The sequence below is a fragment of the Dicentrarchus labrax genome, unplaced genomic scaffold (assembly GCF_905237075.1).
Source record: "Dicentrarchus labrax unplaced genomic scaffold, dlabrax2021, whole genome shotgun sequence".
NCBI classification, from domain to species: Eukaryota; Metazoa; Chordata; class Actinopteri; family Moronidae; genus Dicentrarchus; species Dicentrarchus labrax.
The window spans coordinates 125,772-351,480 of NW_026136713.1; the positions used below are offsets into that span (position 1 = coordinate 125,772).

Genomic DNA, 225,709 nt, shown 5'->3' on the forward strand with positions numbered 1-225,709 from the left:
GATACCACAAGCAGAATGCTCATGCTTTACCATCTGTTATATCATCTGCCAGCATTTTTTCAGTATCTCAGTCATATTATTACTTCCCTTCTGGTGACAGTGGCAGAACAAAGGACCCTGGACAAACTGCTGTCCATACTGAACAACGCCAACCATCCTCTGCACAACACCTTCACCAGGCAGAGGAATGTGTTCAGTGACAGACTGTTGTCCCAATCCAGCTCCACCAACAGACTCAAAAACTCTTTCGTCCCTCTGGCCATCAGACTGTACAACAGCTCTCAGTAAAGGCAGGGAGGACGATAGACAATAGACAATGGACAATTTCTACCTCCATTTGCACTCCACTCCATTGCACTGTTTACTGTTTGCCCTGTTTACTGTAGCTACTGTGTTATAAATTTATTTTATTTTATTTTTTATTTTAGTTTAATGTATGTTTAATTGTATGTTTAATGTATGTAATGTATGTTTTGTATGGTACTGGACACTTGAATTTTCCTCAGGATAAATAAAGTATCTATCTATCTATCTATCTATCTATCTATCTATCTATCTATCTATCTATCTATCTATCTATCTATCTATCTATCTATCTATCTATCTTTGTAAAACTGCACACAGCACACTTGGCCAATCTATCAAGTGGTAAATGGTATTGAATGAAAGGTTAAGCATTATCCTATAGTTATTCTATGGTTTCCTTAATGTCATCAAATCCAATAAAAAGACCAAAACCAACAAAAAGTTTGTGTTGGTTCAGTAAAACAAGGTTTAAACTTAAAATAGGGCTCCTTGATTATGGCAAAAACCATAGTCACAATTATTTTAGTCAAACTTGCTGAGATCCTGATTATTTAACATCATTACTCACTGACGTTAAATAGAATTCAACTAAAACACGAATAGAAAGATAAATGTAATATGCACAGTGGCATCATGGCCTTTTATTTGGTTTTATCTGCAGGATACCTCTGAGTTTTCCTTTGTATTGATCATGCTTGGCAACCATCAACACACAGTCATCACTGAGAGTCAATACCTGCACTGCTGTCATAGGCTTAGGCTCTTGTGTAACTTATCTGCACAATGTTTGTGCATCCCTGCCTGCTCTCCCAAAGTTCACTGTACAAGTGTGTCTGTATGTACAGGCTCTGTATACCATGCAAACCTTCAGCATTGGTCGAGAGACATACTAGATAAGTAGGAGGAGAGGTGGTAGCTAACTCAATAGTACAATTTGCGACAGTTGGATTAATGACACATACTAGATCATTGAGACAGGAAAAGATTGGAAACAGCATGTCAGAAACATTCTGACCACCTGGGCACCCTGGTGGTCAGAATGTTGTGCAGCCCCAACAAACTGCTCTGCACTGTGTGTTCTGACACCTTTCTATCAGAACCAGCATTAACTGTTTCAGCAGTTTGAGCTACAGTAGCTCGTCTGTTGGATCGGACCACACGGGCCAGCCTTCACTCCCCACGTGTATCAATGAGCCTTGGCCCCCCATGGCCCTGTCTCCAGTTCTTTTCCTTCCTTTGACCACTTTTGATAGGTTCTGACCTCTGCAGACCGGGAACACTCCACAAGAGCTGCAGGTTTGAAGATGCTCTGACCCAGTCATCTAGCTATCAGAATCTGGCCCTTGTCAAAGTCGCTCAAATCCTTACGCTGCCCGATCACGCAGAGAGGCATCACTAAAAACGCATCACCTGCAAAACCCTTGTTTTTTATATGGTGCACTGCGCCAGATGTGTGCTCTTCTTTCACATTTTTGTAGCTGTTTTTAGTGTGTATTTTAATGCGTATAAAAGTTAAGATAATAATGAATTACTACTTGTCAGTGCAAGGCGTGAAGTCGCATCACTCATCAATGTCACAGTTGGCCCAGGCAGCCAATCAAAGCAAGAGGTGGAATTTTCTACTTTACAACTTCCTTCCTGTTGTGATGTTGTTTACTATACTCATATATGTAATACTGATCGACGTCAGCTTGAAAGGTGACTGTGACCTGGTGGTAGCACCCTAAATGCTAACACAGGCTTGCTACCATGCTCACAATTACAATGTTAGTATGCTGATGTTTAGCAGGTTTAATATTTACCATGTTTTCCACTTTAATGTGTTAGCATTCTAATATAGGCTAATTAAGAAAAGATAAACTGTTACTGATCCCCAGCAGGAGAATCTGGTTGCTGCAGTAGCACAATGACAGGTAAGTGTAGAAAATAAAATAAATAAATACAGTATACAGTATACTGCTTTTTGATGCTACTACTGTATCAATCACAGCAGAGTCAACAAGTCTTTGAAAAACACATATATGAATTTTCCATGTTTTCATGTGACCACATGTCAGAAAGATGCTACCACATGCTGCAAGTGGAAATCATGGCACCACGTTTTCACAAAAAAAATTACATGTATATCTGGTCACATGTTTTTCTGTAATGCACAGCAAACACTAGACTAATATATGATGTAACTCAGTTTTGTCTGTAATATAGATATATAGTAGAATATAAGTAGAATATAAAGCAAGTCAATGTAACAATAACATGGTGGTGTATAAGATAATATAATTAGTAGTAAAGACAAAGTTAAGTATAGCTGAGGCTGACAGGAATGTCATTAGTTTTACAGCTGATGGTGGTGCTAGATGAAAAGCTACAAGAATTACAAAAAGTAAGTGGTACTAAGAGATCACCAAAGTCGTTGGGGTTAATCCTCTGGGACCATGAATATCTGATCCCTCCATATGTCTCAGTACAAGATGTGCATTAGCTGAATATGTTTGATATTTTATTGTGATCTATGATCCCACATTTCTCCGTTTATAGAGGTCAGAGGGTAGCTCAGCCCTCCTTACCACACTTCAACTACTTCACCAATTACCACATCCACACACACACACACACACACACACACACACACACACACATACTGAATGTATCTATATAGACACACATGACCGATCCTGTCCAGCTCCGGTCTATCTAGGTCAGACTCTACTACTTAGCCATGGGTGCCACACATCAACTTAACTGCTACTTACCAAAAGCGCACACACACAATCACACATGGATAGACGAACACAAGCACAGACAGAATCATGGTCTAACAGATACATGGACACCCACACAAATATTGCATGTGTCTTTACACACACACACTTACATACATGCTTTCTCTCACTTATTCAAATACATTCACAAAACACTCCTTTAAGATCATTTGCAATGGGTTTTTGGTCATATTGATGGTTTACCCACCATTTATTTCCAGACTACATCACTGTTGTCAGGGCTTGAGAGAGATGAGAGGGATTTCTGGAGTGCAGAACAGAGAAAAAACCCTGACATTTCTCCACACTCTGCAAGCCTTCAAGCCTGCAGCCTCGCTGCCACTCCACTGCTGAGACAACATCAGCAAAGGGCAACAGCAGTGTAAGTGCGCTGTTCCAGGACCTCATATTTTAGTTGAGCTCTCTTATCCTTTAAATCACGTCAAAGCCCATTGTTATTACTGTTATGTTACTGAGTGCCATCTTTTAGCCCATTGGCTTATATTCTTAACTAAAGCGACAGATAGTGGGCCCTACAGTAAAATGAGCGTGAACTCCACGATTGCCAACATGACAAAAAATCAATAATAGGAAGAGCAGCTTCTGGGCTTTTCAATATCTCTTTGCCCACGAAACAATCATGGAAGACGGAGCGCTAGGGGAAAAAAACGGAATAAGATGTGGTGAGATAGAAGATATTTATTACAAAGAGTTAAAGTCAGATCTTTTGTTTCTTTTGAAGCCTTTGAACTCACTGTTGTATTCAAGTGTCGGTCCAACTGCTGCAGTGAAAACAGCCTGTACACAGGTCAACAAGAGTTTCACATCAGAGAGAGAAAGCTACAGTATCAGTGTTGGAGTGCTCACACCTACACATACAAACACAGTTTAAAGTAGTATTATGGTATGCAAGACTTTCCATACAAAAATGAACCACAGACATTCAATGATGCATTTATGAGGGACACAGCTTTCACAGCAAAACTATAACCAGAATGCCATAAAATATCCCTTTCATATTATGATGCCAGATTTATAATGTTCTTTATAGTGGAGCTGTTGGGATCATTTTTGATTTTGTTTTAGTCTATAACAATAAACTTTACTGATATAGTTCTTTTCAAAACAAAGTTACAAAGTGCTTTACCAGACAAACAATGATAAAAACATTTTAAAAGTTATACAACATTAAAGCTGCAGTAAAAAATAATATGTTTGCTGAAACTTTCACTCTATCCATGAGACAGATAATCTGTGAAACAATGAGGTTCTTCTGGCTCCTCCTAGTGCTCCTAATGACATTTACAAGAATCCACCGGGCCTTAATGAAAACAACCAGTCAGAGTCGAGAAAGATAGAAAGACACTTTGGAGTCAGTTGATTGTTGAGTCTCATTCCCAGGGTCCCAAAGCATCTGTATTTGACGATCGAGACTCAAAAACACAAGGTGGATTTGTAGGTTCAAAACTACGTTCTTTGTGCAAATTTTTATAAATATCCTGGAACTGTGGGAAATCCACTGATAAAAAATCTGCTTGAGGACTCACATTTGGACACCCCATTGTCTATACCATGGTTACGCCCTTAAAAACAAAGTATTGGAATATTACACGTACTTGTGCACTTTTCACTCTTTTTGTCTGTGTGGACGAGCCTCCAGACGTACAGACTACAGACCTGCACAGTTCAACTCCAGGACATACAGTTGAGGCCATCCTTGATCAAAAGTATACTCCCTCACTCTTTCTCTCTCCTCCTCTTTGAGATGCTTTCGTTTTGATGTGTGATGATGTAACCCAAATGTACTGGAGCATGAGCTGGCCCAGAGCACACACAAACACACACACACACACACACACACACACACACACACACACACACACACACACACACACAAGCATGCAGAAGTTATCTGAGATTTTCAAGCAGTGATGTTCTCAGGTCGACACATTTGGTTGAGCATAAACAAACAGACAAATCACACACACACACACACACACACACCCCTACACACACACACACACCTATACACACACAAACACTATGTTGTCAGTGCAACAACACAAAAGTGGATGTGGAGAGTCACATCTCAAACTTGTCGCAAAATGTCAAAGGTTTTTATGAGGTGTCACTGTTCATATTTTTGTGTCCTGAATAGTGAAGGAGGAAGTGTGACAGATTCCCCAAATGTCCTTCCAAGGCACTGTTCACATTTTGAAACTTAACTGTCAACTAAGCTTTCAACACATCAACAGCAATCTAAGAGACATGGGGATTTGGAGGCACTGTTGGGCTCTTTCTCCTCACTTCTCAGGGGATATAAGCTATAATGAATCCATGGCAAAACTGTGCAAAACGTTCAATTCTTCAAGAGGATAAATCCATTTTGGACATTTGGGAGTAACACATCCTCATAACATGACCTTAAGTATGTTACGCTGGTGTGACAAAAGTAAGGTTTGGTTAGGTTTAGGCACCAAAACTACTTTAGATTTGGTTTTGTTTGGGATCTTGTTTGGGTTGTTGTACAGAAGAGGATTAGGGCCAAATGTGAAAATTATATTTTAGTATAAGAAAAATAAAAGTTAGAATTCTGTCTTTTTTTTACTTTAAACTGAGAACTGAGAGATGTTGGGACAAAACATGTCCTACATAGAAAAGTCTAATTTATATCAAAAATGAAGAAATTCATCATGATTGACATACTTACAAAGTTAAATCTAAAGGAATTGTATATACCTATGTGATTTTTAGAATATACTTTTTTATCTTTTTGGGGAAATTTTGTTTAAATGTATGGTCTGTGGTTAGAAGGTCCATGTTATTGCACTTGTCCTCAGCAAGAGGTCACAATATTAACCATCCCAAAAAACTTTAAAAAAGCTCTACAATTGTGAAAACATATATATCAAATAAAAAATAAGGGGTATAAATATAAAAAACAATGCATGAAGTGAACGTCAAACAATATTTTCCATAAAAATCTGCCTATCAAAGTTGTGTCAACTCCGTCAGATTTTTTCATAAGCCTCATTAAATCAGGAAATTGCATGGTCAGCTATATCCCTGAGGACCCCTTTACATCTCCCTGCCTGTGGTGAATGCAACACTACCACACATGCTCTGGTACGTTTTACATTTTAGACAAACAATGTCAATATTCCTATGGTCACAGCTGGACCATGTCAATACCATCTTTCTGTTAAGATATTTTTTTAAACCATAGTGGATTGAATTTAAGCATTTTAGTGAGGTTATTGGGACAGCTAGCAACTGAGGAAAAACTAGCTAGCTGCAGTGTACAATACATGTTTTGGCGGGAAAATACATGCCCTTACATCAACACCGTCAAACATCAAATCCATCAGGTTCTGTCTGACGGAGTTGATCTGTAAGCTGACGGAGTTGACGAATCCACCAATAACCTCTTAATGTGCTAATATAATATTATTTGTGAATACAGTAAAGGGTTAAAATGTTATTTCAGGGTTTTATTTTCACATAAATGTACATACATAGCATGCATTACATTATTTAACCATACACATCTGACTTGTAGAGAATGGACAGGCAGTGGTCTGCTTATTATTGTGTAACGTGTAACTTTCCCAGTACTTTAATATATATATATTTATATATGTAGAGACAGAGAGATAGAGAGAGAGATGAGAAGACAGTGTGTAGATTTTCACAACATCTGGTTATGAAAATACATACCGCACCTTGAGGATTTTACATCCATCCATCCATCCATCCATCCATCCATCAATCAATCATGTCAAGTAAATAAAAATCTGATTCTATAGTCTTATTCAAGTACATTTTTCATTATTTCAATTTGTATTTTAGGAAAGCATGGCTAGACAGAAATTGTCAGTTGAGGAGCAAAGGAGAAGAAGCAGAGAGTACCAACGAAAGAGAACAGACAAATTAAACAGTGACCAAGAGAGCAAATATGCTATGCAAGAGAAGGAAAGACAAATGTGGAAGAAGAGAGTTAAAGACAAAAAAAATAATACAAATAGACAAGATGGGAGACATGGCAAAGAGGAATTGGAGAAGGTATTGGAGAGAGGCACAGAAAAGGTCCAGACAGAAAAGATCCAATGAAGATGCAGTGCTGGAGGCATACACCCCTCCAGATAGTCCACAAGATCAGAATATTCAAGAATACAATGCCAGACACAGAAGACAGTCTCTCAGACAGGAAAGGGAGAGAAGTAAAATGAGAAAAAGGCATTCAAGAGAAATAAAAACTTTGAAAGAGAAGCTTAAGAAGGTAACAAAGCAACGAAACAAACTGAGAAAAAAAATATGTCGAAGAAGAAAGGCTACAAATAAAACACCACTTGACTCCCCAGGCACAGAAACAAAGAAGATGCTATCAGGAAGCAAAATTAGGAATCCCAAAATCAAGAGAGCCCTTCTATTCCACAACATCCTCAGAAGAGAGCTGAAGAAAAACAAACAAACTCCTGGGCCACAGCGTCAGGAACCAGCACTAAGTGTGTCATCAGGCAAGATTCTCAAAAAGTATCGTCTCCTTCACCAAATCCACCAGTTTGGGATAACCTACAAGTTAATGAGAGGAAAGAAACAGACAAAGAAAAAGGCAACATTCCTAAAGGGTATAACAGAGACTGTTAAGGATTTCTTCCTGAACTCTGCACACGTGACCACTGATAAGACTGACACCATCACTAGGAATAAGATGAAGCAGCAGAGAATGATCCTGGCCGACTCCATGATCAACCTCCACACTGATTTCCTCATTAGGAAGCCCACTGTGAAGCTGAGCTATTCTTCTTTCTGTACTCTGAAGCCATTCTATATTACAGCACCAAAAGCATCTGATCGGAAGACATGTCTGTGTCAAAAGCATGAAAATGCATACTTAATGCTCGAGGTCCTTAGAGCGTCTGGTGTTGTGAAGTCAAACAAACTGGATGACAGTTTTCAATTAGTTTGTTGCTCTCCAGCAAGTGAGGCCTGCCTTCTTCGCACCTACTCACGATGTATAAACAAAGGTACAGTTACAACCCAAGAGCAAGACAAAATCCATGTTCAGTGGAAGCAGTGGGAGAGAGTTCAAGAAGACACAGTCAATGGAATCCACATCAACACTAAACTCGTCCAACACAGTGGCAGTCTTTCAGAGCTCATCAAACTCTATGAGCAAATACTCAGAAATGAAACCACAACACATGTGTGTTTAGTGCAAAACCAGTCAAAAGCATACAGAAACACAATTGAGACTTGTGAAGAAAGTACAGCAATTGTTCACGTTGACTTTTCAGAATCCTGGAGATGCAAGTATCAATCTGAAGTACAGGCCTGCCATTTTGGACAAAATCTGCCACAGATAACGCTACATACCGGAATGTATTACATTAAGGGTGGAAAGGCAGGGTTTTGCACACTTTCAGAGTCAAAGAGACAGGATGCTGCAGCAATCTGGACACACATGGATCCAGTCCTAAAAGATATCAAAACGAGATATCCACAGGTTACCACCGTGCACTTTTGGTCTGATGGTCCAAGTAAACAATATAAGAACAAGAAGAATTTTTTCCTTCTGTCTTGTATCCCCCCTACACTGGGGTTTGAAAGAGCAACATGGAACTTCTTCCCCACTTCCCATGGTAAGGGCGCACCAGACGGCATCGGCGGAACAGTGAAAAGAACAGCTGACAACCTGGTCCTGAGAGGAAATGATGTGGCAGATGGACACACATTCTTTGAAAAGGTCTCAAACAGTCTGAAGACCAGGTCATCCCACATGAGAACAAGATCCACCACAGACAACTATCCTGCTTTTGCAGCAAGATGTTGGTTTGTCAGTGCTTCTGCCCAGCTACCTTCAATTTCCATGGCTACCCAGAGGAACAGCAGAGTGATACAAGGAGGGCAGGGAAGAAAAGACCTTTGGCCATGTTGTGGGAGAAGATGGAAAAAGAGATGGGAGGGGACATGGAAGAGGATATGGAAATGGAAGATGTGATGGAGGAGGAGTTGGATGAGGAGCCTCTGAAAGGTCCTGAGGGTATTGTGACAGTAACGACTGTTAGCAGCCTTAATAATGGAGACTGGCTAGCACTAGTATATGATGACCACTGGTGGCTAGCCAAGACCATTGCTGTGGATACTGAGCATCAAGATGTGAAAGTGGAGTTTCTGCATCTCCATGGTCCAACAGCAAAGTATCAGCCTAAGCTTCTCACGAAGGATGTCTGTTTCTGCCCAGTTGAAGACATCATAGTGAAACTAATGGGAAATGCATCACCAGTCCAATTAAGAACACGAGAGATCTACAGCATAGCCCCTGATGTGATGGACTTCATAAAGCCTGTTGCTCAAGGCATAAGCGCAGGTTAGACAAAAATGAAATCTTAAGTTAGCTAATTGAACCTGATTTTAAGCTACAGACACACACACACACACACACACACACACACACACACACGCCACTTTAAAAAAGAAAATCATGATGAAGACCAAGTAAATGACTACTGACAAAGGAGGAAAGGAAGAGGAGAAGAGGTGGATGAGAAAGAGGAGAGCAGGAAGTGGTGTAGGGGAGGTAGATAAAAACAGAGGGGGAGGAGGGCCCCTGGTTTCCCTTATTGTTTTTTTGATTTGTATATAATAGTTGGAAACTGTGTAATTTATAATAGTTGGAAACGGTGTATGTGCAATATGTTTATTATAGTTTGCTTTACAGTAAGTTCAATACTCTAATAACAAGGAGTAGTTTTAGTAGTAGTGTTTAAAAAGCACATTTGTTCAATAATCAGCAATGCACACACATTTTTTGTCAACACCGTCAGATCTTCGTCAACAGCGTCAGATGTATGTTTTTGGTTTTTTGGGGGGAAAAAAATTCTTCCTTCAGTTTATGTTGTTTTTGTAATAAAGGACCGTCTGATCTACATCCTCTTATGTCTTATTTATTTAAGGAATTTGTTTTTACAATATTGAAGTTAAAAACAAAGTTTGAAAATGCAAATATTTAGAAATCTGGGTTTTTTAGAATAGTGTGAAATCACAACTTAAGTTTATATATTGTATTTTATTACATATCAGAGTAAGTAAACACTATTACAACATACTTCAGAACCTTTGATTCTTGTTGGATTGGAAGAATTAAAATTGTATACTTTTTAGTGTGTCAGACAGAGTTGACACAAATCCAGTTCTGAAGGGAAACATGTTTATTTGTTAAAATAATAATAATAATTTTTATTTAGAACCTGTTCCTTTACATGTTTAAATAGCTAAGACCTTTCTCTGCAGAAACATATAATTGTAATTAATATAGTGTGCATTTAAAAAAATTGTTTTTTAAAATTGGTTTTGTCCCGACTCTCAAGACTCACTGAGCCCTAATCATCTTCCGTATGGTTGCACTTGGGAGGTCCCGGTGTCATTCCATTGATTGTTTTGTTATAAACGTGAGAAACTGAACCTGATACTGGGTACTTGTAGGAATTCCACTGTGGGCGGATCTGATCAGCTCTATGCCAACGAACAGTCAGTCACAACTTGCTGCAGTCATATGCAACACGCACTGATAAAAAAACAAACAGCCACTGCTCGTCAGACCAGCACTTTATAAGACAGAATGAAAACAATGAATACACGTATACTAGTGTGTGTGAGTTGGTGCATGAAGTATTAACACATGGTAGCTACAAATTACTGTCTAACCAGGACACTGGCAAGAAAAACTGTGGGGGAATTATTTCACCAGATGAATTATGTTTTCCTGTAAACAAAGTTCACATTTCACAAAAACAAGCTGCCAGGCAGATCAGTATAATATGTATAGCAATCTACATTTTTATAGAAACTAAAGCTAAAATTCAAAATAATTTACACCTGTTTTTGCCTGTTCGTAGATTGCAGCCTGCATGTCCCAGTGGAAGTTCAGGCTAACCAGTATCAGGTTCAGTTTCTCACATTTTTAACAAACCAAATTCCATGAACATTGGTTCAGAAGTGTTACAGTGGATTTTGTAGAGAAATCTCTCAGAACATAGATATTGATTTCTTGGCACAAATGTATGTTATATTCAGTTTGACTTGGGAGTGAATCTTAATATTCCCTCCTCACACTCCTTTTTTACTTTATCTTATAAATCACATACAGACAAGGGTGAATTTTTGTTGCAGTTTGACTGAGACATCCCTTGGACACACACACACACACACACACACACACACACACACACACACACACACACACACACACAAACAGACAGACAGATGAGCTGATGCAACTTCTGAATGCTGCAAAAGCATGTTCCAGCTCAGCTCCCATGACACATTGTTTTCAGAGCTTAGTCAAGCCTAGTTAATGCCAAACATTGTGTGTTTGTGTATGTGTGTGTGTGTTTCACAGTCTCTTTGATGCATTACCCTGAAATCCCCAGAAACTTTTGTTGGACCAAGATTCCAGTCACACACACGCACACACTTTCACCCTCTCATTGTCCTCTGTTGGTGCAAAATGAATTACTTTGATCTCCTAGGTGCTCTTTTGTAACTCCATCATCTTTGTCCTGGGTTACACACAACCACTCTCTCTCTCGCTTTCTCTCTGACACACACAGACTTGCACAGTAACAGGACAGTGAAAGGGTCAGACATGTAGGGAAGCAGGGGGAAGGGAATGTCAACAGGGAGTACACCATTTTATAAAACACAGAAATAAAAACAGACACGTGGTCACTGAGAGTCAACATCCTCCCCCTGCACTACAGACACAGGACTCGTTATGAGGCTGGGTATGCCACGCGGGGGTTGGGGGGCTGTGGCTCAGGAGGAAGAGCAGTTTGTCCATTACTTCCAGGGTTAGCGGTACGATCGCTGGCTCCTCCTGTCAATGTGAGTGTTCTTGAGCAAGACACTGTATGCCAAGTGGCTCCCGATGGGCACGGCACCTCGGCTGCCATCGGTGTGTGGATGGGTGAATGAGAGGCAGTGCTGTAAAGCGCTTTATCCGTTAAGGTAGAAAAGTGCTCTATAAATGTAACCATTTACATATAGTTATGTGTAGTATTAACCCTTTAGGCGCCGGCTTTTATTTTTAAAAATACTGGATTTTGACATCTAAATTTCAGAGGGCTCTGGCTTGAAAGTGCTTTGAGATAGAGACAAAGTGTAAATGAGACAAATATTGAGAATGACCTAAAGTTTATCTAGGGAGTAAATTTTCCCGTCTAATTTGCATATTATGACGTCATATGGCGGCGGCCATATTGGATTATGTAATTTTCATGAAATACCTGATATTTTGAAAGAGAGTTGAACTTATTTCATCAGATTCACCCCCCTCCATCTATTTGTTATGTTGTCCCAAACCAAATGAACAAGGAAAAAGTAAATTGTAAGCCAACAGTCATAAACTAGAACTATTACTACACCACAAAACTCATGTAAACAGTAGGCGTTTTTTATGATTTTTTTTTTTTTTTGTGCCTACAGAGGCCTAATGTGTGCCTATCTATCCAGATGACACTGTTTATAGTTTGTCAGAGTGTGGAACCTCTCATTACATGGCACAGCACACAGGCCTACCCCACACTGATTGCACCTGTACTGTGTCTGATGACGACCTTTAGGACGGGTACGATCGGAGCAAACTATGCAGTCTGGACGATCGCCAGTGTCACGGTGCCAGTGGCGTTCGGTAAGCCTCTGTGGCATTTCTCCCCCTCTGCTGAACGCCTTCCCCATACTTTATTTTCTCTCTTGGAGAAGCCCTCAGGCAAAGCAGTGATGATGTCCTGCACAAAGGCCCTCAGTGGCTTGTGTGGACCGGCAGTCATGCTGCTGTAAATGATATGGGCATTGACCATACTTATGCTCAGAATGGCGTTCACTATACGATTGTACCATTTCTTTGACCGATGTGGAAAGAGGTAGGTTTTCATCCTCTGATCAGCAGTGTCTACTCCCCCCATGAATGAATTTTACCTATCCACACACACAGGTCTGTTTACATCCCTAAACCCACTGTCTGTATGTTTGGACCTGATCCGTTTCCGGACACACGAGTTCCCATGAAGAGTGGACAACAAATGGAAAGGCTTTACGTCATGCCACGCACACGCCAACATTTTGCCACGCCTCATGAACACTGGGTCATCTCCTCTGGCCAAGGGCAACTCGGTCTTTCTCAGGGCCTTTGGCATACCTCGCCTTTGGCTACTGACTGTCCCACACAAACCAGTTTCAACATTTGCCAACTCAGTTGCTACAGCTGGTGACGTGTAGTAGCTATCCATGTACAACTCATGCCCTTTCCCTATGTGCTGGGCCATCAGCTGCCGAACTAGAACATGGGTGGCACCTAAATCAGTGACCTCATCACCATGCTGTCCAGTGTACAAAGACCACTGCAGAACGTATCCTGACTTGGCTTCACTCAAAACAAATGCCTTATAACCATATTTGTCCGGTTTGTTCGGATTATACATTTTCAAGGTGCACTTTCCCTTGAAAGCTATGGTCATTTCATCCAGTGACAGTTGTTTGCGTGGGCCATAGACAGCTGAGAAGCGTGGAATGATCAGGTCAATTATTGGGCGCACCTTGAACAGTCTATCATAACCTGGCTGGCCCCTCTCAACATACTCCTCATTATTGGCAAAGTGGAAGAAAGACAGGTTCATTTCAAATCTGTTCCTAGACATCACTTTCCCAAATCCTGGTGTAAAAGTTGGCCAAAATTCTGCCCAATAATCCTCGATCTCTGATTTATGTACCAGGCCCATGCTCAAATGGAGTGACAGGAAGGCTTTCATTTCAGGGACAGTGACATCATACCATTCATGAAACCGTGAACTTGGCATTAGTTCATGAGAGCCTAAATACTGATGAGCATACCGATTTGTCTCCATTGTAATGTGACAGAAATCATCAGTCAGAAAGAGGGACAAAAAATCTATAGGCCTTGAATCAGTGCTAAGCTCTCTGTCACCACGATATCCAACTTGCTCATCAAAGGACTTTATCCATTCCTGATATACTTCCTCATCTCTCAAGTTAGCCCAGCCACCATTACCATCATCATCGTCATCATTTCCAGCCCTGTTCTGCCTTCCCCTGTTGCCTCTACCACGTCCACCTCTCCTATGGACACTGCGACTTCGTGTTCCCCTGCCCCCCCTTCCATTTTGCAAAGGGTTGACAGACTCATCATCACTACCCCCCTGCTGCCTCTACGACACCCACCAGCCCTTCTACGTACACTTCGCCCACGTCTCCCCCTGCTATCCCCACTAATGTTGGGAGAAGAGTTGGACTTGTGTGTGTTTTGTGCTTGGTGAACACTGCTGCGTCGCACAGACGCACAGACGCACAGGGACGCACCGTGACCGGCGCTGTAAAAAGAGTGAACGCTAACACCGCTGGTCCCAGCGCTATTCTCACCAACCCCGCTACTTCTACTAGCACACTCGCTAATCGACCGATCATCATCTCCCAAAGGTGGATTTTCCCCTTCAGAATCAGGATCAGGATCAGCGAATAGGAGACCCATCACTTCCCGAAGCGTCAACTTTTTGCTTGCCATTTTCTCTCAATAACTCCTAAATCCAGCAATACCACTTCAGCATAAATAGCTTCGTGGCACACTATCTCCGATTTCTCACCCAACAACTCCTCAGTAGCTATTTTCTGTCCTAAAAGTCTCCTAATTTGCATAATTATTTTGTGTGAGAGTGAAGAAACTTTTACATTTACACCCCGCTCTGTATGCCAGGGCAAGAACGGTGGCGCATGCGTGATTCATTTGCAGCCTGGACGCGGAGTGGTGTGTGTCTCCTCTCTGCTCTGTCTGCAGGCTGGGACTGCTGCGCGGGGCTACTGTGAGACTGACCGCCTGTGAGTGCTTTTGGACGGGGGAGGGACTCACGGCAGCACCCGCTGCTCGTTGAGCACACTGCAGAGTGATACGTGCTTTCACATCAGAGCCTCCAAACACCACAAAAGTCTCCAATAAGACCAGTAAAAGTCGCTAGATTTGACGCTAGTCGCTTTTGACAAAAAAGTCAAGTTTGGATGGGATTTCCTCGAACATTTTGCATTGAAGCATGACGTTTTTCTGAGCTAAGGTCTAAGTACGGGATGTCTGCCAACTAGTGGAGGGGAGTATGAATGAGATATAACACTCTATTAGGAGAAAACAGCTGTTTGATTCAGTACCGCGTCCAGTCGCAATTTTGCGACTTTGGCGCTTAAAGGGTTAACTATGTGCTGTGTGATACTAAAGGCACATTTAGTTTTATGTTTGATTTTCAACTTTGCTGTCCATGTCCATAATGCAGAGATTAATTCACACCTTTGTTTCATCCAGACTTGATTCTGTAATGTTGTGTTGTCTGGTCTGCCTGTTGCCAGCACTAAAAGTCTTCAACTGGTTTAGAATAATGCAGCTAGAAAATTTGACCATATTACACCACTTTTAGCTTTAGTTATAGACTGTATAATTAAAATGGACATATTCTGTGTGACATCCCCCATAGGTTCCTGAAGAGCCATTGTGAAGCTCAGTGTGGTCGACCATGGTTGTCGCCATCTTGGCAGTCCCCACCGCTTCCTGGATAATCCAAACATGGGCAAAGAGGTGGAGTGTGGTTACCAAAAACAGCCATCTGTGATGCCACCCAACTGTAAAGTTGGACATTTTAATATGGGGCCTTATGGAGATTGACTTACTGCTAAAGAAAGTCTCAAGTGGCCAGTAGAGGAACTGCAGTTTTTGTTACTTTTGTGCTTGGCTTCACTTCTTCGGTCCCTGTCCATGTCAGATCAGATGTTAAGGTGATTTCACATCTGTCCAATCTCATTACAGGGCAGCTGTGACTTAGAGTCCACATGTTGAAGTGTGCTTGGGCAAGATAGTGAACCTCAAATTTGCTCCCACAAATTGGCTGTGCCATCGGTGTGTGTGTGTGTGTGTGTGTGTGTGTGTGTGTGTGACAATGGCCATTAGTTACTCTTTCTGATGAGCAGTTGGTCTCTCTCATCAGTGTATGAATGGGGAAATGTTGTACTCTAGTTTAAAGCTACATAAATGCAGTCATTTTACCATTACCTTAGATCCCCTGTGCTCTCCCCTGTGCTCTCCACAGTTAAAAAGAAGTCAGCTGGCTGCAGGGCCCCTGTGTGGGAAGGTTGACATCAGACAGACTGAGTCTGTGTTTCATCTTCTTTCCAACTGCTTTTTGCTATAACTTTCAATTAGTGCTCATCCTTTAATATCTCTACCTATCACCACTATCCTTCCAGCGGGTCAGTCTCAGTATCAATCAATCTATTAACTTTGGTACTCATGGTCAGTGTTTGTCAAGCCAAAGAGAACTCAACAAACAAACTTTCTGATAACCACTACATTTCTCTAACCTTCTGTTGATTTAGTTTCCCACAAGCTGCCAAGCTCTCTCCCCCTCTTCCCTCTCCTTTTCTCCCCCTTCTCCTCTCTTTTCACTCAGGCTCCTCTGTGCTGGACCATCAGCCGTTCTGGAACCTCTCTCTCTCTCCTGGCAGTCGGTGCCTTATCCAGACGTTTGGATTCGGATCACCGTCATCCAGGAGATTCAGCCTCTCGTCTCCACTCCTCTCCTCTCCTCCCTCTCACCCTAATTTGCATGCTATCTTGTCTCTCTCTCCCTCTGTGTGTTTGTCTCTCCTATCTGTAATTGCTGTGCTTTTACCTCTTACCTATCTGCCCACATGCCCTCCTGGATCCATATTCTTCACTTTGTAATTTGGAATCAAAATCTTTATATACTGTGATTACTATTACTAAGGGTAGAGTGTGTCAGTGTTGTACAGATTGTAAAGCCCCTTAAGGCAAATATTTGCATTAAAAGTCCATTTTTATTTATATTACATAATACACAAAAACACCTTCTCATTCTAAGGTAGCAAAAACACAGTTCTTATATATATGTCATTATGTGCCTTTCGATCTATATATTGTGTAACAATAAAATAATACTTACTCTAGAATGTTAAGGTCTGATACTATGTTCAGTATGAACTGTGTACATACAAATAAAGTGTCTTAGCTAGGTGTTGTTCCACCCCCAGCCTCCAGAACAACTTGTGGCAAAAGTAAAACACATTCTTGACTTTAAAAGTAAAATACAGATACCTGAAAAAATACTTAGGGATAAATAAAGTGGAACTACATTTCCTCAAGTACAATTTTGAGCAATAGTACTGTACTTAAAAATGGCTATTTTATTCTACTTCATATTTATGCTTCTTTGCATTTCAGAGATAAATATGGCACTCCACTATATTTATAAGTGGTTACTTCTAACTGTGCAAATGACAAAATGTATCCCAATTTATACTTCCATGTGGGAGAAAAGGGTGGTTATGAATTTATTTGATCAGTCAGCAACAATTCAAACATCCAAGCCCCATAATTTCCCCCCAAAATCCAAACTGAGCTTCTGTCAGTGAACATGCTTGAAGACTCTGTCCATGATAAAACATGTTTCTTGTGTGGGCTATGTAAGAGGTTTGGAGCAATATTTGTAGATCTGTCTTTACATCCCTTCCATGGCATTACTTCAAGGTGTCTTTTAAGCAGAGGGGAGCCTTGTTCCATGTTCCACACAGATTCCTTTGAGCCAAAAGTAAAAGTGCTAGAGGTAGAAATATTTCAGAACAAAAAACACCAAACAAGATTTCACACATTTTCAAGAGCTCCATAGAAACAGTGATCGATATTTGCTCACATGTATCTGTAACCAGCCAAAAAAGTAGCAGAGGCAGAAAGATGCTGAAAGATGTGTTGTATTTTGAGTAGGCAAATAAAAATTAATGTAATCTCATGACTCATATACCAGACACACCACAATATATATTTGGTTGCCAGTTTATTAGAACATTTGTGCTGTAGTACCAGAGACATGTCACAAGTAAATGGAAGTGTGAAACCCAAGCAAAACATGCATAGGATTCAGATTAGTCAATGTGGCAACAACTCACTCAATATGGAAGTGCTGTAAAGGCATGAATGGGGATTGAACCCATGATCTTTGGTTTACAAGACCAACGCCTTACCACTTGGCCACCATGCCCACCTTTTGGGTTTTTGATGAGTTTGATCTTTCAGGAGAAGTCCAGATTTCATTTTCTGGTCAAACCATTATCTTACAACAAGATGTAAAACACAATAATGACATACTGTCACCTCATAAAGTTGATATTTTCAACATACAGAGACACAGAGAAACATTAGCATTCACTTGGGGCTGTGCCACCTGACAAATTAAATTCCAATATTCACCCTCCTTTAGCTCAGTCTCTTTAGCTGCTAAATCCTCCACTATGTTCAACAGCTAGTCTCTAAGGTTTTTTTGCTGCCGCTGCAGGAAGCACTGCTAATGAGAGCAGTGAGTAGTGAGAGTGAACCCCAACAGTTTTGGGCCTTAAAACCAAAACAATAAGCTAAAAGATGTTCAAATGCTCCGTAGAGCTGAGGGGGAATGTGGAGTTAGTGCTAATTGTCTGTGAGCATCCCCTTTTAACATGAAACATAGATATTTCATCCATTGTTTCTGTAAAAATATTGATCAGAGCAGCTTTAACATTAGAACAGACCTTTATTGTTCATCACTAAAACAAACTATTCCAATTTTTAAACAAGCCACCACAAATAGCAGTCCAAAACAAAAAGTATACCATGTAGGGACTGAGTTAAGTAAGTTAAATAGTCTGCTTGGAACAATAATGTGTGTCTGATATGTTTGTCCACAAATAAAAGTGTAATTTCCAAGAATTAACTTCCTCCGCTGCCTTAGGTCTTTCCGGGCAAGTAGCCAAATTCTTCTTTTGTTTTTTACTCCTGTGATTATGAGTGTTCTACAGTATTGTGATACAACATGGTACAGATGTTTGTCCACTACTTTAAAGTCAAAACTGCTACCCCAATAAAAAATCAGCTCAAAGATTGTAGGCAAACCCCTTGAGAAACACTATGAATCAGTTTACCATGGCGAACAACATTGTCTCTGACCCCAACAGTGAATACAAGTTGCTGCCATCACACTGGAGACATAGGGTTCCATAATTCAACAAAGTCAGCCTGAAGCACTCCTTGTGCACCAGTAAATCCCAAAATCAAATGTGGCACTTAATTCCAGATCAAATACACATTGAAGGGCCTTGAATATTGTCTTCTGTGTATGCTAAATGTAGATCTATGTTTCTCTTTTTCTTGCTGTCTTTTCTGTGATGTTGCAAATTGAGCTGCTGTGATGCAAGAAAACTTTTATGATCATCAGTTAAATCCTTAAAACAACATATCCTCCTTCTACCGCATTAGAACTTCCAGAATCTCTGAATATGCAAATGTTGTTCATTCCTAAGGTTTTTGACTGGACACAAGATGTCTCCTCCTTCACTGTAAAGTCCATTCTCAGTGGATGTGCACTGCTGGCTTCAAGTTTCTACATCCCACTGTACAAGTTGCATACTGGACCTTTTTGACAACTTATTACTATTTCCTAAAATATGTCACGCATCCAGAAATGTATTCTTGTCAGGGAGCAGAAAGCCTCGGAAAAGGGGGGTTTCGAGCAATACAAGATACCTGGATCTAATTTAGATAAGGTGTTATAACGCTGTCTTTGTCTGTAACATTCTCTGAAATACTGAGCATGCCTGCATTACCCAAGATAATACCAAATACACACTCTGATGTTAATGATCAAAATATTAACATGACATTTGGAATCTGATCAAGGTGTTCCACAATAAATTAAAGCTAAAGTCTTCCCATAGACAACCACTGTAGTGTTTACTGTCATTTTGCAAACATTTGTATGTTTCAGAGTTAATATGGGATCATAAATTAAAAGTTGAAATCTAACTCTAACCCAGACATCTGTTATTGATTCCTGAATGGTCTTAAATAATTTGAGTGTCTGGTCATTTCACACAAAAAAAGCATATAATTGGCCTTCAGATGGATAATTATTGATTATTTGATCACCCTTATACACGAGAGATGGAGCTGAGTGTTTATGAAACACAAACCCACTGATATACACACTAGCGGTGTGCATCTCTCTCTTCTAAGGCGACCTAATACATGTCTAGAAGCCTAGAAGTGACATTGCTTAACTTTAAATACATATATTTTATCAAATACCAATGGTAATACAAGACACGCGATCCAACCCATGACCCGTGCTACACACACAGTCATATTTTTTCTTGCGCAGTTATAAGAGTAACATGTAGAAAAATTAATAAAAATCATAACTGGCCATTTGGCTGAATCAGTTACCAACTGTGATACTCAGTACGCTGCTACTGCTTCCACACGGCTGATGTTGATCAAACCCTGTGTCAGTTTACTCAATTGAAACTATCTGATCTCCTGGCAAACTTTACAGCTTACTGGGTGGCTGTGGTGCAGAAGCAGAGCAGGTCGTCCCCTAATCGCAAGGTTGTTGGTTCGATACCCTAATTGGAAGGTTGTTGGTTCAATCCCCGGCTCCTCCTGCCACATGTCAAAGTATCCTTGAGCAAGATACTGAACCCCAAATTGCTCCTGATGCTGTGTGAAAGGGTGAATGTGGCACGTAGCACAGTGCTCCGAGACAGGTAATATTCATGTATCCACATTACCGGTCAAGTCAACACCTAGTGCAGGACTCTGTTTCAGACTTAAGATTTCAGATTTGATTATGCACTGTAAATTGTGTCTGCGTTGTCGGACGTTTGTTTATGTACCATCTATTTGCATCTATAAGGTTAAAACCAATTTCTGACTCTTATCTGTGAATCTTTACAGCCCTAATACACACACACGTACTTAAACACGCATATATATGCATACATATTATTTTACTAACTGCCTGACAGCACATGTGTACACACACACACAGACACAGACAATGACACTGACAGATACAGTCAGACTTCACATAATGTCTTATTCCACTCCTTGTGTGAAACACTCCTTGTTCCCTTCTGAACAACAACACACACACACTGCTACCTCATTTTGTATTCAGTGCAGAGGACTGGTAGCTGATTCTTCATTCAGCCACTGGTCCGGCTGCATGGGCAGTCAAGTGCAGCTGTCAACACTGCGTGCAGACAGAGAGAGAAAGTGTTGTTTATCATTCACTGAGTCTCATTGGTAGATATTCAGTTTGGTGCTGCAGGAAAGGCCACAGGGTCATTTGTGGATCTTTAATTTGCTCAGTAAATTTCATGCCAATCTGCATGTTAGATTTTGATATTTTCAAGTGAGCATATGGAAATGTTGGCCTACTGGTGGTAGTAGTCAAAATGTAACTTCATTAAAAGTACAGGAGTATTATTAACAAAATGTATAAAAAGGGATAGTTCAGATGTTTTGAAGTGGGCTTGGATGAGGTACTTATTCATAGTCAGTGTGAAATTTTTACTAGGTGGAGGCTTCAAATAAGCCCACATGGGTTTTCTGCCTCTCCCTGCACTGTATAGTATTTGTTATCCTGTTCATTTGTATGTATGTTTTTAAAACAAAACAAAAATGGGGGTTTGACTCGCACCCTTCAATTACATCATCTGGTTGCACCCTATTCTGATTTTCTGGGCACCACCAGCTACTTCTTATCTCAGAATATTCACATAAAAAAGGTTTGTGGAAACAAGCATTCATTTGCATTTTCTTTTGCAGATTTACTCAAAATGTGGTTGAAATTTGCCATACATTTGTGTGCAGGGCTAATGACTCCAGCTAGACACTGCTTTGTTATAAAGACAATTGGACACAACAACTTTATCGGGTGATAATATGTCATCAAATAAAAATGCTTTAAAATGATCCAGGAGTTTATGTGTTGACGAACTTTGAGGTTTTCATTAAACATGAGATTTCAAATGCAAACCTTACATTTGAAAAGAATACTTTATGTACTGTCCATTACTCACTTTCCTACCTTCTTCTACCTACAAAAGAGTAAGGATTGTTTTTAAAGTGTAGTGGGAGTGATCGTGACTATGTTGGGCTACCCTTGGGGAGGAGGCACCTTACCTATCATTGCCTTTCCGGCCTTCCACATATACACCTCCACATCATCCACAGCCAGACCCTGGAGAACCCCTAATCTGTGGATGATTGGATGTCTGGGGCCTCTGTGTCTGTTTTTGCAGGCTGTTCTCTTTTTTTTTTTTTTTTTTTTTTTGTTTGCATAGATCTGTAAACACTGTTACAAGGTTAAGACATTGGCTGGTGTGTAATGAGCTCCTAGAGTTCTTCTTCAGGAGGATGGTTGCCTCGGTGATAGAGCGTTGAGTAAGGGTTTGGTGTGTTGTGATATGTTCATGGACAAAAGGTCTCCCAGCAGTGACGGTGATGGGGGTTTCTGTGTTGACTGGTTCTCTCCAGATGGCCACCTGCTTACTGCAATCTGCCTGATTGGAACCAATTTGCAAATTACTTCGGACGTACACATACACACACACATACACACATACTTTGAAAATGGCAACATTTGTCAAAGTCGTTCCACTTACCAGATTACAATAAATAAAGGTTTATTTCAATCTATAAATAAAGCAGTGGCTGTTCTGGGTGTATTCTGTTCTGTTCCACTTCCTCTGTTATCCATTCACATTCAAAAACAGCAGTATTACTGTGTACTGTAAGTGCTTAGGCTGTGGACATATGTGGCTTTTGCTTGTGTGTGTGTGTGTGTGTGTGTGTGTGTGTGTGTGTGTGTGTGTAAATCAGTGAGGCAGTCTAGTCAGATCTAATCAGATAGTGTCTTTAACCTGCCTTTTGGCAAGGTTCTTGCTCGACTCCACACACTCACGCACTTCCCTCCTACGCAGACACATACAGATACACCAGTGTGATTCATAATTGTCTTTCTTCTTTACATACCTCACAAACTTTCAGTGATTTTAAACAGTTTTACTTCAAATACACACACTTTTTTGCAGTTCTACATTCGATGACTCTTTCCAAACACCCCTGGCCAAAACTAACATTTGACCCTCACCCTTACCCCAATTAATAGCCACCATGTAGCACCAGGAGGTCAGTGAGAGTTCTGGCTGTGAGATTTGGAGTAAAACAAAACTCATTGGAGCCAAAGGCAGCTGTGGTAGGCTCTGAGTTTCAATCTCACAGCCCCCACAAAGCTCTAGGTGTGCATTTCTGACCAGGAAGAGGAGCCAGAGTAGCTACAAATCAGTTTTATGTAGAGTAAAGGCAGTGCAGCAAAGGTGGCTGTAAAGGCTGTCAGTTATCCTTACCTAAACCTACTTATGGTCACAAATGAAAGGAAGAGCCAATATAAAGTGTCTTAAGCCTCCAGTAAGCCTCCAAATCAATACAATTCAATTTTATTTGTATAGCCCCAATTCATAACAGAAGTTATCTCAGGAACTCCAGAACTGTTCCAGAGCTCCTTGTCATATATATCCCAAGTGCTGTGCAACACATTGCTCCAAAACTCCATAGTGATGCATAGGAGTTGGCTTTGCAGTGATTATATTATTCAATGCTTTCATTTAGCATGTGGATTTGTTAAAGAAGCTGCAGATCAAGCGGTTTTTATTATGATTTATTTTACACAAGATGGTCCACATCATCACTGATCCTTATACAAGTGGGATTATGCTGAATCGTGCATTTAGTTAGTGTCTTTGTCACTATGTTAATAGCTGTAACCGGCAGCTCCATAGCTCGCTCTGTCTTTCCCCATCCTTTGGCGGCACCCGTTTTTGCCCTAGGAGGATAATATTTGACATGAAGGACAAGTGTGTGTGTGTTTTTGTTTGTGTGTGAAGGTGTGTGTTTGTGTTTATGCCAATGGCAAAATGTCTGAAAAAGGACAATTGGAGTGGCCTATCAAAATGGGCATAACTTAAAGATTCAGAGATTTGCACAAGATTTTGTGGAGAGGTTGGTCATGACAGGACAGCTGTTCATGGCAATTGGTCCATCAGTTCATTGGTCCACAAAGCTGTACCCACCCTGGCAACCACAACTTCTTTCTATGAGGTTGAAGGTTCAGCCATCCTTTCACTTTAGCCGCTATTGTGCATCTCCATGGGAACTGGTCTCATCATTGTATTTTCTCTTATGACTCATAGGAATGGGCAGTTGTGACTTTCAATCTCATCAAACGAACACTAACACAACAATGTACTTTAGAGCAGCCTGTTCTTAAGTACAGCGTTGTGCTAGCATTCATAGTAAGCAACCATTCTTGTGATGTCACCACTGGCAGAAACAAAGATGGCAACTACAACAAAAATACTTATTAATCTAATTAATTAACTGAAGTTATAAACTTATCAGCCATAACATTGTGAGCATCTGGGCACCCTGGTGGTCAGAATGTTCTGCAGCCCCATACCAACAAACTGCTCTGCACTGTGTGTTCTGACCCCTTTCTATCAGAACCAGCATTAACTGTTTCACCAGTTTGAGCTACAGTAGCTCGTCTGTTGGGTCACTCCCCACGTGCATCAATGAGCATTGTACGCCCATGACCCTGTCTCCAGTTTTTATCCTTTCTTGGAGCACTTTTGATAGGTACTGAGTACAAAATGCTGCCTAATATATCCCACCCACTGACAGATGCCATGATGAATGAACCAGATAATCTGATGATTATAATGAGATGTTATTCACTCCACTGGACAGTGCTCACAATGTTATGACTGATCAAATCAAATCAAGTTTATTTGTATAGCCCTTTACAATAGCCGAAAGGTACCCAAAGTGCTTTACAACAAAGCCATGAAACAATACATAACACATATATAATATACAAATACAATTAAAAGTGCTGTAGTGCTGCAGCACTGCAGGGTATTAAAAGCCTTCCAGAAATGCATAGAGAGGAGCAGATAAAAAGAGTACACCTAAGAGACAGTACTGTCCTAGTCAGAATTAAATGCTAATCTAAAAAGTGGGTCTTAAGCTGCGATTTAAAAAGGCCGAGATCAGTAGTGGTGCGAATGTCAGGGGGCAGTTTGTTCCACAGTCTAGGAGCAGCGACGGCAAAAGAACGATCGCCCCACTGTTTAAGTCTCGACCTAGGGACCTCTAACAGAAGCTGACCCGAAGAGCGCAGGGCTCTGCCACAATTGCGAAAAGTTAAAATCTCTGACAAGAAAGAGGGGGCCAAGCCATTAATGGTGTTAAAAATAAACAACAAAAGTTTAAAATCAATTCTAAAACGGACTGGAAGCCAGTGGAGTGACGACAGCACAGGGGTAATGTGTTCGCGTCTGGACGTGCTAGTTAAAAATCGGGCAGCAGCGTTCTGCACAAGTTGGAGACGAGAAATTGAGGACTGACTGAGGCCAACGTAAAGGGCATTGCAGTAGTCCAGTCTTGAGCTGATGAAAGCATGGATTGCCTTCTCATATCCTGCCGACTGAGAAAAGACTTCACTTTGGCCAAAAGACAGAGCTGAAAAAAGCTCGTGCTGTCAACAGAGCTAATCTGTTTGTCAAATTTGAGCCCAGTATCAAATGTTACCCCAAGATTTTTGACATGTGATTTAAAAAGGGGGGCCAGAGTGCCAGAATTTGTGGTGAGAACATTCGACATAGCTGGTGAACCAAACAAAATGCATTCAGTTTTGCTGTCATTTAAGTGCAAAAAGTTCTGTGACAGCCACTGTTTTATATCTGTGATGCAGTCCAGCAGCTTAGTAAGTGCAGTGTTTTCGTTTGGTGTCATGGGCAAATATATCTGCAAATCATCGGCATAAAAGTGAAAAGACAGGTTGTGTTTTTTTAGAATTGATCCCAGAGGTAGCATATACAATGAAAACAGAATAGGGCCGAGAATAGATCCCTGTGGCACCCCACAGGGCAGCGATGCATTTGAGGAGCAGTGGTCACCAATCAAGACAGAGAAACTCCTGTTTGCCAGGTATGACCTAAACCACTGGAGAACGGTGCCACGGATGCCAACGTGCTGCTCTAGGCGAGATACAAGGACTGCATGGTCAACTGTATCAAAGGCTGCTGTGAGGTCCAGCAGCACCAGCACAGCAGGATTCCCAGCATCCACAGACAAGGCAATATCATTGTGCACCTTTAACAGTGCTGACTCGGTGCTATGTCGGGATCTAAAACCAGACTAAAATTTTATCAAGAATAGAATTGATCTCCAAAAATGTCTGTAATTGAATAAAAACAACTTTTTCTAAAACCTTAGAAAGAAAAGGCAAGTGGGAGACAGGTCTAAAATTGGAGAGCACAGAGGGGTCAAGATGCGGTTTCTTTAGAAGGGGCCTAACCATAGCGTGTTTGAAGGCAGCTGGAACAGACCCTGAGCTAAGACAAGTGTTTATAAAAACAAGCAGACTTGACCCAACAGAACTCAGAACCTCCTTCAAAAACTTGGCTGGAATAATATCTAAGGGACAGTTCGTGGGTTTCATGCGACTAACCACCTTAGTAAAAGAAGACAGAGAAATGGTCTCAAACCGCTCGAAGACAGCAGTCTGTGCCGGAGGAGCACAGACATCATCAAGAGACATATTCATATTACAGATATTCTGCCTGACAGATGCCACTTTATCAGTGAAAAAAAACACAAACTCTTCACAGGTTGCAGTGGAGGCATCAGACAGGACAGGGCGTGGATTAACGACAGAATCAATAGTATTAAATAGCAGTCTTGGATGATGAGAGCTGTTAGCTATAATGGAGGACAAATATTTGGACTTGGCTTCCTTTAGAGCTCTCTGATAGGCAGCCAAACTGTCCCTTAACCAGCCCAGGGATACATGCAATTTATCCTTTTTCCACCGCCGTTCAGTCTGTCTGCATTGTTGTCTGAGCAGACGGGTGTGATAATTTAACCAGGGATCTGACTTGGTTTTGGTAGTTTTTTGCCGAAAAGGGGCAACAGTGTCAAGAATCGCAGAACATGTTGAATAGAAATTGGAGAGTAGGCTGTCTGGACAAAGGGGAGGAACCATCAGTGTATCGGTATATAAATGGTAAATGGTAAATGGATTGTACTTATATAGGACTTTCTAGTCTTTCGACCACTCAATGCTCTGTACACTACATGCCAAACTCACCCCATTCCCGCACATTCATACACTGAATAGCCCATTTTTCAGTTTATGAAAGTACAAAGTATACTCTGTATAAAAACGATTAAACTGGTATTTTACTGAAAGAATACTTGTAAGAAAACTTAAAATCATACATTTTCCACTTTAAAGTATACACACAAACACATTCACACTCAGATTACCACAGTCATTTTAGATTCTCCAGTAAGGTCCCAGCTGACCTGGGAAGGCTTCACACAACCAACCACCTGTTTAAAACCAACAAATAAATCAAATGAGCATTTTAAAAGCCTCAGCAGCAGCATTATTTTGCAGGCTGGTCAAGCAGGAAGGGGAGCGGAGAGAAAGGAGCTGACTGGTCACTCCCTAATTGGGAGTGAAAAAAAAACTGTTTTAAGGTGTTCTTCAGTTACAGCAATTCCTCCAGAGAAGGAAAATCCTATTTCAGCTCAAATTACACACACACATCATTACATATATAGCCTTTGAAATGTAATGTATGACAGTACATCCCGCCTTCCATTGCTCCCTTCTATAATAAACAGGCTTTGTTATTATAAGTGATGATTTGAGTGTGGCATTTTCAAATTTTTCATTTATTATTTTAACTGCTTAAATTGCTGAACGGCTACAGGTCTTATGATAGTCTGTTGTGTTGGCATTCAGCGGAACAACAGGCTCTTATTTTCATGTAAAAGCATTCATTAAAAATTTCATTCGGATATATTTTTTTATTTACACTTCCCAGAACTGTCACTCTGGTTTCCCTGAAGGAAACAAAGAGAAAATGTCAGAGAGATTTCTAAAATTGTCACTCTTTTCTGTACTAATTTCCACTCATGTATGGACAGTGAATGCCACTTCTACCTACTTTTATTTCTATTTCCTGAATTCTGGAGAACACTTTGACATTTAGAAATGGCCAGACGCTGTTGGAGAAAAAAACTGACACATTTGAACGTGCATTTTGACATCTAGTTGTGTGATACACTGTGACACATGGAACATATAGGTCAAAGTCATCCAGAGCCCTCACGTGCACTGCATTCCACTTGTCTTGCTTTCTTTAAATCCACCTACATCCTGTAAGTGATCTGCATTTTTACCTTATTCATTCTCGTGGTTCTTTATTTTAGTGTTTCTTATTGTTCTATCTTTGTGAGTCCTCATTTTTAGAACCTGGAACCGTCATTATCCTTTATATATCATGTTTGTCTGTTGTTTTTGTCAAGAGGAATACCTGTGTGTCTTCTATTGCAAACCAAATCTTCCTATGGGTACAAATAAAGTAACCTTAAACCTTGAACCTTGTCATTCTTGAATGAGTTGACTCCTTTAAGTGACTTTTTTTGTTTTTTGTTTTGGGATTTTTATGCCTTTATTTTGATAGCACAGGTGAAGATAGACAGGAAATGTGGTAGAGAGATAGAAGGGGGGATAACAAACAGCAAAGGGCCACTGGCTGGAATTGAACCCATGCCGCTGTAGTAAGGACTCTACAAGGTGAGCTACCTTGCACCCCGCATGCTGAGATTTTTGTATGTTGTGCTAGTTAGATACAAAACATAGTTTAATACATACAATGTTTAAGGTTTTTTTTACCAAGCATAATACCAAATTATGGTATTCTGGAAATTAGGTAAGTACATTGAATAATTTGAGTGATACAGTATATGGGCATACCAATCATAGGTCAAAATATTGCTACATTTGGTTATAGGCTAAATTTAGCTGAATTATAAAAGCCAACAGTGGTACTAAATGATGAGTCTTTTGGGAGCTGAAAGAGCTGGCTGTTATTGCCGAGCTGGTTTGTGTATAATCATCTGAAAATAAATGGACTGTACTTGTATAGCACCTTTCTAGTTTGACCACTCAAAGCGCTTTTACACGACAGACGTCCATCAAACAGAAACTAACTCATTCATTCACAACAGTTCGTGGTTCAGTATCTTGCTCAAGGATACTTCGACATGCAGCGAGAGGAGTTGGGGATCGAACCAACAACCCTCCAATTAGTGGTCTACCTCTGAACTACAGACGTCAAATAGGAATCTTTCTGTTTTCATTACCTTAGAAAGAGCCGTTTTTAGCTACAGAGTGAGCGGGTCCTTTTCTACGCAGTCTGGCATGTTGAACCACCATGTAGAATGGATGAATGGCGAATCAAATACTGGCTCGAGAGAGGGCCTTTTGCAGTTTTCCCTGTAGTTTCCCCTAACTAGATAGGTACTAAATCCTAAATAAATCCTAAATCTTACATGCTCTTTATTTCTACATTTTCCTCTTTTTTTTATAGGAACTTTGGCAAGTTGGATACATACTGTAATATGATTGGTTTAGTTTATTGTATTTTTCAGTAACTTTCAGTAACTAAGCTTTGCTTTTTTCCCCTTTCTTTTCAAGTAATGAGTGAATAAATAATTAAAGAGAGCAAGTTTATTAGCCAAAGCTCATTCAGTATTTAATAAAGTTAAAGGAGGTCCTTAAAGATTACTCATGATATCTTGTCTTGCGATATATGTCGTATGATAAAAGAAAACTCAGAGAATAAGTCAGACAAGTAATCAATTTATTCAAAGCAAATAGAAAAAAAATAGAGAATTTAACAGTGCATGAACAGATTTGTTTACTTTCACCACAAACCCTGCTAGCTTGAAATTATTAGCACTATAGAGGCTCAAATATGTTTTGCAGATCAGATTTTTTCTTCTCTTTTCTTGCAGATACCATTAGGAGCACTAGGAGGAGCCAGAGAAACATTTCACAGAGTATCTGTCTCGTGTACTTCTGTCAGAATATAGTGAAAGTTTCAGCAATTATGACAAAAAGGTATTTTTACCTACCGACTGCAGCTTTAATATTGTGATACTTGGATTAGGTTACTGACTACATTTTTCAACTGATCTGCAGGTGGCGGTAATGTGCCAAGAAAAACAGCAAAGCACCAACAAAGGCAGTGAAGAAGAAGACTGCATGAACGTAAACAAAACAGTTTTGCAAATGTTTTATGCATTCAACCCATTTGTTAGGACACACATAATGGCCGTTGGTGAGAAACACTTACAGTAAACAGAACTTTTGTATTTTATCCCCACAGGGCCCCTTTGGACCTGTTACTGCTGTGAGCTGCTCACAGGGTGGAATGCTGTACTGTATAACACCAGTGAGGCTGATCCCTGCTTCCATGCCACAAATCCTCATCTCAGCAATCAAAACGTCTAGCCTCCTCGGGCCAGATCAGTTCATTATAGGATCATTCCAATGCACGCGAGGGTTTCAAGTACTAAGTTACTTTGACCTCACTGTCCTAGACTTTATGAAGGTTCTCTCCAATTGTTCTCTTGAGTAAACACAACCTTGTCACAGGTACTCATTGCTCTTCCTTATGAGCATGAAATATGATGGAACTGCACACAAGAAATGACTGGGCAGGGAGTTTGAGAACTGTTTCCCCCACAAGTCATTTATTATTCATTATCTAACACTGATCAGATTGTTGTCTGGTACTAGTCAGGCTCACCTTGTCAGCCTTTGTATGGAATAAATATGACCAGCAGTAGTCCACACACTCCTGCTGACCCAACGCACACATGAAACGTTGCTGTCTCCTCTCACTTTCTATCTAGGATTTGTAAAAACAGTGACCTACCTTGAATATGAAGCACACATCTGTCCTGCAAGTTGTATCATGATGAAGGTTTGCATCTCAGTAAAAAAAAAAAAAACTCTGAGATGTGACTCACTTTTGGACAAGAGGATTAAAAGCAACTCAGGCTTTAGAAAGTGTTTCTGCCCTGCTCACACTGAGGGTAGGGTTACTCCTGAGAAATCTTGGAGAAACCAGTAGTGTCCTTTTTCTTTTCATCTGACAAGCCTTTTATCGTATTAGCTTGGGCACACAGAAATGCCCAAGCTTTTTTTTAGCCCATGCAGCTCTGCAGGCAGGACCTAATCTTAAGGGCATTCTCCCAGCTTGGTGCTTAGGCCCCTTTATGACTCCTTTGGCACACCTCAGCAGAGTGCACTTGGTGACTATGAGTCCCTGCACAAGAACCTTAATTGAAGGATGCCCTCTGCATTCATGATCCCACTGCAGTCTGAAATGGCACTCCCTATTGCCAGACAGATGATTGATACTAGAAGATTTTATTCCTACTACCTAGATAAGGACAAACATGGCTTTGATTATTTAGAAAAACATCCTTGATTTGTCGACGGTGAGAGAAAAAACATAAAGGGCACGCTACTTCCTGCTTTGGCACCAAATGTAGGCAATGGATGTCAACTGTGCACTGCAATGGATGGCTGAAAACAGCTCCATTCTCATTGCCCATGCTTGGTCTTTGTCTGCATTCTGCCCTGATCTTCTCCTTTCTCATAACAACATTCTAGAAAATAAAGTTGGGTTAAGAGGTCACACTTTCATTAGGTCAATTACATTTCATTAAATATGTTTTTTAATACCCTGTTTTGTGTTACAAAGAAGTCAGTTGTTATAATATGTAAGTGCTGATGTGCACTGTTTTATGTACACAAGTGCCACAGTTAGCCTGAGCAATATTGTTTTCAGTTTCCAAATGAAAAGTCTCAGAACCAAAATAAGGACAATTCACTTACAAATCAATCATTTGAGATCTTTATAACTATTGGCAGGTATGGAATATAATAATAATAATTAGTGTATAATATTTATTAGTGTATGTTCACCTGGAAATATGAATCATTGTATTTTTGTTTCTTTAAAATGAGCTGTAAGCCTGAGCTAGGCAGGTCCTCTTCTACCGCCATGTTTCTACAGTACCCAAGAAGGGACAAACCAAACACGGTCTCTAGATAGGGCCTTTTGTAAACACTGTAGTTTCTCCTACATGCTTGAAAGGCTGAGTGGTATCAGCTGGTTGCAATGTGCGGCTTCATTGTTAGATACCACCTAATCCCACACACTGTGTGTTTTTAAGACCTAAAGGGGAGGGTTCACGTTTGTGTTCTTTTTGTGAAACGTCTCAACAACTACCAGACAGAAGCCAGTGAGTCCTACACGCTGGTCTTTAACCACAGTACTTAAGTAAATATGCTTCGTTAACACATACCTAGCTTACAGCTAAGAAAGCAGCACTGAAATGTCCTTGTTAAAAAGGATCAAAGACAGGAAAAGAATTAGGGTTATATTGTGTTTAGGGTTAGGGTGAATTAGGGTACTGGCACCTTTTTTGGTCCAATTCAGGCACTGCTCATTAACATGAGAGTGAAATCAATCTTCTCATCTAACAGTCAGAAGGAAAGCATTAAGGCCTGTTTCCCAAAATGAAAAAAAAAAAAACCCATTAAATCAGTTCATTAAATATTGCTCACTTTATACATTATGGGATTGACGAATGTCTGATCTTGGCCATGAAACCATTGAGGCCACGTGTTTATGATGATATGGTATGGCACCAAAACCAAGGTTAGACAGGGCATGTGTTCCAAAATACTTGCTGTTCCAACCTTCACCCTAAAAGTTATAGCTAATGACTGGAATCATAAACAGGCTCCATGCTCTGGTTTGTTAAGCCTGTTAGCTGGCACACATTGAAGGTAACAACCAAAAGTGCTTTTCACCTCCGGAGCCAGCAGACCCTTCTCCAACAACTCCACCATGGATCAGCTTGTTGTTCCAGGTCACGGGATGCAGGCTAATCAGACAGGGAAAGTGTAAATGGTTCGATCACCACCTTCAGGGACAGGGTTAATACGGCTCATCACTCACATCCCAGCACAACCTGCTTAAAAAAAATATCACCCACATATCAAGCCACATTACATGGAAGAGGGCTCAGAACCACAGGAGGGGGAGCAGGGGGAGGACACAACCACTACCCAGAATGACATCCGTCCTATCAAAAAACATTGCAGCAACCGACTGCCTCGTGTCCTTGCTTCACCTCCAAGCTGAGAGTCATTTCGTGCATGGTGACAGACCAATCCCATGTGTAGGAATCTTGTCACACATCTCCACAAAACACGCAACAGAGAGTCCAAAATGTAAAAATCTGTGTTCATTGGCACCTCGTTGTCTCTTCAGGACACAAACACCTTTGTGAAAAATGGCAAACACCGGTAGTCTGGATGGTGAGCAGAAACCTTTGTTTAGTTGATCACTGTAATTACATAAATTGTGTAGTGTAATTATAGTTTAGCAGTTTGAGGCCAGGTCAACTTAATGTGTCTGGTTATCACATTTAGAACTATTTCAAAACTTCTAACTGAATGTTCAATTAACTCATAAGATTAAGTTGTAGTATAAGTCACATGCTGTTCTCTACTGTCAAAATAATGCAAACCATGATAAAAATACACACCTCACTCCCCCATATTCTTTTTCTTTCTTCTAAGCCGTTTTCACATGCCGTTTTAAACTGCAGACAATGTCTTAAAAGTCAGATCTGGAATTAGGGTGGGTAGAAGCCACTCCAATCTGTCTGACCGGCAGGAGAGACGGTCCATGGTGCGCTGGGATATTATAACTGAACTATGAGCAGGTTGCACACTTTTACTTTCTCTGACTGTGTGAAAACAGATGGTTTCACTTCACAGATGATAAAGAAAGGCATTAAAATATAAGTAGCAAATGGGGTGGCACTGACCACTGATTGGCCACCCCATTATCATCACCTCTTCACCTCGGCTGTAGCTGACTCTGCTTTAAAGCTAGAGTGAAGATACTGGTATCATAAGAAACTAGATGACCTAACACATCCATTGGTATCAACGTCATGCTAGCATGTCGGTAAATTTTGTCGATGGAAAAACTGGCATGGCCATTTTCAAAGGGGTCCTTTGACTTCTGACCTTCAGATATCTAAATAGAAATGCGTTCTAAAGGTACCCACAAGTCTCCCCTTTGCAGACAGGCCCACTTTATGCTAATCCCATGCAGTTTGAGGGCAAAACCAAAAATGTTTTTGTAGTAATATAAGTAGTAATATAAAGGTGTATTTGAATATATCTGCATACTTGGATATCTAAACAGTATTGGAATTGCGTAAATTCAGAATGACTGGAAAGCTGAGATACATACTTCATGCCACCCCAGTCAAAAAAGTCTGAAAACGCCCCCCGAGTTATAGCTGAGAGACAAAACACAGGGCTAAGAGAGTCTGTCAAGCACTGGCAACCTTTGGTAAAGCAGAATTGCTATATATATATATATATATAACTACTGCTGCTGCTACAACTGTTCCTCTTAATATTACTAATGCACTTTTACCATGTCTGTGTGCTTCTGCTAATGTTCTGCTGCTTCCATTTCTGTAGCCTGAGCTGTATTTCACTCACCTCTGTGTGCCCACTGTAAAATCATACACTCATACAGCTCCTCAGACGAGCAGAACTGATTGAACCTGTTTTCATTTGTTTTGCTTTTTCTTTGACTATGAAAGCATTTTGTCCCCTGTTTGACTTACAGTGGCATTGCTAATTACGGACCCCCCGAAATGATTTGCAAAAACCACCATGCATTTGGTGCAGACGTGATAGATTCTCCAGACTCTCTCCAGTGAGCACAAAAACTTTTGCTGCTTTTTTGGCACATCACTTCTGCTGTTCTGTACTAATCAATGGTTCAGAGAAAGCTGCATAAAAGCTAAATAAACACTGGCATCAAGTGAAGCCTCAGTCAATGCAAAGAGAAAGCAGACTTAATTAGTGGCCAACGAGATGGAGATCTAAAGGTTCTGCTCTGTTTTACACTGTAGAGGTTGTGTAAATTACCTGGTTAATAACACATTTTGCTTTATTATATAGTTTATATTACATTTTAATATAGTGCATTAGATTAAGCTGTATGATAGTGTATTAGATTAGTTTATATTAATTTTATTAGATTAGCTAAAACACCGGTTTAGTCCTTGTACAGGAGGTGAAAGATCTTTTAATGATTATTTATTAAAGCTGAAATTCAACAGAAGCCGAGTTCATTTTCTTGAATCGAGTCTCTCTTCTCATACACACACACACACACACACACACATACACACACACCATACAGAGGGTGCATAAGCACAAACACAGACTGAAAGAAGATATCTGATGTGGCACTGCCCCCTTGTGGCTGATGTGTGTTTATCCGCATTTGCATAGTGTCTCATGGCATTTGCGCATTCTGTCCACAACACAGATGCCTATTTTGAAGTCATGATACAACAAAATCGTATCCAATCACTCTTGAGTGAGCTGTTAGTTAATCTTCAGCTGATGTTTGTGTGTAATTGGTTTGTTATGTTACACACATCTGTTCTAGTGTTCACAGGTGTGAGGCCTGTAGCCAGATAATATTATTGTCCTCAGTATGTCCCCTTCTCCTGCTTCTGTCAGACTATACTTACATACACACACATATATATATATATATATATATATATACATATAGGGGCCACTGTGGCTCAGAGGCAGAGCGGGTCGTTCCCTAATCAGAAGGTTGTGTTGTGGGTTCAATCCCCAGCTCCTGGTGCCACATGACAAAGCATCCTTGAGCAAGATACTGAACCCCGAATTGCTCCTGATGCTGTGCATCGGTGTGTGAATGTTTGTGACTGTTAGTTTCTGTTCGATGGACTTTGCCATCACTGTGTGAATGTGGCACGTAGTGTAAAAGCGCTTTGAGTGGTCGGAAGACTAGAAAGGCACTATACAAGTGCATTTACCGTTTACCATATTTCAACCTCACTCTGCATGTCACAGTTTCTTCTCATTTACTCGATGAATAGGCCACATAAGAATAATTAAGTTTTCATTAATTGAGGTTTGGTCTGTGGTTCAGAGCTTTAAAGCTGCAGTAGGTAATATTTATAAAAAATCATATTTGCTGACACTTTCACTATATCCCGACAGTAGTACACCAGATAGATAATATTTTTAAAAAAGAATTTTAAAAAAATTAAATCAGGTTACTCTGGCTCCTCCTACTGCTCCTAATGGCATTTGCAAGAATTCACAGTGCTTATAAGAAAAAAGAATATGTGCCTCGCATTTAGTATTGATCCTTAAATCTGGTTTACAACAGTTCTATGAGCTTAACATAAACAGATTAACGGTTAACTTAATTCATAGTAAAGAAAAACTGATAGATGGAATCAAGTATCAGACACATATTTTCAGTACTGTAAGGTAGTCCAACTTCCTCTCTTAATTTTCTCCGAGCAATCTCCTTTTTTGTCCGGTCTCTGTACAAATATGAGTAGTATCATAGAGCTGTGGGTGAACGCAGCCAGATACAAGTGTTTTTTTGCTCATTGTCCAATATTTTCAACTTGCATGAGTTAGTGTTTTTTCGCATTTGTGCATGGACTTTGTATGTAATCTACTCGCACAAATAATTGTATTTGCCTTTGGTGGAAACAAATTATAACATGTTACATATATATTACAACACACTGGCTCCTGCCTGTCTAGATCTGAATTTAACTCCAATAGGAATTTACACCAAATCAAATAAAGATTTATGTGTGAAATAAAAATTTAAAAAATTATAAAAACTCTATTCATACTTTGCAGTCACGTGGTTACCATGGTTACCTGGCGGGCAAGAAACATATATCCGTCACCTTACACCGCACAAAAAATGAAAGCCTACCAAAGTATGGATAGCTATCTTTTCTTCAAGAGTGGAGGGTTAACAACGCTGTCGTATGGGAGGTGAAGAACAGGAATATCTTCATAATCAAAGCTAACGGGAGTGTTACTAGTTAGCCAGCTAACGTTACCCGCTAACGGTTGCTAATGTCTGCATGTTTGTAGCTATACACAAAGTGACATCTGTTCCGTCGTGTGATGAAGTCTTCATCTGAATATGTACACTCTGCCTGCCGGCCAATAACAGCTTGATAAGTAACGTTAGTTTAAAAAAACCTTATGCCAACTAGACTGTATCATATATGGCTAACAGGATGTCAGACATTGTAGCCTACCTGCTCATCCACTCCACATAGCATCAGACAACAGACAAGAGCAGCTGGAGCAGCGAAATGCCTTTAATCCTGTTAGTAATCTGTTAGGTTGTAACGTTAATGTAGTAGTAATAACTGTACCATAGTAACGTTATGTATGCAAAGTAACTGTAAGTAAGTAACGTTAACATGACGCAGTACAACAGTAACGTGTGTACTCTAACATGTATTCTTCTTCTCATCATATCATATTAAATCATGTACATATGATAGATATATATATATATATATGTATATATATACTTTTGTATAGTAAAACTGGCGACTTCCTGGTAATCCTTGATTAGTTTACTGGGTTTCGTTGCTGGAGAACGATGTTCTTGCCCGCCAGCTAGTAGTTGTGACGTCACGTGCAAAGTATGAATATACCATAGACAGTAAAATTACTGTGACTGACCTATATCGTGATCCTGCGTGTGATTCTCTAGAGTACTTCAGGCAAAGCAGGTGCATGCATTCAGCATGTGTTTGTGTTTCTGTGTGTGTGTGTGTGTGTGTGTGTGTGTGTGTATGTGTGATAGTCTTACTCTCAACAATGGGAACAAAGCCAGCAGGTCACTTGGCCAGCAGTTACAAATTCAAGGGGCAGCTAGGAGCTCTGCAGACAGCTCATGATCAGAAAGGTAGTTGGTGTGAATCCCTTGAGCAATAAGTAAGTTTGTTGGATACAGAAAAGGACAGCTGCTGATTCCTTCATAAATAGCTGTAATGTGCCTTAAGGCAACGCTCTGACAGAGGCTGGCTTTAGATTGGGAGTGAATGAAAGCAGCAGGGCAGGCAAAGCAGAGGAAACTGATCTAATAATGTAAATAGTCTGCTGAGAAAACAGAGGAGAACTGACAGGAGGTAGAGGAGCATTTGTAGTTCTGGGTACAAGATTACATTGTGCTCAGTGATTGGTCACAGGTGATCATCAAGATATGATGTTATATTGACTTATATAGACATATATAGATATAAACTGATATGATATATCAATTTGATGATTTTTGATTCTGTAATATATGGCACAGTCTAAGTAAGCTGTAACTCTTCAGTGAATATGTATGAAACTGAGAGAAGAAATGTGTATGCCCTCATTAATGAATATTCTTGAGAACACAATTAGAAGAAGAATCATTATATCTCAGAATCAGAATATCTATCATCTAGATATTTCTAGATAACATGTCTGTTCATAATAGGTCCATTAATGATTGATTTAAATATGTCAACATATCTCCCTTCTAAGATCTGTCTAGTCAAATATATTTTTATTATATCTTAGTGTATGTAACAAATACATGAACATAACAATGAACAGGGTTGTGCTTTTTCTATGTCAGGGCCCCATGCTGCATTGCATTTGCAAATGATCAAATTAGCCAAAAGTCTGTCAGTCATTTGTGCACGATGGGGACGTAGTATGATGCCACCATGGCTGAAAACTCGCTCCACTGGAGCACTGGAGGCAGGCACCGCCAAGACTCTGATGGCCACTCGGAAGAGTGAAGGAAGAGTCTTCATGTTCAATGCCCAGAACAAAAGGGCGTTCTGTCCTTCGGCTATGTCAAGGTAGTGACTTAGCTGTAGTGCTGGAGTGGTCCCAACATCCTTTTCTGCCTCTTATGGTATGCAGCAAACAGCCCTTCTCCTTCTCTAAGGTCCTCTTGCTCTTCTTCATCAACCAGAGGCACAGGTTGCTCAGTCTCTACAGCCTCTTGCAGGATCAATTCTGGCAAAACATGTAACAACAACTACTGTATGTGATACACTGACTACTTCATACAACCCTGCTTCAAAAATCCCGAACTATGACTTTATAACAAAAGTATGAGCAAGGGAGTGAACCCGCAGTGGACGCAGATTGCCATGTTTGCGATGTAACGTGAGTTTACAGTCTCACTGATTTAACTATACAGCTAGCAAAGTTACTTAGCCGATAAGCTAGCGTTAGCTTTCATTCAGAACTTACCGTTCTTTGTGCAACTTCAAATGTCGAACGAAGTTGGAAGTTGTTGCGTCTCCGTCTGTAATCTTCAACCAGCATGTTTTGCATACTGCAATTCATTTTTTGTTGACCACCTCGTAGTTTTTATACCCGAACGAAACTATCTTTGGTATCATTTTTGCCAACTGGCGCGTTGTTTGACAGGTCCTCTTCATTGGTTGTCCTGCAATTTGATTGGATGGATGCTGTCGGATCAAAACAACGTGGATCTAATTTGATTGGATGTTTTGCCGACAGCACACACACACAGATGCACACATATACACAGAGAGAGAGATAGAGCGGTCCACGTCAACATACTTTTTAATCTTTGGGTTTTGGGGAAAGTAGCAAGTCTTTTCAAGTCAAAAGGCTCAAGTCCAAGTGAAGTCACAAGTTACTGATGTTAAAGTCCAAGTCGAGTTGCAAGTCTCTTTACATTTTGTCAAGTCGAGTCTAAAGTCATCAAATTCATGACTCGAGTCTGACTCGAGTCCAAGTCATATGACTCGAGTCCACACCTCTGGTTCAAGCCCACCTTTGTCGAGTCCAAGACTAGGACTAGTCAAGACCAAGTCAAAAGAGGTTTGAGTCCAAGTCAAGTCAGAGTCCAAATGAGAGTCAAGACCAGGACAGAAAAAATAATGCTTTTGCTATTGCCAATGAGATGAGTTTTGGCAGCCAAGCATACAATTGCAAATTGATTGATCAGCTAATGTCAGTGCCCGTTCTAGGTGCATTTCAGAACAATCGCGCTTCAGTGGTTTTGCTTTAAAGTTACTTCAAAAAACAACCATATATTGCTGGACTCGGTGGAGACCAACTAGACTGCAAAACAGAAATGATGGTTAGAGGGAAACAAAGGTATCTGGAGACCGATGAATGAGTAAGGGATTGAATGAATGGCGTGTGTGTCCCAACCCTGATGCAGTAAATATAGAAGGATGGCGGTGTTTAGTGGAGGCAGCCCTTCCCTCATAGCAAATAACAATAAATGATCAGAACCATAAAGAAGAATGGTAACGATGGGCTGAATCAATGCTGCTATTTATCACAATGAAATTTACGTCCACTCAAATCCTCAATGCCATTCTTACAGCCAAGAGAGAGAGAGAGAGAGCATGGATGTTTGCAAGTATTTATTTTCATTTTGTGTTGGGCCCTGGTTGAAATCAAGGTCTTCCATGGGAAATGCTTTTCCATTGATCTGTTGCTCCTTTTTTTCATTCATTTTCCTGCTTTATGCTTTGCTATTCTTTATAGTTTTCCACAAACCCGTACATAATCTACCATCCTCTGTATCTTAAAAGTTGTCATTGTTTGAAATGTATGTATTCTAATTTTGTATATTTTTATAAACCTTTCATAAATGTATTCATTTATTTATATGTTGAAATTACATTCACATATAATTCAAATACTCTTTAGGCAGCTTGTGTGGATTTTTTGCATTTGAATAAAGGTGTATGATACTTATTATACTGTTCAGAAAGATAATATTCACAAATGAACTGCATTTTTATGATTTTTGAAGTGTAAATGTGATCACCAGAAGTAAAAAGCTAATGTTAGGCTATAAACAAACTGCACCACAGTCACGTGACTTCAACATCACCACCACTAAACTTCCAACTTGTAATTAAACCTTTAAAAGTTTGAGTTAGACTAGTTTGCAAGAGCACAAGTATAAACACAACGAGGCTGTAAAGGGGGACTGGTGAGTAGATAAGTCCCTTTTGTTTATATACTATTATGTATTTGTATATTTGTATAATGTATATTTATATAGTCTAATGCTGCGTCATTGATGTGTGAATGAGAATGAATAAGTTAGTTTCTGTTTGATGGGCTTTGCCATCACTGAGTGAATGTGTGTGAAAGGGTAACTGTGGCATGTAGTGTGAAAGCACTTTGAGTGGTCGGAAGAGTAGAAAGGCGCTATACAAGTACAGGTCTATTTACCATTTACCATATACATGCATATGCACATACACCTACATCAGAATGCTGTTCATCGACTTCAGCTCAGCATTCAACACAATCATCCCCCAGCAGCTCATCCACAAACTGGACCAGCTGGGGCTCAACACCTCCCTGTGCAACTGGCTGTTGGACTTCCTGACGGGGAGACCACAGGCAGCAACACCTCCAGCACCATCACACTGAACACAGGGGCCCCCCAAGGATGTGTGCTGAGCCCCCTCCTCTTCACTCTGTTGACCCACGACTGCACACCATCATTCAGCTCCAACCTCTTCATTGCGTTTGCAGACGACACAACTGTGGTGGGTCCCATCAACAACGGCGATGAGACAAACTACAGGAGTGAGGTGAGCAGACTGGCCACGTGGTGCAAGGGCAACAATCTCCACCTGAATGTGGAGAAGACGAAGGAGATTGTTGTGGACTTCAGGAGAGTGCACACCCAGCATGCTCCACTAACCATCGACGGTGCTGCAGTGGAGAGGGTGAGCAGCACCAAGTTCCTGGGTGTGCACATCTCTTGTGGCTCTGTCCTGGAGCCACAACACTGCATCACTGGCCAAAAAAGCCCAACAGCGGCTGTACTTTCTCCGCAAACTGAGAAGAGCAGGAGCCCCGCCCCCCATCATGCACACCTTCTACAGAAGCACCATCGAGAGCATCCTGACAATCTGCATCACCATATGGTACGGCGCCTGCACCGTTTCCTGCCGCAAGACTCTGCAGCGCATAGTGAGAGCAGCTGAAAGGATCATTGGTGTCTCTCTCCCCCCCCTTCTGGACATTTATAACACCCGCCTCACCAGCAAGGCCATCAGGATTGCAGGTGACCCCACACACCCATCTCACAGCCTCTTCAGCCTGTGCTACCATCAGGGAGGAGACTGCGGAGTCTCCGGGCCAAAACCAGCCGGCTCAAGGACAGTTTCTTCCACCAGGCTGTCAGGAGACTCAACTCCCTCTCTGCTCTACCATCACTCCCACCACTGCCCCCCCCTCCCCCCTCTGCCCCCTGCCACAAACTAGAAAATACCCAAGTGCCTTAATTCTTAATTGTTGTTTATTTTATGTCCGTTAAATTGTTGATTGTTTATTTTATGTCTTGTTGATTGTTTATTTTATGTCTGTTAAATTGTTGATTGTTTATTTTATGTCTTGTTGATTGTTTATTTTATGTCTGTTAAATTGTTGATTGTTTATTTTATGTCTTGTTGATTGTTGATTGTTTATTTTATGTCTTTTAAATTGTTGATTGTTTATTTTATGTCTTTTTGATTGTTTATGTTATGTCACTTAAAATTGTTGATTGTTTATTTTATGTCTTTTCTATTCATAGAAAATTGATTTACTATTGCCTGTTTGCACCGTGGGTCCGAGAGGACTGCAATTTCATATTTTGACAATAAAGCTGACTTGACTTGACTTGACCTCACAAAAATAGAGTAAAATCCATCCATCATCCATTCATTCCATCCATTAAAAAAGGAAATGACAGCAGAAAGCGACATAACTAAATTAAACTAAAAGCCTGAACAAGTAGGTCTTCTGTTGACTTTGAAAAGTGGCAGGAGAGCTTCCATATCTATGGTTACTGGCAGGGTATTTCACATTGCAGGCGTGGAGTAGCTAAAAGCAGTTTCTCCGCTCGTTTTGTACTTTAGGAACAGTTAAAATACCAGAATCAGCTGACCTAAGGGCTCTTGTTGGCTGATACAGGCTTAAAAAGGCTGAGATGTAAATGGCGCTATACCATTAAGAGCTATGTATGTGAGTAGAAGAACCCTAATTTCCCGACAACCTCTGTAGTCTCATTTAGCCACTTGTTAGGGACGATCTTATTTAAAGATAATTAAAAGCTTTAGAATTCAGGGATGGGGAATTTACTGATGTTTTTTATGTCGTAGAACAAAATGTGAAAATCTCAAAGCTTGTGTTAACAACAGACCTTATTTTAGGCATTTACCCTTTCAAAAAACCTGTTGAGGAGAGGGAACCGAAGGTGTAAACGGATAACTCATTTCTGGCTTTTAGGACTCATTCCTGCAGCACTCAGTATTTTATTATTTTTTTTTATAAAAATAACTATTTGATATATTTGCTGAAACTTTCAGTATAACCTGACAGTAGTACATGAGACAGATAATCTGTGAAAAAATCTGGTTCCTCTGGCTCCTAGTGCTCAGCAAATATGAAGTATATTTTTTACAAATATTACCTTCTGCAGCTTTAACTCTTACTCTTATACACCAGGAAAAAAAAACTTCTACAGTGAGAACCTGTTTATATGCAGGTGTTCACACATTCACACTGGGAGATGAAAACCAGTCTGCTGGTGGTCACTGCAGCTCCACTGGAGATTGCTGTGCTTAAGGGCACCTCAATAAAAAGACAGTTATAGGGGAAGTGTTGACCTTTCTCCCAAATGACCACTGTTGACACTTGCTTTGTCAGCCACCCTACAACACTGCTGCTAGACATTACATCCACAACCTGCATGTGCTTAAAAGAACAGCAGCCAGCGGACACTGGCCTCAGCACTCAGAACCACTTCCTCTCCAGCATTGTGCTACAGTTTTCCATTAGATCTGACAGCAGGGCCATTGCATGGCCCATAAACTTTGTATGGCTTCACTGTTTTGTGGCTGGACCTCACTCTGTCACACTCACTCATAACAACACATCAAGTGGATGTACGATCGCCTGCAGACACTTTTTTTTCCCGGGACTGTTGCCACTGCACGTGTGCTTGTGTGTGTGGAATAAGAATATTTCAGGCAGCATTGTGATCTGTATCCACACATGCTCAGTTCATAGTGCCAAAGAAAGAAAAGAAACAGGAATAAATCCTTATCAGATCAGAAACAGAGCAGTGGTTTCATGGCCTCAAATGAAGGCCCACACACATTTGCTGACAGGGTGTCATGTTATTCTCACCTTTGACCTGCTAAATGTTATTTATTTGTCCATCTCTGCTCCTGCTTTTGGAGCACTAATCTCATATAACACACTGGTGTACATTGGGTGTGACTGCAATAAAAAGCCACTGAATATATAGCTTTAATTTTTCCTTCTTCTTTCCTTTTGTTGTTTGATTCTGTCCATTTTGTCCCCCCTGTCAATCCATTCTACCCCTGTTCTTAACGCTTTACATTTTCTCTCTCTCTCTCTCTCTCATCATTTTTCTCTAGATTTAGCTGATGGTGGCCTCTCTGCCTATTTATCTGTCTCCAGCTGCCCTACCAGACACCAGCATTTAAATAGATTAGAATAGAAAGGGCACTACCATTCATCTTAACTTTGCAGCAAGTCTGTTTGTGCAAGTCTATTTATAATAGTCTGCAATAGATCTTTGTGTTTTATGGTAAGAACCAACTGCAACCAGAAATGCTGATTAATTGTTAAGATGTGATTAATCCTCACAGGGAGTAAGGGAAGTTACACTCAAAGTGATCCCTTAATATTTAGTGAAATGGGCACATGTCTTTGTATATGACTTGCTACAGCTTCGCTTGCTTAGGCCCAGCAGTTTGAGCTAAATGCTGATGTTAGCATGATGACAATGTCCAATGTAGATTTTGCCCAGATCAATGAACAAAAGCTTACAGAGTCTGGTAGGCTCAGGAATAAAGAAAAAGACAGGAAGCGTCTTACTGACTTTAGGATTTTCTAGTGTGTTTCACAAAATAGTGCTGTCAGTTTAACACGTTATTAGCGGCATTAGCGCAAACCCATTTTAACGGCGCCAATTTTTTCATCGCAAGATTAACGCCTAGCACACTTTGTAGTTTTTCCACATGCTGTTGCAACAACTAGTAACGTTAGAAAAACTACACCGCCACACCGGATCTAGCAAGACTGGAAACAGGCACGCCGCACACTTGTGTAAGAGCAGTAGACGTTACATTTTGAGCAGATGGCGAGTGAGAGACTCCGAAATGGATGGATTCCTTGTTGTCTGGAAATGTCAGGCTTGTCTGTTTGAGTATCTGGCTCAAAGCAAAGTAGTAGGCTTACCATTTATTGGTAACCGTTACTGTTCATTCTTTCTGAAATGAGGCTGGGTTGAGCCTCTGGTGAATAAAGAGCAGTAGCCTGACTGCTATGTTCAAAGCAAACTTGAGGAAAGTATTAAGCCATGGTTTAACTGCACTATAGGCTGAGCCCTAGTTTACCTTACATTTGCACTTTGTAATTTTATATCACCCTGTTTGATCCCTTAGAAAGGGCTGTTGAAGGGGCTGTTTGTGTGACAAAGTATTTTTTTCACCCTTTTGATTGACAGTGTTACATTGTGTGAGAGATTATTTGCTCCACGAGAGAATGTTAGTGTGAAATTGAACACTACAGTATATGCCAATGTTGTTTTCAATAAAACATTTGCACAAAGCAAGCCAATCCACTTTTCCATGTTGATAAGAGCATTAAAATGAGAACAAAAATATATTTGACAAAGAAATCAAGGGACATTTAGAATAGATAAAAATTTGTGATTAATTGCGAGCAGTGGAATGTATTTGTAAATACGGGGGGCGGGGGACTAAAGATAACCAAGAGAAGGAACTAACTTAGGGACCGACAACACCACCTGGGGACTTAGACCCTAGGATATGAAAACCAAATTCTTTCAAAGGGCACAGGTTCAAAACTGATGAGGCAGAGACAGTAGGTAAAACAGAACAAATGTTTTTATTACAAAAATGATCTAAAAGAAACCAACTATAAAACAGTGCTAAGACTAATGAAATACATATGATAAACTCAAGTCAGTGGGCTGGGGCCTCATTGGGGCAGACTGGTAAAGTACCCCATCTCAGTAGTCTTGGGGGGGCCTCACTTAAAGAGCCCCAGTGCCTACTTGTATGCAACAGGAGTGAGGTTCCACCACTGTGTCTAGCAGCCCACCTGAGGACACCCAGGTGGCACCAAAAAGCAAGGAAACAAACGAAAAGGCACTCCTGAAACAAAGAATCAAAAGTTAACAAAAAACAACCCCATTGACAATTACACAATCTCAAGACCTACTCAAGCAAAGTAGAAATAGACTTCAAAATAAACTTAAACTAAAAGAAAAGGCAAACCTGACAAAAACACAAAACAGAATAGCAGCAGGTGAGCCTAAAACACAAAAAGGCACATGTTAGTTGGGGGGACAACTATAAACCACCAGGAAACACATGGTCACAAAACAAAATGGGGAGCCTACTCACCACCTTCAGCAGGCAACCACCACCAGGGACCAGCAAGAGGCTAAACTGAGCCAGCTGAGGCCTTTTATACTGCACCTGGGCAGGGGGAGGAGCTAGGGGAGGAGTTTTGCTGGACTACCAGGGTTGCATTCACAACACCTCACTGTGGTTCACTACACGAGTTACCTATGACATTAATGTGATTAATCGCGATTAAATATTTTAATCGTTTGACAGCACTAAAAATAAAATAACTAAACCGAAACCCTGTGCACCACACGAACAGGTAGAATGAAATCCCAGACATTCACAGCCTTGTGCCAGCTGTGTGGTGTATCTGATGTGGTTACCGGCTTCAGCTCAAAATTCAGACTAATTTTGAAGAATTTCAGGAACACAGGAGACGGACCACTAAAATTATTATCAAAAAGTGTGAAGAGAAAAGTGTTTTTTTGTTATTTGTGAGCTAAGGACGATCCCACTGGACTTTATTTCTATCTAGATAATATTCGAGAAGGGACCTCAGTAACAGCAAGCATTCAGTCAATGCAAGACTGGTCTATGGACCCTGACTATGGATGCAGGAAGTAGGCAGAGACTCAACAACAGCAGCAATGGGAGCAGAGCATATATACACAACTAATGAGTAATCAAGGATTCACTAACAATTCCAGTTAGGGATGAGAAATGAGGGTTGAGGGATGAGGTATTAGGGATGAGGGTAAGGTCGAGGGTTGAGGGATGGAGGTAGGGTTGAGGAATGAAGGTCTGAATGGATGGAGGGGTTCGGTGCAATGTAAGAGGGAACCGAGTGGGTTGTGAGACTCTGAGTGGGGGAGGCTGTCTCTTTGTATCTCTTGTAGAGAGCCCCCAACGAGACTTCGAATCGACTCATAAGCATGGCGTTTTTGATATCATTTAGGTCGTAACGTTGCGTGGGTACATCGAGCGAAAGAAAGCGACGACCGGATTGTCCATCTGAAGGGAGTCAGTAGAAAATGGTGGCTGAAGATGGTGGGACTGGAGTTGGACTGAATTTCTGTAACGAGAAGCGAGAGTGTGTCAGCCGTTTGGCTGAAAACCGCCTGCCACCGGCAAAACTTCATCTAACGTCATCCAAAATCAGTCAAGAGTAAGCTGCCCTTCTCATCAGCAGAAGAAGGCAGCTGCTGAAATGGGCAACAGAAGCCAAGAATGGGCAAGGAAGCTGAGGCAGAAGTACCCCCATTTGAGACTGCCTCATTCACTTTATGAGACAATCTAAGATGCTTCTCGTGGAAAAGCTCAGAAAAACTCTTTATCAGAGGTGTTGAAGTTAACTCGACATGAGTTTACCAAACCAACCACTAAGTCCTCACCATGGAAGTTTTCTTTCTTGTAAAAACTCCTCAAAAATATGGGTAAAACTAATTTGTAGACTGCAAGAAAACATCTCCTCTTTCTGGTGCGCCAAGCTTGAATGGGCTTATGTGGGGAAGACCACAATGGGTGCTTATTCGGCTACTGACCTCAAGGGAAAGCACACTGGAAAAAAAAACTTGGGCCAGCTACAGAAAGGGGAGATTTCTGCTTTCAAACTGTATTTTTTAGTTGTACAATAGAAAACCCCTGAACATTGAAGACTAACAGGTTGGTTTGGCAATGTACGTCTGATTAACTTCCAACCCTGATAAAGAGCAACACAGTGCTTGCTCAACCTTTTCTTTGCAAACCATCCAGGACTGTCTATCACACAGTGTCTAAGACAGTCCCAAACTGGACTATACACTACTTTTATGACAGATCTGGACTCATTTATTAAGTTTATACTTAAAGGCTCTAGTGTGTAACATTTTGGAGGATCTATTGTCAGAAATGGAATATAATCTTCATAGCTATGTTTTCATTAGTGTGTAATCACTGAAAATAAGACTTGTTTTGTTTTCGTATCTACAGAGTTGCCATCCATGGAGTCCCCCATGTTTCTACAGTAGCCCAGAATGGACAAACCAAACACTGGCTGTAGATAGGGCCATTCACGTTTTTTGGGAGTTTCGCGGTAACCAAAGATTCTCCTTTGCACTTTTGCCTGTTCTCATTCCCAGGTGGTCAGATACAGACACAAGTGGTACTCAGTTAGAAAAAATAGATAGTTGAGTGTTGAGTCTCATTCCCAGGTTGTCAAATACACATACTTTGGGACTTGGGACTCTGCTCTGATTGGTTGTTTTTTGTTCAGGACTGGTGGATTCTTGCAAATCCCATTAGGAGCACTAGGAGAAGCCAGAGGAACCAGATTTTTTAATTATCGCTCATGCACTACAGTCAGGATATAGTGAAAGTTTCAGCAAATATGACAAAAAGTTATTTTTATAAAAGTTACCTACTGCAGCTTCAAGAAGTTTGTGGACCTAATATTCACATTTATTATATGCCCACACATTATGTGTGTCAGACTTTGTGTTCATTAGAAGAATTCAGTAATCTTTTCAGAGGTCAGGATCAGCTACAGTACAATACCTTCACAGCAGGAAGTAACCTACGATGTTGTTCAAGGGCATTTCAGCAGGGCAGATAGTTGCCAACACCTCTCTGGACTCCTTGGACCACCCTGTCATACTCCAGTCAGACTTGGCAAAGACTTTCCACCTTTACAACAGAGCTTATTTCCAAGACAACATCAATGATACTTTATATTCTAGACAGGGAAGTTCCCCCTCTATCTGTTCTAATTCTGAGCCAGCTGCCGTCTAACAGCTTGGCTGTGTTTTGGGACCCAGACAACAGAATATTATCTGTGTGGATATCATAGTTTTATGATCCTTCTTTGCAGATAAAAATGGCAGCTCTAAACAGATTGGCATTTTCACTGTCTGGATTAGAATTAACTGTGGAGGGGAAAAGGTGGTCCGGGAGGAGGAATATAATACAAAGTAATAAATCTAAACCACTGAGTGATCACTAAATGGAGACTGAGTGCTGTTTTCAGTCCTCTGAATTTATTCACACATCTCTCCATTCTGAAAAAGTATTCATTTAATGTTAAATTACTCCCTAGTGGATCATTTTCCACTCTCTATTTGCATTTCTGTATTTTCCTTGAAACATTTAGATTTGACTTTCTGTTGCTTCTGTAAAAGGTGTGTGCAAATGTCAGTGGGCCTGGTTGATTTTACAAGGTGATGCATTTATCTGCCGTTCAGGAAGGAGAATCATCTCTGCTGTTTATGATTCTGCTTTGCAGCTCGGAACGGATCAGCATCACACATTGATTTAGTTTCAAGGGTGAAGATGAAGGAGAGAAGAAGGTGCATGAGGGAGAAAGAGACAGAGTGATGACATCCACTGAACTCATTTACTGCCATTCCTTTACACAGGCTTAAACTCTGCTTAAAGAAATCCACTTCCATGCCTTTATAGTAAGTTTGAAGCTACAACGAGCAGCCAGGTAGTTTATTCAGAGATTCTGGAATTTTGAATGTGGTAGAAGGAGAACTCTTTAAGGATTTTAATATGGAAATTATACTTTTTTGCGCAGAAAACACACACCAGAAACACATTATTGTTCTATGCAGACTAGTTATATTTCTATTACTCCTCCCAAGTCATCAGATACTACAGCTTGCTCAGAGGCCTTCTGTTTCAAAGTATGACACTGTAGGTACCCCTCTAGTGTAACTTGTGCAAATATTTCAAGTCAGTTTTATTTAAACAGCCACAAATTTGCCTCAAAGGGCCTTCATATCTGTACAGACTTACGACACGCACTATCCTGAAACCATCGATCCTGCGAACCCCTTGTGGGCAATTTAAATCTTACAATGAAACAATTATATCTACTGAGAGGTAATAACAGGACACATTGAATGGCTATTGCTGAAAAAAATGCCAACCATGAAAATGTGGTAAGATGTGATGAAAACTTTAAAGGCTCTGCATGCCCTTGGTGCTCCTACACAGGGTTTTTCAGGTATTTTGTGTGGACGTGTTGTGCTTGATTGACATTCATTTCCTCACTGCAAAAAAGTAATCTCTAGACAGTAAAAAAGCCTTGTTTCTGGGAAATGAGTCTTAATTTTTATCTAAAATGAAAAAATAATCTCAAGCATGCAAGCATGTGTTGCATTAGAAAAGTAATCTGGTTTCATGAAAATAAATCTAAATGTGTCTTAATAAGATATTACAGCTAATATTGAGCTCGATTTAACCAGCAACCAGTTCCAACAATGGTTTGCATAATATCCCAGCAGAAGAACATTCATTTAAGACAAAGTCACTTATTTTTATGCTGTATATGCTATTCGAAGAAATTGTGTCGTATTTTAATTATTAATCTTAGATTGAGATACAAATTATTTGATTAAGCTCAATAAGGTGACAAAATACTTATTTTAAGAAAGTCTATCTATCTAAGGCCCATTACAGTCTTTCAGTTTTATGCTAGTTTTCTAGCCAAGCAAAACTGGCTTACCCCACTGGCTGATTTGACTTCAGATTGGATGAGTAATTCCGAGCATAACCCACTTTCAACCTGAAAACAGATCTAACCAAGCAGAATAACTGCATGCACCAGTGTGGGTGGGTCTTCTAAGACTGTAATGATGAGGTGGCCTAATTTAGCTTGGAATATGTGCAAAGAAACCCAATGAACATGTTGAGTTCCCCCACCAGTCAAAAGTCAGTTGTTGTTCTTTTTCCTACACACTGTAGGGCAATAAGTTATTTAAAAAGAAAATTTGTTGTAATGGACTACATGGACAACACAAACTCAATTTTGTAAGTTGAAAAACATTCTTCATTAAGTCCTTTTATTAAGGTTTTTTTCACAATACAAATACAAAATTCAAAATTAAGCCAGTGTCACTTGACAATGACTAAAGTGACTTGATCAAGAAGGCCTTTGTAACTTACAAAATTTAGTTAGTTCTACTAAACTCCCAAAGTAATCAGTTTTACCAATTTTTGAGTTAAATTAACAAGTTTCGTGTAAATTATTCTTTTTTGTGTAAAAAACACATAAGAGACACATTATTAATCCAAGTAGACTATTTGTATATTTTGTAATACATGTCTTGAGGGAATCTTTAAAATAAATAATAAAAATCTGATCAGAAAATCAGTAGCTACTGGGTTGAGCATGTTTTTTCAAAATTATGATTGTCAGAAAGGAGGAGGAAAGATTGAGAGGGTGCCACATAGGGAGAGCCTGTCATCGAAAACAAGATTTCCTCAAGTGGGGATTGTCTGCCCCTGTATACACACACACACACACACACACACACACACACACACACACACACACACACACACACACACACACACACACACACACACACACACACACACACACACACACACACACCAGAAATAAAGCAGGAAATTTAGGCCTGTTATAATGTTTACACTGTCACCTTGCTGAACCACATGGATATATTTAAAAGCATTCATTTGCCAGTTAACAATCATGCACAGATTGATTGTCAAAAGAATGACAATCTGTCTGACTTTGACTGATGTGTTCAATGCCCAACAGTGTGTTGTCAGTCTGTCTTTAAGGACATCTTCGTCTGACAATTTCAACATCTCAACTTGTCACCATTCAGTCCTGAGAGAGATGGGCAGACGGGCAGAGGAAGAGACAGAGACACACAGCGAGTATCAGCAGGAGAGCAGACGACAGGGCAGACAGACAGATGTATGGATGACCAAGCTGAGAGAGGAGGAAATGTCCCAGACAGAAGACATTTAATCACACTGCAGACAGTGCAACATGAGCCTGAGAGTGATATTCCACCCAGAATAAATCTTCTGACTATCAAACTGTGTAGGGATTGAAAGATGGTTCTTCTTTGGACATTTAGCTATATTTTAGGCAAAAATGGGGCTTTGGCATATTCTACACATACAGAAGGATGATGGCAAAGTGCAATATGCTGCAGGATTCGTTTGAGATGTTTCTATTGACCATTTTGGCTAAATTTACAGTGGCCTTTTTGATGGAAGAGGCTCAATAACCTTTTTGACAGTGATCATGTTTGCTTGTTGTGATGTTTTGATGATAAATACTGTGTTGTTCTGCAGTTGATTCAACAGTCTAACATATCTAAAATGTACAGATGTTCACACACCACGTGAATGCAACATCATCAGCAAGCCTCTGTCTGCTATACAATAATAAATAATAATCAAAATACAATAAGAAAACATTGTTTCAAACATGCAAACACACACTGTGTGCACACCCCACAATCAAAACAGCAGTACACACACTGTTCTGCAAAATTATGTTTTTGAGCGTTACTGCTGACTTTTCTAAATTGTTACTGTATCATCCCATAATTATTCCGCTGTGTTTCCTGTTTCATTTCGATACACTAACCTGTCCTATTGTTTCAGTTCCTGCCCTCGTGTGTCTCCCGCACAGAATTATTATGTCATTGTAAACCAGAATTGGTTCTCAATTAACCTAATCAATCTGGTTAAGTAAAGGTAATATAAAATAAAAATGATCCACACCGGCGATCACGCCTGCCCCTGGTCTTGCCATCAGCCAACACCCAGATATGGTTGGGTAGCTGAATCCCATGCTTAAGGTTAACTTGAAGCAGAAGTCAGAGGTGTAGAGGGTGAACAGGAACGGTGACAGAACAGTTCCTTGGGGTGTACCAGTGCTGCTGGTTACCACATTTGACAAGCAGCTGTCAGACGTATTGTGGTCTGTCAGTGAGGTAGGTCCTGATCGACCTGCATCACAGAGAGCTTTTCTGCCAGGGCACTGGAAAAGTCGAAGAACATGATCATCACGTTGGTCTGTGACTTCTCCAGGTGGGTATAAGCTCTGTGAAGCAGGTAGATGATGACATCATCCATCAAATGGAGAGGATGGGGGGTGGGAAAAGGGAGTGAGTAGAGTGGGGTTTAGGGCAGATGAGGGGGGTGGTGTTACTGTCGTCACAGGCGTGCACCGCTACTGCCGATGGAGGAATGTAAACAGGGATGACAATAGTGGCCATAAACTCACGGGGCAGATAGTATGGCCTTAACCCTATGGCCAGCAGTTCAATGTCAGGCGTGCAGATTTCTGCCTTCTTGACAACATGTCCAGGGTTACACCATTTAGAGTTCACAAAGACAGTGAGCCCTCCTCCAGACTTTTACCGCTCTGTTTCTTCCTGTCAACCCGAACTAGTGAAAAGCCGGCTAGTTCCACTGAACAGTCTGGTGTAATGTCATTCAGCCATGTCTCCGTCAGACATAATATGCTGCACTCCCGATACTCTCGCTGTCTGTTGACCAGGGCCAAGAGCTCATCCGTCTTGTTCAGCGAGCGTACGTTTCCCATGACAACCGGGGGAAGACATGGCTTGTATCTCCACCGCCTCTCTATCTTTTTGGTCCTCACCAACGTGCCTGCTCTGGTTCCTCTGGTTCCTCTCCTTCGTCTCCTTAACTCCACCGGGATCTCCCTCGGGCATGCAACACATAAATCCTGATACCGTAGGAAGTCTCCACATGAATAACCTCAGGTGTTTTGTTGTGTGGTGGTTGTTGTGTCCACATTCCTACACATTGTTTACATTTAAAAAAAAATAAAAAATTAACTACCACCACTGGAGGTCTATTTACAACAATAAGCACAGTGCTATTTAAGAAGGAATAAAGAACTAGTAAGATTTGAGGCGATAAAATAAGAGGCGGAGCGGGAGCTGTTGCGTCAAGCTGCCACTCTCTGCGGCACTTCTAGAATGACAGAATACATAATACACAATAATACTCAACCCCATATTGCTCCTGATGCTGTGCATCAGTGTATGAATGAGTAAGTTTCTGTTTGTGATGACATTTGCTATCAGCGTGTAAATGTGTGAGTGTGGCATGTAGTGTAAAGCACAATGAGTTGTCGGTAGACTAGAAAGGCGCTATATAAGTGCACAGATGACCCAGGACATACTAATGAAAATAAAGCTCACTGACCTAAAATTATTCTGTAAGTACATTGGGTTAAATAAAATAAAGAATAAAGACGCCAGTGTTTCGAGGCCCTGTGGGATTGTATCATTTGCACCCCCCTCACAAAGGACCTGCACGCAGTGACCTTCATAACATGATGTGCATCATAATCATGAAGCTCCTTCTGATCTAATTGTTTCCTTTTCTATGTTTGATAGAGAAGGAATATTCCACTCAGTTTATTTCTACAACATTACAGAAGGTCCAACTTCTGTAAATTTGAGCACTGCAGCTTATGACACAAAGCTAGACTACAGTCCAACAAACTCTCAGATCTACAAATGACTATCCGTTATATACCCACAGAAGTCATTATGGATCACTTAACAATGTTGGAGTCATCAAAGCAGTTTTGTAAATGAGCCAGAATTTACAAAGAGAGGCAGACGCTCACTGACTGGTGGGACAACCAAGACAGAGTGACCACTGGCAGCTGGAACTGCTGCTGCACTGAGTTTCATTATCGACTAGTGGTATTAAGTAAATTCTTTTGCCAGCACGTGGATAGCTAGTAGTGCCGTGTGTGTAACAAGAGCATTGAAACATTTTTCCAAAATAAACAGAGAATGTGTCATGCCTTTACCAACAGAGAGGCAATTAAACCAAACAAAGACTTATACTGTCAAATGAGCTATTCACACTGAAACAGCCCTTTATTGTGTGCATGGTGGGGGTTTGCACCCACCCTGTTCAAGGTGGTGGATGATGTAAATTTAATTTGATGTTCAATTTCATTCAGCACAGTACTAGTTCTCAGCTCTAATATTTGTTCATGCCTGGCCTCTGCTCATAAGCCTGTTTAGAATGAGCACCAGCCTGGAGGTGAAATGTTATATTTCATCCCTCTGCTGGCACACAGGCAGGAGCTGCTTTCTTAAAGTTTTTTCCTCTCCAGTCACTGCACATGCTCTCTTCTGTTTTCATGATTCCTTGATCCTGGCAGCCTCCAGCTTGGCTAGACGCTCCAATGAGCACAGTTGGCATTGTTTGTGGGTTGGAAGCCAGAGATGGGTCATGTCCTTGTGGCTGTTGCACTTACTGGCACCTGTTCAGTGGGGGGGCACTGGGTGAAAAGCAGCAACTGATGACTCTGCATGAATGCAGAGATGGAGTTTGGGGTCAGAACCCCATTCAGGCTGACCAAAGTCTCCTGAAATGTTGAGACACTCTCAAGAGACTCTCAAGAAGGACAGAATTAGACAAAGCCGTCTAGCAAGCATTGTTCCTTCAAAGGAGGAAGTCAGATCATTTTAGAGTGACAGAGTCCATGTGGGGAGGAGGTCAGGGTGTATGGAGCCCACTGTTTGTTTCCTGTTTCCAACCAACACTCAATGTTGGTTCCTTTTAAGTATGACCACTATCATTCCCAGATGGTAACCATGTTATTATTTTATTTTGACAAAGAAGCTCCCCTAACCTTAACCAAGTACTTATTTGAACCCAAACCATTATCTTTTCCTAAACCCAAGTTGTTTTTGTCCCTAAACTTAACAAAGCCTTAACCATAGCACTGTCATATCATAAAACTGATTTTTCAGCACTAATTTGCAGTCAAGTCCTAAGTCAAGACAAATCCCAAGACCTAAACTTTGAGTTTTGCGTCCTAAACACGGCATAATGAGCTTGGAATTACCTTTGGTATCTGCCACTCATGAGCAAAAATGTAATTCTTTATGGTTCTCTCCTACAACTTGATTAAAAGCTGTTGGATTGGTTCAAACAAAGTGCATCTGGGGAATTAAGTGTCAGCTTGCTGGTAATTAAAAGCATTAACATTTGTTAGGAAATTAATTGATTCCTTGCACACTCAACTGGGGAAGTTATCAGGTATTTTCAAGTCAAAAGGTTCAAGTCCAAGTAAAGTCATGAGTGACTGTAGGTTGCATCCTGTGGGGACCATGAATGTACAAAATGTCATGGTAATTAATTCAATAGTTTAAAAATACATATTTTGCTCTTGACCAAAGCCTTCAACCAACCCATGGCCATGCCACTTGAATGGCTAAAACAAACAAAAAATCTTGATTTGTCTTGCTTTGAGAAAATTTGCTGCAGAAGAAGAAAGGCAAGAAAGCTGGAAAAGACAAAGCGATAATGCAAAAACAAGTTTATAAAGGGAGAGAGAACAAGGAAAACTGAAAGTAAAGAATAAGCTTTCTTCTAATTGATCGATAGATAGTTTAAAAAGAATAATGAGATAGGAGAAAGGGAAAACACAGAGAACAGCAAGAAATGGCAAAAACTACTTTCTCACAAAATCAGCCATTTACAGATTAGCAAAAACAAACTGGTAATTACATTGTGTGTGTGTGTGTGTGTGTGTGTGTGTGTGTGTGTGTGTGTGTGTGTGTGTGTGTGTGTGTGTGTGTTGTTTTCACACACTCAGACTGACCTGGTCTGATGTTTGACAGCAGAGACAGAGTGGGCAGTTATGGTTTCTGTCATGAACAGAGTCAGCACAATGTGTCACATTAGAGACTGAAACACTGAATCAAAAGGTCGCTGGTTCAAATCCCCGACACAGAAACCAAGTTTGGTGTTCTCTGTAAGTTTTTTGTTAGTTTCTTTTGTTTGTTTTTTGTGAATCTTGTAAGTCCAAAGTGCAGAAGAAGTAGAGTTGCTGTCTGTCTGTTATTTAATGTGTATGTTGTTGGTAGACAGATATAGTACATGCAAAAAAATTATTGATAGTCTGTTCTTCATATAAATTCTCATTCACTTTTTCCTACTATTTGGGATACACTATTTCCTTATGAGCTGTTAAATGTGAATCCAGATCAAAGATGAGCTCTCCTCCATGTTTGTCCGCATTCATTTTTCAGAGACACTGCCAATACTTTTGGTATCAGTTGTCAGTAAAATCTTAATCTAAATAGCTACAAAAGCTTCTTTGCTGAGGGCATAAACACTTGTTCTGTCACATCTGCTGTTTTCTTTAAGGCTGCATTTAAACTGCCCTATAAAAGTGACCTGATTCACACTTTTGCCACACATGTGGCACATATCAGACATGTATTATTCAACATGTAAAGAACATTGTTCACCTCTGGTCAGCAGCAGGCCAGTGTGCTGTCTGAGAATAGAAACAAGGTTTGATGAGTTAAGTCTTCTGAAAGTGATAATTAAATCACTTCCATAACAACCATTAGAATGCATGTTCAAGACACTTCCGCGTCGGCTTTACTTCACAGACTTGGAACTAGTAATGTCGGTGCTCTGGATTTCTTTATCTTATCTGAAGTCCTGGCTGGATCATAAAGTTACATATTTAACTAAAAACACACAAAATCATTTTCTCCTTCTTTATAGAAAGAAGTCCTTGAACATTGATTTGAACACTGGTTTCAAAACGTGGCAGAAAATCAGGGCTATATTATGTTGTGTAAAGCTGCTTATGCAGGTCCCATTGAAAATAATGGCTTGCTCTGTGCAATGATGAGGCAGAGGATTCTTGGCCCAGACCTCTGAAACACTGCCAACATCTCCACCCATTTAAATCGGTCTGGTGAAGGAGGTCTATTTGCCCCAGGCAGATAAACAACCGAGCCTTAAGATAAGAGATAAGAGATTTAAGGCGGGATTAACTAAACTAAAAGAATGGCCACAAACATGACAAGCAAGAAGAGATGGACACAGCTGTACAGGTTTTTGTAAGTTGACTTACAGAAATAAGAACCCTTGAATATACCGCTAACCGCTTCCGTGTTGATTAAAAATGAAATCAACAGGGCAGAAATGGCAGTGAATGCTGACTGGCTAGGGTAACATAACAACCTCTTCCAAACAGAAAATAGCGAACATGAACGTGACGTGACAACATAGCAATAGTTCAGTGTGAATATAAGATAGCACAATCATCCCAATAAGAGCACTCATGGTTGCCAGTCTTTGTCAGGAAAATGACAAGCTGCTTGTCTGCCTGAGTGACAGAGTATTAGTAGTTAGTTTGTTCTGTCAGAAGCCTTGTCTTCACTCTGCTCCTCTCTGACTTTGCACAAAGTTTTTAAAAGTTCAAAGTTTCCCTTTTCCTTCCACCTGGAGCCGCGACCAAGGCTGAAAGTAAATACTCTCTGAGGAGACAAACACAGCAATCACAGCAGTCAGAAGACTTCAGAAACATTCAACAGTGGAACTATTGGGGACACCGAGGTTAGACTTGTTTGCTGTCATCTAGAGTCCAACATGAATTTAAAATTATAAGCTGATTATAAGGCAACATAGAGGAAACATCAGGAGGTAGACAGGGGTCCACATTAGGCCATCTTAAAACATCGACACCTGTAAAGTACAACTTTAGCTCCACTAATGCCTTAGAAAATTCACTTTAGTGTTGTTGCTGCTGACTTTGCTGCTGTGATGTTAAATAAAGTTTTTGTGCCATTAAAGTTGCAGGATGTTATGGCCCAAAACATCCTCAGATTCTCAGTTTAGTTTCAGACTGTTACTGCAAAATGAAGTACAGAAGTGCAGTTTTTTTTTTTAACTATAAAATAGTAATAGTTAAGTGTTTGTCAGTTATTTAATTTGCAATTTGCAAATTATTTTAATTTGGGTTGTTCTGAGCTGCATTTTCTGGCAGTATGAGATCCACCTACGGTTTGAAAAATCTCAGCACCTGAAAGTTCAAATCATTCTTTAAACTTTCGTGTATAGGTGGCCCTATGTGTTAGAAAAGGGTTTGAAACTGTTTCACTATAAATGCATCACTGCATGCAGCTGTTGCCCTTTTTAGTTTGTTTCGCCTCTGCCCCTCAGACAGTTGGTCACTGCCTAGCTGAGATCATGGCAAAACGTTCCACTGAGGCTCTCTATTTTCTGATATACTGCCCCCAGTGTTCAATGCTAGGTAGCCATCATGAGCAGGAGAAACCTTTACAGGCAAAAATATAATCACTCCTAAATCACATTTGGCTAATGATGAGCTAATGAAATCAAAATGTATTTCATCCAATTTATCTTAAAGAGTAAAACACTGAATGGACTGAATGGATACAAACTTTCTGTCATTAAAAAGCTGACTCAACTTGACTTTGATTTGTACCGTTCAGTAAGTCCCTGGCTCGACTGTGCAAAAGGACAAAGTGACCCAAAAGTCCAAACACTCTTTGTCTACCCAGCAAACATTCTGACGTTGAAGAGATGTTGATCTGACAGACTGCACCAACACTGAAAACCAGAGCGAATATAAAGCTAGTGCTAGAAACAACCTAGCTCCTTTTAAAATTAGAGCTGTTCTCATAACATGTTGTCCTTCCCAATACTGAATATCAATGGGAATGATATTAATAATGACTTAGTATCTCAAAATAATGACTTAGTATCTAAATATAATGAGAAGTCTAAATTAGAATAGGCCTGTGTGTTGTTACCTCATATGCTCCAAAGCAACAGAAACAAGTGAATGAGACAGAGTTTGGCAGGCTAAATGGATACTGTCATTGAAGACTACTTTAGACGTCACAAATCGTGAGATTTTAGCGGTTTTGGGGGAATCACATAATATCAAACTAAATATTGACATACTAAGTCATTATTTTGAGAAAGTTTCTCATTATAATGACCTAAAGAATCCTTTTTTTCCCAATTATATTGGCGGAAATGGGCTTCCATAAATACCGAGTACTGATCCAATATGTGTGTTAAAAAATAGATACAGTATATAATTAATTTTTAATAAGCATACCACTAAGCCTGTATGCTTTCTATCATTGTTGTATGGTCTGGCTCAGGTTAAATTCAAGTCAGTCAAATTCCCTCTCGTTAACTCTAATTCAAATGAATCTCTGTTGTTGTATTAAACAATCTCTAAACATTTTTTAAGTTTTAAAAGTTCTTCTTTTGACAAAACATCTGTCATGTAAAGGTGGAGGTTCTACTGCTGTGTCTAATACTCTGTGTCTTTGAATCCTCTTCACCTTCTTTTCTCATTCCTCCCTCCTCTCTTCGCCTCTCCACCCTCGCTCTCATCTATAAATGATTAGCTTCGGTGTGTGAATATGCCTCGTTTATACAGTCCCACTTTTAATTCATTTCCACGTTTGGGCTGCAGCCACCCTGCACTGCCTTAGTACATGGAGTTACAGTAAGCAAATGCATTCAAACACACATAGGCACACGCACACACAATTATAGCAAACAAACTTACACCCTCATTTGTTACAAACACACACACTCCTGTGGCTGCTTCATATTACTTTCGCTACTAGTTTTAATTTCAGGGGATTTTGTGCTGAACAAAATGTCAAATGAGTGCTTATTAAACTGTGTGTGTGTTTGTGTGTGTGTGTGTGTGTGTGTGTGTGTGTGTGTGTGTGTGTGTGTGTGTGTGTGTGTGTGTGTTTGGGCCTCCAGGAATATTAGTTTTAAAAGTTAGTTTTGGGGCTCAACAATGTTTTATAGACATTATTATTTTAATTTGATCCCAGCCCCACTTTATAGTGTTCATTACAACAATTATTTTCCCTTTTTCCAGAGAAAATTTAGTAATGCCACCGCCACACATCTGTGAAACATTGGATCCGATCCAAGATCTGCCCACAGCACGGATTGAAGCAGAAGGACTGCAGACCGAAGTTTCCTCTGAAAACTCAGCAGCTAGCTCTTGGTTATGTGGTTCGATTTGCACAGGTTATGACACAATGCTCCCCCACCTGTGGGACCAGGAGCATTGCCTCATAAACTGAACTCTACAGGGGCATTGCTGGAAATCATTGCCCTGACCTCCTAATGGTCTCTGATGTCTACGTTGTGCTGTCATACCTCAGGGATATTGCATAAGGTTGTTTATCTCAGATGTGCTTGATGCAACGTTTGTGGGGGCATCATCCAGTTCGGATTTACTCACATTCGGCCTCAAGCTTTAAGACATTTGGTTAGGCTGTGGGACCCCCAGGCGGGTTGTGCACAGTGGCCTGGCCGCTTAACTTCCTTTCGCCCTCTCAGCAGTTGGGTTTGAGTTGCTGTATGCACAGATTCAGGCCCAGCTTGGGCCTTTGCCCCCGGTGGTTACCAATAGTGAAGCCCATTAGAGGACATAACATGTACAAAACTGAAAAAGTTACTGGATGTAACTCCAGTTCTATGAATACATGCGTAGCCCTCTAACAACAGGCCCAGCTGGTCCCAGTTCTGTTCCTATTGCTGAGTTCAAAAGGGAGAAGAACACTGGGTGCGCTGGTGTTTTACAGTGTGGTTTCTACCCTCTGCTTGGGCAGTGGGTGTAGAAATCTGTCTCAGGGTGCCAAGGCAGGAGCACCTAGAAAAGCCTGTTAGAGGGCTACGCTCATAGGACTGGAATTACATCCAGTAACAACTTTTTTAACCTTTTGAAATTTTTCCATCATTTGGGAGAGAAATCTCGTGAGAAAGATTTCACACTGACTGACAAGAAGCAGATTTTACTGTTATCGGCTACTGTATTGAAATGAGGAGTTCATTTGCAAAAACAGCTAGACACTTGATTGATTGGTATTCCCATGAGTGCACAGTAAAACAAGTGATTTATGAAAATGAAAAAAAATTAGATATCTTGTCAAAACAACCCAACGCCAGTTTGATGAGTATTCCCTGGAGTGCACACAAAAAAACTTTATTTAGATAGATCTCTTTTTGCAGATGAACCCTTCAGATATTGAGCACAGAATATCAAGGAATATAAAGTTAAGATATGGTTTGCACTTTTGATTGACAAGAAAGAGCAAAGGAACACATTTGCTTTGATTTTGAATCTTGACCAATAATCAAGCTGAAGTTTGCCTCCCAGGCTTCCAGGACGAGTGAGACACAGAGGAGCGTTTCTCCGCTCAGAGAGCAGGGAAGTTACTTGTCGACATAACAAAGAGAGATGACAGATCAAAGTTTCCTACATGGCAGATCAAAGATGAACATCAGCAATATAAATAGATCAGTCCTTCTCAGCATCTCCTCGGGATAAATGGTATGAACTTGGACGGCATGAAAGGGGATTGATGCAACCTCCTGCAAACAGACAGTAACAAATCAGTGTGAAGCTACTACTTCACTGTAACCTTATCTTATACTATTTTATCTTATTAAATTACATCAATATCTGTATAACATTATTTAATTCAATCAGTGCTGGTACTGATAAATGTGCATAGAATCAATTTAAACTTTGTTAAAGCACCATCTCTTTTTCATCAGAGAATTTTTGTTTTGTTGAGAAATAGTCAACGCAGTATCAGAAACTTGATCCATATTTGATCAACACTGCCTAGTTTGACAGGTTGATGTGAGTTTGGTGCAGTGCGCTGGACGGACTCACTGAGAATCAGAAGGTAGCCCTAAAGCGTACCTTGCTTTATTGTCCATTTTACTCAAAATTATATCATAATTTACAAAATGCTGTATGGAAGAAGAGACCATAAATGAATGAGGAAACTGTTTATTGGGTATCGCTGACTGCAATGATGGCAATGGTGGTGCAGACAACTCCCATGATCCCACGCTGCTTCACAACGTCATCAAACAATGTCTTTTGTTATTGTTTTGATGTGAGAGACCCCCTAGTGCCACTGTCGGCAAGTGCTTGCTTGTGGTGGGCATTGTTTGTTTCTGTAAATAATTACGGTCTAGTACAGTCTATTTGAAAAGTGTACCGAGATAACCTCTGTTATGATTCAAATTGAAGAACCTGAAAGTAAGATATTGGACAATATTTACTACAGTGTCAGAACTGTCATGGTCTATTTACAGAACTGTACAATTACAGTAAATTATTTTAATGAGTTTGGATTTTTCAGCCACACCATACACTCTAGGTTTAACCTTGTGTTGTATGTACATGGAAACACTCATCACTGAGCCATCAACAACAGTATCAGCTGCCATGCTCATACATTCAGTGAGCTGATCAGAATTTACTGAAGTCAAGTTATGTAGTTGGATATAGAGGAAGGCAGGCATGTTTCTTCTCCTGAAGTAGAAAGTGATAGCGAGAGTCTGTGACCTCTGCGTGTTTAGAGAAGGATGTGGGCTGCTGCATGGGCACCAGTGGAGCTAATTAAGTGACTACCTCCTGCATAATTTAAAGTGTTTTATGTTAATGAGGCAGAGCGATGACGGACAGCCTCCTGGAGACAGTTTCTAGGCCAGAATGAGAACGATAAGTGCTGCTGCTCAAGACTCAGTGTTTGTTCTCACAGAATTCCCTGTGACTCAGGCGGATGTCTCATACATACACGCGCAGTATAATCTGTGGTGTCTCTGTCTGTGCTGACATGAGATGCATTGGTTTTATCGACCTGCACATCTCCTCTGGCCGTATCACTCTCTCTCTCACACACATACAGCCGTAAGCAAAATGTATTGACCTGCCCATCAAAAGCGAGCGATTAATTGCACATTCCTTCCAAAATATGTCTGAAATCTCTTAGGAAAAGTTAATGAAAGAAAGCTGGAAGTGATGAAAACTTGCTACATGACAGCAGTGGCAGGCAATTGCAGGAACAACCGGAACCGGTTACACAATATATATTCGGGGGGCAAGCGAAAAATTATGATAATAAAAAAAGGGCGGTGATGAAATATAATTGTCGTCAAACTGATTTCTCTGCTGGAATCCCTCCAGTCAGTGTTTGCCTTGGGAATCCGTCTGCCTTTCAACTCTCTGACAGTTCATTCGCAGGCAGAGTCACAGGAGAGCTGAGCTGAGTGCCAGAGCGGAGCTGTCAATCACACGTATACACACACACACAGACGTATATATAACAGCGAGCACACGTCTATCCCAGGGACATGTTATAATGATCCCTCTATTTGAGTGGGTAAGTCATGCAGCAGGTGTTGTGCGTGTATGTATGTGTGTTTGTGAAAGATGGTTTAACTGTACCAGGAGAGAGAGATTAGTTTTTTTCTTTTCTTTTTCAGATATCTCAAGTATGTAGCTGTTGGATGATCTTTTATTTGATTTTTCTTTTAATTTTGAATTTACCCAATAATTATTGCTCACATCCAGCCTTATAGTGATTGATAGGTAGGTAAGACTGAGCTTTAAAAAAGTATTTTCAGTCATCTGTTATTCAGTTAGTCCTGATGATTCACTCAAATCAAGTTTCAAAATCTTGAAATGAGGCAGAGTAAAAGCTGAAATATTTCACATAAAGTGCACAGGACACCAAATGCAGACATGGAACACCATCATCAGCCAATAAAGTATACATACCAGATGTACCCTGGCTTTGTGCCTTCAAGAACGAAAAAAAAAATACATATTGTTAAAAGGATCTACAATTTGCCCTAATAAACAGCAACATGTAATAATTTGTGCATTAAAGCTTAAACAACTAAGCAACAGCTGATTCTCTTGTTTTTGCTTGACATTGCTGTAGTGATGTAGAGGTATACTTCTGGGTGTGGTCAGTACCATGGGATGTCACTGTTACGTGTGGTTAGGGGCACAACAGTCCTTTCTCCTTTTAGCTCTGTTTTTGGTCTCCACCAACTCCTGAGAATAATCTCTGGCTCTGTACGTTTGGTTTATCAGGGCTTCTTCACTGACAATAGCGGCCTGCTGGATCTAAGAACAACACTAATGAGCGCTCTGGACAACTGGCTGCAATAAAGTTTCTAGTTTTAGTTTAGTTTTAGTCAAGTTTAATTTTCTGCTTTATTTTGCACTCCATGTCCTACCTGAACAATGCATAGTGTATATACTTTAATTTATAGTTTTATATCTTCTAATATCTTCTAATATTAGTAATATTTTTATTGTGATATTCTTTGTTCTCTGTTTTTGCACTACTTTGCCCTATTGCTGCTGTGTCAACCTGAATTTCTCCAAAGGGGGATAAATAAATGAATATCTTATCTTATCTTAATCCTTGGGGACAAATGTGCAAGAAACGGACAAGTACGCCCATTAAAAGTTGTTTTGGCCACTGACAGGCTCAGATTGTTGTCTGCCACCATTATAGAAAGGATCCTTACAGAGATAGAGATTTGTTTAACCAGAAACAGCTCTAATATTGGTAGCACTCATTACCAGTCTCCATTGAGAAAAACTGTAATTTTATCCTGCAGATCATCATAACATCATAACTCCATTCAAACTGGACAGAAACAAAAAACAACTCTTTTCACTGTTCCAACAATCACCAACTTCGGTTTGATCAAAATAAATCTGAATTAATAACTGAAATTCAATGGCATAGTTTTCAGTTTATAATAAGGACATGCGCCTGTCCAAGCTGCATAAAAAATACTTGGTAAACAACACAGAGGGAGTGTGACATGACATGATGGCAACATTACGACAGAGCCTTTTCTGTGTTTGGCTAATGAAAAAGTCAAGAAAACAAAAATAGCGTATGCAAACCCCTTCCAGAGATGGGGTACGCCGAACAAACGTGCAAAAAGCGCCTAGGCCTCATTATTAACTTCCAAAAACATTTGATTTGATTTGATTTTCAAACATGTTTAATGTTTTTGCATTCTAACTGAGCAGTAGTGGTCTCTGAGCCCCTCTGCTGCTCTCCAATTGAAGGGCTTTCCTCCTCTCATCCAGATTAGTCTGTTGATGTCTGACCAGCATCAACTTTCTCATCACAAACTCATCTCCAGGATTTTGACATTTACATGACATTTTGCATTGCAGTCTGTAATCTGTCGTCCACAGGATCTTGTCACATTGTGATGGAAATACATTTGCACTGGCTGTTCGCTAATTGTACATATTGCTCATTCAAACTAAAGGACAGTGACAGCTCACTCACTCATCAACATGCAGAGGACAGAGATAATTTACATCATTGGGCAATGTGAACAATGAAGACAAGCTGTGTTTATGTGGCCTGTAATGAATATCTGTAGGCTCCAGCTTCTGAGATTATAAATTGAATTTGCTGGTGTTAAAACCAGAGGTAAGACCAAGTTATTGTTTTGCAAGTAACAAGTAAGTTTTGTGACTTCACACTCAAGTCCCAAGTCTAGTACTAGTCCTAAACTTGGACTTTTGAGACCTAAACAAGTTATAATGCGCTCTTCACCAAACGTAACGCCATTTTAACAACGGAGTAATAATATCAAATAATATAGACGCCATATTATGCTCTTTTCCAGGTTCATACTTTATATGGAGCGTCTACTAGAATTGGTTTACATGGTTTGATGTTCTTCTCATTTGTCATCTATATATTTCAGTGAACGTCAAGTAAGTAAGTGAAGTACAAGTCGGGGAGGGAACCCACAACAATGGTTGAAACCGAGCCTGTGGTACAGATAAACCAGGGGGGCCTGTGCGGTGGACAAACTGATTGTTACACTTTTTTTAAATAACTTTTAGGTCTAGGGGAAGGTCTTAGGGTAAGTATTTTAAGTCAATTATTTAAGTCAAAAGGTTTAAGTTCAACCTCTGGTTAAAACCACCATGGTAGAATCCCAAGACACTGTGGCAGAATAACAGTAATTAACAACAAAAGGAGACCAAAACTAAATAAAAAATAAAAAAAATTAAATAAATTTGACTGGCAAAATGGTATCTGCTGCCCCAGGCCTACAAGCTCCAGTCGGATAAAAAAGGTGACAGTTTTGAGAACTGGGCTGAACTTCACCCTTTGTGAAACACAGTTGAAGCAAGCTCACGTTTCACAAGGTCTGGTTACTGAAGCTCTGGAAAACAAACAACATTTCACATTTTCTAATCCATCTAATTACAACTGTTCCACTCAAAACTGGAGGAAATGCAGGCTGGTTCACTAGATAGCATCAAGGTTTCAAGAATCTTGAATGGAACAGGTTCAAAAACCAGAACTTATTTGATGGATAAGGGACCAGATAGGCTTTCTCCACCAACAGGGAACCAGCTCCGATCCAGTTCAAGCACCCGGTTTTAAACCCATCCGAACATTTTGACCAAAATACATTACACAGGTCACCCCAACTCCCCGCAGCCACGACTAGGCCATACCTTCTGCAGTTGCTGCCCCCTCATCCCTGCTGTAAGTTTATTCTCTTCAGATGTACACCAATCACAGACATTATGATGAATGAATGAAATCAATACATGTTGCAAAGAAGATATACTATTATCAGTATCGTTAAAATCTTTCTCTGTAAGTAAAGTAATTTTTTAGCTCTTAAATTCTACAAATCGAGGGCACAGAGCTGCATTTTGCTGCAGTGGCAGCAGGAAGAAGCAGCGATGCACATAAACAGCATGTTTTTATTTTTATTTTTACCCTTTTATTCAAAAGTTGTTGTATTCATGGCTGTTACCAGCACTCACTGGCAGGGCTTTTATGTGCTTAGTCTTTGATCTGGGAACTAGGGGATTGTTATAAATTCCCATTTTCCCAGTACTATTTTCTCATTTTTGGTGCTCTGTGCTCATAATAACAATATTTCAGCAACACTTGAAGGTAGCATCTTGATAGCTGGAAGAGAAATGTGAAATGATCTCCACGATGGTGCTTAGCAAGAAAACAAAAACAGTAAAATATAAAAATGTCAAAGTTTCCCCTGAACTTTGTTTTTCCAGACTAGCAGGTATGAGCTCAATTTGCACAAAGCACCAGACTTCATAAAGAATTCAGGCTACAAAGTGAACAGTTTATTTTCAGTTATCCCACTTCCACTTCTAAATAATCCAAGATGGGCGGGATCAATAATGCATAGTTTTAACCTGGCTGTCCGCAGGCTCTCACTCCGTGTGTGTGTGTAGGTGTGTGTGTGTGTGTGTGTGTGTGTGTCCACTGAAGCTGCTGACAACACTCACTGTATCTGAGGAAAAAGGTTGACAATGTTGCCCTTTGCATGTCTGTTCACGAGTGAATGAGTGTGTGTGTGTGTGTGTGTGTGTGTGTGTGTGTGTGTGTGTGTGTGTGTGTGTGTGAGAGAGAGAGAGAGCGTGTGTTGGTGTTTGGGGACTGCAGTGACTCTGTTCCAACTCACAGCACAAATACACAGTAAGCTCTGCTTAATAAATGAATAAAGTCAGAAAAACCTTTGATGTTGGGGAATTAATGACCTCTGGTACAGTCATTTACAGTCTATCTCCACTCAGGTATGTATTGAACAACTCAGCGTTTCTCAAACGGGGATACATGTACCCCTAGGGGTACTTTGGAGGACAGCATGGGTTATGTGAGATTTTTTAAAACATTAATTTAAAAAACATCAGTCATGCATAATTCCTAAAATAATTATTGTAAGATGTAAAAGTAAGCTTGATAAACTGTTATATTCACCATTCCCATTATCAAAGCAGTCGTTCACTGCTGTTAACTGTCAACCCTGCCACAGAGGATCATCCTCAGTGTTTCCCATGTTTCTCACTAAACTGAAGAGTGCGACTTTAAAAAAAATTGAATGTGTCTGCAATGTTGTCTTATAATATTGCTGCTTATATTAATGATAAGTCAGGGCACAGAGGCTCTGGATAATCAGGTCTGTTCTCTTTAAATTGATGATTTTATAACTTGTATTTTAGTTTATGGTTTTTGAAGCACTTTGTAACATTGGTTTTAAGTCTAAAAAACAAATATTATTATTATTATGACAAAGAATTGCTTTGCATGACTTGAGTGATGGATTCTGAACATTTGAAATGTAGCATAAAACCTAGCAAAAACCTTTCTACATCTTTGCTTTCTGTACAGCCAGGTGTGCTCAGCGGTGAGGAAAGATAATGACATACTCATTTAAACACATTATTCATTTTCTTTTTTATCTCAAGCAATCATTTTGTTCTCAGAGCTTTGCATGAATTACAGGTTTGAATACACCCCCATCAAATAAGTTATTTTATATGTCACAGTCAGATTCTGTGAGCTGGCATATTGTATGTGAATGTAGAGACAGAGAAAACTATACAGAGGGTGAGATGAAAAATTGTAAATGGTTAGAAGAAAAGGGACCAAAACACAGAAAATAAAAAGTAATGGCATACTATGTGTCAGAGTCAAAGCTAAAATATAAATTGTTACAGTGGTTCCCAACCTTTTCCCTTAAGGGACTCCTTTTCTATCCTTGAGTGAACTGATGCGTAACAGTAACAGTAGAAAACAACTGATAAACTGTACAACGAACCCAGATAGTGAACACAATAATAGATCAATTTTGTTGAATTTTTAGTTTTTCTGATTATTTTAGGAAACATTTAATACAATTCTGTCTGTATGATGTATTTGAATGTAACAGTCATACATATTTAATAGGATCCTTTATTGACAAACTCAGTGTTTGAATAGCTGAGCTATGGGCCTACTGTGTATATTCTTCAAGTTTCAGAAGATTCAATTAAAACAATGTGATGTTAGACAACGCTGAGCCACCTTTACTTTTAATAGCAAGTTGGACCTAATAGCAACATTCAAGAAGAGCACAGCAGCATTACCAAAATGGATGGCTCCAATGTCAACTGGTCATTTTAAAGCGACGAACATGGAGCACCTTCAAAATCTAGGCATCCAGGCATTTCAGAAGGGAATGGCTGCTACTGGGTGAATAGTAGAATGCTTTCTCCAGGGAATATACCAGATTTTACATGGTTCACCTGCCTGGCTGACTGAAAATGCTCCAGTAACTGAAAGGGCACAAGAGGTCTTGCCTAACATTATCAGATATGTGAAAGCTGTGGAAGCCCAGAAGGTACCAAATCTATAAAGTCCTTTGAAACTATTGAGAGAGCACTACCGAACTACCGAATGAATAAGCCCATGTTACACAGATCGATCCGTCCCGTTCAGAAAACAAGCATTTTAAAAGTCAGGCGATCAGAACAGTGTAAGTCATATGTGGCTGTTTCTGTGCTTCCATCATGTTACACCGGTTCAGCAGAAAGAACTGAAAATACTATCATCCACCAGCAGCACCAAATAAATCCTGATGTAAATTAAGCCAGCTTTTAGACCATTAAATCGCATTATGGTAAACAGAGAAATCAGTGTTTAAGATTATGAACAATATCACCTCACACAACAGCCAATGTAAAATATAGGCCAGAGACAATATTTGAGAATAAATTAATGTGGGAGTGTGTGTTGTTGAAGGCCAGTGTGAAGTTTGTTAGAGATGAATTAAAGCTGGAAGGCATTCAGTCAGCCAGAATGAGCTGCAAATGAAACAGGATTGGTTTGGCATTTTGGATGATTTGTAGTGTGGTCAGACAGCAGCCACCTTCTCCCACTGTTTGTCTCTGAACTGAGTTGCCTTTTGTGGCTCTACACTAATCTCTGGAGTCCAAAAGACAGAAATGAGTCATAGTGGCAGAGCTGACAGTGGTTTAATTGCCGAGACTGGGACACAGTGAATGAGAGACAGGAAAGATCTTGGTATTCTTTGTTTATCCACGGCAAGTCAAGTGACCACACTGATTTCCAACTCCACCTTTCTTTATAGCCCTTCAGTTCCTGTCTTGCCCATGGGCATTAAAGGGCAACCATGTCAACCATTCCTTTATTTTAGAATTCTCTTTCCTGTCTTTGAACTTACAAACTCTGCTACAGACGGCTGACAATTTAAAGAAAAAAAAACAACACAAACCTGATAGTCTCTGGAAGCCTCTCCATTCTCCTATAGGTGTTCATTCATTTACAGCATTTTCATTCTCATCAAACCATTCAATGACCCCTTGTGTCCTTTTTGTTTTTTGTTAAATATGTCACCCATTTGTACATTGGCATGAGCATTTTGCCAATCTTATAAGCATTAATTGGATTTTTGGGAGCAGCACAACAATAACAACCTAAATTGTTGTCATGGCAAATGTAAGGAAGAGGATTAGGGCCACATGTGAAAAATATATTTATGTTCTGAGTTTAAAATTAACTTTTTCTTTTTACTTTAAACAACAAACAAAAAAAAGATGTCATATTTGACACTTATCCTCTTCCGTACAACTGTGTAAAGCCAAGTATATACTTGCTAAAGGTCCAGTTTGTAGGATTTAGTGTCATCTAGTGGTGAAGTTGCAAAAGTCCCTATCAAAAGCCAGTGGCTGTGTCCGCATTCCGTCTGTACACTGCTAATGCGCACTGACCACTTACTGCTGTAGTGCCCACTTCCGATGGTTAGTATTGTCCCAAAAGGAACACGTGTGGTAAAACACTTACCGGAAATGACAAGCGGGATGAGCGGGACGAACGCGACGAACGCAACACACGTGAACGCGATTTTCCAGCCCGCCAAAAATATATGCCAGCTTTTTGCAAACATTTTTCTGCACGTTCATTTACCACTCAGTTCACCGCATGTGGAAACTACGTCGCCTCCGATGCCAACGCTAATTAACTCGCCAAATAATTATGTCGGCTTCAGTCAGTGAGGTACATGTAAGTGATGCATTAGACAACAGAACAATGTCTCGTATTACCACCATTACACCCCCTCCCCTTCCGTTTTGTAGTCAAGATGGCGTCCGTTCAGTGCGAGTAGGGTCCATCATTCCACACTGAATTTTTTGACCGTTTTTAGGGGGTCATCCGGGTACTTTCAGTGCACTGACTTTTTGTGTTATCTACACTATATACTTAAAACTAAGTGTTTGAAGTGTGCAAGTTGGCGGAATGAGACACAGCCAGTGTTCGGTTTGTCCGTTCTGCACTACGGTTCAACATGGCGGACTCCATGGAAGGCGACCCGCATGAAAACAGAATTAGTCAGCTTAGAATGGAGTCTCACACTTTACCTGCTTCTAACAGATGTTAAATCCAGATGCAATTACATCTGCCATAGCAGCCAATCAGTGAAGGAAAATATTCAGTTTGAGTGACAGTTTGCATAAATTGTGTCATATTTTGTAGTCCTAGTTAGAAGTAAACTCTGGAATACAGGTGGCATTACCCAGAACAAAAATAAATGGGTGTCGGTAAGACAATAGAAAAGTTTTTTTTATATTTAAACAATTTAGGCATCTATGATGGAGCCAAATGTACTAAGCAAATCTTTTGGCACAGTTGGCTCACTATACTGAGTAAAAGTTAAATCCACTTACTTCACGAAGGGGAAGATACAGGCTGAAGAGGAAATTATTTACTTTACAGTTTACAATTGCAGATTTTATTTTAACAAAGATAAAAGAGAAAGAGTTTGAAATGTTTGGGTGAACTGAAAACACTTGTCCCCCCAACTTTGCCTGTTTGCCCTCCTGTCTGTCTTCATATTTGCCAGTTATAACCATAGCCACTTCATCTGTCTGGCTTTCACCCCTCTGTGCTCCTTTCAGTCTGTGTTCTTGTCTTTCTGTTTGTCTGAGTGCAGAAAAAGATAAAGGAATCAACCAGGAAGCAACATGCTTGAAGGGTAAACGCTCACAGACTCCCATCCACATATTTTTAGATGAACACAATATCAAACCAAATCTAAAACTGCAATGTTATGTTTAGCTGCTGGAATGTCACATCAAATCTGACATATTTGTCTGTCAGACTCAATAAATTATTTTAAAAAACGTAACTAATAACTTTCTGACGCCCACTGAGAAGTAAACAGCAAATAACACACCCAAGGTGTCAATCATATATGATGGTGGGTTAAAAAAAAGGAGCAGTTTGCTTTGACAGCAAAGCAACACATTAGGCACAAAGTTAGAATTTAAACAGATAAGATATGAACAGGGATATACTACAACCTCCGGTGATCATCAAACTTCAAACAAAACTCGCATTTTAATGTGTTGTTAAATATACCAATTACAGCTGCAGTAGGTCATTTTCATAAAAAACTTTTTGTCATATTTGCTGAAACTTTCACTATATCCTGACAGTAGAACATGAAACAATCTGTATTTTTTATGTTACTGGTGTTTAAGTCAATAAAGTCAACTTTATTGTCAATTCTGCCATTGACTACTAAAACAAAACAAAGGTTTAAAATAGTAGGATGAGAAAAAAAGACAAAAAAGTGCTAAGAATTTAAATATTAACAGGTTAAGCTGGGTGTCAGAGGGGGCAGACCGAGAACAAAATGTGTCATAATAAGTGCAAATAGAGATAAGTAATATTCCATCCACAGGCTTAGTAATTAGCAACAGATTATTGTAGTGTTTTGTACAAAGTGGCTCGCGCTGAGTGTAGGCGTGTGTGCGTATATGTTTGTATAAAAAGTCCTTATGGCTGGGGAAATTTGGCATTGTGGGTAAGTAACAGTCCAGATTTTTTGCAGGCAGAAGGGAGAGAGTTCAGCCTCCTGACAGCCTGACGTATAACGCTGCTACAGTCTTGAGGTATCTTCTCCCAGATGGCGGGAGACTGAGGAGGCGGTGTGAGGGACGGGTGGGGGTCACTCGCAATGGTGCTGGCTTTGCGGGCTGGATGGGTGTTGTAAATGTCCAGGAGGGAGGGGAGTGAGGCAGCGGTGATCGTCCCAGCTGCGTCCACTGTGCACTGCAGGGTCTTGCGGTTGGAGGCAGTGCAGCTCCCAAACTGTGCAGCTATGCAGCGTCAGACTGCTCTCAGTGATCCTACAGGAGAAGGAGCACATGATGGGTGCCGGGGATTTTGCTCTCTTGTGAAGATGCTGCCAGGCTTTCTTGCCCAGTGATGCGGTGTAATCTGTTCTGATGAAATTCCAAAAGAAGCAGCATGGCGCATCCCAGCGCATCTCTCCACTCTGCTCTGTGTAGAACACCACGGCTGGTCTACTTTTGACGGAAGCTGCAACCCACACGCGTCATGTAGCACTGGCAGGAAGTCAGACACAGAAACGCCATAGAGAATATGGTCAAATTTATTTGAAAATGAATAAATAGCATGTGCAGACTCTGGATGAAATCTCAACATTGTGGTACCAGACCAGTATTCAATCAGTCAGAGGCAGATTAGAGGAGATTTGAATCTCTGTGAATCTGAGAAGCACACCGCTCTGTATCATTTTTAATGACCAAATACACAATTAAACAACATCGGGCAGGCAACAGGCTCTGAAGACGCTCCGCTTCTGAAATGTTCTCTGTGGGATTTAAATACACACAGATCACAGAGCCAAACCGCCATAAAGTCGTACCCGGTGGAAGTACATGCTGTGTTGTTCTGTGCCAACATAATAATCTCATTGAAATGAATGAGAAGACAGCGTAATTTGACAGTGTTATCATCACCCTGAACTCATTCAGGCGGTCTCAGCCGGGTCTGCAGTTTGCAGCACAGGTGGCATGAAGCTGTCTGAAGGTGGGGCTCTTGACAGTGACAGAGTTACTGTGTGTATTCAGGGTTTTGCACAGCTGTTGTGTACACCATTTGAGGTGCTTATGCACAATCCGTCATTGCCGCTCTGTGGCCAGTGGTTTTGGTCACATATGGTTTTGCTTCTTTGGGGGCGAATAAAGTGTTTACTCTGGTCTGCACAGCTCCTGGAGAGAGCGCTGCATGTTGCAAAGAAGACTACTAAAGTGAACTAAAAAAACAGTAACCTTTGAAACAGGACTATGATGTTTTCATATTCTGACAATGAATAAAAACTAATGATGTGCATTAAAGCAATTTCACTTCATTATCTGATGTTTTAGCTTCTCCAGTGTTTCAGTGAATCAGCTTCTGATATGCAGTGGACAACACAGCTAGCTTTGCTAATGCTAATGCTAGGTGAGCAGGAACACAGACGGTAACTCGGTTTACTGAGGATATGATAGAACAACAACTGTAACTGTAATTTTTAATAAGATTTTCTTCAAAGACTAAAATGAAACCAGAATCAGCTGCCAAAACGAACACTGCTTTAGACCGGTTGCTTCATCAAACCCCAGCTTTTATTTGTCATTCTTTGGGGAGATGTTGTTATTTACAAGCTTTTTTCTGTATTTTCTATGAAGATCAGCACAAATTCAGTCGGAAGGATTATCTTTATGTCTCATTCATTCACTGTTCTCTCACTCTCCTGCTTCATCAGCTCACTGGGCGTTCACTCTTTCAGTTGAACCAATCAGGCTTTGACTATAGACACAAAGTCCTCCAGTCAGTCACTGCTCATCTGTTCTCTTTCAGCTGCCATTTCAGTGTGAAATCCTCCACCCTGTTCACCTCCAGTTCTTCATATCCAGTGTCCAGGTTGAGCTCATCAGAGACCACTTCGCATCCAGATCTTCAGCATTCTCTTCGTCCTCCACCACCACCAGTGTCTAGACTCCATCGGAGGTTTCCTATAGTAATCACTGCTTCATCAACACCTTCAAATACGAGGATGTCGCCATGGGGTCCAATGACCAAAGACATTTCTCATCTTCATTGTGCACATAGTGCATGGATAGAACTGTAGCTGTCAGTGGGAGCTTCCTTTCTCACATTTGCCTGGACTGGCTATAACATAATGAGAGAGCGGGCAGCTTTTTATCTTCCCTCTCATGATGGGGAAAGGGAGGAGAGGTCGCAGAGTCTGAGCCCCTTGTGTGTGTTGGCTTGTGATGTTTAAGTTGTTTTTTGTGCAGTGGACGCGGGGAGTTTGGTAAGCCCCTGTCTAAGCAGAGGATCACCCACTGGCTTTGTGATGGCACATCATAAGGCTTTGTGCTGGCAGGCGCCGTCCCTCCCACAGTTACTCATGTGCAATTTACACACAGCCCTGTGGCTCTGACAGCCGTGTTCAGCGGGACGTGCAGAGGGGATCTGAGGTGAAGTGACGTTGTTGGCTGTCTGTCCTCAGGTCTGTCTGCAGTAAGAGGTGACACAGTGGCTAGCTAGACGAGTGCCATTCATACTGCAGCGCGTTTAAACTTGTCCTGTCACTCAAGAGAACATACATTTGCATTTTTTCCGCTCCAGATGAGGCATGTGCTGCTCGCTATGAGTTAGAGCTTTGATTCTCTGGCCGACCCAACCTGCCGGGTTGGGGCCCAAAACTGCTGCCGTAGCTCGGGTTTGGGATTGATTTTTTATATATATTCAAAATGTATATAGTTGTTATACATAGCTTAGCTTATATAAAGTGTTAAAATGATTTATTTATATATTTATGTCATGCAGAAATTCGGGTCGGGCTCAGGTCGGGTCAGACCTGCTTTTTTAGGCCCAATCAACACTCTGTAAGTACAACAGGTAATCACAGTGAGTCTGTAACCCCGTGGTTTCTTACTCAGTGATTTGATTCATTGTAACTGTAGCCCCACTGTCCCTTTAAGAGCCAGCTTTACGGCTGTAGTCAGTGGTGGAGAGGAGGGACAGCTGTGTGTTGCTAGGCTCCAGCCTTACTTGCTGTTAAATCACTGTGATGTTTTCCTGCTAGCGGCTGGAGGAGACGGGAGCCGAGCAGAGACAGTCTTCCTCTGAAGAGGAAGAGGGAGATATAAACTTGGTTGCAAGTCCACAAAGTAAAAGCTCTTAAATGAGGAATTCAGCTTACTGTAAGCTTAATGAAATGATTGCTACTGTACCTCGGCCCCATTATAAATCTTTCTTTATCTTTAAGTAGAATAAACCCAGTCAGTAAACCGTACTACTACAGAGCACAATCGGCCGCATACTGCCAAAGGATTCATTCAAGTGCAAGTCTATTTTCATCTCCAACTTCTTTGTCTGTTGCTTTCAAGTGTTGCTGTAAAACAGCTGCAGAGAAGAGATACAGTATTGAGTGCTCTCTTTCAAAGTACAGACAATGCAGTCCCTCCAGGATTTCACTGGTTTGGGATGTTTTAGGCTTTTTTTTTTTATTTGCATTGAAATTTTGGGAGAAAGTAAAAATTGCAAAAATAGTTCCTTTTTTGTATAAGTCATAAAAGATTTAAGTGAGACTAAAATCAGTAGTAGTTTGGTGGCATATGGCCGAAGGACAGCTATGATTGGTGAAAATCTACAATGATTGAATGAATTTGCAGAAAAACTGCAGTGATTGGACAAAATTGCAAGGTTGCGCAGAACTCACTGGAACTGGCTGAATTTGCATCAACTTCAGATGATCAGGGGACACCCCCCTGAGTGTGCAGAGGCCTGGGTCTGAGTCCAACCTGCAGCCTGTTCTTTAGCTGCTACTAGCTAATACAAAGGCAACAGCCGAAGGCAAAGCCCCATAAATCATCTATAAAAGAGGAATATTTTATCAGAGTATGCATAACCAGTAGCATCATTAGCAATCAGTGCACATTTGTATATGCACTTAATTTAAAAAAAAAACCTTTATTCCATCTATTATAATAAACCTGATCCACTGCATTACTCCACAACACAATATCACAGGACCTGAGGACGACATCATTCAGCCACTGATGTACTGTAGGAAATCTCTGCAGTTAAAAAAAAAGCTGAAACATAAAGCACTGCTTCCCTCTGCTGGATGTTTGTGTGGCAAATTACAGACAAAAGAAAGGTAGGGAATGGTTGCACAGGATATCAGGAATTCTTGTCATAGCTACATTAATGAACAGAAGGTTGGCTTTTGGACAGACTGAAATGAATGTGCCTTTCTTAGTGTCATAAAAACTACTGCATGTACTGATCAGCCATTATCACACAGTGTCACATTTCAGATTTTTATTAGAAAAGACAGCAACAGTTATCATGACCCTCACTTTTTAACCCAGTAATAGAATCACACTCCTCAACATAAACAGGCCTCCCCCTTATTTCAGTTCAGTATGCTGCCTCCTGCCTCTTTGCTCCCAGGATCGCCATCAGGCAGGAAGCAGCAACACTCACATAACACAGAGCAGTTTATGGCAGCAACTAAACTTCCTCCTGGAGGGGAATGACGGGGCTGGGCTCATACGGTTTCCACAGGCATGTACTGCTCTGTTGCATCCCAACCTGTCTGTCTGAAATGAGAAGTAAACTAAGGCCTCATCCTCTATTGTGCAATTTCAACATCCAGATTCACCCGACTGCTTTCTAGTTCAGCTGGAGTCAGCGCCACCTCCACACGTTTGACAGTCAGAACTCTGTTCAAGATCAACGCTACAAAAGAGGACGCAAAGAGCTAAAACACAGGGTTTCTCACAGGTCAAGGCCTTCCATTCTTACACTTTAAATATGAGAAATGAACTGAAGCTTGATTCCATCCTCACACACACACACATTATATTTATTTATATTCTGTGCCTCCCATTAGTCAGCAGGAGAATGCAGTCCCCTGGCCTGAACAGGCCTGTTTAAAATGTCAGAGGACATGAGAAGAAACAGAAGCAGATTTCAGGAATAAGATGATGAAATGAGAAGAGCTCATTACTGCAGTCCTGCATCCGTGTAGAAATCTTTAGAGAGCACTCACTACAGCTGAGAACTGACAAGCTTCTGACATAAAGAGCCTTAAATATTCCTGTGCAGTAACTTCCCACCTCAGAGCTGCTGAGCACACTATTAAAACAAGTTAGCTATATGTGGTGAGAGCGCTGTACAATATGCTACTGTGTAGATGAGGGGAGCTCAAACAGGGTACAAGCTTCTGAACTCAACTGGGACAAACTGATCAGAGCCATAAACAAGCTGAGGAAAAGATGAAACCTACATGATGTCTTAGACAAAGAAAGAATTTTTACTACCTCAATTAACAGCTTTGTAAAAATAAACACATTGTTTATGAGACAATTAAATTACAAACAGACAGGATATCATAGGACATGGAGGAGCGTACATTGACGTTTATCTTTTCACTAGAGTATTTTACTGCCAAAACACAGTAGAATAATATATTACGGCGAGAATGACTAAGTTTCAACTTGTCACTCGAGACTTCCACCCGCCCCACCCTGACAGTTCTGTTGTCATGGAAACCACGTGATACATCCAAGTGCAAAAGGTCTACTGCTGGCCTTCTTTCTTCTCTCCCTCTGATGAGCCCGAGCTGCTTCCGCCGCTGCCGCTGCCGCCGCTGCTGCCTTCGCGCTCCGCTGCCATCTGCAGGAAGGAACGCGTTAGAGGGGAGAATGTGTCAGACTGCTGGCAGCGCTTCATCTTACACAATGTAAATTCAGTTTCCAATCATTTCTGACGATGGGTTTTGAAAGTGGCCCAAAGAATCAGAAAGATCAGATTCCATGTGATTTGTGCTGTTCACACTGTCATCAAAAGATCAGATCTGAGTCACATATGATGTGCAGTCAAACAAACACTTGTTCCATATCATCACTTTGGGTTTCAGGAAATTGGGATTGGCATTGTTCAAAGCATTCATCAATAAATCCAGAAAGATGTGTCCTGATTTGATATATTATTCAATAGTATAATTTTTTTAGACAAATAATAGTCACACTGGTTTAAATAATCTATTTGAGTATTTCCCAGCAAGAGTTTAGGGCCAAAATACAGTCAGTGACTGAAGCAAATAAAAGCCTGGGCTATTCATTCAGTTTTTCAGTATAGATACAATAGTGAAAAACAAAGTTTATAGAAGTCCTTTAGCAATGATTGTACACTGTCACTTTATTTATATACTTTGTTTAACCAGCAGTTCAGATTAACTTTGATTGTATGTTTTGATCATGATTACATAATGTTTGCTAATTTCCAGAGTAAGGCATCAACAAACAAATATGACAGGATTGTTTCATTTCAAATACTACAAGATAGATTATATATTATATAACTATATAACACTTAAAATGATTCATTTCCAAACCCACCCAGTAACATCGTCAGAAAATGGGTGTTCAGGCAGTGTGTTATTTCTATACAATATTTCCTTGGTTAATTCATTAGACGATGCTTTGTCTTTGTCCTCCTTCAATTGAACTCACTGCTGTCTCTGTTTCAACTTCATTATGAAAGGCCATTTCAGGGCTGCCAGGTTGTAAAAGTGCTGTCCTATAATTAGATATGCTCTTACAGCAATAACACAAGTGTATGAGCAACCAAGGTCTCTGGGAAACATGGTCTTACATTAACACTACAACTGTTCACAAACACGACCCAATAGTAATAATTCTGACTGTGAACGCTCCTACCTTCTTGTAGGCCATTTCAAAGAGTTTGAGTGACGCCTGCTGCAGGGTGGTGGCCGCCTGTTTGATGTTCTCTCCTGTTTCTGAGTCCTTGTTGGCCAGAAGATCCTTGACCTTTGAGATCTCCTCCTTCAGCTTGGTGCACTGCGAGGAGACAGAAGCGGAGAGGAAACAAATAAGGCTGGAACGTGCATAAACACATCACAGGAGGACGGTCCAGTCTTTATGGCACAAATACATACTAGGGAGACATGTCAGTGGCTGTGTTGGCAGCAGTCCAACACTTTCAGACAGTATCCCGACAATTAACTCCTCCATGAAGCAAGGTGGTCGATGCAAAGCAGCAAATTTACAGAGCTAGCTTGATCTGAGTGAATTAAAAATAAAGATGTACCTCATCAGCAGGAAGCTGGTCCTTGAACTCCTCCATCTTGGATTCTGTGTCGTGGACGATGCCCTCAGCCATGTTGACGGCCTCCACGCGGTCCTGCGCACAACAAATATGAGGGTTAGAGTGGCGACAACAGACCAAACATCAGTGAAGTACAGTAAACACGCAGAAATGTTCCGAACCAACGGAACTCAATATTAATGTGAACGTTAATCCGCTGCTCCCGGTCCTTACCTTCCTCCTCCTGTCCTCTTCTGCGTACCTCTCGGCATTCTTGATCATGTTCTCAATGTCGTCTTTACTGAGACCTCCTGAAGACTGGATCACAACTGAGGACAGTGCAGAGAGACGAGGACACTTAGACATTGGTACAACTGGTGATAGAACAGTTAACAGAAGACACATGGAGCAAAATCCCCAAAATGCTGCTCCAAAACAAATTTCATTAATTTTCCTTTAATTAAAGATGAATATTCCGTGTTTGTTTACTGCAACGACATTTTGTTGCCAAGCTTATTGACAAGAAACTACAGAAACAGTTTAGTCCTCGGTGGTTATAGCAGCATGCATAAACATTAGCATTTAGAATTCATTCATTCCCACTGAAGGCTGAAACATCAAAAACATTGTGATAAGACAAACTTCCGTTCAGCAATCCTGTGAAGACAACGCTCGTTAGTGTATCTTACTCTGCTGCTCTCGGCCCGTGCCCTTGTCCTTGGCTGAGACGTGGACAATGCCGTTGGCGTCGATGTCGAAGGTGACCTCGATCTGAGGGACGCCGCGGGGGGCGGGGGGGATTCCCACCAGAGTGAACTGACCCAGCACCTTGTTGTCCGTCGCCATCTCTCTCTCTCCCTGACACACCTTGATCTCTACCTGAGTCTGTCCGTCAGCCGCTGTGGAGAACACCTGGACGGGAGCAAATACAGGAACTTTAGGACACGTTCACACGCACATTTGACACCTTAAAGGCAAACAGTCAGGGTTCCCACTCTTTTTAAGAAATCTTTTCCCAGGAGTTTTTCCTCCTTTCTCTGACAATACAGGAGAGCATTTGCTCACGGTGGTGGTCAGCATCACGTTGGCTCGCTTTTGTGGCACGCTTGGCTGTTCGAACCACAGCGGCCTCAGCAGAGCATAAATAACTGTTTAAATCGAGTAGAATTTATTTTATATTACAATATAAACTATTTTTGACAAAGTATAAGTGTTTGTTGCGTGAATGTAATGTTATCTATTTGAGGGGCTAAAATACAATTCAATTTTTCCAGCAGAACATAGTTCATTATCAGGATATCTGGTCATTTTAATCCATTTCCGGGTGTTTCCGTGACTGGAAAACTTGTTTCTAAATTTCCAGGTTTTCCAGATATTCCAGGATGCATAGGAACCCTGACAGCTCATTATAAAGCAGCCACAGCACCCTGCACTGTTGCTTTCAGTACCTGGCTCTTCTTGGTGGGAATTGTGGTGTTCCTGTTGATGAGCTTGGTGAAGACTCCACCTAGGGTCTCGATACCCAGAGACAGCGGAGTCACATCCAACAGCAGCACGTCTGTGACATCACCAGCCAAAACGCCACCCTGGATGGCTGCTCCTATGGCAACGGCCTCGTCGGGGTTGACAGACTTGCTGGGAGCGCGGCCGAACAGGTCCTGAACCGTTTGCTGAACCTGTGGAGACAAACTGAACGTTACATTTATTCAACCTTTATTGAAATCTCAAGCAACCTCTGATGTGGAGAGTACTATTCAAACCACTGCAGGAGAAGGTCTACTGAATTACAACTGATGATGGCCTGCGAACGCTTCTTTGGTTCTCTTTTTGCACAGCAATAATATTATTATTATTTGAGCCACAATTTTTAAGATAAAAGTCTACAAAGTGCCACACAGAAAGTTACTCCCAACAAAGAGAGTAAACACATTTGACAATAAAAAGCTAACTACGTTATATTTCAGTAAAAATTGCTGTTTTGTGCTTGTGTGTGATCTTATCATTACTAACCAGAAGAGCTAAAAATGAGTGTTCTAACGATGTTGCTTAAACCTTCAACAATAATAAACCCACATTACTTGTAATATAACTTTTGTCCAGCAGATGTCACTCTTCACAACACTGGACTGTCATTCTCTACAACGACTCTTGTCAAACGGAAGTGAACACGATTTTCAAGGCAAAATAAACACATGTTGTTACCTTGGGCATACGGGACATTCCTCCGACCAGCAGCACCTCTCCAATGTCTCCCTTGGACACCTCGGCGTCCTGCATGGCCTTCTGACAGGGGGCCACGGTGCGACGGATCAGGTCGGCCACGATGCCTTCGAACTGAGAGCGGGTCAGCTTCATGTTGAGATGTTTGGGACCGGAGGCGTCCATGGTCAGGTAGGGAAGGTTGATGTCAGTCTGAAAGAGAGAATGAGCAGAATGTGATCCACACTGGGTTTCACCACTCCACATGATCAGTAACTAAATGTCTGACAACGCCTCCAATGACAATCACAAATGCTTGATTCCATTTGTTTCCCATTCAAATAATCATCAATCCATAAATCATTTTATCCTTCACTTTCCTTCCATGAGCAGGTGTTGTATGGCCCTGTACTAGGCCTGCCCTGCTGTCAGTATCAGGACAGTCCACTCTCACTGGGCCGAGTCCTGCAGCAGCTCAGCAGCAGCGGACTCTAAAACAGAACCCGCTGCAGTGAAGCACAACACAGGACCTTCTCTACCAGCACTGTAACACTGAGCCAGACACACACAGTCTGGACAGCTGACTGAGAGCTGGACTGTGGGTTCAGGGCTAAAGATAATCTCAGATTAGTGAGAGTGAAGAGCACACAGGTTTTTAGGGACTGTATTTTCCATCTGAACTGTGTATGTGTATTCTGACTAAAGGGTAAGGGTGTTCTGTGTACCTGCAGTGAAGAGGACAGCTCACACTTGGCCTTCTCAGCAGCCTCTCTGACTCTCTGAAGAGCCATGTTGTCTTTCGTCAGATCCACACCGGACTGAAAAAGACAAAACACTCATGAAATCCTGAAAATACAGACTGAGCTACAGATGAGGGGCGTATCTAAAGACCTGAATTATTTACCTCTCTCTTGAACTCCTTGACGATGTGTTTGAGGAGGTGTTGGTCAAAGTCCTCTCCTCCCAGGAAGGTGTCGCCGTTGGTAGACTTCACCTCGAAAACTCCCTTCTGGATCTCCAGGACTGAGATATCAAACGTACCTCCACCCAGATCATACACAGCGATACTAGAGACAGATACGGGTCAGTTTAATAACACAGGCAACACAAAACAGCAACTCCAAAAACAGAATGACATATCAAGCACTCCCAGTGTTTCTCTACTCACATCTTATCCTGGGTTTTGTCCAGGCCGTAGGCGAGGGCAGCAGCTGTTGGCTCATTGATCACTCGCAGGACGTTCAGACCAGAAATCTGACCAGCATCTTTGGTAGCCTGGAAGTCACAGAAATACATCACACATAAGGGAATGTTGGGTTAAGGATATCTTTATTATCCATGAAGGACAAATGTTGTACAGCCAGCAGTACCACTAGTGGTCATTTAAAACATTTTGTTTTAAATGACGCTGATTATCTCAAAATTCCAGATAATCAGCCATCTATAGTAACCACAGGACCTTCTGACACAATAAACAATAAATACTGTACAAAAACCTGTTATTTAAGAGGCCAATGACAGCAGGAACTAATGAGTGCAAGTCTGTTGGTCCTGCATCTTGGCAGGATCAGCAGCCAGACGGAAGCAACTTAAACTCCTCAGACAGGTAGACAGCTGGTGGCAGGATCAGCCAGGATACACTGGGACCTCGCCTTGTACAGGTGTGGAAGGTCATTTAAGGTTGTGCTTCCTATTGTGTTTCACACTTTGACAATACGCTGCAAACTATTTGTTTTTGAGGGTCAGCCACTGTAACAGGTGACAATGGAGAATGTGAGGACTGAATGGAACAGGAATAAAACTTTCTGATGAAAGGTAATGTCAAAATTAAAAATTTGAACCTTTCGATAAAAATACATGCACTGATGAGTGTTCCAACACGCAGCATCCACGTGAAGCTCAAAGGCCAACTTGTTGTCTGTTACAGTGCCAAGATATCTGTACTGCTGCACAAACTCAACAGCCTGATCATTAATGACCACAGGAGAGATGCCTAGAGAATAATTCCTGATATCTAATATCTTGGACACGTTGGCCATCCAATATTTTATTTTGATATTAAAGACAAATAAATCTGATTGACAAGAGCTGTGACACTGTTTACAAAAAAAGTGACTGGCGGTCCTATATTAGGCCTCTTCAGCCTTATTTAAGCAGCCCCTAATTGCTTTCAGCTGATAACAGATCAGTTTATTATCAAATCATTTAAAGATGAAAACGGAACACTGAACATAAACTTTGTCCATATTTTTTGATTTACACTAACGTGTTAAAGTAAGTCCCAGACACCATGTCCTTTAATGCTCCAACCTCTGATGAGTGAGACATGGTTCACTTTGAAAAGTAGATGTAGAAAGGTTGTATTTCATGCCACAGTAAGTGAATAAAAATGCCACAGGTGGACAGACTGATCAGGAAAAAAGTAGCTAGACAGGCAACCAGTTACACCTTTCATAATCTAATCAGAAGACTAGTGGATTTGGTTTAAATGCTCCTTCCAATAACTCTATATTTTGGACAATCTATCCGTGCTTACTTCTCCTGTTAAATCAAAGATGTTTAATGAGCAATCTCCAGAGTAGTGACTCTCTCCCAATTAAACAATCTCTGACTAGATGATTTACAGAACCTTAACACTAAAGCACATCAGGAAACAAATAATAGTACAGAGGGTGTTTCAAAATCCTGCAGCTGCATGGTAGAGGGCTGAGTTTAGTGCATTAGAGCTGGGTTCTTTCTGAAATATGACACATTTTGATTGTTTAAGTGCTCATGTGAATACTTGTATAGGAATTTATCAGACTGGTTCCATTTAGGGAGATACACACTGGTGCATGAAAGTGTAGTTTAAGAGAGGCATGACGTAAGAGTGTGTGTGTACCTGTCTCTGAGAGTCATTGAAGTAGGCTGGTACAGTGACCACAGCGTTCTTCACTTTGGTTCCCAGGTAGTTCTCTGCAAGACAAATACCAATCATTACCGGGACAAACACTCGCAATAGGGATGACAAACCGGATTCATGCAGCGCTTCTGCAGTCATACCTGCAGTCTCCTTCATCTTCATCAGGACAAAGGCTCCAGCCTGGCTGGGGGAGTACATTTTCCCATGAGCCTCCACCCAAGCATCACCATTAGAGGCACGGACAATCTTGTAGGGGACGTTCTTCCTGTTAATGAAACAAATTGAACTTTTCATTTTGTCTAAAATCTCAGACATGTACTTTAAGTTTTTGTAAACTTAGTTATCTGGGTCCAAGTTTTCACTAGTCCGCACTGAAATATTATTTAAAAAAAATAAAAATCTATCCCAGGGAGGAGAAGGCGTGATCAATGTTTCAAGTGGAGAAACAAGGTCACAAGGTGTACTCACATGTCTTTCTGGACCTCGGCATCGTCATAGCGACGTCCGATCAGCCTCTTGGTGGCGTACAGTGTGTTCTGGGGGTTGGTGACAGACTGACGTTTAGCGGGCATGCCCACCAGACGCTCCCCGTCTGCTGTGAAGGCGACGACTGAAGGAGTCGTCCTGGCTCCTTCAGCGTTCTCCAACACCTGAGAGACAGAAATAAATCTTCAGACTGGGGCCATCAGCGGCCATCTTCCCCAACTGATGGTGGTCTGTCAAACTACTGCACTTTATCTGTACGTATGTTAAAGCTTTCAGAGCACAGAAAATAACGACTTCATAAAATCACCTTGTCTTACAGAAAGATCCTTATTTCCATTAAAGTAAAGTGAAAACCACTAAAACTGGATAAGAATGTCTGTAATGAAGATAAAGATCAGTTTGCAAAGCAAATATGGTGAGTGATGTTTAGAAACAGCATGAAGACAAAGACAAACAAACTGATGTAAAAAACACCAACAGACACAAACAGAGGCAGTGTCACTCTAGGTACCACGAATTAAAGGGGGGGGCAACATGTCAGCTCGAGTCGAAAATGTTTACCGAGCTCTCACACGCAGTGTTGTCACAACAAACATTAGGGGAATTCCTCCTCTGACTGTTTACTGGCCAAAGACAGACTGATAATGTATCTAATTGAAGGGGCCACATTTTTAATGTGTGACAGAAAACACAGACATCAACTTTAAGGTTGCTGCATGCTCCTCTGCTGCTATTGATATTACAGCTCTACAGAACAAGCCATGATGCTTTTATATCACCCAACATTGAGCCAGACCTTTTTGTTACACCATTAACAAATATATCTTTTAGAAGGCAAGATTCAAAGAGATTCATGAGGCATCAGAGGGTACATGTGATGGGATGGGTCTGTATCTAAACATCCAAGAAATCAGTAATCAAGGAAAATCTACACAGACCAAAAGACACTAAGGGCCTTATTTAAAACCATCTATAGCGCATGGTCTATAGAGGAGGGCGATATATAGCGTTTGCGATATCGTCATTGTTGTTTTGACGATGTGCAGATTTCCATTCTCGAGTATTTAAATTACTTCGCCAAAAATATTGAAACGCATGTGGAAACTCCTCACATCCATTAATACACGGTGCAGCAACGCTCTCTACAGCATGGCAGGATTCAGTCACACGACTCGTGGACCTACGTGATCACATGATGTGATCACATGATGTTATCACATGACCTCTCGCTAGCGTCCTCCTTGTAACAGTTTAGCGGCGCGTTGTGATGGTAGAGAGAAAATGCAAGCACCTCCAGTCCCTGGAGCTACCGGTACTTCCGAGACGTGGGTCTACCTCTCTGGCATGGAAATGGTTTGGTTTCGAAGAGACTGATAAGGGTCTGTGTCCACCAAACACGTTTTTAGTGCTAGCAGCGCCTATTTTGAATACAAATCCTATGAGCTTCAGCTTTCAGAGCGCTAAGCGCCTTCAGTGGTAAAAAGATGTCAGCGGAGAGGTTTTTTAGTGCAGCGCTCAGAGTGTTTCAAGTTGAAATCTGTTCAACTTTTAACACCGCTGGGCGCTCGGAAAATGAGTTTTTGAGCACTCTCAGCTCTGAAAACGCGTTTGGTGGACACAAGCCCTAACTCAGACAATTCCAATCACATTTTAAAGGATATCGACTGATTATCGTTATCGCCAAAAATAACGAGATATTATTCGCCCGTATCGCCCACCCCTAATGGTCTATAGCTCATTTAGGTTGTGACCAACTCCACTTTGGCATAATCTAGGTGCAAATTGCTGTATTTAGTCTCTAAATTAATAAATGTGATTTGGGCATATTACAAATTAAATTTATCAGTGTCATCTGATGACCTAGGGACAGCTGGCATTAGTCTCCAAATCATCTGACAGGAGGCTACAGACGTCTGTTACAGAGGTATGTGGTCCGCTGCCTTCGCCATCTTCCAATCCTCTGTCCCAACTCCATCTGACTGTATGTGAGCAACTGCACAGACACTTAACTGGGGATGAGGAGAGGAGCACTGTTGTACTCACTGTGTGTGTGTGTGTGTGTGTGTGTGTGTGTGTGTGTGTGTGTGTGTGTGTGTGTAACACAGGTGCATCTTACTATCTGAGTGATGCGCTCATTAAAAAGCAGGAAGAGACTGACTTTAGAGTGGGTTTTTGTTGGTCACTGGCACAATCACTTTCTGCTACCTCACCATAGCAATGCACCAACAATGCGCCGGATCACACTCATTTTAAGAGCAACACCCCCATGAATACACACATCTAGCCATGACACTTGTTGTGTGCCAGGTGTAATATAGGGTCCTAACTGTTGTTTGCATTCATTAAAAGCCAGAGGCGCTAACAGGCTTACTTTACAGGTTTTAAAATGGTGTAAGTATTAAGAAATAAACACAAATAGTTGTGTAAAGAATGAAAAAAATTAAAAAGAGCTAGAGCGAGAAGATAACGTCGATTCCAACTGCTGCACAGCTGACCAATCACGGCACGATGTGGGCGTGACTGTCGGATCTGCCGCTTCTGACAGTTATATAGAGGGTCAGACACCGAGAGGCTGAATTTCCCTTTGGGATCAACAAAGGTTGACTTAAACTTATACTGATCAGCTGAGCACATTTAGTACCGTCCATGACAGACGTGTGAAGTGTTCATCCTCACCTTGGCCTGTTTCCCCTCCATGACTGCGACACATGAGTTGGTGGTTCCCAGGTCAATGCCAATGACTGCGCCCTTGACAGCCTCTGACCTACAACACATACACACTTATATTGTAAATGAATCATGTTTTGCTATAATATTCTACCAGTCAACAGGAGCCTATAACACCACTATAACCTGTATGAGAAACTGAGTGACTAATGTGGACTGACAGTCACATTGATCCTAGAGTACTTACACTGGAGTATCAACTACTGTTTAATGAATGATAGCACCCATTTTCAAGGTGCATTTTACAGGAAACATCTTGTGCTCATACTCACGCATAGTCCCTCCTGGACAGAGCTCTGAGGGCATCGGGTTGGAAGCCACTCCAGCATACCTGAGAACACATCACAAAGCAGTCAGACAGCTGTTTCAGCAATAACCTAACATATAACATACATAATACATCCAATGAACCCATGTCAGCTCTTGTTTGGTTGATTAATGTCATCAACATCATTAAGAATCCTGTTACTAATTTAACATGACATTGCAAACAATAAAGTTTAATTTAAGACCTTTATCAGAGTAGACACAGATCCCAAACAGATACTGCCATACACCTTTACACCTACAGGAGGTGGAAGGCTTGAAAGACAGCTGGCAGACGGACAGACATCTATCAACTACTGTGTGACAACACATCATCAAAAAGTAATGTTAATGTTCATTTGGAGCCAAACGAATACTGCAGACGATCAATGAGACCGTGTTCATTACGCTGCGGAGCAACATGTGACAAATGTTTCAGCACGTTGGGAGGAGGAAGAGGAGGAAGAGGAGGAGGAGGAGGAGACCTCACTGAAGGTCACTCATCCGACTGGAGTCCTGGAACCAGCACACACACTCTCACAGCACACACGCCGGCTTACATCGAGGAAATCAGACCCTGGAACAGTTCTTACTGAGCTACCACGATGCAGTGCGTAGTTACGTAGTTAACTCAGCTGCGTGACAGGTAACAATGACAATGTAGGCTGTTAGCTTAGCCCCAAGGACCTATATCACGCAGTGTAACTCCACCAATGAACAGACAGCGTAACACCGACCAACAGAAGAGTGAATCACTACACTGTAATACCGCGGCCCGCTTCCTGACAGCTAACTACACAGTACAGTGTGCTAGTCACCATTAAGTAAGCCGGCCTCAAGCTAACAGTTAGCATGCTACGCTAGCCGGAGGCTTGTCCAATCTTTAAACCACGCTGAATATTAACACCGGAATAAAGATTACTGTTGTCTGAAACTCACCTTCTTGATTAAAGAGGACGCGTTCCGGGCACAGGTCCTGGTCGGGAGAGTCCTTGAAGCGCTTCTGGCCACACTCAACATTCTGCTAACAGGCTAACAGGCTAACTCAATGGGAGAAACTTGGTTTAATGTGGAAACAGACAGTGAACTGTCGAACAGCGAGCTTTAACTACAAAGTGTCCGGATGTCTTCAGACTTCCACACGGTGTTCCCGGGGTAAGAGCAGCGCTCAGCTCCAACAGGACTGCTTGTGTTCGGACTGGAGGAGCGAGGGGACTGCGGAGCTTCTTCTGGAATGATCCAACACATGTTGCACCATGCAACGCTGAAGGACCCCTAATGGGACGGCACGTTTACTGCCTGAATGGTTTGAAACAGTTAAAAACATATTATTGAAGTATTTGTGAAATGAATATACGTATTTTATCAATATATGATACAAATAAGATACTAAAGGTTTTTTGATCTAGAAACTGAAAACATATCTGCTACTTTTTGCCTTTTTGTGATCATGCACAGAATAGGGCGCATACACGTAGTGGGCATGTGAAGGTCATGATGTAACAAGGGTTGCACGTGTGTTACGTCAGGGATGCTGAGTGAACATACCTGTTGTCATGAAATATTTCTATTGTTTATGAAGAGGCTTGTATCTGTGATCATTCATATTCACATCCATACACTCCTCAGAACTCTCTGTCCAAACAGAATGGGGAGCAACTTTAATTCACACTGGGAGCAGCCCTTTCCTTTGTCCTCCACTGGAATACATTCGGTCTACAACACTCAACCTTTTCCTTAAGAGCTCTCCTCTTTTGGATATTTCATATTATATTCAAAACAGTGCAATGAACCCAAATAGTGGACTCATCAACTCAGTGAACTTTGAGCAGATTCTTTCCTGTTGCAAGAACTTTTTTTTGTTGCAAAATTCTGTCTATATTATGTATTTTATATCTTTCTTTACAATCATAAATACTTAATACGCTTCTTTTTTTTTTTTTTTTGACAAATTCAGTGTTTTCTTGTCCCTGGCATTTGGTCATTAGATTAGACAATTTAAAACATCTTAACAACAACTTTGAAGTTTATTTTACTTTAAATTTACATCTCTTCACAGAACTGAACCACATGCTGAGATATCGGCCTACTGTGTATATTTTCATTTAGTTTTCTTACATGCCTTAAAATCAAGAAGGCTTTGCAACCCCCCCAGGAAGCTTTGCTGACCCCTAGTGGGGGTCCCGCCCCCCAGGTTGGGAACCACTGGTTTAGAAACAATGGCCTTGACAGGTGATACTGGACAAATGCAGAGGGCAATATATGAAATAGTAAAAGGATTCAAAACAGGGGAAGAAAAATCAAACAGGTTGTATTTCAAAAAGAACAAATGTTGGTGTGTTTTCTTTACATATTCTATATAAGCATTATTTTCCATCATCAGTGATGGTGCAGAGTGGACCATGGAGGGAATGCTGGAAAGAACTGTAGAATGGGTAAGGGATACACAGAAAGCAATAATAGAAATTTTGAAGGATCACAGGATTTAATAAAGTTAGCAATGTAAAACCCGGTACAGTAGACAGCGGTATACATCTTCAAAGTAAATGATTGCAATCCGCCATAGAATGAAAAGAAGAAGAAAATGGTGCAGAAGTATTTGTACTGCTGAGGGCTGCAACAAACTGTTCTTTTTTTAATCCATTCATCTGTTGCAGTTATTTTCTTAAAGAATCACCCGGTCTATAAAATGTCACAAAGTAGTGAAAAATACCATCACAAGTTCCTAAATCCCAAGGTGAAGTTTTTAACTATCACATAAGAAGAAAATGAACAAATCATCACAAAGTAAAAGCAGGAACTAGACAATGTTTGACATTGTGGTTGAAAAATCAGACACAGTGAATTTATTCCCAAAATAGTTGCATTCTGTCAATCAATCAACTAATTGACCAATGGTTTATCCATAGACAGAAGCAATGAGACTCACCACCAGTGAATAGTCAGTATCATCTCTGAGACATTACAGCTGCAACACTGATGTATGTATGTATAATTAATAAATACATGTACAAATATATAAAATAATACATGTAGAAATACAGAAATAAAGACAGAGAAATACATTTTAAAAATGTTGAAATAGCCATGTTCATGACCAAAATTGATTTATTTGTTAATTATGTATGTAGTAATTTATTTCTGCATTTATTTGTTTATGCTTATGTCATTTATTGTCCTTCATTTGTAAGAACAGAATTCATTGAGAAGTTCTATTTTAGAAGATTCTTATGATGTCAGTTTAATGTTGTCCACTAGGTGGCAGCAGTGAATGGTTATAGAAGTCAGTATGTAACATCTGCTTACGTCAACCATGTCAAAGCCCTTGAGCAAGGCACCTAGTGACCTTTAGATTCTTAGCAGCCCATACCTCTTTATTATAAAACTGACCTGATTTATAGTGTATGTCCAGTTATGCACGGTGGTGTGGAGTGAAATGTCACTGGGACAGAGACACCACCAGAAACCAAATTTCTTCTTAAAGGGGATGGATAACATAATTAACAATATGTACAAATTCAGCAACATTTCAGTAATGAAATGTGTTTTTGTATTTTTCGTTTTTCTGTATTTATTTGTTCATATCTTTTTTCAGAATCAGAATCGGGATCAGGTTTATTGTAAGTATTGTAAGTAAGTTTTCACATATGAGGAATTTGCCTCGGTACATTGGTGCATAGGAATCACAGTTTAGCTAGAAAAATAGAAATAAAGATAAAAAGATAAAAGATAGACATAATAGATACTTCAATAAATTAGTTTATTTAGTTATGTATTTATACATGTATTTACACACAGAAATAAATGAATACAAAAATAAATACATGTGAAAACAGAATAAATAACAAATGATTATTGTGTCAAGTAAATAATGTGTTTATTTATGCTGAGGCTTAGGGTTTATACTAAGACTTGTCTTTTTTTATCCCAGAAGAACATTTGCTTTTTTACCCCCAGAAATGTTGGTCCCATTTAAATGTCTGGGTTAATTGTAAAATCAACAACCTTTAGACTGAGGGTTGCTTTTCAAGAACAGTAATGTTGAATTTCTCTTGAACAGTTTAATTATTAAGTTCTTCATTCACAAATATTGGCAGCTGTAGCCATGTTTGGAGTCATTCAAGAACAAGATATATACTTTTCTCAAATCTCTGAGATGTATGAGCAGTGAATGTGCCTGGAAATGCCTTTATTAATAATGATAATATTTCAGTTGTTTTGTTTGTTGGTATATTACATGTTGTTTTCTATCGGCCCATTCTTTTTGCTAGTTAAATTGAAGATGTAACTGCTGTAGTATCGTGTAAATATGTTCTTTTAAAGAACAAAAAGCCTCCTCCTCCTCCTCCTCCTCCTCCTCCTCCTCCTCCTCCTCCGCAGCAGCAGCAGCAGCAGCAGCAGCAGCAGCAGCCAAGATGAGTTACAAAACAGGATGTTACAGCAAATTAATAATAACTGAACACAGGAAAAAAGTTGTGTGGAAATAATTATTATTCAAAACATTTAACACAGATGTCACATTTAACAGCACAATTTGATTCAATAAAGTTGAAGGATGTTTTAGATAATAAATAATAAATAATAAAGTTAAAAAATTGAATGTCAGACTGAACCAAGCTAATATTATACAACCATTACTTTTACATAGTTACATGCATATACTCATGTTCTCTATACTTCTACTACTCTATATCAGTGTGTTTGTCATCAAAATGTGCATACCTTTGCTCTAATGAACGGGTGTTTTGGGGGGACTTTTTCATTATCTGAATGGAGGGTCTAAGGACAGAGGACACAGAGGGTGTTGTGTGCTGTACAGATTGTAAAGTCCCGATATAAGTATTGCATTTATTGTTTGTATAAGTCTTTAATTTGTTAACCTTTTTGAAGATCAACGTGTTCATTAGAATTCATTTAAGTTGCATTTGTTTTATATTATTTCATTTAGTTTAAATAAAAAGATGCTTTTATTTTGAAGTCTGTGTCTGACTGACAGCATCAGCACAAGCAATTAAGCAGTGATGAAGGACCTTTGCGCTGTTTCGAGTTTCATCCTCGTCACAAAAGACTATATTTTGAAGATAACTGAAGATTTGAAGACAATTCAATTTTTCATAGCATGCAGACAACGAGGTATTTTATATATCTGTGTTTTACTTTGTAAATGTTATTCCACATGCTCTGCATGTTATTGTTTATGTTAAGCTAACATTGTTTATATTTTGTCGACCTTATTTAGTTTTCACGGTGGATTTGGGGAAAGAGAGACAAGCTTCAAATAAACCCGTAGAAAGAAAGCCACTTGTGTCTGCCTGTGCTTGGAGGGAGTTCTACCCGAGTCACATGATTTGACAAATCTGATGACTCAACTTGACAAAATGAATGACTTGCAACTTGAACTTTAGCACCAATGACTCATGCCTTCACTTGTATCAACTAACGTTAACGTTATTCATTCCCAGCATGTTGACAGGTAGTTCCCCAGATCCATTTTGTTTGATCCAATCCAACAGCATCCGATCAACTTGCCGAACCATGAAGAACTAATGTTACATTACTGAGAAAAAGATAATTTTGTTTTGTTTATTCTGTTGGTAAAATTGGCATTAGTGATGAGTGCATTAGGACTTGTTTAGGATTCAAAACTCAAGTCTTGAGTGCAAAGACTTGAGAATTACATGTTACTTGCAAAACAATGACTTGGTCTCACGTCTGGTGATTTGTGATTCTGAGCATACAGACATACTCAATATCTCATATCTGATGTAAACTGATGTAAAGTCCAGTAGATAATGTAAGTTGACTTAAAGTGACACAACAAAGTTATGAACAGGTCAGTATTCAATAGGCTACTACCAAGATATATGTGACTTGTAGTAAATGTGAACACATACTGCCAGTTGCAGAAAGGTACTTGTGCACATTCCGTCCTATATTTAGACCAGCTGCAGGATAAAACGAACGGTTCAAGGAAAGGAAGAACCTTGGACTGAAAAAAGACATAGATGACAAAAGACATGGTTTATATAGGGACTAAACACATCCAGTTACAATATACATACTGCTAGTTGTCATGTGTCATAATTAACGCCTTTATTTACAATGCAACTCTCGGCAGGCTTCCATACCAGCTTTGTGTTCATCATGTGGAAAAGTCCTGACAGTACTTTTAACAGTCACAGCCTAAATGCCTGAGCCTGTTTTGGAAAGAAACAGCATTAGAGGCTAACAGAAATACAGAAAATTGCAAAGTAATGTTTTAATGCAAAATTTTAAAGTGGGAGGCAAAGTTAGCTGTTACTGTGGTCCTGTTTTGGAAATCTTGTGTTCCCGTTGTTTTTTCAAACAATTTCTGTATTTGCACTATTGTCTCTCTTGGCTAGGTATCTTAATGGCAAACGGACTTTCCATGTGAACTGATGAGGTGAGGTGAAAGGCCTGCACAGAGCCCAAAGGATACTCAAAGACAGTACCCACCCAAACACAGCCTGTTCACCCTGCTGACAAGAGGTACAGAAGTATCTGCTGCCATTCACTATAATGCCATCGGTTACTTTAACTCAGAAACATTGTTGAAACGGATTAAAACGAAGATTTTAAGTAATGCAAACTCAATTTATTTTGTAAGTTAAAAAAGATTCTTGATTAAGCACCCTTTAACTACACTGAAAAAACTGAAACTGCCATGTCGTTTATTTGAAGTGCATTTTTACATTGGACTAAGTGAAAATCTGTTTCAAACCTGTTTTGTCTAGTTTGCCTTAAAGCAGATAATGAACCCCCTAGAACAAATTAAAAGAACAATTTTACTTCAATCATATTTTTACTTCAGACCAGAAGAAAAAAAAAAAAGTGTTCATGTCATGTGACCACTCGACGTCACACCTGCTATGTGATATCTCCCTGCTCACGCCAGCCAGCGTTTTTACCGTCCGCCATTACTTTACTTTGAATGTGAAGACTCCGTCACTCCGTGGCCCAGGAGGAGGAAATCTCTTTATGATAGGGTGAGTTTTCGAAAACTGTGTTGTTTTAACGAGAACAAATGTTTTTATTCACATTTATGATTAGTGGTAAACTAAGCTACATTGCACGTGTTTCCTAAAGCTAGCTAAACCAGGCTATCGCAATGCACCTGTTGGTGAAATGTAAAGTCAAGTTCGTTGTTAATATTGTTTTACTTTGATGTAACGGAAATATTATTTTTATTAATTTAGTTTTATTTAGTGAATATGCTTTAGCAACCAACCGCAACCATCAACTTTGTACCGCATTTACCGAAACCATCAACTTTTCATTTTCTTTCTTGCAAGCGTTAACTAGTCTAGACATTCGAGGTATCTGTATATGAGAAGGCAAATAAATGTCCGAATCAGTTGGAACGGGGTGCATGTAATGTCCGATTGAGCCCGTGTGTGATTAGAGCCGTCCATTGGGTCAGTTCAACTCAAAAAGTAATTCAGGCGGCTGAAGAGGGGGCGTTCCTTTTCCTGAGGGCTGGGCTGGCTGCAGAGCACAGCGTGGACACAGTTTAAAGAAGTGACAACGGAAATGCTCCCGACTGTAAGTGGCATAAACAACCGCAAAAACAACAACATTTATTAAAACTTAATTTGACAAGGTTGGCGCTGGTTCGCCTGCTGTGTCTCTCCACCATTGCCGATATGTGTAGTCACCGTTTGTTTACTGCATGTAAACATTCAGTTTAAAGCCATTTCAGACATGCACTCCTTTATTATAATCCGACACACTCCAAACAGTGAATAAGCAATAGAGGGTGTGATTAATAGTACAGTATGTAATTAATTAAATACATTACATTATAGACAAAGAATTGTGATTGAAGAGGAAGATGTCATATTCCATTGTTTCATCTGTCAGTTTATAATGCAGTATAGTACAATATTACCAGTATGATTAAGATCTAATTAATGATTTACAGCTTGTAGTGTGGATAGTGCTAACTGCCCCAACAAAAAACCAAAATGTGAAATCTCAGCTTTTCCTTTGTGTTTACAGGTTTGACGTTTCCTGGAGATTTCACGATTGTGGCCTTATTGCTGATCTGGTGAATCCCAAAGTGAACAACGGTGAACATTTTTTGCATACATGTTTAAATAGGAATGACTAACAATAGTGAATAGCTTCAAAATGGCCACAGATGTGAAATGTAGTGGGCATCAGAGATTTTGTTAAATGCCCTATTAAACAGTATAATAAGTTATAGTATCAAATAATAATTGTTATTTGGATCTGTTTTTCAAGAGAATATTTCAGTAAATTTCAGAACTGTTAACCCTGCAAAATGATAATATGATAATAATACCACAAAAGTAAATGAAAAATCATGTGAAATCAATCGTCAAAGGCCTTCATGTATAGTGTACAAAAGCTATTTGTTGCCATTTTAATTCCTGCTAGGCATATCAATAATGAAAAATACATTTGCTGTCCTTTTTCTATGTAAAAATTAGACTGCTAAGATAGCATAGGGCCTTTGCAGTTTGATTTGAACAAATATTAAGAATTTCCTAAATTTAGTATTGACTTTAATTTCTTCTTCTTCCCCAGAAATCAGAATAGTTTATCAATTAATTTGTGAATATTAATTTATTGTAAGTTATATTGTAACTAACAATTTTGTACTACAACTAATACTGCCGTTTCTTTTCTTGTTTTGACTAGATCCTTTTGGATGGGGAAGACATGGCAGGCAAAAGGCCAGCCAAGTTGCGGGTTATTCTGAACCCTGATGACACCTGGAAGCTTATTCTGCCTGTTGGAATTCCAGAGTCAATGGAGCAGCTTATGGGTGAAATCAGGAAAGTGTCTGGGCTAAATGGAAATTTAAGACTGCAGTACCAAGACAGAGACTTTGGAGATGCACTTGTGAACTTGACATCCACTGCAGAGCTTGAGGATTTGGCAACTGTCAAGGTCATCCCAATACCTGATGATGGCCAAGTAATTACTCTCTCTTTCTGTAATGATATAGTGTCTACTCAATCAGATGACACTGAGCTCCTGTCATCACCCTCCAGTTGTGTCTCTACAAGAACTCAGATGTGGCCACGTGCATTTCCGGTACCAACATTCTCCTGTCACACTGAACTACAGCTAGAAAAGGGAAATGCTGTGTTTAGGTCAAACAACACAAGGTTAACACTGAGTTGGAAAACAAAGTCAGATATTTTGGAAAAGTTAGCAGAAGAGATATTCAAGTTCAAAGCCTACCCAATAGATGCTGACTTTAGTGACGTTGCTGAAGCACTAATCCAGACACACCCCTGCCTCTCTGAACCTGGCTCATACAATGGATGCTACGGGTGGAAGCAGCAGCTAAAGACAAAAATGGGTAACTACCAAACTCAGCTGAAGGGCCTTGGGTGTTCTGAAATACTTGCAAATTCACTTAAGTCTAAAGCTCCAGAGGATGGACTCCCAGCAAAAAATGTCAAGAGACCGAAGAGAGGAAAGGCCAACCACATACCTGACATTCCAACTGGAGAGACCCCAGACAAATTGGAAAATGAGAGACTGTCACTTTTAACTGAAGTGAAGAAGCGAGACAATCGTGCTGTGATAAAGGCCAAAATGGACAAGACTTTTTCACTGCAAAGACAGGACATTGTGGCAAAGGAATCAGAAGTGGAAGAGTTGAAAGAGAGATGGCCTGCATTGTTCACAACGGATGAGGCAAGTTACTTTTTTTTATTGCAGTCAGTCAGTGATGATCTGTAAAGTAATTTATTATCCTAAAAATTTAGCCAAAAAGCATGTTTTGGCACCTGATGTCATACCCAAGATCTCAAACACCACACAGTTTAAATGTATTTACGTTCACTTTTGCTATTATTATTCTTTTTCTTTTTTCTTTTTTTTTTAGATCAATGCTGAATTTATGAGAATTACAACTGTTCCACTTCAACCGCGATTCCTGGCTTCCTTGGACAAGCTGATAGAGTTGTTAGAGAGAAGACCCTGAGTATACTGAATCTTCTTGATCAGGTATGTACTTGTCAACAAGTTTGATTGTGGAGTTAGAGTAGGCCTTTTAACTGTTTGAGCACATGAGTGTGGGAATGGTGTATTGTTTGCATAAGTGGAAGTTGCAAAATTGGACTGGAGAGTAATGCATTATGGGTGTGTTTGTGCACCTAGAGCATCGTGGTGAATCAAAAAAGGGAGTGTCTGCTAAAACGCCTCATTGTTTACCTTGGAGAAGATGTGGACAAACTCATCAAGGAGTATCAGGTAAGTAGTTTTGCTTTAATAACTTTTAGACAAGATGAAACATTGCATATTTTTTTAACTTTTAAGCTCATAAACATGGTCTCAGATCCTATCAAAATACTTGTGCATATTTTGTAAGTTATATCTTGTAGAACACTGTATATTGTATCTTAATTGCATCCTGAAATATGTGTAATTCAGAGCAGCAGCAGTACAGATGGAGCAGTGTGTAAGACTGGTCATTAAAATGGCAATCTTATCCAAAATTTGTAGTACACAAGGCATATCTTTTAATCTTGGTTTAATCTTTGAAGATAGGTGTAATATAATACTTGTACCAGTGTTTTACTAGATAAAGTCTAGTCAAGTTGCTATGAGAAAAATATTTTGAAGAGTCAACATTTAGTATCTCCTGGACTTCTGCAAGTCCTTACATTTTCTTATCACTAGACCTCCAATTTGTCTTGTTTTTAGTTTAGAATCTTTTGTGCACATAAAGGCACACCAGACGCGGATTTCATCAAAATAACTTAGTAATAAATGTCTTGTCTCTTTCTTTTATCAGGTTGTTCAGAAGGAGGAAGCTGAAACGGAGCTTGAGAGATGTACAATGGCCATGTATGTCATCAAGGAAGAGGAGGATCCTCTCCAGCCACCACATGACATTGGGTTTGTTATTGAAGGTGTGCAGGTTGTCAGTGAGTTGCCATCAGTCCTACATGCCTGTGCCATGTTGTTCGGCCTCATCTATGCTCTTAACTTGAGCTATCCAAGTGAGCTCAAATACACCTTTGATGCATTGCAGAAACTATTCATGGAGATAGAACCCAAGAAAATGACACGCAGAGTGTGCAGTCTGAGTGTCAAGCTCTAAATATTGGATTCACCAAAGAGATATTGGATACCGGATGTGTTTTATTTTGTGTTATTGCTTGTATTCAAATATATTCTATGATAGAGGAAGGGGCCACTGTTAAATGTTAATAAGAGAAACAGATTTAATTAAAAACTGGCCTTCAATTCAGATTTTCTGTGTTCACGGAACAGTTTCTGTGATATAAATATTTTGGCACTGATATCAACACTGAAGTTTGAATAATGCAAAGTTCATAATTGCAGCAATAAGAATGGTAATGTTTTTTTTTTTTTTGCTATTTTATACCACTTTAAGCTTATCATACCACATTAATGTGGTCATAGATACGGAAATGTTGATATTGCATTTGTAATGGTTCAAAATAATGTGACATTCATACATCTTGATCATTTTGTCCCAAGGATGGTAAGTTTTAAGACTGTTAGACTTAATGGTTATTATATTACATATCTCAAGTTTTAATGGAGAGGCGTACAAAAAAGTTTAACATTAATGTTGTTAATGTTACAGAAAGGTTACATAAGATTTAAAATAAAGTATTGAAAAGACCATGATTTTCTTTAATTTATTTTTGTGTTTTTTCTTAAATGTGCTGTAATGTGTGAAGTACATACCGGCTAGCCTAACAGCCAGCAAAATTTAGGGTTTTATTGATTTTTTTGTATTTTTTTGTTAAACAAAGACAATGACCTCACAATAAATATCAAGGTCTTTTGATGAAAATATTCTTAATTCATAGTAAGTCAACTAAATGAAGCATTTACTGATAATTCTTTATATTAAAGCAAATGTAGCTTTTGTTCATGGTAAAAGTTAAGTTGTATTGAAGCAAAACATTTTATTATATTGACGTACATTAAGTTTAGTATTGTGACCAAAGAAAATGTATTGATATGGTATAACTTAAAAACATTTAAATTGAGTAAAAGTAATAAAATTGCCTGTAACAAATTACAGCATTTTAATTACTTTAGTTCAATGTAAAAGTTATACTTGGATTATATGAAAAAAGTAGGTTTTTCCAACGTACAAATGTAAGTTTTACTGAATAAAAAAAAATTATTTATGGTCTCTAGAATAAACAATATTTTTACTTTCAGTGAATGTAATTTTTTTTCTTGGACTGAAGGATTATTTTGATTTAAACAAAATTAAACTTTTCAGTTTCAGTCAAGTCATAAATATACTTTGACAAAAATAAAATTAGCTGTAACAAATTACAGTAATTTTTTTAGGTTGGTTCAAAGTATCATTTTTATCTGTACTTAATGTTGTAACCTACAGACACATTCCTGATTAAAGCTGCAGTAGGTAATTTTTCTTACATTTTCCTTGTCATATTTGCTGAAACCTTCACTACATCCTGACAGTAGTACTAAAGACAGATAATATGTGAAAAACAGGTTCCTCTGGCTCATTCTAATGCTCCTAATAGTATTTGCAAGAATCCACCGGACCTGCCCAAAAACAACCAATCAGAGCCAAGACCGATAGTTGACTGTTCAGTCTCATTTTTTGGGAACCTGGAAATGAGAGTAAACAGTCAACTATCTTCAAGCCTAAAACCAAAATCCTCTTTATATCTTTCTCGGATGATGGTTATCGTCCAGTACCCGTAGATTCTTGCAAATGCCATTAGCACTAGGAGGAGCCAGAGGAACCTGATTTTGCAGATTATCTTTCTCTTGTACAGGATATAGTGAAAGTTCCAGCAAATATGACAAAAGGTTATTTTTAAAAATGTTACCTACTGGAGCTTTAAGTCATTTTTTGAGCATTTTGTTCTTACAGTACAAATGAAAATTACCAAAATAAGTCAGTATCAATTAAAATGACTAAACTTAATTTAAGATACTTGATTTTTAACTAACAAAATTGATTTAGTTTTACTTAAATTTTTTAATGAAATCCGTATCAAATTTTTTTTGAGTCAAATTAACTTACCTCATTTTACAGTGTATACTACCACCAGACCACAGAGCAGCTTCTTCCCTTATCCTGCATTCACACGGATTCAAGCAAATGGTAGAACCAGATTTCATTTCAGTGGATCAGAGCAAGACATTAAGTTTAGGTGAGACCGGCAGAGAATATTGGCATCGGTAAAGGTAGATGACATTTCCATCCAAAGTTAAAGTACTGTTTGCCATCTTCCACTACATCATTTAAAACCTGATGTTACGTAGCTCCCTCACAGGAGGACAAAACATGGGCAATCTGGACTACGAGACTATAGGCTATAGGCCTAGACTATCGGGGGATTTCCCATGGTGCACTGAGCTACTCTCTTCCTCTCTCTTTCTGCACTCATTCATGTCCCATTAATGCATGTTACTAACTCCACTTCTTCCCCAGAGTTCTTGTGCTTTCTCGTCTCGCAGGTTCTCATGGATCCTGGTGGAGCCTCCTGCCATGGTCCTGCTTGACTGCCATTGCCAATACTGTTGTTGCTGTGCACCTGTCTGTCTGTCTGTCTCTCGCTCTCTCTCTCTCTGCCTCCTCTCTCTCTCTCTCTCTCTCTCTCTCTCTCTCTCTCTCTCACCCCAACTGGTCGAGACAGACGACCACCCACCTAGAGCCGGAGGATCTGTCCTAGGTTTCTGCCTTTTAACAGGCAGTTTTTCCTTGCCCTTGTCACCAAGTGCTTGCTCATGGTGATACTGTTGGGTCTCTGTAATTAATGTTAAAGAGTTCGGTCTAGACCTGCTCTATTTGAAAAGTGTCCTGAGATAACTTCTGTTATGAATTGGCGCTATACAAATAAAATTGAATTGAATTGAATTGAATTGAGACGCTAATAATGAATCAGTTACATAAATGATTAATCAGACTGTTGTTTGTTTTTCCCTGGACCCATGTGAAGTTTTTGTGACTGTTATTGCATTTAGTCATACAACCCTGGTTATAGAATGACAAAAAACCAGACCTTGTACCATGAGTGATGATTGCACAGTTCAAAATTTCCCAAATTGTTAAATCCAGTACTGAAATTCGCCCCAGTGCAAAGTACACCCCCACACCATAGCTGCATCGATCTATAGCAAGTGCTGCAAGCCGCCCGCATATAAATCTCAGACGCTTCAATCCTGAAGGGTAGCCTTGACGTGTTACCCTACTGCTGTCGACCATGTTTGTGCTACACTGGGCCCCCGTCCTCGTCTCTCTGCTGTCCTTCAGCGCGGCAGCACCCACAACAGACGACTGCAGCCAGCTGACCCAGCTTCTGACAGCGAATGACCTCCATCAGGTATCCAGACTCAGTCTCCCTCATTCTGTATAGATCAGAACAATACTTCCATCAACAGTAAATTCACCAAAATGTAAAGTTAATTTAGAAATAATCCTGAATTAATGTGACTAATATCGGTGTGAAACCCAGTGTAAGCTGATCCCTATAGTTTTGTACTCTGAACAGATCTTGGGGAAGTGGATCTTTATCGAGGGGTGTTCCAATAATGAGATTTTTGACAGCGTCTTTAAAAATACTGAAAGTATGTGGATGATGTTGAACACAACAGCAGACAACCAGACCTTGGTGTTAGATCAGGCCAGCCAGCTGGTACCCCAGCAGCATCAGGCAACAATGTAAGTAGTCTTTTTTTTTCTTTATTTCCTCATATCAGTGATTTTTTTCTGCTTTAGAGTTAATCTGTAGGACAGGTATACAAGACATCTAGGAAACAAATATCCTGCACTTGAGAATATTATAGTAAATACGCTTTTCACATTTCTGTTTCTGTGGTTGATGAGGAAGAATGGCTCTAATGTCAATCCAGTGTGTCATAAACTTCAACTTGTTCATATTTATTGATTATTGGTTGATCCACCATTGAAACATCTCATCTTATCAAATGGACTGACATGAAACAGACATTCATGGTTCGCAGAGGATGAATCCTACTGATTCTGATCGGCAGACTTTTTTCTCTAGCGCACTGTTGTACCAATGAATATCATATTACATTTTGGTCAATAGATCCTCCTAAATGTTACACACTGGACCTTAAAAACGTAAAATACTATGACAATACTACAAAAATGAGTAAGAATACTTACGTTTATTCTCTTTTTTTTTAAATTGCATTTCCTGTAATATTTTGTTTCAATATCTGCCTCATACATAGTGTCATGAACCTGCTCTCAGTTCATGCAACACAAGGGAGACCACACAGACAAGTAAAGTGTTTAAACCAAAAATAAATGTAATTGTTCAATATTCACACTAACAAAGTATACAAGATATATGTGTACATCAGTGTTATCAGTAGTGACGTAAGTGAGTGTGTGGATGTGGGAGAAGGTAAATGATTAATCAAACAAAGACAGCTACAGACCCAGGACCTGCTGGCTGGAAGGGGAGAGGACAACAAACTGATCAACCTCTTATAAAGCCTAGTAATCAGGGATGAACCAGGTGTAGCCCATCTAATGGCCACACCCCTGCCACTCTGTCTCGCGTGAAGAACAAAAAGGGAAAAAGGCACAAGATCCCCAGAGGATGAATTCTAATGACTCTGGTAATCCCCTGACATTTCCTTTAGCGCCACCGTCTGTTCACAATTCAGGCACAGACGCCGAAGCTTGGTATGCAAAATAAACCTAGCGAGGACACATCTGGGAGAGAGTCATAGTTTGGTCCATGGAGTCCGCCTGGAAAGCACCGATTTCAGTGATATTTCAGGCTGACTGTGGAGCAGTTTGATCGGTCTGATCACCGGATTTGCCACAGCAGCAGGACATTGGGTTGCGTTTCTCCAAAGGTTGCTTCTGTTTCAGCTTTTTCACCGCAGGAAGCCCCCACCACCAGGGCCTAAACACACTTCCCCCTACTCAAATGGATGGGAGGACTGGCGTTTTCGCTGCAGAGCCCAATTTGGTCTGAGTCTCGATTGTTCTTTTGGTGCTGAAAAAACCCAAGTTTTCCCACAGGCTCACTCAAGTCTCTCATTTTATCTTATTTTAGGCAAAGACAATGCCTCAGAGGTTCTCACAATGTGCCCATCGTCGATGACAAAGTCTTGGAGTTGCACTGTAAGTTGTCTCATTGAGGAAACACTGTGACAGACATGCACCAGTACTCACACAATAACATGTAAAACCAACTAATGAATAGCAATATGGAAAATGGTGTCAAAGTGTTACAGGCTTGACAATGTTTGTTACAACACAGTCTTTGAACATATTCAGTGTTTGAAGAATATTGTCTTGAATCTGTGTGTTGTGTTGTCCAGTTGCAGTCGCCCATACCTACCACAGGTTCCTGCAGACCTGCCTTGACTGTTTGATCATGTACACCTACACAAAAGAGAATGACTTCCAAGCATTGTACTTATTTGGTATGTATGAGGTTTAAAAGAGCAGGTCACCAACTAATGGCACTCTGGCAGCTTTCGATATGTCTTTTTTCCAGCAGACATTTTGACTTGTCATAGTAGGAAAAAGTACAGCTCTTATGAATAACATTAATGATGGCCTAACGACAAAAGATTAGCATCATAAAAGCTTCTCTGTGGGCGCCTGGTTAGCTCAGTCGGTAGAGCTGGCGACCCATATACACAGCGGCCTGGGTTTGAATCCGACCTGCGGCCCTTTGCTGCATGTCAGCCCCTCTCTCTCTGCCCCCCCTTCCTGTCTATCTCCAGCTGTGTCTCTATCAAATAAAGGCCAAAAAATAATACTTTAAAAAATAAAAATAAAATAAAAGCTTCTCTGTGAAAGTGAAAGTGCTACTGATCTCTGCAGGGAAGAACACGACACTGACAGCCTCTGACTTGGAGACCTTCAGGAAACAAGCTGCATGCCTCAAGTTTCCCCTGCCGGCAAAGTTTCACTACGACACCAGCAAAGGTGAGAAGGTCGCAAGTAGCTGATTTAGGCTGTTTAACTCAAATCTGAACACAGTTTTAGATTCAACGCGTATTGTCCATTGTGAGTAAAAACCCCCAAATCCACTAAGGAATCACAGAGAAAAGCTCCTTATAACTCCAGAAGTTGCTGGAGAATCATCCTATTTAAGTTTCCTTAAGGTAAGTAAATCCATGATGATTGCACCCATTAAGCAACTTACACTGGAGCAAATGGGGTGCCATCTTGGAACATCATACATAGTTCTCTTTATACAACAACTTGTCATTTTTACATTTGGCTTCACTTAAGGCTTTAGATGTGCTGCTGGAAGGCAGATTTAAAAAACAAGCTAGCTGTTTCCCCCCTTCTTTCGGTCTTTATGCTGGCTCTATCTCCAGACTTAGCTGACAGACAAGGGTCCTATCAGTCTTCTCATCTAACTCTATGCAGTAAAGCAAATATGTGAATTACCCAAAATCGTGGGGGGTTTGTAGAAAGAGTGGGACGTCCTTGGGCGCAGAAGGAGCTCTTACCAGTCATTCAGATATACGCCAGCTTTCAAAGAAAAACTCACATTAAATTAAAATAAAAAATTGTGCTATTGCTATTTCCATTTGCTGCAGCAGAGACCTAATTTGACAGATTTTCAGAGTGATTTATTAAAAATAAACTGACCTATAATAACCCTTTTGTCTTTACAGAGCTGTGTCCCATGTAGGAAAGAAGACTCTTCATGACAGAACAAACAGAGGGCTGCAAATTTTATTTTCATTATTGGTTAAAATATTAATGGTTGATTTCACTTTTCTTTTATTAGTTTAGTAACCGTTGCAGTGTAAGACAATAAAGACAAATGTGTCCAAAATGGGGTCTTCAAATTGTTGATTTTGTACAAATACAAAAAGTATTCTTTTGCAATGTTTCTGCTTAATTAAATCAATGAATAATTTTTTTTGGTAACTTTTCCCAACTTTACATACAACCTTGCAATAAGGACAATGACCACAGTGACAGAACAGTGACATGGCACTGCTGGTCCTGTCTGGTTTCCCAGAACTGCTCCAGCAGTCAATGACTTTCACAAGTCAAACAAGCCAGTTGAATCTAAGATTCAATAGTTGGCATCAATGGGCCTCTGAATATCCAGAATAGTAGGAATATCTAAAAAATATATGGTATATATAGATATATATAAATGAACACTTACTAAGTAAACATGTTTTTTAAGTAAATATATAGTATATACATTTAAAGTATCCAATGTGAAAATATTCATAGTGTAGGAGAGTAATTTCACTATCAGGTAAACCCCTTTGTGTCCAGTTTTGTGGATTGTCCCTCTTTCAGATGAGCTGAAGCAGGACAGGAAGACAGGAAACAAGAAAAGAAAGGAGGGATGTATATGAGGAAGGACATAAACGGTGACAAAGTAAAGTAAAAGAATGTTTGTGAGAATGCAGATTCAGACATTCATGACATGAGATAGACTAACCACTTTAGAAAGCTAATATCAATACTTTTAGTCTTTGAATTTTTTCTCATAACCAAAGTTACTCATTAGAATTTAAAAATGTTGAGGTTGTTACATCGACAGACAATTTAGTGTTGGTCAGTTCTACTATAATGGAAAACTGATTCATTGATAGCCTATCTATCAGAGGTAGAAGTCGATGACTGACCATTATTAGTCTCACATAGCCAGACCTCTGTATATCCTTTTAGCGCTGTGTCGGTGCTGGAGAAAGGTCTGACTGAACCCGTTATCTTTCTGGTACTATACAATTGTTAATTGATCATTTTTAATCATGTTTGATTGAATCAGAGTTCAGGGTTGCCAAGCAGCAGTAAACTTTTTGAGGCTGCCATATAGCATACTACTGTTGACAGATATTAAAACTGACCAAAATCTCACCTCCAGTTCTCACTGAAGAATAGACAACCTGTGTTGACCACATAACGTTACTAAGCAAGTTGTTCCACTACGTTACTCTCCATTTTGTGTACATCTGCTTCCACATGAGAAATTGTGAGGTGGTGCATTGATTCCTTTAGCACGATAACCTTGATAATATCCGGTAGTGTGTGATGCACCGTTATTTTATCCTTGAGATCAGACAGAAGAAAATCTTTCTCCTCATGTGGGGGATGGAACGGGATTTCAAGATCAGACAGGATTTTAAAGCTGCAGTAGGTAACTTTTTTATCTGTCTCTTGTACTACTGTCGGCATGTAGTGAACGTTTCAGCAAATATGACAAAAAGTTATTTTTATACAAATGACCTACTGCAGCTTCAAAACTCCTGTAGTCTAAGTGCAACTTAAGCACTTCTGGAGGAATCCAATACCCTGACAAAAACACAAATACCATGATATAGAGCGAATAATGACACTGCAAGCAATGTAACTAACATTAGCAAGGTCATGGGTTAGAAAACTGCACAGCTAACATGCAGAGAGAGATGAGACGGTTTCCCAGAGCCAGCACACCAGCTCCAGAGAGCAGCTCACAGTTCTTATAGCTAACATCACACCAACAGCATATCTCGGCAAACTAGAAAGTAAGCTGAACTTTACCTGACACACAAATCCTGGCTTGAATAACAAGTTAGTGTTGTGTGCTCAGTCCTGCCTGAATTTGATAGAAAGTGTGCTGGATTAGAATCACATTACCTAGAATCACTTGCCCCACCTTTAAGGTTTGCGACAGTTATTGATCTAACCTTGAGAGACAGACACACACACACACACACACACACACACACACACACACACACACACACACAGTGGCATATAACTGCGGGGCAATCTGATCAACTACATCAGACAGTGATCCTGCCGTTCTCCAGCTCACAAGACAGTTGGTTCTCAGGGTGCTGATCCGTCTTCAGGCTCCCACCATGTACTTCCTGTCCAAGATGTTTGCTGCGGCTCTGCTGCTGAGCCTGACTGCAGCCGCTCCAACTCCTGAGGAGTGTGTCCTTCTGAACAAAACCCTCTCTGCTGAGGAGCTGCCCATGGTACGCTGCTTTCATGTGTATATTTCATATTAACAGGTCCAGAATAACTTTCTTGTTTTAACCTTTTTGTGATCACGGAGCCACTTCCTGCTACATTCAGGATCAGTATTTCAAAATATTAAAAACGTATTTTCCTGAACTAACTGGTAGTGAGTTGTTTTAAATATGCCTGCATGAGGTGTACAGTCCAGCTAGTGTGACTGAAGTGTTTTGACGGTGACATGAAATGAATCCTTGCTGTAACAGAGAAACGCCCTTCAACAGATGAATGAGAAAACAGCCTCCTAGACAAATTCTGCACATTCAGCACAGTGAAGTAACAAAAAGCTGAACACATTTTCTTTCACGTGTTTTCTGGTAGCTTCATTGCTGATTAGTGTTGTGATTGTGCCTCTCATTGTGTCTCTGAAGAGGGTTGTGGGTGCACATGTAAGTTGCAAAGCCAGCACAAGAAGCAAGGAAATGCAGTTTGTACTTGTGGTTAACTTTCCCATTACTGATACTGAAGTGCAAAGTACAGCCACAGATTTTCCATGGGAAGCAGGATTGTCTCTCATGAAGTAGATGTAAACAAACAGGGCTACCTGTGACTTATTACACTCTGTAGGGACTGAAGGTTAGCATTTAGCACCATGATGTCCTTAAATGTAGCCTGGTGCAGCAGAGGCCAGAGTACAATCATCTTCCAACAGCAGAGGAGTAAAGTGCGTGTTTCTTCTTCTTAGATCTTTGGGAAGTGGATCCTGCATGAGGCCTACGTTTTGAGCAGCCCTGACTACTACAGCCTGAAACTGAAAAGCACCAACAGCTCCCGGTCTGAATTTATCCCTTCAGAGGACAACCAGACAGTCCTTTTCAAACAGGCCATTGTGGCGTAAGTGCTGGTAAATGATAATCTGCAGAATGTTCATATGAATAAATGTTCAGGCTTATTCAAAACATATTTACTATATTTGCATAATATTTGTTCCCGTGAGAATAAAGTCTCTAGTTTGGTGATGTATGGCTCAACGTGTTGCAGTTTGACTGTTGTTATTGGTGAAACTTGCCAGAAACTACAACGATTGGTCAGATTTTCAGTGGTTGGACAAAATTGCAATGTCAAACAAATTCAGCCCATGGATCGTCTTGTTCCAGTATTATGTTGCAATGCAGAAAACCAACCCATTTGCGGGGTTTGGCTCCTGGCATCCCGGGGCTAAGTCAGCTGAGGTGAGCTGCATGAGCGAACTAGCTAACAGCATCTAACATTACTGTAGGTGACTTTTAGCAACTCCAAGCAAGTCCATCTGGAAAGTCCATAAATCACTTCAGTACAGCTGTCTTCACACTGTCCTCTGTCTGTCTCGTAGGTTGTCTTCACCGGGTCAGCCCTATGTTCCCGCAGCCCAATGGTCCCACATTTCTAGGACATTTTCAAAATGAGTCTTGTGTTCCTACCTTGGGTTAGGGTTAGGGGTTGGGGTTAGGGGTTGGGGTTAGGGGTTAGGGGTTAGGGGTTGGGGTTAGGGGTTAGGGGTTGGGTTAGGGAATAGGTTGGGTGTAATTGGCTACCAAATTGGGATAAAGGGGGATAAAATCTGATACAAATTTATGAAAAAGGCAGAGCAGCCAGAGGACATTGGAGAGAAAGCCAGACAATATTTTCTCCATAAAATATGATGCAGTTTCACCAGAATCACTGCTAACAGTGTGTCTTTGTACAGTAATCATTGTGGCCCAGCCCTGCAGAAACACTCTGTTCCACTGTGACGTTTCACCATGTTACCCACACGTTAAAAGGTGTCTCCTACTGATGCTCAAGCTTCCCTTGTGCATCTGTACGAGACGCCAAGGGGTGTGACAAAGCAGCGTTGGTATTTGATGACCTGGGATGAGAACCTGTTGACAAAACACAAATTGACTCCATCACCAGCACCATTTTTTAAAAGGCAAGAACGTTTATTGCTATCAACTGCCTAATACAGTCTCATAACAACCACCTTAACCTCAATGTGAACGCAGAAATTGTGCTACATTTTGTATTTCCTTTGCATTCCCAGGGATGAAAGGTGCACCCGTTATTCAATCAATTTCACTGTAGTGGGAAACACAATCCAATTCACATCTACCAGTAAGTAATATCAATATCAAGTAAGTCACAAAATGTGCATATTTGAATATTTTATTCTTTAAATGGACCAAAGATTATAGTGTTGCCAGAGTTATCCATGGCAGACAGAGGCAGAATGCGTTTCAACTCAAACTAGTGTGTGAAGAACAAAAGTTTAAAGCCTTTCTTTAGACCAGCTTTAAGTGAGGCTTTCTAAGGCCTCTGTATACTCCAAACAAGGATTTTAGGTTCCTTTGAATCATAGAGAGGTGTTTAGTAACCCCTAAGGCTTGGTCACACTGGTTCTAGTAGTTTATGACATAGTGCCACTCACAGGGCTGGTTTAACTACTGTAGCTAGTGAGCTTCTCTGTCTCTTCTGTTTACCCCCTGGTAACAGTTGTTAGCAAGCTAATTAGCTTAGCTTGACTGCTAACAGAATAATTAATAAATTCATAAGTTCACACACTTTATTGAAAAGATGCATTCGTAGTTTTGACTCCTGTCTTGCTCTTTTTCAGAACAGTCACTACTCTGATAGAGGGGGTTAAATAGAAGTGAAAGGTGCAACATGGCTAATAAGCTAGCTAGCTTATAAGAAAGGTCAGAATTTAAGTTAATAAAAAAGGAACTTGGTGAGAAAAACATGCATGGATTGACGTCTGTCCTGCGAGGCGAAACCATTAATTGTGAATTAGCTGTTAAATTTCAAGATGTCAAATGCTGGTGTGACCTATTTTCCAAAATGGTGGACAAACTTCACAGCTGGGCTCCTTTTCCATGCTAATAATTAGTAGCAGAATTGCTAACTGTCTCCATGCAGTACACATTTTATTTCCACCTTTCTGGTTTCCTTCTCCTCTCAGCTCATAATACCACATCCAAAGCTGACTTCCTGAAGACCTGTGATGACTGTCTGATGATGCGCCACAGCACTGTTAGAAGGGATGGAAAAGAGGGCACTTATCTACTTTTCTATAGTAAGACGCACTTTATTTGTTTCTTTCTCTGTGCTAAAGCTCAATAACCCAGTGTGTAGGGGCAATAGAATAAGGAACTAGCTGATAGAGGAGTTCTCCTCAGTGCTGTTGCATTCTGGAAAATCAATATGGAAAGCATGAGTAATGGAAATGACTGAATCCAGAGGAACTAGACAAATGACCTCCTCTAGCAGTGTGTTCAGATTTTTACAATATCTAAAACTGAAAGACCCTCTAACCTGCTCCATTTGTCATTCCCTGATACATCAAACCACAAAATTATATTTCAATAGTGCAGCTTTAAAGTAACATTAAGTATTAACTTAGAAGGACCCTAAGTCTTGATGATCTACTTTTTCTTTTTTGGCACGTTTTCCTGATTTCTGTCAGTAAATCAGTAAGTCAGTAAACAATCTGCCATCGGGGTAACAGTGTTTCCTCTATGTTGATTTTGGAGCGGTGGCCCGCCGCTGTTAAATTTCTGCCCCCATGGTATCAGAAATGGGGCAGGGGGGGTCGGACGGGCCTGCCGCCACTGCTAAAAAAAAATCCTAGAGGAAACACTGGGTAAGACAGTTTTGCTTGGCTAGAATTCTTAAAACTAGCATAAAAATCTAACCACTGAAATACTGTAATGGCTTAAAACTAAAAAAGAAGAAGAAGCAAGTTTTGCTTTTTACAATTAATTAAAAATGTAGTTCTTAAAAATATTATTATATAAAGTATTTTGCTCACTTTATTGAGCTAAATCTAAGAATTTGTACCTTAATCTAAGATTAATAATTGGCAAAAATATCTTACAATGAGACACAATTTCTTCAAACTACATATTCTGGTCCCTAATGGGGCTGGATTTAAGAATAGTTGTACCTTAATCTGACATTAATAATTTCTTGTTGTGCAAGGGGTCTCTGCTGGGATATTATGCAAACCATTGTTGGAACTGGTTACTGGTTCAATCAAGCTCAATATTAACTGTCATATCTAAAACAAAGTTAGATATAATTCTTAAAACCAGATTACTGTTCTAATTCAAAACACCCCTTCAGACACCATTGTTACAGTGCAGTTTAGATGAGTGGTAGACGGAAAGCGCACGTGTCAGTGTCTCCAAATCAAACAGATTATTAATTATCTGACTGCATACCACAATCCAACTGGTAGACACATGGTGATATCAGTTTGTTCACCTACGGTAGCCTGAATGGAGCAGAATGTCAGGCGGATTCATAAACAACTTCTGGGAAACATCCAGAAATGACTGCTGCAACAGACTGAACTTCATACAGATACAGATGATATCCCTTTAACTCTTCTTTGAACTTTTTGTTTTCTTCCAGAGAAGACAGATGTGTTGCCACAGGCAGACCAGGAGAAATCCAGGGAACAGGCCAAGTGCCTGGGCTTCCTACAGCCTCCAGCGTTCATCTATGAACAAGCAGGTTTGTGTGAACTGATTACTGAGCGACAGCAGTTCAAAGCAATGATAAGCACTGTTGGAAATATGGATGGATGGATTCATTTGACTTTCATTAATAGTCATCCCTCTACTTGTTCTCCTGCAGAGTTGTGTCCTGAGCAGAGTGACGCCCCCCAGGCTTAGGAACCAGCACAATAACAAATGTCTTTGAAATACATGGTTATTAAAATGCAAAGAAAGATGTGGATGTGTGTGTGGTTATTAATACACAGAATGTAAACTCAAATACAATGTGTAGCCATGATTAAGAGTTGTGAGAAGTCGACATATGTAATAGTACTTTGCAACTGCTGTTAAAGCTGCAGTAGGTAACTTTTATAAAAATTACTTTTTGTCTCATTTGCTGAAACTTTCACTATATCCTGACAGTAGTACATGAAATAGATAATCTGTGAAAAAAATCTGGTTCGTTCTAGTTCAACAATAGACAAGAATCCACCGGGTCTGAACAAAAACAACCAATCAGTGCCGAGAAGCTTTGGGTTGGTGAATTAAAGAAAGTTGATTCTTGAGGCTCATTACCAGCGTCGGTATTTGACGAACTGGGAATGAGACTCAACCATCATTCTCGCCTCTGATTGGTTGTTTTCCTTCTGGCAGACAATTGCATCAACAACATTTTTTTTAAAATAAGGGGAATCAGTGAAGATCTAGGGGATTACTTTGTTAGTTAAACTATATTGTGTAACTGGGGTTTTTACTGTAACTAACTGTTTGTAACCTGTTTTAGTAATGTTAGTTTTTACATTGAGGACAGGCTAAGCTAAGCTAACATGTTTCTTCATCAACACAATGCCAATATTGATCATTAATTGTATGTCAGGTAGTATATGAAAATTGAATTATTTTTCTACTGACGTGTGAACTCATGTTTATTTAATTCTCTCATGTGACCAGCAGTGGTCGCTGTTGTACTCACCAGTATTCCCTGGCAGGGAGTACAGGCAGGAAGAGTCAGTTAGCAACAAATGAACTCCAGTCACCTGACAGACAGCCAGCCAACAGGTGGTGGCACTGGCGACCGGTTGTTTTATAGTTACTATATTTTGAGTCTAAAATGTAACCTAGCTACTGCTAATATAGCTAGCTAGTACATTTGAAAGCACTGAACAGGACTAGCTAGCTAACATATTAGTTAGGTTATACCAGAGAATGTCTAATAAGGAGAGAAGTTCCACTCTCTGTAAACTTCCGGGTTCTGAACTGTTGCAGTTCCACTCTGGTTCCATATGAGGGCGCTCACAGGATGAGTGCAGAATGAATGGAGCTCTATGGAGCTATTCCCCTCAAAATCCACTTTTCTCAGGATATCATTTTTTGTCTAGTAATTTGAATGTTGCATTCGAAAGGGGATGCAAAGAAATGACACATTGCTGGGTGTTAGATTTTTTAGAGTCACTTATTTGCTTTAAAAAGTCTTTTAAAATGTCAATGATGTCACACACATCGTACGGCCAGAGATACCGCTTTACGGCAAGTCTCAACAACAACTCAACCTGTAAGAAATGGAAAGGACATAAGTACTCGTTCATTCAACTTTCGACCTATAACCCATGTTGAACTACAATCAAATCTGAGATTTCTCAACGACAATCAGGTGAAAGAGACAAATTTAGCCGTCTAGCTCCATCTGCTCCCATTCATTCAGCACTGATGGGCGATCGCCCCCAGTGGAACTCTGGTGGAACTGCAACCAAAATTCAGTACAATGGGACTTAATAGAGAGTGGGCTCTCCGTAGATGGGCTCTGGCTATACTCAACAAAGAAATCTATCTATCTATCTATCTATCTATCTATCTATCTATCTATCTATCTATCTATCTATTCTGACACTAAACATAAATGGTACAATCAATTATCATCTGAATTCTGAGTAGAAACTGAAAGCAGAGGCTAACATTTTATTGGTAGTGAGCAACTGCAAACTGAAGTGAATATATTTGATATTAGTCAGTGGTCCTAACAAACTGCTAAAGCCGAGGTGGGCAGTATTTACTGCTTGAAAGTTTGAGTAAATTGAATTCTTTTAACGAAGCTGGCATTTACATTCTTTCCCACGGGACAGCGAACGCTACACGAACTGTATCTCGCGAGAATAGACTTCCTTGGACAACACTGTACGTGGCTTCGCAGCTGAGGACTGGGAGTGTTTACCGGGATGCACTCGTTTGAGACAGAGACAGTGTGAGGGTTGTTGACAGCGTTTGGACGTCGAATACATGTTGTGTCTTCCTCACGTATGTTTTGATAACGAACGGCAGCGGGTCTCGCGGGAGCTTCTTATTGGCTGTAGCTGGTGTGACGGCGGCTGAGGACGCCTGACGGGCTGCTAACGTCAGTGCAGGAGCTGCTGAGGTGGAAGGCTTCCCCCTGCTGAACGTCCAGCCTGCCGGTGTGACATGGCGGAGAGCGGGTCGTCGGTTGAATTCTCCGGCTCTCTGACTCTCCCGCCGCCGAGGACCCGCATCTTCAAAATCATCGTGATCGGGGACTCGGGTGTCGGGAAGACCTGCCTCACCTACCGCTTCTGTGCCGGGAAGTTCCCCGATAAGACCGAGGCCACGATCGGGGTGGACTTCAGGGAGAGGCTGGTCGAGATTGACGGGGAGAAAATCAAGGTGTGCGGTGCAGACACAAAGACACTGTTAAAAAAAAGCTGTGTGAATGTAATCCAGATGTGGATCTATGTGTCTGGGTATCCTGATGTGGAGAACACAGTAGCTCAGATATACTGTAGATAGATAGAAGAAGTAGGGGAGAGCAGGGACTCGTGTAACGTTACACTGGGAGAGAAACGTGTGGGCTCCCAGCTAGTGGCAGGGTCTGCTCATCAGCAGTGCATTACAGCAGTTAAATGCCTTGCACAAGGGCATGATAATGATGATGAATGAGGGAGTGCTATGTATTCACTCTCCAGGCTACATTTTTCCTAAAGCTCCACTGACCCCTATATGCAAAACCATTAAAGGGACAGTGCACCCCAAAATCAAAGAAATCCTGTTTTTCCTCTTACCTGTAGTGCTGTTTATCCATATACATTGTTTTGGTGTGCGTTGCTGAGTTTTGGAGATATCTGCCATAGAGATGTCTGCTTTCTCTCCAATATAATGGAACCAGATGGTGTTCAAGTTGTGTTGCTCAAAGCACCAAAAATATATTTCAAAAACTCAACAGCAATGTCTCTTTCCATACATCCTGACCTGGTTAGTGAAGATAATAATCAGGCCTTGTTGTGCGCAGTTTCATGTAGGAACTACTTTATTGTTATGTATTACTGCTGAAGAAGGAAACGTGCGTTTACTCATGAAGGAGAGGCTCATGTTTATGACAGCACAGTATGTAAACATTAATGGCGTCCTCCTCAACTGAGTGGTAACTTCAGCCAGCTCTGAGAAAGCTAATGTTCAGCTGCAGATGGAAGGTGTAGTTCCAGCCACAGCTGATCACTCAGCAACTCACACTGAGACAATCTACATGGATAAAATATGTATTTTTGATTTTGGTGTGAACCGTCCCTCTAAGGTCATTTAGATGACCACTTTTAATTGAAAAATAACAGCTAACCCTACTTATCAGCCCACCTTTAAAGCCTGGTAATGTAAACGTTTAAAGGTTGCATTTTAATTTGTTATTGTTCGTAAATTGTAAATGTTATTAGATCAACAGAATTTTATTTTGGAGTTTGGTGTAAAGTTGCTTTTGTTATTCTATATGTTTCTTATTGTCAACAAATCCCATGAAAAAGACCAAACCCAACAATATGTTGTCACCCAGTGCAACAGTGTGGCTTTCACACACACAATACTTAGGTCTTCTGTTCTATTTTCGCTGATCCATCTCCACACTGTGCCCCCACAGATCCAGCTGTGGGACACTGCAGGTCAGGAGCGCTTCAGGAAGTCCATGGTGCAGCACTACTACCGCAACGTGCACGCTGTCGTCTTCGTCTACGACGTCACCAACGCTGCCAGCTTCCGCAGCCTCCCAGCCTGGATAGAGGAGTGCAAGCAGCATGCATTGGGTACAGAGGTACCCAGGATTCTAGTCGGAAACAAGTGCGACCTCCAAGACTCCATCCAGGTGGGCACAGACGTGGCGCAACAGTTTGCCGACGCCCATTCCATGCCTGTGTTTGAGACGTCCGCAAAGAACCCAAACAGCCAGGACGGAAACTATGGTGGAGGGAACAGTGACCACGTTGAGGCTATTTTTATGACGGTGGCCCACAAGCTGAAGTCTCAGAAGCCTCTGGTATTGAGCCAGCCACCCGAGGGATCAGGGGGTACCATCAACCTGAGCAGGGTGAGGGATGATGGGGGAGATGGGTCCAGGAGCTGGAGCTGCAGCAGCTGCTGAGGGAGGAAGATGGAGGGAAAGAGGGAGACAACTTCAGCCTGAGGCTGCACAAAGAGATTGAAGACGGAAGGAGCAGAGGAAAGAGGCTGAGAGAGAGAACGGTTCTAGCTAAATGGCTTCATAATCAGCACAACACATAGATGAATGTCTCAAAAGGACACTTTTTTTTTAATGCTTGTGCTTAACTTTATAAATGACTTTAAATGGTCGTGGGGTACAATTTACAGATTACAGATTGTTGTTGTTGTTGTTGTTGTTTAGGGATGCCAAAATCAAGTTGGAAATGATCCTGAGTGAGGGGCCAAAACCGAGTCTCACTCAATGATTTAAGCTCCGAGCTTGCGCCACTGAAATGCTCTTATCATCATGTATTCTGTGGCAACAGAAAACATGTATGCAGAGTGGCATTAATAAATAAGGGATTTGCGATATACATTTCTTTATTTACAGTTTTACCATGGCCTGATGGGAGGGTAGGACTTATACAGGGGGGAAACAGAACGTGTTAAAATACAGCCTCTGCCATTTTGTTTGTAATTTTAGGCCATAATCTGTGACAGTGTAGTATAGACGGTATTATATTGAAAGGTGTTTGTGTTATTTTAACTGCCTCTTTTTTGTCATTTGTGTTTGCGTTCATCTGCGATGCTCACTTTGGTTTAAGCTCAGCCGTTTCCTTAAAGGTGCCCTGTGGAGTTCCCTTGTAAACAAACAATAATGTGTTTCCTCTTCATGAAATCAGCATCATTAAAGGGGCTGTACGATATATTTAACACTAACATTATTTAACACTTCAGCCATCAAAGTCAAGACACCATGCAATGTTAGTGTTAATGTCTGGTAATGGAATTGGTTGTCCCAATAATCGATATTTTTATAATAACAGTGGACGGTGTGAGAGGAGGCGCATATTGTGATGAACCTATAAAGAGTTAACACTGCAATCTACAGCTCCCCTCAGCTTAACTGAGCTTTACAGTGAGCTTTAGTTTAAAAGTACTCTCTCGGCGGTAGGAGGCCATTTTTTGTGAAGCGGGAAAAAAGATTCTGTAAGTCATTATAATGAGAAACTTTCTCAATATTTTGATTTGGTATCTGAAAATAATGACTTTGTGATGAAGTCATTATTTAGAGATTCTAAGTCAGTATTTTAAGGGAGTTTCTTGTTAGTGGAAATGGGCTTCCGTAGAAGGCAGCTGTTTTCTGGGAAAAAGCTTTAAAACCCCGCTGTACACTACCTGCTCAGCACCAGACAGTTGACAGTCAGTTATGAGACAGAATGCGATGGTTGAATGAACTGTATGGGCAGTTCTCCTAGCCGTCAGTAACAGTTGTGAACAATGTGAGGAGGGAGTAAAAAAGTAGACCCCTGCTGGCTAATGCTTGTTGAGCTCAGTTTGTTAGCATGCAGCAGCGGAGCTAACACTCTGCATAATGGCGGCGTGATGTTTAAGGACCAGTGTGTACAGCGGCATCTAGCAGCGAAACTTTTTCTAAGCTAATAAGAACACAACAATGCTTCCTTTCAGCTGATTACACACTAATAAAACATACCTATGAATATTATATTCCAGTTCTGCCAGTAGATCCTCCTCAATGTTACACACTGGACCTTTAACATCTCAAGGTGAATCTTTAAAAACACATCTTTTGGGGAATGTAACAGGAATGGTCGGTTCATTTAACGATAAAGGACACAAAGGGAACCTGTAAGGACAGTCTCTGTTAGCCGTTCCCTTCTCTTGGTGAACAAGAGTTTAGTACTGTGTAGGATAGCCAGTGAATCAAACACATACCTCTCAGTGTGTAAGGCTTAGTAGTGTCCACCTCTACATGTACATGGATGCCTAAACCCACTACTTATCCCGTATGTAAGCTTGTGCTACAATATTCAGCATGTCTCTCAAACACCATTGTATGATAACTGCTGACGTTAACTTCTTCATATGCCATAATGCATCAGACTGCAGCGTTGTGTCTTAGTGGTTAGGGACGTTTGTCGTGGCCACAGCTGGTCCTGTGGCTCCTCTGCCGATGGCCCCCGTGTTAATGTCTTCTTCAAGGATGTGGACTGTCAATCAGACCAAAAGGCCTTCTCTCAGGACTCTGTTCAGAGGCTATGCACACGGACGGAAAAGACTTTCTAAGCACAGACGCGGGCTGTTATCTGCAGCTGTGCGGCTTGTCAGTAATGTGACATCATGTGGGTGTTTTATTGTTTTACATTTGGTTGCTGCTTTCTTCTTCAAGTGTCCTTTGTTTTTGATAAATACCCCCCCCCCCCCAACCATCCGCCTTCACACCGGGTCCTGCTATAATTTCCTTTGCCTTACTTTATTTCACTACAGCCATGAACAGGAAATATTGCTACTGTATCTCTCACTGCAAATGCCCAGAAAGAAAAACATCCAATTACAGATCGGTATTAATTCACAAAGTGGCTGGTGAATGAACCTGCTGGAGTAGTTGCAATGGTTTTGTCATGTGTAACCTTGCAATAAACTACCTTGGACATTTCAAAATGTGGAGTCACCTCTCTTTAGAAAATCACTCAACTCAGTCAGGTTTTATTTATTAAATACACATAAAACATTTTAGAATTGATATATTGAACACTACTCACTTTCACACAGCACACAGGGAAATAGGCACGGGTCACATATACAGGTATTCAACTTTGGCAAGGTTTAAATGAATTTGGCAACAAATCTTTGGTCAAAGAGGAAATAAAGACACTGCCACAGTCCAAAGTGCTTGATCAACAACTCAGAAAAGATCTCTATACAACTTTCCAATCTGACATCTTTAGAGTTTTCAGATTCCTTCTCTCTGTCCATCTTCAAAAATAAGAAATGTAGGCACACCATTATAATCCATAATCCCCTCCTCTTTGGAATGGAGGAAAGGAGCAGGGATGTGTAGGACCAGTCTCTAATGTGGTGGTGTGTGTCAGGTCAGTCTGCTGTATGGAGGCAGTTTGGAGGGAACCTCCTCTTCCTCAGTGGTGCCCTGGTCAGTGGACTGAGTTGGAGAGTTGAAGAGCCTGTCGTCACCTCCTGCTGGACGCAGAGGAGAGCTACATGAAGGGACTGCTCACTGCTGAGAGCAAAGCTTCAACACTACCAAACGCACAAGTAGCAGCAGCAAGTGCTGGCGAGGGTTAGCTTAAAGATGATGGTTAACATCGAGTCTTACCTTGCCATGTGCAAACCATCTCAGTGTCCCCAGGGTCACACTGAGGAACCAGCGTTTCCTGCAACACACACACACACACACACACACACACACACACACACACACACACACACACACACACACACACACACACACACACACACACACACACACACACACACACACACACACACACACACACACACACACACACACACACCCTTTGATATCTTATCTGCAAAATGTCACTTTTTAAGGAAGAAAAAAAAAAGCCTGGTTCTCAGAATAATCAACACGATTAGCTTTGTAAAGAAGAGGCAAAACTTTAAAAACCACCGTGAGTTTCTTACCTGACAGCAATGTCACAATGTACTACAGAATGTCCTACTCAGAGGAATCTCTTATTATGGTGTTTGAAGTACAGTCTTAGAAAACTCACTGTCTGCTAAACCCCTTGTTTCAATCAGCAATCCTAGTTGAATTTTAGTAGTCACGGCTGAGCTAATGCTAATTTAGCATTACCTCATCAGCTGACTATAACATTTTGTGGGTTTTCAGATTAAGGCAGTAAAAACCCCACTCATCCCACTGGTTCTGCATGCTACTATATTAGAGTTCAGGGTGGGGTTGAGTGAGTACTCAGCTGAAACAGTATCTGGTACAGATAATGGACTTTTTACGAGTATCAATAATGTGCTATTATTCATACTACATATAGCAACCTCTATTCAAACATTGCTCTGAAGCTGCTCTGTAAATAGTTTTCTAACAAATATAGCATCTTCTGATCAAAAACTCTTACTGTGATAACATGAATGTAGTCATCACATGCATAGTTAAAAGATTGTGTAGTTTTAAAACAAGTCAGCTAACATTAGCTTACATAGCAAGCTAGCTTAAACTGATACAAGCCAGCAGTGACTATTTAAAAAAAACTGCTGGCCAGAAATAAAAAGCTGCTTTTGTTTACCTCTGTCACAAATCGAAGCCCTGCATCTTTGCTCTATGACCCATTAACAGTTAAGCAAGCCTTGGTCAACTTTCTCCTTTATTGTACTTAGATATGCTTTATGGTGGGCTTGTCTATGTTGGTGGGCTAATGTTAGTAAAAGGCTACATAACTAGCTGGGTAATTTACATCAAAAGTTAGTCATCTATACAATACATCAAAATGTAGATTAGATTGCTTTTGCTCATATTAAGGCTATTTGTGGTGACTCAGTTCTTCCCTACCAATCCAGTTCTGGCATCATAGCAGCCACAGCACGGAAGACTGCGGCAGCCCACATAGGCGATGAGAGAGGAGAGAGCCAGGCTGATGGTGCAGGTCAGCAGTATGGTGGCGTTGGCCCCCTTCACCATCCGATGAAGCACAAACGTCTGAGCAGAGAGAGAAAGCGTGTAGGTGGTCATGGCTGTGATGTTGTACTCAGTATGACCTTTTAAAATAGATCCCACCAGGGTTGTACCCAGACATACTTCTGTGTATGTGGTTGACTCTACAAGATTCATTTTCAACATATAGACCACAGTGTTGGTCGAAGGGCAGTCGGGCACTATACAGAAGATTAGGAAGTCACAAAACTCATTAGGAATCATCTTCCGTGTATCAATATTTATACCAATTATAATTGCTGTCTGGCCACTAGTTCTCGAGATATCTTGCTCTCTGTTGGAATGACTGAGAATGACATCCTCAAGCTTCACTGCGAGTGCTGCAAACAATGGCCAATTTAGTATTGCACTTCCATAAAGCTCGCAAATTTTCAAGAGACAGATTTTTTTTAAATGCTCGAAATGTAAGCAGAATAGGATGAAATATCCTCACTGTATGTCTAATATGTTACACTGCTGGATCCTGCAATGCTCGTCCTATAATACTGAAAACCAGCCCCAGTTGGTTCCAATTACCCGTTCAGATATAAACCTGCAGTCTGTGAGGAAGGGCTTCATTGCTTACTAAATAAAAAACACAGGGTATCACCCAAAGGAAATATATTGTGGTAGTGCATCTACACTTGTATTTGTATGTGTTTGTCTGTATGTGTGTGTGTGTGTTTGTGTGTGTGTGTGTGTGTGTGTGTGTGTGTGTGTTGGTTACCACTTCGGGACTGTCGTGGTGGTGGAAGACCTCCTCATCCTCCTCTCCGTAGGTGAGAGTGAGACAGGAGTAAGCTGATATGAACACTGCAGCCGCACAGGAGAGTCCTGCTGCTACCACCATCACACTCACCTGCAGGGACAGGAAGTCAGATGAAATCGCACTACGGCCTGGTTCAAATATGCAAATGGCAGGAAGCTGCAATTTGTTTGATAAAGATGTGGCAGCATTACAATAAAGTACTGTAGTGCTGCAGAGGTGCCCTGCTCTACAAATCTTGTTTTAAGACAACATGTTTATTTGAAACAGAGCCCCCAAAATTTTACATTCTTTTTTTCTGTTTGTTGTTGTTGTGAAAATTCAATTTGTGATGCAAAAATAATTCCCACACTAATCATGAATCATATTTCAATCGCAATATCTGTCAAAATGTTGTTTTTACCATATCATGCAGCCGTAAATTACATCAAAGCTTTGCGTAGAAACACTACGAACGAGTGGCAGTGCTTCCCAACCGAGCAGCTCGTCCATTACTGAGGGTAGATACTGTATTATAAGAACAGTATCGCCGCGGTCACGCAGGTGAGAACTGGTTCCAGATTAAACAGTAGTTAAACATGCCTTTCTCTACTCTCTTTCTACACTCAGAGATAATATAGCAGCTGCGTCGACACTAAAAACCTGAGTGGGTTCCTTTTTCTCCCCCACATAGAAAATTCATCAGGACTCAGTAAAAGGAATCTATAAAGAATCAGACATAACAATAATGACATTGGTAATAAAACCTCATCAGTTCCCTTCACTAAGTGAGTCTGTGATACTTAACTCTGAGTTTATTATATATAACTATTTATGATTATCCTTGTGGAATTTTGATCTAATTCCTATAAAAGGAATCTTTTCAACAATACACAAAACACTAAATATGTCAGTGTTGTACCTTATCTCAGCAGTGGTGTGCATAGACACATTCAGAGGGGGGGGTTGTTTCCTCCTACCTTAAAGGGTTAGTTTGGATTTATTGTAGTGGGGCTGTACGTGGTACTTATCCATAGTCAGCAGACGGAGGTCGGCACATTGTGCGTTTAATCAGCTAATTTAACTGGAACAGACTCATAAGATCTTGTTTAGTCAGTGTGATTAATTATTGGATAGAGGCCTTTTAAGACACAAGTTCCAACATTTTTCTTTGATATTTGCTTTCCATTATCACAGTTTACTACAGCAGCAACACTTGGACTCACATAGGGGAAGGCATGGCTTATCTCTAAATAATATTTGTAGTACCCCTGAAATGTTCCAGAGGACTACATACATACAGAATTAAATGTTGCGGAATTAAAGTTAGTAACGGTCAGGAATAGAGAAATACACTCTCTTACACACCAAACTAAAAACATAATGTGATTATTATGACACGTTACAACATGATTCACCATTAGTGTGGAAATGTTGTGACGTTTGTTGGGGTCAGTTTTCTACATAGTACAGTACTACAGTACTACATTATAATGCTGTTTGTCACACAGTTAAAACACTACAGCTCTTACAGTTTGCATATTGCACTTGAGCGACTTGGATAATATTTAGATTAATTGTGAAACCATAATGTCATTGTTTTGAAATGCACAACTGTCAGAAAAATACAGCATCCATAAAAGGAACTGAACTGATAACTGATAACTGATAACGTGTATGATTGGATGATGATGGATTGGACAATTTGGAACTGGTTCTCAATTCCAATCCCTCATCTCAACAAGGAATAGTGTCCTTTCTACTATTCATGGAAACTGAGTAAGGTAATCCAAAAAGAGGCAAATTGGGGGAAAACTTTGAGGCAAAAAAGTGCAGAGAGAGACATGAAGAGTCGAGATACCCTCACCAGTACTGAGTTCTTCCTTTGGGAGGCAAACAGCGCCAGAACACCTGGAGAGGCCATGATCTAAAGGGGGAGAGAGTAGTCTGAATGAAATGACAGCGGCAGGCAGCAGGCAGGAACAAAGGCCCGTTATCGCTTACATTAGGTTCACACCAGACTCCATTCAATACTCAGGCAATTTAGTGCCAACATGCTGCCAAATTTGACTAACATGTTATTCGCCCTACAGAACCACACGGACACTATCGGTGGCCATAACGGTCAGTCCATACATGGTGATGCTGCTTTCACCAGCCCGTATTGATTAACTGAAAAGAGTTTCTGATAGAGGATCAATATCTCACCAGTCCTCCCCAAACCGGCGTCCTGGTGGTACTCAGCGGGGTATTCTTGCGGAAAACAGCGTCCATGAACCCGCACACCACACAAAGCCCCGCACAAGCTATCTGGAGGATACCGAGGACGAGCACGCTCTTCTGGTTGAAAATGAAGTACCTGTATCGGTCCATGTCCAGGTATTAACCCGCGACAACGTCCCCTGGTGCCAGTCCGTAACTGTCCCCGGTCACGGCTGAAGTTTAGCCGGTGTGTTAGGTTAGCTTGAAGCTCGGTATCGGTTTGTGGGCTTTCTGTGTCAAAAACATGAGTCCCGGTGGTGATAACGGCGGTAAATGTTTCTGAAACTTAAAATAAAGTTGTTTTCATCGTAGAGAGTCGCACTTACTGTATTCCTCTCTAGTTGTGTGTATCTTCCGGGCTGCCGTCTGGTTTCAGTGTCGTTCAGCAGGTAGAAAGTTTATCCATTAACCTGGCTGACCAGCAGCAGGTGGAGGGAGGCGCATGGGGAGTTTACTGCCCTGAGTGTGGACTCGCAGGTTGCCAAGCCCGGCCCCACTACTCCCGCGTATTTACAGAGCATTTAAACAGCAGATAGAGAAACAGTGGTTCCCTCAACCAAATATGTCCATTTATGAGTGAGAGTTAAATTTACGCTTCAAAACCTTTAACATGTCCAACATTTGACTAGTAATATGGGTAACATTACATACAGGGGCGTGTCCAGACTTATTTGACTAAGGTGGCACAGGTTGGGCACTGACTTATTCAGGGGTGGCATCAAGTATATGAGCTTTCCAGTCATTCCTAATTTATGTAATCCTGACACTGTTTATGGACCCCAGTATGCATTGATATTCAGATACACTGGGTGAAAGGAACACATTTATATCACATGCAATAAACTGCATGGTTTTTGCCCCAGACTGCATGAGATTAGCATAAAGTGGGTATGTCTGGAAAGGGGAGACTATTGGGTCCCCTTATAACCCAAATTAATTCAGATATCTTGAGGTCAGAGGTCAAGGGACCCTTTTTAATATGGCCATGCCAGTTTTTCCATCGACAAGCCTAAGGAATGTTATTTAGCCCCTTTCACAATATGCTAGCATGCTAGCTCATCCAATTTCTTATAACACAGTGCGGAAGAGGTAAAGATAATGGGGTGGCACTACCTCTGGACCCCCCCCCTCCCCCCGATTACATAGGCCATAGGCATGATTTTAATTCCAGATACTTATCTGCAAATGTTGGTGAGGATCCTAGCGCTGTGCTTTATGGACTAAATAACAAATGTTATGTTAGAAAAATCTGACCTTAAAGTACAATTTAATTGTACTTCACAAAAGCCCTATTCATGCAGGTGGATTTTTAACACTTAAATAGTAGTTTGAGATAGCAGCAAAGGCAAAAACACACACAAACTAATTGTATCATAATAAGCGAGGCATGTGGATTGACTTTCTTCATGTTGGACTTTTATTTTGTAGGGTATGAACACATAATTAGGTTAGAAAAGTGGAACAAGCTCACAGTAGGTCTTTCCTGTTGTGGTAGACCATCCATTATTTTAGTGCCTACATTACAAATCGCCTCTACAAAGCTCAGGAAATACAGTTCTTTACCAATTTCAGATATCATTAGTCACTGTAATATACACTGTATGCTAAGTGAACAGGCCTATAAAGTTACACTTTTAAAATGCATGATCGGGCCAGCTGAATTAGTTTTGTGTTTCAATAAATAAGATAAATACTGTGCGGTACAATAGTGCTGTTAACACCTGGTGGGGAGCCCTGTTGAGTAAACTGCAGCCACTGTGGAAAACAAGTGAAGATATAGACAGTGAAGACTGAGAGAAATGGTAATAGTTTTTCATACTTTTTTTTCATGAGCATTTAAATCGAGACTTTCATGAGTAATATGTGATGAAGAGGACGGGGGGGAAATCAGACAGAACAGCACCTCCGGCCAGAGACATGTCTCCTCTAATAACATTTGGTTTCTTGCATAGTTCTTGTGTCGCTCTGGCCTCAGATCTCCAGGACCTCCACTCATATTGACTTGCTCATGCAGTATCGCATACGAAGCACTGTAACTTCTCCAATGTCTACGGTGTGGTTTGCAGCTGCGGGGGATATCAGCTGTCGTAATGCTGCAGGAGTCTTGTGAGGTGGTGGCACAGGTAGGGGGGGGGATTGTTTTATTGTCCATGAGAAATTTCTTCTGTATTCTTACTGGCCAGAGCGAGCCGCCTGTCTCTGCTGGAACTCCATCAGCTCCTGCTTGTACCAATCAGGGGCCTCTGGGCCATTCTTCCCTGTCGGCTCGTGATCGTAACCGTAGGCGACCACCAGCTCCTCATCTTTCTGCACGGCCCTCAAGGTTCGGACGCACTTGATGGAACCAAAACGAGGGTGGACAAACCTGTACCACACAGAAATAAAAACACTTCAGACAAGAAAAACAATGAATAGGCTTAATGCGCTATGAGGATTTGAATGTTGTTGTGTTAACAATAGTCAGAGCTATGGAATATTCAATCTCTTTCTCACTACATCTCTTTCTTATCATCAGGTGTGTGAAAGCTGCTGGTTATGAACTTCTTTTTAAAAAACTAAAATGTGAAATTATTGGTTATCTTATCAGTATCAGCCATTAGAAGCAGGTAATTATCACATGGGCTCCATACCGTGCATCCCTAATTAAAATGCATCAACTTTTTTTCTTTTATCGGAAGTATTTTTAGGGCATATTACACCTTTATAAGAGATTTGACAGTAGAGAGAGGAGAGAAATTGGGATTGACATGCAAGTTCCCCAGCCAGACCAACAATGTTCATGTTCAAATCATGGTCGACATGTTTTACATTTTTTTTTTATCTAAATAAAACATTTCCAGCCAACTGTCATTTAAAATCACATAAATCAGTTATTCATATTTTGGCTTTACATGGGTGAAGATACAGTTGCCACATCATTATCTATAGCTCTACCTGAAAAATATCTTATCAATATCCATATATTCATTAAATCCAGTTCGCTGAGTCCTTCATTAAACTTTGTTTCATAACCTCACGTCATAACTACACTTCAGAGAACATCGTCTTCCAACGAGCCCTTTCCCCACCTGCAGCTGCAGCAATTACTTTCATCAAAATGTTTTGCTCTTTTCAACCTAACATGAGATTTGTGCACATGTTTGAAGATTTAAACCCTTTTTCAGTGCATGTAAAGATTTAGCCGGCAGTATCTTTTGGAATTCATATAAGTTTCTCTGTGACAGTAGAGGCTCATACTAGCAGCCACCTAGCTGCTAACGACTCAGTGGGGGTTCATAGTAGGAAATGGTAAGGAAATAGAAGAACTGTTTACTTACTGTCAGTCTTTATTTGCTGCTATGGAAAGGAGATTGACCAAAATTCAATTCAATGATGTTTCACTGGTTACTGTTTGCAGTTTTTGGTACACATATATTGAGGCAATCATTTTGTTATCATTTCCAGTCAGTTTGTACTCACGGGTCATATTTGCAGTTGGGGGTGAAGGAGTGGTTGGCCTTGTGACCCAGGGAGGCACCGTATCTGTCCGTCTGGTCAAACGGCTGAGGGACATCGATCACCGTATCCTCGTCCAAAGAGATCGTGTTTCCGTTCAGTGCCCAGTCTCTGCTGTCCACCTGAGGAGTCCACGTAAGTACGAAAAAGACAAATAGTTTCATTTCTACAAAATACAGAAAACTCATGATACATGTAAAGGGTAGACAATTGAACATTTTCTCATTACCAATACTTTTAATAATTCAATTGTTTAGACGCTATTAAGCTAACCATTTTAACTGTTTAGCTATTACATTTATCTAACTATTTAAAGTATTTAGCCATTACTCTTAGCTAACTATTTAAATTGGTTATCCATTACTTTGTTTGTCACTTTAAGATGAAAATGTCAACAGTTTAACCGTTACTATTAGCTATCCATTTTAACCACCTTTACTTTTAGCTATTTGAGTTGTTTAAAATGACTTTAAGCTAACTAGATGAGTAAGATATTTCAACTGTCCTGCCATTACTTTAAGCTTTCTATTTGAACCATTTATCCATATACTTGAGCTTATATTTAGACTAATCTTCTCACCTGCAATAGGTTATTTCCACCTGACTCAATACGAGGATTAACCCCTGGTTGGGAATGATTGCTATTAATGATCTCTTTCTTTAATTGTACTCTGTGTTTGCTGTGTGTTTGTGTGTGTCATACCTCGGAGTGTGTGATGCGTACTCCATTGTAAAAAGCCATCACAGTGTTAGCCTCAACATCTGTCTTTGCAAACAGGCCCTGTCCTGCTCCTTTGATCATAGAGTCTGCTACAAACACCCTGACACACACAAACAATATGGTGACAATATGAACAACAGTCCTGCAGTGGCTCGGCCCCAGTATCCCTCACATGAAGTTTACTCACCTCTGGCTCTCATAGGGGTCAGGAAGCAGAGTGTGGGTGGCGACACAGGTGGAAGTGGACTTGTCGTACGAGTACACAGGACCTTATAAACACAATATGTCCATTAATTTTTTTACTTTTTTTACTGTCCCATGCACTGTCCCTTTATAAAGAACCCTCCGTACGTACTGTTGGGTGTGATCTCAAAACGTGGCCTCCCGCCCTCGTTGGAGATCACGGTGGCATGGCGAGCCTCGATCAGCTCCCCATCCACAAAGCTTCCATAGAGAGCCGTCCGTCTGTCAGGGTAGATGTACGCTACAGATTCACCGGTCATCTCCCCGTCATCATTCACCTCCCCAAAAACACAGCCTCCATCCTAGACGCACCACAGTACATGCCAACATGCACAACACACAGTTAACAAATACATTATTTACTTCCCTGCTACTGCACTGTAATGCCTTAAACAAGGCCCATTTAGTGCCATATGGAAATATGCTTTGAAATATGGCATCAGAAGTGTAAACATAGCCACTGTGTTGCAGTGAGCACTGAGCTGACTCACAGGGTAGTAGACCCAGCATTCCCCACTGCGGTTGTTGTCTTTGTACTGGCCCTTGAACACCAGTCGGCCCTCTCCGTCGAACTCCTGAGCGGGCCCGTTGAGTTCGCCGTCCACATACGTCCCGTGGAGGACGCCGCCATCTTCATATGTATACATCCCCTGGCCCTGCAGAGCATCGTCCACATAGAACCCCTCCAGGGTGCTGTGGAGGCCAGAGACAGGAAGGTAAGAAGGGTCAGACAAAGAGACCTACACAGTCCATCTGGATTCAAATGGAATTATTAGTGTGCATGTAAACACACACAGTGCTAAATAAAATCTGAATACAGTAGGCACATGATAGAAAACACATGTGTGAGGATTAGACGGTGTAGGTGGGGTTACACATTAACACATGGAGATGTTTTAGCATTTAACTGTACAGTTACTATTGTTCTTGGACCGTGTCACTGTGTGTGACCACTAGCTGTAGTCTGTGTCTACAGTGGCCCCCCTTTGTTTGGGACGATCGGATCCACTGCATCTATTGAAAAGCTCAGGGAGGCGGCTGGAAATCTATAAATTCAGGTCATCACAGCCCTCATTTGACACCTAAGAGCTGACAGACTGCTCTCACCAGGTATTCAAATTAAATTTTTTTTCGAGCAACTTTGTTTCCCAGTTTTTTTAAATCTTATTTTAACTTTATAATCTAAATATTCATAATATTATAAAATTTTTGTGAACATTTTGACTGAGCTCTCTCAGTGGTCCTAATACACTGTTGCCATTTGCAGAACATGCTGTGAAACCAGAACATCTCAACATGCTTCTTAAATGTAGACACTACTGTTAGTTTGTTGACAACGCACCGCTCTGATAAACAACCAATGGCAATGTAGCAGCTGTGGTAAAAGACGACATGTATTCCCGTCGTGTCTTTACAGTACCTTCCATCAAAGAAGAAGAACTTGCCCTTGCCATTCTTCTCTCCGTGGGTGAAGTGTCCTTCAAAACGATCGCTGGACGAGTAGGTTACTGTGCAGAACCCATGAGGCTGACCGTCTTCATCCAATGGGCCTGAACACACACACACACACAGTCATTTTATCCACTGTTAATTAGGCCTGTCACAGTAATTACATTATGGAATTATTGTACAATATCAACCTATCATGTAAGAAGGACACAAACATTGTAGCTAACATCATGCCAGATTAAACAGCAGGGTTGCATCACTGTCAATATTCACAGGATCCAAATGTCTCATTTTACACAAACTCCCTGCAGTTATCGTGTTCACTGTTTGTGTTCACTGTACAGTTTATCACTTGTTCTCATACTGGTATTGTTATGCATTGAATATGATTAAGGGTCATTAGTTTACTCAATAACAGATAAGGGGCCCTATATGAAAAAGGTTGGGAACCTCTGAGCTAAGGAGTCCTTGACCTGAAAAAAACCCACCTGGAATAGACATAAAAAACTTGAGCATTAGTAACTCAATATGTAAGTTATATGTGGACATATATAGAAAGAAACCACTAACTACAGCAGTGGTGTGAGATTGTGTGCAGTCTGCCCGTTAACCCTCATTCTTTCTGAGCTGCCCCTTGTGGCCATTTTCCGGGTGAGGCAGGGATGACATCAAAAGTTGTCTTTGATGGAAAATATAGATTCTATGGGTTTATACTGGTGGGCCACCGGTATGCCAGATTCTTTACAAGAGCCTTACAACGAGGTGTCAACCCTTCAAAAAGTCTGGGTTCGGCTTTATAGACAGAAACAGGAGGGTGTCACGGCACAGATTTCAGTCATCAACACAAACTCGGTTAAACAACGTTGATACAAGAGATACAAAGTATCAAAACACCACAATTATTTGTGTGTTACACAACCGAACCAAAATGGAACATTTTCTGTTATTTCACACTTCCTGCCTGCTCTAATGTTTGCAGCAGCCACGCCGGCTGGCAGCGGGACACTCCTGTCACTCAGGCCGCCCTCCCTCGCTCGTCGAGCGGATTGCCTCGCGAAATAAAGTCCGTGGCGCTCTGAAGTTACCGCGCGGGCCCACTGGCCCACTGACTCATGGAGATTTACGGAGAACATCAGAACCACAATCTCACAACAACAGAAAGACATCCTTCCTCTCTCACAATCAGTCAGTCGCAGAGAAATGAAATAAAATCCGCTGCTTACCCTCCACGGCCTCCTCTATGTTCTCCTCATCGCTGTCCATGCTGCAGGAGGCTGCTGCTGCTGCTGCTGGAGGAGGAGGAGGAGGAGGAGGGGGGAGCACACCGGGGGAGCACACCGGAGGAGCACACCGCAGCTGACAGCTGACTGCTGCTGCTGCTGTCACCCATGGGGCGTCATGGGCTTGGCATGACAGGACAACCGAGGAGCCTCTCTAACACGACTTCTAACGTGATCCTGCAAGTTTAAATGCACGGAACAGACATACATTGGCGCACATTTTAGTATAAGTTCATTTATGTATTTGTTAAAATGAGTAGCAGTTTATACACGGACACATTTTTCTATTTTAGTTTATTTTTATTTAAGTGTTTTTAAATTTTTTGTTAACAGAGCTGAGTTTTTTTTTATTGTTTTGAATGTGTGGTTTTATTTATGTTTTATTTATCCATTACATTTTTACATTTTTTTCACATTCAATTTCCACTGCCTGAATATTCTTAAGAGTTAAACGTTATTTGAAAGGGTGTACCTGCATTATTATCATTCAGTGATAAAGTGAGAATTGGACTATGGTAAGATTAGATGTCATTGTGATGAATGCAAGACCTTCTCTTTTCAGAAAGAAAGAAATCATAAGGGTAAAATAATCTAAGAACAATAAACTGTGTCCCCCCCTTAAAGAGAAACAGGCTACATCCACACAGTGGGCGGTTTGGTCTTTTTTAAGGGCATCTGATAATGTTCCAGCTGCTTAAAGTGTGTTTTTGTTTCTCACTCATATTTTGGTATCTCTAGAATCTTTATGGTCACCATTACTCCAAATCCTAACAGCATATTTTAATAAAAGAAGTAAGCTAACATAACTTAATCCCCCAAAAATGTTGAGTCACTCATTCCTATGAATTAAACCCAACTCAATAACGAACTGTTGTAATATCTGCTGTTTTAAGGGCTTTTATATTTGTGCAGTTTTTTTAATAATTTGTGATATAATTCCAGTTTGTTCCATTTACTCATTTTCTTTAGTTGACTTTAAATTATTACACAATGTAAGCCTTGATGCCCTTGATGATTTTGATAATCGATTAATTTTAAATGTTTTTTTAATCATATATCAGCAGTTCTGACAGGTAATGTAAGAATTTGCTTAAGTGGAAGAAAACTGAGTAAATTCAACTTAATTAGTAACATTTATATAAAGAAGATGCATTTAAGTTACTCTTACTTTATTCAGATAAATTCTGTTGACACATTTTAAATAATTTTGGAGAAATGGTTTTAAGTACAATTAACTTAATTTACCTCTCCTTAACAATGAATGACTTAGTTGTACTGAAATCATATATGTTTTCATGCTTAAATTGAGTTAATACATTTTAACAGTTTAAGGCCACTAAATCCTGCACACTGGGCCGTTAAATAATGCAATTACAATTACTAAATTTAAACAAGTTTGCTATCCTTTACTTTTGTCTGAATATAGTGGACAACTGCAGATCCATCCGGCATTGTGTGGGTCCTTATTTGCCAAATCCTTCTGTCTAACCAAGACACTCTTTGGTTCCAGTACATCCTTCATCATGTTCACTGGCAGCCCTATACATTTTTTTAGCTGGAAGTAGTAACTTAAATGGATTGATGAAAGTAAATAGGGCTTGTAAAACCAAAACAATGAACTAAAGGAGGTATGCAGTTCAGTCTTCGTATTAAAATACTGGTTCTGTGGGTTAAAGTTCGGCCAAACATCATAAATGATGCTGAACCTGTGAATACAAAAGCTAAGACTCACAGATTGGATAATAAACGTATCTTTCTAAAGCTATATAAGCTATAAAAGATAAACAGACTTATGACACAGTAAGAAGTCTGGGACAATTTGCACTGTATCTTCATCTAAAGGCATCATTTTATAGGTCTACATATCATTTCCTCTTTTTTCTTCTTTAATCTAACTACCAATTATATTACCAAAATACAATAAACAAATTAAAGTGTAATTTCCTATTTGCTCAATCGAAATGATTTCATTCACATGTGAAGAAAAAGACATGCTAAACTTGTTTGATCATTCTCTAGCACACAATTTACAACCAATACCAACATCCAGAGCCAATGCAGGAAGGCACAATATATAGCAAGAAGGATTCATACATTCCAGCAGGAAATATTCAGAATGCTCTGCAGCCAAGTGGGTGCAGACATTAGTATTTAAACATTTCAATTCAGCCTACCCTTCTCTCTCGTGTGTTCAGCAGCAGGGCAGGGCTTTATTAACACAGCATGACAGCACTTGTTGTGGGATGTCCTAAAGTTACTTTGCCCCAGGCAGAACCTCCTGCTTGTTATGTAAAGGTGACTTTATACAAGAGGCAAACTGTACGGAGAGCTGTACTTTCACGACTGCGATGGGAACCGACTCCCCTTTTTTGTTGGCTGCAGTGTCTCTTCTGTCTGCCCTGCACATGGGTGAGCCAAAAATGTCAGCATACTTGTTCAGTAGTGGGAGCAGTGGGTATTTACCAAGTACTTTCCTCACACCGCCATATCACAGTGGGAGTGTTTCAGGTGGTAGTTTGAGAATGTGTCCAGTGTTGTGCTCAGTGGGTTAATATACAGTATAATGTTCTGTTTGAGTCATTCAAAGAGACTCAAACCCACCGTCACTGTCTCTTTCCAGGGTACCTGGCCCGGCGAGTTGGTTGGTCCAGGATGGCCCACAAGGTCCTGCCTCCCTCTGTCACTGGACCTCCACAGTTTGAGAGGACTTTCCGCGCACAGTAGGAGGACATCTTTTCATAAGCTATATCATACAGTTATGTAGCCCCTGAAATAAAATGAAAAGGCATCTATGAGCAGCGTGTCATACAGCCCACAGCATATTTATTATATTGATAATGCTAACCAATGCTTAATTGAGCTTTTACATTAACAACCATTCTGCAGAACATTGGCACGAGGATAGAAAAACATTAAGCAGCTACATGCAGTGTTTGCCTGTCTGTTGCCATTAAATTGGGTACAGACATCCGTGTCCCCTGGTGTTTACTCAAGAGACAACAATTGACAATTGCAGAGGAAACATTTAGCCTACTACTATTGGAAGAATTGCTTTGGTATTCATGTCTTCCATACTGATGACATCAGCCTCAACTGCACTTTGTTTAGTGCTAATTAGCAAATGCTAGCATGCTAATACAATAAAATACAATGGTGCCCGTACACTTGCTAAACACCACCATGCTAACATGTTCACTGTGAACATTTTAAGTGACACTAACTTATTACAGAAACATTCCTGATTCAGTACTTTTTACTGGCCATTTAGTTTTCACAGTACAAATAAAAATGACTAAATTAAGTGTCACTTAAAATTACTAAAGCTACTTGACCAATATATTTTTTTAACTTGAGTTCGCTTCACTTAAAATGTTCTATATAATCAGTTGTTTTGAGTTAAATTTAGTTGTCTGGTTTTACAGTGTATTGGTTGTTTTGAGCACAAGACAAATTGGATGGTGGGGGTCAGCTTTCTCTTATTGTTTCAAGCTATAGTGCCCCTAGCTGCAAACTCAGTTGCAAAAAAAAACGAAACGCACAGCAGTTCATAATTCTCTGAGCCACAATTTTACCACTTTGGGAAGTTGTCATGGTGTAAATCAATCTTTTGTTATGATGATCACGAGGTAAATGGTAGAAATACAACATTCATGTTACAAAGTTATCTACCAGGAATCTGCATTTGCACATTGTTGGATGCAAAAGTTCAACAGGGTTTGTTTTTGTTTTTGCCAGAGCCCCCTAACCATCCCTGCTGGGCCACTCTCTCAAATGAATGAGAGGGCTGGAAGTTTTACCATGCAGGACTCAAGTTGGTGTGAATGCAGCTTGAGTCTTTCAGAAGCTTTTGCACCTGGGCCAGAATACAATGTCAGAGTGTCAGCCCTAAAGATCAGCTATCCAAAATAATAATTTGCCATTTCATTCTTTCTCCCGCCCAGTCAAAACTGTTGTGACATTAAAGCTGACTGTGTGTGTTTGCAGTCAGAACTGTGTGGAGTGTTACCCAGTGTTCCTGGTGACACTGTGGACCTGCGGGATGTTCTTCAGTGAGTTGACTGCAGCTGCAGTGGGACTGGTGTACATAATCGCCCGACAGATATATTTCAACGGATATGTCAAGTCCACCAAGAAAAGGTCATTTATCTAACTGACACCACATTGTTTTTACAAAATATCTAAATGTGTGACTTTAGTTGAAGCATCAGATGAGTGACATTCTGCATTTTGATCATCTTGTTTGCAGGTTACCTGGTTTTTACCTGACTTTGGCTGTCTTTGTCACTCTGTCCCTGCTGGGTTTGATTGGAATACTGCGTGGAATACTACACAAGTACCTCCACATCCACCTCTGAAGACCTCTGAACAACCAAATAAATAATAGGCCAATGAAAAGAGCTAGGATTGTTCATGGGTTTGCAACTCCAGTGTCAATGTAGTTCATAATACAATACATACACTGTGGAATATTACTCTCCTGCACAGTGACTCCTTAAATGAGGTCTTCACATTTTATAAATTAAAGGTTGATTAATGAAATAAAACATGTTTTTATTTAGTTCATGGGCTTCATTTTGAGCAATTATCATGATTTTTTCTAAAAAGTAAGGTAACGTTAGGTAATTTTCCTTTAAAGGTTAACAATACAAATAGTGAATTTCCCCATTGTGGGATTAATAAAGTTATCTATCTATCTATAAACTGCACAAACATACAGTCCACACAAGTAGATAGATAAAGAAAAATATAATAATGTTAAAAATGTTAATATAGAACAGGCTGCTAGGCTTTAACTGCTTTCTGTTTTAAAGAGCATCAAATGTGATAAATGTATTGTTTGAACTCCCTGACGAAGGCAACAAAGCATGGTTTCCCACCAGTACATTGATGAATATGAAATTTGGCAAGTAAAATAATAAGGTTAGTCATGTATACACGTGTTCTTCTGTACACCATCTTCCACGAGACCAAAACATACATTCTTCCAAGGCAATTCATATTTTCAGTAATAAAACACACTTTCTGTCACAGAAACTACGATTTATTCCTGTTCTTCCACTGTACATCACTGAAGCATCTGTAATGGCATTAGAAGGTTAAGACAGCCACTTCTATACAACTGAAGTCATTGTTAGGCAGGCATTCAAATCTCTACGTTCATGTTTCTTTTCTGTTGCTTTCATTTCCCTCCTGGTGCCCCCTGGCGGCCGTGTGGTGTACTGGCCTGATAGTGGGGAACTGCACAGACTGAACAGCTGGTGTCAAACACAAGCTGTGGGAATTTACACCAAGCCTTTAATATTCCTGTCGATATTCTGCATTCCAGCACAGCAGCTATTGATTTTCCCGACGTAAGGTATGTGTCCGAGCTCAGCTCATTGTTTGTTCGCTGTAATATAACGTTACGTGCTGCTGCTAAGGCTCAACAGCATCCGCCCGGCTAGCGTCTGTTAGCACGCTAACAGTTAGCTGGTTAGCAGCGGGCCTGGCTCGGGGTTTGTTTGTTTTCCGCCAGCTGGCCTCTTCTTCTGTTACCAGCTTAAGTGTGGCTAGCTAACAAGCTAACAGTGATTCACAAGACTTTCAGCAAGCGAAAGACACGACAGCCCTCCGTGGGTGGGCTTCTGGGCCCCGCTCTCGTTAGCTGGTCTTCAGGTAAATAATGCGTGTTAAATGGGACACAGCGGCATTCAGCTACAATGCATCACTCTCATGTTCAGGTATAATGTGGAAAATAAATAATAAATAAATAAACGTATAATATATGTGGAGTTTGGACTTTATTCATTCATAATGTTCCTCAGATGAATTCGGCGTACCACCAGGCTAAATAGCACACTGTGTTCATTTATTGTTTATTTCTTTATAAGCACTGTACATTACGGTATGTTTAGGCGGAAAAGGTTTGTGGGAGTTTTTGAGCAGACACACAGGCTCCTGGTCCACCATTAAAGCTACAAGGCCACTAACCTATATTCTAAATATATACACTGAATGGATACATTGGTATATATATTTTCTAAATCTTGCAGTGTCCCTTAGAATCGCAGCCCTGCATTCCAAAAAGGAAGACGAGTACTTCACCATGAGCTCAGACGATGGTGAGACAACACACACACACACACACACACACACACACACACACACACAGTCAGTGCATGGTGTTTGACTGTTGTTTACATGGCGGCAGGTGACATGGAGAACCAGGCTGAGCTGGAAGAGAAGACGAGGCTCATCAACCAGGTGTTGGAGCTTCAACATACTTTAGAGGGTATGAGAAAACACACACACACACACACACACACACACTGCGACACAAGAGACTGACATCACCATTGTTGTGACTGCAGCATGAAACATGGCTGCACACATCAGTCTCCTCCGTCTCTGGTGCCGTCTGCTGCAACTTAACACTGTAACTAGACGTGACTGTGTGTGACGGACGAGAGGATCCATCTCTGCTCTTCATTCAGACTGCAGCTCACTCTTTGGATTTCTTGTTGCCACAGCAACCAGTGTAGGTAGTTTGACAATGGCTGAACATAGGTCTCACGTGATCACTTGCAGATAACAGTAATAACAGATACAGATATTGTGATATGATTCATGATTACTGTGGATGTGATCATTTTAGATCACAGTGTTCATTTTCACAGAAAGAAAAACCGTTAAAATCATGGTGATGTGACTTTTGTTGGCTCTGTACCAAACATATATTCTGAAATCTGGAGAGCAATATTTGTATCAGGGAATGTCTTCAGAACTACAGTACTTCATTATAATGCACTTGGCCATAATGCGATTTTGATAATATTGCGATTAATTGTGCAGCCCTGAATAAATCATCTCTTATCATAGTTAAGTAAATGAGGCTCAATGATAAACAGATGGCTTCTAATCAGGGTTCCAGACTAACTTTTTGCATTGGTTGCACTGGTGCGCCTAACTGATCTTTTTAGGTGCACCAGCACAAAATGTAGGTGCACCCAAAATCATTTTGTCGCCTTTAAGGTCACCTTTTTATCGCTCTCCATAACTTTCATATAATGTGAATGATTTTTAAACAAGAATAAGGTGTAGAGAAATGCTTGTCTTTATTTGAAGCACAATTATATATAAAAATAAAAATAAAGTGCTGCACTGAGCTGAAATTGAAACGAAATTTCAAACTAAAACACTAAGCAAAATAAATCATTTCCAAATGAAAGTTTGATACGAAACGTTGTTGACCCGCTCACGAATGCACTATTTCCGGCCATATTCTGACCGCACTCCTGACAGTACACGCAGTGCATTGCGTTACGTCCTTAGTTGTACCTCAGCCAGGGAAATTGTTTCAGCCAGTCCTGTCTGAAGGAATATATTTTGACCTTTTTAATTTGGGTCTATCCCAGACTCGGTTGTCTCCTCCTCTGGTTCCGAGTCTGATGCTGTCGCCGAAGGACCGGGGCTCGGCAATTTTTAAACACACACAATTTAGCATGGTGAACAGGACCACAGCCAATCAGAGGCAAAGACCCGCCCGAGCTCTGTCTCTTATTGGTTTAGAACACGATATGATCCTACCATGAGTGTGTGAGTTCGGTCACAGGAGAACACAGAGAGATGATATGCTTGCGAAATAAATGTATGTTTTCACCCGGGCAGTGTCAGGTGCACCAGTGCGACCTAGAAAAATTATTAGTCGCACTCTTAAAAAATGTTGGTCGCACTCTGGAGCCCTGCTTCTAAAAGACCAAGTGATCAGTATCGGTATCAACCAATACTGCTTCCAATGGTTGGTGATCAGCCCCAAAAACCCTGATCGGAGCACCTTTACCTCTGTGTTTTACAAACCAGAGCATTTTAGATATACATCATTGAAAGTGTGATTAATGGAGGTTGACAGAATGGAGCAGAGGGTGAACAAGACCAGCTCTCCAGAGCCGGCTGCCGTCCTGGCGCTCTCTCTGCTCCATACTGTCAAACCAGCCTGCTGCTTTTCTCTTTTCACTTAGAGCTTAAAATAAAACGTTATTAAGATGAAGTGGTTGGTTGTTTTAGGCCTAAATAAAATCATGGTGATTTAATGTGTGGTGAATCACAGCGCTACTGTAAAGAGTATGAGAGCCCCGTCACTGGCTTGCAGCCTCCATCTGCACCGCTCTGATGTTTGAAAATGCAGCAAAACAATAAAGAAGCTCAAATCTCAAAAGAGGAGGAATAGAAGGAGAGTTAGCGAGAGGCTAGCGAAGCATTGGGCAGCGCTGCACAGTTATATGTTTCATTCAATTTGGATTTCACCGCCATTCTCTCACGATTGTCAACTTTAGTCTCAAACGGCCCAAACTCACACAGTGTAAGTGGGTCTTAAGTAGCAAAACAACTCTACTCACTTTACTGGGAAATGTGGTTAAACTAGTAGTGAACTCCCCACAGAACAAACAATCTATAGTTTACACAGACAGAGGTTATCTACATATAGTAACAACAATGCAGTGGAGTGGTCACATTTATTTCCAGGAACCTGTCTCCAGAGGGGATTAGGAGCAGTGGAACAAAAGCAGAATCTGTGACAGTGGGTACACATTCCACTGAAGGTTGTGAAGTCAGTAAGCAGCTATTTGTTCAAAGTCAACAAAAAAGCCTTTGTTTCTTTAAAGGTCAAATGAACATCAAATGTTCACAACAGTAATCCAATAAAGGCTGCTTGTCAGTACTGCTGCCATCTTCCTCTACAATCCCATTGGAGTTGCAATACTTATTATTAATATTTAAATTATATTCAGATGTATCATGCTCAAATGTAGCCGGTTATTGATGTTGCTGTATAAACAGTCGTATGCATTACCAATGTAAGCATGTGCTTGTTATACGTTCTGTCCACTAGAGGGCAATCCATCTTTACCAATAAACCTTTGGGATTACAGACAGGTGATATTGTTCTTGACAGGTAATAATTAAGGTTAGGCACAAAATGAATAACATGAACTTGTTAACATTAATAGACATTTTCAATCTGAACACAGTCCCCTCCTGAGTAATGCCTGCCTGCTCAAGCTGCAGCTCTTCAGGCTCTAGACTGCCAGGGTGTACTGTGTATATATCGCTGTTCTGATAGTGAGATTGTGGTTCAGAAAACAACCAACACTTTTATAGAAAAACGCACATATCAATAGTAATTTCAGCATTCAATGAATATAATTTGTTTTAGTATTCTTATATTCAACTCCTGAAATCCATTGTAACAGCCCTGCTCGACAGGTCAGTGGCGGTCTATGTAAACTAGCACTGATAACTGATACTGAATCAAGGCCGGATTAACCATATGGGCAACTGGGCAATTGCCCAGGGGCCCACGACCTCTAAAGGGTCCAGGTAGTGAGGGCACAAGAAAAATATCTGGAGCCGTTGCGCTGCACATAATCTCTGCCCCTGGCTGCCTGTGACTGTGACCGTGAGCTGAGACCCTCTCCTCATTGGTCAGCCCGTATGAGGCAGGTCAAAGGTGACGCCAATCAATGTGCACTGAGCAGGTCGCGTGATGTCAAGCGCCGCTACACAACACAACTCAAAAAGTGCAAACATGGAGAAGCTAAGTGGGAGCGCTAAACGGAAATTAAAAAAGGAAAATGATATCAGGAACACCGAAAATTTGAAATATATACCGAAAGTAGGGAGTTTCTTCACGCTAGTAAACGTTAGCAACTGTTCTGCTAAGGCAGCATCCGTCAACGAGGACAGCTCAGCTAGCCAGGACACTTCTTCACTGCCACACAGGTTTTTTTTTCTCAATATGCATCTCTTCCAAACATCAAGTTGTGATACACTTTGATGAGCTTATTGTTCTCTTCACATGCCTATGAAGGCTTGTAGCTCTTTGTTTGTCAAACCCACAGCTTTTATTATTTCCCCATTCTTCACATTGGGCTGAGGGTAAGATGAAGAGAGCGGAAGAGGATTAGAACCACATGTGAAAGATTTATTTAAATTCCGGGTTTAAAGGCAGAATAGACATTTTAAACTTTAAAACTGAAAAAGATTTTTCACTTGTGGTTCTAACTGCTTCCGTAAAAGAGCCAACAACCTATTGTAAAGAAGACAAAGTGATAGTGAAGATGGCAGATAGTGATGAAAGTCACCTTTGAGCGGCACCATCAAATTAAAGTCTGATTTTGTGTGGTTTCCTATTGATCTGTTTGATCCTCTCTGTCATGATCACCTCTCTAATGCTGCTGCTGACTGTGTTTGTGTGTTCAGACCTGTCTGCCAGAGTGGACGCTGTCAAAGAGGAGAACCTGAAGCTGAAGTCGGAGAACCAGGTTCTGGGTCAGTACATTGAGAACCTCATGTCTGCCTCCAGCGTCTTCCAGACCACTGACACCAAGAGCAAACGAAAGTAAGGAGAACCTCGGAGAGCCTAGTCCTAGAACCCCACCCACACATCCCATAACCTGAACCCCAAACCGTTCTGGGTGACTGGACTCTAAATTCTTCTTAATACCGCCTGAGCCTAAAACATGTTTCTGGGTCTGCAGATAGGGGTATGGGCTTAATACGTGCAATAGGAGGCAGTGAGTCACATCCCAATGTAGAGGCAAGAAGACAGACAGCAGGAGAACTGGAAGCTGTTGCCATTCCTGGAAAATCAATTTGAATACACAAACCCCCACTCACACAAGTAACATTAGCATTGAGACAGATATATTAGTAACATGGGTATTATAGTGGTAATGCTAACATTGACCACAGAGCCTGGCCATTTTTGGCAATATTTATTTAACAGCCTAAACACTCTGTAACAGTTTGAATTGTCTTCTTTACCAGTTCCTGTGCAATACAATCCACCACCTTATTAAAATCCAGGGCTCTTAGCTACATGCTAATAGCTAATTCTGCACCTGGAGCCTACAGTTTCATTCTTGGGACATTTGTCACGCTTCATTTTTGCAGTTTGTGCAGCCAGTGACTCAAAATCAACTCAAACAACAACAAATCAACATAATCACAACAATCAGCTCTCTGTCATTTTAGTTTGAGTTTATTATCCCCAGAAGCTCACTTTGAAATCTGTGCTATATATATTTGTTATCATGTCCAGATCATGCTGAGACTCTGGTTGTTCATTGGCTTACAGAGATGTTTGGAACTGGTGATGATACTGCTCTGCCTTCTCCACAACCCAGAACAAAACAACCCCACAACCCTGTTCACATTTTTATATAGAGTTCAAATGTTTACGTTAAACTTCCCCTTTCTCCTCGGGGCACAACGGCTCCGGCTTGATCGATCATTTTTGCTGGTGGGAAGCTGGTGAGGGATCATGCCTTTGTCAATGCACTAGAGCCTCCCATTGGTTGGTCAGGGTGACACCGTGTGTTTATCTACGAGTTAGCAATGGCGAGGAGAATTTGGCTGTTTCAAATTAAGGAGAAAAAGTGGGGAAATCCCTTTTTCCTTTAGTTATTTATTAGTCGGTATTGCTACTGTTGCCATAGGTACAGTAGATCTGTTAGAACATGGTTTTATTGAGCCTTACTAAGTCCCACCCCTTTTGGGTCTGTGCTCCAATCACAGTTTTTGAAGATGGTTAAAGGATAAGTGACATATAGTCACATCTAAAGTTAGTTAGCTAATGTTAGCAAGACAATGCATAACTAGCTAGCTAATTTATATCTGTCGTTAGCTAGCTAGTTATACCGGAAAGCTTTTCTTAGCAAAAATCTAACTAGCTTGCTAATTTACATCAATCGTTAGCCAGCTGGGTGTCATGTGATATCTATTGTTAGCAAAATTCAAGCTAACTAGCTTGCTGATTTACATTAGTTGTGCTAAGGTCTTGCTAACATTAGCAAACCTAAAATGTGACTACCATCTTCAGGATGTGGTTGTCTTTTCAACATAGATTAGCCTAGCACATAGCATATATCTAAGTACAGGAAAGGAGGCAGTTGGCTGGTATTCTGACTGAGACTTGCTCCACTGGAGCACAGAGCTGAAAGGGGTGGGACTGCTCATAGCCTCTCTAAAGAGAGCGGGGTCTAAAGGCCCCTTTTGAACTTGTTTCGTCTTTGTCATCTCAGTACAATGTGACCTTTTTGTTGCCATTTAGTTGCTGCTTCTTGCAAGTTGGGAGTAAATGACACTACTTTAACAGTGACCGTCACTGTTGCAGTTTGAAAGTCTTGTGTATGGGCTTACTGTTAAACTGGCAAAGCCTAGTTTATCCTCTCAATGAACCAGTGACGGATACAGTATACATACTGTATTTTATGCATAAATGTTAAACAAACATGTATGAAGTCTTGAGATATCTTTAACCCTGTTGCATTTGAACATTGTTTACATATTGTTATTGTTATTTAGTTTGTTGCTCATTTGAAATGACGTTTGTTTAATAAAGTGATGATCCTTTTTGATGAAATGTTTGTTGCTTCCTGAGCTAATCATCTGTTTTATATTTCACATGCTCACAGAGTCACTAAGGGTTCTCGCAAGGACAAGTGACCCACTGCCTTGTCCTGCACATTTTCAGTGTTGGTATACTGTACATACTTGTGGGTGACCAATGAAAGGCAAATCTGAAGAAATTAAGACACAAACAAACAGTGTGGTTAGAGAATGGTTACCTGTCCCTCCAGATTCATGCACAAGCACAAATAACTGCTTATTAACACACTTCATATTGGGTTTTCCTTTCATTTGTAAGCCACCTAAAGGTTTCTGTGGTAGGTCAAACCTTTAGTAAACTGTACTGATTGTAGTTATTGTTTGAATGTGTCCACAAGATGTTGAGCAACTGGGTGTAACCTGTAAGCTGTAGGCTTAGCAGTAGTGTGTTTCATTCTTATTCTGACAGAGAGCAGAGTCAGGAATCCAGCAGTTTTAACATCATCAGTCATTTAAAACTACTCCTGCCCTGTTGCAAGGAAATAAGACTGTATCACCCCAGGCTCTGGTTTCTCCTGTAGTGTATGTGTAGGACACTCATCGTAACCCAGTGTCTGTTAGCAAAGTAGAGCCCAGCCTAAAACCCTGCAAGTTAAAGATCCCCTCCAGACATGTTTTAACGTGTATGTAAATAGCTTTGAATATTTGTATCTGATATGTTCTTTATTTAAAAAATAGTTTATCTTGTTAAAATCTTTGAAACGACCTTGTTGTCCTTCATTAAAGATCCAGAATCTAGAAAAGTTTTCCTGCTGGACACTCCTACTTCACTGTAAGGTCCATTCTCAGTGGATTCTCAGAGGGCTGCAGAAACAGACACCACCATGCATGGGTCAAAAGTGATGATTAGCAAGGTACATTCATTGTTTTTGGTCTTTTCATAGGATTATTGTGACAGTAAGTACAATATAGCATATGGCCAGCATTAGCCTTTAATAATACAATTAAACAACCTGTATCTGTCTTTGTTCGCAGAGGAAGCGTCACAGGAATGTTGATATTAAAACCAGTCAAGTTTGTTGTTAGTGATAACGTTGTGACTTCCTCTATCGCAACCAGGAACCAACTGTACGAGAGTTTATTTATACTTCATAAAACCTGTTTTGCAGTTTTATATTTCATGCAATTGTGGGTAAAAAAAACCCCAAAGACATTCAATACTCAAGACAAGGTAGTACTGTATATTTTCTTTATTTACAACAAAATATAGTGCAGTAGTGTAATAAATTATTTATGAAGTAGCTCTGCTGTTTTAAACAGCTACTGTGAGCTAACAGTGTGGTCAAATGCACAAGGGATTCCCTTCCAAATGTCCTAACTCAACATGGTTAATATTGCTGAATTGAACTGTAAGTTGAATGGAAAGGGGTGTATGGGCTGATTTTTGTTCTTATTGGAATTCCGTTTCAAACTAATACATTCAAATTCAAATGATGCTATTCAGATTCAGTTTTTCAATAGTTATTCAAGTTAAACAATACAAATTCAAATTATGCTATTCAAATTCAGTTTTTTAATGCAATTATTCAAGTTGAGCAATTCAGATTCAGTTCTAAATGATTTAAATTCAGTTTCTACTGACACAAAAATCAGCCCATAGGGGTGACCTGAGTCTGGTTCAGAAAAAACCCTGAACACGATCCTCACAGGCAACAGTCAGTCGGTTTCAGGCACTTCATGTAATCGTTGTGAAAAATAGTCCCTGTAGTGAAAGTCTTTGTCCAACAGGGGGAGCAGTTTGTACAGGTGAGGCACTGAGCTTGATGGCAATGTGTGTGTAGGTTCCTCTCCTTGATGGTTGTCAAACTTCAATGAATATCTGCAGACAAGAATAGGAGTGAGCATTAAGCAAAACACACACACACACACACACACACACACACACACACACACACACACACACACACACACACACACACAGGTGTACTAGTAGATGGCAGTGGAGATAAAACGGCAAGTTAATGGCAGTTCATAGCTTCTAGTTCAGGTTTCAAGCACACTGATCACTAGATCACTACTGATTATCACCTGTGCTGCCTCGTGTGCCACCTGCCCTCCATGTAAAGCAGCCCCTCGCCTCCACCGTGTGCACCATGCGGCACACTGGCACAGCCAAATGGAGTGCAGCCAGTGGGAATAATGAAGGTGGAAGTTGTCTCGGTCTGACATGTAACAGCAGTCACAGGAGAGGCAGGGTGGAGCAGATAGGTGTCTGGATAAATTAGTCTTTCGATTAAGTGATGGGAACTGCCCTCCCGTTCCCGTCATTAGAATGTGGTCAGATGGGTACATAATGAAACTCATGAATGCATACACGGTTACTCACCTGGCATCCTTTTAATGCCAGTTCATTCATCTGTTTTCATTATTCAAGTTTATTAATACACTGATAATATACTGCTAAAACCCTCTCAGTACTAAAAGCACTGTGTCAACCTACCATTACTGGACGCAGCTATGCTAATATGTTAGCATACAGTGCACACACTGACTGGTTGCTTGGTAACTGTAACTGTCAATTAGTGCAGCAGCTAACAATTTTTTTCACTGTCGACCATTTCCTCCATTAGTCGATTAGTTGTTTGGTCCATAAAATATCAGAAAAATGTCTTCCAAAGCCCACGGTGACATCCACAACCCAAAGATACTCCGTTCACAGTAATAGAGAACTAAAGAAAGCAGAAAATATTCACATTTGAGAAACTGAAACCAGAGAATTTGGATATTTTAATCGATGAATCAACTAATCAGTGAAGGTCTACTGTCAGTCTTCTGTATTTGATCAATAATTTCACATTAACTTTTATGCTGCTGTTTAATTGACAGTGTGTATAATAGGTATGAGTGGGTACACCAGTATTTCTATCTACCTGTATGTTTGACCAACCTATCTGCGTTCGCGTCTGTACTCGGAGTGAGTGGTGCTTAAACCGGAGGCTGTTCAGTTAAGCCTTAAACTGATAAGAGTTGATAGTTATTAGAAAACTGTTTACAGAGCAGCCTCAGAAGGGAGCTGTTCAGCAATTCAAGTTGCTATATTGACACAGCTTACTTGTTTGATTATCTGTATCGGATACTGGTTTCAGCCGAGTACTGCTCAACCCTGCCTTATAAGTACACCTGCACTCACACACGTGAACACACACACAAGCTCTCAGGTCAGACCTCACTCAGTAGAGCCCAGACGTCAGCGTCAGAGTGAACCACGAGCCGTAGTGCTGAGATGGGCTGCAGCGCTTCATCAATGACACCCTCAGCTACCCCGTCCTCAAATGCACCTGAAACACACAAAGGCACAGTAACTGTAGCCAGACAGCAATCTAACCAACTCTATCACCGTTTACAATGCTAAACTTATGCACAATAATGTCATTAACATTCTAATGTTCTGAGATTTGTGGAGGTCTCTAAAAAATGTATTTAAAAAATTTCCACATTGGGGATTAACAAAGTAAATGTCCTTATGCTATCTGTGTCAGATAGCCCAGCCCACTTCTTGCCCCAATTGCAACAACCTGAAGGTGCCCAGCAATATTTTAACAAAGATTCAACAGCCTAAAGTATGCCAGCCTAGACCCATCGTTCAAATGGAGAATGCAAATACTTTTTAGCATCATATGGAAATAAGTGTTATTATTTCCATGCTGCTGGTGCACTGTACTCTATCCTATGTAGCACTGCACTACTGGGAGGATGCATCATGTGAGTGGAACTCCAGTACAAAGCAACCAGTCAATACAGAGTATAGAGTAGTATTTAACACAGTATAATGCTGAAATAATACTCATTACACTGAAAAATGCATTCTTTGTGATCAAACTAATGGTTGTTGGTAATGTATTAGCAACCCCCACAGATGAAACGTTATGACTTTACTTCCTTCATGTCAGCTCATCTCCCACTGGCTCCCACGTAACTCGAACCCTGAACGTTCCAGTGTTTACATAAACTCGTCATTTAACACCACCACATTTTAGAAAGTCTGACATCTTTTGTTTTGGAAAAAAACACTTACCATATCGTTTCAGTTTAGTTTTTTAGCAACTGTTATGAAAGCCTACCTAGCAGATTTTCCCTAGGTTCTATGCTCCATGAAACCAAAAAGTGAAGAGACGGAGAGAAAATAAAAAATAAAAAAGTTAAAGCTGCAGTGGGTAACTTTTGTCCTTTATCTTTCTCGGCTCTGATTGGTTGTTTTTGTTCAGACATGGTGGATTCTTGTACCTGTCTAATGTACTACTGTCAGATATGTCTGATATAGTGAAGGTTTCAGCAAAAATGACAAAAAAAGTTACCTACTGCAGATTTAATATCAAAACTCCACAGCCCAACTAGCTTGCTCTATGAGGCTTTTATTCTACAGCACATGCTCTCAATGGCAATGCTAACATGCTGATGTTTAGTAGGTATACTGTTTGCCATGGTCACAATTTAGCATGTTTGCTAATATTTTCTAATAATTAGCACTAAACACAACCAGCTGACAGAAAAACATTGTTAATTCTACAGCAACACCGCTAGCATGCTAAATATAAATCGAAAGAATAGTAGTTTGGACTGCTAATGTCTTTACATTCATCAGGTTTTCACTGGGTTCCACACATTAATATATAAAGCCCTATAAAAATAAATCTACCTATTAGTTGAGGCTTAGTGGCTTTTAATTAAATTATTATTGTACTTAGAAGCCATCAAGAGTGTAATCACAGGGTTTGTGGAAGTTTCAACAGGTGACTTTTTAGGACCATTATGAATGCAATTTAATTTTACTTTATAAAAAAAGTAAAAAGGATATTAAGGAAAATCTAATGCTTCCATATTAGTTTGATTTCGTAGTTGTTACAACATGATCGATACAAATTGTTCCCAAAAAACAAATTTAAAAGAGACAAATGCCACTTTATACAAGCAACATTATTTTCATGAATCCAATATATTTAAAACCTTTTAACATTTTAAGAGCCTGCAGACACTCTGAATCAACATGTAATTTCAGTGAAATGTATGTGTTCAGGCAGACAGCCAGTTGGAGCCACAGAAGGACTCTAATGTGCGTGTAATGTGGGCCAGGAACGCAGAATCAACTTGTGTGAACTGTATGAACATTGGCACAACAAATCAGTTTGTGTGGGTTCCCCAGATAAGGGAACTGTCTGAGCTTGTCGATGGAAGCCTGATGACATGTGTTAGTCGTGTTGGTTTCATTTCTTCAGTCATGAAGCCACTGCAGGTTTGATCTCTTTCCCAGCCAGGTGTCATACGTGTCAGACAGGGCTTTAATCATGTTCCATTGTACTGCTGAAGAATGTGATCAAACAAGCCTGGCCCACAACTCCCACACACTAGAATGTGTTTCTCAACTGCTCTGATTTGCTAAATGAATCATTAAAATTTCATTTTATCTCTTGAACTGGGCTCTACTCTGTGTGTGTGTGCTGAATGTTGTACATATTTACCGATAATGATGAAGCCCTTATCAGATTCTTTGTAGGTGGAAGACAAGCCAGGCACTAGTTTGTCTTGTGCTGACGCCTGACGGAAGAACACAGAGAACAGATATCATCCCAACACTTCCCTCAGTGCGAGTGTTCATCTAAAAAACAGAAACCAGTAACATCTTCCAAACACAAACCAATATGAGTCAGTCTCATGAAAAGTGAAAGCAATGTGGGTGATCACAAATATCCGACTGGTGCTGATTAAAATTCAAATGACACCCAGCAGCATAGGGGAATATAGTGCAATAAAAAGAGTACAGTGTACATACAGTAGTATCAAATAAGAATATTACAAAATATAATAGAAAGAATGCAGTACAATGGTGTGCAATTTTAAAAATATTTTAAGCACCTTGACTAAAAAACTAAACTGTACATGTGCAGTGTAGTTGCATTGCATCTGTCTGAATTATTTATTATTTTGGCTGCTTGGGGGCAGCATTAAGAGGTGTAAATACAACACTAACATATTGTCACCTTTTATGGAGAACATGTTTGCAAACAGTGGCTTATTAACACAGCCAGCAGACAAGAAGCAAAAACGTTTGTTTGGAGTTGTGTTTGTGACAGCTAATGAATGAATTCACTCTCTTATAGCTCTGTTGTTGGTCTCCACCAATCTATCTCTTCAGCTGCTAAATGCTCCACTATGTTCACCAGCGAGTCTCTAACTGTGTCTGACTACTGTTAACTGCTGCTTAGCAGGTAGTGCACAGTGGGTTTATTATTTCAATTTCAATTCAATTTTATTTGTATAGTGCCAATTCATAACAGAAGTTATCTCAGGACACTTTCCAAATAGAGCAGGTCTAGACCGAACTCTTTATAACATTATTGGATCCACCAGGATCCATGAGAACCTGCGAGACGAAAAAGCACAAGAACTCTGGGGAAGAAGTAAAGTAAGTAACATGCATTAATGGGACATGAATGAGTGCAGAAAGAGAGAGAGAGGAAGAGAGGAGCTCAGTGCACCATGGGAAATCCCCCGATAGTCTAGGCCTATAGCAGCATAACTAAGGGATGGTTCAGGACTCACCTGATCCAGCCCTAACTATAAGCTTTATCAAAGAGGAATGTCTTAAGCCTACTCTTGAATGTGGTGAGGGTGTCTGCCTCCCGAACCACAACTGGAAGCTGGTTCCACAGGAGAGGAGCTTGGTAACTGAAGGCTCTGGCTCCTGTTCTACTTTTAGAGACTATAGGAACCACAAGTAGCCCAGCATTCAGAGAACGTAGTGTTCTAGAGGGGTAATAGGGTACTATGAGCTCTTTAAGATATGAAGGGCCATCAAGAGCTTTATAGGTGAGGAGGAGGATATTAAATTCTATTCTACATTTTACAGGGAGCCAATGCAGAGTAGCTAGTACAGGAGAGATGTGATCTCTTTTTCTAGTTCCTGTCAGTACTCGTGCTGCAGCGTTCTGAATTAACTGGAGCATTTTAATGGACTTATTGGGGCAACCTGATAATAAAGAGTTGCTGTAATCCAGCCTAGAAGTAACAAATGCATGGATTAGTTTTTCTGCATCTGTCTGTGATAGTATGTGTCTAATTTTTGTAATATTACGTAAATGAAAGAAGGCAGTCCTAGAGGTCTGCTTTATGTGGGAATTAAATGACAAATCCTGATCAAAGATAACTCCAAGATTCCTGACAGTGGTGCTAGAGGCCAAGGTTATGCCATCTAGAGTAGCTATATCTTTAGACAGTGAGTCTCTAAGGTTTTTGGGGCCAAGTACAAGAATTTCGTTTTTTCTGAGTTTAACATCAGAAAATTGCAGGTCATCCAGGATTTTATGTCCTTAAGACATGTTTGTAATTTAGATAATTGATTAATTTCATCGTGCTTGATTGATAGATATAACTGCATATGATCTGCATAACAGTGAAAGTTAATGGAGTGATTCCTAATAATGTTGCGTAAAGGGAGCATATATAAAGTAAATAGTATTGGTCCAAGTACAGAACCTTGTGGAACTCCATGACTAACTATAGTATTTATTGAAGATTCATCGTTAACATGTACAAACTGCGAATGATCTGATAAGTATGACTTAAATCAGCTTAGGGCGGTTCCTTTAATGCCAATTTGATGCTCAAGTCTCTGTAAAAGAATATTATGGTCAATGGTGTCAAATGCAGCACTAAGATCTAATAATACAAGTACAGAGACAAGTCCATTGTCAGAAGCAATCAGAAGGTCATTATTAACTTTAACCAGAGCTGTCTCTGTGCTGTGATGGACTCCTGACTGAAAATCCTCAAATAAACTATTGTTATGTAAAAAGTCACATAACTCTTTGGCAACTACTTTCTCCAGAATAGAGAGGAAGGGGTGGTTAGAAATCGGTCTATAATTGGCTAAAACCCCTGGGTCAAGAGTGGGCTTTTTAAGAAGGGGTTTAATTACAGCTACTTTAAAGGACTGTGGTACATATCCTGATAATAAAGAAAGATTAATCATATCCAGTAAAGAAGTGCCAATTAAGGGTAGGACTTCTTTAAGCAGCCTAGTTGGGATCGGGTCTAACAGACAGGTTGATGGCTTCGATGTAGAAATTATTGAAGTTAACTGATGAAAAACAGTCTAAATATATATCTGAGTTTACATTAGTTAAAGTTCCTGAACTTGGAGAGCCACTGATAGCTGTTGATGGCAGTTTGTGATTCATTTTCTCTCTAATAGTAATAATTTTATTATAGAAGAAGCTCATGAAGTCATTGCTACTTAAGTTTATGGGGATATGTGGCTCAATAGAGCTGTGACTCTCTGTCAGCCTGGCTACAGTGCTGAAGAGGAACCTAAGGTTATTCTTATTTGCTTCTATTAGTGCTGAGTAATAGGCTCCTCTGGCATTACGGAGGGCCTTTCTATAAGTTTTAAGATTATCTTGCCAAATTGAGCGATATTCTGATCATTTGGAAGAGCGCCATTTCCTTTCAGATTTCCTAGCTTTTTGCTTCAATTGGTGAGTTTGGTGGTTATACCAAGGTGCTAGTCTCCTATGTTTTAATAATTTCCTTTTTATAGGAGCAATAGAATCTAATGTTCTTCGTAGTGAGCCTGTAGCACTATCAGCAAGATTATCAATTTCGGAGGGACTAAAGTTATCATAGGTCTCTGTTATATTCAGACATGGCATTGAATTAAACACTGAAGGAATCTCCTCCTTAAATTTAGCTACAGCACTGTCAGATAGACATCTGCTTTAGGAAGTTTTGCCTAATGGCTTATAATCTAATAATATGAATTCAAAAGTTATTAAATAATGGTCAGATAGAAAAGGATTATGTGGGAAGACTGTTAAATGTTCAATATCAATGCCATATGATAGAACAAGGTCAAGAGTGTGATTAAAACAATGAGTTGGTTTATTTACACTCTAACAGAAGCCAATTGAGTCTATTAATGATATAAATGCATTACTAAGGCTGTCATTGTTAACATCCACATGAATACCTACAATAATTACTTTATCTGATTTAAGGACTAAACTTGATAAAAAACTCTGAGAATTCAGATATAAAATCAGTTTTAATTAGTTTTAATTTTTATTAGGTTTTTATGTTCAACTCCTCTTGTTTTTATTTATTTTTATTTTTATTTCTATGGGGTTTTGGGTTGGTGACTGTTCTAAAGAAAGAGCAGAGAAGTGTGTAAGACAGCAGCTCTGCTTCCTGGTCCCAACTCTGGACTGTCAGGTTTTAGAAATAAACTTTGCCATATTTCTAGATAAGAGAGCCGCTCCATCCAAAGTGGGATGGATGCCGTCTCTCCTAATCAGACCAGGTTTTCCCCAAAAAGGCTTCCAGTTATCAATGAAGCCCACATCGTTTGCTGGACACCACCTCGACAGCCAGCGGTGGAATGACGACATGCGGCTATAAATGTCATCACTGGTCCGACATTGTTTTAGCATGGTTACACACCGACTCCACATTATTATAATTATACATTATTAGAGCCGCCTACTGTTGGAAATGAGGATGATGAAAGCGGTGAGACAATAAAACTGTAAATTTATGGGCCATAAAACAATAATAAACTCCATAAAGCTGAGGGGAACTTCAGAGAGCGGTGATGATTCTGTGGGTTCATTGATACGGGCAACACCTTTTACATTACATTATCACTGAATCATAGTTATCTTAAAAATATTGATTAATTCAGTAGATTAGATTAGTGTCAGCTCATCACACTAAAGGTCCAGTGTGTAACATTTAGGAGGATCTATTGGCAGAAATGGAATGTAATATTCATAGGTATGTGTACATTCACCTGAGTATAGGACCAGTTTTATTGCCAAGAGAGACAATAAAGAGAGACCATATAAACAAATATAAAAAGAGACGATGTGACCGTTATTTAAATAAATAAATAAATAAATAAAGAGATGGACAGTTTGTGCAGGAATGTGCAAAATATATTGTATATAAAATATAATGTCTGCCATGGTAATGTTCTGTGGTACAAAGTTCCCCTCACTATCAGGTCAGCTGAGTCTTCTCTATGATATGCTATCTTAGCACACATTGTACTGTGTTGTATTTTGTGAAGCACTTTGTAACTCTGGCTTTGAGAGACTCTAAAAATAGCTGCACTGAGGGCTGGGGTTATGAGCAAAATCCTCTTTCTCGGAACAGTTGAATCATACAGTTACATTCCTCCCTCATCATAGCTGACTGAAATGATTATGTGCATCATCATTAGTGTAACACCACCCTGTAAAGAAACTCTGTCATAGTCAGTGTCATACAGTACTTCTGATGTTACTGCATTGTGTTCCTCGTGAACAAAGTGAGGTCTTTTTCAGTTGAAAATATAACTACTAGCTCTGTTGTTTAGAGCAGTAGTTCCCAACCCCAGGTTGAGACCGCGCAAGGCCTTCTTGCTTTTCAGGTGTGCTAGAAGACTTAAAAAATATATACTCTAGGCCTATATCTTATCATTTGGTTCACTTCTGTGAAGAAAGGTAAATGTAAAATTACTTGTCTAATAGAACAATGACCAAGCATCAGGGACAAAAAACACAAAAACACAAAAAGAAGCCTATTAAGTCTGTATGATTGTTAAAAATAATAAGAAATACACAATACAGAAAGAGAATTGTGTAAAAAGTTATTGAAACATCCAAATCACTCCTTTTACACACACTTCAGTTGCTGAGTTCACTGTTTTAATTACAAACCCAGTGTGATGAATCAAGTCCCTTTTTTCTTTTCTTGCAGTATGGAGAGAAGACCTCAGCATAGATGTTCTCCCAGACTTCCAGAATGCTCTCCCTTATATACCTTTCAGTACATCCAAACAAAAACACCTCTGGTGTCCTATTAACAGTACTGCTGTAAATCACATGTAAAGGTTTTAGGTCTTCAACACAAATGGTCCTTTGATCTGACCCTGTGACTGTGACCAGATTCTTATCAGTCATCCTCCAACTATAACAGCGTGTGCACTCGGCTACTGCGGATGTTCTACCAGTCTGTAGTGGCCAGTGTCCTCTTCTTTGCGGTGGTCTGTTGGGGGGGAGGCATCGGCACTGGGGGTGCACCAACAAGCTTAGCAAGCTGGTGAGGAAGGCCAGCTCGGTGGTGGGAGTGGAGCTGGACAGTGTGGAGGCTGTGACTGAAAAGAGGATGAGAGGGAAGCTGAAAGCCATCATGGACAACCCCTCTCATCCTCTCTACACTGAGCTCAGGCAGCTCAGAAGCACTTTCAGCCACAGACTGACCCAGCCCCGAGCCTCGAAGCGGTTTGGAGGCTCGTTTGTACCATCAGCCATCAGACTCTACAACGCCACAGCACCCAGTACCTCCAACCCCAGCAGATAGACTGGTTTAAAACTCCTACCTACAACGCACAAGCCTTTTGCACTATTTATATTTAATTTCCACTTATACAGTTTAGTTTAGTTTTTTATAGTTTTAGTCAAGTTTAATTTTCTGTTTATATTTTGCACTCCATGTCCTACTTGAACAATGCATAGTGTATATACTTTCATTTATAGTTTTATATCTTCTATTATATTTCGTATTTTGTAATATTTTTATTGTGATATTCTTTGTTCTCTGTTTTGCACTACTTTGCCCTATTGCTGCTGTGTCAACCTGAATTTCTCCTAAGGGGGATAAATAAAGATCCAAAGATATCTTATCTTAACATCACAACCCCCTGAACCAAATGTATACATTTACTACCCCACCTAAAACATTCATCTACCACAGCATGACAGTGGACAGCACAGATCACACTGTTTTACAGCCCCTCCTTGACCTTGAAGCTATCAAACCTGTGAGGCCAGGCCATACACATTACACTGCTGTGGTTAAATGCAATCATTAACTTTATTATAACATTATTAAGCCCACGTTGCAAGGTCACTATTAAAGTTGTAAAACTGTTGAGGGAGCAGACTGATTTTGATGATGTTCTCACGTCCAGTATGCAGAATAAACAACATGCAGCTAATGGCCGCAGGTTGGAAGCTCAGTGGATGTGCACTGGTGGCTTTGAGTTTCTACATTACACTATGCAAGTTCCGTACTGGACCAGGATTTTGACTGGAGGGGGACTTTAAACAACTGCTGGGCTGTAAGGCTCTTGTTTCGATGTAGTGTAGTTTCGATGTGGGCATGTTTTGAATGTTCTGCTAACACTCCCCTGTTATCTGGAGGGGCACACACACACAGGCCTGACAATATTATACTGATACGCACTGCTGACTAGCTACAACACAACATACTGTATGTTGCTATAGGATTTTTAAAACTGAGATAAATGTGTTACAAATACAACACATCAAAGGAATATTTGAACATGTTATACTATATAGAACTATATAGTACAGAAATGTAAATTCTTTCAGAAGAACATTACAAACCCTGACCTCAAAATCCAAGATGGCTGCTCCATGAGTCGACTAAGTGAGAGCTGTAGTAATATTATGTTTGACAGGTCTTCTGTCTTTTGTATCTCATTAAATCAAACAGTACCGTCCAACTTCTGTCTTGCTTGTATGTGCAGAATACAGCGTAATGCGTTGTTATCAACTGGTATTACTAACAATGGCTAATAGCTAACCTGGTTGGAGCTTGGTTTTCCGACTTGTCGTACTGTAACACAGGTGTGACTTCGGACTTCTGAGGTAAATGGAACGCACCATTTGTATGAGACACAATACAGGTACAGTATTCAACCCTATCAGAAGTCACTACAGGTATATTATATAAATATTATATGGGGTTCGAAATTATCCAGTAGGTGAGCTTAAAGCATCTTTTTTAATTTTATACTGAGACAGTGACAGTCCCCACAGTTTTGCAGTTGGAGGTAAAAATTCCTTCGGCTGGAGGCTCAGTGAATGAACTGATGTTAGACATGCTGCCACTCCTCGTTTGGAGCCATTACACCATGAGCCTGAAGGGCTTAAGCTGTGAAGCACTGCTAATGGACCCTCCAGGCTGTGATCTCCATTACAGCTGACATACTGATGATACGGGTATCTATAGCTTAGTAAAGCTGGTTTGTTATTGTTGTTGGTCTAGTTCTTCTGGGGAGCATGACTGTATGAATGATGATGAAATGATGAATGAAATTTGAAATAAAGGTAATGAAAATGTAAAAAAAAAATGTATTAAATGTCGAATTAGTTTGGTAGTTGGTACTGCGTCTGTGTGACCCTGTGAATAAATGATCTACGCATGATCTGGACTAGAGCTGCAACGACTCATTGATTAGCTGTCGACTATTAAATTCATCTCAAACTATTTTAATCATTTATTAATCGTTTTGAGTCATTCTTTAAAAGAAAATATCCAAATTCTCTTATTTCAGCTTCTCAAATGTGAATATATTCTGCTTTCTTTAGTCCTCCATGACAGTAAATTGAATATCTTTGGGTTGTGGACAAAAGACATTTTCAGAACACCACCTTCGTCTTTGAGAAACTGCATATTTCACATATTTATTATTTCCTGACCAAACATCTAATGGCTTAATTGAGAAAATGCTTGACAGATGAATCAATACTAAAAGTAGTCGTCAGTTGCTGTCCAAATCTAGACTCTGCCACGATGGTATGAAATGGTCTGGATGTAATACTCTCAGTGGTCACTGATCACTGATCATGTTGGTATTTATTTTTTAATATTTGGTCAGTTTGATCAGTAATAGACAACAATGACCTGTTCTTGATCAATCTGTTTCTGGTCATAATTCCATGTGAGAAATGGTTCAGTCTGGGGTGCAATGTGAAGCCTCTGGACCTGGACTCATCTTGTGTAACGTGGTTTCCCTCTTATCTTCCACACAGCGATTCCATGTCTGTCTAACTTTACTCAAAGGTCACCTGCGGCATGACCACTTTTCCCCTTTGGTGTGACAGAAGTGTCAACTGTCTCACACACACACACACGCACACACACAGAGGCAGAGGAAGGCAGTGGAGTGATAGCAGATAGCTTGTTGTGGTGGGTGTTTCCTGTTGCCCTGCCATCCCTTCCTGAGGACTCAACACCTGAGATGAAAACCAAGACCTGCTCGACGACAGTAATGGAACCAAAGAACAGACATGCACAGAAACACACACACACACACACACACACACACACACACACACAGGCAGGTTACTCACTTTGCTTGGAAGCACTTCCACTGTGGTGTTGTAGAATTTATCTCCACTCGTCTCAATATTTCCACTGCGAAACAGGTACCTACAGTGAAGAGGACAACACTGGTGTAAATGGTGCCTTAGTTTCCTTCAAAATGCCATAACGCTGGACTAGAGACTGAAACTTCAGCCAATGATGAACAATACTTCCAAATAACATCATCCCTGTCACTTCCATTTAAACTTTATTTCTTGACCCTGCCAGTATTTCACATTAAAGAGTGTACTGTAACCAGCAAATCTATTTCAAGATGTTTCCAAACACACTAAAATTGCATCGCCTCCTTCACAAAAAGATATGTTACTCAGGAAAGACCTGTGAACACCAAGTGTTTTAGAAAGGCAAATAAAAAAGCAAAAGGCTGAATTGCTGCTGTGTTACATCAGCCATCAGTCAGAGCAAAACAAACATTTAGATACATCAACTGTAGGACCATAAAATCATCATCATAAAAAAAAGAGAAACAAAACAAACTCATTCTCTAACACAAACAGGAATGTCATTTTCTCATCCCTCATTTGGTGGTTTGGTGGTTTATCTTTTATACAGCCAATTCTTCAATGGCACTAAACTACAAAAACATTAGCAGGGTAATTCTGCCTAAAGCATTTGAGTGTGTTGGTAAAAGGAGGAGTGGTTGTACAGAGAGCAGGTAAACAGCTGTGTGAATGACTTGGGAACCTTAAATGTCAGGAGGCAGGTTAAACATTCCTATTGACAAACAGATACAGCTCACAGCATCCTGTGAACCAGAGAGCCACCCAACAATGACAGGGCAAGCCAATTTGACATAGTGGACGAACTGTGTAATTACAGCAATGGCGGCCCAAAAAGACTGCGCAAAAAGCGTCGGTAAAACCGGAGCTTAGCTGTATCCAGTTCACTTTATGTATCCATGAGCAAAACACTAGCTAACTAGCCAGCTGACAATTGGTGTAGATTAGTTATCTAGTTAGCTAGTGTTTTGCTGTGTGGTCCTCCTCCATGTCTACATTTTCTCACTTACTTTGCGTTTTCTGAATGAGGTGTTGGTTGCAGCACTCACATAGCAGGAGGACGTTTCCCTATACAACTCTGTACAGTCATCATCCCTTATCTAGAAACATGAAGCTAAAGTTATGTCAGACCTCTTTTCCGTTTCTTCATGGATAATATTCTACCAACTGGGTTTACTGATCTTGATTACATTCTCGTGGACAGGTTTAGAAAATGTACTTTTAAAAATAGATTTCAAACTGACCCTGATATGTGGATTGGCTGGGGGAAGCTGAAGAGGATGAAGTCATTCTTGAAGGGTGTTAATGCCCAGAAGAAGTCCTCTCCTCTGTAAGCTCTGTTCAGACTGTGCTGCTGGTAATGTTTCAGGCTGCTGCTCAGCTCTGCAGCTGGGTTATTGTGGGCCTGGTGCAGAGCCTGCTTCCCAAAGTCCTTATCCTGGAGAGGAAGTCAACATCTATAAAAACCTTTAACCTAACTGCTGTCTGCTTCCACAGAACTGATTTCTTCATTTGAATAAACAATTGGAACTTTCTGACTAGCCAAACAGTGTCAAACTGCTGGATATATACTGTAGGATTATTTATTTTTGACACAGTGCTAATACCTCCTGCTGTGACCTGTGCAATGTTCCTTATCAATCACATCTGTATAGAAAAAGCTGTATATAATGTACATATAACTACATTAAATAGTTATTTTTAAAGATTATATTATGATCTAAGATATAAACTTTGAAGAGCTGAACACAAGCTATATTCACAGAGCCTTCACTTATAAACGCTTCGCCCTGTTTTAGAAAAGTACAAGTTCAAACAACCAAAGAGCTGATAGAACAATGAGAAGGAAACACTGAATTTGTCAAAAGAAGCCTATTATGTATGATTGTTAAACATAAAAACAGACAGAACAAAAACTTCCAAAAGATATCCAGGAAAACTCCTCTTCTATAACGTCAAATAATCTTCTCAAATTCGTCCAAGGTGCGTCTTTTACACAAACTTCCTAAAAAATCAATAAAAAAATTAATTTGGTGGGGGAGTTTCCTCAGTGATAGAAGGATGGGGACCACAGTCTTAAAGGTCCAGTGTGTAGGATTTAGTGGCATCTAGCGGTGAACTTGCAACTCCCTCGCTTCACTCTAATAAGATAAGTGCAAAGGAGGAACTACGGTGGCCACGAAACGTGTGAAAAACTGTATCATTCATTTCAACTGTCGTCATGGTTTTTACCAATCAATATCTATCTGATGTATCTAAACTGCTGACTGAGTGCATTAGCACGTTGAGAGCAGAGGTGCACTCACCTTCAGATGCTGCACTTTGCCAGGCAGAGAGGAGTGGAGGCCTACGTGCTGGAAGAGCGAGGGTTTGTACCTCTGCTTGAGCAATGCCTTCTGTTTGTTACAGTCTTTCTGGATAAGACAACACACAAGCATACAGGTTACTGCAGGGCACGATGTGAAGGGTGTGAGGTGACACATAAACTCTACTTCACTATCAGCTATACTCCACTGAAGAACCTGCTCTAGTTCTGTCAATAGTCCTTTCAGAAAAGATTCAGTGCGTGGATGTGTGGGATCCTCTAAGTGTGGATCCTGTGTGACTTGGACCCTCAAACCCTTCATTTTACAATCTAGGAAGTTGGGATGACAACAATTACCGTGAATTCAACCAGTCCCTGTTAATTCTGCATGACCTTGCAATTTTGTACAATGACCGCAACAATGACCGGGTGGGGGTGGGGGTGGGTGGCAATTTGTTTTTTTCTTCTGTTATTGTTATTTTAAAGGGGCGTATATTGTAAAATGTGTACACAGTTTTGAGCAACACAGTTTTCTCTTTTTTCTCTCTCATACTGTGGTTCGTATTTTGTTATGATCAGTATTGTTGATAACTGTTAAATGCACTGCCTGTATTCTCATTAATAAAAATGTTAGTATCAGTTTATTAAGGTACACATATTCACTATTAACTAGTTGCTTATTAACGTGCATATAAGTAGCAAATTGGCTCTTTATTATTCATTACTATACTCCTACTATATAATTAATGTCTTATTCTGCATGATCATATTCTACAACTACAAAAGAGTTTTCCCTCATTTACCCCCTTATTACTTCCTACTGATAGTAAGTAAGGAAGCTGTACATGAATTACGATGTTAATATACGGGCTTTATAGTTGTCCTAATCACTCTAAATTAATTCTTTCTTTCTAACTCTTGCACATAACTAATCTGCTTTGCTCAGTGTGGGTCAAAGTCACAAGACTTCAAACTATTAAACTTGTATTCATCCTAAATTGAATTTTTGTTTTTAAATTTTTAAAAAGATTTTAAATGATCACAGTTTCAGTTTAAGGCTGAGCAAGACCTCAATTTAGAATGGGGAACATATTCGGAGTTAGAAAAACTTAATCCAGAATTATTTGGACACTGTTTACACTTGTAGTTTTATGTTTCATTACATAAGAATAAACCAAATGTATTAAATGTTATTAAAAGAGAATGAATAATCTTGTGGTACTACCGCCTGAAAATTAGAGAACCATAAAAAGTGTAGAGACTTTAACAAAGGCCAATAAAGATCAATAATAAAATTGCTTTATTTTACAACAGTGTGTAAAATAATGTATTTGTTTTTATTTATGTATTTGCATTTGTTTATAGTCTGTTGCATAACTTGCATCAATTTTTGTCTGCTTACTTGAAAGTTGGTTTCTTATGCAGAATATCTCCAACCACTAAGTTTCATAATGTGTGCATGGGCAGAATAACTTTTTGTACTTGCACTATGTCATGACGATATTGTAGTGACATTGACATTAAATGGAAATCACTCTTACCCCATTCTTTATCTGGATATTTGGCCCTACACGTAGCTTTCAAAAGGTTCAATTTAAGACCATTGTGAATGCAATAGACCTTTTTCACAGCAGCCAATTTGTCATGAGTAGTAGGGTAAACACAGCTGTTACAAATGATATGAATTAAGGTTCCGTTACGTTTGAAGGATATAAAGAAAAATTGGTATTGGTTCCATGTAAGCGTGTGTGTTTTTTAGTTGTTACAGCATGATAAATACAAATTTCCCCCCAAAACACATTTAAAAGCAAGTCCGAAAAATGCAACTTTATACAAGTAACTTTAACTTCATTAATCCAATTTTAAGACTTGTCCAAATCATATTTAAGACATTTTAAGACCTAAAATTCAGATTATTGGATTCCAGTCTTTGTAAAAACCCTGTTAACAACTGACTTACTGTGTCTTTTTCTGGGTTGCAGACTTTCACCCACAGAATGTGATCTAACAGCCAGTCGATGGGTTTGTCTCTATGGAACATCAGGAAGAACTCCGTAATCATCGGGAGGTCACGCGTCCGAAACATCTTGCCTGGAGGATCACAGGCAACACATATGCATCTTATTGTCAGTATGCACAAAACATATGGATTAAACCACATTAAACGCTTTAACGCTTTTTACACACACCTATAAATCCAAGCTGCGAGAACTCCAGGAAGAGCCACTCCTTGGATGCTTCCTGGGTGGTGAAGGTCTTCATGTCATTGTAGTAGCCTGCCTTTGCAACAATATCATCCTCTAACTGGAAAACACAAAAACTCAGCTTCAAAAGTCATTTCAATAAGTAGCCACTATTTGGTAAATGCTCCTGGGTAAGTCACTGTCAGGGAGGGGGACAAAGCTACTGTAGCATAGGGATTGCACAACCACACTTCAATGTATAATACCACACTTTCCTCATTTCTTTCAAGTAAGCACTAAGTAGCTCTTTTAATTGGGTCTTTACTCTGCACTGGTCAGTCATCTATTGTAAGTAAAGTGTGTGGGTGGCGGTGTGACGTCTTCTTCTGCTGTAGTTTTAGGTTGTGTTTGTTCTTCCTGTTTGAACACGGGGGGCTACTACTGCTCATGATGACTAGCCAGCTGTGCCTCTGTTTGTTTCATACAAACTGCTGGTGCTGGAAATGTAAAATGTGCCCCCTTTTTTGTCCTCTCTAGATCTAGAACACTGTGTAAAAGCAAATGAGAGTTTTCATAAGGTAACAACAGGGGCTCCTGGGAGCTGCGTTGGAGATTAGTTTGTTTATTTGTGGTGGTTGTATCATTTGATTTTATTCAATTTTTCAAATCTATCTACAATTTGGGAGTTGACCTTTGACCTCCTACCTGAACATAATAGGTCCCTTTATCCTGAGCATAGAGCATGAGGAAGCTGAAGTCCAGGTTCTGCTTTGTTCGCCATCTAAGAACAGACACGGTGCACACACAAACATTAATTGTTGAGGTCTTTTACTTCTTCCATTATCTTTATTTCTTCCACTTCTTCACTTCCACTGCTAAAACTGTTGTATTGCAGCTTGAGCTACACACATTTTAAAAAGTCATTCAGTGGACCTATTGTCACCCCTCATATAAATGCATGGTTGCAAGATAAACGTTCTAATTTATTGATTTAGATAAACCTTGCAAACATTATTATTATAATGAGTTGTGTTGACATAAGTAATGTGGAATAAGTTCATTTTTAAGAGTTGCCTAATCAATGTAAAAACTTGTGTTTATGCAACCAATTATTAAGTAAGAAGTAATTAAAAATACCTTTAGAGGAAAGCCAATTCCACTGAATCAATGTAGTACATTTGTTGAACATAATTTCAGTAGAAGTTGCCATAACTCAAAAAAGACTTTCATTAATTAATTTGTTCATTTTTTACGTTGAGCCAAAACATTTTTTTTAGAGTGCAGATTAATTCATGATTTTATATCTCGGGATATAAATCGTCTCTGGACCATCTACAAATTCTAGGATTTCAAATAAATAGTAACAGAAATGGTAAATGTACTTGACTCTGTCCTTGGAGTCGCCAAAGGTCTCTCGGAGGCTGGTGAAGTCAGGGTAGTAATACTGTGAAGGAGAGACAACCTCCATTAGCCCGGACTGCACCTCCTTGGGAAAACTGCAAAGAAACAGATGCTTACCCACAGTCTTCAGCAGCAAAACACAAACAGTTGAGCAATTGTGACTGTTAACTTTGGTGATGGGTATAAACTAGCGCAAGTAACACAAGGTGAATATTGGCGTGGGAACGCACCATAAGTCTGGCCCCTTTTGGAACCACGGTCAGCTTCCTCCTTTCCTGGACTTAGATATGCTATGTGCTAGCTTTTCTATGTTAAAAAGACAACCACATTTTTAAGACAATTAAATAGCGACATAAAAGCAACATATATGTAGTCACATCTTAAGTCAGCTAATGTTCGCTAACTATCTAACTAACAATTGATGTAAATTAGCTATCTAGCTAACTAATGTTTTGCTAACATTAGCTATCATATGTAACTAGCTAGCAAACGATTCATGTAGATAAGCTAGTTAGCCAACATTGCTCTGTAGCAAAATGCTAGCAAACTATCCCGTAGAATAGCTAGCTAGTTGGCTAGTGTCTTGCTAACATTAGCTAACTATGTACATGTTGCTTTTATCTTTCAAACATCTTCATAATGTGGGTGTCCTTTCAACATAGCCTAGCACATAGCATACCTAAGTCGGGAAAGGGTTTCAAAAGGGGTGGAGCTTGCTCAACAGTTATTGGAGCACAGAGCATAAAGGGGCGGGAATTAGGCAGGATCAATTTTAACTCTCAAATCCAACCAAAAGACCCAATTAGTTGTGACGTGCTAAAGTTATCTCAGCTAGCGTTAGCTTTGTTGTTCTCCTGCTTCGCTCAGGTGTGTGTGTGTGTGTGTGTGTGTGTGTGTGTGTGTGTGTGTTACTGCTATATTAATTATATATATTGTAGCGACCCGGAATAATGAATAAGCAGGAGCTGGTTTAGCTGGTCTTTATTGTCCACAGCTTGAACACAGGCTACTGTAGGCCGTAGCCAACGCCAAAACAATAAAAACAGGCAGATATCGCTATCAACTTTAACACTCAACATCTCTCCCAACTCTCACTCCTCGGAGCCCCACAACAACGAACAATACACCAATCACAGGCGCTCTCTCACACACCCCGTTGCCATGGCAACTGTCCTGACTGACAGGCTCCACAGCCTCTGACAGCGCCACCCCTCAGACCTCCAGCAACCCATACACTGCAGTACAACCTAACTGAACACAAACAACCACAGTGAATACACAGCCCGTTACACTACCCCACCCCCCACTTCAAAGTCCCTCGTCCCCGAGGGGGCAAACAAAGTCTCTCAGATAGGCAGGGGGTCTGCGATTTCTCCGTGGCCGGATTGGTGAAGGAGAAGAGGCAGGAGCAACAAGTTCAGTTTGCGGGGGACTGGATGGCAAATCCGGGTCACCGGAGGGGGCTTGTTGGGAGCCCTGAGCCGTGCCCGGGGGCCCTTGTGTCTCACTGCTATGACCCAGTGGGGCAGCTGTGCCCCAGGAACAGTCTTTCAGCCAGTCCAGTGTTGTACTGACCGAGGTTGTGAAAACAGTCCAACACGAAGTGGTTCACACACGAAACCAAAATAAAAATAAAAATAAATACAATTATGAACCTGAAAAGGGGAATAATATGTCTCCTTTAAGCATGTTTTTGATAGCCAATGTCTACAGGTCCAGGAAATGTTCAAAACAAACGTGCTGCTTAGCCAAAAAGGAGCTCTGTACATCTGCACTCGATTGCTCTTACTGAACACCTTGACCCGTCTGTGACCTTAAAAGTGTAATCTAGTTGTTTGAAATTGAGTTGAGATTACAACATTTGAATTTAGAGAACTGAAACTGAATTTAGAGAACTGAATTTGAAAGTACATAAAAAGTTGAATTTTTAGTGAGGCTCAAATTCAGTATTAAACTAATAATTTCAAATCCAAATTATGCTATTCAAATTCAGTTTTTCAATGCAATTATTCAACACACCCACGGACACGGGGCAGCCGCTCCCCCTACTGTTTGGGTCCCTTCATCTTCATATTCTAAATGTGTATTCTTGTTGTACATTTGGTCTGATCACTACCTTATTTTGTATGACTTCCCTCTGACTCCGATGTTAATCATTTAAACATCACTTCATGACATGACCCCCGCTGTAGCCAGGTGACATTGTTTGAATCTGGCTCAAGGCAACACTTCAAATGCATGTAAGGACTCCAGCCAGGGTTAACATTATTATTAACTTTTAACATTCAAGGTCAGGTTTCAGGACTTGTACTGTAGTCAGAGTGTAAATACAACGTGCACACAAGTGACTCCATTACTGATGCGGCACAAAAAGAGAGAAAGAAAATCTGCACAAGTGCAAATTTAAAACAGGAAATGCTTTATCAAAATCTGTATTTGTACTTGTACCCTTATCTAACTTCCTTGTTACAACAGTTAGTTTTACAATCACTCATGCTCAATGTGATATATTAGAGGGCTTTTATATATGGATTGTGTAAAGCTGTCTAAACACACACATGTTATGGCTGTGACAGCGCTCCAGTGTTTAGTGTCTCACGGTCTTTCCCTGTCTGTCTCTGTCTGTGTTTGTAGTTGTCTGTGAGTCTGTTGGTGTGGGCCTGGCACCCAGCTGAGCTGCATCCCTCCCAGTCTGCTCACCATCAACCTGAGTGCTAGATATGACTCGGAAAACCTCTCTGAAAACTTGCCTCAGGATCATCGCCTGCTTTCCTGCCTCCTGTTTGTCTTCAGCCACCACGCTCCCCCCGTTCAACATCGCCTAACGTTGAGCCATACGTCGTCAAATTGATGTCATCATTTCCACCTTTTTGGTGGGGTTACTAGGAACACCCCAAAGTTGCCTTTGATTTTAAATGAATTATACAAAAACATTGCAACTATTTTTGCAATTTTCATATTCTGCCTAAAAACATTGCATGTTTTTATAAAAGCTGCCATGAAATCAGGCATTTTAGGCTGCAACAATCCCCAAAAAAGCCCACAAAATATTGGTGGGACTGATTTCTGTATAGTTATTCTTAGTGCCTGTCACCAGGTTGGATTCCTCCAGAAATCAATGAAAGGAGGTGGTAGAACTGCTACCGCTTTAGTCCACAGAGGCCACTAGAATCAACACAAAATGATTGTAGGAACAGTGCAAATGTGCAGTATTATTGCTATATTACATGCACCCACATGTAAATGCATTCACACACACACACACACACACACACACACACACACACACACACTTGACTCCATGCCAAATTCAGCCTCCTAGTCTGAAAACTGTGAGCACCAAAGGGGTGGGAAAGGGGATCGGCAGAGAGGCCTACACTGCTGCTGGTCGCAGCTATAAATCAGATGCTAATTGTTTAATTTCAAATGCACATCAGCACGAGTTCATATTCAGTCATAACTATTCCTTCAGAAACTGCTTGCGAGCCAACATTCAGAGACTTTCCAGTTGCATAACATGAGACAGGGCATAATGATTACCTGGTTAATGAAACTCGCTTTGTAACCCTGTTCACTCCTGCTATTAACATACAATCTGTGTCTGGATATCTTATCTGAAGAGGGAAAACACACAAAGCACACAATGCATTACAACCTGAGTGTATATAGATCAGCCAGACCACACCTGTAGGTGGTTTTACTGTGGTGATAGCTCAGACCAGACCACATGTCTGTACAGTTTGGCCACATTATTCAGAATAAACTCATACACCCAGCTACAGACAAACCCTTTCAAGCCCACCACAATCAGCACTTGTGTTTTTAACACACACACACACACACACACACACACACACACACACACACACACACAGTTGGAACTCTAAATGTTGATTTCCATAAAGTTCACTCCACTGTTTGCATTCACTGAACATTGCATATTAATACACTTTTAATACACTCGCGACATTTCACCGAGACACACCCCCTTTTGGTCGTAATTTCAGCTCGGTGCTCCTCACAGTACACCGAGCTGAACAAGGACGAACGTACGACCCACAAAACAAAGATGGCTGCGCCCATATTGAGATGTATTTTCTTTGTATTTGTACTACGTTGGTCATTTTAATTTTAAATGCTCTTACACACTTGTTTACATTGCTGCTTTAGTCCAGTCACCAATTTATGCATTGCACGGTGTTGCTGTGCTGTTTGTTTTCTAGCTGGTTTGCTAAATAGGCTAATGTAGCTAACAATAACACTAGCCTGCCACTGCCCCCGGTGGCTCGAGACAAACGCCACAGCACAGGTTGATATTGAAATAGGCGAAAATGGCAAAATATTATTGAAATTTAAGACTTGCAATAACGGAATTACTTGAAATGTTAGTGTTTCTGTAGAAAAACATTATTATTATTTCACATTGAGCTTGTTTAGATGAGCCACAAGCTATAACAAGACAGCTGCTGCACTTCTTTCTGACTCGTAATGCCCAAAGACAAACTGGAACGCTATAAGTGGTAAAAGCCAGGCAATTACGTCACATTCTCGCGGCAGAGCAACTCGGGCGGGGGATTTACGAGGCAAATGGATAGCACCACTAGTCTCTAATTGTGTCTACAGTGGCAACGATTAGTTGATTAATGGATTAGCTGTCAACTATTATATTATGAATCATTTTGACTTATTTTTTAAAAACAAATGGCAAAATTTTCCCTATTTCAGCTTCTCAAATGGGAATATTTTCTGGTTTCTGGACATTTGAGGACGTCGCCTTGGGCTTTAGGACCTTTTTTACCATTTTCTGACATTTCATGGACCAAACAACTAATCGATTAGTTGAGAAAATTGCTGACTGAGTAATTGATAATAAAAATAATCGTTAGGGGCAGCCCTAACTGTGTCTGTGTACTGTTTGGTGCAGAGCAGTGCTTTTTCAATGAAAACAGCTGCCTGCTGGAGGCAACTGATGAGAGCTTTGAGACTCAACCAAATCGGTTTTTGGTGTAAACCAAAACAATGAGCTGAGAGATGCTAAAACGCTGTATAGAGAAGGAGTTCCTTGTGGATTTGTTCACCTTGCACATTACACACAGTCACTGTTAATATAAAATATTGATTAGAGCAGCTTTAAATAATTTGTGTACAACTTTTATCTTCGAAGAAACATTTTTTAACACATTCACAAACTTTACTGCAAATGTATTTCAGAGTCACAACTGCGAGTTATTACATGCTTTTTAATGAAGTAAACATTTAAGAAGCTCAGAATCTTTTAGATATTGATGTAGAAGAAAGGAAAAGAAACAGAAATGCCTTTCTATGTCTACTTTTACAATATTTTGAAAAAGGTCCACATAAATCTCACTTTCTCCATGTCCTGAGTGAAAAGAAAATCCCATATCTTACTACAAATGAAACCCAGTTTAGTGGGTAAGCAAGGTGAATGACGCCCTTCTCAATTGCAGTCTTTAACTTATAAAGATTGCAGTTTAAACTATAACAAATTGAACCAAGCTGATTCTTTTTTTTACCTGAACATTCTAAGTTTAAAACTTAAAAGGCATATACATGAGACGCTGGCTGCTGTCGGAAACCACAGGTAACAGAAGGAGACATGAAACAGAGCAACAGTAATATCATAGTGAAACTGCCCCATGGGAGGTAATGTAGAGTTACTCACTTCTTCCTGATGGTCTCTCCTATGCTGCCCACATAGTCTGGGTCCGTCTGATGTGACAGCGAGAGAAAGGAGGAAGTCAGTGATATAGGGGATTTCTGGTGTGATTAATAAACACCAAACAAGATGTCGTGAAAGTTTTTGCAAAAATGAACAATATGGAGGTATTGTGGTGTGAGACAACCTCATTGTGCTTGTCCCCCTAAGGACAGACCTTGTATAACCAGTTTCAGATGATGAGAGAGTGATATGGCCTGGGTAGTTAATTTGTGCACCAGTTAGGTATCCCCATTCCCCAACAAGGCTGAAATAAGTTATGATTAGTACAGAAAACCTGTATAAACCCAGCTATCTGACCTGTCAGGTTTGAGTCAGCCATTCCATGCGCATGAGCATGTGGGCTGTGAGCGTGTGTTTGAGTGAATGAGGGAGGGAGACAGAGCGAGAGAGAGAGAAAGAGAGAGAGAGAGAGAGAGAGAGAGAGAAAGCAGATCTTATTTTGCTGGAGCTGAATAAGAAAAGGTGTTGCCTGACTTAATCCTGGCTTCTTTTGTTGTCGGGATTTATGAGAGGTAATTTACAGATAATGTTACAGGAAAATTGTGAGGTTATGATATCAACAGCAGAGGAACACCAAACACCAGATGTCATGTGGCTAAATCTAGTTGCCCCTGTCATGAACTTTATTTAATTTTGGACATCCTTTTCAGATTCACATATATCCCTAATCTGTGTTGTGTTGTGTACAGTACACCAAATTTAGACTTTCTATACTGTAATAACAATCATTTTATTTGTAAAGCTCTTTTCAAGATGATTCAAGATTTTTGAGCAAAAGGCACTTTCCAGATTAAAACATATACAAAACAAAAATTACAATCAGAAACCCAAGAGCAACCCATAAACACAAAAAACTAACCAGATTAAAGCGCTAATGTAAAGCTTCCATATACTATGCTTAAATATTTAATTAATACATTTTTTATAGAATGTTTATTTATGTATATTATTATTGTTGTTATCACAGGATGAGAGTAACTTGGGGGGATATATTTGTTCGTAAAAAAAACCCCTAAAATTAAAATATGCCATTTCATGGCTAATTTATTAATCAAGTGGCTTGTTTGAGCTGTCGCTCAAAATCCAAAGTCAACGTTGCAGGTGATTGGGTGTGGAGGCGGAAGAGGGCGGGGTTAGTGAGAAAGGAAAGGTGGATTTGAACAACGTACGTTAATCCAAACTGAGAGTGACGGAGTGACGCGCACAGTGAACTCTAATAGAGTTCTCCGTCACTATAACGTTACATAATGTCACATCACACATACGGATAATACAAACGCCTCTTTGGCTGAAGTTTTGTTTAGCTAATCAGTTGGAAGGTAAACTCAAGAAACTAGGTTTCCATTAGCAGCTAATGCTAGTGCCAACCGTTGACAGTAACGTTATATATATTTATGCCAACGCTAGCTTAGGTTAGTGTTAGCCTAGCTAACCCAGTGCTGGAGCAACAGGAGTTAGTTAAACTGTAGTGAGCTTTTGGTCCGTTTTAATGTATAAACAGAGCGTGTAGTTTGTGGCACAGGGCCTGCAACGTCCGATCTGGTATAACGAGTAAGGTCGGCGGCAGCCCCGTAGTCAGGCTCTGTGTACCGGACTGTCTCTCACAGCCAGCCAGTTCTCCTGTATTTTAAGGGCGCGTTTATGTCTTAGGGAAACGTATTTTCTGTCTTATTTTGAAATGCAACCCGCTCCCCTCTCCCTGTGTGTGGCCCATTGACAGTGTACAGTGTGGCCGGGCGGTGGAGGTGTGACATGATGGGCTGGACTGCATCATCTACTGATTGCTCCGTGCGGCGGGACTGCTTTGTTTTTATTAACGGAGGTTGGCGGTAAAGTGGAGAGAAAGCACAAGTAGGGAACATGGAGCTGTGCGTTTGACAACAAAAAGGCGAAGGACAGCAGCAGAGGATGAGTTCGTTAACCTGTTTGGATTATTTAGTTTTGGATTATGGTGGAATTGATAAATACACTACAGCAGGCTGGGCAGGGACAACACTCGGTGAGAGAAACATCCAGAATCAATGTTAGATCCCGCTTCCCGGTAAGCATGGCTGTGATGTTGTAGGCTACTGTCTACTTTGTATTTGAATAGGCCTCTAGTAGACCGCTGTGTGTATTTAATGTTTGAATAAGCTGTGTTGTAGACCTCTGTGTGTATTTTAGTGTGCGATGTGGAGTTTTTTCAGCCGATACACAACCGATAATTACCTGCTTATAATGGCAGATAACAATAAGTTTATTAAATTATATATATAATATAATTTGCTTATATTTTGCACTCCATGTCCTACTTGAACAATGCATAGTGTATATACTTTAATTTATAGTTTTATATCTTCTAATATTAATAATATTAGTAATATTTTTATTGTGATATTCTTTGTTCTCTGTTTTTGCACTACTTTGTCCTATTGCTGCTGTGTCAACCTGAATTTCTCCAAAGGGGAATAAATAAAGGAATATCTTATACACACCTGATGCTAAGAAAGGCTAATGTAGGAAGCTAAGATGGATGATTTAATATTCCATAGCTCTGATCTAACTGGTCTATTGTTAACAGAAACAAGAGTTCTGATGCTTCAAATATTTTCTTTATTTTTTTCTAGTTCATCAAAAAACTTCACAAACATACATTTCCTTTCATTGAACATAAAGCCCATCAATAATTTTGTATAAGAATTCCAAATAAATTAGTATTGTTTTCATGGACCGATTTATCTGTTAAATTGTCGGCTATAATTTAATTATTTTGATCATTTATAATAATATTAATTTCCCAAGTTATTGGCCCTGATACCTGTAGTGCCTAGTGTAGTAGCCTTATAGTGTTGTAGACCACTTTTTCTGGTCTGTCACCAGCTGGGCTTGACATTGTATTGGAACATCGATATGTTCACTGTTATGTGCCAATATGAAAACTTGATTGATTTTTTTTACATAAAAAATTGCATAAAATGCTTGTGGTAATCTGTTGTTGTCAGTGTAAAGTGCTGTAATTTATGATACTGTGGCAAGCAGCACAGAGTCAGAGAGAAGAAGCGGCTCTCAGCAATGTTAACTAGAATTGGTTGACAATTTTTTGTTAGAAAACGCAGCCTTCTGAGTACCTTTTAACAGTGATATTGGTGTACAATCCACTTAGAAAAGGTCTTCAAAATAAGGTTTTCATTCTAGTTCAAAAACGTTCTATATTGGCTGCCATATCGGTAAAGGGTGAATTTACCCCCATGAAATCGGCTTGGTCTCAAAAACTCCAGTATTGGTCCAACTCTAATATTTTTGAAAATCCTTATGTTTCTTTAGACATCTCAGGCAGTTCATCATCTGTTTTGTAAATGGAATATTCATTAATTGTGAACATTTTCAGAAGGGCTGGGCCATGTAGCTGAAAAATATATTATGATAAAATGTTAAATTACATTCGATATCGATAATTGATCATTTTTAATGACCTATTTTTAATAAAGATCAGGTGAAAAAATGTTGAATTTCACCACTTTATAAACATTAGTGGTCGGCCGATATTTTTTTATGGCGGATGCCGGTATTTAAAGAGCAGGGCTGCCGATGGCCGATATATAATGCAGATATCAGAACAAAGTCAAATATATGTATAATTCTATTCTATTCTATAGGAAATTCAGGAATATGCGTACAGCTGGATGTATGAGAGTTACAGTCCCGGGCTTAAAACAGGGCTTGACGGTGTGTCTTTACATGCAGAGAGCCGCGAAGGTCGAGCTCAAGATTGAATGAAAAGAGAGACCAGCGTTGGCGAAAACAAAGCAGTGAATCAAATAAATATATTTTTTCCTCTTTCTGATTGTTTCACAGCAGTTACGTTCACAGCCACCTTCCTCCCTGCAGTCTGTAGACTCATTTTTATTGAAGAAAAGCTTCCGCGCTAACTTGATGATAAACACATTTAATTTCCCATACATTCTTCATAATAAAAGTCCCTGGTTATTTTGTTATTTAAAAGCTTTGATTATCAAATAGCAAATTGAGGAAATGTTGGGTTTTCATCGGCAGTAAAAGCAAACACGAAACAGTAAAGATAAAGCTGATATCTGAAAATACAAACAGGGACGCACAGAGATTCAGTTAGAAGCTACAAAGGTACTGAACACTCGTCTGTCTCTGCTCTTCTGTACAGAGAGGAGTAGGGATGTCACAATTCCAGAAATCTAGTAGTTGATACCAACACCAGTGAATTTCCACGATTCTCAATACCATGGTAAAAATGTACCAATCAAGTTTTTTTGCCCCCGATGCCCATCAGTCCTGACCTAATACTTGTATTTTCTTAAATAATGCAGGTGAATAGCTCTGCATTGCTTTAGGAAAATAATTATTCCATGCAACCAAGCTGTTCCTTAATGTTCTTTATACATAATATATTAAGATTATTATTATTATTATTATTATTATTATTATTATTATTATTATTATTAATATACTCAATTATACATACATATTTTATACTAAATAATTAATAAACAAAGTAGGCTATAAAATAGCTTAACAAACACTAAAGATTTTTGATCTTGTCTCTGTCTAGAGGGAATTTCTCCCTTTAAAAGGGTCCTACAGAGTTTGTTGCTTCAGTGCAGCCTTGGCCAACCTGAGTAACCTGAATGAACTGTATTCTGCTGAGTGTTTATTTTCCTCGTCTGTACATCTTTTGCGTGGATTACATTACTGATTACTCTTATTTGCTTTTTGTTCACAGGGCTTTTGATGCACTGGGAGTGGCGTGGTAAGTGTGCAGCTCTCCACTGCTCACTGTAAATGGTAAATGGACCCTGCTCAAGGATGCTTAGTGGCGGGAGGAGCCGGGGATCGAACCAACAACCTTCCAATTAGGGGACGACCCGCTTTTCTTCTGCACCACAGCCGCTCACTGTTTCACCTCGGAGCAGGCGATCGGCCCCCCTCGGTGTTTTACTGCGGGTAAATCCGTGCCAAGGCAGACCACCATAAACATTGGCGCTGGCTAATGTAGGTTTCAGGAAACAGTTAATGGATGAGTTTTTGTTACCTTAGAATGAGCTGTTTTTATCTACAGAGTCGGCTCAAGTGTAAACCCAACTTGATTTCACCCATTGCTTCGTGGAGTGCTGATCTGAAGCCTCGGGTTTGGCATGATGGCTGTTGTCACCATGTTTTTTTGGAGCCAGAAATGACCGTATTTTAGACGAGAGTGTGGAGCTGGTGGAGAAATAGTCAACGGATTCTGGATCCATATTTGATCAACACTGACAGTTTGATCTGAGTTTGGTGCGTTGAACTATACAAACTCCCTGAGAATGACCTGTCAATCACAAGGTAGCCACGCCCTAAAGCATACCCTGCTTTATGGTCTATTTTACTGTAAAAAGAAGACTGAAACTAGAGATTGAGACAAATAAATCTACAAGAAGTAGGGTCATTTTGCGATTAGTCAATAGAAATGCACTTCTTGAGGTGAGGTGAGGGGTATTCAGTTGGTGGAAATCAACCTCACTGGTATTTAGCAGTGTAGTTTCAGATAACAGCTCACTCGCTTTCCCCTCCCTTTCCAAGCACGAGGGAGAAACTATTGTGACCATGCAAAACACATGACTGGCCCTATCTATAGCCAGTGTTTGATTTGTTCTGCGCTACTGCAGGAACACGGTGGCTGCCATGGAAGGCAACTCACTGCATCAGTAGATAAAAACAGCTCATTCTAAGGTAACAACAAACACAAAGATTCCTATATTCAGGTGATTATACACTAATAAAAACATACCTATGAATATTATATTCCATTTCAATAGATCCTCCTGGACCTTTATTGAATGAAAACAAGCTCTACCTCATGAATTAAAATAAAAATTAAATAACTACCAAAGGCAATACAGAGGTTTCTGATATCTGACAGGTCAATACATTTTATTGGTACTTTTGTCAATGTTCTCATTAGGTGTTCCTGTACAGGCTAATGCAATGCAGTACCAGTGATCTGCCATAAAGTATACTTTTATAATGTTTGATTTAAAAGTGGTGTTGTACTGGACTGAGTTATATTCAGTAGTGTAATTATATTCAGAAGTCTTTGTGATATTCTGCCCTCCTCATGTATGTAAATAAGAAACACTTACACAACTCAGTGTAATGTATTCCAGTTTAACACCACCTGGGGCCATTGAGTATAATCAGGAAGTTGTGGTTGAAACTGGGTTGAATCCAAGTCCTTAGAGCAGCCTGAAAAACTTTTAGATGTAGAGGGATGTCTTTTTTAGACGTCTTTTCACTTTTAACTTTTCAACCAAACCTCAATGTTGCTGAAATGTCTGGTAAAGTCATCTTTTAAACTCCATTTTACAACAATATTTAGGGGTTGTGCAGCTGGCTGTTGATTGGCTGCCAGTGTGGGTCTGGTGTTGGTTGCTTCATGGTGTTGGCTGATAGGATGATTTGTAAATGGAGAGCTAGTTAGTAGCATGGAGTCAATGGTCAAAATAAAATACAGGAACATTGCAGACAGTAATGTTATGCTAAATATGAGTGTTACTTTAATGTCTTTAATGTAGTGGATGTCACTTTTGGCCAATGTCCAGGATGATGCTTGCTCTCGCCTACCGACTGTACGAGTGCAAGGGTGAGCAACAGGATGCTGACTGCATTTCACATACAGCCACTGGTTACATTATTAACACTGGTTTTCCAAAGGTTACATATCTTCATCATCTTTAAAGCATGATTTTCTCACATTTTCTTCAGCATTCATTGTGTGTTTGTGTGTGTGTGTGTGTGTGTAACCTCAGCAACGAAGACAATGATGAGGAGATCTTGGCGTTGTGCGGAAGTCAGGCTGTAGAGCAGAGAGCTGAGTGTGCTAACCAGGTAGTTCTGCTTGTCACGCTTCACTGTAGGAATGCCCATCACCATGGACACTGAGGAAAGACACACACACACACACAGGTAATGCCAAAGAAAACAACAGCAGTGAACAGTGCTCTCTATGCTTCAATGACTATCATTCTCAGAGTCTCACTTTCACTCCTCACCCACACTTTATAATAACACTTAATGTGAGGTGATGTGTGGGAGGCATCTATACCCAATGAATGTCACAACTGCTCTGATCTTAGGATGTTACTGGCTATCAGCCCTTTTAGTGACATTTCATCAGTGCATTTTCAGGCAGCTACAATGTTTTACCATTTTCAAATCAACTATGTTTTGAAAGGAAATGTTCAATCCTTCAAATAAAGCTGAAACACAGAGTCACAGGGGTTTCATACAATAGTATAATAGTAGGGGTGTGGGTTTTTATGGGTGTTTATGTAGAAGTGCTGCATACCTCCACGGCGTCCCTGTCCTATGACTACATTAGGTCGGAGGCTGTCTGGATGTTGTCTGAGGTGGGGCATGTACAGGTAAATGTTGGGCTGGAGGAACGTCTGTAGGCCTGAACCACCTGGCTGCCTTACTGCTTCTGTCCACAGGAGAGAAGGGGAGAGGTCAATGTAACAGTCAGTCAAGTCGAGCAAGTTTTTGTAAACTACTAGAAAGTATTTAATTCATTACAAAGCTCATTAAACATGTTAAGATGTACAAGAGTGGGGTGCCCCCACAGCTTAGGGCACATCTTTCTCTCCCTCATTTCCTGTTGGCTCTCTACTGTCTGTTGTTAAAGCTTAAAATGCCCCAAAATTACTTCAGTGTGCAATAAAGTCAAGAGTAGTCAGTTACCTAATCCAAGTGTCAAAACCATTAAAGTAACGTAACTGGATTACCTCAACACCAAATATATTTATAAATAAAGACAAGAGAAAAGAAAGAGGCACCAGCACAGCACTGATTCCTACCTATTAAATTGCAACTACTTATAACAAGCTTCTTATCACAAAAGAAAAGGCATTTGCTCAAGGCTCTGTCCTGGGTTCACTTCTTTTCAGTCTTAATATGTTATCATTGTTTGTAAGCACAGTATTATTTTTCATTGCTTATTTTGCTTATGCACTAATCTTAGAGGATTACAATTATTGAAAAGATGCTATAATTATTTAACTTTATTATTTTTATTTCAATATTTTAAACATTTAAGTTTTCTTTTTTGTTTATTGAAGCACTGCATTTCTTCTAGAAAGGTAGCATTATCATTAGCTTATTTTAGTTTATGTTGTGCTCATGTAGTGTATATTCTGTTTAATCAAAATTACTACAAACTGGCAGACGAAGAAAATCTGCAGCCAGATAGTGAGCTGTAGTTACTGGGAACTACAGTGGGAGAAGCGGGTGAAGTGATGGTGGTGGTGGGGAGGGGCCCAACAACAATGTTGCCCTATGAGAAGATAAATGGAGCCATGTCTGTAAAGTAATAACTCTAATTTAACAGTATTAGCCACATCAGAAGTGGTTCCACTAGTAGTGGCAGTATAATGGAATAGTATTGTTGTCATCATATAACATACAACAGAAATGTCTTTTACCGGTTGATGATCTTGGGGGTTGAACTGAACTGCCTCCTGCAAACCTCTGTCTAACACATGCGCTTTACTTTAGGTAAAAACACCACCTGTGGAGATGGTGGTGGCAGTGGTGTTACTGCTGGGACGGGTGATGTTGCCAGCTTTAGAGATATTCTTCAGCTGTTCCAGGATGCTGCTGAGATCCCTGCTGACCTGCCCTCCCAACTCCTCGGCCACCAACAGACGCTCGTACAGTGTCTGCAGTTCTGGCTGTACCGCTGAACCCGGAGACACTGAAACAGACACGTTGAAATTGTGGAGCCCTCAAACTCAATTTTGAAAGTTAAAATGACATTCTTGATCAAGTAGCTTTAGTAATTCTAAGTGACGCTGACTTCATTTTGTCATTTCAAACTGAAACTTCAAGTAAGTCAAATGACAGCTGAACTGCTTTCAGCTCTTGCTTGGGTTGAGCGAGAACTCGGCTGAAACGAGTTTCCATATGGATGACGTACTTCTTACGAGTCACTGTTCCAATCATTTTTTTAGACAACGCAGTAACAGAATCTAGCCTAGTTTGACAGTTTCAGTTTAGAGCACTGCGCTAGACAGACTCACTGAGAATGACCTGTCAATCAAAAGGTAGCCCCGCCCAAAAGCATACGCAGCTTTATCGTCTATTTTACTTTAAATTGGACCATAATTTACTAAATGAACATCATAATGTATGGAAGAAGATGTGAAACCAGCGACTGACACCATAAACTCATCAGGAAACTGTTTACTGAGCTCATAAATGAAGTGTAAAGCCGGCTCATTCTCCATTAGCGTGAATGGGATCGCTTTGTTATTGCAGCCAATGGAGCTCCCCCTGCTGGCCTTTACAGAGAATGCAGGTTTTAAGACACTTCTGCATTGCTTTCATTTTTCAGAACCGGAAGCTCTGTCCATTATTATATGGTATCAACCAAATTCTGTGGTATTGCCCATCCCTTGTGTCTGTGCATCTGTTGTCCTCAAAATGATATAAAATACATTCAAATTATTAAAGTAATTAAATGGAAAAGCAACAAATCCTCACATTTGTGAAGCTGGAATCATGCATTAAAATGTTTGCAATAAAAAGGATGATTATGAAATTAGTTATTTTAAAGTAAAATAAACCTGTTTTCTTTTCAAGGAATTGTTCAAATCTAAATACCCAAACCTAACAAAGAGAGAAAGCAGACCACTGGTTAGTGCTGCTCTCCATAATGTGTGGCTGTTAATGCTGACTCAAGTAGGCCACTTAAAGGAAACTTTTAGACACGTCCTAGCTAATTGTGTTGGGGGGGGTCAGTATAGTGCCCTGACCCCAGAACCCACAGGTTTACAGCTCAACAGCTGGAATTTCACAGATGTTGCTGTTAATAGTTTTCCCCACAGCCTCTTTAATGAGAATCTTTTATGATACTGTTGTACAAACAACGTCAGGTGTGTGCCAGCCACAGTGGGTGTCTCTGACTCAGCCTACGTATATTTCTTTAACTTCATTAGCTTTACTTCGGCTGTCACATGATAAACACCGTTTCTACAAAGTTTTTACAATAAAATAAATTACAATATCCACATTTTCCAAGTTAAACACAATTTTGTGGTTGTTTCCAAAGAACCTGACAATTAGACCTAAATTAGTTTGTAACAGTCTAAAAAGTTCTACTTTTCTAAGTACGGTCGGTTACATTACGGTTTAAAGTTACCTCCATCCCTGGGGATCGATTTAATCCAGGTGACCGACACAAAACAAGCCAAAGCCAGCAGACATCCAAATCTGAGGGAGTAAAACCTCATTTCATTGCTCACTGGCAGTCCGTCAGGGTTTGTCTCTCGACTCGCCGCTGGTTCCGTGCGGGCAGCAGGTGGATGTGAGCGGTTCAGGTGAGACGAAGGTAGGGTTACGTTACAGACTAACGGTTGTGACTCTATCGTACGTCACAGACTCACATCACAAAAGCATACATGTCTTTACCGTTTCCGCCTGCGGGCCCATAGGTGTATGCTGTCACTTGATGACATGTCAAAGTGCTGTAAAGATGCAGGCGGCAAGGTGAAATGTTCATGTGCGGGCAATAGCGACATCTGCTGGTGGAATAGAGAACAGCGCTTGTCCTGTCACTAACACATCATACTGATACCCAGTAAACCTTATAGTGAACAATCGTTCACATGTTCATCGAATTTCAGCAACAAAGTCGTTTTACTTTTGAGAACACATTAAAATAACACATTAAATATAAATGTATTATAAATGACAATGTAACACTTTATATTGTGAAAAGACAACGAGGCGCTGCTGCGTGCCGGTAACAGCATGATTTATTATTAACTATTATCTTATTATTATTATTATTATTATTATTATTGATGTAACGGGAGAACATTTCATAGTTTATCATCTGATTGTGGAGAGAAATATCTCTACTGTGACATTCTCCTCGCAGTCTACACCGTTTCAGTAGGTTTAATGACTAAAAAAGGATTTTGTTCTGATGTTGGGTGGCAAATTTGTAGCTGTTTTGTAACTTAACGTTGTTTTTCAAACACATTATTAAAAGTGTGGGTGGGGTAGTATTTTTTTATGAAGTTTGTATTTCAAGTTATAGCAATGTTATTTAAGATTAACGTTACACTATATAAAATACACTGGTCTCCGGTGTAGACCGCTATTTTTCTTTCCCCATAAACAATACCTATTATACCCTATATCTATGTCTGATCGTAACAGGCATTGTAATATATTAATACCCTCGTATCGCCCCTCGGTTACAACTGGGGATGTAGCTCAGTGGTAGAGCGCATGCTTTGCATGTATGAGGCCCCGGGTTCAATCCCCGGCATCTCCACTCTTTTGGCCGAATCGTTTAATGCTATGCCAGCGGTAACAGACCCTTCACCATCAACTATCCACCACCAACCAAACGACCTTTACGGAAAATAGTAAATACCTGATCTGTATACGTTAGCTACATTATCCACCGTGGACAGCACCTATCTATACAGACCGTTAATCCTACTGGAAAAAGAGGACAATGGCTGCTGATTTTTTTTACCTCCAGGAGACAAAACAAGGACCTAGTTTGAAATAATCTTGTTGGTCTCATACGGTCCTACTCAGCCTCTAACTAGTTAGGGATGCACTAGACTCACCAGCATCCATGTTTTGGAAGGACACCGGTAGTTTAACCTTCAAAATAAAAGCGGAGAAAGCTAACAGTAAACAGTAAAATGAAGTTCAGGGTAAACTGATTTTAACCGTCTAAAAAATGGTTAGAACACAGTATACAATTCCAAATACCAAAGATGCTCTATAAAACTATAAATACTACAGGAAGCGAGTACCTGCTATAATAAGACAATATGAGGGTTTCTGTATTAAGATCATTTTAAGTACTGTGTAGTCTTTTCACTTCATGTTTAAAGTGGTTTGCCTCTACTACATTTCAGCGAAGAGTTTCAGACAAACAAATATTTATCTGCTACAGATTAGTTGTTCTCATTTACACCGGTAGATTCTTGCAAATGCCCGCACGAGTAGGAGCCAGAGGAACCTTTTACACAGATTATCTGTCTCATGTTTGCTGCTGCTACTGTCAGGATACAGTGAAAGTTTCAGCAAATATGACAAAAACATATTTTATTGTTTATTAGGGATTAAAAATGATGATTATGAAAATAGGTGCCAATTAAAGGAAGATAAACATGCAGATGCATTTGCAGATTAATATTTGTGTAAAATATGTGTTGCTACAGAATAAACTGCCCAGTATAACAGTAGGCTATATACAGTAGTATATAATGTAACTGACATTACATTGACCAAGTACAACATTATAATTGCTAATATTTAGCAATGTAACATTGAACATTTACCATCCTATACTTTTGATACTTTCATTATAATTAGCCAATGATACTTACTTACTTACTTACTTACTTTTTATCATCTTGAATGCAGTACCTTCATTTATAATAAAGTATTTTATTTATTTTTACTATTTTATTATTTTATAGTGTTTCTACTATTAAAGGATGTGAATTATTCTTCCACCTTAAAATTCAGTTGTAGAATTTGGTGCAAAATGTGTTGCCAAAAAACTGTCTGTACTATTCATCACCATTGTCAGCGCTACAGGAAATAGGTAGAGAGGTGATGGAAAATCAGTAGGAGTGAGTGTTACTGTAGCCAAACAACTCCAGAAACACATGCTGTATTATTATTATTCCAGTACTACATCATCCACCAGCCACCTCTGCTGACGGTGATGTCAGGAGGGGAGAAGAGTACTTTGACAGACGTGGTTCGGTTTCTTCAACGCATGCTGCGTCTTAGTTAGTTAATGGTGTTTTCTGAAATAGGTAGACATGTTTCAAATGCACAAGTGGCAATGTGGGCCATCTGTTCTACCTACATAATATAAAACATTTTACAATATTGATACAGTTCTATAACTGTATCAATATTGTATAATCTTTTACTTACCTATGTAAGTGAGAAAATATGTGTTTTTGTTAATTTGGGTGAACTACCGCTTTAATGTTCATCAAAAACCAAACAAAACCAAAAAAGTCTTTGTTGTGGGTTTATGGTTATAGGGACAGTTCACCCCAAAATAAAAGTACATATTTTTCCTCTTAGTTGCTGAGTTATCAGGAGATATCAGCCTGCCAAAAAATTCAACAGAAATGCCTCTTTCCAGAAATCATGACCCAGTTCCTCAAGATAATCCACAGACCTTGTTGTGAGCAGTTTCATCTAGGAACTATTTTCTTTCATCTGGTTCCATTATATTGGAGAGAAGGCCGTTATCTCCAGAAATCAGAAACACACACCAAAACAGTCTAAATGGATAAATAGAACTACAGGTAAGAGAAAAATTATGTCTTTTAGATTTCGGGGTGAACTGTCCCTTTAAATGACTGATAAAGATGGGGTTTAATAATAAGATCTTATGACCAAATTCCATTTTAAGCTATTCTGATCTGAGAATTGAATAATTATATAAATGAGACCACATCATCACTGTCCTCTCAGCTCTGACAGCCACATCAGTAATCACAGTTTAACACTGCTCTCTTTGTGGAGCTCTCCTCTCCTCCACCCAAAGCTCCTCTGGCGGTTTACCACCATCTGATCACCATGCCACCACAGGTCAGCTACGTCAGACCAACGTCAGGGAGAGCCATTGTCAATAACATTTTTATACAGTGTACTAGCCTGTAAGCCTCAGGCTAATGGCTCCACAGATACTCCACCATCAGATATCCACATCAGTCTTGGAGACATTTCCACCCAAAATAGAATTATCATAGAATCACTGCATATCTGTTGCATTTTTTTTTTGGGGGGGGGTAATTCTAGCATAAATAATTGCAAACTTAAAATATCAGAACAAAATGTTCAACCTCCAAATATCTTCACAGGCCTTTATAAACCTTTATCGGTCTAACTGGAATGCAGCTGTGTCCAGAGGGATCCTATGGGTGCAGGACTTGAGATGTGGTCATTCAGAGAAGTTACCAGAGACACCACGCAGTCCAAAAAGAGCATTTTTGTTGCTATGGACAACAGCAGGATGAGCCCCACACAGTCCCAGACACACAGCTCCATTCATGTATTTACCATGATCCCCACCCAAGCCACCCACCCAGCATCCATCAACCATTACCCCCCCAACTGACCTTTGACCTGTCCCAGCAGCTGCATTCATGAGGAAGTAGCCTGTTGTCCCGGTGACACAGGAAACTTTTAATCTCCAGAAACGTATGTGTTCATATGATCATATACTGAATAAAAGGAGAAAGGACTGATACTGTTTCATACATCTGTTTATCTACATATGGCTTTATCAAAATCTAGTGTCGCTTTAGGACAATATTAACTGTAAATATGAATATTAGCATAGGGTGTACTTTTTATTGCCCCGAGTAGTGTCTGCAGGTAGTCCTGTCAGGGTGCACACATCACAAACAACCTTTACTAAAAGAGCTTTTTCACAGCAGGATTCTGGCATAAAATAGTAGGGTAAACACAGGTGTTACCTATGATACTAATTGAGGTTCTGTTCCAGAAAAAACATTGCTACACTAAACGGAATCGAACTTTAATCGACTCTTCCTAGGTCCCGCCCCTTTTTGCTCTTGTGCTCCAATAACAACAGAGCAAGCCTCGGTCAACTTCCTCCTTTCCTGTACTTAGATATGCTATGTGCTAGGCTAATCTATGTTGAAAAGACAACCACACTTTGAAGATGGTTAACAGATAAAGGTGACATGTATATAGTCACATCTTAAGTCAGCTGGTTAGAAGAACACTAGCTAACTAGCTAGCTAATATACATCAATCAATAGCTAGCTAGTTACATCTGAAATATATTGCTAACATAAGATCTTGATTAGTAGAGCTACATTCACTGTTTATTCCACTTTGGGGCAGCAGAACAACCTCTAAACACAATGTTAACATATTGTCATGTTAATAAAGTTGATAAGGTGAATGTGTTAGCAAACAGTTACCTTGTGCATGAAGCGGGGAAATATTTGCATTTATTTGGAGGTGTATTCTGATCACTTGACGGTTTTCCATATTCACTCTCTTTTAACACAAATACCTGGCTCTTGAGCTGAATGCTTTAGCTTAATGGTTCACTGCGTTCACCAGGTAGTCACTAACTTTATTGTTGGCTGTTGGGGCCACACAGTTTATCAGAACTTATATATACAAAAATGATACTATACAAAATTCCCTGGCGGCCTGTGCTTCCTTTGCATGTTGATACAGTTTTAGGCAGCACCAAAAGCAAGCCATGAGGCTAACTGCACCACTAGCTGCTCCAAAGAAAAGAAACACAGAGGAGGATTCACATTATCATTGGTATGAATGGTTTAGGTCTAAAATACCATTCTGATCTGCTGCTCCGTCCAGACCTCTCAGATGGTCTGGGACCGATCTGCTTACTGTCAGAGTCCGAACTAAACACGGAGAAGCAGTACGGACTTTGTATGCACCACATATCTGGAACAAATGCTCCAACCCTCAGTTCATTTAAATCACGGCCAAAGACTTTTATGTTTGCCACTGTCTTTATTGAATTAAACTTGGGATGCCTTATTTCTATCTTGCACTACACTGTAGCTGTGCTCTAATGTTTGTACTTCTGATTTATTCTATTTTACTTTATTTTTATCTACTATTTTATTTCACTCTTTCTAAAATCCTAATTATATTTGTCTTTTTATATGTGTTTCTTTTCTGTATGCCTTTTATCTTATGTAAAGCACTTTAAATTGCTTGGAGATGACATCAGAGCCAGCTATATTTGCTGAGGAAGACTGTGAGATGTCACAGTATTAAGGATGTTTGTGTTGAAATGATTTTAGTATTTTGTCACAAATACTGCTGCCATGGTCATGAATGGTCAAAATGATGTCCTTTTATTTAAAAATCCCCAAAATGTGTTCATCATGGTGTTTTAAATGTGTAAATAATGGTTAACGGTATTTAAACATACTACAAGAAGTTTTTAAAAACTGGTTATTGAACAGTCTCAGTTTAACAGGGATGCCTCTATATGACCATCAGTGAGAAAACTGGCCATTTCTGTGTAGTAATTGTCAGCGCTGTATGCCTGCCACGGGGTTGGATTCAGTTGTATTCCCCTTAAAATCAATAAGAGAAGGCGGTACCACTGCTACCACTTTTGTGCACAGGGGCCGCCCGAGTCAACACAAAATGAAAGTTCGTTGTAGCTGCCAAAAACACAAGCCCACAGGTAAAGCACTGGGCTTTAAAGTGGCCCAATCGTTTAATGACAGCAGTGGCGTCCGTCATGTGATGCACACTGGCCCAAAAATACTTTTTCCCGTAAGCTTACACTGTGAAAGATCACAACCACCACAAAACGATTGATTTCACTGTCAGAATTTGATCCATTCTGTCCAGTAACATTGAAAGTCTAGTTACCCTAAGGTAGTTTGAAGGATGGTTCAGAGCCTAATCTTGAACCATTTTTTGCATTTCGACAGGAATCCAGCGTGGAACCAACACTTTGAGGGTCTAGAACCAAGAACCACTTACAGCAGGGACTGCGGTGCCTTGTGGCCAGCAGCTTTGTACGGTATTTATTGAGATGTTATGAATGTAACACTGAGCGAGCTAGCTAGCTGTTGGTCAGCTAACACAAGCAAATACAGCTGCTAACATCAATGTTCTGGTTTTTTTGTTTGAGGTTTGTAACATTGATGTGACAAATTAGTAGCATGCCTGCTTGCGTAATGTTAGCTAGCCAGCGTAACCTTGGTGACAGTAGCTAACAGTGGAGATGTATACAGTGACTCAATGACGTGGCTGTCTTGCAAACCGGTTCTTAGAAGGTTCTCAAGTTGAACCAACTCTGAACCAGCACTAGCACCAGCATAGAACAAGCACTAGGTTTTGCGTCGGTGGAAAAAGGGTATAGGAGAGCTGCCCGATTAAATCATTTATCCCTATTCAAGTTAGTGAAGGGCTGAACCTGAAGTTAGCAGCTCAGCCAGTGGAAGTTGCTAGTGTGCTTGCTCTATGGGCCCCTCGATGCGGAAGCACATGCGGAAGATTGGGGTAATTTGTCAAACAGTTTTGGCTTCCAGCTTCCATAGCAATGAATGGAGCCCCCTCTACAACCAGTCCATTTACCATCTATCTGGTTCTCTTTAACACATATATGTTTAAACAACTCTGTTATGGAAAGCCCTTGAGGTAGAAACACACAGTCACACCTGAATTGTAGTGGAAATTGAGTGGAGACCACACTGCAGTGACCCGCTGTGATTCCATTTAAATGAATCATAAATGTTTGTGTGTTTGGGCTCTAAAGGTAAAAGCAGCGAGCTCAAAAACATTGTCAGAATGCCTGTGACGAATGAAGTAAATCTACACAGAGGAATAACAGTTTTAGCATGTGAGCGCCCGTCCTGCTACAGAAACAGATCAGAGGAATCAGGTTTCCTGCAAAAACATCACATCGGCCCTACATGTGTTTTTACTATCAGCCATTGTCCCTCTGCAGACAAAGAGCAGATTAGATGGAACTTAATGATACCCGGGGGACGCCTGCGCCACAACTCAAGAAAGAATATTAGTATTGACATGAATCAGCCTACAGCAACATGGAAGATATGAACTAGTTCAACATACACTCATATTATGCTCATGTCAATCTTTCCAACAGGTGATTCCACTTTGTGTTCTCTGCTTTTTAACTTGGGTGAATGTCTTTAAACACTTAAACCTTAAACACTTGTCCACTGGCTTAAACACAAAGAAAGAACATGAAAAAAGAAACACTGATAGAGAGAGAGAGAGAGAGAGAGAGAGAGAGAGAGAGAGAGAAATCTGTTCGTCTTCATTTTAGTTTTAATCCTGGCGTTAAGAGGATTTTGCGTAAAATGTTAATGCCATCATAAGAGAAGACACACATGAACATGCAGATGTTGTACACATGCAAACACACACACACACACACACACACACACACACACTCAAAATCTAAACCCATCTTTGCTGTGTGACACTCACTAATCCTCCCGGGTCAAAGCACAGGATTCTACATACAGAGAGTGCAGCGCTGGCACTAATTGTTTTAATTTTAGAGCAGAGGAATTACATGAAATGACAGCAATTGCTCACATTTATGTGTTAGATATTGGTCTGAACCTGGAGCCAACAGATGACGGGACAGAGAGCGACAGAGCAAAGTAAGGCGGGAGTCAAGATCTTCTTAAGTGAAAGAAAAGAGGCTTTTTCTGCAAACATGCAAGCCTACATTTGTCATGGCAGTGGGTGGGGTAGAAGGGGGGTGGGGGGCGGGGGGTTAGGAGCTGGGCTTTGAGGGGAAGAAGCAAGAGCAGAGAAAGGACCCATCTGTTCCCATAGTGGCAGATAAAGAGAGAGTGAGGACGGATGCAAAGGAGGAGGAGGAGGAAGGTAAGCGTGAAAACATCTTTCTGTTTATTTTGCACTGAAGTTTTAACTCGTCTGAAGGTTGCAGTTTGTCTGCTGGATCTGGAGTTGGAGTGTTTGGCATTTTATGTGGGTTTATCTGATGTTGCAGTGAAAGGTTAGATGTTGGAGGCCAGTTCCAGATGGTAACAATATTGAATGTGTCAAGACCTATAATGAGAATTACTGTACAGCTGCGATCAGTGATACAGTGACTGTATAGCTATTCAGTTCAAGTTTCAGAATCTGTGCAGGGCCACAAGGATTTTAGACACCCCCCAATTTCACCAAAAATAGGTTTAAAATAATTCAGTTTATATATATTCAATTATATTGTCGGCACATTTTGCATGAAAATCCTTTAGATTTAGCTGAGCTCGCTGCCAAGATTTTAATTCTGGTGTGGAAATTCTGAGTAATTTTAATTGAATTCTCTTGCCCTGAAACTAGTAAAATTTTAACATGTAAAGAAAATTGAGGATTCAACCTATGAAGGTCTGCAGTGTCCTCAAGATGCAGCTATGAATGTGTGATTTCTAATCTTTCTCACAGTTGAAATACATTTTCCAAACACTGACTGTACGCATTCTCAGTTCCCTCTGGTTGAAATGTGTCTGTAAAAAAAAGCTGCAAATCAAGTCTACTAAAAAATGAAAATAATAATACATTTGGGGAACATTCTGGAAAATGATTTCTACAATTTCAATTTCATTAATGGGAAGTCCAAAAGGAAAACACATACAAAAAAGTGAAATGATGCAAAGTCACAAATTGGAAAAAAGACACGCCTACATTAGACAATGTCACAAACATTTGTTGTTTTAATGTCTTTCTCTGTAACTAATTTTTAAAGCAGCACTAAACCATATTCTGACTGTGTGTAATGTGAAGGGGGTTATTTATGGTGATGAGTCCACAGAGGATTATCATTCAGCTCTGTAGAGCATTTTAGCTTCTTTCAGCTGATTGTTTTGGTTTTATGGCCCACAACTTTACTGTTTTGCTCTCAAGCTGATAAACTGACAATATGTTACCAGCACTAAACAGCAGACAGACAAAGTTAGTGGCTAGGTTGGGAAAAAAATGGAACAGCTAACAGATGTTTTCTCAGGGGTTGGTGGGGACCAAAAACAGAGCTAAAAGATGAGTGAATATTGGTCTTGAATTTGTCAAGTGGTCAGAAACACGACTCCAAATAAATGCTAACACTGCTCTGTGTCTGCTGGGTGCAAAAATCGACTATTGGCTAACATGTTGTCAACTTTAAAGGTATTTGAATGGTAGGTTTATGTTGTGTTTTCCGTTACTTCTGCTGCCCCCAAGTGGACAAAAATATTTGAATGCAGCTTTGAGTCTAATTTTAAAATGTCTGTCTTTTTAAAAAAACATAAACAAAATGTCAGTTTTCAAGATATATGGATGAGATGTGTAACATTTATTATTTATTCTATAATTTGATCCCCAACAAAGGTCTAGTGTGTAACATTTAGGAGGATCTAGTGTCAGAAATGGAATATAATATATGTTTGCATTAGTATATAATCACCCCAAAATAAAAATTGTTACCTTAGAATGAGCTGTTTTAATCTTCCCATGGATGTTCATTCCTATGGAAACTGCTCATGGTATATGAAGCCAAAAGAAATTGACAAATTGTTCCTGTTGTTGTCATTATACAGTTTGGCCACTATGTCAAATTGGCTTCAAAGCCCTCTTCCCAGGGGCTTGCCCCCTCCACTGATTCTGCCATGTTGAACCACCATTTTTCTGCAGTAGCCCAGAATGGACAAACCAAATCCCTTGTGCTTCTAAGGGAAGGTTGAGGCGAGGGGTATTCAGTTGGTTGATATCTGCAACTATACCATGCCACTAAATCCTAAAAACTATATATAATTAATAATAATATAATACATCTCAATAACCAAAACGAACAAAAAATCAAGTTAGTCCACAAGTTAGTGACAGAAGCTCACGAACAGTTAGTACAGGGTCATGGCCAACCAGACAACCTAGGTGTGTATTATGATAAAAAATCTTTTTATGCTAGTTTTTAACTAAAGAAATAGGGTGTAATCTAAAAATGTATTTCACAATATTAGGTTAATATGACCTTTGATTTAAGGGAGAATGTTTGTTGGTTCTTAACAGGCTTTTGCCCTCTCCTCTTTTTGCTGCTTTAATCTCATTACTTTAACACTATTCTCCTCCTCCATTCATCCTTTCTTCTCTGCCCCCCATGCTTTAACTGAAATGGTATACCCTCTAACTTAATTAAATGAAGCATCTTCTGACACAGACACACACACTCACATCTACCACTGTCCTGTACAGCAGTTACGGTGCCCTCCCCTCTGTGTTTTATGGTAATTTTCCTCCATCTTCTGATTGCATCTGGTATATCATCTCCCCAGTGGGAATACAGTATGGATGTTTCCCGTCAACTTCATTCACTGACTCCTTTAACTCATTCATGCTGTCGTGACATTGGATGTCACAGTGTTTTTCCCGATTGTGCAGCGAGAGAATTAAGTCATTGACCAGGAATAATTTAAGCATAAAAAGCCAAAGCAGGTGAGGCATTTATTACATGTATTAGTGCCTTCTTTCCTTTCCAATGTTAGTGAAGACACTGTAGAAGCATTTTGTATGTGATGGAGGGATGTTAATGTTAATTTAAAGAGAGCATTCAATGGTGTTTTTAGACCTTCCATCTCTGTGGTAAAGATTTGGTTGAGTTTACCTAAAACCAGTTTGTCTAGGCAACTATAAGCAACTCTTATAATGCTTCTGTGAGCATGTTAATGCATTAGTAATGATAATGATAACATTGCAATGTATAACAGGTAGGATATATTGTATTTACAAGGGTTAAGCGAGTACCTGGCTGAAACGAGTATCCGGTACAGACGAGTCAGATGTGTCAGTATCTGTTCTCATAAATATAGCAACTTTTATGAAAAAAAACTTTCAACTGCAGAGTAAAAGGCTTCAATATCCATATTCTAACAAACAATAAATAGCAATTGTTTTTTAAAATTATATATAAAATAATTGTAATAGTTCCCTTACTCTTGCTTTGAAGCTAAATTCTGAAGCTCTTCTGTAAATCGTTTTCTAATCAATATAGAAACTTCTGATCAACCCATATCAATTTCAGGCTTAAATTAACACCGGCTGGTACCACAATCACAGTGCATCTCAAGACAGTAAGAAAGCCTTGTTTCTGGGTAATGAGTCTTAGTTTTTGTCTAAAAAGAAAAAAAATCTTGTCGAGTCAATGTGTTGCATTAGAAAAGTAATCTGGTTTTAAGAAAATATATCTAACTGTTTCTTAATAAGATATTAGAGCTAATATTGAGCTCAATTGAACCAGTAACTAGTTCCAACAATGGTTTGTATAATATCCCAGCGGAGGAACAAGATTATTTTCCTGGTTTTAAGAGGAAGACTACTTGTTCAACTTCTCAGTTTAAGAGACAGCAGTCTTGTCCCAGTGTTGGAAATGAAACAGCTTTTTAGTTTTTCATTGTTTTAATAAAAAATGGTAAAACAAACCACAAAACAAGGTAGAAATTCTTAAAATCAGCTCAATAAAGTGACCAAAATGCTTATTTTAGTCAAATCTATCTTAAAGAACTGAGTTTTCATTGCTTTTAATAAGCACTACTAGCTTATATTCTAGTTTCTAGTTTTAAGTTCTGTTACAGTCTTCCAGTGCCTAAGATTGTTATGCTTATTCTAGCCAAGCTATCAACATAAGAAAATTTGATTATATTTAAGAATATTTAGCTCAGAGGTAGAGCAGGTCTTCCACTAATTGGAAGGTCATTGGTTCAATTCCCAACTCCTGCTGCATGTCGAAGTATCCTTGAGCAAGATACTGAACCTCAAAATGCTCCTGATGCTGTGCATTGGTCTCTGAATGTCAATGAATGAGTTAGTTCCTGTTTAATGGGCTTTTCTAACACTGTGTGAATGAACTTCTAGAAGGGCTGTTTCTGCATTGTATGTGTGACTGCTGAAAAAGGGTGGACTAATATTTTTACTTTTACCAAGACAGAACTATATTAAAGCAATAACAGTGGATATATTTCACACAGTGGCAACCCTGTTTGTGTATTTGATTATTATGAATGTATGAACTGTTTCATAAGCTTAACAAATTGAATTAGAATAGCAAAATTGTTATAACAGTATTTTTTGTATTTAATTTGTGTTTCATGCTTTTCTACTGTAATATGCTCTTGTACTAAAAATATTGGCCTCAGTTAATGCAACATTTTACAATTTATACTTGTTGTTGTTGCCTTTCTTTTATTGCTGTATTAATAATACTTGCAGCTGTTTCCAAATTTAAAATTTTCATTGTATTTTTTGATGCCACTCCAGGGTCCGAATATCCTCTCTGACACTGATGGATTTACATCATTGAGATATCTCTCAAGTGAATATTTCGCATAAAACATGCAGACAAGATGAAGATGTGGCTTCTTTTTCTGTGCCTGAGCACTGGATGGATGCAAACAGCATCCACTGCTGACGTAACCCCCGCACCCTCCTCTGCACCAGTGACACCCACTGAAGATGAGAGCACCCAGCTGGTGGTAAAATAAACAGCATGAACATTTATAAGGAAGGCAGGAAGAAGGGAATGCAAATTTTGAAATACATCAGTTACAGTGATCTGTGACTGAACATGTGCATATCCGACTTATGTATATGAGCTCATTTGAAGAAGACATACATAAACACTAGGGATGCAATGGTATGAGATCTTCACGGTACGATAACCATCTCAGAAATGTTCATAGTTTTACTGTTTAACAGTATACAGTATTACACAATTCTATTTTCATCATCAGTCATAATAACCCTTGAACCCCTAAAGGAGTGATGGTTGGTTAAACAAACGCTTTAACATTACTGCAGTATAGTTCGATAGAATAGATAAGCAAATATATACTGAATGATAGCTGTCAATTTACATACCACAGTATAACATGGTATCGGTATATACTGCTGCAACCCTAAACATACCTGCTGTCTGCTAATTATCACTAGCTGGAGGGATGCAAGATGTACAGTAGGGTGACTATTTTATGGGACGTTGAGTCTGGACTTTGGGTTTGGGTCTCAGTCCAACTCACGTGATGATGTTATGAATCTAAAAGTGCTTGAATGGCTGAGACAATACAAGCTTCCAGCATCAAAGACTTTGAGTAACCTAAACATAACCATGAAAAAGACATTGGTTCAGTATGAACATTTTGCGTTTGCAATGAACTGTTTGCAGACACTTTCAGCATGTATTTAGTCATGGTTGCCAACTGTATTTACTCCACTATCTGCTCTATCTCTGACTATCTGCTCTCCTTTCCTCATAGGATTGGCTGATAAAGTATGGCTACCTCCCACCCTCAGACCCCTCCACTGGTCAGTTACAGGCCTGGACAGCTGTCACTGATGCTGTGAGGGCCATGCAGAGGTTTGGAGGCCTCAAAGACACTGGGGTTGTAGGTGAGGATTGCTGTAAAACTCAACAAACCGATGTTTAGGCTACTCCTTCTTGAATCTGGTATTCTATATGTGACTCCTCTGGTTTCCTCTGGTTCCTCTGTGCTTTGGTGTGTTCAGATGAAGAGACAATGGCACTGATGAACAGCCCGCGCTGCTCCCTTCCTGACCAAGACGAACCATCCAGACTACTAGCCAACCAGGAGGGGAGAAACATGAGGAGGCGGAGGAGAAGGGCTATCTCCATGTGGACACGCAGGAACATTAACTGGAGGTCAGATAAGATACATTTTTCATAATCTACACCAGATTATGGTCTGGAAAACTGGACCAAACATGAGTAATTTCTATTTCTAATTAAGATGTGAACTTTACAGACCCACATTTATTTGCCTCAAGTTATCTGTAACTGGGTCTTTCCCTTGGACTCTCTCTTACACAAATACGCTCTTTTACATTCTTAGGTTGCGTTCGTACCCCTCCTCTTCCCGTCTGTCTCGGGAAACCATTCGCTCATTGGTCTTTTATGCTTTAAGAGTGTGGGCAGAGCCAACACCCCTGGAGTTCCATGAGGTTGGTACATTTGTCTGATGCTGCATTACTGACATATGGAAAAGTTGGAAGATACATCACATTCTCACTCCCAACTTGCCAAATACTACCCTTGGTCAGGGGCCCTATGCTTCAAAATATGACTCTGTAGGTATCCCTCTAGTGTCATTTCGGGACATGCAGTGATCTGTGGTCAATAATAAATACGCAACATCCAATTAGACTTTCAAAATGTGTGGTTAAAATTCTGAAAGCTTTTCAATTTAATTTAGCCACAAAAACTGCTTAGAAAAGATTGTAAGTCACGTTACGTACCTGATGTAACTTAAGTATGTTCATGTAAGAAATTGTTTACTTTTGGTTTCATATGCGGACTTTCTCACTTTGTATACCATGTCACCTGAACCCAGAAATGACCTAGAGGGGCACCTATAGCGTCCAATTTTGAAGTCAAGCAGCAGTATTTGACGACTTGGCAGTGAAACCGGGTAAGAGTTGCCTACAAGGCTGGTGGAAAAACAATGTTGGGACAGCAGCTGGGCACAACTACCCATGCCTAGCCACACATACTTACTGCCCTTTACTATAGTTTTCCTAAATTTGCCCTGAAAATCCCCACCAAGCCTCTCCTCTATTGCCCTCTGTTTTTAGGTGAGCAGTCCAGAGGCAGCAGACCTACAGGTAGACTTCCTCCATGGTTACCATGGTGATGGCTATCCCTTCGATGGGGTAGGCGGTGCAGTCGGCCATGCTTTTTTCCCATCAGACCCTGCCCGGGCAGGAGGAGTTCATTTGGACGCAGAGGAGGAGTGGGCTTTCAGACAACCAGGTGGAACAATGTTACAGTTCATCTTCTAATATTATCACATCTGTATTTCACATTGACGCCGCAGCACGTAGCACATTCTGCTTGTAATTGTTGCCACATCCAACAGGATGCACTTTGATATTTAGTATATAAACTAGCAATAGAAAAAAATTAACAATTCAACTTTTTTAACAAATCCTTCTATAACTTAAAAGCCCAATTCTCCATCATGTCTCACAACAGTAGTACCTCCAATGCTCTTGATTCTGTCAGGCCAAAATGTCCTCTTGACCAGTGGTTCCCAACCCCTTTTTTATCATTTAGTAAACTGACGACCCCTGAGTGAGTTTATGATTGGGATTTTATTAACTACTTCTCTTGACCAACACTTCGTGAGGTATCTTGACAAGTAATGGCTGGATTTTCATTAAACTTGCTGTATCATCATTATCACCATCAGTCACTACTACTACTTTTATTGTAGTTGTTGCTACTGTTGTTGCTGTGCACCTTTGTCTCTGTCTCTGTCCTTCTTGCGTTACCTCTGTTCTCTCTCTCTCATTCTCTGTCTCTCCCTCTTCTCTCTCTCTCTCTCTCTCTCTCTCTCTCTCTCTCTCTCTCTCTCTCTCACCCCAACTGGTCGAGGCAGACAGCCACCCACGTAGAGCCGGGGTCTGTCCTAGGTTTCTGCCTCTTAAAAGGCAGTTTTGCCTTTTAAGAGGCCCCCTTCACCAAGGTCTTGCTCATGGTGGTACTGTTGGGTCTCTGTAAATAATGCTATAAGGAGTTCGGTCTAGACCTGCTCTATTTGAAAAGTGTCCTGAGATAACTTCTGTTATGAATTGGTGCTATACAAATAAAATTGAATTGAATTTAATTTAATTTGTCTCGTTTCAGAGGACTTCAAAATTCCTCTAGCACCATCCTCAGGACGAATTTCTACTTTATAATGTCTACTTCTACAAAAAATATATCAAAATGGCTGTCCATTGCAATGCTTAATGTTCTTGTCTGGCTATACTCTATAATTTAAAAATAATTTGTGAAAACTCTTGTGCCAATAGTGAGTCGAGTCGAGTAGAGCCAAGCTGTACCATGCAGTTGAAACACAAATGATACAAATTATAAACAATTTAAACTCAAAACATTCATGCTCCCCAGTGGAAAAATGTCATGCATAAGGTGACTCCAACCTCTTCTGTCGTGGCACTCAGACATAAAATTTTACGTATGATGCCTTTGCAACAAGACTCTTTGAAAACCAACATTGTCAGTATGTTGCTTGTTCTGTCCAACAGCTCTATCTTGTGGTGTGTAATGAACATTGCATCCTTTAGTAGCTGATTACAGGGCTCTAATCAGTTATCTTTCTCTTTATCTCTCTGTCTTTCTCTCTCTTCCTTCCCAGCCTCTGATGGCACTGACCTGTTTACAGTGCTGGTCCATGAGTTTGGCCATGCACTGGGCCTTGCTCACTCCTCCTCCCGCCACTCAGTGATGAGGCCCTACTACCAGGGTCCTACTGGAGACCCTCTCCACTACAGCCTGGGACCCCAAGATCTGGAGCACATCACCCAGCTCTACGGTAGATATACCTTTCTCCCGCCTGTGTGTGGCATGTCACAATGTCCACCATGAGAATTTAAAAAGTAAAAAAAACTTTTTGGTCACATGATGATTTATAATTTTCCCTGGTTGGCATGTAGGAATGCATATATTTTAAGCACAAAACCAAAGAAAGGAGACATAATGACTTCATTATTATGGCTTAACATCTTCAGATATTAAAAAGGGCCATGAAAGGCATAGAAGTGGAGCTTTTATGGATGAGTGAGGACAGCTGTGAACTCATTGCATGGACTGACCTCTGGTGTGTTATTGAAAAAGTACAGAGAGAAAGTGCTATTTGTTGTGAGTTTTATCCTCCACATAACACTCAGATGCTCATGTGAAAGCCTGACATTGTAAAGAATCCAAGGACCCAAATCAGGAAATTTCTCTACGATGAAATGTGTGACTGCATTGTTATTTAAAAAGAGTGATCCTTAATTCATTTTGCCTTTTGTATAATGTAATGCATGCTTTCCCCAACCCCAACTCTCGAGCCAGACAGCTGTGTGCTCGGATATGCAAACCTCTGTCCAAATGCATCTGCATGAGCATCAAGCTGCTGCTTTGTTACTTTTAATACATCCTCCGACTAAACTTCACGGCTGCTGCTGCTGTATCCGGAGGAAGTTTAGTCGCAGTTGTTCTTATTTATGGAAGTTGACAAGGTGCCCTGAGTGTAATTATTGGGCGGGCAGTCCATGACTTTGGTCCAATGAAATCAATATATGAATATGAATATGTAACCCAGTGACATGTCTCTACATTGGTAGGTTGCCATGAAATTTGGCACAGGTATCCATTGTGTCCAGAGGATGAATCGTACTGACTTTGGTGATCCACTGACTTTTTACCTACAGTTTTACCTACTTATCCAGCGAAATACCTCAACATCTAGCCTACTGAATGGATTGGCACCAAGAGGAATAGTTCCAACAAGATGAACTTGACTGACTTTGGGGATCCCCTGACATTTGGTCTAATACCTTTTGTGAATGATCTCCACAAACATCGGATGAATTGCCGTGAAATTTGATACAGACATCCATGTTCCCCTCAGGATGAATTAATCTCTTTGATGATCCCTTAACCTTATATCCATCATCAGGTCACATTTTTAAGTTGTCCAAAACTAATAACATTCCCATCAGCCGTAGCTGTACTTTATGCTTGGTGCTAAAAAGAAAATGTTAGCATCCTCACACACTTAAATGAAACATATACCTGAACTAGCATTGTCGTTGTGAGTATGTTAACATTCTGACATTAGCATTTAGCTCAAAGCACTGCTGTACACAAGAAGGCTACGGCCTCATGGAGCTGCTAGCTGTAGACTGTTGGTCTTGTTAGGTTTTGTTTAACTGTATCATCAGATATTGAAAGGAGCTGCAAAGCCATTAAAGTAAAGCATTTATGGATACATGAGGACAGCTGTGTTGCATGGACTGAGGCAGATAGTGCCATTTGTTGTCAATACACTCCTGAACAAAATCTTAATTATTACAAGTATTTGCATTTCGCGTTGGTGGAACATAACCAGGTTGCAAGTAGTAAAATTGCATTTAAACTCAAACAGGCTGTTCATCAGCTGATCAAAAGTTTAAGACCATAGCCTTAAAAAGTCCAAATCTGTGCAAAAATCTGGCTTTCATGTCATTTTCTATCAGGCATTCACACTGTCACGACCACCTGATGGCAAAGGCAAAAAGGCTTTCTGTCTTTGAACGTGGCAGGATTGTTGAGCTTGCAACGCGCCAATGCTGCTGAGGTTGGACGCAGTAAGACAGTCATTTTAAATTTCTTAAAAGATCCTGAGGTTTATGGGACAAAAAGCTCAAGTGGTAGACCCAAAAAAATTTCACCTGCGCTGAGCTGGAGGATCCAACCGGCTGTCCGTGAAGACACAGACCGATCCTCGACCCTTTCTGATGCTGACTGTAGCGCAATAACCATCAGACGGAATCGACGACAGAAGGGCTTAAAGAACAGAAAACATCTTCAAAGGCCACATCTCCTCCCACACCACAAACCTGCCTATTTGCACTTTGCAAGGGAGCACCAAACATGGGACATTGAAAGGTGGAAGAAAGTTTTATTCTTTGATGAGAAAATGTTTTACCTTGATGGTCCTGATGGCTTCCAACGTTACTGGCATGATAAGGAGACCCCACTGGAGATGTTTTCAAGGCGGCACAGTGGAGGAGGCTCCATCATGGTCTGGGCTGGCTATGTGGAGATGTTGCAGCGGGCATCCCTCTTGACTGAGGGCCCTCGTCTGTGTGGTGATGACTGGGTCTTTCAACAGGACAACGCTACAGTTCACCTGACGAAGGACTTCTTCCAGGAGAATAACGTTGCTCTTTTGAACCATCCTGTGTGTTCCCCTGATCTAAATCCCATTGAGAACGTTTGGGGATGGATGGCAAGGGAAGTTTACAAAAACGGACGACAGTTCCAGACCGTGGATGCCCTTTGTGAAGCCATCTTCACCACATGGAGCAACGTTCCCACCATGCTCCTGGAAACACTCGCATCAAGCATGTATAAACGAATTTTTGAAGTGATCAACAACAATGGTGGGCCTACTCACTATTGAGTCCTTTTTTTGACACTTTTAGTTCTGTTTTGGGTTTTTTTTTGGGCTATGGTCTTAAACTTTTGATCAGCTGATGAACAGCCTGTTTGATTTTAAATGCAATTTTCAATAAATTGCCTATGCTATTGTTTTGTCTCTTGCTCCTGTTTCTTCTTTTGGCATTTTGAAGCTCTACTTACAATCTTGTTATGTTCCACCAACGCGACATGCGAATACTTGTCATTTTCCCCCCGGTCTTGTGTATAATCTTTCACATTATGCTGAGATGCTCATGTGAAAGCATGGCATTGTAAAGAATCAAAGGACCAAAATCTGGAAATTCTCTGCAATGAAATGTTGGCATGTTAGCATGTTGATGTCAGCATTTAGCTCAAAGCACTGCTGTATACACTACTACAGCCCCACAGAGCTGCTAGTTTAGCTGTAGACTCTTAGTCTTGTTTTGTGGTCCAAACATAACAGGCTTTATTCTCTCTTAATCAAGGAATATTTGTTTGGTGATCTAATTTTAGTGATTCTCTCATGATCCCACCGTTACACCAGAAACACTTGGAACATTGTTTTCTTGTTGTCATATTCTTATTTCAGGACTAAAGGCTGAACTTTGCTCTTGTGATAACCACATATGCAAACAATAATGATAATCAATAATCATATAAATAAGATTTCTGCCAAGGATTTTGGCAATGGTATTTAAGAGTACTTGAGCTCTTAAAGCTGATTATAGAAGATTATGATATCAGAATTTGACAGCTTTTAATTGATTGATCACTGAAAGACAGATCAGAGTACTTGGGGAAATCATGAAATAATTATTGCATTGCAAAAGAGAAAAAAGCTTTGCATAAACATAACTAGCAACTGTAGTTAGTAAAGGTAAACCACAAGAGTTTGTGGTCTGCCCATTATAATCCATGAATGTATATATTGTTATTGTCAAGGGAATCCTGATTTATTGTCAAAAGGTTTAAATTTATTTGACTTTTGTTTTAGGTAAAAGGAACCAGCTGCTGGCTACTGATGCTCCTCGCCTTGCCCCAGAGCCTCAGTTGCGCCACCGAGGGCACCACAATCATCACAAATATGGGTATGACTCACAAGATCAGAGATTAGATTAACAGATTTTTTTCTTCAGAAAACAAACCGAATTTGTTTCACAATGCCGTTTAGTGTTTCCCCCATACCTTGTATAAAATGCTAAACGATATCTTTACATTTAGTTTTAGTCTTACTCCAATGTTATGGTATATTCATATTTAGACAACCTACTTTTATATTTTTAGTCAGTTTTTAGTCAACTAAAACTCTTGATATTTCAAAAGATTAGTTGACAAAAATGTTATAAACATTTTATTCTAGTTTTAGTCAAGGTCAATCAAACTCTAATTTCTAATCAAACTTCTGAAAACTGCTTTCAAAAAAGATTTTAGGCTAAAATAACTCATTCCCTAAATTATCTACAAAGTAACAGGTTGTCTGATAAACCAGCAGATGTCGCTAATAGATTATATTTAGCTGCATGGAGCCATTGGAAATCAACAAGACCTGACTATCAAATGTGTGTAGCAATTACATTGTGCAGCTTTAGCATGGATAGCATGTCTAATAAATAATAATAATATTTTAAGAACTGACTTTTAAGTTCAGCTAAACCCCAATATGTAAGCAATGCCCTGTCGTTGTGAGATGCTAATACAACATTACATTACACTACTGCCTTTTGTAGAAGTCAAAAAATGTAATTGGTAATGTAACATTATTATCTACATAACATCTTGGTGCTCCTTGATCAGGTTTGTAGTATTCGTCCCAGCTTTTCAGCCCGTTGTCATTCCCAGAGCTTCCAATACCAATGCTTTGTCACGCCCATCAACGTCTCATAATGATGAACAAGGTACCCTTTAGTGTCCGTGTAAAGAGCGAGAAAGTCAGTCAGTACTATTAGTGTAGTTGTTGCTACTGTTGTTGCCGTGCACCTCTGTCTGTCTGTCTGTCTGTCTGTCTATGTCTCTCTCTCTCTCTCTCTCTCTCTCTCTCTCTCTCCAACTGGTCGAGGCAGATGACTACCCACTTAGAGCCATCACCAAGTGCTTGCTCATGGTGGTACTGTTGGGTCTCTGTAAATAATGTTATAAAGAGTTCGGTCTAGACCTGCTCTATTTGAAAAGTGTCCTGAGATAACTTCTGTTATGAATTGGCGCTATACAAATAAAATTGAATTGAATTGAATTGAATTGAATTGAAAGTATGGAGGTGTCCCCATGTTTTGACCATTTGTTGCCATCAGGTACCTCTTTTGTCATCAATGTACATTAAAAATATTGTTGTAGTTTTATTTTTAAATTACATTATTACTAAATAAAGTCAGTTCCATCTCATCAGCATCTGGTCTTTGTCATGGAACAAAAGGTTGTCGATGAATTTGTCACAATTTTTACTAATGAAACTACATTTCATTTTTAATTATTGTCTTTGATTTTATTCTACTAAATGATGCCATGAAGCTCTTCAAGTAAGTCTCCCTGTGTGCTTTCTCCCTCCAGCCTCTCCATAGATCGCTGTAACACCAGTTTTGATGCTGTGGCAAGGATCCGAGGAGAGACTTTCTTCTTCAAAGGTTTGAAAACGCCAGAAACTGACTTGATAGGCATGTCAAATTAGAAAATGGACATCCATCTCCCTTGCTCAACCATTTCTTCGCTTCTCTGTCTCCTCGTACCTCCAGGTCTGATGATGTGGCGAGTCAATGGTGGTGGTTTGGTATCAGGCCGAGGGGCTTCTGTCAGGAGGCTGTGGAGGGGTCTACCACCTGACCTACCTCATGTTCACGCTGTGCTGGAGAGACAGTCAGATCATGCCATAATCTTTATCAGTGGTATATTCCAATAATGTTAATAAAACACTGATTTATATATATTTTGAATATAAACCATAACAGTTTAACTTCTGTGCAACCATCTGGATCAACTTATTTACATTATCAACAGCAGATCACATGATTTTTCTTTGACAAATGTGGAGGGAGTCAGCCCAGTAACCTCTCCAGGTCCTGTCTTGCTGCAGGTTCCCAGTTCTGGCTGTTCAGGGATCTGTCCCTGCAGGAAGGCTATCCTCAGCCCCTGTCTGCCCTCAGGATGGGGGTGAGCTTAGCTGGAGCCGATGAGGAGGAGAAGGAGGAAGAGGAGGTAGCGGCAGGGAGGTGGGGCCTGGTCTGGGACCCAGAGGAGGGCCCCGTGTGGGGGACCGTGGGAGTTGCTGAGGAAGAGAAGCGAGAAGATACCTGGACGCAGCTGCTTAGAGATGGTGTCAGTGGCATCACCACAGAGAGCGATGGTGAGGACAGGAATCATCTTTGTATCTGTGTGTCACATTCTCTGTCTCTATAAGGACCAAATGCCCTGCCGAGGATAAAATGTCTTTCAAGGCCCTACCTTCTATTGGATAGGCTTTACCAGAGCTTCGGGTTTGTATATAAATGTAGGTGGTGAAGACGATTTTTGTAAGCTGGCTTACTGGAGTAGGAAAAAGGTATGGGGGGTTATGGTAATGGATGTATTTTAAGATCAGTTTATGCAGCTGCCTCCAGTGTTTCAGGCTTTTCTCCAACTTTCAGCACAGAGACTGGCCCATAAAGAAAACTGCAGAGAGTGCAAAGAGTGCTGTTTGTTAGAGCTGCAAAACATTTAAAAACATTTCAAGTTGTTGGGTGTGAAAACTCCTCTCCCTCTCCTCCAGGCTCCGTCTATCTCTTCAGAGGAGAATCCTACTGGAAGTTCACGTTTCCAGGCTCCTCACTGCAGGACGGATACCCACGATCCTCTGCTGCAGACTGGCTGGGCTGCCCCGACCCCTCCTCATCCTCGCCTGTGGTGGACGACCTCTCCTTGTCTCTGTCTCCACCTGCAGGACGACAGGAGCTCAGGGAGAGATGGAGGGAGGGGGGGGAGAAGGAGGAAGGAGGAGGGAGGATGAGGGACCACGGGAGGGACAGACATGGAAATAAACATTCAGACATGCAGGACAGAGGTTCACACATCTGGACACAATGCACTTGCCAGAATGGAGCTCTCAGTAGCAGAACAACATCTTTTATTGCTGCCTTGCTGCTCATTATATGGACAGTGTTGGCTATTTAAAGCCGCACAAGACCATAAAAGTCAACTGTCTTATCAGGCAGGAAGTTGGGCTGTATCTACAAACAATCACTATGTGCATTCACTAATAGTTCAACATTAACCCTTTTTTGTTCTCTTTTAGAGAGTGAGGTTAGAAGATCCATATCTCTCTCATTTTTTGTGTGTTCAGTACAAAGCTGGAGTCAGGACGTGATTAGTCTAGCTTAGTATAAAGAACGGAAACAGGGAGAACTTATGGATCCACACAGCAATTACTTCAGCACGAGTAAACAGCAACCTCAGTTGAGATCGTTGTAAAGCCACGTTGGCTCTAATGAAGCCCTTTTCTTCATAATGTGTTGGCTCTAGATCATAACGACAAAACTTTTTTTTCAGAAATTGCTTTTATTATTGTTAAGTGCTTTTCCCTTGGATAGAAAGATGTTTTGTAATTAGAGGGTCTATGCTGCACATGTTTTTGGGACTTTCTGATCTATGAACTATGTTCCTCTGTTGCACAGGGCTGACATAGAGCTGTACTTTCTAATTGGCTGATGTGGACTTTGATCATTTTGAACTATATGTTGAAGTAAGAGTTTAGATGGAGTGGTTTAAATTTGTGATCTTTTGTTAAAGCACATTGTGGGTACTGCAGGGAACAAGGAAGAAGTTTCTCTGCAGCACGGTCATATGAATATAGCAACATCCATTAGTCTTAGTAACGTTCTTGCAATGTAGAGGAAGCTTATATCACATAACTTTATTTATATTATGTTAGGTTCTTTTTGTGCAAATGTCTATCCATAAAATGTCAATCCATAATTAAATAGTAAAATCAGGTCTAGGAACATTTTATTTTAGTTATGATACCAATATAATGTTAAAACCCACACTCACTAGAGTATCAGGAGAGTGTACTTCTGATAGCATCACAGTGCACTTTTGGGATGTTCCCTGTATTTTTGTTGCTCCATTTTGACAGCCATAAGAGGGCGCACACAAGCACCAATTGAGGACAGTGTATGGATTTTAAAGGTTGTACCAGTCGATATTTTACACAAAAAATATATCAAATGACAGTGTGAAAGGAGGTGTATATGATGAACACACACAATGAGCTACATAGGTTCCTCACATGTCTCTTTAAGTGGTGAACTAACTTCAAGCACTCCTAGTGACATTTGCAAGAATCCACCGGGCCTGAACAAAAACAACCAATCGGAGCCGAGAAAGATATAAAGACACTTTGAGCTGTAAGCTTGAAGATAATTGATTGTTGAGTCTCATTTCCAGGGTCCCAAAAAGTCTGTATTTGATGACCTGGAAGTGAGACTCAACAATCAGCTATCTTTCTCGGTTATGATTTGTTGTTTTTGTCCAGGCCTGGTGGATTCTAGCAAATACCATTAGGAGGGCTACAACGAGCCAGAGGAACCTGATTTTTTCACAGAGTATCTGTGTTATGTACTACTGTCAGGATACAGTGAAAGTTTCAGCAAATATGACAAAAATATTTTTAGGAAAATTACCTGCTGCAGCTTCAACAGCAGCTCCATGGGAGACCATGTCAGCTGACACTCACTTCACCAACAAATGTCAACGGTGGACGCTCATTGCTAAATAACCTAGAAAATACAACCAGGTTGTAACATAACATGCAGGTGATGTTAGCCTGTTGGGGAAGATAACATTGATGTTAGCCTATTGAAAGTATATATTATGGACAGAACTTGTCTTAAAACCTGCATTCTACGTAAAGGCCAGCAGGGGAGCTCTATTGGCTGCAATAACACAGCTATTCCATTCACTCTAATAGAGAATGAGTCAACTTCTCACTTCATTTATGAGCTCAGTAAACAGTTTCCTGATGAGTTAAGGGTCTAAGTCTCTAGTTTCACATCCTCTTCCATACATTATGATGTTCATTTAGTAAATGATGGTCCCATTTAGAGTAAAATAGACGATAAAGCTGCGTATGCTTTTGGGCGGAGCTACCTTTTGATTGACAGGTCACTGTCAGTGAGTCTGTCTAGCGTAGCGCACCAAACTCAGATCAGACTGTCAAACTAGGCAGTGCTGATCAGATATGTAGCTAGATTCTGTTGCTCCATTGCCTATTTCTCATCGTTTCAGAAAGATATTTTAGTGTACTGTTTAGCTGGAATATGAGATCTTGTGTGACCAGGCGAGCTGCCATTGTTTCTGGCTACGGACAAATCCAAAACACCAAACTTGAGACTTCAAAATGTTACTGCACAAACTAATGGGTGACGTCATGATAGGTTCCCACTTGTGTTTGCCCCATAAAACCAAGTGAAACAGACTAAGTATTATTTTCTCTGGATTCAAACTAATAACATAAACCTCTCTTGTGTTGGAGACAGTGATTGATTGTAGTGATTCATGTGTGCCTAAACTCATAAAAACTTATGGCAGACCTGACACTATAGGCAGACATTTAGATGATTTCAGTGCTAATTATAATTAACATAATTTGCTGTTATTAATTGTAGTTAGCAACATAGTAATCTAATATTTTTAAATGTAAAAAAGGGTAGAACTTTCCCCAATACAATTTAACAGCAGAACTAGCCAAAAGGGACCTTCTGCCCCTACCTATGCAAGGAAGTAGCTGCATAAGAGCAAGGATGTAGGCAGCTTTAGGACAGATGTTGATTTGGACTAGGCATTTTTTGTTGGTTTTAAGATGGTCTGTGCATTAAAAGTAGCCGCATTAAAATCTGTTAAATGACAAAATTGACATAACTCATTACACTTATTATGATCTTTCAGGAAAAAAGTGTCAGCTCAAGTTAGCCCATGCAATTTTGGCTACTGTTATATATCTGTAAGGCTGTAGGCTAAAGGAAACATATGTAACAGGCCTAGATCTGATAGCAATATTCAAAGTTGCAATTATATGGGGCGACCAGGCAGCTCACCCTGTAGAAGTTCGAATCCAACCGGTGGTCCTTTGCTACGTGTCATCCTCTCTCTCTCTCTCTCTCTCTCTCTCTTTGCTGTCCATTTCTCAAGCTATCTTGTCAAATAAAGGGAAAAAAGCCCCCCAAAATATGTAAAAAACAAAAAAGAAGTTGCAGATATCTAAAAATCTATTGCCCCTCTTCCTCACCATAAGCAACAAGCTAATATTTAACAGCACATTAGCTGACTAGCATTTAATGCAGGGGTGGATCTTCATTTGCAAATACTAATATATGTGATTGTACATATGTGGTTCTGGTGGGCAGTTATACATATTTTATTGTTGAACTTTGAGGATTTGTATGTACTTTACTGTTTTTGTGACTCTCTATAACAGTGGTGGTTTAAGTAAATATTAAACAACTATTAAACAATTGGACATACAAAAGGATAAACCAGCAGTCTACCTCACTATGAGGTAAAATACACTGATGAAGTGATTAATTAAATTTTTGCTCCTCTTCCATCTCTAAATACAATTTTATATTCATTTACATATCTTAGATTTTCCTCAGCTCACCTCAAGAATACAGAATATACAGTCCTTGCAAATTTAAAAAGGAATCACTAGGCCAATCATTTTCAACATTTGCACAGTAAGTAAGGGTATAAAAGTGATTAATCTAGAAAAGAAAGGTGCAAGCCACACAATTTCCAGAGGTTCATAGAGGGTTTTCTCACTGGTCTGGTCTGGTCTGGTACAGCATAATCACAATGCAAAGATTACTCTTATTACTAACACTGAAGTACTGTGTGGCTACTTATCAGATTCTCACTTTTACATGGGACTTTCTATTCTATTTTGAAAAGCAAGAAGATACAGTAGTGTTTGCTACCTTGATCTTATCATTCCCAAGTCCAGCACCCCTAATAGAAAAGAAAATTATACGAATAAAATATAAGCTGCAACACGTGCGGACCACGACATGAAAATCTCACGTAAATCAGCTCAAAATCGCCACGCAGCACTTACTTCCTGTCGCTATCACTATGTGTTCAGGGCGGGACTCTTATCAGACAAGTGAAGTGTGGAGCCGATTGGACAATGTACACTCAAGTTATAGCGAATTCGTGTTTTGTGGCGGTACATCAAAAGTTCCCGCCACGCCACAGACACGCCCACTCACCACATTCATCACATATCATCAACAATGTGTTTTGCATTTCATATGTAAATTTCAGCTGGATCTGATCATCCTGCTAGGAGTAGAACATGAAAGTATAAAAAAATGACATTTCCTTTCACCACTAGGTGGCGCTCTCACTTTTACTGAATATTATCACATAGACGTGTTCAGGGTGGGACTCTTATCAAACGTGAAGTTTCATTGAGATCGGATCAGGTAGTCAGAAGTTATGACGAATCCCTCTTTCATGGCGATGGTTTCAAATTGGATGCCACGGGACGCCACGGGCACAATGTTCCAAGAAAAAAACTGACTGCACTGACCAATTTTGAAGTAGATCCAATAGAACCTGTAGGAGGAGTTAGTTAAAATAGAAGCACTGAAATGCCAAAAATGACATCACAGTTTGACATTCGTTCAAAATGGCCAACTTTGACGGCACGCCAACTTGTAATCAGCAACATTATTTAAGAGTACTGTCAAGTTTTGAAGCAGATCTGATAAATTCCCTCGGAGTTTGTTTGTTCAAAGACCACAGACTTCAAAATGGCCAACTTTGACGGCACGCCATGGACACGCCCTTCAATGTACAGTTAAAAAATGAACAGTGTTCATTCAGCACCATTTTTTGACTGTACTGACCAATTTTGAAGCAGATCCCAGAAATTCCCTAGGAGGAGTTCGTTCAAATACAAGCCCAAAAAGTCAAAATGACCACAAAATGGATGCCACAAGTGAAAATTAAGTATCGAAATTGCAGACTTCCTGTGGGTTTTGGGGCATGGGTCCAAGAGGCTTTTCTGCTTCTTTTATCATGACACACATGCGTAGCAATTTTCGTACATGTGGGCCTTACGTGACTTGGGGGCTGATTTTGGGGTGTGTGGCTTAGACGTGTGGCGGCGCCCGTGCACGGGGACAATGTCATATCGGTATTTTTGCTCCGTTTGGATTTTGTGCAAATTTTCATGTCATTTTGAGCATGTTGCGGGGGCCAAATATGCGGTCGAAGTCCCAGAAAAACAATAATAATTCCTAGAGGAACAATAGGGTCTTGCACTTTCAGTGCTCGATCCCTAATAATATAATATATTTACACTATCTTGACCTATGATTAGTCTTATCACTATTTTGCTGGAGGGATCTGCTGTATTTTCGGTTTTGGAGGGGTGTGGGTGGTTTTCTGAAACCAGTTTGCAGGGTCACAGCTAAAATAAATCTGTGTATCGTCTGCATAAAAGTGGAAACTGTTCCGATGTTGACTTATAAGGTGACCTAGAGGAAAAGCATGTAAATGGGAAAAAGGAGTAGGCCAAGCAACAAGCATGTTCATCCCACCATGCACCCCTTGTGGGCTATACAAAAAACACCTGTTTTTTAGGTCTGACCTGTAGTCTGATCCAGAAGAACAAGGATGGAGTGAAGGCAACAGTTGATGACAAAAGGTGATTCATGGCCTGAAGAAGAACAGTTTCTTTTTCTATGATTTTTTCTTAAATTAGAACTTGATATTTTTCAAATATATTATTTTTCAATAAAACTGTTTATCTGCCACTACCTTTATTTAAGTAAACAATTTTATATGATGATGAATTATTAAAAACCGTGGAATCAAATGTTTATCAGTGGTGGAATAAGAGTGGTTATATAGCTGTTTTAATCTGTTTCAAGCTGTGCACATATTATAGGCAATGCTAAATTAAGACAATACTGGGGATAACAAAACACTGCTTGATGGGAGTTCACTCATCTGGTCCTCTCTTCCACAATTGGCACAAGTCAACTCTTTAAAAAGCACATTTACATTCCAGATCCCAGTCTGGATTGGCACATCTCAGCTACTGAAGCTCGACCACTACTGATTTCTGTATGTTGCATCCAGTGTGTACTATAAATCAAAATCAGCTTTTATGGTATTATGTGGTTGTAGGTATCAGAGCCTGGGGTTGCAGGATGATAATGGCTGACAAATTATATTTTGAATTGTAAAAAAAACATTTTCAAACAACATTGCCTCCATAAAAGAACCTGCATACATATTTGGTCAATAATTTCTCTCAATGGTGTGACCTCCCACACTGGAACTCCCCCGGCTGGAGCTAAGTACTGAAAAGGGGAATCCTTAGATTCCCCATCATCTACGTAATTTACTGCAAGCTCAACAGAGAGGTTGCTGTGGTTGCCCTAATACACTCATAGAAAGACCAGTAGTAAGATAAGCTGTATTCCTTCACGCTCACTTCAACTTCAGTTGTTTCAGATAACATTAAGGAAAAACGTGAGTCAATCTAAACGTGGAACATTCAATACCTTGCAGTTACATAAATCAGAGCTCTTCATTTGAAATACCTGTACTATGCTTAGTTTATTAATAACTGCATATAAAACTATTAAGACACACAAAGGGGAAAATAAATACCTAAGTTCAATCACTTTTTGTGAAAAAAAGTCAATCTCATAAAGTGAAGTATTGACTGAACTGTGGAAGTTCAAAAGAACAGTTAATTTTCCCTTTCATAGACAAACAGTGTGGTGGAAAACTGCATGCTACTGCGTTCAGACCTATTTGTCACGGCAGAGAGATAAGACAAGCCAGCTGCTTCTCTCTCCCTATCTCAGCCATCATATTGTTGCCTGCCACATAAATCCCTCTGCACCTTTAAATTAGTCAGCTTTTCAGAGTTGACAAATAAAAAACTTTTTCTATTTTCAGATTGACTGACTAGCAATTTTTTTTAAAGCTGAGTTTGGCAGGTTACAGAGTTCCAACACTTGCTCAAGCCATGGACTTAATCACATCTCAAGAGAAACAAAAATATAAATGAAAATATATAATTAGCTATTTAATTATCATGCAGGCCCTTGGTTGCATGTCATCCCCTCTCTCTCTACTCCCAAAACAAAACCCTGCAACTTGACTTACTCTACTGCCAATTTCAATTTGGAAAACGTAACTAAAAGGAAAAAAATGTTTTAATTCTTGATTTCTGACTTTTCCAACAACATAACCCTTATACGCAGCCCTTATAGTTATCTTCTATAGTAATCCTGAAGGTTTACTTACTTTTTCTGGCTTTCTTCAGCAAATGAAACCCAATGACCTTTGGTCACCTGATAAAGAGTGTTCATATATGGGGGAGAGATCATAAAGGCCAGAACATGTTTAAGCTGAACATCATGTCGTTTGGTGTGTGTGTGTGGGGGGGCAACTTGTATGTACTTATCTACTGTTAGCAAGCTACTAATTTCTCATATCAATGATACAAACATAACATAGATGTTATGAATGTAAAACTGAGCTAGCTGGATAGCTACCTAGCTGTTGGTCAGCCAACATCACCCAAGCAAGTGTAGCTACTAATTTCTCACATCAATGTTGCATTGGATCTTTAATGTTTGAAACATTGATGTGAGAAAATAGTAGCGAAGCTTTTTTGGGTGCCGTTAGGTCACCAACAGCTAGCTAGCTAACCAGCTAACCTTGGTGACAGTAGCTAATGTATTAGTATTATGTATTAGTAATGTGTAGTATTTTCTCCAGTGGACAAAACAAATAGCCTAATAGTTTGACAAGGCAATTCTACATAAAGCAGCAATTTTACTGGATACAAGGTGTAAATGAAATCACTCTTATATAGGTATTTATTTAAGTTAGTGATTAGGCTACCTAATGTGCACTTAATGTTTAATTAATTAATGAATTGTCACAAAGCGGGGTCTGAAGAGCATTTGGTTTGATGAATAAATCTGTTAAGTGGCTGAACTTTAAGAGTTGTGCAAAGTGTTATCCCTGGTGTTACTGGATTGGCTTGATGTATTCATGAGCTAACTGAACCCTTAGGACAAAGCCATCATCAATATATGGTTTAAAAAACACCTCTATTGGACTTCCTCTAACTTCTCTCAGACTGAGAAGCCTTAAGCTAAAATGCTTTGTGAATAACACTTAGAGGAAAAGCTTAAACCACGCTTAGATTCTTATTTGTGTTTTATTATTGTGGTGGGTAGTGTGGATACAGTGTTAACTGGGTTTCTGACTAACATCAGTGCCTTGGGATTTATTAGGGACTGCAGTGTTACTGCAAATCAGAGCAGGAAATAACAATGCATTATAATTAGTGAATTAGTGTATTTTGACATGACAAATTGCATCCTCATCAAACCCCATTGGACTGTTGTAATGATGTGATTTGCTGTGACTGTATGCTATTAAAATCTGCCAACCTGCCACAAACAGACTGTCCCTTTCTGACACTGTCTGTGTGCTTTCTAAGAGCTCTGTTGGTTAACGTCAAGGACCCTCAGAAGACCAGCTGAGACAGAGAGAACAATACAGCCTGCTAAAACCGTATGTGGCAAAGCACCTAGAGCCAGACATGGAGAGAGTTTGGAAAAGGGACATGTAATTATCTTAACTAAAACTAAACATTTGTTAACTTTACCCACAGTTCAGTTCTTCTGTTTTTGTGCAGATCTGCCCTGCTTTACACTGACACTGACCACTCAGCAACTTTAATAAAGTGGCTCAGTCACTTGCTCAAGAGTACTTCAATGCTAGTTGGTGAGGCAGTATAGATAGTACTCCTTCGCTTTCCCCACCCACATTTTCCAAGTGGTCCAAGGATGGACAGAAGATATACCAGATGGGTTTGGCTCTATTCAGCGCACTAGACAGCAGAGGATGTGAAACCCATCTGTCCAACCCATTCTATGGACTGAAAGCAGGCAAAGGGAAGTCTGTCTACGACAGCTCGATAAGGATGGTCACTTCAAACCAGATGAGCAAATTCAGCCGGACAGTGTGGATGGGAGCGTCTCTGCTGGCCATGTGCCTCAGGACCCTGAAATGATTTACAGAAATAACAAGAAGCTCACTTTTATTCGCAAAATCATTGATAACTTTGATAAGAAGGTTCCTGGAAACGTGTATTTCTTTTGCTTTTCATCTGATTTATCTTTAACAATCACCAAAGCACAAAGCTTATGAGGGATTTTCACCGGGATTGTCAAAGTCAATCTTCTGGATCAGCCAACACGAAAACAAACAACGACGACGCTGCCTTTGAACTGCAAATCAAGCAAAGAATCAACTTTTATGTTCTTGTTTATGGATACATTCATTTCATTCTTCTAGACTACAAAACAACTTTGATTTGACAAACCCAAGCCAACTGAAAGGATTGTGAAAGAGAGCTAATTTCAGAATTAGACATTCAGTTCTTTTAAGATCATGGGTCTTTGCACAAGCAAGTCCACCGTCACCCTGGATCCTAGCGCTCACACCCTGAGTGCAGACCGAGCCAGCCACCCAGCGGGGGAGGGAGTCAGCTCTCAAGGGACCCCCATTTTGGATGAGGGCATCCTGATGGTTCAGCCCGTCAAAAGCAAAGCTAATGGCGGTGGAGGAGGAGGAGGAGGTGGTGGCGGAGGCGGGCCAAAGAGTGGCAACCAAACCGGCAAGGGCTACCTGGAGCTGGGGGGAAAGGGAGGAGGAGAGGGGGAGGTGCAGACGTCACAGGAAGCTGAGGAGGAGGATGAGGATGAGGAGGGGGATGAGGTGGAGGAGCTGATCAACTTCTCAGACAGTGACGGGAGTCTGAAAAGTGAGTTCCTGAAATAGGGAGGAAGAAGATGGGAGGTGAGAGGAGACAAGGAGAGGGAAACCATGAAAGATGACATAGAGATGTCTTGTTTTTATGTTGATCTTGTAACTAATAAATAACTAAATGATATTAAATAAATCTAATCTGTCTTATTATGTGTTTCATATTATGATTCATAATGTACTGCTAAAATACTTTTGTTGTCCTTAAAATTGCATTTATAATAGGATCATATTTCTCAAGCTGTCATCTGGTAAAAAGGTACATTTATGATTAACATTGATGTTATTGCACATGTAACCTACATCATGTCAGGAATTGCCGGTGCTTTGGCTGATTGCAGATGCCGATATATGTCCATATTTTTCAACTTAACTGCAGAGGACATCAGGTCTCTCATGCAGTCAAATTTTTATGTTATTTTCTGTTATTATGTTGTGTGTTATTATTGCTACTCTTATCGTGATGGCCCACTGGCAGATGCAGACATAAATAAATGTACACATTCATATTCAAACTGTAAAATCCTACTTTAATAGACCTATGTAACAAGTTGCAGAACAAGTAAATAAGTGTAATCTCGGTCCACAGGGATAATGTGAGAGTAAGTTCATTTTACAACTTTACAGCACTAAAAGCCAACTGAAGCCTACATTTGTAGGCTACATATACATTACAGTAATTTGCTTATACTCAGTAATATATTTACTTTTAATAATACAAGATTCCTAGATTCATTCATTCCTTCATTCATTCATTAAAAATTAGCCACACATGAAATATACTCGCAACTGGTCATCATGTTGTGTGGGGCTCAGCATAGTCCACAAATCCCGACATCTCCAACAAACAAATAAAGCTGGTTTTCCAGAGCAGTACTTTATGAGTTTCTGATTGATGCCTTTGGTCCTGGGGGAGTCGAGGTTATATTTTTTAGCTGTCATTATTATTTTTAAGTCGTCATTATGATTGCGAGAGCTCTTAGAATGGGTAATTATTATAATGATAATATAATAATTATTGCTCTTATACTGCAACTTTTATGCTATACTATACCTCATAGATTTTGTACGTTTAGAAATGTAAAATCTCAGTGTTAATTTGTAATATAACACTGAAGCGTAAAATGCATACCTACTGATACATATATTAACAGTAATCAGAGTCAGGGGAGAGCTATGCCACATAATTTCAACAAATAGGATGTTTTTTTTTACTTTGTCAAATTTAAATGTGCCACTTGTGTTTGTGTTGTTTCCATGTGTCTTTCTCCATTACTCTTCCAAGTCACCTCCAAAATGTGTAGTCACCTGCCGACCTGGAAGGCCAGAAACATGTGGTGGCTCAGTTTTACCTCACTTCTCTCCTGGACACACAGAAATGAAACTAACTCTGATCATATCTCCTGATTGTGAGAAAGAAGTCAAACTGTCAGTTCAGAAAATACATTTGGCCTTTTTACTCATCTCTCTATCCTTTGTATTTATTTAGAAATATCATTTTCAGGTTTGCTGGAAGGTGAGGTTAACCTCATTTAGCCTATAAATGTCATGTCAGTTACTACTGCCTCTGTGATATACATCTTCAAAATGAACCATGACCAACACTTTGGTCCATGATAAGGTTTCTTAAATTTTTTTGTAGTAATAGAATTTGAATCCAAACCTGAAGTGGAATCCTGATGTTTTTAGTGACCAGGTGACCTTTTTGTATCACCATCATCAGGTCACAATTTTCACTTACGTACATGCAAGAAATGTCAAAGTCTGATTGTCATAACATTCACTGACCATATTCAGGGGAAACCTTTTTGATTTTTAAGACTAAGAGGTTTTTTAACTCCACCATAATCTGACTGAGCCAGACTGATTTCTTACCAGAGGTGTGGACTTGAGTCTCAATTCTCGAGTCAGAGTCGAGACACAAATGTCATGTCTTTAGACTCGACCTGACAATATCAAAATAGACTTGCAACTTGACTTTTGATCCTATGGATGCTGCTAGTATTGATACTCAAATCAAGAGATTAGATTTAGGTATCAATCTGCCCACCTCTTACATCACAATATTATTATGTATATTTTTCTGATCAAATATGTAAAATCACATATTAAATAATCAAATTGATGGTCAGTGTGATGTACATTAGACACATTTTATCACTTGTAAAGAAAAAAAAACAAACAAAAGAAAAATGTGTGTATCAGTCAATGCATGAAAATAGAAATAGTTAACAGATTTTTGTAACACCATGACACAATAGGATTCTATTGAAAGTGGATCAGTATTATCACCCAAACCCCTACTTTCATGTATGTTGCGATTTGCATCTCTCAATGTTTCACATGTTTCATTTAGCACAGATTTAATTGCACACCAGAAAACTCAGGTCATTAGGTTGACTCCACAAACAGCACAGTGACACTGTTTGAACAGAATGACACCTGTATGCAAATATGTGAGCCTGTAGAATGACAGCTACACCCGTGCAATATTTTGCAGTCTTTACTGCCTTCATAAGGCTTTTCATGTTCAATGTTTATGAAGTACACTACTTAGAGGTAATACTATCTTTGTGTACATGGATTTAATAGACAATGTGAAAATCCAACCATTAGACAACAACACCAACTGCTCCTTTTACATACACTTTTTGCTTTTGACATAATTTCATGAGGACAGCGCACATTTTGAGGTATAAATTACAGTTTATCTGAAGATAACCTCTTTCTCGCTAGTGGTCTTGTCTGCACCAAGCTTCCAAGCTGAAAATGAGCCTATTAGCACCCCCACTGTGTCCGCACTCTGCAAGTCTCAGATGTGGCAGGGTGGTTTTACTTTCTAAGAAAACCACCACAGTTATTCATCTGTTGCATCACTGTTGTTTTCTGAGCCTTCCACTGACTGCAGTGATCATTACTGGTTCTTGTTACCTCAGTGTGGGAAAAGCTTTTGCTTATACTGTTTGATGTGGAAATAAGCAAGATTTGCTGTTTTGGTCAATGACTTTATCTGCAAGAGAAAGAAAGTGACCTTTTTGAGTTTTGGTCTTGTTATTTCTCCCACATAGCAACTGGCACAATACAGGGGAAAATTAGCACTTCCACTCTCCTTTTTATCTCAAGGAACAAAGGTTACAGTGGAAAACATGGCACATTGATTAATTTCTTTTTGTCAGTGGAATTCTGTATGAGGTTTGAACCCACACAGTTACAGTTTGCGTTAGTTGGTAATTCCTGGATAATGTAATAGAATGACCTAACAGGATGGCATCGTGGGTTAATTAACATGACATATTATCAAGCAGCCATAGCCAAGATACCCCCTTTGGGCTCCAGTTCCTCCTGACTCAGCTTATGTATCATCATAGAAACAGGCCACCGTTGGGACCCGAGGACAACTGCTCACCTTAGCACTACCTGCAACCCTCCATGGTCCCATCCTTCTCAAAGAAACTGAGTTTTGGTGTGATTGTGATGGTGATGTGAGGGCATCATTTAAAGGTGCCCTGCTGGGTTTTATTGTTAAGAAATTCTCTGTTTACATTCAGAGTTACTCACCAAAACACATCATGTGTATAATTGAACTCTAATAAACATTTTGAATGTGTTTCTTCATTCGTAAAACATTTACAAAGCCAAATTTGAAGTATTTTAAATCCAGAATTGTTTACTTGCTAGCAGTCTTTTTCTTTCCCGTCTTTGTTGGTGCATTGCTGCACATCTTACTGCCACCTCTAGACCAGTGAAATAGTATGACACCACTGGCAGGACAGAGTATTGTGTCACCTGTGTTCTTGCTTGTGTGCATGTACTTTCGCGTGCATTTTGCACAGATGAACTTAATTGTGCCACTTTGTAATACGAGCAGAGCTTTACTCTATTGATACAGTACACTAGAGGTGGAAATTACAAATAACTTTCGAATCATTTTGATTAGTTCATTTTCAAGATTCATAGTAGTTCTATCTAGTTTATTCACTTTTTCCTATGCTAACACCGTTCACAATGCAGTGACACTGATTCTGATGGTCCTCAGTCCAGTAGTATCTTCAGTCTGGTGCAAATGATTACATTCAGATCAGTACAAAACCAGCATATGCAAGCACTGTAAGGTTAATAGCTCAGTAACCACCTATTTGCAACTATCAGATCATCTTTTCATTACTCTTCCCCACAACACAAGGTCACATTGAAAGGCACTAGTTACCTTTCTGAGGAGGTGGAGGTGTGGCATGGTCAACAGTTAACAGTGAGGCTGATATCAATGAGACAATATTGGGGTGCATTATATACATGCTTGCGCTTGCATGTTAAGGCAGTTTGAATCCAGCATAGAAATGACGTGCTCCACCACTACAAATAGAAACGAAAATCGGTCAAATGATCACAGAGATACAAAACAACCTCAAGAAAATGCAAAATTGTTACAAAGTGATAAAATGACTACAAAAAGATGCAAAACAACAAAAAGGAGATACAAAACAATCACAGAGACATAAATCAACAACAAACAACGCAAAAGGACCACATAGACTAAAATTATCACTAAACGGCATAGCGCATTGATAGAAAGGGTGTCTTGCTCCTACAGTATGTAGGAGGGGTGGAGGGCTTTTAACATGTCTGTGCCCAGGGGCCCTTTCATAGTCAGTCCAACATGTCTCTGACTGAAATGTTTTAAGTAGGCTGTAGCTAAACCCACCTTAAAGTTGTGACGAAACCCTAAAAAGGCTTAATACTTATACTTTGCCTTAAGGGGTTACCATATTGACACAGAAATTGCCATGTGTTACCTAACATAGTGTATCGAGTTCTAGCATGTATCATCCATGTGTTACCTAACTATCACAAATGACTCTCCTCGAGCTCGTACAATACTCAGGCACATGGATACCCAGCCATGGATACAGTGGCTGGATGCAAACATAACTTCAGTTCACTCCACTGTTAAGCTGCTGAAGATGAAGCATGTGACATGTTTTCCTCTGTGCAGTGACGGCCAGGTCTTCACAGAGGTGAGGAAATGCCGCAACAGTCATAAGCAGTCAGATCTCACTGATATGTGGCTAGCATCAGAACACATATGCTGTATCACTTTTGCCACCATCTCAGGGTCCTGTTGAGTAAAGATGTCCTGTGTGGGAGAATGTTGATAAAACCATGGACAAAAAGTGGAGGGATTCCCCACATGTTCAAATAAAAGCTGCAAAACATCCATCCATTGACAAACCCTCTGGTGTGGAGCACAGGCAACAAGTCTATCTACAAGAGAACGTTTAAAAAGCTAATGCAGGTGTAGACTTAAAATATTGGCAGGATTTTAACAGTAACCTAATCTAGACTAGAAGTAACAGCCTAGACAATTAGAATTAGAATATAGGTTGGGAAATTGATTTGCACAATCTCAGTCCACTTTGCTTCTGTAGTAATCCTAACCTATCCATTAACCATGACTGGGTCTTCTACATGGATGCTGCCTCTACTGCTGCTGCCTCTTGTCATCTCTTTTCCTCAAACAACAAGAGTATCTCTCAGCTCCATTCACACATCTGAAATGAACACTCTTGTGAAAAAGTTTGGTGCCAATTTGAAGGTAAGGTGGCATAATTCTAATGAGATACAGTGAAAGTGTTTTGCTGGCCAGGAAATAATATTGTGAGCCATCAGACTTGGTGGTACTTTATTTTCACACTGAGAACTGTATTCCTTTTTCTGTGGGGTAATTGTCCTTTTAAATGCAAGACAAGACACATTTAGACGATTCAGCGATTGCTTTCCTGATTGTGCCATGTTATATGGGTCATATTCTGACCTTCAGTACTCGTATTAACGCTATCAAGGCTATTAAGTAATCAGCTCTTTAACATGGGGAATCAGAAGATGAGCAGCCAGAAAGCTTTTCAGTAATCTTGCATATTTTAATTTTTCACCTTTCCTAATTAATCCCATTTTCACTCAAGTGTGTGTGTGTGTGTGTGTGTGTGTGTGTGTGTGTGTGTGTGTGTGTGTGTGTGTGTGTGAGTGTGTGTGTGTGAGTGTGTGTTTGTGTGTGTGTGTGTGTGTGTGTGTGTCTAATGTCAGATGTGAATCCAGACCAAAGCAATCAAAAGCATTGTGTTGATGCCCTTTAGGCAAGCAGCCTATTCGTTGTTGCTGCTGGGACTCTGTTTATCATTCTGTTCTTTTGACAAGCTGATGCTGATGACACTGGTGAAATGTTCTCAACCTCATTTCTTGTTTGGATTGACAGAACTGTCCAGAGGACTGCAGTCATAGTATTGTAAGTGTTCCATGATGCTCTTCATTTTTGCCCCATGACATCTTCTGTTGCTCTGACTGTGACTTTATATCTGCTACTTTGTTGTTTTATGGCTTGAAATGTTTTCTGAACCCCAAGTCAGAATTCAGTGGTGCTTTCTGCATTTCTTTCTTATTTAATGTCTATACAGAGAACTAGGATTTGTGGCCTAAACCACTGTAAGTAATGATTCCATGAATGCAGTGTAGGAATATAATTTATTGCTGTGATGAAAGGGGAAGAGAAATAATTTCCTGGAATGTATTTTTCACTATTTTGTCAATTTATCCCTTAAAAACTGACTTGACTTAATGCACTCACTCTAGCAGGAGTGCTTAAAATGTCACAAATTGTATTTCTTAACAAAATAGTATTTATGGCAGTGGAACACAGCCATCTTGTTTTAGAGAAAACATTGTAAATGTTACATTAAAAGAAAGAAAGAGGTGGGAATGATTTTAATTTACAAAAAGTGTCATTTTAGTTTCCACGTTATTTTCACTAAGTGTGTGACTGAAAAATGAGAGAAGATTGCACTCTGTATTATGCACCTTGTTGCTCTATTCTGCAGTGTGCACACGCAACTTCAGCACCATCTTTACCACTTCCTCTTTGTTTTGCTGTTATCTCATCTTGCATAGCCGGTCGATTATTGTTCTATTTCTTAATTTCTCTTTACATTTTCTGTGCAGAGCTAAATAATAATTCCCTTGCATCTGTCTTGATCCACCTCTCACTCCCTACTGGGGTGAAATAATCTCATTTAACATGAATTTAATTATTTTGATTTGTATTGTATACAAAAGTAAGTTCTACCTTTGTAAAAGTTACTTCCTGACAAAGCAAGTTATATTAAGGGATTGATTAAAACAAACAAGACCTTAGAGCTGTTTGAATGGACTCAATGTAATCTCTGATAACATTTTAACATTATCTCTTTACCTCATTAGGATCAAGACTGCATGTGTCTTAACCTCAGCATGTCACTTAACGTAAGTGGTTTGTGTTTCTGTGTGTGCATGAGACGGAGATGATTATCATTATCACGTAATGGGAAATAAATGGTTGTCTGCAATGAATGTCAGGGATGGAAAATGCTCCTGACACTTGGTGCACACTTCACATATTATGTCACAAAGCGTATCTAAAATGTGTGTTACTCGAGTGTGAACTGTCTGACATTTTGGGAAAGCTTACCCAGAGTCAGTACAGAGATAAGTCATGGGACATGTTTAACTTAGCACAAATAACTGGAAGCAAATAGGAAGTGCTAGCCTAGCCTTCAGTCAGCAGTTAAAAATACATTCAACTTCAACTTTAACTTCCAACTTGAACAACTTTAAAGGACCAGTGTATAGGATTTGGCATTTAATGGTGAAGTTGCAGATTGCAATAAGGAGAAGAAGAAACTATGGTGACCATGAAAGTTGCGGAAAACGCAAAAGGCCATAGATCTCGAGCTAATGTTTGTTTTGTCCATTATGGGCTACTGTAGACATAGGTGGCCGACGGCTTATTCTAAGGTAAAGACAACAGTTCTTATATTCAGGGGATTATACACTAATTAAAATAGACCTATGAATATTATATTCCATTTTTGACAATAGAGCCTCCTAAATGTTACACACTGGACCTTTAAGATTGTGTGATATGACTTAAAGCCCAGAACAGATCCTGAATGGACCTTGTAGAGTTAGATTGTTTTCTCAACTCCTTTTTCTGAGGTCAAGAATGAAGCTCAAGCTCAGAGTTGTTGCGTGGCAATGATTTTTTTATCATTTTAAGGTTCCAAACAAAACGGACAGTCTTAACATGCAGTTATATTTTCCTTTTCACCTTCATTCTAGTCTGGTAAAACTATTGGCCAAAGAACAGTCAGTCTGGTTTCCATAATGGTAGCCACAGGCTTGTAAAGTACTAGACTTTTGAGTACTGAATGCTGCACAGAGATGACACTGTTGTCAGTTGTGGGACTGTTTCTCTTAAAATGAAGCCACACAATAACCAAATATTATTATCAACAAAATATAGTCATGAGTGCATTTGTGTGTACTAACGATGATATGTCTGTTCTCTGTACAGGGATGTGACTCCTTTCCTGACTATTACATTAAAGGCCTGGCATTAGTTAGGTCCTGTGAGCTAACCAAAACTTTGCTGATCAAAAAGCTGAATAGTTGGAAGGATTATAAGGTAAGTCACCATGGTTTATGATTTGTGTTTGTATGTGAATATAATAACAAAGAAATTACTCAGGCTTGGCATCTGGACACAGAACAGATTTGCGTGTGATCAGCTCAGGCTTAGCAATACTGTATCTCCTGACACCAAAGATCCCCCAATAACAGATTACCAGTTCAGCACCCTGCATATACCAGTGGGTGTCAGGGTCCCCACAGACTTGGTGACTGGCTGTTCTTTAAATTTAGCTGACAAGTCCAGTTATTGCCTTAAAGGGCAGGATTTTATATGTATATCAATGCTTCCTTTTTCCGTTTGGGTTTTGTTTTCAATGCCAAAATTGAATATTACTGTTCTTGACCAACAGCAGCTGCTTCTCTAAAATAAATCAAAAGCCAGAGGATCAGCTTTATGATTTGCAACTAGAATACAAGATAACTTTCTCTTTATAACCCTCACATTACACAAAGAACAGTATTAGGTGATTCTGAAAACCAGCTTACACACAGACAGTTTTGACATGTTGTGGCCTCATAAAGATGTTATGGCTAATGTGTTGGCCATTTGATGAGAGCAGCAAAGGTGAATGATTCTGTGAAATGTGACCAACCAAAACCCAACCAAACGATGAGAGGCTAAAATGATGAGTTGCAAAATTGCACGATCATTTTTTGGTGGGCAACCCATTTCACATTACACATTTGCTTCATTGTTAAGATTAAAATAAATATTGATTAGTGCAGCTTTATATACAACATTAACATCCATGTTTTTCTCCATTTAGACATTGATTTGTGGGCTGAATGAGACGTATGAGCCGATCGTTTCACCAAAGGGCTTCCATACACACCTGAAAAAGCTGGTGGAGAAGATCAGTACAGCGAAAGCCCACAGTCAACAGTGAACACTGAACCTGTATCAACGACTACCATCAGTGTGATGACTCTATGCTTCATCATATTCATTCAATCATATTTGTCTGATTGCTTTTCAGTATTTTAAAATTCATCTGGTTATTGTAAGTTGCTGTGAAAATGTTCCCACAACTCTAGTAGGTATCATTTTGGGTAAGATTTGACAATTCTATAATGTCATGTGGATTTTCATTCACACAAACACTGTGTTTGACAAGTGAAAAACAAATTTCTTGACAAAAAGGCAAAAAAAACCTGTTTAACAACTTTGACAATAGCAGCAGGCGAATGATTTGAAATCACTTGCAACGTAAATGGTTTCCTGGGCACAACCCTTGCCAAAAAATCTTAGCTCACAGAGAAAGAAAAAAAAGAATCCAGACCAGAAACAAAAAAAGGCCTGATAATATCTTTAATATAGTGCCTTTTAAACCATGCGGAACACAAGAAATATCTGCAAAAATAGGTACTCATGGAATAACCAATCATGATCAATTTGTCTCATGAACATGCATCATATATTTTATCAATAATCACTGGTAGATGCACTGTATTATTAATAAGCAAATACATCGATCAGATAGATCAGTAGGTATTGAAAGCCAAAAGTAGAAGCTACATCAAACACTATCTCTTAATATGCTGTATGATTGACATTCAGATGTATGCCAGCAGTACTTTAGATGATTTCAATCCATTTGTTAATGATAATATGATGCTGAACATGAAACAAGATGTATGTTTGCAGATGTATTGTTTTAGACCTATTATTTATTCTATTTATTATTAATTTATCATTGTGTTAAGGATTCATGTGAACTGATGTACCTATTCATTATTATTTGTCTCCATATTGTGGAAAAACACTTTAGTGTATAAAGACTGAACAGTAATGTACACAGTGACTTGAGTGTTAACAGATTCTGCTGTTGGTTCAATTCCATCCCGCCCAAATGACCATGTCTTTGTTCACTCTTCTGTAACTGTATTTTTGTTTCTTTTCATGTTTTACTCTTACCTAGTGCAACACAAATAAAACCATTAGTCATTGAATCATTATGTTGGCTTGTGAACTTCTTACCCTAACTAGCATTTAAAGACTTTTTGTAGGGGGGCTTTTGTTTGACAGGAACAGCCGAAGAGAGACAAGAAAGTGGGGAGAGAGAGGGGGTGACATGCAACAAAGTCAATGAATTAAACTGAAGGTTCAGTGTGTAACATTAAGGATGATCTATTGGCAGAAATGGAATATAATACTCACAGGGATGTTTTCATTAGTGTATAATGGTGCCTCATCCTCTGAAAACAAACACAAACCCCTGTAGTGCCCCTATAAACTCACTGATACTTTGTATGTAGCAAACAACATTTCCATTGCTTTAGAACCTTATTGGATGGTATGAATGTGTCTGCATTTAATCTCTTATCTGTGGTTTAGCAATTTGGTTAAAGCACTGGTATAATTGATAATTTTAGATTGTCATGAATGGTGAAGATGTAGCTCAGTTGTTTGGGCATCCTGGTTTAAAACTGAAGGGCTGTGTACACTGTGATACTGCATGGTTTGGTCAGAGTTTGGGCCTTAGCAGAGTGCGAAAAACTTGCTCCACATGTTGATTAACTTTCTGTCTGGCCAGCTGGGATGCTTTTAGGGAAAGGTGGTGCATTAAGGATATATTCCTTGAATGTAATCATATTGATTGATGTAATCATTCCATCTGCCCACACAAAGACATCCCTTCCTAAAGTGTGCATGTCCCTGTAATTGATTTTAAATTGAATAATTGGTTTAAGGCTGGCTGTGTACAGGATTAGCCCTCAGGAGATTTTTTTTATTTTTTATTATGCAATAAATGACTGACCATCTTTTAAGCAAGGACCTCCATACAGTGACTGGAGCCACTGACCTGACTGGGACAACCAGCTATTCTAGTAGTCTTATATTCTGAGTACTCCCAGACAGCTGAGTGTGAATCCCTAGCTTCTGCAGGTCCAGACCACTATC

At 40.0% G+C, this 225,709-nt stretch overlaps 11 protein-coding genes, 1 long non-coding RNA gene and 3 other non-coding genes across 30 annotated transcripts; 9 read left to right on the forward strand and 6 right to left on the reverse strand.

Moving 5' to 3' along the window:
- The first annotated feature begins 6,071 nt into the window (after positions 1-6,071).
- LOC127375045 (uncharacterized) lies at positions 6,072-9,398 on the forward strand. Its single transcript, XM_051420847.1, has 2 exons — positions 6,072-6,194; positions 7,430-9,398. Exons 1-2 carry the CDS (start codon positions 6,170-6,172, stop codon positions 9,067-9,069), a joined length of 1,665 nt encoding a protein of 554 aa, XP_051276807.1. The 5' UTR covers positions 6,072-6,169; the 3' UTR covers positions 9,070-9,398.
- Positions 9,399-18,100: 8,702 nt separating this feature from the next.
- trnat-ugu (transfer RNA threonine (anticodon UGU)) lies at positions 18,101-18,172 on the reverse strand. The gene has a single exon. It is a non-coding gene; the product is annotated as a tRNA-Thr (tRNA).
- Positions 18,173-77,666: 59,494 nt separating this feature from the next.
- hspa9 (heat shock protein 9) lies at positions 77,667-90,347 on the reverse strand. The gene is made up of 16 exons (XM_051420846.1): positions 90,034-90,347; positions 89,061-89,119; positions 88,738-88,825; positions 86,044-86,225; positions 85,716-85,840; positions 85,555-85,628; positions 83,842-83,948; positions 83,578-83,740; positions 83,399-83,491; positions 82,677-82,886; positions 81,923-82,150; positions 81,164-81,386; positions 80,709-80,803; positions 80,478-80,570; positions 80,087-80,227; positions 77,667-79,040 (listed from the first exon to the last, which is right to left on the reverse strand). Exons 1-16 carry the CDS (start codon positions 90,112-90,114, stop codon positions 78,945-78,947), a joined length of 2,058 nt encoding a protein of 685 aa, XP_051276806.1. The 5' UTR covers positions 90,115-90,347; the 3' UTR covers positions 77,667-78,944.
- Positions 83,069-83,269, reverse strand: LOC127375312 (small nucleolar RNA SNORA74). The gene has a single exon (XR_007887370.1). It is a non-coding gene; the product is annotated as a small nucleolar RNA SNORA74 (small nucleolar RNA).
- Positions 90,348-99,003: 8,656 nt separating the features above from the next.
- LOC127375056 (uncharacterized) lies at positions 99,004-100,753 on the forward strand. Its single transcript, XR_007887306.1, has 3 exons — positions 99,004-99,102; positions 99,256-99,348; positions 99,893-100,753. It is a non-coding gene; the product is annotated as an uncharacterized LOC127375056 (long non-coding RNA).
- A 2,522-nt stretch (positions 100,754-103,275) lies between these two features.
- LOC127375052 (uncharacterized) lies at positions 103,276-106,916 on the forward strand. The gene is made up of 6 exons (XM_051420858.1): positions 103,276-103,451; positions 103,620-103,789; positions 105,168-105,235; positions 105,436-105,540; positions 105,947-106,051; positions 106,753-106,916. The coding sequence occupies exons 1-6, from the start codon at positions 103,332-103,334 to the stop codon at positions 106,767-106,769; spliced, it is 585 nt and encodes a 194-aa protein (XP_051276818.1). The 5' UTR covers positions 103,276-103,331; the 3' UTR covers positions 106,770-106,916.
- Positions 106,917-108,855: 1,939 nt separating this feature from the next.
- LOC127375051 (saxitoxin and tetrodotoxin-binding protein 1-like) lies at positions 108,856-113,800 on the forward strand. The gene is made up of 6 exons (XM_051420857.1): positions 108,856-109,068; positions 109,794-109,942; positions 111,111-111,181; positions 112,026-112,139; positions 113,480-113,581; positions 113,705-113,800. The coding sequence occupies exons 1-6, from the start codon at positions 108,949-108,951 to the stop codon at positions 113,740-113,742; spliced, it is 594 nt and encodes a 197-aa protein (XP_051276817.1). The 5' UTR covers positions 108,856-108,948; the 3' UTR covers positions 113,743-113,800.
- Positions 113,801-115,718: 1,918 nt separating this feature from the next.
- rab33ba (RAB33B, member RAS oncogene family a) lies at positions 115,719-120,498 on the forward strand. The gene is made up of 2 exons (XM_051420853.1): positions 115,719-116,238; positions 117,479-120,498. Exons 1-2 carry the CDS (start codon positions 116,020-116,022, stop codon positions 117,974-117,976), a joined length of 717 nt encoding a protein of 238 aa, XP_051276813.1. The 5' UTR covers positions 115,719-116,019; the 3' UTR covers positions 117,977-120,498.
- A 34-nt stretch (positions 120,499-120,532) lies between these two features.
- On the reverse strand, positions 120,533-125,977 carry zgc:113425 (uncharacterized protein LOC541425 homolog). 2 transcript variants are annotated; one of them, XM_051420855.1, is made up of 7 exons: positions 125,858-125,977; positions 125,478-125,762; positions 125,137-125,196; positions 123,252-123,383; positions 122,384-122,530; positions 121,172-121,229; positions 120,533-121,035 (listed from the first exon to the last, which is right to left on the reverse strand). In XM_051420855.1, exons 2-7 carry the CDS (start codon positions 125,640-125,642, stop codon positions 120,926-120,928), a joined length of 672 nt encoding a protein of 223 aa, XP_051276815.1. In that variant the 5' UTR covers positions 125,643-125,762; positions 125,858-125,977; the 3' UTR covers positions 120,533-120,925. The 2 variants fall into 2 exon arrangements, with proteins under 2 accessions (XP_051276815.1, XP_051276816.1); XM_051420856.1 differs by having other exon boundaries at positions 120,533-121,032; positions 125,478-125,974.
- A 948-nt stretch (positions 125,978-126,925) lies between these two features.
- On the reverse strand, positions 126,926-132,826 carry setd7 (SET domain containing 7, histone lysine methyltransferase). Of its 3 annotated transcripts, XM_051420852.1 has the most exons (9): positions 132,663-132,826; positions 131,411-131,540; positions 130,482-130,683; positions 130,103-130,292; positions 129,935-130,016; positions 129,730-129,847; positions 128,991-129,148; positions 128,849-128,867; positions 127,758-127,896 (listed from the first exon to the last, which is right to left on the reverse strand). In XM_051420852.1, exons 1-8 carry the CDS (start codon positions 132,700-132,702, stop codon positions 128,858-128,860), a joined length of 930 nt encoding a protein of 309 aa, XP_051276812.1. In that variant the 5' UTR covers positions 132,703-132,826; the 3' UTR covers positions 127,758-127,896; positions 128,849-128,857. The 3 variants fall into 3 exon arrangements, 2 of the variants coding, with proteins under 2 accessions (XP_051276811.1, XP_051276812.1); XM_051420851.1 differs by lacking the exon at positions 128,849-128,867 and having other exon boundaries at positions 126,926-127,896; XR_007887304.1 differs by lacking the exons at positions 128,849-128,867; positions 129,730-129,847 and having other exon boundaries at positions 127,655-127,896.
- A 2,101-nt stretch (positions 132,827-134,927) lies between these two features.
- Positions 134,928-137,277, forward strand: mgst2 (microsomal glutathione S-transferase 2). Of its 3 annotated transcripts, none has more exons than XM_051420859.1 (4): positions 134,928-135,141; positions 135,340-135,439; positions 136,704-136,856; positions 136,966-137,277. In XM_051420859.1, the coding sequence occupies exons 1-4, from the start codon at positions 134,943-134,945 to the stop codon at positions 137,072-137,074; spliced, it is 561 nt and encodes a 186-aa protein (XP_051276819.1). In that variant the 5' UTR covers positions 134,928-134,942; the 3' UTR covers positions 137,075-137,277. The 3 variants fall into 3 exon arrangements, with proteins under 3 accessions (XP_051276819.1, XP_051276821.1, XP_051276820.1); XM_051420861.1 differs by having other exon boundaries at positions 134,975-135,128; XM_051420860.1 differs by having other exon boundaries at positions 134,990-135,227.
- Positions 137,278-137,858: 581 nt separating this feature from the next.
- LOC127375054 (short coiled-coil protein B) lies at positions 137,859-157,266 on the forward strand. 9 transcript variants are annotated; one of them, XR_007887305.1, is made up of 6 exons: positions 137,859-138,075; positions 138,752-138,820; positions 138,910-138,990; positions 142,959-143,097; positions 145,875-146,002; positions 146,124-146,170. XR_007887305.1 is itself a non-coding variant. In XM_051420863.1 (5 exons), the coding sequence occupies exons 2-5, from the start codon at positions 138,805-138,807 to the stop codon at positions 155,983-155,985; spliced, it is 342 nt and encodes a 113-aa protein (XP_051276823.1). In that variant the 5' UTR covers positions 137,859-138,075; positions 138,762-138,804; the 3' UTR covers positions 155,986-157,265. The 9 variants fall into 9 exon arrangements, 8 of the variants coding, with proteins under 8 accessions (XP_051276823.1, XP_051276822.1, XP_051276827.1 ...); XM_051420863.1 differs by lacking the exons at positions 145,875-146,002; positions 146,124-146,170 and adding an exon at positions 155,880-157,265 and having other exon boundaries at positions 138,762-138,820; XM_051420862.1 differs by lacking the exons at positions 145,875-146,002; positions 146,124-146,170 and adding an exon at positions 155,880-157,263.
- zgc:154054 (Alpha-1,3-mannosyl-glycoprotein 4-beta-N-acetylglucosaminyltransferase B-like) lies at positions 146,324-181,447 on the reverse strand. 3 transcript variants are annotated; one of them, XM_051420848.1, is made up of 15 exons: positions 181,126-181,445; positions 179,494-179,679; positions 178,276-178,410; positions 177,732-177,865; positions 170,889-170,935; positions 165,187-165,300; positions 164,510-164,585; positions 163,811-163,925; positions 163,582-163,712; positions 161,623-161,730; positions 160,561-160,754; positions 159,284-159,362; positions 150,605-150,680; positions 148,314-148,426; positions 146,324-146,967 (listed from the first exon to the last, which is right to left on the reverse strand). In XM_051420848.1, exons 1-15 carry the CDS (start codon positions 181,214-181,216, stop codon positions 146,950-146,952), a joined length of 1,617 nt encoding a protein of 538 aa, XP_051276808.1. In that variant the 5' UTR covers positions 181,217-181,445; the 3' UTR covers positions 146,324-146,949. The 3 variants fall into 3 exon arrangements, with proteins under 3 accessions (XP_051276808.1, XP_051276809.1, XP_051276810.1); XM_051420849.1 differs by lacking the exon at positions 179,494-179,679 and having other exon boundaries at positions 181,126-181,447; XM_051420850.1 differs by lacking the exons at positions 148,314-148,426; positions 150,605-150,680 and having other exon boundaries at positions 181,126-181,446.
- Positions 181,448-182,196: 749 nt separating this feature from the next.
- On the forward strand, positions 182,197-182,268 carry trnaa-ugc (transfer RNA alanine (anticodon UGC)). Its single transcript has one exon. It is a non-coding gene; the product is annotated as a tRNA-Ala (tRNA).
- A 7,055-nt stretch (positions 182,269-189,323) lies between these two features.
- Positions 189,324-205,433, forward strand: mmp17b (matrix metallopeptidase 17b). The gene is made up of 12 exons (XM_051420909.1): positions 189,324-189,386; positions 193,791-194,005; positions 194,786-194,918; positions 195,036-195,189; positions 195,380-195,488; positions 196,119-196,296; positions 197,684-197,860; positions 201,473-201,566; positions 203,023-203,096; positions 203,205-203,354; positions 203,543-203,812; positions 204,215-205,433. Exons 2-12 carry the CDS (start codon positions 193,877-193,879, stop codon positions 204,613-204,615), a joined length of 1,869 nt encoding a protein of 622 aa, XP_051276869.1. The 5' UTR covers positions 189,324-189,386; positions 193,791-193,876; the 3' UTR covers positions 204,616-205,433.
- The last annotated feature ends 20,276 nt before the right edge of the window (positions 205,434-225,709 follow it).

Excerpts from the sequence above, each read along its gene's own strand:
- LOC127375045 (XM_051420847.1), top strand. The coding sequence starts at position 6,170 with ATGCAACACTACCACACATGCTCTG. Across the intron at positions 6,195-7,429 it reads ACACTACCACACATGCTCTG|GCACAGAAACAAAGAAGATG; the intron begins GTACGTTTTACA and ends TTGACTCCCCAG.
- hspa9 (XM_051420846.1), bottom strand. The coding sequence starts at position 90,114 with ATGTTGAGTGTGGCCAGAAGCGCTTCAAGGACTCTCCCGACCAGGACC. Across the intron at positions 83,741-83,841 it reads GACAAAACCCAGGATAAGAT|TATCGCTGTGTATGATCTGG; the intron begins GTGAGTAGAGAA and ends ATCTGTCTCTAG. Across the intron at positions 82,151-82,676 it reads GAATGTCCCGTATGCCCAAG|GTTCAGCAAACGGTTCAGGA; the intron begins GTAACAACATGT and ends TTGTCTCCACAG.
- LOC127375052 (XM_051420858.1), top strand. The coding sequence starts at position 103,332 with ATGTTTGTGCTACACTGGGCCCCCGTCCTCGTCTCTCTGCTGTCCTTC. Across the intron at positions 103,452-103,619 it reads CAGCGAATGACCTCCATCAG|ATCTTGGGGAAGTGGATCTT; the intron begins GTATCCAGACTC and ends TACTCTGAACAG. Across the intron at positions 105,236-105,435 it reads CAAAGTCTTGGAGTTGCACT|TTGCAGTCGCCCATACCTAC; the intron begins GTAAGTTGTCTC and ends TGTGTTGTCCAG.
- LOC127375051 (XM_051420857.1), top strand. The coding sequence starts at position 108,949 with ATGTACTTCCTGTCCAAGATGTTTGCTGCGGCTCTGCTGCTGAGCCTG. Across the intron at positions 109,943-111,110 it reads TTCAAACAGGCCATTGTGGC|GGATGAAAGGTGCACCCGTT; the intron begins GTAAGTGCTGGT and ends TTGCATTCCCAG. Across the intron at positions 113,582-113,704 it reads GTTCATCTATGAACAAGCAG|AGTTGTGTCCTGAGCAGAGT; the intron begins GTTTGTGTGAAC and ends GTTCTCCTGCAG.
- rab33ba (XM_051420853.1), top strand. The coding sequence starts at position 116,020 with ATGGCGGAGAGCGGGTCGTCGGTTGAATTCTCCGGCTCTCTGACTCTC. Across the intron at positions 116,239-117,478 it reads TTGACGGGGAGAAAATCAAG|ATCCAGCTGTGGGACACTGC; the intron begins GTGTGCGGTGCA and ends GTGCCCCCACAG.
- zgc:113425 (XM_051420855.1), bottom strand. The coding sequence starts at position 125,642 with ATGGACCGATACAGGTACTTCATTTTCAACCAGAAGAGCGTGCTCGTC. Across the intron at positions 125,197-125,477 it reads CGCCGGTTTGGGGAGGACTG|ATCATGGCCTCTCCAGGTGT; the intron begins GTGAGATATTGA and ends CTCCCCCTTTAG. Across the intron at positions 123,384-125,136 it reads AAAGGAAGAACTCAGTACTG|GTGAGTGTGATGGTGGTAGC; the intron begins GTGAGGGTATCT and ends CTGTCCCTGCAG.
- setd7 (XM_051420851.1), bottom strand. The coding sequence starts at position 132,702 with ATGGACAGCGATGAGGAGAACATAGAGGAGGCCGTGGAGG. Across the intron at positions 129,149-129,729 it reads TACGCATCACACACTCCGAG|GTGGACAGCAGAGACTGGGC; the intron begins GTATGACACACA and ends TGGACTCCTCAG. Across the intron at positions 127,897-128,990 it reads CCCAACTGCAAATATGACCC|GTTTGTCCACCCTCGTTTTG; the intron begins GTGAGTACAAAC and ends TGTGTGGTACAG.
- mgst2 (XM_051420859.1), top strand. The coding sequence starts at position 134,943 with ATGACAGCACTTGTTGTGGGATGTCCTAAAGTTACTTTGCCCCAGGCA. Across the intron at positions 135,142-135,339 it reads CACATGGGTGAGCCAAAAAT|GGTACCTGGCCCGGCGAGTT; the intron begins GTCAGCATACTT and ends GTCTCTTTCCAG. Across the intron at positions 136,857-136,965 it reads GTCAAGTCCACCAAGAAAAG|GTTACCTGGTTTTTACCTGA; the intron begins GTCATTTATCTA and ends TCTTGTTTGCAG.
- LOC127375054 (XM_051420863.1), top strand. Across the intron at positions 138,991-142,958 it reads GCTTCAACATACTTTAGAGG|ACCTGTCTGCCAGAGTGGAC; the intron begins GTATGAGAAAAC and ends TTGTGTGTTCAG. Across the intron at positions 143,098-155,879 it reads GACACCAAGAGCAAACGAAA|TATGGAGAGAAGACCTCAGC; the intron begins GTAAGGAGAACC and ends CTTTTCTTGCAG.
- zgc:154054 (XM_051420848.1), bottom strand. The coding sequence starts at position 181,216 with ATGAGGTTTTACTCCCTCAGATTTGGATGTCTGCTGGCTTTGGCTTGT. Across the intron at positions 160,755-161,622 it reads GCAAAGTGCAGCATCTGAAG|GATAAGGACTTTGGGAAGCA; the intron begins GTGAGTGCACCT and ends CTTCCTCTCCAG. Across the intron at positions 150,681-159,283 it reads TGGAAGTGCTTCCAAGCAAA|GCGTCAGCACAAGACAAACT; the intron begins GTGAGTAACCTG and ends TTCTTCCGTCAG.
- mmp17b (XM_051420909.1), top strand. The coding sequence starts at position 193,877 with ATGAAGATGTGGCTTCTTTTTCTGTGCCTGAGCACTGGATGGATGCAA. Across the intron at positions 196,297-197,683 it reads GTGGGCTTTCAGACAACCAG|CCTCTGATGGCACTGACCTG; the intron begins GTGGAACAATGT and ends CTTCCTTCCCAG. Across the intron at positions 203,355-203,542 it reads TGCCATAATCTTTATCAGTG|GTTCCCAGTTCTGGCTGTTC; the intron begins GTATATTCCAAT and ends GTCTTGCTGCAG.